The sequence below is a fragment of the Theobroma cacao genome, chromosome 1, assembly GCF_053813885.1.
Source record: "Theobroma cacao isolate CCN51 chromosome 1, ASM5381388v1, whole genome shotgun sequence".
Lineage (NCBI taxonomy): Eukaryota > Viridiplantae > Streptophyta > Magnoliopsida > Malvales > Malvaceae > Theobroma > Theobroma cacao.
The window spans coordinates 2,672,014-2,950,481 of NC_142639.1; the positions used below are offsets into that span (position 1 = coordinate 2,672,014).

Below are 278,468 nucleotides of genomic sequence, written 5' to 3' on the forward strand. Positions count from 1 at the left end.
AACTGAATTAAAAAAAACTTCAAGTCCCACGCACGTTAAGTAATGGGTCGACCTTGCATGATTGCCTTTCACCATAGCTTCTAGGGAAAAAAAAAACAGTCGAGATGTTATGAGAACAATTGTTAATTAATTAATAGCATTTGACATGTTATTGTTAAAATATCAATATTTTATTGAATGAAACTTAATTCCTTACATTGAAATTAATCATTAAATCAATGTAATTAGAATTTTAATAATAGTTTAAAGAGATATTACAATAAACAATTTATAGGTAGTGTCTAGATTGATGATAAGTATGAAAGAGAGGATTTCTGGCTTAAACGCTAAGCTCCTCCAAATCCGAGGGGTACATCCTTATTTGCCATAGATTTTCTTTTATAGCATGTTTGGTTGGGGGAATGGCTAAGCCATTCCCCCTTTATTCCCAAGGAATTTTTATTCATTTGTTTGGTTAAAATATGATCCAAGGAATAGCCATTCCTATGGAATGACTATTCTTCAAAATCCTTCAAAACCAAGGAATAGCTAATACCACCCTCTCCCATGGTATTAGCTATTCCATGGTTGAGGAATAAATTTAAAAATTAATAAAAACAAAAATACCCCTTACAAGTTTGAAAATTTACAACTTTATTAGTATAAAATATTATTTTTCTCTCTCTCCTCTTTCTCTCACTTGATTCCAATTTTTAATAAAATATTAATATTAAATTATAAATAAAATATTAATATTTAAATTATCAATTATTAATAAAATAAATTATAAATTATTCCTATTTAAAAACAAAATAAATTAAAAATAAATAAACATAATATCATTTAAATTAGATAAACAATATTAATAATTAAATCATCAATTATTAATATTTAAATAAATTACCAATTATTAATATTTAAAAAATAAAATAAAAAATTAATCATAATAAAATTTAAATTAAATAAAATATTAATATTTAAATTATCTATTATTAATATTTTAAATAAATAATCAATTATTAATTTTCAAAAATAAAATAAAATAAAATAAAATAATTGATCATCATAATATTTAAATTAAATAAAATATTAATATTTTAAAAAATAAATAAATATTAATATTGAAATGATCAATTATTAATATTTTAAATAAATTATCAATTATTAATTTTTAAAAATAAAATAAAATAAAAATTAATCATAATAATATTTAAATTAAATAAATGTTAATATTTAAATGATTTATTATTAATATTTTAATTAAATTCTAGATTATTAATATTTAAAAAATCTAATAAAAATAAAATGTCACATAAATAATAAAGGGTGTTTTTATCTTTTTATTTTCTATTCTTTTCTTATTCCAAAATTATTGTTACAAACCAAACACTACAATAAGTCATAATAATTATTCTTGTTCTATTCCCTTTGTCATACCAAACTAAGTAATAATTATTTTATTCTATTCTCACCTCATTCTATTCCCACATAATAACTATTCTATTCCATTCCTGTTTATTTCGCCAACCAAACGTACCATTATTCTCTACTTCAAATCTAATAAAAATGATAGGATAGAGTTAAAAATGCTTTTGTTTTTTTGAATTAAATGGATGGAATCAGACAAAATATCTTACCTCATTGTTCTTTTCTGAAAATGGGGAGAAAAAAAGATTAAAACGACAAAACGATAGACTTTATGGAGTTCTGCGCCCTTGATGGCTAAGAGGTCCGTCACCAACGTCACCTTCACCTTTTAGTTTTTAATTATATTTTTATAAAAAATTATTAATTTTTAAAATAAATATTTTTTGTTAGATATATAAGTTTGATTATTAATTTATTATTAATATTTTAATCAGTTTGATAGAGTGATAATATTAAAAAAATAATTTTATTTTTATTAATTTTAAAAATATTAAATTATATAAATTATCATTTTTCATTTTTAATTTTTTTATTAAAAAAAAACCTATCTCCTACTAGTGCTCCGGTTCCGGCTAGATCTCTCTCTCCTCGCGCTCCGCACCCTTTCACCCCCATGCCCCCATAGCCACGTGCCACCCCACCGTCAGTGCTCCCCAAGAGAGCTCCAGATATACGCTCCCTTGGGGAGCACCGAGGGTGGGAGGCGCGTCTCCCTTGGGGAGCGTGGGGGTGGGGGGGGTTGTGAGATTTGCACTCCGACTCCTCTAGGGAGCACGAGGGTGGCTAGTCGAGAGGGCCGTCCGCTAGTCTGAAAAAAGAAAATAGTGAAAAAGAGGTAGAAAGAAATAAGGATAATTTTGATATTTTATACTTGTTTGTTAATTTCGTTGATGCATTTGAAATTGATTGTCTATTTTAAAAATTAATTGATCTGTATAAAATTATAACTAAAAGTTAAAAGGATGAAGATATTTTTTTCTTAATTTTATGAATCATTACAAGAATTAACTTTTATCGCAGCCCATGTGACAGTCATGGTGTGGTATATAAGTAGTCTTCAACTTCTTCTTAATATAGAGAAAAGTAAAATCTCTTATAGCATATTTGGTTGGGGAATGACTTAGCTATCCCTTCTTTATTCTCAATGAATTTTAATTGTTTTGTTTGGTTGAAAAAGGTCTAAAGAATAGCCATTTCCATGAAATGATTATTCTTCAAAATCTTTTAAAATCAAAGAATAACTAATACCACTCTCTCTCATGGTATTAGCTATTCTATAGTTGAAGAATAAATTCAAAAATTAATAAAAATAAAAATACCCCTTACAAGTTTAAAAAATTACAACTTCATTTGTATAAAATATTATTTTTCTCTCTCTCTCCTCTTTCTCTCACTTGATTCTAATTTTTAATAAACTATTAATATTTTAAAAATATTAATATTAAATTAAAAATAAAAATATTAATATTTAAATGATCAATTATTAATAAAATAAATTATAAATTATTCATATTTAAAAACAAAATAAATTAAAAATAAATAAACATAATATCATTTAAATTATATAAACAATATTAGTAATTAAATAATCAATTATTAATATTTTAAATAAATTACCAATTATTAATATTTAAAAAATAAAATAAAATAAAATAAAATAAAAAATTAATCATAATAATATTTAAATTAAATAAAATATTAATATTTAAATTATCTATTATTAATATTTTAAATAAATAATCAATTATTAATTTTCAAAAATAAAATAAAATAAAATAATTGATCATGATAATATTTAAATTAAATAAAATATTAATATTTAAAATATAAATAATTAAATTATAAATAAATATTAATATTGAAATTATCAATTATTAATATTTTAAATAAATTATCAATTATTAATATTTTAAAAATAAAATAAAAATCAATCATAATAATATTTAAATTAAATAAAATATTAATATTTAAATTATTAATTATTCATATTTTAATTAAATTCTAAATTATTAATATTTAAAAAATCTAATAAAAATAAAATATCATATAAATAATAAAAAGTGTTTTTGTCTTTTTATTTTTTATTCCTTTCTTATTCTAAAATTATTGTTACTAACCAAATACTATAATAAGTCATAATATTATTCATGTCCTATTCCCTTTGTCATATCAAACTAAGTAATAACTATTTTATTCTATTTTTACCTCATTCTATTCTCACATAATAATTATTCTATTTCATTCCTGTCTATTCCGTCAACCAAACGTATCCTTATAACCTAAGCAGACTAATTTTATGGGAACTTAAATTACTTCCATTTTTAACTTTTATTCAAGATTCAATGGTCAATAGAATGGGAAATAGTTGCAAGAAAAAGGTGTCCTGAAATCATTATAAAGCCTTTTTAAGCTTTTTCATTCCTCCTGGTTTCTGAACAGGGACCGGCCGGCATTTGCTTTGAGGTTTCATTTTCACTTACCTGAAGCAGACGAAGGACTTTGTAGAGGGATTGTTTATTCTTCAAGCAGGCATTTGAATGGAAGGTTCTGCTTATGGAAATATTGATCAAAGTAAAAAATGCAATGTTCAAAGAGACTTGCAGGTAATCCACCCAAAGTTTCAGGACTGACCCTTTATTCTTTCTTATTCTCCAAGTCTAATCTAATACGCGGTAATGGTGCTAATCGACAAATTTAACAAATACCTTCCCTCAAGGGTCAAATCCACTAAAGTAATCAAAGGCAAGGATCTTTCGGCGAAAATTAATGTGAGAAAACAATGTACCATGATGATGAAGAATGAGAAAGTCTTTGCTTCCTTGCCAAGATGTAATTAAACTAAGGTCAATTATGTATGAATAGTGAAAAAAGGTATAATGTTTTAAAATTTTTTTACATAATCTAAAAATATTTAAATAAATTTTTATTTTTTATTTTATTAAATCAAATCTTTATATTTTTATTTTGATTTAAATATATTTTTATAATTAATAGTTGATAAATTATTATTAAGTAAAATAATATTTATTATTTTTTATGTTACATGATGTTGATGTGGTGTAAATGTAGATGGTGAAAAATGTCCTGTTACTATGTTATCATAATTAAAAAAAATATTCTAAGTGTAGTTTAAGTTTGTTTAAATTTATTTACAAATAAAAAAAGGGTACTTCCAAAAATTCTAAAATTTTGAATTATCATTTAATTGAATTGATGTATATTAATTAGCCCATGCATAATCAATGATGCATGTATTTTCATATTCCAACGTGAATATATTAAAATTGGAAATTTTGTCCCTAAAAGCCTCAATAAATTAGACCCAAAGAGAGACCAAATTAAGTTGAATCATATCCAGGAACGGAGGCTTTAGACACAGATCACATCAAATTGACATCATTTTAATGATCTTGAGACCGAAGGAGAAAAAGAGAAAGGGACCCGTTTCTTCCTTTTGCTTAATTAGTTGGTTGCCGGTCACAACAAGCCTTATACTATGACTTGAACTCTAAGCCCACCCCCACTATGAATAATTCCGACCGAGCATATGCCACTAGGATGCTTTGCCCTATGGAAAAAATATTTAAAAATTGTCAACTTTATCTTAAGTTCGAGCTTATCACATATTAATTATAGATTATAATAACTGAATAAGCAATCTTTTTTATTGCATTTTAATATCAAGTTTCAATGTGGAAGAAGAGGGTCTGGCGGCGGCTTTCCGTCAGGCAAATAGATAGTTTAGTGGCAACTTGGCAATACCAATTCTTTATTGTCATAAAATGATTGGTTTCTTATGTTGCTTGCTGGCAGCGTGATTGCCGGCACTGAAATTTTGTTTAATGGGACGAAACAAACAAATTAAGGTATTTTCAGAGTGGATTAATGAAAACATAAAGACTTGGTTTGGTTGGCCCAAGCCAAGACCCAATATCAGGGGCCATATATGTTTTTCAAAGTAAAAAAGATGATTTTGACAAGGTTTTCAAGGTCCATTGTCAATCATGCCCTTATTGTTGTGTATAAATAAATAATAGTAGTGTATATATAATCTCCCAAGGGAGTCATTTACAAAAAATATAAATGAATCTAAGTATTTACTGATTCAAAAAAAAATATTATACGCATTCAAGATTTGAATTGTCGGGGAGGAGAGAGAGAGATTTCAAATCTCAATTATTGTTAAAACCTTAATGAATGGTAAAAATGTGTTGATTATTCATTATTGACCATAAATAAGTGGGTCTTAGTGATTAGTTATAAGAATCTGAAGCAAAACTGGTAGAATTACTAATTATATCTCACAGTAAAAACCATTGCTAGTCTAAAATCAGGGTACTTAATTCTTTTGTTCACTTTAACTTGAAAAATTTTACGGTTTTATTCATCTCGTAAGTTGAAAGTGGATGAATAATTAAATATTCAGTTGAATTTTAATACAAATTGATAAAAGATTTAAGGTTTATTTTGGAAATTGTAACATCCTCTTCAACTCTAACGAGAGTTCATTGTCCAATGAGACATTACTAATACCCAAAGCTACCTTTTATACAAAATGTCATCATTTACGTTAACATACAATATACTTAATATTACTATTTGCAAATAGTTCGTGATCATTTTTTTGAATGAATATCATAGACAAAAGAGAGTTTCCAAAAAATGTATTGTAGCATTAAATATTTGTGTAGCCTATTAAGGTATCTAGGAAGGTCTGGTAATAAGAGAGAATTTGAACCGGAGCCTGACCTTCTTGTCATGATTTTGGATGGTTTTGGCAACAACATCATTTAAGGCGGGTGCCATTTGCTGCCACAATACATCATGATTTTGGACCATATATGTTAACATCGTATGGTCAGCAATATCTTAATTAATATTATTACATGCAAGACATGGTCAAGTAGACTATGATTGTTTTACTCGTGAAGGGGTCATCGATATCAACATACCCCATTTCTTATCTTTGGTCGGCTAACCCAATAGGGTAGCAAATTAATTTTTATAAAAAAATCCATATATTTGTTTGTTTTAGTGGTATCATGGTTTAGCACATTACTAGATTTATATTTTTTTTCTTTCTTTATTTTCTTCATGCATACATTAATTAATAATAATTCCTGGCAATATTCCACTTCTTCCTAATAAATGACACTCACACTCGTATTAATGATGGCTGAAATTTGTGAAAATTACTAATGATGCTGGAAAAATTCTCTGGCAAATGTTGGCTTGATTTGATGACTTGACAGACAGGGAAAGGTACTAGGAGTTGTTGATAGGTTAAACTTGGGAAGTGGAAGTTATTGGTGAAATTTGGAGCTGATGGTTTCGCCTCTGGTAATGAGAGAAGAAGACAGTTGTCAACCACATCCAAAGTCCTCCACCCTTCAGCAGTCTCTGAATGCAGCTCTCCATACGTCTTTTCAGGACACGAATGACTGTGATTAATAATACACTGGCAGAAGCGCCTCCTGAGAAAATGAACAAACCTGTAAAGGGCCCTGGTGCAATTCCTGGGATGGTAGTAACAGTTTGATCAGATGTCCAATTTGAACAATCTGAAAAGGAAAGCGTATCTTCCCCCAATTGCTGCAATTCCCCTGCCTGCTTTAAGTTAAGAATCGCCTCTGACATATCTGACGCCAATCGAGAAGATCGTTGAAACACCTACATACTAAAACATTGTAAGAAACAGATGCAGATCACCTCGAAGTTAGGATATTAACCAAAGGAGTGTCACTTAGATTACAAATCCAAAACTGCCCAGATCGTAGGCAGGTCCCGACTTGGTAAAGTCCTTGCAAGTATTTCGCGAGGAAGACTTCGGCGCGAGGTGTCAAACAAGAATGCAGCCTTTATATTTCCACCCGACAAAGCTTTCTCATAGTCATCAACTGATTCGATGTTTCTGATATTCTTGCGCTTGAATCCCAAAATTTTCACTAAATACGGGACAGTAAAAGGATTTCTATCGCTACCAATAGCCGTATTTGTCCTCGTGAGCGAATCAACATCTAATCCACATGGCTCAACTTGTGAACTAGTTACCATAGAGCTAGGTCTGGCGGTAAAGGCCATAGTGCCAATCATGGTCAATTGTAACCATGGAACCAGCAGTAAATAAGACAATCTGTTTCTCGGTCCTGCAAATCAAAGATGGTGAAAGTTTTTTTAGGTGTTAAATCAACAATACCTTTCTTTGCAGCGTATATAATTGTAATCGGGTTCTTGCCCTCTCAATTAATGTCCTCTAAACTTCTTTGTTTTCTCCACAATTGCTATCCTTAGCCCAAATTGTATTTTCTTCTTTACTCTTTAAATATCTTTACATTTGATTGTACCATACATCAGATGCCATCTTACTGTGTTCATTGAAGAGGAAAGCAAAAGGGAAGCAGAACACAGCTCCAACTTGTCTTGAAGGTGAATCAGTCGATTCATTGCAGGTTCTAAGTTCAATGAACCAGATAGCAAGACCAGGGAAGACAGCCATAGCCGCCATTGCAAGCCACATCTCTCGAGAAAAGGGGCTCATGAACCACAAAACTCCGTTCAATCCATTGTCTTTTTTCTTTACCACCATCACCATCCTTAATTCAGCATAGGGCTGCGAGAATTCTACAATGTGAGAGCGGTCTCCTGTTATTACTATACCGCCAACAGCTGCATCAAAGGTCTTGGCCATACATACAAAATCTCATCAGTCTTACTCTGTAATTCTTGATGTTATTGGTTATTTAAAAATTTTTCTTGGTAGAAGAATAATGATTAATTGAAACAGAGAAAGGGTTTTAGGGCATAGAATGTAGAGTAATGTTTGTCTTGCCTCTGCCATATTTGGCTTTGACTTCCAGGCCACAAAGGGCCCATCATGGATTAATTCTCTATCAAATCTTCTTTTCAGGACTAAAAATAAGAAAGCTGGAAAGAAAATTGATACTGACCTTACAGGCAACTTCCTCCACAAATTGATCACAAGATCCATAAAATGGAAACAGTTTGTAAGTGAAATGGTACGGTAGAACTGCAACGGTAGCTTTAAAAACATCGATCGAAATCCCTTGCATGTGTGGTTTCTTCTGGTTCTCGTCATGACTTGTGTTCACAAACTGCCTTAAGGTTGATCTTACTAGAACCGGGGCGCTGAAAACTCTAGAACGCTGTAGAAAGTTTGAAAATGATAAGAGTGCTTGTCTGTTGTGAAAATTATCCAAAAATTAATAAAAATAAAAAGTCAGAAAAATCAAGTAAATAAAAAAACACACGAATTTATGTGGTTCGGTCTTTTGTCTATGTTCACAGAGTGAAACTGTTTTTTCTATTATTGAGAAATTAAAATACAATAAATTTACCTCTATGGTTCTTCAAACCAACCCAAGATCCCTTACACACTCTTTCTCAATAACTTTCTAAGAATACTCACCAAAACCACTCTAACTCCACCTAAAACAAAAGACAAAGTTATAAGGTGTTCCCTCTCCAGAGCTCTCAAAGCACTACTTGTAATTCTAAAGCGTAGAGATCAATTTTTATAATATAAAAGTCCAAAGTAGAATGTGATTAGGACTCGATGTGAAATAGGAAGTTTAAAACCATACAATTACTCAATGTTGTATACAAACAAGGCTCCTAATCAAATGAGATTTAGAATTCTAGTCAACCTAAAACTCAACAAATCTCCACATTTGACTTGAATTCAAACTCCTTAAACCTTTTCCACTAGTTGCATTTAATTACAATTTTCTAACTCCACCTACTTTCCAACACCTTGAACAACTCTCTAAGCACAAGATTTTCCAAATCATTAGCCTTTATAATTACCATGACTGTACATACTGAATTAAGTATGGTCTAACACTCGATTCCACAAAACGACCAATGCACCTATGTAGCCATCAAGTCAATGGCACTAATTGATTTCGGAAAAGGACCTTGACGACCATTCCAATTCATTACTGACAAGATTTTTCATCCTTTCACCATCGTCTACACCATGGGAACCTTCCATCACCTCCTCGACAAATGAAATCTCATTTCGGTGGCTACCATCTCCTGTGCATTGTTCACATCCTTTCGAGGCCTCACATTTTAGACGATATAAGCCATTATGCAAATTCCCCCTCATTAGGACCATGTCGCCTTGTGTGACTTTTACCACTCCATCATAAGCAGAATATCCATACCTTTTGGAGTCTAAAAGGTTTAATGATATTAGATTCTTACGCATCTTTGGGACATAGGCCACACCACCCAAAGAGCGCACAACCCCATCAAACATTTTGATACCCTTTGCATTGAAAACATTGAATATTGTTGGATCTAGACTTGCTACCTTTAGATCCCTTATCAGTTGACTTCTTCCTACGAATCTCAGTTACCAATGCCAAGCCATTTGGATCTCTATCTCCTTCTTTACTTTTCTTTCGAACTTTACGAAACATTAACGTTGCTTGTGCTTATTCTAACATTATTGTATCCATCCCACATATCAGAGGTTCTACAAATACCTTGTAGGAGTCTGAAAGCGAAGCTAGGAACAACAGTTCCTTTTCCTCTTCCTCCATCTTCATATCAACCTTCTTTAACTGATCAATGATCCCATCGAATTTATTCATATGCTTAATAAGGTCTCCATTCTCCTTCATCTTTAAGCGATACAACTTTCGCCTAAGCTGCAACTTGTTGGAAAGACTTTTCGCCAAATAAATCTTCTCTAACTTTGCCCACAATCTTGGAGCAGAATCCTCATCAATAACATGGTTAAACACGTTATCTCTAATGCAAAGCCAAATAGTGCTCACACACCTTTGCTCCAACTCTACCCATTCAACATCCTTCATGTCATTTGGTTGTCCTTCCTCATTTCCTAGCAAATGGCGCATTAAACCTTGCTGCACAAGGAGATCTTTCATCCTTCTCTACCACTGCGTAAAACTAGTCTTCCCATCGAACTTCTCAATTGAAAAATTCATAGAACTAGTAACTTTTGACATCCTTGTTGAATCTTGAATTTACTGAACCCAAAGCTCTGATACCAGTTTATTGTGAAAATTGCCCAAGAATCAACAAAGATAAAGCTTAGAGAAATCAAGCAAACAGAAAAACACAAGAATTACGTGGTTCGACCTTTTGCTTGTGGTTCGACCTTTTGCCTACATCCACGGAGTGAAACTGTTCTTTATTTAAAAATTAAAGTACAATAAATTGATCTCTATGATTCTCCTAACTAACCCAAAATCCCTTGCACATTCTTTCTCAATAACTTCCCAATAACACTCATCCAAACCACTCTAGCTCCACTTAGAGCAAAAGATAGAGTTACAAGGTGTTTTCTCTTTAGAGCTCTAAAAGCACTACTTGCAATTCTAAAGCTTAGAGATATACTTTTATAGTATAAAGTACAAAGTAGAATGTGATTAGAACTCAATGTGTGGAATAAAAATTTTAAAACCATATAATTACTCAATGTTGTACACAAATAAGGATCCTAATCAAATGAAATCTAAAATTTTAGTCAACCTAAAACTCAACACTGTCATTTGAAATTGTCTGCTCAAACTTTGCCATTGATGACTTGTTATGTTGAAGGCAACGATGTCTAAACAACAAATTCCAATGTTCTTTGGGGGAGACTCTTTCCACTGGTAGAAGCTGATTTGTTTAGCAACATTCTGGAAGATTTCAAATATATGAGGAGCAATGCAAACCGCTGAACATGCTGGTTCCGGTGTCACTTTAGAGAATTCACGTATACTGCAAAGTATTGTTTTTTTGCTTTTTCTGTTACGCTTACCCCTTTTAGCAGTCAATGTAGATTCATAACTTACTAGCGTGCAAGAAATTGCCAAGGGATTCGGATTCAAATTGGTTGTCAAATAATAGTCTGCATTCAACACTGTGACATTATAAATTTGACGGACTGATAAAAAACAGTCTCGTTAATCCACAATACAGCCAATGTAACGAATATGACTGAACATTGGATTTCAGGAAAAATTTCAATGGGCAAAGAGCCAACTTCAATTTTGATTGATTGGAGTTGGAATGATAAATAAATTTTCTTATACTAATTCTTAATCAAAAGCATAATCTAGATGCATATGAAGATTGAGAATACATTGAGTTTCCAAAGAAGGAAAAGTATTACCATCCATTTCCGCTGGAGTAATATTCCTGTAAAACTCGTAGAAGGATAGGTGCATTGGGGGTGTATGAGTAGTTAAGGCAACAGAAAGCATCGTGTATATTTCTTAGTTGCTTTCTCTTCTCCATCGTCCTTACTTCTTACGTCATTGCAAGATATTGATGGTAATAGTAATAAAAGAGTGATAAAACGCTTAGCAAAATTGCTACCCATTTCCTCCTGCCTAGAGCAGATATTTCTCTTCTTTTGGTTGACTATCTGTTGATGGTTTAAGTGCTGGTTCAATTGGAACTGTCGAAGCCAGTTTTACTAATTTTGGGTCAACATTCAATGCTTGATTTAATATTAGCAAACTATCTCGTTTGAATTCATTCTCATTGGTTGCTGATATACATACCGCCAGCAGTTTCGCCCGAACAGCCTGAACCGCCGGCTATGCACAAATCCTCTTCCCTTGACCCTCGTACTAATTATTCTCTTCTTCACATGGTCCACTTCTTTATTCATCCCCTAGATCGGATATAACAAACTTAATGTTGGCCAATATGCCAACTTTATAATCTTTGAATGCCTTAATTCATAGATTTATTTTACTGCCTTAATTTTGTTATGCTTACCCATTACTTTGTCTTAAGACATAAACCAATGATGAGTTGAAGTAAACTTTCCGCTAGAAGAGGAATAATTCATCTGTACTGTATGTTATTAAGTAAAATTCATGGTTTTATTTTTTTTACCAAAAGAATTATGAGTATATACTTAGTATCTTTGATACAAACTCCACACCACCTTTTATCATTTGTATTAAGGTCAAGTGGCAACTCATGTCACCTTATCTACTCATGTAATTATTCTAATCAAAGTGAATGGAAATGAAATCTAACCCCTGTCCTTTTATGATATGCCAATTTGATGGTTTAGTGGACACTATAATAATGTACCAGGAGCCGCTGATCCTTGTGTTTGGGAGGGGGAGCTTATCCTTGATAATTGAATTTGAAGCTTATTTCTCCTCTGGTTCCGAGAAAACTGAGTTGTGAGCCACACCCAAAGTCCTCTACCCATCAACATTCTCTGAATGCAGCTCTCCAAACGTATTTTCATCTGACGAATGACCGTGATTAACATTGCAATTGCAGATGCCAGGCCTGATAAAATAAACAAACCTGAGAAGGGCCCTGGTCCTATTCCTCGTTTCATGGTGCCATCAATAGTTGAACTTGAACAATCCGAAAAAGATAACATTTCTTCCTGCATTTGCTTGAATTTTCCGCTCTTTATTAATCTAAGCATCCCCTCTGACATCTCTGGAACTAAAGTAGAACCCCGTGGAAACACCTATAACACAAAGCTAAAAATGGTAAAAAGACAGGTCCAAAAGCTTGAACAACAAACAAGGCTAAATAACCAAAACCAATAGTGGAAGTGAAGGGTATCGTTGATATTACAACTATAGAACCACGTAGATTACGGCATGGCCTCCACGTTGTGAAGCCTTTGCAGTATTTTGCAAGGAAAACATCGGCATAAGGCGTCAGAAGGAATGCAGCCTTTATCTTTCCACTTGATAGAGCCTTTGCATAATCATCAATTGAAGACTGAGCAATGTTCTTGATATTATTTGGCTGGAACCCTAAGACCTCTACTATAAACCGGAAGATAATAGAGTCTCCATCACAACCGATAATAGTATTTGTTATCTTGAGATTTTCTATATCCAAATAAGATGGCTCAGTCTCTGAGCTTGTTACCATGGAAGTAAAACTTGCTGTATAGGTTGAAGTGACAACCAGGATCAGGAATAACCATGGGGCCAGCACAAAATAAGTCAAGCTGCTCCTGGCAGATTCTCCTGCAATATGAACAGTTTATGAATAACTGATCAGCATTCCTTCATTCTTTGAATTATTCCCTTTCTTACTTACATTCGAAACATTTCGTTTCATAAATTAATTTTCAATCCCAATTGCAACGACGAACTAGACATAAAAAATTGAATACAAAACAAAGACCAAATCATCCCATTCCAAATTAAAATCAGTCCCATAATAACTCAGAAACAGAGGCAGCAGATTCCCCGAACAAGAGTATACAAAACAGAGTAACTCCGCTATCTTAGCCATCCCCTTTAGAACATCCACTATTGAACCAGAAAGAGCGAGCTCCACTCCTCAAGCAAAACTACAAGTTCCTATTTCTATTTACCCAAAAAAGTTACTTTCCATGATACTATAACAAACTTGGACATCCTTTATTCGTCCACAAGTAATTCAGTCATGTGGCGTCTTTGCCACAACTAGAGCTTATCTTTGTATGTTTCTTTGCCAAGTCGGTGTTTCATGCCAATAGGAGTCTCTAGCATTTACAGCTTGAGACTAATGACATATTGACTGTATGGCTAATAAAATCCACCTTTAAAAAAAAAAAGTCATGTGGCAACAGATAATGTAAGAAGTAGAAAGCAAGGTGTAGAGAGTCGCAAAAGAGAACCAGATGACAGCTAAGGACCCTAGTATTAGCTTTGGGGTTAGATCTAGGTGCTTGTATTCTACAATGTAGTGCTCAACGTTAATTCCATATAAAAAACATGCTCAAGGGCAAGGTGAAATGCGTAAATTTAAAATTAACCAAAAATAGATTATCTTACTATGTCCTCCGTAGAATAGAGTCGCAAAAGAGAACCAGAAGAAAGCTCCAACTTGTCTAGAAGGCAAGTTACCACCAGATTCATTACCAGTTCTATGTTCAACTAAGCAAATAACAAAAGCAGTGAAGACAGTCATTAATGCCAAAGTAAGCCACATCTCATCGGTGAAAGGGCTCATGAATGAAAAAACTTGGTTCAATTCAATATCTTTCCTCATCACTATCACCGGTCCTACTTCAAGATAGGGATATGAGAATTCTACAAGCTGGGACCGTTCCTCTTTAATTACTGTTAAGCCAACAGCTGCATCAAAAGTCTTCAATGTACAAAAAAGAAGTTCAAATTTCAATGAGTCAAATGATGTTCGATAGTATTTTGTCAATTTTCATATATGATCTTTTTTCACTGGATTTGGTCATAGCCTCATAGGGGATAACCACGTTATAAAGCATTTTAAGAAAAACTTTCGAAAATGTTAGCTGGAGATTAATCTATTCATATATTTACTGAGATTGAGAGCTTGCATGAATTATGAACTAGCACAATGCATGTGCAGATAGCTTGTGGAGTTAGTTTTGTGTGTTTCAGTCAGCTGCTGAAATGTCAGTAAGCATGTGAGTGTCATGCAATGCAGCCAATGCATGCATGGACTAGATTTCTGTTCATATATTTTTGTAAGTTTATTTTTCTAATTAATTCCACCTACATTTTCTGGTCATAGTAGAGCTAAAATCTACTTACATGTTTACATCACAGTACAGTTAGCACTAACAATAAGCAGCTGGAGAAGTGCACGGATAAGGAACAACAAACCTCGTGAGCAACTTCCTTCAGCAATTGATCCTCAGAACCGTAAAATGGAACCAGTTTGTAAGTGGTATTGACTGGCATCATTGCAACAGCTGCTTTAAAGATATCAATCCAAAACCCTGTTATTTGCGTTTCTCTGTGGTTCTCGTCATGACTTGTGTTGGCAAACTGCCAGGGAATCGATCTTACTGGTACGGCGATGGTTAACTCAGTATAATACTGAAGTGGCCGGGATGTCGAAAATGATAGAGTAGCAGCCATTTGAATAATCCCACCTGCATTTTGCTTTGGATGGCTATTCATGTTGAAAGTGACGATTTCTAAATCACTAACCCTGTCCGAGTTATCGTCGACAAACGTCCCAGGCTTCAACCACTGGTAATTGCCAATTACACTAGCAATTTGGCGAGTAATTTCATACATATGACGAGAAATGTAACTCGTTGAAGATTCGTTTTCCATTATTGATTTAGCCTTTGCAGGCAGAGCACAAAGTATGGTCGCTTTGGTTCTTCTGGTAACCTCATTTATTGCAGCGGTAATTGCAGCTTCATAATTTGTGACCGTACAAAGAATTGGTAAATTTTGTGAAGTCAGATTCCAGATGGCCACATAAGATTGATAAGACTCTGCAATATTCAACAGCTTCATGTTGTCAGATCTGTTGCTTTAATCATACATGCATTAATTCAACAAAGAAATACTACGTACTTTTAAAGCTTGAACCATTTTGGTAGCAAGTCATTTCTTGTAGAAAAGAATACATGATGAGCCTTCACTATTTTAGAGCAACCTTGCAAGTTGGAATACTAGCAGTAGCATATATATAAGAATAGAAGATGTAATTACAGGAGAAAATATATTGAATTAAACTTAAGCTGCAAATTGTTATCTTGGTTACTAGAGCCTAGAAACAAAACTAAATGATGAAGGAAAGGTAAAATCATAATTGATTAAAAAAATTAGTACTAACTAAAATAGACCACTAATTCTTAACATAATTGGAGTTTGATGACGCTAAGAAATAATCAAATCAAATAATTAGAAACACTGTAATCTTCCTTAGGTCAAACCTCAAGATGGATGACAGAATTTTCGAAATAGAAGTACATATCTATATATACATACCATCCAGATCTATGGGAGTAACTTTCCCATGCGAATGGTTGAATATTAATTGGATTTGGTGTGCATGTCCCCGGGCGTTACAACGCATTATACATTGATCGTCCTCGTTAACTTTCTCTTCTCCATCTCTTATCGCGCTACAATTTGATGACGGTAAAAGTAATAGCAACAGAAAGAAAAAGAGCTTGGCAAAGATGCTACTCATTTCCTCCTGCCTGAAGCTGAAATTTTTTTTTTCGATTGTTGTAATTGAATCTCCTTCCCTTTGAGTGTTGGCCATCTGTCAAGGGAAGGCGAATTTTTAATTTTGGGTCGACGTTGGACTTCCCTCGCGTCTTCTGACGTTCCTGTCATGTAATATAAAATACCTTGCGGAGCTTCCTTGCTCTTTCACTCTCTTTGGAAATTTCATGGTAATGGTTTAGGGGGTATGTTGCGTTGAAGAACCAGCATTGAGATGCAAGCCAGCTTTGAGTTGAAAATTAGCCCTCCCTTCGTAATTCTAGAAAAGAGTTTAAATTATATTAAGATGAAAAACCGTCACGTCAGGGCAACGTCAGCCGAGAGAAGGGCAAAGTTCCTGGTAATCAACGTGGTTAGGACATTTGCAGTCCTTGAATGGGATGGGAGAGTAAGTCAAAAATTGCAGGAGTTATGGGTATCTATTGGCCACGTCCACAATAAATGGAGATTGATACGATTGGCGGGTGGAAGTGGGGCAGAATGAGTTGTCGAGAGTCATACTGGCAAAATACAAATTAAAGAGAGGGCAGTTGGCTGCTGTTCATCGCTTGAAGCAGTACAGGGGTACCCTCTCCCGTGGATGATATCAACGGAGTGCACTGGAAGCTACGTTTGAAAAAGGTAAGGTGAGTCGACTGGCTAGGGGAGGGGGCGTCCTTCTGAAAGAGTAGGACCATGCTGTGCTACCGACGGGGGAGTCTTAGGGCGGGAGACTGTAACAACGGCTCAGACTAGGCTTGAGATTACTGGTGAAGTTGAAGCTGCAGATTTAGGGACAAAGCTTTTGGGTGGTTTGTTATTCTTTTAAGTAGTATGCAATGGCGATGGGGTATGTAGCATCTGGAGGCTCATGAGTGCAGTTCTTACTCAGGCAGCTTGTTTGGGTAACAGGGGTTTCACCTCTGATGCTCTCACCGAGCACTGAGGCAAGGCAGGATGTTCGGGACGGTGATGCTTCAAATTTCTCCACGTTCCTGTGGAGATATCGGCTGATCAAAAGCAACAATAGGTTTCTGTATTCCCATCTGGTGGAGGAAAGGTGGTTATATGTCAGGGGTGCGTTAGTGTGTTTATGTCTTGTTATGGCTGGACGTTCTGTGTAACATCGGGGGCTGGTTCCTGTGTTCAGGAATGGGTACTAGACGTTTAATGGTGTATTTAAAGTGGTGTGGTCAAATTAGGCCTCGTCCCTTCGAGGTTTAGGAGTTTTTAGTTTTTGCTGGAGAGGCCGAGTGACGGTTATGAATTAGAAGTTTTTCTTCTTTTTGTATCCTTTATTGACCAGTTTTCTCCAGTAACTGATTGACTATCTCAACTAAATGGTAAATAGTAAATACATACCGGAGAGGGGTAATATAAGTAAACAAATTCCCGCCGGAGAGGAACGCTGAAATCCTTTTTGTTGCGCAGGCAACAACGAAAAGGCTGAGGCCACCATCATAATGGTTGCTTCAAGAGCCCAGTTACTTGTTGGTATAAGCTGATATGGTTTCCTCCCACATATTCAACTCCTTTCTGATACATAAGCAGTACGTAGCATATGGCAGTAAGATTCATGCTAATAATTATCAGATTACAGATGCTGGAAATTCCCTGACATTTTTTTGCCTGCTAATTTGATGACTTAACCCACATGATAATGTACCAGGAGTTGTATATATATATATTTACTGATTGGAACTTATTCTTGCAAGTCGGAGCTCATTTGTTGTCTGATTATTAGGAGAGAAGAGAATTGTCAACCACACCAAAAGCCCCCTACCCATCAACATTCTCTAAATGCAGCTCTCCCAACGTCTTTTCAATAAACGAATGGCTGTAATTGCCAATGCAGTTGCTGAAGCACCTCCTGATAGAATGAACAAACCTGAAAAGACCCCAGGCCCAATTCCTTGGGGAAAAGTTTCATCAGATGTTGAACTTGAACAATTTGAAATGGATAGCGTATCTTCCTCCATTTGCTGCAATTCCCCTGCCTCCTTCAGATTAAGAATCGCCTCTGACATATCTGCAGCCAATGGAGAACCCCTTGGGAACACCTATAACACAAGATCTTAAAACAAATTAATGGTATACATATTCTTAAACCACCTGGAAGCTTGAACATGGCCAAGAAAGGCTAACTATAAAAGCAGTACTGAAAAATTTAACTGAAAGAGAATAGTTGAGATTACAAATCCAAAACTGCCTAGATTGTAGGCAGGTTCCGACTTTGCAAAGGCGCAGCAGTATCTTGCAAGGAAAACATTGGCGTCAGGCATTAATAAGAATGCATCCTTTACATTTCCACTTGATAAAGCGTTGGCACAGTCATCAACTGAAGCCATCTTTCTTATATTCTTTCGCTTGAATCCCAAACTTTTCACTAAATATGTGACGGTAAAAGAATTTCCATCAGTAGCAATAGCTGCATTTGTCTTTCTGAGTGAATCAGCATTCAAGTGAGATGGCTCGTCAGCTTGTGAACTTGCTACCATAGAACTAAGGCTTGCGGTAAAGGTCGTCGTGACAATCAGGATAAGAATTAGCCATGGAACCAGCACATAAAAAGACAATTTGTTCCTGGGTCCTGCAAATAAAAGATCTTACTCTTTAACTACTGCTGTTAAGAGCCTTTCTCGTAGCATTTTCTATTTTACTCTTCTACTATTTTTTCTCATACATTTGAAATTTTACTGCCTGTATACCTTAGTAGCATTTTAGAGAGAAACCTAGTAAATGGATTAGGCTACAATGCAAATGAATAAATAAATACTTAATACTATAAACATGAAATTCTTTGAAACAGTCTTAGAAGCGGCTCTGTTTTTCAAGAATTTCTGATCTTAAAAACTTTCCACAACATTTAAAGTATGAGCCAAAAAAAATGACATTAAACCTAATATTTATTGTAATTATAATATGCGAGGCTAGAATTTATTAAAAATAATCTCTAGAAAATTAAAGCAAAAAATATGTATGTACATGCCTGAAATTGAAATCAGAGAAAATAAAATTGACAATGAAGCAACGAAAATTTTATATGCTTTCATAAAAAGAGCAAAATAATTAAGGAAAGCAGGTGAGTGCTGCCAGAGTCATCTAAAAACAGGAAAACATAAAAATTGGATGTCAGTTTTCAAGCACTGAATTCATGGTAAATCAGCAAGGTAATAGATTGACTAATTAGTGGTAGACAAATTGTCTGGAAATTTAGACAGTGATTGGTTTAAATTATTGAATATTTAATGATATCATACTATTTTAATATGGTTCCAAATTCCAAGCATAATATATTTGATTAGTTTAGATTTGGGGAAGGGGATTCAAACCTTATTTTCTTTTACACACAGAAATCATGTTTAAGTGTAATATGCTGCATTATTTATTTATGAAGCAGATGTAATAAAGTTTGTACGGTCATCTTACTATATTCATTGAGGAGGAAAGCAAAAGGGAAGCAGACGACAGCTTCAACATGTCTAGAAGGCATTTCGTTGCAGGTTCTATGTTCAATTACTCGGATAACAAAACCAGTGAGGACAGTCATAGCTGCCATTATAAGCCACATCTCTCGAGTTAAGGGGCTCATGAACCAGAACATATCCTTCAATTCATTGTTTTTTTTCTTGACCACCATCACCAATCCTAGTTTGGCATAAGGCTGTGAGAATTCTACAAGATGGGACCTTTCTGCTGTAATTACTATACCGCCAAGAGCTGCATGAAAAGCCTTCATTACACATACAAAATCTCATCAGTCCAACTCGTGATGTTGTTTGTTATTTTATGTAGTTTTTGTTGGTGGCAAAATATAGATTAGTTAGAAGAAAGGACGAAAGAATGAAGAGTTATTGCGTATGTTTGAAAAGTAAAGCATAAAGCACTCAAGCACTATTGCGTATGTTTGAAAACCCTTCTTCCAATTGCTCTTGTTTGGCTGAGGTTTAGTTTTGTCGAACAGAGAAGTTGTTTTAGAAACTGAGTAGAAACAAGCACTAAAGCATAATCCCAAATCCTACAAAAGGGGTTCAAAGTAGATTCTTTCAAAAACCATTTTTTCCCGGACTAACATTAGAAAAGCTGGAAAGTGGATGATACTGACCTTGCGAGCAACTTCCTTTAACAATTGATCACAAGAGCGATAAAATGGAACCAGTTTGTAAGTGAAACGGTTGGGCAGAACCGCAACGGCTGCTTTAAAAACATCGATGGACAATCCTTTCAGCTGTGGTTCCTTGTCGTCGTCGTCTTGACTTACGTTTGCAAACTGCTTGAAAGTTGATCCTACTAATACCGCAACAGTTAAAACTCTTGTATGCTGTAGAGACGTTGAAAATGATAAAGTGGCAGTCATTTGAAATTGCCTACTAATTGTCTTCCTTGGGTGACTTGTTAATTCGAGGGTAACGATGTCTAAACCACTAATTACGTAGGTGGAGGAAGATTTTCCCCACTGGTAGAAGCTGATGAGTTTCACGATTTCCTGAATAGTTTTATATATGCAATGGGTCATGTAAGTCGATTGAGGAACTCTTTCCGGTATTACCGGAGATATTTCACGTAGACCACAAAATATTGTTGCTCTTGTTTTCCTGGTAAACTGACCCCATTTCAGTTTAGCTTCATAACTTGTTAATGTGCAAAAACTGACCAAGGCATCGTGATTTAAACCGTTGATGGTAGTCAAATAATAGTCTGCATTTCAATAATTGACATTGAGAGAACTCATCGAAAAGTTGTCCATATATTTTCAAACATGCAGGCTACAGCCAAGAGAGCAAATGAACTAAACGACTGAAATTCTAAATCAAGTTTATTGGGAAAATATCAGAGAGTCAAACTGCTTAAAAATTCAAAGTTGGGATTAACTTTTGCTATAAACATGTGATAGAATTTTCAGAAGGAAGAAAAATACCATTCAGTTTTGTGGGAGTAATATTCCCATGCCAGTCGAAGAAGGATAATTGGATTTGAGGTCTATCTGGAATTAAGGGTACAGAACCCAGTATCTGTATCTTCTCAATGCCTTTCTCATCCCCATGGTCTTCAGTTCTAACCTCACTGCAATCTAACGATGGTAACAACAATAAAAGAGCGACAAAATGCTTAGCAAATGTTCTACCCATTCCCTCCTGTCCCAGGCCGCAGAATTTTTGTCCATATATATATATATATTTCAACTCACAATACTTACAACTTGTTTTTTTACCATTCTCATGTTATTTTACTGAAATTGAAAAACAAAACTAAAGAAAAGTACGTCGATAACACTAATAGCAAGCAGCAAAGGTAATAACTACACTATGTACCAAAAGATGAATACAGATACATTGGATGAGGATGTTGGTAGAGATGATAGATTCAAGTTCTGATAGTTATTCCCTTTGGCTAAAACAACAAATCCATACCTGCCAGTTCCTCCAGAGTCGAATTCCCGTGCAAAAGTTTGAACTTTAAAACCATCTGACCTGGCCTGGTACTTATGCTGCAAACTACCTGTTCAGCCCTGCCCATCTTCACGGAAGCTTTCTTTTCTCTGTTGGATTGAGCCCTGAAACCTACAGACCCAAAGACATCTTCATCTCTTCCCTCAGTGCAATCTAACGACGATAACAACAGTAAAGGAGTGACCAAGAGCGTAGACAAAATTGTTATCCATTTCTTCATGCCTCCAGGCTCCAGCTAGCGAAAGATTTTCTCTTCTTTATTGAGCTAACGTCTGTTAATGGATTGCGTATTTGGAGGAAAAAAACAAAAAACTTACCCAGAATCGACCTTTTACAGTGAGTCAACGACGAACTTACCACGCGGGATCATTTCTACGAATAATCCAAGTAAATACTAGATAGTGACGGCAAACGAGTATATAATTAATTCTGAGGGAAAAGTCAGTTGGGTTAGGTTAGTTTTACCATAGATTGTAGCAGATCACCATGCCCTGCCGCTACTATTCTGGCTCCTTCTATATGTAATTTCACTATTATTTACTTTTATACATATTTCTATGTTTAAAACGAGTTTAAATTTTGTTAAGACTGAGGGTAAATAACAATATTTACTACATCAACGAGCCAATACAGATTCGTTTTCTTTTTTTGCATTTCTTATATATTAAAACCAAATTGTGTCACACCAGATTACCCTTTCTTTAGGTTTTGTATCAAAGTCCACTACTCCACTAAAAAAATGATAAATTAAGAAAAGAAATAGAGGTTTTTTTTTTTTTGCAAATGTGACCTGCTATAATAAATCAAAAGTTATGAAATTGATTTATTTCTTTAATTTTGGTTTGATTTGTTGATATCAACACAAACTCAATAGTTTCTCAATTTAAATTAAATTAAAGTATTTTTTTATTTGTTATAACTCTTAATAACTCTAAGCATTTATACTCCACTTTATTTTTCCCTCAATTATTGTGTTAAAAGTTTAAATCCGCTTCTCGGAACTCTGAATGAGGCAAGATGCCTGATCATGGAATCCTTTTTCTTATTATCATTAAAGAGTTAAAATAAATAAACTTATTAATGAATTATTTAAGTTTCCAACTTGTTAAATATTTAAAATAATGTACAAGGAGCTGCTGAGTTGTGTTTGGAAGGGGGGCTTATCCTTGGACTTGAATTTCAAAGCTCATTTCTCCTCTGGTTTCGAGGAAACAGAGTTGTGAGCCACACCCAAGGTCCTCTACCCATCAACATTCTCTGAATGAAGTTCTCCCAACGTCTTTCAATCAGACGAATGACCGTGATTAACATTGCAACTGCAGAATATACTTATCAGTATATACTTAGTATCTTTAATACAAAGCTCCACACCATCGTTATCATTTGGATTAAGCTTAAGTGGCAACTCACGACACCTTATTTACTCATGTAATTATGCTAATCAAAGTGAAGAGCAATGAAATCTAATCCCTGCCCTTTATGGTATGCTAATTTGATAGTTTAGTCGATACTATAATAATGTACTAGGAGCTGCTGAGTTGTGTTTGAGAGGGGAACTTATCCTTGATATTGAATTTCAAGCTCATTTCTTCTCAGGGTTTGAGAGAACAGAGTTGTGAGCCACACCCAAAGTCCTCTGCCTATCAACATTCTCTGGATGCAGCTCTCCCAACGTCTTTTCATCAGGGGAATGACCGTGATGAACATTGCAAGTGCAGATGTCCCGCCTGATAAAATAAACAAACCTGAGAAGGGCCCTGGCCCTATTCCTCGTTTTATGGTACCATCAATTGTTGAACCCGAACAATCTGAAGAAGATAGCATTTCTTCCTGCATTTGTTTGAATTTTCCGCTCTCCAGTAATCTCGACATTGCAACTGACATCTCTTCAACAAAAGGAGAACCCTGTGGAAACACCTGTAATACAAGACCAGAAATGGTTAAAAGACATATCCGAAAGCTGGAACAGCAAATAAGGCTAATTAATCAAAACCAATAAAGGAACTGAAGAGCATCGTTGATATTACAACTGTAGAACCGTGTAGATTACGTATTGGGTTCCACACACTGAAGCCTTTGCAGTATTTTGCAAGGAAAACATCGGCATAAGGCGTCAAAAGGAATGCAGCCTTTATCTTTCCACTTGATAGAGCCTTTGCATAATCATCAATTGAAGATTGAGCAATGTTCTTGATATTCTTTCGCTGGAAACCAAAGACCTCCACTATATAACGGAAGATAATAGAATCTCCATCACAACCGATAATTGCATTTGTTATCTTGAGGTTTTCTATATCCAAGCTAGATGACTCGGTTTCTGAGCCTGTTATCATGGAAGTAAAACTCGCTGTATAGGTTGAATTGACAACCAGGATCAGGAATAACCATGGGGCCAGTACAAAATAAGTTAAGCTGTTCCTGGGTGATTCTCCTGCAATATGAACAACTTATGAGTAACTGAACCACATTCCTTCATTCTTGAATTATTCCCTTTATTACTTACATTCGCAACTTTTCGTTTCATTCAATTTTCAATCCCAATTGAAATAAAGAACTAGACATAAGAAGTTGAATACAAAAGAAAGAGCAAATCTTCCTTCCCAATTCCAAATTAAACCAGTCCCATAATAATTCAGAAACAGAGGCAGCAGATTTACAGAACAAGATTATGCAAAAACAGTCACTCTGCTATCTTAGCCATTCCCGTTAGACCATCCATTATTGAACCAGAAAGAGCGAGCTCCATACTCCTCAAGCCACGCTACAAGTTCCTATTTCTATTTATGCAAAAAAGTTACTATAACTTTTATTTTGAATTAAATAAGTTATTATATATATATATATATATATATATATATATATATATATATTTTAGCCAAATGTCATCGTATTTTTATAATGGTTGATTTAGTCTCACTTGTGATTCTATGACACCAAACACTAAGTGGCTTGCTAATATTTCACAATGGATGATACTATAGCATGTTGATGTGATATGATAATATGATTATATAATATTTTTCACCTTCCACATTAGCTTCACACGAGTATAAAATGATAAGTGATATTTTGATTTATAACAATTAAACAACTATTAGTTTTCAAGACTTATTTGACTGAAAATAAAAATATAAGATTTTGATTGAATGCAATATAAGAATAATGACTTATTTGAATTTTCTTGAATAGTGCAGGACTTTTTTAGCATTATTCCTATAATTAATTCATACTAATCCTATATCTACCCTAACAAGAATTTAAAACACAAAAAAAGTACATGATTCCTAAAATGTGATTTGGTAACAAAAATAACAATGACTAGATTATCTGTTGGGTTTCAATACAGTAAGATTTTCCTCTTCCTTGATCTATTAACTCTCTAATAGATGAAAATCTTAATGTTTTTGTATGGATAGGAGAGTGATCTAACCTACTTTTATATAGTAAATATTTAGTCTTACTCATTATTGGATTTAAAATTTTCTATGCATACTTATATTTTTAAGCTCATGTATATATAACATTGGAGATTGGCTAAGTTTATTAAAATAAATTATTTACGAATTATAATATTATCTTTTAATAAAACCAAATTAATGTAATCTAGTTTAGGGTTACGTCTAGGTGCTTGTATTCTACAGTGCAGTTCTCAAAGTTAAGTCCTTATAAAAAAAGATGCTCGAGAAGAAGGTGAAGAAATGCTTAAATTTAAAACTAACCAAAAATAGATTTACTTACTATGTCCTCCATAGAAGAGAGTCGCAAAAGAGAACCAGAAGATAGCTCCAACTTTTCTAGCAGGCAAGTTACCACCAGATTCATTACCAGTTTTATGTTCAACTAACCAAATAACAAAAGCAGTGAAGATAGTCATTAATGCCAAAGTAAGCCACATGTCGTCGGTAAAAGGGCTCATGAATGAAAAAACTTGGTTCAATTCAAAATCTTTCTTCATCACTACCACCGGTCCTACTTCAAAACTGGGATATGAGAATTCTACAACCTGGGACCGGTACTCTGTAATTACTGTTAAGCCAACAGCTGCATCAAAAGTCTTCAATATACATAAAAAAAAAAAAAATTCAAATTTCAATCAGTCAAATGATGTTTAATAATAGTTTGACAATTTTCATATATAATCTTTTTTGCCAATGAATTTTGTCATAGCCGGAAACCCATGTAATAAAGCATTTTAAGAATTTTTTTTTCGAAAATATTAGCTGGAGATTAATCTATATATATTATTATATGTAGTTAAAATCATTTCAAAGTTTTGTGGAAATTTCTTTGTTAAAATTTTATTACATTACTCTTGTATATGCATCTGTTTATGCAGCTAATAAGACTTTGCATAATTGATTTTTTTTTCTTTTTACATTTAAAGAAGTTTGAAGGTTGAGTAAGATATTGAAACCTTAAACCAAAATTTAAAAAAAAAAAGAGTAATAATCACTACTAGATCAGGTTTAATTGTTTAACTCAACATTTTTTTTATCTTGTAATTGTGAAAAAAAAATATGATTTGAATATTTTTCCTTTCTCAAACTTTCTCATATGCACATAGAAAACAGAAAGATTTAAATAATACAAAAATCCTTGAATTATATCAATTTATGCAATTGAACGCATGCACTTTTTTAATTGTATCTTAAATAACACTTATCTTTTAATTTGTAAAAAAAAAAAAAACACTTTTTCTACATTGTATCCACACAAATTCTTAACCCATAATGAAAAATAATTGATTATGACTTAATATTAATTGGCATGATTACGCTATATGTCATATGGATAAAAAAATGCTAATAAGCAGAGGGCCCGACAATTGTTAGCTTCTAAAAATAAACAAAAATAGAAAGACTCAAGTGCATAAATTAATATATATATATATATATATATATATATAGTTTTTAGGGGGTTTTCTTGTTATTTAAGAGAAAACAAGATGACTTAAGACATGTGAAAATGTTAATTAGAACCTCATTCTATTTATCATTTCACATCTATAAATTTTTGTAAGTATATTTTTTTAGTTTCACCTAAATTTTCTGGTCGCAGTGGAGCTAATAAGATATACTTACATGTTTACATCATAGTAGAGTTAGGACTAAAAATAAGTAGCTGGAAAAAGAGAAGGGATAAGGAACAATACCTTGCGAGCAACTTCCTTGAGCAATTGATCATCAGAACCGTAAAATGGGACCAGTTTGTAAGTGGTATTGATTGGCATCATTGTAACAGCTGCTTCGAAGATATCAATCCAAAACCCTGTTATTTGTGTTTCTTTGTGATTCTGGTCATGAACTGTGTTGGCAAACTGCCAGGGAACCGATGTTACTGGTACGGCGACGGTTAACTCTGAAAAATACTGAAGTGGACGGGCTGTCGAAAATGATAAAGTAGCTGCCATTTGAATAATCGCACCTGCATTCTGCGTTGCAGGGCTATTCATGCTGAAAGTGGAGATGTTTAAGTCACTAATCCTGTCACCACAATAAGACAGGGTTTTTTGGAAGAAATATTTTTCATCCAAAAAACGTTGTGAGAAATAGTATACTTTGACAGTCGGATTTCTAGTAGATTTCCGACGAACACCATTTCCCAACTCCTTGTAGACAGTCCTCCCAGACTTAAAACAATCGTAATTGCCGATTAAATTAGCAAGTCCGCGAGTGATGTCATACATATATCGAGACATGTAACTCGTTGAAGATTCGTTTTCCATTGTTGATTTAGCTTTTGCAGGCAGAGCACACAGTATGGTCGCTCTGGTTCTCCTGGTAACCTTATTTATTTCTGCAGAAAGTGCATCTTCATGATTTGTGACCGTACAAAGAATTGGCAAATCAAGTGAACTCTGATTTCTGATGGCCACATAAGATTGATAAGACGCTGCAATATTCAACAGCTTCATGTTGTCAGATCTGTTGCTTTGATCAAACATGCATTAATTCAACAAAGAAATATTGCGTGCTTTGAAAACTTGAACCATTTTGGTATCAAGTCATTTCTTGAAGAAAATAATACATGATGAACCTTCAATATTTAGAGCAAACTTGGAATACTGGCATAGTGGCATTAGATACATACATATATATATATATATATATATATAGACTATGTAATTACAGGAGAAAAGAAATTGAATTAAATTTAAGCTGCAAGTTGTTATCTTTAGTTTCTAGAGTCTAGAAACAAAACTAAAGGATGGAGGGTAAAATCACAAATTCGCAATTGATTAAAAAACTAATAACTAAAATATACCACTAATTCTTAACTTAATTGGAGTTTGATGACTCTAACTCTTCCTTAGGTAAGAGCTTAAGATGAATGACAGAATTTTCGACACAAAATTGTAGAAAAGAAACAAAAGTTCATATACATACCATCCAGATCTATGGGAGTAAATTTCCCTTGCGCATGGTGGAATCTTAATTGGATTTGGTCTGCATCTCTGGAGTTCCAACATGTACACTTCGTAGCTTTCTCTTTTCCATCTGTTATCCCGTTACAATTTGATGACAGTAATAGTAATAGCGGAAGAAAGAAAAAGAGCTTGGCAAAGATGCTACTCATTTCCTTCTGCCTGAAGCTGAAACTTTTTCCTCTTGTTGTAATTGAATCATCCATTCTTTTGAGTTTTGGTCAACTAGTAGCATGCTCTTTCCCATATTAAATCAACCCTTATCAGTCATACTCACCTTACCCAAGTTAATTTATCTAAAATTTTAATAATCAATTATAAAAAAATAGTAACTAAAAACAAAAAGGTGTGATGTGGATCGGGTTTTGATTTAATTGTTATAGGAATATACTATCAGTTAAGTTGTAACCTTTTGAAAATGATTAATTTGATGTTTGTAGAAAAAAAAATTATAATTGTTATATTATTTTTTTCTTAAATTTTATTAAAAATGGAAATTATTCAAAGCGGGGTAAGATAAAACGAATATTGTGATGTATTCAATATTTGTCTATTTGAGCTGTCTGATTGGATAGGCCAAACCAGTTGAATTGTTATTCTTTGCACCTAAGACAACAAACCCGTGCGTGCCAGTTCCTCCAGCGTAGAACCCCCGTGCAAATGATGGAACATTAAAACCATATAATTTGGTCTGGTACTTATGCTGCAAAAAACCTGTCCAGCCTTGCCCATCTGCCCGGAAACTTTCTTTCCTCTGTCGGATTGATCCCTGGAACCGACAGAACCAAAGAATTTAACGACGAGAACGACAGCAAAGGAGCGACCAAGAGCGCAGACAAAATTGTTATCCATTTCTTCATGTCGCCAGGCTCCAGCTAGCTAAAGATTTTCTCTTCTTTATTGAGCTAACGCCTGTTAATGGTTTGCTATTTGGAAGAAAAAAAACAAAAAAGAACTCACCCAGAACCCACCTTTTACAATGAGTCAACGATAAACTTACCACACGGGATCATGCCCTCAAATAATCCAAGTAAATACTGAGGGAAAAGTCAGGTGGAGAAGGGGTTCGTTTTACCATATATTGTAGCAGGTCACCATGCCCAGCCTCTACTATTCTGGCTCGCTCTAAATATATGTAATTTCACTATTATTTACTTTTATGCATATTTCTATGTTTAAATATTCTTCTCCTAACTCTGAATGAGGCAAGGTGCCTGATCATGGAATCCATTTCCTTGTTCTCATTAAAAAGTAAAATAAATCAACTTATTAATAAATTATTTAAGTTTCCAACTTGTTAAATATTTTAAATTTTATCTTAAATTCATTGTCAATATGTGAGTACTTCTTCTAGTAACGAACTGAAATCAATTTAAGTATATATTTTTATTTAAAAAATTAAGCATATATTTTAATAATTATGTCAAAATTACATTTTTTTCAAAAGGTGATTTTATTAACATTAAACAACCATGTTAATCCAAATCTCGTACCGTTTGTTAGAGACTCCTAGTGGCATGATGAAACTGTTTTGTGCAGAAGCAGAATACTTACATTTACAAAAAGAGATATTATCTTAGAGATCAGCTGCAATCTCCTAACCCAAGTGAGCTGAAAGATCCGCAAGAAGCTCTCTACCCTTTTCCTAATGGCCTGTGCTAAACATAGAAAGAGCAAAATCCAAAAAGATCAGGCACCACAAGCCTCTAGCCCAAAGACCCAAGAACAAGAAGAGCAGCCTCAAGACATCGGCGAGAGTAGCCTCTCCTCCAGTCAAGAACATAAAAAGCATTAAAGAAACAGTCAAAACAACCAAGACGAGACCCGAAAGCACACCAATTGGATGATGCAGCTGAGGGACAACAGGCCTAGCAACAAGAGCTATTTAATCACAAGCTCAAAGACATCAGACTCGGCAGCACGTCCTAGAACCCGCAAAAAAGGAACCAAAGAGAAAAGAAACATGCCCATACACAAAACCAGGGGCACCCAAAGAAGAGAGAGTCATGCAGCAGCAATTCTTTTAATATTTTTAATAAACATTATATTTGAGTGTAAGGTTCAAGAAAGAAAATATCAATCCAGTATAAGGAAGAAAAGGACTTCTCAAGTATATAATTAGCATCTCAAAAACAAACCCCACACCAACTTTATCATTTGGATTAAGGTCATGTGGCAACCCACGCCACCTTATTTACTCGTGTAATTATGCTAATCAAAGTGAAGGGAAATGAAATCTAACCCCTGCCCTTTTTGGTATGCTAATTTGATGGGTTAGTCGATACTATAATAATGTACCAGGAGCTGCTGGGTTGTGTTTGGAAGGGGGAACTTATCCTTGGACTTGAATTTGAAGCACATTTCTCCTCTGGTTTCGAGGAAACAGAGTAGTGAGCCACACCCAAAGTTCTCTACCCATCAACATTCTCTGAATGTAGTTCTCCCAACGTCTTTCAATCAGACGAATGACCGTGATTAACATCGCAATTGCAGATGCACCGCCTGATAAAAAAAACAAACCTGAGAAGGGGCCTGGTCCTATTCCTTGTTTCATGGTGCCATCAATTGTTGAACCTGAACAATCCAAAAAAGATAGCATGTATCCCTTCATTTGCTTGAACTTAGACATCTCTGAAACAAAAGGAGAACCCCGTGGAAACACCTGTAATACAACACCAAAAAATGGTAAAAAGACATGTCCGAAAGCTTGAACAACGAAAACAAAGGCTAAATAACTAGAAAGCAGAGTAAAGGAACAGAAGAGCATCGTTCATATTACAATTGTGGAATCGCGTAGATTACGGATTGGTTCCCACGCGCTGAAGCCTTTGCGGTATTTCTCGAGGAAAACATCGGCATGAGGCGTTGAAAAGAATGCAGCCTTTATATTCCCAGTTGATAGAGCCTCTGCGTAATCATCGATTGAAGATTGAGCGATGTTCTTGATGTTCTTTCGTTTGAACCCAAGGGTTTCAACTAAATAACGGAAGATAATAGAATCTCCATCACAACCGATAATAACATTTGTTATCTTGAGGTTTTCCATATCTAAGCAAGGTGGCTTAGTTTCTGAGCTTGTTACCGTGGAAGAAAAACTCGCTGTATAGGTTGAAGTGACAACCAGGACCAGGAATAACCATGGGACCTGCACAAAATTAGTTAATCTGTTCCTTGGTGCATCTCCTGTAATATGAAAATTCAAAAACTGATCAGCACTCCTTCATCCTTGAATTGTCATAGATTGTAGTATACAATAATAAAAAAATTCCATGATCAAGTATTTAAAGTTTAACTCCAGATGCATTAACATGGTTATCTTACTATGCACAAAGAATAGCAGAGCTTCTACCAAATTAGGCCCATCCTCGTTCTGCCCTTCAATTATCCAGGTAACAAATCCTGTAAATACACTCAAAGCTACTAAAGTAAGCCACATCTCTAGTGTGAAGGGGCTTAGGAACCACCAAAATCTGTCCAATTCGTTGGGTTTTGCCTTAACTACCATCGTGAACCGTGATTCCGAACGTCGCTGATAGAATACCCGAGGCTGGTTATGATCTGCTGTAATTTCTATGTCACCAACCGCTCTATGAAACCACTTCTTTATATATCTATGCGATACCTATATCCAAGAAAAAAAAATCCCATTTATATATAGAGATTAAAGACAGAAAATGGACAAGGCTTTCAAGGCTTGAAGATCCTAGAAAAGTTGCCATGTATTGGTTGGGGAATTTAGCCATATACAGTTGTGTCAAAGACCTAACTGCTGAGTTTCATTTTCTTTTCTCATACAGTTTAACATGATCAATGCTTAAATTTTACTTATCTTTTCAAGAAAAAAAACTATGGGGAGCCCAAAAAAGAATGGGAATCTGACCTCAACGACAACCTTCTCAACCAGTTCATCAAAAGAGTTATAAAGCTCTGTGAGTGTTCTGTAGTTCTTGTCATTAATATTTACGCTCAAAAACTGGGTAGTATTTGATATCACCAGTGCCCCGTCGATCATCTTATTTCCGGCGCCACCGGAACTCGAGTCCTGGCTTCTGTAGGTTCCACGAAATGTATTGTTTATAGTGCCTAGAAGTGGCGAGGACGTTGTTGAGAGTGATATAGGGTCATCCATTATAATAAGGGCCCAAAGCTTCCGCATCTTGTTGTTCGAACAGTAAGTTAAAACGAGGGTGACAATATCTATATCATCCATGTGGCCTTTTTTGTCTCCGTAGAAAGCTTTTTACCGGTTGAAGGAACTAATTAGTGCGCTGAAGCAGCTTAAGTTTTATATATGCAGTTAAATTATGTATTTTCTTGAACAGCACTAACCTGAAAGTACTACCGGAGTAGAGTTACCGTACAAATCTTGGAAGGTTAACGCCATTTTAGGTCCAGTTATGCCGTTAAAACCGCGTATGCTCATCTCCCAAGCAATATGCTGTTCTTGTTGGAACTCAACTGAAGAACTGAAACTGCAGTCTGAAACTGCACGAGAAGAATCAGGGAACTCACCACCACCTGCTGTATCTCCTATCCCTGTACTGCAATTTATTGATGGAAACAGAAGTAGTAGTGCAAGACTCACCAAGAGCAAGGCAAAAACCATTTTGCTATCCATTGCTTCGCCTAAATTTCTCTTTTTTGTTCTAACTTTTCTTGGTGCCAAATGTGAAAATCAAAGTGAAGATTACTGCTATAGCGCTATGGTTTTCGTAGTCATTATTTCGGTACCAAGTCAATTTGCATAGGCCTGGTCACTCGGAAATTTCCCTTGAACGGAAAAGTCAAGGGAGACCAGAAAAGCTGGCTGTGGGTGGGTTCATGTTTAATATCACAAATCAAGTGATGAAATTATTCAAAATTCAAAAAAATTGTATTTAAAAATATAAAATTAAAAGATAAATATATCTTTTCAATTTTTATAAAATTCAACCTTTTTTCACATGAAAAAAAAAAAAAAAAACTACATCAACTCATCAAGAAGAAAAATGTCAATTGAGTATATGGAAAGGCCTATTCAAGATGGAAAAATGGACAACAAAAAAAAGGCCTTAGCCCAAGCTAAAAAATGGGCCTTTTAAAACAAGTTAACCTGAAAAGCCCAATTCCTACCAAACAAAACTTTTCCGCAGAAACGAACACCAGAGATCCTGTAATCGTCGTTGGCTCCCTCTTGGCTTTCACCATCGATTTCCCTCTAGGGTTAGGGTTTCGATACCTCCGATTCTCTTCTCAAAGATGTGGCACGAAGCTAGGAGATCGGAGAGGAAAGTCCACGACATGATGGACGCGGCTCGAAAGAGAGCCCAAAGAAGAGCCATCTTCTTGGCCAAAAGGCGCGGTGATCCTCAACAGTCCATTCAAGTCATCGGCTCTCGCTGCCGTATCCACCGCGACGACGCTCTCTATCACGCAAGCGAAGACCAGCAAGGCCTGTAAGTAAATTAATCAATATTTCCATAAATAATTTTATTAACGTTCCAGTACATATGTCAAAGCTTTCCATTTAATCCGTTTTTTTTTTTTTTGCAGGATTCCTTGGAATGGAAAACAAGACGTTTTGATTGATAGGTAATTTAATTTCTCTTTTCTTTCTCTTTTTTGTAACATCGTTTTGGATAAGGTTTTGTTTTTTTTAATTAATTGTTTATTTTATATTTTAGATTTGATGGCCGAGCTCTACTTGATTTTATTCGGGAGCCAGGGACGCGGCATTTTAGGAATCAAGAGAAGTCTGAAGAAGAAAAAGAAGTAGAAGAGTTTGTAAATTTTGAGCGTTATCGGGATTTAATTAAGCATCGGCGTAGAGGATGTCGGTACTTTTTTATTTCTAGGAATTGATAAATTGTGTTTTTAGTTTTCCTTGTTGGTTTTGAATGCCTTTTATTGCTTACATTGCAAATGTAAGATATAAGGATAAAAGTCAGTTATAAGAATAGGGAATTACTTTTCAAATGAGCTTTATTAGCTGAAATTTTGTATTTTTTGACAGTTATGGACGAGGAGGGTTTGCAACATGTGAATCAAGAAATGGAGGCAAAAGTTACAGCACCATTTCAATCGGACAGGTTTAATTTCTTTTTTTGAACCCATTTGATGATATTTGTGGTGCATATAATAATACTAGAGTTAAATTTTTCAGATAATTTTACAAGTGCCTGTCTTATTTACGTTTCTAACAAATTCTGGCACTCTTTCAGAAATGTTTGGTTCATACTGTATAGGTTTTTAGAGTGATCTTAGCATGGAGTTTTATAGATGGTTGGAGCAAATCTTTTGCTTAGTGTTGTGCTATTCAGAAACTAATTTAGAAATATGTTAGCTTTGTAGAAGATCAAAGTTACAAACTTGGCTTGCCTCTTACTTTCCTTTCATATGGATTTTAGAAATCATCTTTGATGGGCTTGTTCTTTGCCTTAGTAGTTGATTTCTTGCAAAGCAGGAGAATTTTTTTTTTTTTGTCAATTTTGATGCATATATCATGAAGATATACTGGGTGACCTGCATGTATAAAGTTTGGTTTAGACTGTTTCTAGAGGTGATTGGTGTGCCTCATTTTGGTTTCTTGCTATCTGTAGTTTTTATCCTTACTTATCTTGTTTCTTGTTTATGTATATTTGGCAGATCACAGCCAGCACAACCAGCTAATAAGGGTTCATATTCGCAAGTTGGGTTCTCTTATGACGGAAATGGGAAAGAGGAAGCTAATTTTTCAGACATTGATGAAGATGAGGAGGAGGAGGATGAGGAGGAGGAGGAAGATGATGAATTCAACAGTGATGATAGTAATGATGAAGGAATGGATATAATAGCAAAAGAATTTGGAGTGAAAAGGTATGGTTGGCTTGTCTATATGGATAAAAAGGCAAAAGAGGAAGAAAAAAGACAGAAGGAAGTGATCAAAGGCGATCCTGCAATCGTAAGTTGGATAAGACATGTTGGTTATGATTGCATTTTGTAATTTAACTTTTGCTGATTGCAAATCCAAAATTCTGAACTTCTAGAGGAAACTGAGTCGCAAAGAAAGGAGAAAAGCTTCTCAAATTGAGAGGGAGAGAGAAAGAGAAACAGCACGGATAACTGGAACAAGAGTACTCCATAATGATCCCTACCGGTACAAAATTTGGAAGATTTCTTCTACGAACTTGTAGAATCGGATATGACATCATGCCTAAAATGTTGATACTTCTTTTGCTTCATGCAGGGAACCTAGGCGAAGTCCAACCTATGAGGCTTATCCGCGTTCTAGGAGGTATACTGTGTCTTAGGTTTCTCTTGAAGCTGTTGTCTGTTGTATATAAAAGGAATTTTAAGTATAGTTTTCCTATTCAGGTCAAGATCAAGATCACGTTCATACTCTCCATCATACTCAAGGCGCCATGCACGTGGAGGTTATTCTGATGATTCTCATAGAAGTAAACCAAAGGCTCCAAAAATAGAGTATATTACAGAGTTTGGGGGCTCTGGCGACGGGGATGGACCAAAGCTTGAAGGATTTTCTCCGCCATCATCGCCTCCATTCCAGGCTGACATGTTGAACCGGTCGGAGCACTCGACCTTTAATTCTTGCAAAGATAGATTGGACAGTCTTTACTCTGCTGCAGCTTATCCCCATTTTGTTGCCTGAGGCAAACTTTTCTGGTTTAAAATAAATCTGCCCTAGGGTCATCAGCATAACTGGAAAGAGGGAGAAGGAAGGAGGCTTCCCTTCTGAAGCTCATATTTACCCTGAAATGGAATTTGTGTGAATACTTGCCAGTTTCATGAAACCATGAAAATGGGCTTATCTAATGCTTCTCCTTTCCTGCAGGCCATCATCTGGTCACATACTTGAGGCACTTCATGTTGATCCTGCATCTGGTGTGTCTCTTGATAAAGAAAAGAGCAGTAAAGTGTCAAAACCAGCAGTAAGGTATCAGTATAATCTCTACTTCTGTGATTACTGTTATCTAGAAAAGATCATTTTAATATTTTGTTTTCAGATGGCCTGAATTTAACATGTTTATTTCCTCTCTGTCAGCACAACGTCAGCGTTAGCAAAGTTGACAAAAGGGAGTACCTCTGGAGGACCCTCAAAACAGGTGCAGGGTGAGAAGAAAGAAACTCCTCAGGAGCGGCTAAAAAGGATCATGAACAGGCAGTTAAACAAGCAAAGTATGACATAGATGATATTTGCTTTATGCAGCTGTTGATTCAATGATATCTTTTCATGCTCTGTTGGAATGTTAGAGGAATGATGTATTCCTTTGTTATTGAGTTGTGTTTTTTTTCTTGATTTTCTTTAGCTTTTCTTTTATTTGTACATTTACTTGGAACACAACAGAGAGGTGGTAGATTGGTACAAGAGGGTTTGTGTTTGTAGTGTCACATGTTCCTTCAATGACTTGTATTTATGGTTTGATAAGCTGATTGCTTCTATAGTTAAGAAAGACACAGCAGCGGAAATGGCTAAGAAACGAGAGCAAGAGCGCCAAAGACTGGAAAAACTTGCAGAAACAAGCCGATTAAGTCGTCAAAGGCATCGCAGCCGCAGTAGGAGCTACAGTCACTCTCCTCCAAGGTATATATCCTGGAATATTTATATGTTTGTGTTTAATCCATATGGCTTATGATGAAAGTTTTCTGCCACAGATTAAGATGTCCTTGCAAACCAACCAAAGATAAATATGAGCTTTTATGAGTCATTGTCTGTTGGTTAATTTATTTGTTGTGAGGGAATTGGGAGGTATTAAGATGCTTTAGTAGCATGATATGCAAAACAGGAATTGCTGCTTGAAGTTTAAACAAAATAAATAACCAGAGACTTTTACCTGGGAGGTGAAGAAGTTTATAAATCTACTGATGTGTATCTCAGCTTATGCTGTTTCTATTATCTTCCTTTGTCCCTTTTATTTTTGGTCCATCTGGTTAAAGACTTGATTGTGTTATTTTCTTCTCTTAGAAGCAGTAAATAACATTTGGTTGGGTTGTTCCTGATATTGTCAGGGAAACTATGTAATTTAGCAATATATGCTCTTTCTATGATAACAAAATATATTGTGGTGCTCTCTTATGAATGTCTTGTACATCTGGTGAATAATTTCTTTACTGCAGAAGATATCGACGGAGTAGAAGTCCAAGTAGGAGTAGGAGTTCTCGAAGATACTATTCTCGTTCACGCTCACGTTCACGATCTAGGTCCCACTCTTACTCTCGCTCCCGTTCTCGTTCTAATTCCTGCTCGCCCAGGTGGTCATTTTGCTCTGTTAATCAGATATTCCTTTGTTGCTTGATGTGTAATGCTTGGAGGCTGATTTAGAGTTTGTATAAAATTGCAGGGTAAGAAGCCGTTCAAGGTACTGAAAGCAATTGCTGCACCTGAGAAGGTTGCAGGCAGGGTATTTCATATTTTATGTATGCAGTGTTGCGATGCCCAGCTTTTGAGAATATGTTGCAAAATGGTGTAGGGTGTTCTAATCAGTAATGATATGTTCTTTATAATCTTCCTGACTTTTACCAAAGTGCATGTAATATAATAAATAAGTTTTCTGATATGATCCATTCCTTTTTTTTTTAATATAGAAATTACTGTTATGAAGCATTTTGCATTTAATTTCTTGAATTGAGTTAAAAAAAAAGAGGGGGGGGGGGGGGGGGGGGGTGGAGAAACGAAAAGAAAATAGTAGTAATATAATAATGAACAGGTTTAAGTCTCAGCCTGCGTTGCGCGTGGCAGATTGTGAAGGACTTCTTCAGTGGTGGTTGGGTTTGTATGCGAATGTCGAGATGCTACATTTCCTTGTTTTTTTCAGTCTCAGTCACTGACAATTCCAGAATGACTGCTCACGGTGATGAAGCTAGCAGAGAATATTGATTCCAGTTGTGGAATAAAATTTTGTTATCTCTAGGAGGTGCGATTTGATTGGTAAAATTTTAATAAACCCGAAGTATAAAATGGTCTTTTTTTTCTTGTTCTGGAATAAAAGAAAATATTATGTATTATTGTTAAATAAATTTGGCCAAACATTTGAATCAAACTCCAGCCCAAAATAAATTTGAAAAGAAAAGATTTTGAGTTGAGTCAGGTTGCTTGTTTTCACCAAGGGTAATGGAATTGAGTCTGTCCCGTTCAGTCGAAACCGAGTTAATCCAATAAATCAATTATTTATAGTCGGTTATTCCATTATAATTATTTTCATCAACACTTCTCAAGAAAAAGATTAATAAAATTACTCATCTCCATATTCTGATTTCAATCTACAAAGATAGTTCAACAACAACTCACATGTAACATCAAGTGACAAATAATGAAATAAATCCAACATACAATATTTTTCTTCTTTTTTTTTTTTTTTGAAAGGCAACATTTCAATGTAATATACAATACAAACTAACTTAAAAAAAAAAACACGATTTGAGGAAAATAAATTAGTGAACATGAAGTCTATCATAAAACTTCTCAAAAAACTATGTTCCAACCACATTCTTTAAAGATAGATCTCCCATAATTTTATGAACACTTCTTTACATGTTAAAGAAAACAATTCTGATTAGTATAAACTTAAGGATAGCACAAACTAAATATTTTCTAAATGTAAATATTTATCTGGTATTAAGGATTTAGGATATATTATTAAAAATATACATTATTCTTCAACTGTCTGTTCTCGAATTGAAAAATTTTAGACATAAAAATTTGATTGACTAAATCAAATTTATATCAAAACCCAAATAGTCGAGTATAAATTAACTGAATTTAATTGATTTGATTGATTATTTCCAAGTTTCGGTAGAAATTTGAGTCAGCCATTTGAGACTAGGACGAAGGAACCATGGAGGGGACTGGATCTAGGTGATGTATGGTCGTTGGTGTACATAGCTACCCCACATGCCGGTTCTGGGTGTCCAAGTGACATTGCCAAGGGTGTCCTGAATAACATTGACGTGGATATTCACCAGTCTCACGCACTGCTCCTTGATGGCGATTGGAGCTCGTCAATAAATAAATCATACTACAATGAAACACATACAATTTAGTGGACGATGAAGGATTGTCATGTATCTGCCTATCCATACTTAAAACATCTCAAAATTTCTCATCTTCCCTTTTCTTACGCCACTTTGAATTGGACAAATCATTACAATTCATTTTGATTGCTACTTGGAAAAATATGGTTCTTTCATTTGTTAACAGTACTAAGAAAACCGAAAGGAGTTAATTAGATGGTGTGACACCTAAAATGATGTAGATGTTGGTGGAGTTTAATTTGGATGCGACTACAACAAGTACTGAAATTAAAGCATTTGCAGAAGCTGTCACAACACCAGTTTAATTTATGCTATGTATCGACAATTTGTACTGAATGGTCTGCTATAGGTGGGGTGGGTTACTCCGGAAGAGTTGCCTGCACTGATAAGCGGTTCAAACCAATTGCATATGAATTTAGTGCATATTTTATGTCAATTTCAAGCGACTAAAATCTTAAGATTGTCGGTAAATTATGAGTTATATTAGATAAACGTAAAATATGTCATATTAATTATGTATTTTTCTAATTCATAATTCAAATCGAACAATCGCAATAAACAAGATTATCATAAAATATTTTCTTTTTTATTCGAAACTTCTAATCTGATATTGATAGCACCAAAGGTGGCTAACATGACATGACATGGGACAACGAAATCATGTTTTGAATGATGAATGGTATAGATAATTTCAGCAGCACAATGGTCCATGGCCGCCTGTGACATAAGAGTGCTAAATTGTGGAAATAATGCAGTCGCGTGATGGAACTTTCTTGGTCATGTTTAAGTTTCATAATATGAATCTAGATTTTTCTAGTTTTGACATTGTCTCTACCCCGCACCAACAAAAAGCAACATACCATTTTATGGCACAGAATAAAAAAAATACCCTTTTTTTTGTTTTTGCAAATTCAAAATAATCTCTGAAGAAAAAGTTCTGAGAAAACGGCAAGGGTTGTGCTTATTTAATTAAGAGATCAAAACCTCTGTAGCAAAAGTGTGGAAGAATCGAAGTTTGCCCTTAGATATCATCTTCCTTTTCTCTGTGTGAGCTGCCCTTTAGCCCTTTTAGCTTTTTCCCGTGGGAAACACGGATTTTCTCTTCTTGCTGTCATGATCTAAAAGCAAAATTCTTCTCTCTTTTTTATTTTTTTTTCATAATTTATTTTGTGGATGAACTAAAGCAAAGCTAGCTATCAGAGACTTACAATTGAATCCTTGCTTTATTCCATCCTTATCACACGCACGCGTCTCTTCACTCATGAAATAGAGGCGCCCATCTCTCAACTTTAGGCCACAAATATTCACACCTTTACTTTGCCCCCTAGCTAGCTATATTGATTCAGATTGATCATAGAAAGAAAGAAAGAAAGATAGGAGCTTGGAAGAAGAAAATTCAAATTCAGAAAAAGGTCATCACTAACTCATCAAACCAAAAAATCTGACCACCACACGAGGGGACACTTACTTTAATCACACTTTAATCCAACATGGATTGATAAAATAACATGTTGGTAGCATTTTCTACCAATTGAATATGGTGATTTGTCACTGTTTTAGGCAAAGAGTATGGATACCTTCATGTAAACTTAGAGGTTTCTTTCTATATTATAAGACCTTGAACCGAAAGCTTTGCTTGAAAATGTACTTGGTAAGAATCATATATTGCTGTATTATCACTAAAATATTGATTTATACAAGGAGCCTTGACAATCAAGTACCTCTCGAGGAGCCTTTTTAGGTAATAAATTAACATTAAATTTTAGCTTTTAATTCAGATTTACTTAAACAATGAAGCAATGGATCCCAATTTTTCTTTGTTTGTTAAATTAACCCACTTGTACTAGGCTTTACCTGCCAAATTATTCCTAGAAAAGCCCCTATCTAGGAAAACCACACTTGATTCGTTTGCTTAATTAATAATTAGAGAGGAAGAAGCACATGGGAAGGTGTATCTTTTCTCTGATTAATTTAAGCCTAATTACCCACAATCTTTTATCCAACTGTTTTTAAAATAAGATGATTAATCAGTAGGTTAGATCCTTTGCCCTACAAAATGATAATATTCTCCAAAGCATGCATATTCTCAACCTTATATAATTGCCCAAATATTATATTATCATCATAATAACCACTCCCCCCCCCCCCCCCTGTGTGAATTCTGTTACTTGTTGATTTTTTTAATCCTATATTATCTTTATGGCTAGATCTTCAGTTAAAATATGGTGATATCAAATCAGATTCTTTTTTCTTTTTTATTATCTCTTCCTCACGTCAAACATGATGTCAAATTCCTATTTGTGCATATGCATTGCCATGCCTGACATCTTTGAATTGAAATGAAATGAGGATGATGGCAATTGGCAATGAGATCAGTTATGGGCTCAAGACAAGATCGTCCCTGTTTGACATATGTTTTGAAACCATATCGTATTGCATTTCTGGTTCTATAGCTGTATGAGAAATGCCTGTATCCTATGCCCATTCCCTATCTCTCTAATTTTGATGGAACTAATCCTGTTTCATTCACTAATTAGGAAAAATTATGTTGATTTGATCATATTTACAAGAAAAATCCGATTCAATAATTGAGACAGAATCAACCTCAAGAATCAAGGGACTCAAGTTTTCAGATGTTTTTGTTGGGGTACATGCATGATGCTTGCGTCTGTTGGCAAGTGGTTTTCCCTAATAGGGACCAAAGAATTTGATTCAATGGAAATTCCACTAAAGCTAAGAGCTACGAAATGGTCGTAGCTACTAGGTAGAATCATCCTTTGCAGTCCAATTTCTACTCCCCTTTCGCATCAATACGGTGATGGTTTTGTTCTTTTGGAATCTTGAAACTCATGATTTGATCCACTGGTTTGGAAAGAAAGAAACGAACTGATGATAAGCTTGTGGATTATTCGAAAATCTTGATCATTCAATCCAAGCACATACGCGTGTATGATTTGTCTCTAGTAATCGGCCAACTGAATTTATTATGAAAACTGGTACATCAAAACTAACTATCGACAGTGTCATCTTTTCTGATTTTCCCTTTTGTGAACGTAATGACCCAAGGGGAGAGAGATGGATGGCTTGACTAATCGGTGTTCAAGGGAACACATATGTAGGGTTGAGGAAGACAAGTAAGCAATGCTGCCCACTACTTTCACTCGGAGAAAATCAGGGTGGGCGATTTTCTTGTTCACCCATGGACCCCTACTTGCCCCCACTTGCTCCAAATATAGGACAATGCCATCTTCCAATTAATTCTATGGACAGTGCCCCCGGACGGTTCCACATTCCCACAACCATTTGTGACTTCACCTAGATTTTTTGTAGCTTATGGTTCGAACTTGGTGGCCATGCCAAATGGTCCATCCTCCTTCCCCCTTCGAAAGCCCTACAAATCTAATCCCACACCTTGGTTCCTGTTTGATGTGATGATCAGTTTGCAACCACTAAAGCTGCTTTGGTCCATGCAAAAGTCCCACAGATCTAAAAGGCAAACTCTTTCTTTATGCTCAAATTTATTGCGAAAAAGATGTATATGTTTGCTCAATAAAGAAAGTGCCAAGACTAACTTAAAAATGTCAATCAAATTGATAAGGAACGTATAGGTAAATTCTTTATATTATTATTAATTTGACTTTTAACTTTAAGACTCAGTTTTTTTATAAAAAAAATCAAAATTCAAGTAGTCCAAATTTATATAATAGGTTAACGGATACTTTTTATAAATATTATATTAACCAATATCAAGTAGCACTAATTAATATTTTTCATATTATAAATAATTCCATAAAAATAAGAAGTTCTCCATACTACATGGGCCATGCACACCTGAGAGTACCCCTAAAGCCTCAACCAAGCCTGAGCCATGAGTAGTTTCGAAGTTACTTCCAAACTAAGATGTTTGCAAGTGGACATTTGCTTAATAAGGTAAATGGGATTTTGGAGCTGTTACCTTAGTCCGATTAATGTGTGATGAGATACGAATATGTTAAAAGCTTGTAAAAGATATGCTGAACCCCCTAGCCATCAGCCGTTGACCAATTACATCGTTACCGACCTATTGATTAAGACTTTAGCCCCAAAAAATATAAATATTTGAGATATATATATATATATATATATTTCTTCTTTAGACCTGATCAAGGTAACGAAAATCAAGGCCACCATCACATGTTGGTGGCTAGCTAGCTATATATCTTCTTAATTTTTTTTTTAACCCAAGTCTTAAGTCAATTGACTAACTGTAATCCCACATAATTAAAGTATTGTAAAATTGATGTTTTGAGGAATATTAGTGTCTTAATCATGTGCTGATATGCTCAGCCTGAGAAAGTGACCGTTAATTTCCAACTGATTTTTTTTTTAATAATAATGGGATCGAAATGCAATACTATCCCTTAATATCTTAGTCTGGTGTACTCAGTACTGTGATTGACTGCTAGATCAGACATTCATGATTTTTGATTCGGACAATTGGGGTCCCGAGAACTGCATTTCTAAAATGAGCTTCAATTACCCTTTATCTCATGATCCGACGGTAATCATTGTCTCAATGAGCAAAGGCGGTCATCATGGATATATCCAACCTTAACCCTTAAGCAATTTAGGAAAAAAAAAATTCAGGCAAAGACTGACTCGTATGACACCGAGACGAGCACCCAATTATCTTTTATTTTTTATAAAAAAAAAAAAACAGAACTCAAAGATAATTAACATGCTTACACGCGTCAAGCGGGAATGATTCTTGGCCCTTAACTGTCAGCTACTGAGCCTGCCAGCAGAGTGCCACCATTGTCAATGTAAATCCATGTAAAAAAAGACGTTGGGATTTAACCGCCGAAATTCCTTTTAACATCCACTTACAATAATGCCTATTTTATATTTGATTCCATTGGAATTATTTTAACATTTAGATTTTTTCCAATATTTTAAGTGTTTGTGCTATTGTTGTAAAGGAGCAGGTTAAGTGCCGCGGTCTACACACTAATCTGTAAAGTTTTGTTCATTTTGATTCATCGGTTTCACGATTTTATTTTACAAAAAATATTTTATAAATTATTAAATACTCAATATCACTTTAATATATATACAATTGATATAAAATTCATTATTTTTTTTTAAAACATAATATCCTTTCCCATTTTAATAAAGACTCACAATTCTTAATAATATATCGTTAATACTTAGAATTAGTGTTGTTACCAGTTTGTCATGTTCCACATCATTGCCTATTTTAACATATTGACCTCATAATTTTATTTCACAAAAAACACTCATAAATTGAAAAATGTAAAAAACCTTAAATATTCAATTTTACTTTAATACACACATAACCAATGTGAAATTTATAATCTCTTTTTAAAACCATGACATCCTCACTTAATTTGAGATTCATAATTTCTAATTGGGACCGTGACATTTGCCTATATACGAAATTAATAGCTCCTAGTAGAGACCATGACACTAAGACTAAGCTTAATATAGTTGGGTAGGATGGTCGTCGTAGTAGTAGTAGTAGTAGTAGTAGTATTAATTTGATGGGAAGGTTGTATGGAAAATTAAACTTGGGGAGAGGTGAAACCCCCACGTGAGTATACCAAACCCTTCGCCTAAAAGTATGTGAGGTATTACTGCTCCCAATTGTGCTTCAGTTCTCAAAACTCGGGTTTTCCTCATTAATTAAAAACCGGTGCACCATTTTTCCAACTTCTCAACTACATTCACTTTGGGGGATATTGATTCCCAGCTCGGGCTGCTCGTGATTTTGTTAAGTTTTTCATTAGAAAATAGATTAAACTTGCATAGGGGCCTTTACTAAAATTGAACATTAATAAAAGTTAATAAATTAATCATGAGTAACCTATGAAGACAGGAAAATGAAATCCAAGTATTCTTAATAAGCTAAGTACCTTTCCAATCATATCATGGAAATGATCATATTTTTATAGACACGTAAATAGGTAAATCAATCTCTTTCCTTCGTACTTTTTACTACTTCCTTGTAATTCCCCTTTTTTATGTATTTTCTTCTAGCCAAAAAACATTTTTCTCCACAGTTTTCTTCCAACAATCTTTCTTTTTTGCCCTTTCCTCATACCTCTTAACAAATCAAAGGTTGAATCGAGTTATGCTTTGTTGGCAATAATATCTCAAATCGTCTTTAAGACTTTGACACTACCCCTTTTACTTTTATTCCATTTAACTTTGTCTCATCTACCAAAATCCTAGAGATGCTAAGCTGAATTCCAAGGAAAAGTCTAGTTAAGGAATCAAATCACAAATTAATTTCCATCAACACCCCCCCCCCCCCCCCCCCCCCCAAAAAAAAAAAGAAAATAGCTTTCTTTTCTTTTCTTTCCCCCAACACTCATCAAGAACTTAATCAAACATCTCACTTGGACTCTAATCAATGTGATAACTATGCCTCCCCCTTATGAAACATCTCCTTGTTAGGCGTGGATTGTAATCCTGTTTTAGGAGCACCAAACAAGGATTAGGAAGCCAGCTTCATTACTCGCCAATCTCATGCTTATGACCAATCATTAGTTTAATTTGTTTGTTTTCTTTTTTAATTTACCAACGAAAATGGGCGGAAAAAATTCATTATTTTCTTTCTTAAATAAATAAATAACCCTAAAAAAAAAGTTTGTTAACGTTAGCATACAACAATGTGGCATTATGATTGTATGCCGCGCTTTATCTAAGCTGTCAAGCTAATTCATGATTGCAAATGGGACCCCAAATTGGCCGTACCAGCGGCAAAAGGTTGCATTTAACAGTAACTTAAACAAAACAAAAGCTTCTTTGTTTCTGTTTTTTCCTTATTTGATGAGACTAAGGAATTTCTATCCATTCTATAAAGGTAAATTGATGATTAAGGATACCAGATGATTGTTGAGTCTTCAATTCTTCTTTATTAGATTTTCTCCCACGCCTAAACATATATTAGTACCGAGTAATAATATTGCATAATGTTTTCATCACATTGCTAGAATTTTACTTCCATAATGCTTGAAATTATTATTGATAATCATATAAGTTCAATATAACAGTGATGAGCATTAACTTAAAGTGAAGTGCAGATTAATATATTATATTTAATAATAATTTTACGAGTTTAATGTGATAATGATCACATTAAATTCCCAAATGTTGAATTCATATTGAAAAATTGTACTATGTTATCAATAGGAAAGGGAAAGAAAATTCACATGAAATAAAATCACCATCTTTGTCTATTCCCCTTTCTTGCAAAAATACCCAATCATAATTTACCATGAAAAGAGCCGTTGCTCAACAGTGAACATCACATTGTATTGTATTTCTAAGCAAAGGACAAAGCACAAGGTCACTTGCTATTATAAAAAATCACCAAGGTTAATTAAGGAAGGTAAAAAGTTGTACTGAAAATATCTTAAAATAAAAACAACCACCATTACCAAAATCTCCAAGATGGGCTCCACCTTGGAAACAGCTATAAATACGCACCGTTTCTTTACTCACAGAAGTCCTCTCCCCCAAAAAATTAAGCTCCCCCCCTTTCCGCTCCCCTTCGTCACTTCTCTCCATTTTCACTGAAAAAAAAAAAAAACACAGAACAGAAGTGAGTGGAAGGAAACATTTTCTTTTCCGACAGTGTTTTTTTATTTTCGACGAGAATTAGAAAAGCCATCGTCGTTAGTTTTTAAAAGTAACAATGGTCGACGTGGACCGGAGAATGGCCGGTCTAAACCCGGCCCACATAGCAGGCCTACGCCGTCTCTCTGCTCGCGCTTCCGCTCCTTCAACTCCGGCTTCCCTTCCAGTTCGCAACGGTCTTCAGTCTTTCTCTTCTTTAGCAGATAAAGTTATAACCCATTTAAGAAATTCGGGTTTCCAAGTCCAACCTGGTTTATGCGACGCCGAGTTCGCCCGAGCGGAAGCCGAGTTTGGCTTCGTTTTCCCACCCGACCTTCGAGCCATATTATCAGCCGGGTTACCCGTAGGTCCGGGTTTTCCCGATTGGCGATCTGCTGGAGCCCGACTCCATCTACGGGCTTCGCTTGATCTTCCTATCGCTGCAATCTCCTTTCAGATCGCGCGTAACACTTTATGGTCTAAATCGTGGGGTCCCAGACCCTCCGACCCGGAAAAAGCATTACGGGTAGCCAGAAATGCGCTTAAAAGAGCTCCCCTTTTGATCCCCATTTTCAATCACTGCTATATTCCCTGTAACCCGTCTTTAGCGGGTAACCCCATTTTCTTCATCGACGAGACCCGGGTTTTCTGTTGCGGGTTTGATATATCCGATTTTTTTGAGATGGAATCTTTGTTCCGGTGCTCCGAATCCGACCCCGAATTGTTGAAAAAGCAGAGATCGGTTAGTGAGAAATCAGCCGGGTCGTCCACTAATTTCTCGAGGCGGAGTCTGGATGCGGGTTTGGTAACCGGGTCGAGAACCCCTAGATGGGTCGAGTTCTGGAGCGACGCGGCTGTTGATCGGCGCCGGAGAAACTCGTCGTCATCATCTTCGAATTCGTCCCCAGAGAGGTATTTCGATATGCCGAGAACCCAAATCCCGAAATGGGTCGACGAATACATCGAGCAAATCGGGTCGGTTCTTAGAGAAGGCGGGTGGGGCGAGCCAGATATATCGGAGATCGTACACGTGTCAGCATCTGGGTTCTTTGAAGGAGAGATGGTTTTGTTGGATAATCAGGCGGTCCTCGATGCGCTTCTTTTAAAAGCGGATCGGTTCTCAGATTTGCTCCGAAAAGCCGGGTGGAGCTCCGAAGAAGTTTCGGATGCGCTAGGGTTTGATTTTCGACCGGAGAAGGAAAAGAAACCTGCCAAGAAATTGTCCGCTGAGCTCGTAGAAAAAATTGGGAAACTTGCTGAATCGGTTAGCCGGTCATGACACAGCTTCAAGATTTTTTTTCTTGTTTTTCTTTTAAACTTTATTTTTAATTTTCCTTTTTTTTTTTTATGTGTTCAGGGGTCTCGGGGTTTGGATTTTCCATCTTTTGGGTTTAAAAAAAAAAGAAAATAGTAAAATATATGGGGTAACGCGTTGTACTATGAAACGAAGCGCAAAAAAAAAAAAGAGCTGAAAAAAAGAAGTTAAAATCACATTGTTGTTCATAATATATAAATAATTAATGAGAAACATAGTTATTTTTCGTTATTTACAGCTCAGATTTTCATAATCTTTTTGTTAATTTTTTGTTCTTCTCGATAACAATGGAATATTTTTGTTAGCGCCTTCTAAATCGGCACCAGTGCACGTGTGCTTATTTAATTCATTTATTTCTAAAAAATAAAAGTTGTTATTAGGTGCCACTATTTGGACATGGCTCTGTAACCAAAATTTTGATCCAATTCGTCACTTAAGTTTAGTTAAAGTGAATAGAGATATTAGATGTGAGTCAATATTTTTCTCGCATAAGAGTATGGTAAGATTTAAATAGAAATATTTGGTTCGAGTAATATAATAATTTTCAGTAAAGTTTTGATAATATCCTGCGGGGGGCGCCGCATCTATAATCAAATTAGTCCTCGAAGTCAGCTCTTCAAACACTGTCGTTTTAGCTGTTGCTTTTCATTTTCCTTTTCCTTGCTGAGGACTCCAAGTGCATTTCTCATATTTTTGGAACTAAAAAAAGGAGTGGAAACCTGCCATTGTTTTTTTGATAAAACAGGAAACGGAGATGTCTGGCAAAGATCTCTTCTTTTGAGAAGCCACCAAGCATTTAAGACAAAGAAATATATTGAATTTTAATATTTTATATTACAATTTTCTTGGAACATGGGAAAAAAATAGTGACGGGGGTTTCTAGTTTCCGGTATCCAGTATCCACGCAGAAACCTGACACCAAAACCTTCTCATCGTTTAGCTTTTAAGAGACAAAACAACGAGGTCTCTGTGTTCCATCTTGCAATAACCCCCACAACAAACAAAACCAAAATAATCTGAAATCTGAACCCTTGATTTGAAATTTCAAGGAAAGTTCAAGGGCAAATGCAACAATTTAATTCCAAAAAAAAAAAAGAATTGGGGAGCCACGTGATGTGGGGCGGTCCAAAAAATGGGGTTTGGGGTCCGTACATGAGATTAGATAGTTAGAAGAAAAGCAAAGGTGGGTTTGGTTTTTTTTTTTTTTTTTCACATATATTGATTTCATTTCACATAATTCTGTTGGCATTTGGAGAGTGAGATGTTGTACATAAAATCATAATTTAATTAAAAAGTAACTTTGGTTAGGTTTGTCAAGCTTTATTTTGTAACATTACAAGGGAGCAAGCCAGGTCGACATGTGAAAGGGAAGAGCCGACGAACGTACGGAAGAAAAGAGGATTTTGTTTCAATTTTTTTATATTAAATTCAGATAAGCCTTGATTTAATGCACCGATTTGAGAAATGCTCTGGATGACCATGAATGCTTTCAGATATTTGGTTTCTGAATCTGGAGGATTTGTTCACGCATCACTTCAGTTTTGAGTTTGGGATGATTCAGTTGTTTGCCTCATTTATGGAAAAAGATAAAACATACTATCTTTATGTCTTTTTTTTATTTGTTTTTTGCTTGGGGTCTAGTTAAGATATGTGTAATTGGTTGGCTGATGGTTTAAGTGAACTGTACGTTGGCTAAATTTATACAGCTGAATGAGTAGACTTTGTGGTCGTTGGGAGCCAACTTTTCCCTTGGCGTTTTACCCTTTTGCTCAACTGGGAATCTCTTGAATGCTGTGAGACAATGATACTTGCACTTGGTACGCTTCCGTCCTCCTACTACTCTTATGGAAAATACACTTAGAAGTTGAATACATGAGAGTGGAAGAGATTTTATAAGTTGATTTGTTCACAACTCCATCGTCAGCAAATGGGATAAAGGCCAAAACCTAATTGTCTCAAATAGGCCATGAAAGCTTCATCAAATCTCTTTCCACTTACCAATTCTAAGGACGTAGGTGACAGAGTCATAATTTTGTCGACAAACCCATTTTTCCTTGTAAAATAAACTAATCAAGAGGTTTAAATTAATTTGCAGGGTGAGAACCATAAAAAAGAAAAAGAAAAAACAAGGGTTTAGGCTTAGGGAGATCTTTGCAGACCAAACAATGAATACCAAATAATTGCACAGTAAAAGCCATTGGTTCTGTTGATCTTTGGATGCCACCTTCACCACATGTGCATTACCATTTGATAGCAATAATTAGACCTGACAAAACACAATTATTAAAACCAAAAAAAAAAACCAGGAAAATCTTTATACCCAAAAAACCACTGAACAAAACCAAAAGTCCAAAACAGTGAAAAACTGAAAAAACATATCATATTCCATCATCCCAAAGTGTTGATAACACACATTTAATGCTCCAACGGTCACTGCAAGGCCACCGTCGGCGACCTGAACCGACCTTTGCTAGGATCACGTGCCATGGCAACCGCCATTCACTGCTTTCACGTGCTGACAAAATCTCCCCACAGTCCTTAAGAAACGACAACGTGTGCACAGAGCATATGCCAATGCAAGAAGGGCCTTTTCAGAGCTGGGACATGTTACGTGGGATTTATTAGGGGTAATGGGCTTTAGCCCCTCCCTTTGTTCATGTGTCTGCAGTTCTCGTGACACCTATTTAAAGTTTAAAGAGCGACCCTTTGCCCAACATTTCACCCATAGATTACTTGCCACATACCCCATATATCAAATTGCAGCCCTTTTTTTTCTTTTTTCAAAAAATGAAAATTTAATCCAAGGTAAATGTTGCTTGAATTTAAATAATTCAAAACATATAGATTCATGCATCTTTTACATCATGTCATTATCAATTTAAACTTAAACTGTCAATTATAATATATGCTATTCGAACTTAAAGATTAATGTTACATATGATTATGATTATATTAGTTTTTCCATATATTTAGAATGTTAAAATTAAACTTCCATTTATTCATGTCTTTTAAATAGTGTCTCCTTTCCTTTTCTCGAAAGCGAGAAGCTTTCGCTTTTCATAAGAATAAGGTAATCATCGCAGCTCTAACCTATGCAAGAAAATAGACCAATTATATTAGTCTAGAGCATCTCTTTAAAGGTGTAAGATCAATGTGTTAGGTCGAATAGGTAAAGGAGTGAAGTAACGCGAGGTGACCACAGAATTAATCAGAGTTTTGTCTTGTGCGGTAGAGAGATAAGAGGGGTGGTGGACTGGTGGCGGTAGTGGTGTCCAATCTTGCCTTCAGAAAGGGGGTGCAGTCTAATTGGGTAAGGTGCGGTTGCTTTTTTCATGCAAAAGGGGACAGTAGAGCTTGGGTGCGGATTTTAATGTGATTAGATATAGAAGAAGATGAGGCATGGAAATGGATGGTGATTCAATTCAAGTTTGAGATTGTCAAAAAAAACTTTGAAAAGTGACCTAACGTTGACATTAAGAGGGGGAAGGGACTTTGGACTGTTCTGAAAAGTGTTCGCTGTTATTTAGTTTGTTTGTTGGGTGCATTATTGCTGCAGGGCAGGTTTAATTTTCCAATTGTCAATGGTTCCATGTGTCTTCACAGTTTTTTCTTTGGGTCTCTTACATGGCTGTTGGAATTTTCTTGTGGGCTGAGACTGACATTCTGAACCAGATTATAACAGGTTCTCTGTGTGTACAAATTATCTAAATGAAACTGTACCACAGTTTAAGAAACTTAATCCATTCATCTCTTTTTTTTTTTGTTCTTTTGCCACTCTCATTTACTCAAGCTGATAGGGCTATGGAGGCTAGAGTGGCAAAAGGAAGAAGATACACTTTATCAGAAATGGGAAGCTAGTTGCTGCAGGTTTCTTGACTGTATATAGATAGATTGCTTTTAATCTCGAGATGATAAGGCAAATATGGGGACAAGTTACATCTTACATGTGCGGTGACTGACTTGTGATGAAAATTGGGACCCCAATCTGTCAGTAAATTATTTCCAAAGCTATCCGCTTCCTCTCTCCTGATTCCTTTAGACAATTATATCCACCCCATTCTTGATCCATTCCAGACGGTGAACCCCTGCCCCCTATTTTACTAGTCTGAAACACAAATATTTGAAACCGGAAGGCAGAAGTCCCTTTGAAAACTCTTTCTTGGACTGTACTCGGGCCCATGCAGCAAGCAGAGAAAATGCTAGAATATGAGTTTTTCTTCAATTTTTTCTGCCATTACTATTTAACTGCAAAACATGAACACCCAAAACTTCACAAGTTGGTCAAACAGTGAAGTGAAGGTTCAAGTAAATATTGTTTTTTCTTTCAGTGTACTTAGTTTTCTCAAAAAACACTGGGAAATAGAGTTTACCATTCAATGTTTATATATATTTTTTCTTAACATAAATGAAATATGTATGTCCGCAGCCCTATTCAACGAAATGGAAGTTGACATTTCGTATCCATGCTCCGCCTGAAGCTGTGCAGAAGTATATGACATTTCTTGTATAATAATCCGAATTCAGCTCTTTCTTTTTTACAAAATGTAGCAGATTTTCATTTACTCCACCAGTGTAAATAAATGCTGTACAGTGCTATAAATTCAAAAAATGACAGCTTCATGACCTTTCATACTGCCTGAAGAATCCCGCCCTCTTCCTTCAAAGCAATCTTAGGAGGTGATCTCATGACCTTTACCCGGAAAGCTGCCTGCACATCGCTTGGAAACTAAGTCGAGGTACAAGTTGGGAAAAAAGTCATAGAACGAAGAATTTACAAAAAAAAGCTGAGTCATTCTAATTACTACAACTTGAATAAATGAGCAGCAAACGTTTCTTAGTCTTTAAATTTTTATCGTTTGCAGAGAGGGCTTTAAGCATGGGACCTATGTTTTGGAGATAAAAGTCTGATAATGACTTCAGTCAGACAGACAAGAAGCAAATGTTGAATAACATTCATGTGGTAGGTTAGTAGACTCGTATTTAGATGTTATTTATTTACCTTCTTATCTGAACCGAACTGAATGACATCTGATGGACGAACACGAGTAGAAACATTTGGTGGTACCCGAGATCTTCTCCCTCCATGGCTGCACATACAGAGTTTAGTCTTAGATAAACTCCAGGAATTTAAGATACATAAAGACGTTTCTTGCTGCTCATGACTTACTCGATATAGGTCCCATGTTCACTCTGCAAATCAATTAGGAAGAACGCACCATCTTTATAGCTGATTTGAGCATGCGTTTTGGATACCTGAGATAATTAGGCAAAGAAAGAAAACAAAAGAAACAGAAACATTCAACATAATTGTTGCAGAAGTGAGCAATCTATGTATGCTCCAGATCAGCAGATTAAAACAGCTGAAAATCACCTGGGGTGAAGGTACCACCACTGAGGCTCCTGGAAAATTCTCACTTTTTTCACTCCTACAATGACCATTAAGCATCGACAGACAGATAAATTAATATAAGAGAAAGTAGAAAAATGGTCAATCGGATTGCTTATGCTCCCATTAGGAAACAAAAAAATACCTTTTAAGAACATAAAGTCATAACCTATAAACCAATTACAAGCAAATACCCACCCAATCATGAAAGGTTTGTTCTCATCCCTACTTAGACAAATAGGTTGTGAGGCAACTACTTCATTTCCAACTGGGAACAAAAACCACCTGAAAAATGGACAAGAAATATAAGAGTCTATGGTATCGAATAAATTGAGCAGAAAATATGATGAATTTCACAAATAAAAACTATCATACGCACTCTCCATTTATAGTCTGCTCCAATGCATCATTGTCTTCAAACCATGTCCGCAATTGGTCACTTGCCTGAAGAAATTAATTAACGGATGTTTCAAATAGTTTCCATAGCTATTAATGCAGAATCAGTAGGAAGAAAGCAGCATACCTTGTCTGAGAGTCTGCAACTTAAGGACCTTCCTTCAAGTTTTGAGCTGCAAACATGTCAATTCATTTTCAGAAAAGGAAGAACAAATCAGAAATTTCATCCTAGGATCCTATGGAAGCCTTTTTAGACAGTTTCCTAATCCACATTGATACTTTTCCCCAATTTCAATCTTTTTGCCATTTCAAAAGTTTTTGACACCCAACACTTTATGTTAGCCCTAAATTCACAGTGCCATTTTCACGAGTCTGTGAAAAAGAGAATCGATACTATCATAGAACTCATCAATATGCAGAAAATTTTAAACAAAGAAAAAAAAAAATAAAACAGAAGATCCAAAGATAGAAGCAGAAGAAAACAAGCATTTCAAGATCCAACCTGTTACCACCTAAGACCCAACTGAGCATTAAGGGCATCGCTAAGTCAATAAAAAATCTGCCACCAACTCTTCCTGGGTGCGGTATCCGAAATTTTGACAAAAACTGCAGAGCAGGTCAGATTCCATGGTGATTATGCATGCAGTTGTTGCACAATTATTGGCTTTATCTCATTATTCACTTCCATTTAATGTAATCAAAATGAATTCTTACCGACAATGGACCTAGCCCTACACCTAAATAAGCCTTGTAAGTTGAAGCCATGATTGCAGCCATTCTTGCCATTCCATGGATAATGGCAACTCGCAGTCTTCTAGCTCTCTCGTAGCTGCAAATGAAATGAGTCCCTAGGAGAATCAGTTTTTGATTGCAGAAAATACATACAGTGGACCAGTGACATAAAAGAATTTGGCTATACAGATGTCATACATAATACACAGAAATCATTATCAGCAGACTGCATAGGAAATTTTCAGTGAAAATCTAGATTGTGATGATTGAATCTGTTAGATTTAATGAATTTAAGGATTAGCAAACTTTCCAGACATTAGAAACAATCATAAGATACTCAGTAATGATGTTCTGCTTCCATGGTTTATAAGGTCTCGTTCCCTACTACAATAACTTAACTAAAGTGGAATCAGGAAATGCTTAATTCAACAATTCAGTCTGACAGAGAAGTACTTTCTCACTATAATTTTTGATTGAATATGCAGTTTGACCTCCTTTTTTTTATTTTTTCCCCTTTCGAACTATTTAGGGAGAAGGAAATGTTATATTACCTCTTTAAAGAAGAAACAACATCAACAGCGGTCCCTGACTCAACACTTTGTTTCCATGCCTTATCAAGGTCCAATGCTAATTGATAACTATCCTGCAAGATGAAGAAAAAAAAGTGCCTTTCGTCATGAAGTTTTCTTAGATAACCTGACATTCTTCTGAATATTGGGAAAACACGATATACACTATTAAAGTACACATGGTTTAATAACATATATAAGTTAATAAGTGGTCTAGAACTTGGAACATCATTTGATCTTGGGCAATGCTTAAATTTGGAGAAAAAAGAACTGCCAACGCAATGGTTCCAAGTCACACCTCAATGGCCATGCATCCCCCTTGACCCATATTTGGCTGCATTGCATGGATAGAATCCCCAAGCAAGGTTACACGCCCCCTTCCCCAAGTCAGTGAGGGTGTTCGGTCATATATGTCACGTCGAAGGATATCATCTTCATCAGTAGCAAGCAACAAATCTATCACATTATCACACCAACCCTCAAATATTTTAAGTAGCCTCTCCTTTTTAGCTGTAAAAAGATCAAAATAAGAAGCAGAAAACGTTAGAATATATTAAACCAAATTAGAAATTAATAGTCAAATCCTATAATAGGTTGGGAACATTCAATATAAGCATTCTTATTAGTTGAAAGTTTTAAAGAAAGATTAATGAGTTTAAAATGTAAACATAAAAAATAACTTCCAGGGCAACTGAAGCTTCTTTCAAAATTTTTGTTAGCTAAGATACTGAATTCTAACAAATGAAAATTAGAAGGTAAAATACCATGGCTATCCACTCCACCAGCTGGTTCCTTGTGAAATGCATACCACTGCATCTTTCCAGCACCAACATCCGAGGAAACGAAGTACTGCTTGTGTCCCAAAAATACACGGTACCTTTACAGGAGAAGTTTCAATGTAAGCAGCAGTATGTAGCCAAGCCCCAGTACGTTCTAATCATCCTAATGCTTGAAAAAACACAAACATGTATAATGTGAAGTCAATCATATTATGCAAAACAAAAATGGAACATACCCGACAGACTCAATATCAGCAGGCACAAAATCTGCAATACCGGTATAGCAAGTGTATCCTGAGTATACAGCTTCCTTTGGCCCAAATAAGTTGTTCCTCACCTGAAAAGGAATTTCACAAACTATGATAGTGTTCGACATTTCGAGGGTTGAACATCTAGTGCCAAAACAATCAGTGTCATTGTTGGTGAAAACTTTAGTGGCATATAGATTTTGGTTTGGTTCAATTAGGGCAGACTAAATGAAAATAATTCATGTAGCTGACCCAAGTATGAGTTAATTATTAGTTCTAATTTTGTTTTGCTGTTGGTACCAGAGACCATACTGTCCATTCCCACTGTAGGTCAGCTCATATTTCCCCATAACTTGATGCTTGTGAGTGTTCTTCTTACAACTGGACATTGTGGAAAACAGATTGTAGCATTTTTTTAGCATCGAAACAGCTAAATGGAAAAACGTTGATAACCAATTTGTCAAGGGCATGTTGGCAAACCAAGCTTTAGAATAGGTTGTTAACAATCCAGGGTCTGAACACACAAAGACTATGTTCTGCAAGTACACATAAATATATGATGGTACCTTCGACCATATTCCATCAGCTCCAACAAGAAGATCACCTTCATAGCGCTTTCCATTTTCCAGTATCACAGTGACCTGAACTTTTAAATTACATAATTACAAAAATCAAATAAAATATTAACACAAAAGAATTAGCAAGAAGATGCAGACATGCAGAAAATAATCCCTGAAACCAGTTAGTTGAACATTAAAAGAAACAAATAAATAGAAGATTTCATGCTTTACTTTAGGAACAATGACTGTTAAGGAGATGACCTTATCTACTAGCAACTCATATTACCTTATGTCCATCATCCTCAAAATCAACAACATTGCTCTCATTAAAAATTATGTCTTCCCCAACTGCATGAACCATGATTTCTTGTAAAGTCATCCTACTAATAACTCTTGTAACTGGAATCCCTCTTTCCGCTGCAGGGGTGAATGTATCAAACTTGACGTACCTGTTTAAACCATGTATCATTTAGGGTGATTGGATTCTTATAACCAACAGTCAGACAAGGCAGCCAAATAACAGTATGTGATCAGAAAACAGGAGTTCAGAAAATATTGCCCATAGCAGGGAGTTCTTCCTCCATTGTCTCAACTAGTAGTAAACGTCAACTTACTAACATCTACCAAGTTTTCTTCTTTTTTGGATTTTACAGTTACTTTAGTTTTACCTCTATTAACAAAAAGATAACACGCAATTCATAATTTGCAATCACTGAATCAAACATAGAGCAATCCTTACAAATCAATTACAGGGAAAAAAAAAAAGTTAATTCAAGAATCTTAAACAACTGACCAAGTACCGGAAACCCCGTCAACCAATCCATTAATTCTATCTCCAGTGATGCAACCGGCCGCCATAACTTTCTCAGCGACTTCCATATCAATAGCCTCTAAAGCAGCCAATGCATTGCTTTGTATCTGAATTGGACCCCTGTATTGCCCCTCACCTCTTATAGCACTCAGATCCTTCTCAAACACCACTACATCAAACCCTTTCTTTTTTGCAGCCAATGCAAAAACCAATCCTCCAATACCACCCCCAGCAACCAATACCCTCAGCTTCTTCTTCTCCAATTGGTTCCCATCAAATTCATTCTTCTCACTTGACTTTGAAGCACTTTGGGTTCCTGCCACTGTGGCTTTGACTTGTAAAACGCTCTTCTTTGGGTTACTTGTTTTGCTTCTAAAATGGTAATTACAATGAATACAAGGCAAGGACTCTGTTGGAATATACTTAGAGATGGAGACAGGAAACTGGGTTCCTGTGAAAAATGTTGCTGAAGGTTTCTGAAGCGAAGTTGCAGCCATTGTTTTGCCAAAAAAAAAAAACCTTCAACTTTCAAGCCTCGTTTCTTGATTTAAACAACCAAAAACAGGAACTTTGGTTTTCCTTATGTCAAAGGAAAAATCCTGGCAACAGTAGCTTTTTGGAATGTAAAAGAAGGCTTCAGGTAGACTCGGAGAGAAAGCAAATTGAACAGATTTCCCGATTTGACTGAGAGAGAGAAAGAGAGGGAAGTAACAGATAGTATAAGCCAATCGCAATTGCCAGTCATCTATGAATGTGAAGTAAAGAATTGTGCTGCACCAACAATGGAGATGCCAAGGCCATGTGGCAGTCTCTCAATGTCCCATGGCACTACCTCGGGAAGAATATCTTTGACACAGATTCCTATTTTCTGTGGTGGTCATGGGTCACATATATATATATATATATATATATATATATATATTTAATATTTTCCACTTCCAACCTCTTATTTTTTGGAGTTGAGTATAGCAGTACTAATTGCATAGAAGGGTCCAAATTGCTTAGCACAATTGACATTAGATTACTGATTAATCAAATGGGTCATTAAAATAAATCATTGTATTTTAGGCCTTTGTTGTGCTCTTATTATTACTATATATAAAAAAGGAAAACTTCATTTTTGATTAAAAAAGGCCCAATAAATGAGAGTGGCTTTGTTTGCTTTGGAAACATAAATAGATGAGGATTGGAACATTGAATTTAGAGGCGGTGCAAAACTGAGTCCAGTTTCAACTCACTTCTCAGTGCCTTTCGGTTCGGTGCTTTTTAGACTTTCATACTTGTTTAGTCTCAGTTACCTTACCACCTCCATGTTCCGACAACAGACAGGGCCCTTTGTTGTCGATGGGACCCACTTTTTGTCAGCGCTTAACAAGTGGCATTTCGTCAGTTAATTGGTTCGGCCGAGTTTGGTACTGCCATTGCAATTTATAACTGTTTAGGCTGAGTTTGGCACTGCCACTGCAATTGATAACTGTTTAGGCCAAGTTTGGCATGGATAACTGTGTTTGGTATAGCGTAAAGAATGCAACCCTCTGACAATGCACCGCATCTTTCTCGGGATTTCACGTCTTTAATTTTAAATAAATGCGTTATAAATAGTACACGACTAATGATTATATTCTTAAAATCTATCAATCTCAAATTTGTACCAACAAGATAAATTCTATCTCTTTACTCCTTTTCTTTAATTATAAATAAAACCAAATTTTTGTACTTTTTAATTTTATTTAATTTAATATCTGATTTTAAGATCAAAATAATTTAATTTTTTTAATTTAATCTTTCTTTTTAACGATATTTAATCTTACCGTTTAAAAAAATAATGTCAACGATAACGTTAGTACTAACATGTTACATTTTGATGACGTAGTATTGAGATAATGACTTAGCATATCATGTGGCACAAACGTGATGACGTGCAAATATCATGTGGTACTAATATGATGATGTGGCACTAACGTGTTAATATGTCAGCATCATATGACGAATTAAAAAAATTTTAAAATAAAAAATTTTATTACGTCATAGAGATTAAATTAAATAAAAATATATAATATAGATATTAAATTAAATAAAATTAAGATATTAAGGGATTAAATTAAAAAATATATTTAAAAATATAAATATTTAAGTAAATTATTGATATACTTATTAGTAAGCTAAATATTTAAATATAAAATATTTATAGTGTTAAAATATATATATATATATATATATATATATATATTCTTACTTGATTATTTAATTATAGAATATGTATATTAAATTATCTTTTTTATAAAAATAAAATTTGAATTTTTTTTCTATAAAAAAATTTCAAAAAAAATTTATACCTATAATCAAATTTAAATAAATAACTTACATTACGTTATAATAAAATAATATAAAATAACTAAATAAATTTCTTTTTCTTCTATTTATAATAGTATAAAAATTTAAAATTTATTTAACTTAGTTTTCAATTTGAGCTGAACTCAAATTAGTAAAATAAGTTAATTTAGTTTTTTTTTTAAAAAAATGAAGAACGGAGATATGGAGTTAGCAATAATTATAAAAATAATTTCTCGTTCTAACTTACTTAATTTTGACATGACAAACCACTTATTAAAGTTATAAAATTTGAGCTCCATCATTTAAATTTTTTATTTATTTTTTATGTTTTTATTTTATTTAATATTTTAAGCTATATTTTTTAAATTGAAATTTTTTAAATTAAAAACTGCATTTATGGTTGATAAATTTAAATATAACTGTAAATATTTGTACCATTTTATTTTATTAATAAATTTTTTATAGACCCAAATTAATAATTTAAATTCAAATTTAACAGAATTTGATTGTAGTATTTGAACTTAAATAAAATCATTTTATAAGAACATTGAGTAAATTTTAATAACAAGTAAATTGAGTAAGAGTTGAATAATTTCAAAAAAATGGGTATTTGTAAATTGTGAAAATTGTAGTCAAATCAACCTATTTTGTTAATTTGAATTCAGTTCAAGTTAAAAATTATGTTAAATAAATTTTAAATTTTTATACTATTATAAATAGAAAAAAAATTTATTTTATCATTTTATATTATTTTATTATAATGTAATGCAAATTATTTATCTAAATTTGACTTTAGGTATGAAATTTTTTCAAAATTTTTTTTATAGAAGGATAATTCAAATTTAATTTTAATAGAAAAGATAAATTAATGTACATATTTAAGAATCAAACAATTCAGTAAAAAAGTATTTATATATATTTTCTAATATTATAAATCTTTTACATTTAAATATTTGACTTATAAATAAATTTATCAATAATCTACTTAAATATTTATATTTTTTAAATATTTTTTTCAATTTAGTCACTCAATATCTTAATTTTGTTGAATTTAATTCCTATACTATATATTTTTTTCAATTTAATCCCTATAACGTGATAAAATTTGTTATTTAAAATTTTTTTTGATATGCCATGTGGCACTCACATGTCATTATATTAGTGCCATGTGGTATTCCTATGTTATCACGTTAATGCCATGTGGTATATTATATTATCATCTCAACGTCATGTCATCATTAACGTCATATTCTTTAACGGTAAAATTAAATGTCGTTAGAAAGAGACTAAATTGAAAAAATTTTCAAAATCAATGGATTAAATTATTTCGATTTTGAATTCATGGACTAAATTAGATAAAATTGAAAAAATAGGGACTGAATAGGTATTTTGAGAAAAAATAAATTAAATGTTCGTGAGTCACATGCTTAAATTTTTATGTTTAGACTAGTATCTGAAAAAATATTCAAACTAGTAGTAACATTTTAAAAATTTGAACTAATTTAGTAGTATTTAAAATTTTATTTATTAAGCATTCAAGTATTTTCCTTAATAACATGTAAATATATTTATCATTAAAAAATGTAGAATTAATTTTTTAAAAACATTTATTAAATAAATTCTTCAAAGTAAGTAAATTATAAGAATATTCATAATGCAACAAAACAAAAAAAATATGCTTGCACAAATTGACACTACAAAAAATCAGACAAATACAATTCGTAAATCACAATAAAGCCATGTTTCTTTTATATAAATAATTACCGATTAACGATATTGTTACGTATTATTACTATATAATAAAAATTTATTCAATATATCTATATGTACGTATAACGTATGTATAAATTTCAAATACGTTTCGTCCAAGTCTGAAAGAGCTTTGGGCTGAGTCTCCATCAGGGAAAGTTTGGGGCAGGCTCATTACTGTTACTGCTTCCACCTTCACTGTTGAATGTCCAAAGCTCTCCAAACTCCAACAATAAAGATGTACCTTTCAAGGTCGAGCTTGGGAAGCATCAAATCCTCTCCACACAAAAATTGAGTGAATTTTAATTTATTTCGTTTCAATTATTTATTTATTTATTTAAGAGTGTGGCTCTTTGAAATTTGAAGCAAAATTAATGAATGGAGAAATTGTGAGATACAAGATATTAAGCATTGAAAATCATTGTCGATAAAACATCAGAAAATGTAGCAATCAAGTGAAATAATCGACTACAAATATTCAAGGACAAAAAATCTAAAAAACTGGGCCCCCAAAATACATCTTATATCATAATAATTGCTTCTAAAAAAATCCAGTACATGCATCATGAATTCTTCAATCAATGTTTCGTTATTTCTTTTATTTTCTTTTTTGCGTGTGTGTCTCTCAGCGAAAGAATCATTATTCTGTTTCTGTCCTATTTTTTTTTTTTCATGGTTTTTGGCTAATGCCATGAACCATTCTGTCACAATAATTTTGGGGTCTTGGTGTTGAGTGTTTTAAGGGCACCGGGAAATATTTTACTTTAAAAATATTATTCTGCTTGTTGTTTTGAACTTGTCATATTTAAAGATACTTAGTATTTATATCACAAGATCATTAAAGATATGCAGCGTCCATATTTATATTCTTTTCAGAATTTCTTTACTTGTTTATGAGATTAAAATATTCTATTTATTTATTTTTGAAATGCTTGCTATGCTCACGTTTATACTATTTTCAGGATTTCTCTATTTATTCAAGAAATTGAAACACTCTATTTATTTATTTTTGAAATGCTTGCTATGCTCACGTTTATACTCTTTTCACGATTTCTCTATTTATTCAGGAAATTGAAACACTCTATTTATTTATTTTCGAAACACTTGTCATGCCCATGTTTATACTCTTTTCAGAATTGTTTATGAGATTGAAACACTCTATTTATTTATTTTTGAAACACTTGATATAACATTTATTTGAATTTTATGAAAATTTTATAAAAAAATGTTAAATAAAAACCAAACCTTTACAAATGGATGGGAAACCAAGTTGACAATATCTTTTACAATTTAACTAGTACAAGATTTTGACTGTTGATCATGGGTAAACGATTCTTTTCCTATGGTGGTTAAAACTATATAACTGTAAAAATTAATTGTAAATATTAAGAAAGAAAGAAAGAAAGAAAGGAAAAAGAAAAAGGATCTCACAACTATATATCCTCAGGATTTTATGGGTTGAAAATTAAAAAAAAAAAAAAAAGGTGCTCATTATTTAGCTACTCTATAATTCATATGGCCAGGGCCTATGCAGAAACAGATAAATTAGCAAGCGGTGGAAATGCAATATGCCATGCGTTGGGAAGCATAAATGTGCAATGCTTTATGGTTATATAATCTATAATTGGATTTGATGTCCACATCCTTACATAGGGTGAGGCCACTGCCCCTACACACAGAAATGGGCATCAACTGCCACAGAATTAACTGAGGGACCACACACGGACATGGCCAACCACATGCTTTTCCTGGTGAAACTTCTCACTCACCTGCTTAACAAGTTTCCCCAAATATATTTACATTTCTATGTACTTTTAACACTCTCATTACCAGCTTTAGGAGTTGTTTTTTCCTTTGTTTTTTCCCTTTCCTTTTATGGTCAAATGAATAATAAAACCAGAAAAGGATGGGGCTCAAAGCTTCCAAACCTTTTGCTGCAAAGGTAAACTATTAAATCTAAACTAATTTTTTTTTTAAAGGTAAATCTAAACTCAATTTTAACTGTTACAATTATGTTTTGACAGTGTTACAATGTACCCTTAAATCTCCATCTTCAAACTCAATATACAAAGATGCTAACCCCCATCCAATGGGGAACCTTCCCGCAGGGAAGCCACCTCGTTCTTATTGCTAAACGTTCTTTGGATATGCACATGGTAGTTTTTTTTCTTTTCCTGTTGTGGTTTTTTGTTGTCTCGTGCATGTGGGATTAGGTATATCCATTTTACTTGAATCCGAGTCTTCCTTTTCTTTCTTCATTTTTATTTTTCTTTTACTGTCGAATCTGAGTTTCCAACTAGCATTAAAAATAGAAGGAATATATGTAGAAAACGATAAAAAATCCTTGTCTTTGATAGAGATTGCTGTTAAAACGTTTAATGCGTAGTTCGTCAACATTCCTGGCCTTTGTATTCAATGATTTGATGCAGCATTTGGCATTTTGCAACCCTATGATGCAACCCTTCATGAGGCTTGTCTAGATGCAAACAAATCTTTGTACCCAAAAAACGGATCGCATCCTGCAAAGCATAAATCTATGTAAAAAAAAAAGGGAAAAGAAAAGAAAATGAAAGCAAGAATTAAAAGACCATCTGTATAATTAGCCACAAAAGAACGGTAAAAAAATCAGCTTTCAAACAAATTCTTTCCTTGTCTCAATCACCCTTTTAGACAAGCTTGCCAGCAAGCCAGAGTCACTATTATTTTGTTGAAGTCTAGCTCTTGTGGTACTGTATATGCAAACAGGCTAAGACTTGCTGTGGTGATTGAGAGTGAATGAAGAAAGGTTCTGTTTCTTTGAGCCATCTGGCTACATTTCCAAGCCCAGGAGCATCAGATTACCGTGATAATGGCGTGGTGGTGGCTCAAAAAGGGTGGAGTTCAGAGAGAGTGCCACATCCAGCTAATAGTACTGGTTGTAGCAGAAGACATATCAGTGCTTCATCTTTGACACCTTTTTACAGTGGTAGAACATTGCCTTCCAAATGGGAAGATGCTGAAAGGTGGATTTGTAGCCCCGTTTTGGGTTACGGTGTTAGCAAGAATGCAAACTATCAGCTTCAGAGGAGGCCAAAGTCTAAAAGTGGACCGATTGTGCCTCCTGGAATTGCTTTCTACTCCAATTACTCGCCTTCAATGCAGCTCCTTGATGGTGGTGGTACTGGGAGCGTGAGGAATTTGATGGCAGGGTCTCCATTTTCTACTGGGGTTTTGATGGCTGATGGGGTCTCTGTTCATTATGGTGGGTGTAGAGGCTCTGTTGCTGGTGGAGACGGTGACGGTGAACAATCTTGTATGGTGCAGAATGATTGTAATGTGGCACGATCCGCTATTATACCTGGATGGTCAGATTTGGTCAGTGAGTCTTCATTGCCCAGCTCTCAAGGTATAGTGTTCTTTCTGTGTTTTGAGAATAATTTTGCTTGCAATTTTAACTTAGGCTGCTATACTTCGTACTTATCTGCTGATCTGATTGTGGAAGTTAAAGAACACAAATTTGGTTGTGTAGTATGCTCCATAGGCATGAAATTTAGTTAATCACTGCCCTTCCTTGTTCATCCAATCCAAAGTAGGATAAGGTAAGCCCCAGAAAACCCATTAACTTATCATGATGAAACTCCTAATTGCAGATCAGATATTCCAACAATCAATCTCAGTTCTGTTAAATCTAATTAACCAGTAAATGATTAATTGTAAATAGTGAAGTTCTTAAAGATGCATCTGGAGTCTAGAAGGAAACTGTAAACTGTCCTTGCATAGATAGGCATACCCCGAGGGCAGAATAATCATAGAGCTAAGACTTTTGCAGCTGCTTGGACCTCTGTGTTGCAGAAGTCCTGCCTGGTAACTAATAATGAAGTGTGTAGAGCAAATATAATGTGATTAAAATTACATAAATTCTGCAAAATGTTAGCTTCGAATTGGAAAAAGGTCTCTGTCTGAGTTTATGACTTGGAACTGCTGTCACTACACAAAAGAATCTTTTTTCTGGCCCAGACACCCGAATGTAGTGATGGATTGAAAGTTAAAAACTATAAGAAGGCTATAGCTTCGACGTAGACTTAAACCAATGAATTAGATGTCAGACAAGATGTACATCATCAGGATTAGGACTTTTTCATGTTAACTCCATTTTTATGGGCTTCAGAATGATGCATGATTTATTTGTGTGCAAATTTTCTGATGTTGGATCAATTTGTTACAGATGAAAAACTTGATGAAATCAAGGATGCAGAAACGATGATCTCTCGCGTAGTTTCACGGAGGGATATGGCTACACAAATGAGCCCTGAGGGCAGTAGCAGCCACTCTTCTCCCAGAGAGAGATCTTCATTTTGCCACTCACCTCCTCCTATCCTTCCTCTGCCTGCTATGGAGAACAGTGATCATCCTTCTAAATTGGACATCAGGGAAGTGCAGATAGACAAACGAGCCACCATGACCAACTGGCCCAAAAGACATGGATCAAGAAGAATCAAGAAAGGCGTGCCAGATTTCGAAGACTTTTACCAGAACAACACGGCAGGTTCTGCTTTATCTCTGGATGTTTCAGAGGCAGCAACAAGCATTTCAAAGTATGTTTTAGTGCACTGTTCGTTAATATCTGTCCTGCATCTTCCATTAAACAAAGGAAAATTCCGAAAATGAACACTGCTAACAGACTCCTTTACACTTTGAGGCAACCTTAACGCGTAATATGAATCTTGAAATTAGATAAATACATGTTCTGCCTTGATTTATAGAGTCAACAATGTAGCTTTCAAAAGTGGGGGCCAAGATCAGGGCTTTTCCCGAAGAGGATTGAGTTCCATAATTTCACCGAGTAGTAACTGTCAATGCTATAAGTTGTCTTTAATGTTCAAGGAAGTTTCAAAGATTCAGTTCCTAGATAATATTGCACCATGATTATAGGGGCTGGCCCTGGAGCTTTATTATATTAAACAGAAACTTGAGGTATGCATCGAGTGAGACACAGTTGTCAGGAATATAAAGGAGCTTTTCTAAAAGAAGTTTTAACTTCATGTTCAGGTTGCATAGGGAGGAAGCAAAGATCAACGCGTGGGAGAATTTGCAGAGGGCAAAAGCTGAGGCAGCCATACGTAAACTAGAGGTTCACATGCACACAGGAGTTGTGTCATTGTTTCTTTATCCAATAGCTTAAGCTTTCTTAAAATCTTTTTTGCCTTTTCTCTTTACCTTTTCGTTCTATGTGATATCATAACGTTTTAATGTTAGCTTAAGAGATGCTTTTCCAAGTAGGCAAACATCTAGAGTCAAGGGGCACTGATGCGGTACTGTATTTTACTCTCAGATGAAATTGGAAAAGAAGAGATCAGCATCAATGGATAAGATCTTGAGCAAGCTGAGAATGGCTCAGATGAAAGCCCAAGAAATGAGAAGTTCAATGCCAGCCAAGGAGAATGAACAGATTCCAAAGACTTCTCAGAAGGTATCATTCTTCAACATCCGCATGAGTTCCTTCCGCAGTTGCTTCACCTGTCATGCTTACTAGTTTCTCGCAATGTATATCTCCATGTCCATGGGTTCAAATCTTTTCCACCAGGTACATTTATCAACGTTGGATTTATTGATCCCAAATTTTGTATATCCCTGCTGGTTTCTCGACTTCCCTATTTTTTCATGTAAAATACCTTAGAATTCTTAGGCCGTCTTTCCAATCTGAGTTAGAGCAGCCGAATTGGGTCATTCACAGGTCCAAGAAAATGCGGATTTCAAGCTCTTGTTCTTAGCGGATGGGATTTTTTATACACAAAAATACTTATCTGGAATTATCGTCCGTGATAGCTTCAAAAGTCCACTACCAAGGCATTAGGTTGCTCCGGTCCTGTCTACTGGTGTTGGTGAACCATCCGTTGGATTGGAGTATTAAATACAGAAACACAAACTCTATATTTAACAGGCACCTACCAACTATTCGTTAAATATTTCCACTTTTGCCTAACAATTGAACCTCCACATACCATTTGCTTAATCAAATTAAGCAAAGAAATATGTTGACACTAATCATTTGCATCAAGACTAGAAGTAAATGCATTAATTAGAGATTTCCAACTGGAATAATTTCTGCACAATCTGAAAAGTATGGCTCCATATAACATGATTTATAAATAGAAGATAGTCACAATGACATTAGGCAATCATCTAGATCATTTAACAAGTTCAACATTTGCCTTCCAGAACGATCTCCACAGCAATACCATGGCCACTTCTTAGTATGGCCTATACCTCCACTCTGCTCTCGATGGCCTTGCACTCCCAATTGCATAACCCCACTGCTACACGAAATGAATAATTCATAAATAAGCATAACGAACGCTGCTTATGAATATAAACTAATTTTCCCCTTCTTAAGAATCAGATTAATCTCAAAATTAGTTCATCTTTCTTTGAAAGTGCACCCAAGTCCTGAAGTAATTGTCTAATTGTTAAAGTTGTTATTTCCAAAGAAAAAAGAGAAAATAAACATAAACACTCACATCATCAAAATGCAGGCCTCCATACATCCTACCAAAAGGGCGCATTGGACCACCAAAACCTCTATACGGTCCAGCAGGATTCATCATGAAACTAGGGCCAGCATCATCAACAGGTGTTGCAGAATCTATTGCCACCTGGATAGCGAGTTCATTGGTAAAATTTTATGAGTTTGAATCAACATAAGCTGTGGCATTTTGATCACATTTTATGCGATACGCAGAGAATAGAAGCTTGAAATAATAATTTAAATAAAGGGACATAACAAACTGCAGGTGAAAGCAGGCTTGCCTATACATGTACACTTCAGAAAAATGGCAAACTATATAGGGCTAACTAAATTGATTTAATCATTTGAACTTGTAGTCATTGCAAGATGATCTTAAAATCTTTTTTCCTTATGTGGAACTGCTCTCTTTCTCTCTCTAGTTTGCAGAGATTTTTTAGAAGTAAATGCCTTGCAAAAGATTTCTAATAACAGGTCATAACATTTTTGAGGTTACAAATATATTCCGTACATACTCCCTCGTGACCTTTGTGCTTAATGGCGATTCCACAATGATTCACAGCAGCAACGATGATAATTGATGTTTTCCAAATCAATTTATGGCAGTAAATCATAATTTAGAGTCCTCAAAATTGCAGAGGATTACCTAAGAACTAGAGTTAATTTCCATAACCAGAAAAATGGCAATAATGGCTGCACATAATAAACATATCATCCAAGAACTTGGCCTGTTTAACATGCTATCAAACACTCATAAATCTAAAGACAACGTAACTCTATCACAATCAGGCCTCAATCAAGTATGAGGAAATGAAAAACAACTTGTTTCCATGTACCTGTTGTCCACAAATCTCATGAGACCTACGAGATACTCGGTCTGCAACTCCATCTTCAGCAAAAGTGACAAAACCAAAACCTCTGTGGCCAGATCTCTTGGGGTCCTACATTAAATGAGCATCCAAACCTTCATAAGCTGGCTTCAATTCATCTCTCATTTGTACACGATATTTCATCACCTTACCTTAGGAACATAAACATCTAGTATACGCCCAAATCTACCAAAATACTGGCGAAGATCTTCAGCATTAGCCTCCTGAGGGAGCCTGCCAACAAATATCTTTTTGCCCATTCCTCGAGTAGATTCTCCTCCTAATTCAACATTAAGGGAAAAAAACGACAACCTGAATAAATATAATTCCATAAACCAATGTCTCTGCTAGGAAGGAACTTACTTCCATACACAGGGCCAGGATGGTCATACAAGGTAGGAGCACCAAGTGCAGCATATCTAGTTGCAGCAGAAATGTATGCATTGTATGCACCATATCCACCTTGTGACATTCTGCCTATTGGTTTAAAGTCATCTTCCTGTCAACATAATATCAAATAAGTGACATTAAAGCCACGTCTATTGAGCATATACGTGACATTGCCAGGGAAAAAGAATATGAGAAACCAAATTGTGCTTTGTCCTATATGAAAAGATCAAACTTGAACTTGAGAGAGGTAAAACAGGTAAATTACTAAAGCAAAAGACACTGGCAGTGATGTAACTTGCCTTCGGTGTTGCTCGATCAACTACTACCGTAGAACCTCCCAGTTCATGAGTATCAGTCATCAGATTCTCCACAGAATCTGTAATACTAAACGAGTATCAACCTTCTTTTCACTGGTATAAATAACATGAGTGGAGAAAGGAGACCACCATATAACTAAATTCTAAACAACATATGGTTCTTAATTGCACAACTTGGCATTTCAATTGGAAAAAGGGTAAGAAGATAACTTGTAGCACTGTTATCTCGTATACAACCAATTACAATAACCAAAAGGTCAAATTGGAGCATGCAAACCATTTGATGCAGAAAATTAACTGAAAGCTACAAAGTCAGGAGCAGGATAAACTGACCTGCACTAGCAAAAGTGATAAAACCAATTCCACGGTGAGCTTTGGACGCTTGATCCTGTGGCACGCATGCTTCATAAGCATCCAAAAAAATTCTAGCAAAAACACTACTACATGCAGCCATAAGGACACAGACATACAAACACATAGACAGAGAAAGAGTACCTTCGGCATGTATAAATCTGTTATCTCACCATACTCCTCGAAATGGCTGTAAAGATGAATAGATTGAATGTTATACTAATTCCTCGTATAGCTGATCACATTATTTGTTCTTCACCCTTTGAACATGATTAGTCAGCTCATACCAACAAAGGCATGTTTTGAGTTGAGTTGACATATCATGTTCAAAAAATAAAGAGAAAATATTTAAAAAAGGAGCACTACCATGATTCATATATTGCACTTAATTACCTCCGAAACGTTGATTCGTCCACTGATGGTGGAATCCTGGCTACAAATATCCTGGTTACTTTCTTTGCAGGTGCTCTCATCTCCTCCTATGAAGTATGATAAAAATGAAGCTATTGATAATGACTAGAAAAGGACTAGTAAATCAACAAAAATTTTCAAAGCAAAAAAGGGGCATAAGTTTATATAATTAAACCTTTGGAGTAGCTATTTTAACTTCCAGCATTCTCTCACCAAGAAAATGCTCAATTGATAGCACATTCTGTAGAAAATGAAACACAAAGCATAATTTGTTACCACGTGATGGCAGTTTACCCCCCATCCCAACACCCCCCAATTAAAAATACGTAAGGGACAGAAAATTACTGGTTACCTTAGCATCATCAGCGGATGCAAATGTTACATATCCAAAACCACGAGATCGGCCCGTTGAGCGCTCCTAGATAATGGAAGAAGCACATTGATAATTAATGGACAACATAAAGAGAGAGAAGAAGAAAAAGAAAAGGAAAAGGAATTTATCCACAAAATTAAGCAGTTCTCCTAGGTAACACGTGATAAACAAACTTGTAAAGAAGAAAACAGAATATAACTTCATGCCCTTTGGCTATTTTCACATAGAGTGAAGCTTCTACTAATTCTTGTCTGTACCTTCCTGACACATCAGCCTCCACAAAATACCAGCCCATGCAAGTTAAGCGAAGGAAATTACAATTTTTTACATATATAAATCAATCGCAAGTTAAAAAATACAGAAAAATCCAGAAAAAAAAATTAACTCAAAGAAGAAATAAATGAAAAAAAGGGGAACCTTCATGACAATACAATCCTCCAAATCACCAAATTTACTCATATATTTCCTCAAACCTTCAGTATCCACCTCCCACGGTATTCCCAAAACCTACAATAAAAAAGATCATCAAATTCAACAAAATCACAAAAAACCCAACAATAAAAATCCAATCTTTTACCAAAATAACAAGATTTAAGGACAGCAAACTGACCACAAGCTTTCGGTCCATGGTGAAAATCGGAGAATTTAAGCCAAGAAATGAATATCGTCGAAAACCCTAACACACTCAATAAAAGCTCACACAAAATTCCTCTCTTAATAAATCTCTCACACTCCGTCTCTTCCTCTTTCTCTTCCTCTTCCTGCACACAATAAGCACACGCTCTTTCTCACACAGAATCATCACCAAATACGAAATCAAATTCACCATTTTTTAAATTCTTTTTTAATTTTAAAAACAGCCAATTAATTGTAGCATTAATCAAGACTTATAAGAAGTTTTCGCTTTTATGTTAATTTTTGGCGCTCACTGACCTGACCAATCCAAAACCCTAAAATTTGCAGAAGAAGATCTCTCTCCCTCTCTCTCGCTCGCTCGTTCCCTCCCTCCCCGCTCGCTCGCTCGTTCGTGCCGCTTTGAGTCGTTATCGTAGTTCGGAGAGTGGCCCCATTCGCTTCCTTTTGTAGCTGAGTTGGGCTAAATTTGGGTGGTTTGCGGACAACTATGGGCCAGCAACAGCGTGCCACCTCTACATTGGGAAAAGTCCGCTAAGCTAAATCAAAAATGGGCCCAGCCTTATATATAGTTAGATTATTCATGGGCTTTTATGTTGCCCAGCCCGTATTACACGTTTGAAGCCTTCTCTCTTTTTTTACTTATATGTATAATAATTAAAAAAAAAAAAAAACACTGGCTCTAATTTACATGAATTTTTTTATTGACGAAATTTATCCCCAAAAACCATTTTTTCCTTTTATATATGAACTAGGATGATACTCGTAACTATACTACGAAAAATATCATAGAAAATATAGATTATATTGTATTGGATTTCAATTTGATACTTTCAAAAGATAAATTGTTTGTAGAGAAAAAGATAAATTGATATTAATTGTAAATAGTTATTTGCTTTGATTTCAATCATTGAAAAATTGGTAAAGGATAAATTTATTTTAGTACTATATATAGTAGTAATAATTTCTTAAGTAAAAGAGACAATAAAATAATCGAAAGGAAACACCATAAGCAAATCAAATTGCCAAAAAAAAATGTTTATATTTTGGTCAAACAAAATAATTACACTATTAGACGACTATGAGATATGTCTTTTTCTCATTTGTTTGGTTTCTATTATTGTGCTGCTTCAGCTAGACCTGTTATATATATGAAAAGATAAAATTTGTTTAGCGTCTAATTTTAATAAGCTTTTAACTTGAATTAGTAAAAGATTAGTAAAGTAATATAATTAACATACATGATTTTGATTTTTCGCTTGTGGTTCTTCTAGCATTAAGTCCTCAGTTGTTAAGACATAAGTATTATTTTTAATCGTTCTTTTTTCTGTCACAACAGTAGCAGAATTTGAATCGAGGTAGATATCATGTTTGGAGTTATCGTACCTTTGATAGTGACTCCCCTTGGCTAATGGTTAATCAAGGTTCCAAATTCAATTTGTTATTATGGATTCCTACTTTGAGATACATTAGGCCCTTTCAGTAGTCCCCTTTTTTACTAATTACTCATAGTAAATAACAACACAAAAACAAGGAATGTAATCATTCTCCCCAAGTTTACTTTACTTTCAAATGGGTCATCTAAAGCCAACTGTCTGCCATTTATTGGTAGCTTTTTTCCCTTCAATTGGGGAAACAAAATTTTTTTTGGGTGGGCATGAAAAAGTAAAATTCAATCTTTCATCAAGGTTTTCATATTTATTTGCATCTAAAAAAATATATCTGAAAGAAAAATAAGCATTTTCCTTACAAAAAAAAAAAAGTAAAAGCAATCTTTTCCCTTATATACTGTCACAATAAAGAGAGTTCAACTCAACAGGGGAAGAAACGAAAACTAGCCAGTAGGCAGAAGAGAGGTTAATGACAGTTGAGAGGCTGATCATTGAAAGCAAAGATGTCAAAAACAACAAAATGAGAAAAATATTATCAAATTTGTAGTAGTATCTGTCTTTTATATATATAATGAATGGCAAAAGTTTTATAAATTCAGTGTATTTGTTTATTCAATGATGATTGTGTGCTATGTATATTGAGAAATGAGCAGACTTTTTTTATTTTTTTTATTTTGTTCAATGAATTGGATGGATACTTATTGAAATTTAAACATTCATGTTTAAATAATATTATTTAAATTCTAATAAATATCCAATAAAAGTAAAAAATTATTTTTTAAAGTATTTTTTACTGAAATAAATAAAGGCAAACCAAAGAATTAAAAAAAATTTGTTCAATGAATTAGATGCATATTTATTGTATTTTAAACATTCATATATAAAAGAGATGGCTAAATACTATATATACAAGTTCATACAAAACAAGAGGATATAAATAGTAAATAATATTAAATTGCAATTAATAAGATATGAATATATCCTCTAAGTATTAAAAATTAGAAATTATTATTTTCAAGTAATTTTAAATTAAATAAATAAAAGCAAACCAAAGAATTCTGAAAATTTAATGATGACATTTACTAAATGCTATTTCTTAAGTATATAATGACAAGAAGAGAATATTGTATTGTTAAGTGCTTATCCAAGGCTAAATGCTATTTCTTAAGTATGTGTTAATAAAAATACAAAGCAGCGAGCAATAAGGGAACAAATGGGCAAAGGAAATCTAAAAACAAATGAACAAATTAAATCATAAGCCTATAAAGTTGTAGTATTTTAAGTTAATAACAGCATTCAAACTACCCTTGAATAAAAATTCTTGATACCTTTGATAAAAAAAAAAAAAAGCAACATTTGACATATTCTTCTCCAACAACTATTCCACTTGGTTTTTTAACTTTCGAAAAAAGTTATAATAAGACCATCAAATTGGTAGATAACAACTCAATAACCCTTGCAAAGGAATAATCTTAGAACATTTAAACAGATTTAGTAACATTAAAAATGAGAGACATTAATACCATGGCCTGATACTAAGCTTTCATCCACGTTCATTGCATAAAACGTTAACATACTTCTTGTGTGCCTGAAGTTGTGCCTTACTTCATCTTGGTTTAAATATACCAAAACAATCAAACCGCACAATAGAATAACTACACCTACTGCCTCCAAGGTGAAATGAAAAAAGCTGGTATAACCAACACAATGATTAAATGCATAAGAATTTTTAATTGCATACTATAACAGATCTTATTTAAGAATTCATTGCAAATAAATAGTTTAAATCTTGTATATTAGAGGGAATGTACAGATAGTTCATATCAAATAATCTAACATTGTGATTATATAAAGAGAAAATAATAAAAATTTATACCTTTTCAGCCTCAAACTCTTTCCTCAAGCCTTTCATTGCATGTTTAAGTTCTTCCACTTTTTGCTCAAACACACAATGGCACATTAAATGTCAGATTCAGAATCGATTTGTATGTGCTTGTCTACATAAACAAGCACAAAAAGACATGCTTATGTTTCTTGCATTTGTTGTTGTTTGTTACGCTTTACAAAATTGAGTTTCTAGTTGGCAAACTTTATTATTATAGGTCCTTTCAGAATTTAGATGAAATACTGGTATCATGTGTTTAAATTTCAAAATAAGATGGCAATGCAGATGTTACCACATGGATGTAATAATTGTGGCATCCATTTGGAATGGGTTAATTAATATGGTTCTTAATCAAGATTTCAAAGGGTTCTAAAATTAGATTCATTTTGCACAAAAAGCTAGATCATTTCATTTGTTCTCAATAATCAAACCAATTATCCAAAGAAACCCAAATCAGGAAAATACTTTCCCTTCCCTTGAAAAAAAAAAATCAACAAATTCAACTAATAAGTACACAGAAAATAAAAATGAATATTTTCATTTTAAATTAAACATCTCCCAACACCAGATTTCAAGGAGCATTCAGAAAGAGAGTACTTGAGAGAAAATTGATGCTGCTTCTATGAAAACCGCCTACCAAATGAGAAGAAGGAAATGGGGACGGAGGAGATGTTACTCAAAAAACCATTAAACTAATTGAGTGGGAAGAGAGAAAGAGGAAGTACCGACAGAGGAGAGAGAGTCCGACGCGACAGGGGAAGAGATAGAAGCTGACCGACAGGCAAAAGAGAAGAACCAACTCAGAGAAATAAGGAAAAGTCAAAAGCTTTAGAGAAATAAGGAAGAGTCAAACAGGAATGCAAAAAGCTTTATATCAATACAAAGTCATTTCCATGGGCCAAAGGTAAAGAAAAAAAGAAAAGATTCTAATTATATGACACTTGTCATTCAATTAGATACTCAATTAAAGGCTCAATTGAAGTAAATTAAATTGAAACATCCTACTTTTATATATATTATAGATAAAATATTATAATTTTAATTTAGATTTTTTTTTTGAAATCTATCCATATTGGAATCACTTTCTTTATTATTAGAAGCTCGATTTTTATGCAATACTTTTTTCATTAATATTTTTTAATATGTATCCTTGTCTAATATTACCCTACGATATTTATTATAGTTGTATTTTAAAACGAATTTGGTAACAAATAATTCAGATTAATTTAATGAATAAGAATGGGATAGTTACTTATGACGCAGAAACTACAATTTTTTTTTTTTTTCTGGAAAGTATGGACAATATGGTGCAACGGCTACAACATAAGGTGGATTGATCCGAACGAGGCCCTTTCCTTTCTTCTAGATTGGAACAGGGTTGACATTGTTATGGTTTCTTAAGATGAACTTAGGCTAGAAGCACTGTTAAGTATATGAAAAATAGAAGTTAACAGAGAGCAAGAGAAGGTAGACTATGATAACAGGGTTGATCTAATTCATTAATGATAAACCAAAGGCCTATATACAAAACATGCATGAAGAACACTTGTACAACAGCAAAACAAGTGTTCAGCCTAATTACATTGACCTGAACACGTAAGGAACAGGGGTAACACATAAGAATTTTTCATGACCAGTACAATGAAGCAAACTGATATAACATACAAAAGCAAGCTTAATTAAGATGCTGTCCACGTGCTAACTACATACAAGTCTTAACTTCATAACAGACATCAATGCAGACAGCGGAGTGTTCCAATACGTGGAGAATGACCTTCTTTGTGGTCTTTATAGTAGCAATACAATGAGATGATCTTCAAACTTTTGATATCATAAAACTTAGGTGGCATAAAGCCAAATGTCCCAAAGTTATGAACTCGATCACGAACGTCTTACGACACCTTGCCATGGCGATGGCTCCTCAAAAAATAAAACAACTGAGAATGTCCACTAGATCGAATGCTTAATTATTAGCTATTAAAGAAGTGTTTATTGTCTTTGTCGTCTCCAAATGAGTTCATTCTCATTGCTTATTGGTTGAGACGTGAGAGTGATTTGGCAAATGTCGTTGGTTGGGTGCTTACTAAAAAAAAGGGTACAGAGGTCACAAGACCTGCGGCTGGTGTTTGAGTAAAGACGTGATGGAGGAACAGAGCGGGTCTGTTCTGAGATAATTTTTGTAGCTGAAATGTAAAGGGAAAGGTAAATAGGTCTGATAGCTGATTGTATACTGATGGTACAGTGATGAATACTTTTACGAATTTGATGCTGCCTTAGATTTGGAGTGCTGTGTGACGGCTGGTAACGTCAGGCCATGTCTGCAGCTTCAAGTCTCTTGTTCTATCCAGGCAGGGGAATATTTTGTTTTTTAGTAGAAATTTTTTACAGCCGCTGTGGGACTAAGGTTTTTACAGGGAGATCCAATGCAGTGTTCTTAGTACTACCTAAGGTGAGGTAGTATTTTGTAAATTGCCCTTTCATTTATGGAGTCCTATTCTGCTTTTCAAAACAAAACATGACTTGCGCCTGTTTTATCAAACCCAAAAATAGTTACCAGTCATTGAGTTTGAGGCCAGCGGGAAAGTATATCAACACTCAAATTCATCACAACTTTTGAAGTTTATAAAACAATAGACAATTTATACACAATGAAATCTTGGTTTCGTAAAGAAATAAAAGTCTGTACGTGGTTATACCAGAAAGTCATGCTACGGCTGCCATGAATTAGTTTATTACAAATCACCAAGGGCTATAAACAAAGAATTTAATGCATGATGAATTTGGTTTGGAGTGGCTTCAATTTGTCTTCTTGGAGTCACTGTTAGGATATTCGACTTGTTCGAATGTTGTGATAGATCCCAATCGAGTTGCGTTAACGTAATCTTGGGGATTATGATCTGCCATGCCTGGACAAAGAAGTGCAGGAAACCTGACCATCAGAATCAGCGGTAAGCCCTCCATGTATTCCTGTCCCTTCAACAATGGTAGATAAAGGCTCCTTAAAAGCTCCGACAATGCATTAAAGAACCTGCGTATCACTCCGAACATCGAAATGTAATTCTTGTGTGGTTCTTCATCAAGTATCTGCAACCCAAAAAGACAAATATAAAAATCCAAAAAAAAAAAAATCTCTGTTCTGCTCTATGCTTGAAAGAAAGATTCACCTGCCCTTTGTAGCTGCTATTGAAGTAAATGCATGCCCCAAAGTGAGTGTACAGGGAAAAAAAAAGATCCTCCGTCGTCAAAGGTAATCGAGGTATGATATCATTGCAGTAAACAAACCTCAGATATTTGATACCATATTTTTTAAACCGGTCTTCCATAAACGTTTTGAACTGAAAATCTCCAACTCTGGGCTGCCCAAAGGTATAAACCCCTTCCAATCTATTTAACAAAGCTTGTTCTTCATTCCTTGGTTTTTCATGCAATGCCAGAATAGCTGGAAATAGAATTGCAAGTGCCCCACCCAGGCTGTGGCCAGTCACTATAAATTTGGCTTCCTTATTTGCCTTCAACCTTCTTCTCAACTCCTCTCTTATGCTGTAATAAGCCAAGTTCTTGCCTTTTTCTTCAGCTGGGAGCTCAGGGGGCCAACCTTGTTCCTTTATTAAGCCTAGAGCTTTCATAAACCCACCATGGACCTTTCCCATTTCCTTGTTCTCAAAGCAGGAGATATCCGCGTCGGTTCTCCAATCATATGCATTAAAAGGTTCAGTACCTCTAAAGGCTACAACTATCTTATTGGCCCTTTGATCATGAAACATGAAGCCCTGCGTGCTGTGTTTGTTTTGAAAATCTGCCAAAATTAAGTATACTTAATTTCGTTAATATGATGCTTAATCCTTTTGTTTGGGCTTGTGTGTGTGTGTGTGTTGAAATTAATATGAATGAAATACAAATTGCTTCTCCTACCGTTCAAGAAGTCGTAGTCCATATCAATGAATTCCATCTGCACCAAGCCGTAGACTCTTCAAAGTTCGAACTATTATTTATAAATATGCTTTTATATAACAATTTAAAGAGGATATTTCAATGATTAGAACTTAAAAATCTTTTACGTGAAGATTTTATATTCAAACATTTAGTTTAGATGAAGTTTATCAGTAAAGAGAGACTAGAATTTTACTTTTTACACTTCCCCTTCTGCACAATCCAATGAATATGAAGCCAATTTAAGGAGGGATGGAAATTTGGAATTTAGGACCCAAAAATTTAGAAGGAATTTAATTTACCTTCCAATGTTGTTCAACTGTTTTTTTGATAAAGCCTTTGTTCTCATAAGCTAATTTAGACGCCATTGCAGCCAATGCTGAATTGTATCTGGCATCTCCAGGATTTATATTCTCGTCCAATTTAACTCGGCTGTCCAGATGTCCAATGAATGACACAAAAGCACCTGATGTGCGGTCAGGTACATTCACCTTACCTATACAAGAAATGCGAATACAAATCAATCTGTTAGTAATTATTGCATGAATTCATTAAACATTGTACGTAGCATGCAAGAGGAAAGAATAATGAGACGTTGACTTACATCGCAAAACGTTTAGCAAGAGCATGAAAATGTTTCTATTGAATGACACGAGGTTCAACGACATCTCAATCATCCGTCCAAGCCATGTCAGGGGTTCCGCAATATGGTGCAGAGCCCTTTGAGCTATGAGAGAGGTGATTGCAAGGCCATTTTCAAGGACTCGTTCTTCTATACTCGGTGGCACATAGATATATGCCTTTTTCTGCATCTTTTTGCTCCATAATAATCGAAAAACGTCCCATCCTCTGACCTCTTCTGGCGTTAGCACCAAGTAATTGCTTGCTCGGTATCTTTCCATGTCTTGATCCATGGCTTAGAAAGAAAAAAGATAAATATAAAATAGAAGATAGAAAAGGCTATTATTTGGCTGTGAATTCAATGTTGTCATAACTCATAACTCAGCTGCTTATATGTTGCAGACATATTTTGGAATATATGCTTAGCTTTGTAACCCATCCAAAAGAACAGTGGAAATGTATGTGCTACTTTTGTATTGGAAGGTCACAAAGGGATGGAGAAAATATTAATTAAATAACGATTTATAGACAGATTAATATTAATTTCTAAATGATATTTTAGAAGGCTTAATCATTAATTAAACTAAGCATAAGTATGAAAAGTTTCTTATCTCTAATGAGGTTGGATTTAGGTTCTTGAGCATTTGCTAAATGTAGATTTGCAGCTGCTCAATTAATCTATAAAGTTAAAAAATTTGTACATGAAAAGGGAATCAAGTAGGGGAGATTTCAAGGTACACGCCATGTAAATATGAGGTTCTGATTGCTTAGCCATGCAGTAAATGGAGATTCTAGTGAAGTCTTTTCTTCGGTCAAGAATTAAAATGAATGTATCCCAAGAGTGGCTATGGGGGAAAAGCACTAGTTCTATCAAACGAGGAACACATTTCACCTCGTGATTACCTACAATTTCATCTCTTACAACACATAGTTGCAGAATATCTGACATAGATAGATTTTTTAAAAAAATAATTTTATTATCCTCATCACCGACATGTCATTATAAGTCTCAAACTAAAACAGCAAGTATATATATATGGGCTGAGATTGACTTATACATTTGAAATTGAAATTCATATCCATCCTACTTGAATTATATATCTATATATAATAAATAAAATGTTAAAATATATAAATAAAAAATAACTATTTAAATCGGGTTGAATTTAATTATTAACAGAGAAAATGAACTCAATTTTCTTAATTAGCCTCATTTCCAAAAACTAATATATTAAATCTTTGAGTAAAACTTTGTGCAACAAACTATGCTTTATATCTCACAATATCATTTTTCTCATTTTATTTTTGCACAAAAACCCATTTTATTCTTACTGATTTTATACCATTTGGTGTATGGATTATAAGTCTAAAAAATTTCAAATTTTGCAAGTGAATTAAATTCTGCCTTAATTGCGTCTTTCTACATTAGTCAATCATTTCTATATTTATATTTTTCGATAGACATCGGTTCAAGATTTTTATTTTTTTAATATTGAACGTTACATTATATGCAAAAATATCGTCAACATTTATTTAATTATAGATCCATATTTTCTCATAATTACATAATTTATAAATATATGGGCTAAGATTGACTTATATATTTGAAATTGAAATTCATGTCCATCCTACTTGAACTATATATCTATATAATAAATAAAATGTTACAAATATAATAAAAAATAATTATTTGAAACGGATTGAATTTAATTATTAGAAGAGAAAATGAACTCAATCTTCATAATTAGCCTTTTATTCAAAAACTAATATACCAAGTCTTTGGATAAAATTTAATGCGATAAGTCGTGTTTTATATCTCACAATCTTATTTTTCTCATTTCGTTTTCGTATAAATAGCTATTTAGATCTTACTGGTTTTACACCATTTGGTGTATAAACTACAAGTCTAAAAATTTCATGTTTTTCAGGTGAATTCAATTTCATTTTGATTGCGTCTTTCCACATTAATCAATTATTTTTCTCATTTCGTTTTCGCATAAATAGCCATTTAGATCCTATTGGTTTTACACCATTTGGTGTATAGACTACAAGTCCAAAAATTTCACGTTTTGTTAATGAATTCAATTTCGTTTTGATTGCGTCTTTCCACATTAGCCAATCATTTCTATGCTCCATTTTTCAATAGATGTAGATTCAAGATCCTCATTTTTTAATAATATTGAGTGCTACATTATATGCAAAAATATCATTGACATTTATTTCATTTTAGTTCCATCTTTTTTCGTCATAACATAATTTATATTTATATATATATATATATCTGAGCTGAGATTGACTTATATATTTGAAATTGAAATTCATACCCATCCTACCTATATTATATCTCTATATATAATAAAAAAATGTTAACAATATATAATAACAAATAATTATTTGAATCAAGTTGAATTTGATTATTATTAGAAGAGGAAATGAACCCAATTTTCTTAATTAGCCTCTTATCTAAACACTAATATACTACATCTTTAGGGTAAAAGCGATAAGCCATACTTTATATCTTACAATATCATTTTTCTCATTTCGTTTTTGCATAAATATCTATTTAAATACGTTTGGTAATTGATTTGCTATATTTTACAAATGAATTATCTTTTGCATTTCAAGTTCACATTAATTTATGTGAGGATCAAAACTAAATAATGACAATGCATTTTAAGAAATTTCTTTTTTCAAAGCTTATTTTCTCCCCCTAATATTGGAAAATCTGTTTTATCAAAATGAGAATCAACAAACCTTATTGTGAATAAATATACTGTTAATGGTTCTAGATATTTAATTATAGATGGAGATTTGTATCCAACATATATTCCAAACCTATCGTTGAAGGCCCATCTTTATGTATTGTGGTGGAGCAATTAGGATATATACAACACATCCAAAAATTTTTAGATGAAAAATATTTAGTTCCTAAACATAAACCAATTGTATAGGAGAGAATTTATGATAACTCGTTATCATGATACATACAAGTGCAGCTACATGCAAAGTGGCATGCCCTAAGCAAAAATGGAGAGTTTAATTTTCATAAACAATGGCCATGCAATCAATTGGAAGTGTCTAATAAACAATTCTGCTAAACCATTTTGTGTATGAACATAAGTAACAGGCTGTTCAACAGTTATTCTACCTAATATACAATATTCATTAAAGGCATTGAGATATAAATTCACCAACATTATCAAGACGAATAGTCTTGATTGCATAATCAAGAAAATGTGCGAATGATTTATGATAGTAATCTTGCAAATGCCAAATTACAAATTAATAATAAGTACAAATGTAACTATCTAATCGATGTATTGATTAAAATCATAAAATTTCTAAATGGTCCACATGGTGGGTATATGGGTCCACATATATCATCTTGAATGTGTTTCAAAATGTAAGGGATTTATTCCCAACTTTAGCTAGTGATAGCTTTATAATTATTTTGCCTTAAGAGCAAACAACTTATGAGAATTCATTAGATTAAAAATCTTCTGATTTTTCAATGGACGAACACATAAATTTTCAATAATTTGTTGTATCATTATTGATCCGGAATAACCCAACCGATTGTGCCAAACATTAAAATCATTAATAAACTTATAGTTTACTATACCATGAATTTCAATCATTCTAATATTTGTATAGTACAATGAAGATGAATATCGATACTTTTTTTAATAAAATATATATATATAATAAAAAACTTGTAAGTTAACATCAGATAACATTAAATATATAATTTATTATTTTTTAAGAAGATATATAATTTACTATTAAAACATATAATAAAAACATATCATTTAAATATAATGAGAATATATAAAAACATTTTCATGAAAAATTATACTAAAATATACCAACAAATTACTTAAGAAATTTTATTCTTATATATTTAAATCATCAATCACATGATCAATTCCTTATTTAAGGTGGACAAGAAAAACAACAATATCTAGATGTGTTATATCAACTTGGTTGTGATAAAATTATTTGAACAAAATTTGTTTCGATATTTTTTTTACTTTTAACTTTCAATAATACTTGATAAAGTTTAACAAGATGTTTTGACGTACGAAAGGTATGCGACCAATATCCTTTCATATGACATCGATGACATGCATTTTCTATATTCTTTTTATTTTGTTTACTTTCTGTTTTTTTCTTATATCTCTTTACTACTCATCTATTTCTAGTAGGTAAAAATATCCTTTCACTTCCGGTGGGTAAAGGTGTTTATCCAGTACTGGTGGGTAAAGTTCTCCAACTACTTCAAGTGGGTAAAGTACTTTTGATGGGTTAAGGTATCTATCCAATTCTAATAGATAAAGTTCTCTATCCACTTCTAGTGGATAAAGTTATCTATCCATTTCTTGTGGATAAAGTTCTTCATCCACTTCTGGTGAGTAAAGTTCTTCATCTACTTATGGTAGATAAAGTTATCAATGATAAACATTTTCTATATTCATTTTATTCTGTTTACTTTTATCTTTTTCTTATATCTCTTCCCTATCAATCAATTTTTAATAGGTAAAGATATTCTTATTATTATAATAGTGATTAATGTAACCACACAATTGTAATAATTACAACGATTTTTTCACATCTATGATCATAAATTATTAAATGATGTTGCATTCACTATGAGGTTTATTATTTTTCATTAGTAACTCAACCAAAAGACATAAAATTCAAAACAAAATATATTTTTAGATTACCCAAAGTATAGCATTTTTCACTTATTACAAAATAAATATCATACAAAGTCAGATAAAATATAAAGTCAATTTTATATGTTCAATTCAAAAATGTCTTATGCAAAATCTCATAGTATTCGTAGACACCTATACCTATGGTACCCAAATAAAAAATAATAATAATAAATAAATCACTTAAAAAAAAAAAAAGAGAAAAGAGGAAGCCCCATGCTTGGCCTCTATAGTCAAGCATACACAGAGCATTCAATACTCCTCGGGCAACCAGATTTTGGGGTCTCCTCCGATTGATTTTCTTTAACTTGAAAGCCCTCATCTTTGAAATCATGCTTAGAAGAGTATGATTTCACTTTCTGATTGTCCAAAAATTTGGATAATCAGGTTCTTTAAGAACCCTAAAAATTTCAGATTTCAAGAGGAGCCGATTTAAAAAACTAAAGGGGCTAGTTGAATTTGAAAAAAAAAAAAAACCATAGAAGCTAGCTTTCAAAAAAAATGAGAAACCCTAAAATTTTCTATTTCGAAAACCCTAAAAAACATAAAAAAAAAATCTTATTTTTTACCAGTCAAATACCCTAACCACAACTGAAGCTAAACACAAAAGAAATTCCAAAAAAACATTGAAAAAAAGGGAGGTGGGTTTCGATAGAAAAGGAAAAAGAAGGTTTTGGCGTGGTTCCACCAGTGGTAAGGGTGAGCAGCGACGAAGAGGAGGTTGAGAGAGAAAGGGAAAGCTAAAAATCTTAGAGAGAAGGCAAAGGAGGCTCTGCTAAAGAGAGAAAGTGAAAGAGGAAAATGGGGAGAAAGGAAGAAAAAAGAGTTTAAATACCTAGGGTTTGAAGGTTTAGAAACGGTGTTATTTTGAGAAAAGAAAGGGAGCGTCATTGTGGGCACCAAACAGTGCGTTTTGGGAGGTAGGTTGTTGGAGTAGGCTTTTTGGGCTTTCTCTCTTGGTCCGATTTGCTTTGGGCTAATCAGGCTCAAACGTTGGGTAAGTTTCAAATATTTAATTGATTGGGCTTGTGTTTTGGATATTTATGTTGGTTAGGTTTGTTTTAGGAAATTTTAATGTAGTTTTTTATCTATGTTTAAATAATATGCATGTGAAAAATATATATAAAATGATAAAAATGAAACATGTTTGTGGCAGCATGAGTATTAAAGGAACAGGAGGTGAAATTATTGAAATAGGAAGATCTATGTAAAAAAATAAAATATATAAATAGGAAAATAGATATTCATATAAAGTAAAAAATATTGATGAATGGAAAGTATAAAAATAAATGTAAGATTACACAAGAAAGGAAAAAGTGGAATATCTAAAAAGTATTTTCAAGGTAAACAAAGAATAATATGACAAATGTAGAAATAGATAAATATGTAGTTGTAAGAAAAATGTATTTAGGTAGATAAAATATATATGTAAATTAAATAAATATTCAGTTATAAAATAAATATTCAATTAAAAATAATAATAATAATAGTCAATTAAAATATAAAGAATAAGTATAAAAACTATAATACTAAAATAAAGAAAAGGAAATAATATTTAGTTAATGGGTAAGAAAGTAAGACATATATGTAGTCAAAATATACATATTATTATTAATGGTGAGAATATCAAATCATATCGGTGATGGGATGTCTATTCAAAACGCGAGAAATTACAATTTCCAATGAATTTTCTTAAGTAAAGGATTTCGACTAAAATCTCCTTAGTACTATCGAAATCCTCAATATCGAATCTCGATGTTTTTAATCTTTAAATAAATGAAAATATATTAATCTAATTATTAATTAAACAATATATAAAACAAAAGAAGTAAAGAAATAATGAAGGTAATGAGTAAATAATAAAAAATAATAAAACTCTCAATGATGGTAAATTCACAATAGTCAATACAACTAAAACATAAAGGACAAATATAAAATAGATTTATGAAAAAAATAGCTAGTAAAAAAGAAAATAGGTTATGTTAATAAAAAACAGGAAAGAAATTGATTTATAAGAAATATATACATGAATAATAATTATGAAATGAGGTATTTAGCTTAAAAAGATAGAGTATTTAGATAAAAAGGAAAATTTATACAACAAAAATAAATAAATACATGAATGTAACAATATATATATAATAAAATGAAATAAAAAATATATTTAGATAAAAATAATTAATACAAAATATTTATCCATGATATATATGCATACAAAGAAAATTAATAAAAAGAAATTTCAAAGAAATAACGAAAAAGTTGTAGGAAGGTTAATAAACAAATATTGAAATTTATGAGTACATCACATCTCATTATTGCATTGTTAATGTCATAGCATGTAGACGTATTATGTGTACGAGTCAAAGCCCCGATGACAGGACTTTCTAAAAGAACTTGCGAAGGCGAGTTCCTTTAAAAAATTTTCTAAGTGAAATGATACCTTTGAGTCCGACCAGTACAATAGGAGGTCTCGAAGAATGTATTTAATAAAGGCTTATGCTTGTAATAGATTTGTATTCACAAAAAAAATATTATTTCAAACGTGGATGATTACCTCAATGATGAGATTTACTCGTTAAACTTGCAAAGATGAGTTTCTCGAGTATTTTTCTAGGTGAGAGAATATCCTTGGATCTCACTAGCATGATGGGTGAATTCGAAAAATATCCTCAATAAAAGGTTTTTGTTTGGCATTACTTGGATTTTATGCCATGCATTTCATAATTGCATCATGTGCACGCCACACCTGTAAAATTGAATAAAATGTTTTAACTTGCTAGCAAAGTAAAGAATAAAATAAATAAACAATAATTAGGAAAATATAAGAATAAAATCAACGATTTAGGTTATAACAGATAACATATGATTAAATGGTACTGATCGTGAAATGAGCATCACAGGGGTGTTAATCCTTCTCCGTGTATAATTGTACTCCCGAGCTCAACTTTAAAATGCACAAGCCAAATTTCGTTCTTTAGATGAACCTAAAATCAATTTAGGATCTTGTTGATTAGAACTAATTTAGTAGGTGACCAATCACACCTAAATAAAAAAGATTGGTGACGACTCTTTAAATTTTCTCATTTAGCGGTCGGATTTTCGGACTCGCACGTTACGACAGTATCAAAGATAGATTTACCTATGTTGAGCAAAATCATCGTCAAATTTCAATAAATAAATCATATATTGAGCAAATCATATTTCAATACCAAAATAAAGAGATAATATATAATTATATATATTTACGTGTTTAGTCCGATTTAATAATTTAAGGGAAAGTAATATGATACATACTACATGATAGCAAATTTACATTTCGATTTAATAAATCAAGAGATAAAATTTATTACATATTACATATTACAAGATAGTAAATTCACATTAAAATTAATTTTCAGGAATGAAAACATTGAAGAGATATTAAGTTACTTGCTTGATTTGTTAAAAAAAAAAAAACAACCATTGAAATCCTTTTGAAGACTGAAACTTTGACTTTAAGATGATGATGAAATCTAAATAATACCAAAACTTGAGAGATTATATTAGTAGCTCATTATTTTACTCAGCAAAAAAAAAAAAAATCCAAACAAAATGCAATTTCAGATTATCCAAAGTATAGTATTTTTCACTTGTTACAAAATAAATATCATACAAAATCAATTTCACATGTTTAATTTAAAAATGTTTTATACAAAATCTCATAGTTTCAATGTTAATATCAAAGCTTAAAAGATTAGAGAATTGTACTGGTAGCATGTTATGAAATATAAACTAAAAGAATAACTATGAGAGAAAAATATTAATAAAGTAAGAAGATGTATATATTTATAAATGAAGTGATTGGTATATTTATAAGTTAATAACTTCTTAAATCTTAATTTTAATTTAATTTAATTTATATCCAAATCTAAATATATGTAATCAAATTTAAAAGTTCAAATCAAATTACACTTTTTGTGTTTGGCCTATTAGACTATTTGAGTTGAACTGAACTCACAAATCATAACATAATAGATATTCATACATATATTTATAACAATTATTATTTATAATTTTTACTACTATTATCATTATTTACCCTTTTTATAAATATTTTAAAAAGAAAAAGTTACCCCACGCAAAGCGGGGCACCATTCTAATGAATTATAAATTTCACACATATAAATGATAATTAAAGATCAATTAAGAAAATAATAGAGGATAGTGGAGCGCCTCGAACTTATCACAAACTTTAGTTAAAAAAATCCTGTCAAAACAGCCCATATTTCAAGTAACTTATACTTGCTAGAATAATGCTTAGGATTTAATTAATTAGGACCAACGTCGATCTTGAAACGTGTTATGGCCTGAGAACCACCAGCTTTTCCCCTTAATCACTCTTAGAATCTCCACTGCTAATACTCCAAGCAATAGCTTCGTCACATGATTATCCGTACGCGGTCCGTCTACATATATACATTTCTTCTCAAACTCCCCAACGTTTATCCCCTTAACCTGGTTATTTTTATTTCTTTATTTTGCTTTTTTTCAATTACTATTATCAATTATATCTTAATTAGTAGCTCCATGTGATCACTCTTGCCTTAAACGACAACCGACATTTTTAAGCAGATATTTGACGACCTAATAAAACATTTTTATATCTATATATGTGCACATTATTATTTACTGATTGAGATAGTCAAGTTTAATGTATCTTTTCTTTTTATTATTTATTTCACCTGTCAAAATTCAAATCCGTCATTTCCTACTGTTTAAGGAAACAAAAGTATTGGACCTAATTAAGCTATATATATTTAATTAATTATTCTAATATGTCATTTGGAAATATTATCTCTTATAGATTAATTTGGGGTAGTATGTATATTTTCATGGAAAAATAGCCATTGCTTTTTTTTTTTTCCCTTTTTCCCTTGTTTAAGTTACGAAGTAAGGCATATACCTTCACAAATCGTGTCTACAATATCTACTCTGAGTCAATATTAAATCAATACTCTTATGAATTAATTATAATTAACATCAAGCCACCCTTGACCATATGGCTTCTGATCAGTCTCACAAGTTTTCCGGCAACTATTTGGTGTTGAGGCCCAACCAAGTGAGCGTTTTCGATCTCTTTCGTCTCCTCTGGAGCCATGAGTTGGAGAAGAAAGCATTTGTGGAGTGCCCACCAGAGAAATTTCGGGAAAATATCCGTCGCAAATGGCTTATATTCATGTCTCTCTCAGCCCAAAAGCTGCTACTCCATGCTGCAAAGCCCCTGAGATGGTTCGGAGAAAAGCTTGAAATGTGGGTGAACCTCGTCTCCTTCAACCGCAACATTTTTGTGCTCTTGCTCAACTTTTTGCGAGGTCATAACTTACCCCCTTTCAATGATCTACTGCTAATGTTATAAATGCTTAATTACAAAAATAACTTGGAGAATGTGGAATGATATTTTCTATTACAGGTAAAGTGATAATGCCTGAACGAGATTCGGAAGTTTTCCTATCATTCCTAGGAAGTCTAGACAGGCGAGTTGCATTAGACAAGAACATAAAACCTGTAGATAGCAGATACTATGGGGCACTGGCTGCTATGGCTGCTAAAATATCCTATGAGAACAGGGCTTTTGTTGAAAGAATAATTAGAGATCACTGGAAGGTAATTTTACTCTTAAAAAATTTGAATCTATCCTTGTTTGGCCTCACAGTCACAGTCCTTGAAGAGGCAGAGTAACTCATAAAATAATAACAAAAGACAAGTTGATAGACCTAACAGTTAAAGACTGTATTTTTTAGTATTTGTAAATATGTTATGTAGATAATTGCTTTTTTCCTTTTTTTTTTCCCTACATTTCATGCAATATACACATACATATAAGAGTTTACAAATTGGTGCAGATGGAATTACTTGGGTATTACAGCTTCTGGAATGGTAAGAAACCAATCCAAATCTTGTTCAATCTACAAATTAAATGTTTCATGGTGGGGTAGCTCATTTACAGGATTCTTATTCTCTTTGGTGCTCATGCTAGGTTGAGCCCATTATTTTTTGTATAGGGGCTTTCTTCTCTTTTGATAGGAGCTGCCAATAGCTTTTTGAACTGCCGCGTGTCTTGTAAATGTATGGACATCTTCCCTCCAAAGCTAGATTTACTACCCCAATATGAGTCTTCTACCACCATGGTTCAAGACTTATTAAGGCATACTAGCTGCTGGACTAATAATACCAACCACTTTTCACAAAAAAAAAGTTTTGGAAGCTAGTCTTCATAGTTCATACTGACAACAAAAGTCCACATATTTTGGCAGATTATCAAAAGAAAAGCAACACGCAAGCCTTTATGGTTCATGACAGAAGAACTGACATGATAGTTGTAGCCTTCAGAGGTACTGAACCCTTTACTGCAGATGATTGGAGTACTGACGTAGATCTTTCCTGGTATGAACTTGACGAAATGGGGAAGATCCATGGCGGATTTATGAAAGCTTTAGGCTTGGTAATGGAAAAAGGTTGGCCTCCAGAAGTTGAACAAGACAATAGCCGGCCACTAGCTTACTACACCATAAGGGAGAAGCTGAGAGAACAACTGAAGCTAAACAAGAAAACAAGATTTATGTTGGCTGGTCACAGCCTAGGAGGGGCACTATCAATTCTGTTTCCTGCTGTTCTGGCATTGCATAAAGAAACATGGTTGTTAGATAGATTAGAAGGGGTGTACACATTTGGGCAACCAAGGGTAGGTGACAAGAAGTTCAAGGAGTTCATGGAAATTCAGTTGCAGAATCATGATTTCAGGTATTTGAGGTATGTTTATTGCAATGATATGATTCCTAGAACCCCTACAGATGACAAAACGTTTTTGTACAAGCACTTTGGGACCTGCCTTTACTTCAATAGTTGCTATAAGGGGAAGGTGAGAACCTCCTATTCCTATACCTCAAGATTTTCACCTTCAAACACATATACAGACAATGAATGATTCTAATTTTGTGGTGCAGGTACGACGAGAACAACCCCACAAGAATTACATATCGCTGTTTTTATGGATACCCAGGTTTCTAAATGCGGTATGGGAACTAGTGAGGGGATTCATTCTACCATTGATGAAGGGACAGGAATATAAAGAAGGTTGGTTGCTCATACTGCTTCGGTTTTGGGGACTTGTTTTTCCGGGTTTAGCAGCTCATAATCCCCAAGATTATGTAAATGCAACTCGATTGAGTTCTCATCGAATGTATCAACAACTTCGAGATCACCATCCTATGAATGGCTCATACCTGGCATGAGACACAATACAAACGTGCAGCAAAAAACAACAATCAGCCCACATATAAAACTAACAGGAAAATCATCAGAGGAAAGCTAAAACAAAAGTAAGAGCCAAGCTTTTTCGAGTCTTATTAAGGATATTTTAATATCCACCTTAGCTAATGCATCAACAAAAAAAAATGGCTTCTCCCTTCTCTACAAGCATCAGCGCAGCTGAATTTTCTTTTATTCTTAACAGAATGGAAATCATGTTGAAGTGATTCTTGTATTGGCCTTCACACCAGATTTGTCCACCAAGATAGCGTGCTCTGATATCGCTTTATTATCTTGAGGCCATTGTTTGGAGATGTTTGTTGTGCTATAAAGAATCATTATATCCAATTTAATTACGTCTTCATTATAAATAAAAATACTATTAATTTTTCATTTAAAAAGAAATCTTTCATTTTATAATATGTAGTAATGAAACTCCTCTGAAATCACAGTTGTAATTGAGGTTAGTGATCCATCAACAACAATTATATTTATTCCATTTTGTTATTTATTGGACTCAGATCCTAGTGACAGGAAAGTATGGTTCTATTCCATCAGGAAATTATCTATACCTCCGAAGGTGTAACCTTTCTTTTGGCTTGTGATTCTTGATTCAATTCTCACCAAAAGCTTTGTTGCCACTAGAGGAGTTAATGTTAATAGTAATCAATTACAATGCTTTTGGTGTGGACTTGTTGAGGAAAGTTGTTCACATGTCTTAACTTCTTGTGACTTTACTTGGAAAGTGTGGAGTCTTATTGTCAAATGGTGGGATTTGTCTTAGGGTATTCTAAATTCTATTCCTTCCTTTATCCAATCATGATATGATTGCCCTTTCTCTAGCTAATTCATAAGCGCCGGATGATAATATGTGGTGCTGCGTTTTGGTTCATATATAGTATCATTTAAAGTATTGATTTTTTTAAAAAAAAAATTTCTCGATGTTTGAATTTTATTAAAAAATTTTTATATTATAAAGTATTGATTGTGTTTTTCTAATTTTTAAATTACAAATTAATTCATCAAAATGTTATATTTGATTTTTTATTATTTATTATTTAGAAATGATTTTAATTTTTTTGTTATTTTATTTTTTAATTATCTTTTTATTTTTTAGGCTTAGAGAAAACAAATCTAGGCCGAAACTAATGGGCTTGAAGTTCAGCAGCCCATTCCTGCCCTTTCTTCTTTTCTTTTTCTTACCCATTTATACCCAAAACACCCCATTTCAACCAAGTATAAAACGTATCTTCGCATTCTCTTATTTGTCTCTCTCTACCAGACACCTTTCCCTTCTTTCTCTCTTGACTAACTCATTGGACAGTCATCTCTCTCCTTCTCGCTTTAACCCCCAATCTCTTCTTTTCCCTAAAACCCATAAAATCTCTCAAAATTGATGGACCCTCATTTTCTCCATTTTTGGGTTTTTTCTCATTTGCTTTTTGTTTTTTTTTTTTTCAATTATTTTTGTGTTTGTATTTTCTTTTATGTTTTTTCCGGTTGATTTTTGTTATTGATGATTTGATATTTCTATTTGGATTATATAATGCTAGTTGATTTTTGTGTTGATGATGGTTGTTGTTTTGATTTCTAGAGAGTTTTTTTTTTTATTTTGTTATGTAGCTTTTTAGATTTTTGTGTTAATAGTTAGAGGAATTGAAACCCATGTTCAAACAAACTCAATATATTATCATAATTTTGGAAATTATGAGCATGTTTAAAGCCATCAAAAGATATGTAAGCACTCCCAATTCAACTTAATTACAGAATTAAACACAAATTCCAAATAAATGTTTTAATATATATTTATCAAGAAAAATAGAGATGCAGAGTTAAAATGGGCTTCCTTTTTAAAAAAATCAAAACCGTTATTGGTTTTTTTTTTTTGAAAAGCCAAAACCAATATTGTTAATTTGTATATATATATTTTTTGGTTGAACTGAATATTAACTTTTGTATGTTTTAATTTAAAACTTTTTAACTTGAAATATATGCATCTTTGGAATGATGAGAAATTAAGGAGACAAAGGGAGAAATTTTCCATTAATATATACAACCCAAGTCAAGACTTGTATTACTATATTTCTTCACGTACGTATAGAAATAAATGATTAAATAAATAAACATTGATTCTGCATACTTTATGCACAAAATTTAAAATTCATAGTCATTAATTATGTCATAAAATCTTCACGTCATCAAGATGGAGAAACGATGAATAGTTGGTGATAGAATGTGACTCTTCTAACGCTGTTAAATGGATAAGTCAACCGCACAATGCACCTTGAAGAATGCGAAAATGGCTGATCCAAATAGAGAGGATGAAAGAAAAACTTGTGGGATGGGATGTCAAGCATGTGAGGAGAGAGGCGAACCAAAGAGCGGATTCACTTGCCAAGGAGGGAGTTCAACTGCAAGAGGACATATTGAGAGTCTATCGGAATGACACCGGAGATCCAGGTACTTGTATGTTCACTACTCATCCAGAGAGCCTTGGTTACGTGCACAGATTCTATGATAAACAAGATCTTTTATTTTCTTGTGTGTTCAGCACAAGAAAACCTTGACTTGTGAGTTCAGCACAGATTCTTTTTTTTTGCTGATTCTTTGTACGAATTTTGGTTCTGTACGTGGTTCTGGTTTTTGTGTTTGACAAGATCACCTCTGTCTGTTTGATTGAGGTTTGCTAACCTCTTTTTGTTTGATGAGGGATGTATATGTTGTTTTTCTGGGCAAGGTAGGGGTTGGTCTTGTTGCTGCAGAATTTATTTTTTGTGATTGTGCAGCTTTTCCTGGAGGTTTTCTGCTCTTTTTGGATGTAGCTTTATTACTTTATGAATGAATTCTGCTTTTCAAAAAAAAAAATTGTCATAAAATCACTGAACTCTGACATTTGCTTTACTAATATATATGCATGTGCATGTGTGCCTACAAATTATGGAATTATTTCTTCCGGTGGGTGAAAAACATTGGCGGATCCAAGACGGGTAGAGTTAACATAATCTTGAGTTGAATGAGCTGAAACTCCAGGGATCACCAATCCTATTATTCTAAACACTCTTAGGAACCATCCTTCCTGATAATCCGGTCCCTTTGAGTAACAAATAGTGAAGCTTCTTATCAACTCAAACACTGCGTTTATCATCATGGGCACGGCCGATAACGGCGAAAAATAGTTCTTGTTTGGTAATTCTGGAACAACCTGCAACATTAAGAACCCCTCAAAGAATTAATAATTAATAATTATGTGTACGAATGATCAATTATATACATATATATAGACACTTCACTAATTAATTAAAAATGTTTTTTCAGTATTGAATTAAGAATTCTTGTCTTGGCCAAAGGAAAGCGACTAGGTAGAGTGCTACTAAAAGGATAGATAGGAACAATATGCCTGGTGATTGTGATAGGTTAGGTCTATGATCAGTCAGTATTAATTATTGAATAGAGAGGTTGTTGAGATAGGTTAATTGCTAAGTTGTTAAACTTGTTTGAGAATTTCAAATTATATAAAGTGGGTTGGCTTTTTACACTAATTCTGCTTGTGCTAGGCATGAACTAAATAAATAAACAGTTGCTTTAACCCAACAAATAGATAAAGATAGATGCTAATTACCTTTCCATGATAGTGCCTGTTGTAGTACAGGCAGGTGCCAAAGTGCTTGAACAAAAGATCCTTGTCATCGTAAGGCAGCCTTGGCACCATGTCATTGCCATAGACAACCCTGAAATATCGTATTTTATGCTCCTCCAACTTAATTTCCATGAATTTCCCAAAATTTTCATCTCCTGCTCTTGGTTGGCCGTATGTGTAAACCCCTTCCAATCTCTGCAGCAGCAATTTCTCGTCATGCAAAATCAAAATTGCTGGAAACAGAATTGCCAACGCCCCACCCAAGCTGTGGCCTGTCAATATGTATTTTGTTTTCTCACTTTCGCTCAAGAGTGCTTTCAATTTGTCTCTAATGTCATAGTAAGCTAATGCTTCTTTCCGGATTTCGTTTTCTTTGCATTCTGTTGGCCACCCCACGTTCTTTTGCAAGCCTAGGGCTTTCATAAAACCGCCATGGATTTTTCCCATGTTGGGGAGCTCATACCAAGAGAGATCAAAGTCTGAGCACCAGGCATCTGCATCAAATGGTTCCGTGCCCCTAAAGGCAACAACGATAGTGTCGTGGTCATCATTTTTATCACGAAGAAAGAACATCTGGGTTGTGGCTTTTTCTTGGTAATCTGCCAAACATAAGAAAATCACAAAACAAGTCATTGAATTTTTGTATAAACAAACAAATAATAGTTCTGTAGCATGATTGAACTTGTTTCATTGTGGTTAATGACGATTATAATTTAATAAACCAAACTATACAAACAAATCATGTCTTCAAGAAAATTCGTTCGTACCATTCCAGTAGTCGTAAAATCCCAAGTACTCCATCTGCGAAAAGAAATAATTATGTTCAGTAATAGTCCAGAGATCATGTCCAACCAAATTACATTTTTGTCAAATATCTTTACACAATTTGTTTATACCTTCCAATGATCCTTGACAATAGTTTCAATGTAGGCTCTGTTCTCATATGATGCTTTGGATGCCATCATAGACAGTGCCGAATAATACCTGCATCCATCTCCAGGTTTGATGTCCCCGTCTAGCTTCATTCTCTTATCCAAATTTCCAATGAAGGATATGAATGTTGCTGAATTCTTATCCGGTATCACAGCCTTCCCTGTACGCAAAAACAAATTTTACTTTGCTAGTATAAGTTATTGGTTTCTTAAGTACTAGAGTACATCTATCATAGGGTGCACTACGCCATGGCCTAATTGCCTGACATCTCCATGTCAAGCAAAGCTGGTTGCATGTGCATTCGTACCTTACACACGTGGCACTACCTACCGGGAGGCAGACACATTTTGACATGGTAGATAAAAATAGAAAACAGCTGCATATATAGATTAATAATGGTATTGGAGCAAATACATATCAATTCTTTGACTCACAGCAACAATTTTTCATTTTCAGCTCTCTATAAACAATTATATCGTGAAATACATGTGGGTATATTAATTAGTACATAGAGAGTTGAAATCATAGTATTCTCTTGTATCATCCACAACCTAACCACAAATATTTTGAGTTTTTATTATAATTGATTTAACTTAAATATTTTTTAAGCTTGAAAGAGTTATACATTTCCCATTTAGAAGATATTATTTAGTAATTGTTATATACCAAAAATACTGTTAAGATATTGTACAGTGCAAATGTGAAAAGTATAAGAGAATGCAGCTACTTAAAATTAAGAACACAATTTTTTTTAAAAAAAAAGATATCCTTGAAGGTCAATTTAATTTGGTATAATAATATTATCTTCTCTCCTTTACCTGGTTTCTTTCTTTCCGTTTTTTAAATTCAGGATTAGACAACCAACGTAATACTAAAAGGATATAAACTATATAACTAAAGATCTAGTCATTATTATATCAATAAATTAAAAAAAGAAAGAACAATGTTTATGTAGGATGAAGCAACTGTCTGCTTCTTTATGTTTTTTTATGGAGTCTCTGGCCTTATCAGTAATCAAATAAGCATGGACCAGCGGAGATCCTTATCATTTCTAGTGCGCAGGCTTTTGAGCTGTTAAAGGAGTTTTTCGTCCCAAAAGAAGGAGCTGCTAAGTAATAGTGGTAAATACGTGAACCAGGTGGCTAGAGGACCACCGACATGGACCCATCATCATAGAATTAAATATTTATGCTTTCACTTTCACAAATAAAAAATATCCTTGTTTAATTACTTTCAAACTCGAAAGCCATAAAATATACTACTTTTTATTAATTACACAGTGCAAAACATCCTTAACTCCAACAAAGAACTGTTCAATTGAAATTGATTAGGCAACTACATATATACTCGCTTGACTACAAAGATATTGTTTGCTTGTTGGACTCTAGGAATTGCGTGACTGTGAATGTAGGATGTGTTTTTTCCAAAGGGGTAATTGTGGTTTTCAGGCATTGATTTGATGGAGTCGAGCCCACTACTCTCGCAGCCAACAGAGAGTTACCAGTTGTCGCATTAAAGGGGTAACAACCAAGCCTCCCCCACACCCTTTTTAATTTGTTTTCTTACCCAGGAAGTCAACAGACGAATCATTCACTATCACCCATTGACGAGAGATAATTTTCACTTTTATCTCTCCAAATAAAGAGGAGAAAAAAGACCAAGAGTATACTGTATATTTTCTAGTTTGGAGGAATCATAAAATTTTTAAATTAAAAACAGGTATGTTGTTCTTCCTGGAAAGCATGGGTCTTAAGATTCTTAACGATTCTCTTTGTCTCTCGATTAATTAGTTTGGGTACTCCTAGAGTTTTGAAGAGTGGTTCCTAACCACCAAAGTTTTTTAATTACAATTGCCAGTGGGAGTAACATGTACTGATGGTATTGACTAATTAAAGACAGACTGCAGTGATCTATGTAGTAAAATAAAAACACAGTAAAAACGAATCATACAGTAGTATTTTGTTGCCTTTTATCTTGTTCTCTCTACAATTTTATTCAGTCAGAACTCACAAATTCACTCTGGCACTAGAAGGTGATCAGGGCCTTTTGCTAATGACAATGGACTGGGTCATTTTTTTTTATTTTTTCTTTTGAACGAAGGATATATGTCGAGAAGATCCTAAAAGAAATTGAGGAACACTGATTCTTGCCTTAACATGCCATTTTGCTCGTAAATATATCAATACATGATGCAACTAGCGTACCACGAATATGAAGTTAAAGGAGAAAAGCAAGGGAGAAATTAGTTCAAGCCTACATACATACCTCGTACGAGATTAAAAATGAGGACAAAAAAGTTCCGGTTACATGACAGAAGGTTGAGCCACATCTCGATTAGTGATCCCATCCATGACATTGGCTTGGAAGTAAACATGAGGAACTTCTGCGCCACAATCGAGATGAATATCAGCCATCTGTACCGGAAACTTTCTTCTGTTCCTGCAGAACTATCTACGAATTTTCTGTCCTCCAAACTACTGGAAAACAAGATGCGAAACAGATCAACGAATTTCACTTCTTCAGGTTTCAATATCATGTAATTGCAAGAGAAACCCTTGTCGCACTCCCTTGTTTCTGCTTGCGCTTCCATTATGCTGCAGCAGCGGAGGAAGAAGAAGAAGAAAATTCTGGGAGTTACTTACATTTCTGGCTATGGGAGACTTTAAACCCCTTTATATAGACAGAAAACAAGAAAGAAAATAACTACTCATAATCTATTCAAAATAAATAAAAAAAGACCATACCAGTAGTAGACCTAGTGGTTATACAAAGCACAGAGTTGGTTGCTTGAACATGTAATGAGTGGTTACTGATAATCAATCGTGATGCCACTTAAATTGATATCAAGCGGTCTAATTGGCAGTGTGTGGCTAAATTGAGACTCGGAAGCCTATCTGCTTCCCGGAGTGGGGTCTTGAGCCTGATTTGCCAGCTATCGCATCAATCACAAAACGACAGGAGCACATTTCTTTTCACTGTTTTTTCACATTGCTTAATTTATTTTCTTATCTCTGAATAAAAATATTTTTAGACTTTTTACAAATCTTTCTTCCCTGTTTTCCTATTGACCAGAAGCCTCCATTTTTGTCAGTCGTCTTACTCTTTCTCAACCACTCTTAAACTGGGACCTTTCTCTTTCATCGTGCAAAACATGTGTAATTGGACAGAGCTCACATGGCTCTTTTTTGCCTTGTTGTTCATCTGCAACATCTGCTGTCATATTTCCTTATCTTCATAATCACTGTTCTACAGTACTTCTTTCGGAGTACATCTTTTGTTGTTTCTTTCGTAGAAAAAGTCTTCTATTTAAATTATTTGCAAGCTTGGCTAAAGCAAGTAGACTATCTAGACATGTGCATTAATTACTTTAGCATATACACAAATTTTAAGCACTTAAAATGGAGTAATGCATTAACTAGTTATTGTATTTTACTATGATGATTTTTCGGTGTTCTAAAACTTTTTCTGAATCTATTTATGATTAATATTATGGGTAATTGATCGCAACTCAATTTGAAAATTATGATAAAATTATATGTAATTTTTTCTCACACTTATTGGTTTTTCATTCTTTTAAGTAAGAAATGTTTGCCAAGGTCAAGTTCCTTTAATTGTAGCCGTCGTTGCTCAAAATAATCTAGCCACGGCTAATTTAAAGCGACAGTTAAACTGCATTTAGTCACGTAACAGGAAGAATACACGTATTAGTAAGTCATTAGTTGATTAGTTGATTAATTAATTACATTGCAAGGTAAGTCTTTTGGTATGAAAACTTGTTTCAGAAGAAAAAGTATTTTTTTCTTAACAAAACGAGCTCTATGAGGTCATTTAGGTGTGAGTGTTTCAGCCAACCTTAGCATTTTATTAACATCCATACTTCTATTCTATTTTATACCCCAATATTCCAAGCCCTAACTAAACCTCTAGATGGCTACTTGATCCGTGTTTATACTATAATGTACATTGACTAATAATATACTATATCATTCAACTCATACGCATGTTTTTCTTCAAAGGAGAAACATAAAAAAAATCTCAAGTAATTTGCATACATGTTGAATAAATAAAAGCTTTCCTTTGTCTCATGGGTATCATTAGAATTGAAATATTAAAATTTGGGTCTTTTACTATTAATATTCAAACTTTTGCTACTTTTTTTGTCAGTAGACTGTATTCTTTAAATATCATAGAGGAATGTCTTGTATTTAGATCTTTGAAACATTATCTTTAATAATTTTATAAACTTCTGCATAAACATTATCTTTGTATAGTAGTTCTTATTATAGAATTTTATTTTTAAAACTTTTTTTTTTGAAAAGTGGATTTTATTGAATCAAAAGCTAGAATGTCATAGGAAGTCTAGCACCCAACACTGGTGGAAGACTCCTCTTGGCATAGGAAACTAGCTTGGGGAAAGAGTTTATCCCGAAGTATAGTTAACAAAAGTAGCTGCGACAGAGCCAATTAAAACAAGAGAGCCCTACAGAATATCTATGGGCACAAAAAAAAAAGTTCTAATTACATGAACAACCTGAAAAATGGCATCTGATCATCCAGAAAACTCTTAAAGTTAACCAGCTCAAAGAGAAGCACATGAGAAAATCCGACCTTGACCTTTATGCAGCAAGTAGTGGCAAACCAAAGCTCTACCTCTCCCGACCCTTATCCAGAAGCAGAGAGGGAACACCCTGAATCACCAAGATGGGAAGTTCGCACCGCGACCAGAAATGATAAACCACCTATCTCTTCATTAATAATTCTTTTTCATTTATTATTTTTTATATATGTAGAACAACCTTTAAAATTATGCATCACGAGCGGGCCATGGGAATGGTCGATTCTTATCCATAAATATGAAAATCCTCCAATTTTCATCACTTTTTTGTCGTTTCTTAAAGGAACTTTTCTTTTAAATGGAAAATAAGGGCTGAAGGAAATAATGAAAAGCCAAGGGGCCAAGACCAAAAGTATTAGGCAAGGTTCTGATATTTTTGGCTGATTCCCTCGCCCCCTGAATTCTGCAGGGTTGCCAGAAAACTGAAAATAATAGTTAGTGTGTGTGAGATGGGAAACGTGGTTAGTTGTCTTTATTCTTACGGGGGTTGCCTCAGCTGATAATAGGAGATAACTCACTTGTTTTTATACATGCCAATGGCACTGATTATTAGAGCCTTTTCTCTATTACGGAAATAATTTTACATTAAAGAAATATTTTGAAAATTTGAACTACATCTTCTTCATTTCTCGTATAAAATTGTTCTCTTTCACAGTAGAAATTTTTTTTTTTTTTTAAAAAAAAAGGACTAGAAAGAGACAACATAGGGAGGCATGCATGTGCAGTCACTAAGGTAAAATGTACTATTTACTTATTTCTTAGTAAGAGAATTTTTTTTGGTATATATTTAGAAAATGTGGAATCTAGTACCTAAATAAGTGAAGAAATCCCGTAGAGTGTTGATGGGAAAATATTGATTCTCGTTGCTCCATCTTCTATTAATTATTGTGTAAATAAAATACAGTCCAGGGTGTGTACAAAAAAAAAAAAATAGACCAGTTATGAGCCGGGAAAGGAAATTTATGAAAAAATAAAATATATTTAGTTCAGTGAGATGAGTGAACTTTGCTTTTTCTCTCTGCCCTATACAAACTTTCTATTTTCATAAGAAACAAATGGGTGCATAAGTGCATATTTACTTCTTAATTGTTTTTTCAAAACATATTAATATGTTGATTAAAGAAAAAATTACATAACTATCGAGTCAATTTAAAACATAAATTCATATCCACGTTATAACCTTCACAACTCAAAACAGCATGAATCCATTTAATGAAAATTCTGAAAACAACTCTTACTTTCTTTATTGTAGTAAGTATATTTTTGAAATTTTAATTTTTCAGTTTGTATATTTGATTTTGGTAATTAAACTTCTTAAGTAAACAGTGATTTTATAAAAAAAAAAAAAAAGGAGTGAGTTTAATTATATTTTCATGACTTTTCACAAAAAAAATTATATTTTCATGACTATATGTTTTACACATTAAAATAATTAAGTTAACAATCAAGAAATAATCCGACCGAATCAGCATGGTACCGCACGAGGAACACGATGTTCATTGATTAATAGTCGGTGCTATACATAATTATAAAAACCTATCCTCCATCACATGGGTGTCCCACTCTGGAGGGCGTAACAACCGGATTGAGAGGGCAAAAACAATAATCAATGAAAATATCCAGGGAAATAGATAAGGAATGTAATTAATCACAAAATTGGGGCCCGTTTTAGCATCATTTTGTCTATGGATTTATTATAAGCTTAGTTTGCTTTCAACATTTCTTATTGTGGTGGGATCGTATGATGGGACGGTAGTTGGGTCCAAGATTTGACAGGTTGGTAATGATGGAAATGAAAGCTTCCTATTCAATATTTACGGTTCAAAATTGTTCAACAGGTTCTGATTTTTTATTTAATAAAATAAAATTTTGAATCATATCTTTAAATAAAAAATATACATTAATCATTAAATCAACTCGTAATTTTACCCGATACAAAAATGTTTTGGAGCCAACTGCCTTGAAGCTTTTTTTTTTTTCAAGAGCTGTTATCATTTCATTGGCTAAGCAAGAATACACTCAAAAAGGAAGACACTATACCTGCATCCACCATGAAAACATGTTTGCAAACAACCAAAATACAATCTGCAGTAGCTAGATCGACCTGGGAACCCCAAAAGACAAAATTTACAACCTCCCGACAAGCACAAGAGAGGATCTAGCCATACAAAACAAAAAAAAAAAAGACCCCTGTACAGCATGCACATTCATTCACAGCATTAGACAATAAACCCAAAAAAAGTTTGAACTCCTCTGTATATTGTTCACTTTAACTGCCTTGAAGGTTAAACCTCAAACAACTTGAACAATTCTTTTTTATTATCACAAATACAAAAATCACAAATAAATTGAAAATGCCCAACATGATAAATCATCCTAGTTACGAAGGTGATAGTTTTGCAGCCTTTGCTATTGTGGGCATGCGTGCACCTTCCTATTAGTTTTCTTGAAATCTCCCAAAACCCAAATTCTAATTCTAGTAGGCCTAATCAACATAGTTTATTAATCCGCACAATCATAGATCAGGCCTTCCTTTCTTTTTTTTTGTTGTTGAAAAGTGGTATTTTATTCTTCCATCACCAGCTTATGCCATGACAAGTCTTAGGCCATAAGACTTTGGAATCATAGATCAGACCTTATTAATTATTACAGTAACAAGGCCACATCATCAGTACTGGTTTGTCTGCGTTGGGGAAGAAAAGCTTCTGGAGATCCAAGGCGGGTGGAGTTCACATAATCCTGGGGACAATGAGCTGGTATACCAGGGACAACCAATCCAATTACTCTGAAAACTATTAGCAGCCACCCTTCTTGGTAATCCGATCCCTCCTTTACTATAGTGAAACTTCTTATCAGCTCTTGTACAGCGTTTATCATCATTAGGAATACGCTCCAAATCGAGAAGTAGTTCTTGTTTGGTTCTTCCTCAACAACCTGCATTTAAAATCCCAAAGAATGTGCATAGGCTATCAACCAATTTCCTTATCAACACATTTATTAAATAAAGTTGTTAGAAGAGAATTTAGAATTGAGTAATTGTCAGTGACGAGAATTGATTTCTGGAAGAGGGACCCTTTATATTTCAAGGATGACGGTGATAAATCATAAAATTAGGTCTGTAATCAACCTGCGGTATTAATTTCGTAATTGCTGAATTATTGACTATAGATGGGTGGCTGAGATTTTGAAGTTGACTGGCTGAGATTTTGAAGTTGACTATATATCTATACGATATATAATGACTATAAATATTATACGAGGTATATATCGTATAGATATATCAACTTTAATTTCATAATTTCGTAATTCCGACGATATATACCTCGTATAATATTCATTGCCAGACCAAAGAAAGCCATCATTACTTGACAAAAGGTTGATCAAGGTCTCGATCAATGACCCTATCCATGCTAATGGCTTCGATACCAATTGCAGAAGATACTGTGCCAGTATGGAGACGAATATAAGCAATCTGTACCAAAAATTCTTCTGTGTCTCATGAAAGCTATCGATAAATTTTCTGTTCTTTAAATCACTAGAAAACAAGAGGCGCAAGTTATCAATGAAAGTGGCCTGCTTAGGGTTCAATAGCAAATAATTGCTACAGAAATTCTTGTTGGACGTCTTGGCTTCCATATCTACACAGCAAAAGAACTTCTCAGGTTTGTGATTGTTTTTTGTGATGTCCTCTACGCATCTTTGATACCAAATTTATGGACTGAAAAGAGTACTAGAGATAGAAACAGAGTGGGTTAGGTGAGCTAGTCATCACTTTCATATGTACAATATTTAATTATAAAAGGTTCATAATTTCTATCATATGTTCTTCCTTTGTCCAATGACCTACTAACGTTAATTTGACCTTTACTCCTTTAAGGGAGTTGATGTCGAAAAGGCCTCATCAATCATTCCGACTCGGCTGCTCGATCCCTTATTTACATATTTTTTGACCACAAATCCTCAGCACTATTCATCCTAACAACCATCTTCCTGGAATTTCTTCTTTGGAGTACAAAAGCATAAGGGAGGTCATTAAAACGTGTAATTATATAAATATATTTAAAGCATTGAAGTTCAACTTAATTTTTTTTATGAGAAAAATTTAGCAAGAAGAGGACAAAAAAAAGTGCCTTGCCGTTAACACTGTTAAACAAGTTTACACTATTGGTTGTGTCCACACACTTGTGTACATAAAGTAATAATTTTTTTAAAAAAAAATAAGACATGCATGAAAACATTGAAAAATATTATTTTTTAAAAATTGCGTGTTTGACAGATTTTTTTTTTTTAATCTTTGATGTATTTAACATATTGATTATGTGAAAATTTCAGCTCCAAGGTGCTGATTTTGGAACCTAATTATTGGGGCCGTGACCTTCCAATTATTTTCTACATCAATCATCATAAACACTGACATTTATCAATATTATCTGCGATTAAGAAAGGATCCCGTGTTATTTTTTAAAATTTTTTTAAAAAACAAGTTAGATTATATTGATTAAGGAATTCATGATGATAAAGTTTTTTTTAAAAGGTGGATGATGATGATAAAGTTGGCTACTAGAGTAATAAAGAGACATTTTTTGAAATCTAAAAAAAAAACTTATTTTTTTAAATTGATTTTAAAGCCAACCAATATTTAGAGCTACTGAGATATAATAAAATTTCATTTTTTAAAAAAAAATCTAAGTATAAAATATCTAATTATCTAACTTCCATCATCAAAAAATTAAAATAAATCTCTTAAAACTTAAAATTTTTAATATATATATATATATATATATATATATATATATATATATATATATATATATATATATATATATCATAACCCCTACCCCTCTAAAGCTTAAAAATTAAATAAGTCTTAATATCCTATACGAATACAAGCCTTAAGCTTTAATCTAATTACCTAATTAAGTGCAAAGTGTCTAATTAATAATCATCTAACAATTACCTAACTTAAGTCAATGTGTAATTGTTAGGTAATATCCATAAACACTTATTTAACGTATTTACTCAAGAAAAAAAATACAGTTAACACTAATTTGTTCCTAAGTTGTGGTATTTTTTTTTTTTGAAAGGCATCAGAATTTCATTTCATAAAAACACTAAGTTGTGGTGTTATATGGATTATGAAATTACATTAGTAACTTCTTTCAAGTTTTTTATGTTTTCATATTAATTTTTAATAATTGTTTTTTAACTTTTTGACATTAAAAATTATACTAGTTTATCAATTTTATATTTTTTAATGAAAACATAAAAAATAAACTTTAATACCAAATTGTTTTCTTAAGTTGTATGTAGTTAAATGTGAATATCTAATTTGAAATAAAGAGAGTATTATTATTTTTATTAATTATTAGTAAATGTTTTAATATTTTCCCAAAATAAGATTATATTAATAATAAAAAAGATATAATATCAATAATTTTTTAAACTAAATTATTAAATAAATTTTAAAAATAAAAGTTTAAAAAATAGATAAAATTGGTTAAAACCGAATTAATCAACTAAAATCTTTTAAATAGTTAAGTCAGTTAAGAAAAAAATTCAATTGATTCGATTAAATTTCTACATAAAATCAATTAACTAGATTAATAAAAAATTTTAACTGATTTAGCGAATTTAATCCATTTCTCACTTCTATTGGTAGCATAGTTTTCATATTTTGGGCCCTTGTTATATGAATAGAAGTAATAAGCAACAGGGTTAAAAGATTGATTTGCAAATTTCATAAGACCAGGGGCAGTGAGCTGGAATGCACACACCAGGCGTGAGAAATTCGATTATATGCTGACAACTTTTAGCAACAACCCTTCGTTCTAACCGATTCCATCGCCATCAGCAACAGTAAAACATCTTATCAGCTCTCACAAGTTTGTTTGTGAAATTAATTTCAGAGAAGGAGACCATTTACATTGCATTTATTTAAAGAACGGATTTGAATCTTTGATTATTTTGCAAAGAATAATAGTCATTGAGTCAAGTCTAGATTGTTTATATTATATAGATTTATTAATTTGATTGTGATTAGTTAGCCTGGAGTTAAATGACAAAAAATTTACCTAATGATTATAGCAATATTTATCTGTAATCCTAAAATATGGTTATTAATTAATAATTTATTTTCTTAATATTTTTAAAATTTGCTTCATAATTAATTATATAAAATTTGTAATCGTATTCAAATATTTAATCTATTAATTGATATGTGTATATATAGTTTTTATTTAAAAAATTAAATTTCAATTCCCTTCTTTCAAATTAAAAAAAAATTATATAAACTCAACCCATATAGTATATGAATGGGAGAATAAAATATTACAAAATTTCTCAAGGAGTATATGAATATATATATATATATATATCAGGACCATGTGGGTTTCAAATAAAATATTTTAAAAAATCAGGCCTTATTAATTATTGGAGGAACAAGGTCACATCATCACTGGTTTTTTCTGCGCTGGGGAAGAAAAGCATCTGGAGATCCAAGGCGGGTGGAGTTAACATAATCCTGGGGTAAATGAGCTGGTACACCAGGGACCACCAGTCCAATTATTCTAAAAAAAATTGTCAGCCACCCTTCTCTGTAATCCGGTCCCTCCTTCTTGACTATAGTGAAACTTCTTATCAGCTCTTGCACAGCATTTAGCGTCATGGGAAACACGCTCCAAATCGAGAAGTAGTTCTTGTTTGGTTCTTCCTCAACAACCTGCATTAAAATTCCCAAATAATTTTCAAAGAGAATGCAGGATTTTGTAATTGTCAGCGGCGAAATTGATTTCAGGAGGAGGGACCCTTTATTTGTCAAGGACCAACCCTTGGTATTAATTACGTAATAGATGGGTTGCTGAGATAGATTTGTTGCTGATCTGAGCTGTTATAATCTCGCAAGTGGCTGACATAGAATTATTAACTTGAAAATAAAAAAATTAAAGAGATGGGTCACTGCTTAATTACCTCTCCTTCATAGCGCCTGTTGTAGTAGACGCAGCTACCAAAGTGCTTGAACAAAAGATTTTTGTTATCGAAAGGAACCCTTGGCACTATATCGTTACAGTAAACGAATCTGAAATATTGAATTCCATGCCGCTTCAAATTCTTTTCCATGAAATTCCCAAACATCTCATCTCCTACTCTTGGTTGCCCGAAAGTATACACTCCTTCCAATCTCTCCAGCAGCAATTTCTCATCATGGAAAAACAAAACTGCTGGAAACAGAATTGCTAGCGCCCCACCCAAACTGTGACCTGTCACTATAAATTTTGCTCCATCATTTTTGTTCAAAAGGTCTCTCAACGTTTCCCTGAGGTGATAGTAGGCTAATGCTTGTTTGCTGTTTGTCTCTGGCACGACTTTCTTAGGCCAACCTAAATTTTTCTGCAACCCTAAGGCTTTCATGAAACCGCTATGAATCTTTCCAACGTCCGGGATCTCGTACCAAGAGATATCAAAGTCCGAACACCAATCATCTGCATTAAACGGTTCAGTTCCTCTAAATGTAACAACGATAGTGTCATGATCACCACTTCGATCTCGAAACAAGAAGGCTTGTGTTGTAGCTTTTTCCATGTAATCTGCCGGAGTAAAAATGAACTAATTTAAATCAATTTGTAAGTCATTAATATTTGCATATATAAATACAAGAAAATGTTCATTTATTTTTTTCTTTTGTAATTTGATAAATGGAAAATAATAATAATATGTTATCCTAAAAAGCAAGAAGTTGGGTACCATTCCAATAATCAAAAAATCCCAAGTGCTCCATCTGCAGACAAAGATAGCTAAATTAATATATAACTTCAATAATATTCAAGTGATCAAATTCCCAGCCAAATATCATGAAATGTTATATATATATATATTAAAAAAAGTAAAATGTTTCAAAAAAAAAAAAGTAACAACTTTGTTGTTGTACCTCCCAATGATCCTCTACAATAGTTTCGGTGTAACCTCTATTATTATAGGCTGCTTTAGATGCCATCATCGCAAGTGCTGGATAGTACTTGCTGTCTCCATGTTTGATTTTAATGTCTAGCTCCATTCTCAAGTCCCCATTTCCAATAAAAGAAGTAAATGTTGCCGAGTTTCTGTCTGGAATCACAACCTTCCCTGTTGAATGTACAACATTCTCATTTAGTCTATGCAAATTTAGTCTGCCCCCAACCACAGAATTTCTTTTAATCATGCTAAATTAATTTCTAACTATTTGATTGGATTTTTTTCCTTTTTTTGTATTAATTATCTTGGGACAAATCAAGCAATCAACCTTGCTACAAGTGTTTTAAGACCAAAAATTAACATTTAATTAAATGGTTACACTTTCAAAAAAGTAAAAATTAAAAAATCAGTTAAAAAAATTTATCTGAATTCTATTTGAGTTGGACTAGTCACCAGTTTCAATTTTTTTAACATTTCCTACCAGACGTGCATTTGTACTTTGCTCTTGTCAATCGGGAGACAGACCAAGTCATACTGTCTTAAAGAAAAAGAAATAAAAAAAATTACTCCACTAGACATTGACAAGGTCATATTGTACCATAAGAAATTAAAAAAAAAATAGAATTACTCCAGGGACAGGAAAGGAATTAAAGGGAAGCTTGTTAGGTGCATTAATTTGATAAGCCAAACATTGCAATCGCCTTCTAGTTAGTCTAGTATACTTTGTTTTACTCTTGACTTCAAAAACTGATGATCAATCAACTTTAAGCTCAACAACTTTCTGTTTACGAAATGAAAGATAATAGACTAAATCTATACAATACGTGTAAACATACCTCGTATGATATTCATTATCAGACCAAAGAAGCCATCATTACTTGACAGAAGGTTGATCAAAGTCTCGATAGATGACCCTATCCATGCCAATGGCTTCGATACCAGTTGCAGAAGATATTGTACCAGTATGGAGACGAATATAAGCAACCTGTACCAGATATTCTCCTGTGTCTCATGAGAGCTATCAATAAATTTTCTGTTCTTTAAATCACTAGAAAACAAGAGGCGGAAGATATCAATGAAAGTAGCTTGCTTAGGGTTCAATAGCAAATAATTGCTACAGAAACCCTTGTTGCACGCCTTGGCTTCCATATCTACACGGCAAAAGAACTTCTCTGGTTTGTGATTGCTTTTGTGATGGCCTCTACCCAGCCTTGATACCATATTTATAGACTGAAAAAAGCAATAGAGATAGAAACACAAAGGGGTAGGATGAGCTAGTCATCACTTACCTTTTTCCAATATTTAATTATAAAGGGTTCATAATTTCTCTCACATGTTTTTCATTGGTCTAATGATATAATGTTAATTTGACCTTTACCCCTTTAAGGGAATTGATGTCAGAAAAGGCCTCATTAATCATTCCGACTCGGCTGCTCGATCCACTATTTACATATTTTTTTGACCACAAAGCCTTAGAATAATTCATCACCTTCTTCCAGGAATTTCATCTGTGGAGTACAAAAGCATGTAGGAGGTCATTAAAACGTGTAAAACAGTGAATCCGTGGTCATGGTTGATTCTTGTACAAAGTCGGAAAGTACCAAGAAGTTCCTATTTCTATTCTCAAATTCATTTTCAACATTTCAGTTTCTATTACTTGCTTTGAACATGATTTTATGTTGAGTTCAATCCCAAAGTTAATAAATTACTACTAACTCAAAAATCATTTATATACGACAAAAAGGAAGGAAATGTGTCATACCGTCAATATTGTTAAACAAGTTCACTCCATTCACTGTGTGAAAACACTTCATTGTAATAATTTGTTTTTTTAAAAAAATGACATGCATGAAAATATTGAAATTATTTTATTCTATAATTTTTTATATATTTAACAAATTGATTAACTTTTCATTTGTACTCAGCCTAGCATAGTTTTCAACATTTCCAGACCTTATTATATAGGAATAGGAGTAACAAGCCAAGAGGGTTAAATTATTGCGGTTCAAATTACATAATCCTGGGGAGACAGTGAGCTGGGATACTTCCACCAGGGACGAGCAATAGGAAAATCCGGACAACTTTTTGCAACCACCCTTGTTTTTAATCTAATCCATCGCGATCAGCTACAGTGAAACTTCTTATCAGTTCTCAAAATGCGTTTAGGTCATGGGGTCAATGGCCGGTGGGAGGTGAGATGAAATTCTTGTTCTTTGGTTTTCTTGCTCAACAGCTTGCATAAAGAATCCAAGGAGGAAGTGAGTGTGCCTGAGTCGTCCACAATAGAATACATAACATATTAAAGATTAATGTTGATTAGAAGAATTAAGTCATTCCGCATAAAGAATGCACACGTTTGTTTCTGAAATTAATTTCAGAGAAGGGGACCATTTATATTGCATAGGTTTTTTTTGGTTGGTACATATGAGATTAGAGATATATAAGAGAATGAGATTTGATTAGTTGATCTTTTTCTCTGTTAAGAGAATAATAACAGTTAGATCAAGTCTGAGTTATTTATATTGTATAGATTTATTAATTTGACTGTGATTAGCAAGATGTAAGTTAAATGACAACAAAATTCTCAAATGATTATAGTAATCTTTATCTATTATCCCAAAGTATGGTATTAATTAATAATTCATTTTTCTTAATGTTTTATTTTAGAATTCACTTCACATTCAATTATATAATTATATAATCTCATATTATATATGAATGAGAGAATAAAAAATTTATATAATCTCAATCAATATGAATAATCAATCTCAATCAACATGAATACATATCAAGTTCACGTGAGTTATAAATAAAATTTAAATGGATCCCATCACAATTCACAAGTCATGATTAGAATCAGATAATCACAAAATTACACTATAATATAAGAATTAAAAAAATCAATTGCAGTTGATATGAACCTTTTCTTATGTCTACGAAAGAAATTAATGATAGCTCACCCTTTCCTTTCATAATGCTTGTTGTAGTAGACATAGGTACCAAAGTGCTTGAACAAATATATAATTATTACCATCATTACAAAGAAGCCCTGGTACTATATCATTACTGTAAACAATCTGAAATATCGAATCCCATGCTGTTCAAATTCTTTGCTCTGATTTTTGCTCGAAAGGGCGACTTTTCGCTCAAATGATAGTAGGCTAATGGGCGCTTTCCGTTTTCAATCTGGCGTGAATTCGTTTGGCAAATGTAGGCATCATGCCAAGCTTAAGGCTTTCATGAAACCAGCATGAATGTTGGCAATATTGTTGAGGTTGGGCTGCTCCTTTTAGGGCTTGCTTATGTGTTGATTAATTTGGGGTTTCTTAAGTTTGAAGTTCAAGGACTGGTTTCTTGTCCGAGAACTTGAAAGCCCAATCTTTGGCTCTACATCACGGCTACATAGAACAAAGAAAAGCATCTAGGGGCCTTCCAGGGCCTATAGGCCCAAGTTCTTCCTTTTTCCAAGCTATGTGCATCAGCAATATATAAAAAGATATAGGTGAGTCCCCTAGCGCGTTGGAACACACTTCTCACCTTTGCATAAGCAACTATACTATCAACTATCAAAAGGAAAAAAAAGGACAAAAAAAATCTTATTTTACAATATGATGCATAAATGTATTGATGTTTTCATTTTCGAACGAGGAAAACAAATATTTTTTAAACGTCTCAAAATAAAGATGAATTGTAATCTTTTAATGGTCGTATGGAATTGTACTTTAATTAATGACTTAATTTAAGTATCATTTGACGTTGAAGGCTCTAGAGCTACAAATGTCTTCCACAAACACAATCATACATGTACGCATTGTCTAGCCATGGACCAAAAGGCCATAGGAGTGGAAAAAGCTACTGATTTCTCAGAATTGAAACAGTTGTAATAGCCAAATAAAAATTCAAGGCTTTTTCTTACATTTTCAATATTCTTGCAGTTGCAGAGATTTGGGAGGTAGGGGGAATTTGGGACAGCTTTTACACAATTGTTAAAGATTTGGGAAATTTCTTCTTTTTTACTTGGAGAGATCTCTTGCTTCCAGATGAAAAGGCAAAGAATTTTATCTTCTTAAAAAAGAAAACTATAAAAAACTCTGGGAAGCAAACAATGAAGACTAAACATAGACAAAGTTATCCAAAGTTGTGTCTGAGATCCCTACAACATCTTCATGCATTTCACCTTGCACAAGCGACGTAGGAATGGAAGAATTTCGGTCCAAAAACATTAGATCTAAGACCTCCCCAACCTTCCCCTTTAAAGCGTGCAGTCCTACCCCTAAAATCAAATCCAACCCAACCAACCAACCAACTATTTTATTGTCTCTATTTATATATTATATTATATATATATATATATATATATATATGTATATACAGAGAGAGAGAGTACTATTGAATACAGAAACTTACATTTGAAAGCTTGGAGGTTCTATCATGACAATTCCTTCATTTATAGCCCCACCTCCCAAAATTTCATCTTGCACCTCTATGCCATTATTTAATTTTCTCTTCTTACGAAGTTCATAAATATAACTTATCACATGATCCACAACTATTAATTTAAAGGTAGTTCTTGTTATAGAATCCCTTCTTCAAATTCCAATGATATTTTGGGAATTAACACTACAAAATAACAAATCATTTCTGACAAATTTTTAATTGAAAATTCAAAAGAAAAAAGTATTTTCAATGAATTTGAGATGAAATAATTTATTAGTAATTCTGTCAGATAAAATCAAGTCTGTAATAGTATTTCGTTGGAATTAAAAAAATGTAGCTTTTTCATTGTAAAATTAATCAATGAATAGGAAAAAGCTAGAAATGTAAGTCCAAATTTGAAGGAAAGACTATACTTAGAAATTACCAATAAATCAGTTGGTTGTACCTATACAAATAATTAAACCAGGTAAGACCACTTCTAGAAAATGAAATTCCATGAATATATACCTTTTATCCTGTCACAAAGAACATGAGAACTTATCTTAAAAGGAAAAAAAAGGTAGATGGATAAAATGGATTGCATGAAATGATAGGACAAAAGATAGAATGTGTCAGAGAAGGGGATGCAATGAACATTGCCGGGGGAGGGATATAGGAAAATGTCCTAAATACTTACCCTACTCGAATAATCAAAGCCTTTGTGGGGATGTTGGGGCCTTAGTGGGATGTCTCACATGGGTCTACTTGATGAGAGATGAGATTTGACCCTTTTATTTCTTTTTCCTTTTTAAAGTACTTTTTTTAGTCATTCTTCTAATACCCACTACGGAATTCATTAAGCTAGATGGGGAGGGGGGCTGTGGCTCTGTTAGTGAGGCATGACCCTTGAGACATGAACACTAGCACAAGTCGACCCTGCCTTGGGAGGCAACCTACCTCCCACGTTCCCCTCATTTAATACTAGAGCAAACAGAAGAGGAAATGGGGTTGTTCTGCTTTTCCTTTTCTTTTTCTTTATTTGTAGTTGGTTATACTTATCGTCTTCTTCGTTTCTTTCTTAAACAAATCAATAGAAATTTCAAAAATTGCACTCGTATATATATCCAATATCTAAGAGAGAAAATTATGCAATTATAAGTACCCTAGGATACGCTTGGAAAGTAGAGAAGATTATGAAAGCCTTTAAATGAAAATTGGAGATCGCACTTCAGTCTTTTTCTATTTAGGTGGAGGAATTATTCCTAGCAAGTGCCTCCACACGCACTACGAACTAGTCTTTTAGAAAACAAACTTATTTGGCCGACCTCCTTCTATTTAAAGCCCCACCTGCGCTCCTTCATGAAATTAAAAGGTGTGCCTTGTTAGATTTCTCCAATGGATACAAGTGAGTGAAGCAACTCAGAAACAGGTTGTGTAGAGTTGGATGGTATGGAAAAGAGTTACTCTATCCGACTGAAAGGTCAAGGGGAACAAACCTCATTTATTGGAGAGCATTAAATTGTCGAAGTTCAAATATCTTATAACACCTTAGCAAAAAAAAAAAAAAAAAATCTTTCAGCAAACAAGAGGTGAAATTAATTAAGGTCAATAGCAGTAATCAACCATTCGCTAAATATGAAATAGAATGTCTTAGAAAGGACCGTACTAAAAATGACTTCATTAAATGTTAATCATAATGCAAATTAAGTATGTCCTGACAGATCAGTCATACATTAAGATTTTTATAAAAAAATATATGATAGATTCTAAACAACAAACATATTTATTAAATCAAATTGAATTTCAGCGAATCCAATGGAAACGCAAAGTGCAATTTGAAGAAAATCAATGCTGACAATGGACCACCAAGTATCAATCTTTTATAACGTTCATGTTTTTCACATGTGGTTAAATATCACGTCAGAATATAATGGTTTAGACTTTAGATATAAGCTGTGAGAGCTAGCTGGGTAACGGACAACAACAAACGCGTAAAATGAAAGGAAATTCCATGCATGGAGGGCCGAAAAAATAGAAAATTTAACTGACCAAAAAACTCTCATCTTTCCCACCTGCGAGCATATTGTATGTATGACGGATGGTCAAATTCTCTCTAAGCACCAACATAATTACTTAATGTGGTACTACCCTCTGTGTGAGGGTTAAGTTCCAATGCATGGGAAAATTGTCCAAGGATATGACAAACTTTCTCCCCAAATTTCTTTCGATCGACGACCTCCCAATTAATCCCTAATGATTCTTCGAGTTATTGCACGTTTTGGTGATAAAAGTTTGTTTTCGGTTGAATGGGAAACTTATATGGGTGGCAAGAATATATAGAGATGTAGAGAAACTTTAGAAGTTTAATCAGATTATGGAAGCATACAATGAAATTCTCTGTCGCATTAAGAACAAGTTAAAAATTCACCCTTTACAAGTAAACCAAAAACATCACCGCTACCCATTACAGAAATCAACTAAATTCTAAATTCCATCTCTTATCTAAGCATCGGCATATTGCCCATAACTTGATGATGAGATGGCTGGCAAGTTTTCACCAAAGACGAGTAGCCCACATCAGCAATTGTTGCACTTGAAAACCCAACACCTATTGGCCTGTTAACAGCAGCCTGTTCCAAAGATTGCACCTGTCTCTTCAAGAATTTGACATAGTGAATGGCCTCGTCCAACATTGAAGCTGTGTCCATCTTAGTGCCTCCGGGAACAAGTCTTTGCAGTATCCTTATCCGCTCACTTATCCGCTCTCTTCTATGCCTGGCGGCCACACTCTGGGGATCCTTAGAGATCTTCACGTTCCTTCTTTTTGGAGGCTTGATGGATTCTGGGTCTATATGAATAGGCTGCATTGCTGCTATACGGAAAATCATCTCCCTCATTGCAGCCATGGAGTTTTTCTTATCTACTGAAGAAGGGTATGAATTTGTATCGTTGAAAGGAGTTGGATATTTGTACTTGCTGCTATTGGCCATATTGTTGGCCTGAAGAGGTGGAGTCATTGGTTCTTGAACTGGATGGTTGCCAATGAATGATAAAGTGGGAGGCGGGGTCATCAATGTATTGAGTGAAGAAACGTTGGGGTTTGGGTAAATTGGTGGTGTGGGCAGGATGCTGGAGATTGAAGTCCCATTAGAGAAGTGGATTTCAGGAAATATGGAAGGGCTCAGGAAAGGCTCACAAAATTCAGGAAGCTTTTCCATTTGCATCATCATTGTCATCATATCCATGTGATCTTCTGTTGAGGATTTCATCATGTCAACATCCATTGAATCTCAGACACACTAGAGTCTTCCCCTTTAAAAGTACCGCTGCGTACGTGCGTGCCGAGAGAGAGAGAGAGAGATGGGGAAGTCGGAAATGATAGTTCTGAAAGACTGAATGGGCAGAGGGATGGGGGGAGCTGAAAGATAGCTTTTATAGGGTTAGGGCTTTAATCAGAGATATGTGCAGAGAGATAAGGAGAGATGAAAAGTGTATTAAAAAGTATACTAATATCCAGCAAGGAAGCGGAAGGGCTTTATATAGCAACTTGTGACCAATTTTTAAAATTCATGCAAAGCTGATAGGAAAGTCCCCTCCCCCAAAACTCATTTATGATTGAATAGGTGATCTCTGATAGTGACCGCCCATTATGTGGGGCTAACTCTAATCACTGATCCTATCAACCATCCGATCTAGTGACCAGGAACACCAACTGAAAGTTCAAAGCCAACACGTGTGAAACAACCGATTGGTCACGCGTCTAGGCCCACAAATTGGATGGCTTGGATTAAAGGAATTGTTCAAATAAGGTGCATAAACCACTTTGTTCTTATGGATTGCGCCTTTGAGTACTGAAAGTGCTTGCTTTGCATGCTTTCCCTTAAAAAAAATTTTTTCCCTACTTTGTTGAAAGAAAGACCATGGAACCCCACAGTCACATGACATGTGTCAGAAGGGCAACCGCTTAGCGGGCTCCGGTGCCGGAGAAAGATTCCGGTGTCTTGGGAGACACTTTGACGAAAGTGAGACAGCAAGCTGTGAAAGTGGGTTAAGGAGTCAATATTCAATTGGAACTTTACTCCCTGACTTTAGTGTATTATTCTAGCTTGGGCAATATACTAAGGTGGTGGTGACGTACATTTGCAGTGGATACAGTTTGGTCTCTCTCCTCTCTCTCTAATCACTGATCGCCTTTGGCACGCTATTCAAGCTGGATTAGAAAGTGACGGTGATGCAGACCCCACTGCAAGTACACAGATGCTCCTTTTGGGTGAAATTTTTCTTTGTTGCTTGCTAACTGGTTGTAAAAAACTGACACTTTCATTCCTGAGCTACGTTTTCTCAGTTTTCATCAACTAGCATCTATAAAAAAATTGTCGACAGAAAGGACAATAAATTTGATTGACTTGGTAAAGGAATTTAAGTTTGCGTGAGAGATGACAAGAACATTAACTAACAAGATTGTTTCTAACATGATACTTAACTATGCTGTCAAAATTTTCAGGGGAAATTTATTAGAAAGAAACATCAGTATTGGAACAAGAATAGCTAGACTGAGATATCATTGATGTTTTCATGGTGGGTGGCGCTTATCTCCACTGTTTAGCTAGGGTGCATCTCTATAAATTTCAAACTTCCTCTTAAATGGAACTAAAACACATCCATGGCCATTGTTGAAAAGAAGTTCAATTGAACAAAATGAATAAATTACAGCTAATTGTGCATAAAACAGGTTTTACTCACACTTTCACATCATACTGTAAATGAATACAGAAAACCTCACTAATTAACAACACAAATTAATGAAAATGTTTCATCAATATCTTCTTTGATCTACTGCTTTGGGATTTAAACCATAGGTCAGAGTAATTCAAATCATATCAAAATGTGCTGTTTTCGTTTGTGTTTCTGATTAACAGTAACGTTATCCACCTACATACAAATTACTGTACCATACTGTGTAGTTTTCTTGTAAGTTAAGGACGTGAAACTCACAGTGTATTTTGGAAATGATACTGTGTAAGGACCATGACAAGTACATTTGAAGTGCACATGGGGGTCTGAGACTCAGTTTTTCCAGTAAGCTCAAAAACAAATATTTAATTCTGCATCAGTATCAGATAACTTCCCCCTATCTTCTGCCCCCCAGGCCAGGGACGCAAATTAGAGTCAAGGAAAATATTTAAAAAAAAAAATAGGAACAGTCCTAAAAATGATTTGTAGTAGAAAACAGTACATATTTTGATTACGTCTTGTAATATTTAAGAAAGCTTACAGAGCAGATAATTGCATTGCTCAGAAAGTGGTCCCATTGCTCATGAATCTTCAATTTTCTTTGCACTACATAATATTCTTCACCTAAGATGGATCTCTTTCATACAAGTTTCCGAAATGAACAAAACAAAAAGCCGCAATAGATATTCAACTTTTTCAGATTTGTCTAGCTTCGATCATCCAATTTATCATTAACAGTACTGGCGTGTGGAGAGAACCCTTTTCAGTGCATTCGAAAATAAAAGAGAACCCTTTTTTTCATGCATTCATAGAAATGAAGGCAACACAAAGAGATCTTCGAACTTTGAAACTTGACAGAGAAAATAAGGTGGCCTATCTTCATGTTGGACTGTGCTTCAATGATGGAGCAGGGGTCCGTGTCCACAAACTTCTAGTCTCCTACAAGCACGCAAAAGAAAAACAGTGATTCATTCATAAATGCGGGTCCGTTCAACTCTGCCAAAGTGCCAATTCAGGCCCTGCCGATGCACCTTATTGAAAACTCTAGGTCAAGATCTGATATATAGCAGCTCTAAAGTCCAAACAACTCCTCCCTAGTCCAATTTGGTAGGATAACCTTTTGGGTCCCGTCGGTTTATATATTCAATTGAAATTGGAGTTAACTGGCAAGTTCTTGATGGTTTTCTTTATCTGCTAGCTATTTTTGGCATAGTGGACAGGAATCTAAACGATGATAAAGACAATATAGAAAATGGACCACAAAAACAGATGAGATAGTCATGGTGGAGTCTATCGCGGAACCCGTTGTCATTATTCGGTGCTGATGTTACATAAATGAACACGACATTTTTCTTTGATGAAGACGCCGTCCAATTCTATAACAGAATCCAAGGGCTTGATGAGCCAAGCTTATCTAAGATGGGAGGAAGACTGACATATAGGCGTGAATGATCATTAACCACTTGGATTAAGCCGTGACACGGCCTATTAGAATTTAAGGCAGAGTCCCATCAAGAAGTTTGGATTTCCTTGTAATTAATACTAGTATATAAATTTAAAGGGTTTTTAGATGGTGTAATTACACCGGAGATGAAATCATACTCAACTCAATAGATAGCAAAACGAAAATCGGTACCTCAAATCTAATATAATTTGAATTTTGACGAATTTAAAACTCAAAATAATATGGTTTGAATTTTTTTTTAAAAAAAGAAAGATTAATTCCTTGTCTTTTCAAAATTTTTATTTTAAAAGATACGACACATTGATTGTTTCACAATTTAAATTATTCCGTCAAAATAATTAAAAATTAATTTATATTTGAATTGGCAATACTATGCTCTGATAAAATTTATAGACAATGAGAATCTATCAAGAGATTACTCCGTTCATACAATAAATTATTGACAGGAAAATATATTGAAAAACATCTTTAGAAACTTTGAAATCCCCACCCAAACAATACAATATAATTTGAACAAAATTGACTTGAAATCCCCACCCAAACTCAACGCGACGCAGCCAATTATAATCATTATCATTTTTGTTTGATTAATTGACACAACCACTTACCGCTTCAACTTAATAGATTATTACTTAGCAAAACAAAGAGAAAAATAATAATTATTTGTTGCACATAGCGTGGAAGACACCCAACGAAAGAAATAGACAAGAAGATCAAAGGAAGGAACGAGGTCTACTTTAGGATGGTACCAATAATTTCCGTCTTAACTAGTCAAATGAAAGAACCTTTCAACGGCACCCATGGCCTAATGGATAAGGCGCCTGACTTCTAATCAGGCGATTGTGGGTTCGAGTCCCACTGGGTGTGTACTTTCTATTTTTTCTACCGTTAAGTAAATAGAACGGACCAGAAGCCCATTATTCCTAATAGGCCCAGATCTCTATTGAAGACTTTTTATTAGGCCCAAAAGTCTATGAAACCCCGTGAGTCATGATCCCAAGAATCCAAATTACCCCACTCGATCTAGTAAGATTGTGGTTTGGCCCATTCAAATTAATTGCCAAACTTTTCTTTCTTTCAAGTTACTCATTTTTTTTGCTGACCAAGCCATCCATAATTAAATTACCTTCATTATGTTAATGTAAAAAATGCACAATAAATTCAGATGAAAATTTAAAGATAAAGAAATACACTACTAAATCTAAATGAATTCAGATAAATTATTATTGTCTTGCTACAAAACAAAAAAAAAAAACTGCCCTTAAGCTGTTCCCAAAAAGGGACAAATCGCTCTAAATTGCGTCATCAGTACTTTAATTATTAAAGCTCGAAAGGGTATCAAGCGGCCCAATCTAATCCCACCACGTCGGGCCAGCGGCCAGCCGCGTCCTTCGCCATCATACCATCAGTGATCAGTCGCATGTGCATTATGGCTCCTATCATTTGCCACTCTGGCACATGCCCCATTTTACTGTACTCATCACAATTCAACGAATTTGATTGGGCCACGTATGATGGAACCCACGAAAACCCTTACAGATCATAAAATCAAGCGGCTCAAAACCAATCTGAAACTATGAACTCTAACACACCGAAGACGACATACCTTTTGATGAGTCCTAGAACCGAGGCACGCGTTAAATGGAGCATTGATGAAGCACAGCTGTAACCCAATCACCTCTCTGCTCCACGTGACCCTATTGTCCCCTTAACCAAACCCAAACTACTTGCATTACAGTACTTTAACTCGTTAACTCTTCTTCTACAAGCTCCCAGCTTTGCAAACTCGGTTACTAGCGATGGCTTCTTCACTTCTCAGCAAACTTGTGTTTCTCCTTTTCATCACCTACATTGTCTTGTCGAACTCGAAAGTTGAAGCCCAAGTTGAAGAGACAAGGTTGAAGCTTATGAGAGATGCTTTGGAGTGGCCACTCTCAATGTCGCTTTACAGCGAGTTAAATGACAATGAGGAAGCTGATGAGGAGATAGATGATGAAGAGGAAACTGGGTATAGTCGTAGATCTTTGTTTTGGAAGAGAATGAGATATTACATTTCGTATGGGGCGCTTTCTGCTAACAGAATCCCATGTCCACCGCGGTCAGGGAGGTCTTATTATACACTCAACTGCTTCAAGGCTCATGGCCCTGTCCATCCTTACACCAGGGGTTGTTCCAGGATCACTCGGTGCAGGCGATGAAGGTTATTAACTTAGGCTTTGAGCTGGGTGAAATTTGGTTTTGTAAGGATTAAAGTTTATATGTGATACTGTGGAAGATTTTAGTGTTATATAGCTAATATAGCGTGAGTTTTGGGACTTGAGAGGGTTTTTTTTTCTATTTCTTTTCTGGTTGTGTTGGTGTGATTTTGATGCTGTAGGAGTATTTTGTGTTGGCGCATTTTTATGTGGATTAGCACTGTGATTATATGTGTAATGAGGTTTAAACTGCTTTATCTTTATGGTAATTGTTTCAAGTAGTATATACTAACTTTTTGACTTCGTTGTATTTTTAATCCATTTGCTCGATTATCATATGATAGAGCTGTTCCTGTTCTCATATGTGGTCTCCTAAACTTACATAACATGTAATTGCTTGAAGACTTGAACCTGCTAGATCTTTTTCAGTGTCAGCTCATGCAAGCCTGGGATTGCATTTGTTGTTTTTTAGTTTACCTTTGCTAATAGATTCTGAGATCAATGTGGAAGATTTGGGTAATGTGCAATCTACCATTTGAGCGTTTTAATGTATAAAGAGTTCGGTTCGGTTATGATTATGGTAGGTAAACAATGTAACTAACATAAGAACTTCGACTGATTTGTCATAATTAATGAGTACTTTCTTGACTAGACTGATTTGTCATAATTTAATTATATGTCAAATTATGAAAACATTACATTATTACTATGTAATTGGGTAAAGAGTAATGTTAAGTAGGCTTCCGCTTTGGTGAGTTAACGGGCAAATGGTTTGGATAACATTGTGAACATTTAAATTCTGATTATTAGTTTTAAAATCTCGGATTGGTTCTCTTGTTTGTGTTTGCTTTCCATTATTGTGAGTTGTTTGATTGCCTCGTCTGGATGAGGAGTGGATTCCAGGGAGAATTGTCTTTTTCATTACTCTATTCCATTCCAATAAGCAAAATTAACCTGGTGTTTATGTCTGTCCTTCGGTGATTAGCTTTTGGTAGCCTAGCCTCAAGATTATTACACTAAGTACTAGCACATTTCGTGTCGAGCTGTGAGTCACAAAGGAAAAGAAAAGAAAAAGGTTAAACACTTTTCAAATCTTCAATAATATCATATGCTGTCCCAGCTACTTTCCAGCAACTTACTTTACCCTCATTAATGAGACAAATTTAATGGTGGATGGATCATGAGTGGGTTGGGGTAGTTGTTCAAATTTTGATACAGGATGGAAGGAAGAATCAACAATGAGGTTCTCCCTCTCTCTTTTGCTTAACCAAAAGAAAGAATGAAGTTGAAGGTGTTTATTTGCAGTAAGCTGTTTCTCCTCGGGTGATGTCAGATATTGAGTTTCTTAGTGTGAGACTGACTGTTAAGGCTCAGTGTACTACTTTTAGAAGCCTGATCAGTTCTAGTACTCAACTCACTCCACAGGTGATGTCTATGCCCATCATCACTGATCATTTTCTTGGTTATTTGGCATCAACCTCATGTAAACTGTAATGGATTCAATTCCAGTCATGACTGGTTAAATCTGTCATCTTTCTATCAACAAAAAAGAGATGGAGCTTCAACTGCAAGTCACAAGAAGGAGCCGAGGCCCTCTTACTGAGTGGGATACAAATGGGCAGGTTTTGGCTGTTTAGATTTTAGGCAGGCCAAAATTGGGCCTGATCCATATGATATCCTAAACAGGAATTAAGTATTTCAACCCTAACCAACCACAAAGTCAACCAGAAAAGTCGAGAAATGCGTATGAATATTTCCTAGATTTGCTTGCTTACCAGTGTTTTAGACGTTGCCATGGATTGTAGAGCTAAGACCTCTAGCTAAGTTTTCTGTAATAAAATAAAAGCTCCATTTTACTCAATTTCAAGCCAAAACTCAAAACAAACCTATAGGTTAATCAAGTCAAACTCAAAGAAATCACTATTCTAATTGGCTTGTTTCTTTTTATTCGTTCCAGAACTGGAGGTTGAGACCAATGATGAAATCGAAGCAGGTAACAAGCAAGAAAAATGTGTTGTGGCTGCTACACGCCTTTTTGTTTACCAACTTTGTTCTAGAAATCAACTCAGTGGAAAGTTGTAAACCGGTTTTAGAAGACTAAGCTTCATTAATTAGTTAGGTAGTGTTCCTCAAAAAAAAAAAAAATCCCTTTGTGAACTTTGGTTTGTATTTTCCTCTTCACCTCAGTTCACTGTTTGATCTGTAAACAGTTTATCAGTTCTGAAACTTTTTGGTTCAAAAGCATCAAAATGTGTGGTCATTCAATTGATTCGTCCTTTGGACACATGGTCGTCTCAAATTAGATTCACTGGGGATTGCTATAAATGAAAACTGCGGCACAATCTATGCAGCAATCACAGGAGTTGGATCAGTCATGGCTACATAGAATCTGAGCAGTAGGAACCATGTATCCTAAGTAAGATATGAAATCTCTGTCAAAATCCCAGTCGTAAAAACCCCCAAACTGTCTGACATAATTAGACTAATGTGTCAATTCTTTGAAGATATGAAGAAATCTTTGTTAGCCCAAGTTTACTTTGGATGCCAAAGTTGGGGAAATACCCTTAATCTGTATTGCACTTTTGAAGGTCTCTATCAGGCTAGATTTGCGCTTAGTGGAAGAACAGTGCAAGCCTTGTTGCAAACTCCATTCAAATCTAAGATACAATCAAGAGATTCGAGAGAGTCCAAGTTTTTAAGCTGAGTTCAGTTCCTGATTCATGGCTGGTATGATTAGAGAGTAGAGTAGTTAGCGGCGTCGGTGTCTGCTGATATCAAAAACCAATTGGTCAAGTAACTTAATCAAGTTGGAGAGTTGCAGTCCAGGTGGGTGTGTCTTTCAATCAAAATTGGTAACAGTCCTGCCTTGAATCTTTCATTATTTGGACAATTAGCTGATCCAACAAATATCGTCTTCAATCAAAAGAGCAGCCCTTAGTGGGTGGATTGCTATCAACTTGACAACTTTCTTTCTCTACCTAACAAAATATAACTAAAATTGGTGTCCTTTGTGATTTGTCCTTATGAAGTAATTGCTGAGGCAAAGCTTACATGAGACCTACTAGGATTGTATAATATTCCTGCAGGCACTGAAATTATCGCTTGCCTTTAACATTTGACTTTCACTAGTTAATTTAATTTAATTGAAAACCATTTTTTCAATTAATTATTTTTTTGTCTATCAAGTACAATTTTGAACAAAGAAAGATAAAAGGAACCCGACTGTTTTATAAAAAAAACACATACATATATTATTAAATTAAATATTCAAATATCATTTTAAATTGAAAATTAATAACTTAACACCAAACTCTCTCTCTTTCTCTCTCTCTCTCTCTCTATATATATATATATATATATATTTATAGGAAAAGTAAAGGAGTAGCGGTGGTGAAACAAATCCGAACTCGAAAATTCATTTGAAAAAACTCAAATTTAAAATTAATAAAATTTGAAATAATTAAAATCTAAAATAATTTGAATTTAATACAATTTGAACTAAAATAATGTAAATCTTAAATGATTCAAACCGGATATGGATTTAAATGATTGAACTTATATAAAAAAATGCATGTAATTGTTTAATATATTAACTGTTTAGGAGTAAAAAAAGAAAAGGTGAGGTTGAATCTCTGGAAATAACAGCATGGATAAAAAGCTGGGTCTTCGATTATCCTAAAATAGCAGCTTTGGTGAAGTGAGATTCAAAGCATTGGACTTTCAACGCCGACTCACTTTGGTGGACGCTTTGAAGAATGGTTTGCAAGTAAACGTAAACCTGGATGTTGACATATTCAATGAACCAAATTTTCCTTTATCTAAAATTTTGTTCCAAGTTCAGCAGCGGAGCCAATTTTTGAGCTTGACCCAAGCCTAATCTACACAGTTGTTTTTATCTTTTTAAACGTGGGGAATTGTGAACCTGCCCCGTTCTTTCGCTCATGTGAACAGTCTTGCTCAGCACTTAGCCCACTTGAAGTCTAAGCCAGCTGAAAGAGTTAGCAATAAGTAAAGCCAACTTGATCTCTAACATTTTAAAAGGGGAAAAAAAAAAAAAAAAAAAACTTGGAGGAGAATCCCCCATGATTGATGGATCCAATTCACTTATGTAGGTCCAAAAGCTTGATACGAACAAGATTAAGATCAATCTGGGTCCCATTTTCACAATCTCCCCAAAAGATTAACTCCTTCTAGCAAAAAAATAAAATTAAAATGAAAAACCCATTAATTATTATGCAGCCGAAAGCAAACAAAATTTGGCGATTGCAGTGGCGCAAAAACAATCGGAGGCGGATCCCGATCGAAAGGGTCAAAATCAAACAAGGGCTGCTTGGCTGTGGCTGCCCCCCTGGTCCCGGGTTAGAGTGGCCAAGATTCCATGAACCTTTGAGAGTTGCACTAGCATGAGCTCAGAGGGGTGAGCTAGGGGTCCCCACAGACCGAGGCTGCATTTTTAACGGATATTGACTAGTAGAACCCGCAAAACCGCACTTGGTGCATTGCATGGTGCAATTTGGTATTTGTTTGTTTGCTGGTCGGCTCGGCTATCCTCCGCTTTTACGGACCATCGAGGTTCATATTTTGTTTGCCAAATAAATTGATAGCTGATTAGACGCGGTCGCACCGTCTGTTTCAACGACGGTTCGTTGTATCTTTGGCTCACGTGGGTCGTGGCCTAGTCCAAGAGCCGACAAAATCCCACTATTCCAGTATTTTTCTTTCTGTTTCTCCCAGGAAAATTGATGTTTTGACGGCGAGCCAGAATTTTTTTTTTTCGGTTTTGGATTTAATTAATAAACTTATGTTATCTTATTAATTTTTGCGCCGTAGAAAAAACATTTTCGATGACTTCCATGTTGCCAAAAGTAAGCTAAGGGTGCTACCAAAAGAAGTAGCTAGCCACGGCTCGTTCAATCTTTTCCATAAAATTAAACAAAAAATTGTACTGGGTATAAACAAGCTCAAAGTCCCAACTTTAATTAAAAGAAAATTTTTTCCTTTAAAACGTTTATCCATTCAATACATTTTAAATTAAATTACATACTAACAAAAAAATTTGTTAATTGCTATTCGTGGATGGATTTAACTCATCTTTCATGAGCATTAATTGGTTTAATTAATTGAATTTCATAAATAAACAGTAGGATTAAAACAAATTATGTAATTAAAATTTTTTCCCAATAAATTAAAGAAATTGACAACTATCACGAGAAAAACATATAAGCCATCTTCACTAATTAATGTTGGCGCCTTTTTGGTGGTTAACAAATCAAAGAAAAGGAGTTGTATAATATATATTATTATAATATGGAAATCACTTTCATGTAACTTGGACGCTTCCTTTCAAAATTAGCAACTCAGAAAACGTGAGCTCTAGCGGAAAGAAGGATATGCTTTAGTTTGAGCGTTGTCCAACCTATACCTAATGAGTAAATCACACCCATCTACCCCTCCAACACTTTCATACAAAGAAATTGCTCTCCACCCACACCAAAAAAAGGGAAAAAAAAATGCTAAACGTCTGATAGAGGCCAAGAGCTTTCCCATCTTTTTCATGCAACCTTGATCCGTTGCATATTTTATACATGTTGACGTGATATGCCCTTTTTCAGTTTTCTAACTTAAAAATCACAACATTAAGCAAAGCTTGACCCCACACGTCCTTCTATCCCCTTCATTCACTTGGGAATGATGCTGAGAGACTTTCCGGTACACAAATTGTCTGCCTTCCTTTCAAGTTTCATCAGCTATAATTTAAAAAAAAAAAAAAATTGAAAAGCCTTAAAAAAGAAAAGGATTGGTAGAGGGGGAGGCTAGGAGCACGTGAAGGCTTTGGTTCTTGGAATTTAACTACAAAAAACGTCCATTGTGCTATAACTGTCTAAAGCAATGCACAGTATATAACAAGCAGAGAGGAAAGAAAAAAAGGGCATGGATTGCGAAGTAAGCAAAGCAAAGAAAAGAGGAGGGCTAGAAAATGATTGGGTCCTTCCTCCTTAGGGAAATTAGAAAGAAATTAAGCGGTGCCCAACAGACAAGTGATATATAATTTCAGGGGTAGAACGTGCCAACATGTGATGGCTAAGTTTTGCAGAGCGAAAACGTGACCTCCCCTTTTCTCTTTCTTTGTGCAGAGAGAGAACTGGATTCGAAGTGAATGCTACTGATTCCATGATGAGCTCACTTTCCAGTTAAACAAGTTGGCCAAATTGATCTGAATTTTCAAAGCTTAGGTAATGTTAACGTGCAGCTGGATTGAGGATGATCTGAAACCCACACCGCCTCCTCATGACAGTTATGGGATATTAATTGTCTCATTGGACCCTCCCTGTTTCATCTATTTTATTAGTATTTTTAAACTAACTTTTAAGGCTAGTAATTGTTAAAATATATTTTGCATTGGCAACTTATCAACCTATGCATGCCTAGTCATAATTCTTTTTTTATGTTTGAAAAGTAATTAATTCAGAATGTTCTTATAAAAAAAAACTCAAATCAAGAAGTTTTTTTAATTTATTTAAATATGTACTATATAACAATCATAATTTAAAAATGACTTTTAAAAGAGAATATGCTTAATTCAAGACAATCAAATCCAAATATGCTACAATCTTAATTAAGAATTCGAATGACAACAAGTCTTAGCTAGGTTCAAGTCTGTTCATCTTATGTTGAAAATGATTGTCTCATTATTTATTTTATTTTTTAAATGGGTGTAATAGTTTGTTATGATTGTAATTTTTATTTGTATATATTTACAAATTTATCAAAAATTGAGTGAAAACGTTTACGTTCATTATGTAATTTATTATAGAAAAAAATATTGAATTAAGTAATGCAAGTTACTTGGTTTTGTATAATTAGGTTAATTTTAAAATAGTTTATTAGGGCAATTGCCCATACTTGTTGTGAGCTGGGTCAGGTGGTGACAGCCGGCAACACTAGGGAAACCAAGCCAACGTGTTTAATATCAAGATCCCAAAAAGGAAATATGGTGCTACCAAATTACGTGTATTTTGCTTTAAAGAATTGAAATCTACTTGATAAGGCAGGGCTTTCAAACATGATGGACATTGTTCACAGCACATGAGACACGCGTTCGGAGATTTTGTGTCTACAGATAGCTGCTTCCACATTCAATTGTATTTAGCCTATCACTGCCAAATAAAATAAAAAAAAATTAAAGAAAGATAATCAATCATATAAAAAAGTGAATCATAAATTGCCAACTCTATATTGTTAGGCAACCCCCATAAAAATTAGTTACATTTCTTTTCCTTCAGGTGACAACTGGAATTGTGTGCTTTACTGTTTGAACATTGTAAGAGAAAAGAGAGGGACACGTAGACAACCACCCATGCCAAAGGAAGATTAGGATCTGATCACTGACTATGCTTTGTTTCCATGTAACAAAAAAGAAAGTTGATTTTCAATGTCAAGTTATCACAATTTAATTAAATGATTATCTTATACATTGTGGGACGTGATATTTAAAAATTTCACGAGCAATTCATATTTTTTTTCGATATAAATTCTATAAATAACTTAGTTAAATGACAAGAAAGTTGATAGAGAAATGGGGTAAATAGTCTTAATTATTAACAACTCTGTCTTTGTCCATTACTTTGATCTTGAAAACAGAAAATCTAACTTGATCATAAATTTGTAATTTATTGCTAATTCTTTGACAAATGCTCTTTAACAACTCCTAACATTTATCAACAATATTAATTACACTAATTTAGTCAATTTGCTTTCCTTTTTTTTATATATAAAAAAAACAAACAAACTGATTTAATTAAAGTTTATATGGGTGGGTTAATTAAACTTACACGTATGTCTACTACAAGTATAATTAATTATAACCAAATTAATCAGCTACTAAAATAGTATTAAAGAGGGGGAATGCCTCATGAGCCATGCTTAATTAAGTATTTAGAAAAATTGTAAATTTGTAATGGAATAGTAGTATGGTATAAAAATCCAAATCCGCGTGGTGTTAACTCTCGAGTAAAAATCTCAACGGATCCGCCATATCAACCACGTTTCAAAACTGGGGTACGTTGTTTTCGTATCCAAATTTGGAAAATCATAAAAAAACAAATAAATATCCTTGCTTATCACGTGCATTAATTACAGGAAATTTCATCTCATACCACGAGAATTGGCCGCCTACCAATAAAATAAACAAAAAATTAAAAAAAAAAATTCTTCCTCCTATATATAAAAGGTTTCCGCCACTTGAAAGCCCTGCGGCCTCTGTTTTTTGTTCGCTTTGTTTTTCTCTCACAAAGAAAGAAGCTAAAGAGCCCTCTGCTTCTCCCAAAACCGGCCCTCAACTGAGAAAACAACCTTGATTTCTTGAGTGAAAGTTGGAGTCTTCAATGGACTGGGTTCGAGGAGATACCATTGGGTGCGGAAGTTTTGGTACTGTCAATTTGGTATTACCTAAAAAGGGTTTTTCAAAGAGCCCTTCTGTAATGGCTGTCAAGTCTTGTGAAACCATCAAGTCTGTTTCTCTCAAGAGCGAGAAGGAAGTGCTTGATCAACTTGGTTTTTGCCCGCAAATCATCCGTTGTTTTGGCGATGGTTATACACTCGAGAACGGTGAGAGCTTGTATAATCTGTTCTTGGAGTATGCTGATAAGGGAAGCTTGGCTGATCAGGTTAAGAAAAGTGGTGGAAACTTGATAGAATCCGATGTTAGAAGATATGCAAGATCGATACTTAAAGGGTTACTCTTTGTTCATGCCAAGGGGTTTGCTCACTGTGATATTAAAGTTCAAAATGTTCTTTTGTTCGGTAATGGGAATGTCAAGATAACTGATTTTGGATTGGCAAAGAGAATCGGGGAAGAAGAGGGAGATGAACCGAGGAGGATAGAAATCAGGGGAACTCCTCTTAATATCGCGCCAGAGTCGGTTAATGATAATGAGTATGATTCACCTGTGGATATCTGGGCACTTGGGTGTGTCATTGTTGAGATGTTTACAGGGAAACCTGCCTGGAATTTGAAACCAGGAACAAACTTGGCGGCTTTGTTGATTAAAATTGGTGTTAGTGATGAATTGCCTGAAATTCCTGCAGAGTTATCTGAGGATGGAAAAGATTTTCTTGAAAAGTGCTTTGTCAAGGATCCAAATAACAGATGGACCGCTGAGATGCTCCTGGATCATCCTTTTGTGGCTGCTGATGATGAGACTGTTGCACTGGAAGAAGAATCGCCATCTCCAAATTGTTCTTGTGAAGAATTTTCAATGTCACCAAGATGTCCTTTTGATTTTCCAGACTGGGTTTCAACCCAATATACAGCTTCTTCTCAATCAACTTTCCAAGAGAATTCAAGCCTCGTTTCATCGTTTTCGAGTTACTTGTCATCACCTTTGGATCGGATTCATCAATTGGCTTGTCATCAGGCACCCAATTGGTCAGTTTCCGGGAGCTGGATCACCTTGAGGTAGAAGAAGAGAAAGTGGTTTAATTGCCTTCATCAAATCTGACGGCTCTGATCCAATTGGTTTTCGTTTTTTGGTGGCAATTGGTGATGATTTTTGTTTGTAAATGATTAGGAAAGCGTAGGCAGACTGACTTTTTTCTGATGAAAAGTTCTGATTGGCTACTCAGATGGCCACAGAGTGTACAGCGATTCTTTATTTGAATTTTCCTTAAAATAAAAAGAAAAATTCCAATTCCTTTCCCAACAAATATTGAACTTTACTTACGCAGAAAATTAACCCTGAGTTGTTAAGAATTTGTTGGGCTGCTTCAGTTCAAGTTCCAATTCCAATCAAATTTTACCTAATCATCATTTTTTTACGGCGGTCGGTAATTGTTCATCTAACATTGAGATATTCAGTCTAACAATCCGTGTGTTGTATTCTCAAATTCCAACTTTTGACTTGACCCCTCGAGCATATGTGAACATAGACTCCTAAATTTCAAAGAGTAACACATTCATGTGTTCGAACTTCCAAGGACTAATGGGAGAAGGTGAGGAAGAGATGAATCTGCTACTTCTCTTTGATGAAATCATGGTTGACATATTGCAGTCTGAACTGAATTCACGTGTGAAACTCGTGCTTGTTTTCTTGTGGAGCTTATTATTTTGTCCAAACTTCAAATACCAGGCAGGGCAGCCACATAGCCAACCAGCAGGGCAGCTCAAGTCATACAAATAAACTAGTCGAACTTCTAGCTTTGGTGATTGACTGAGATTAATTTAGATTTTTCAATCATGTAACGTAATGTTGATGTCAATATAAAGTTAACCGAATATATATTTTTACTTCTTTTTATTTTGTTTTACCGTTTCGTTCTTTTATTTAGAATTACACAGTTAATGAACTTTATATACTTACACATTATAAATATTATAATTTTATAATAAAAAATAAAAGAGCAATTCAGTGAAGTATCATTGTCTTTCAATAAAATAACTTAATAATAGTGAAACGAGTGATAAAGAATTTCCTTGCGTTAAGCAATAATGATTTCTCAACGCCCAGAAGAAGCAAAGAATGTAGGCAGACTGCAGCCTGCCGACACCTCTATCTAGATTGCCCCAACCCAAGCATTTTGTAAAACAACCCGTCGGTGCAGCATAAGTCGTTGGGTGGGACTTTGGGTTGTGGTCTAATGCATGACAAAAGCTAAACTAACTTGCTTTAACCATTTTGTACTCATATCCACACCAAACTCTTTTTCTTTCATTTCAAAAGCAAATAAGTAGTAGCAATAATAAGGAATTTAGCAAGTCAATACCAAAACTAAATGTTAATATTAAAATATATGAACCCATGTCAATATGTGGACAGGAGAATGCAAAGTATTAAACTTAACAGCTCATCAGTATTTTGGATCCAATTCCATCCACAAGATTGGCATGCCATACATAAAGAAGAAACGTTTTCCATGAGATTCATATGCTATATATAACATCCAAATGTCATTGCTTCATAACTACGCCCTCTATATGTATATATATATTTTTCTTCCAAAGTTATGATAAAGAATTTATGAAGATCTCCTCACCTAATCATCATGATTCTGGTTCATGTTGCTTTTGATTGTCGCCGGTTTGAGTTTTTTGCAAACCTTCCTTTCATTTCATTTCCTTTTCTTTTTTTTTTTTTGTTTGTTTTTCTTATGATTTTCATCTTGGGTTTTCCTTCTTGAACAAGTGATGCGCATTAGTTTGTAGTGGACTTCGGATCATTGCAAGATGAGACTTTATACTAACTTTGTAGGAGGAAAAGTATAACTGATTAAGAGTGCTGGTTTAATTTAGATGGCATTAACATAACATGGACCTCTCCCCTCTGGAATTTGGAATGGATGGTATCTATCTTTGTCACTATGATGACTTTGAACTTTGAGGCAAAGGCTGGCGGCTAATGAAGGCATGGCAAGTGGTTAGTTGGCTACATGGCTAGAAGAGTTTAGGCCCTCAAAAGAGCTGCCCCCACATCCATAAACTGGCATATTCTTTCCGTTTGAACTTAAGGATGCTTTGGTTTCATTACCCACAGAAGAAATCGGAAAATGAAGGTACATGTTTGTAATTGACTCTTTGAGAAATTCAGGAAAAAAGAAAGTGTGGTGAAAATGTTTTATCATCATGTAGACATGCCATGAGGAAAAGGAAACTGCAATTGCCTTGAATGCAGACTTTGTTTTTATTCAGGCAAGTTCCTGGAAGCTCCTTGTCGAAGCTGTTCTTTCTTTCTTTTTAACCTTTCTCCAGAGAGTTAGTCCGCCACTTCTCCTCTTGTGTATCCAGCTAAAAAGAATGATGGGATTGATTCCAGGCATAGATCAGCAAAGAACATAAACTTGGGTTTCAAAGGTATATGTATGAACAATGGAGCAATTCATGTAGACCACTTGCTGCCTGAAGGGGGTGGGAAATGTCCAAGTTAGGATTCGAAGGCTCTCTCTCTCCTTTGGTCCAGGCCCCAGTTTTTAATACTTTATGTCAAGTTATGTGAATCAAATGGTCAGAATTATATATGCTTGTTGTTTAGTTCTATAATTGAACTTGAGCTTGATTTATATGTATTTAACAAATTAATGTAGTTTGAACAAGAAAAAGGTGATTTATTTATTTAAGCTTTTGGATTTATAAAGTCCAAGAACAGTTTGTTATAAATGTGTAAAACTTAATTGTTCAAAATTAAGTATAATATATACACGTTTCATTCCTAAAGTTGATATAATTTCATTATTAAGCTTAAAAGTTAGAATACATTTTCATATATTTTTCATTAATATATGAAAAATTCTATAAAGATTAAGGTTGAGTTTGCAATTATAATGCATAGTTCAATTTATCTTGGAAAAGTTCGCCGAAACCCGCTTAATTATATGTATATAATTTAATGTTATCATAATAAAAATACTTTTAATTTTAATATTTGTAATATTTGAACTTATATATTTTGTATTATAAATAGTAAAACACATTATTTGACAAGTCTAATGACAACCCAAAGCATCCCTGTCCAAACCCGGCCCAAAGGTAAATCCGGCTTCCCACTACTGCTAAAGATTTTATTAAAATTTATAAAATTCTAAACGAAATAAAAAGAGTACATTTTAATGAACAAAACCTTGATTTTAAAATTGTAAAAATATAAATTAACTCAGACACTTAAGAGCATATTGAAAGTCAATATCAAAATTACAGTGCGTAAGACAATTTTTAGGATCAACGGCTTATTTTTCATTGATCCGTAAATTTTGTTTCTTCATTTTTATATTTTTTTCCTTTTCAAACATGAAAAAATGTTGAAAATTTTTTTTTTGTGAAAATATTCTTATACTTTTCAGACCGACAATTAAATATAATAGATATAATCTAAGTTCAAAATTGATACATCTTCAAGCAAAAATTTGACTTGAATTCCAAATCATATTTTCCATCTTAATGCCCATTGAGGCAAAAAAAAAAAAAGGTAAAGCATTCAACAAAATGTTCCAAATATTTGGAGCAAAGCATAAAAATTTATATCCAAAACTCGTTTAACTTATAAGTGTAAACATATCTTAGAAAGGCCAAAAACTATATAATATTGAAACCACCGACCACTAGATTCCCAATGCCCTTTGATTGATTGTTACAGCCAGAGAATCCTGAGCCCGGTCTCCACGATCCAAGCTACTCGCGTAAACTTGCCTGGCCAGTCTCGTTCATCTCGCTGTACCATATTTTCTCTCAAAATAATTTCAGGCCATCAAACAAACGATAAAATTATTTGCTGTAAATGCATTTGTTTTTTAGTGAAATAGCCACATTCATCTTCTTGGGGTCCATGGTGACCGAACACTCAATTCTCTTGTAGAACTTGGGCTTGACCAACTTGCCCAAAACATAAGCCCTAGAACGAACCATGAAGTTGAGTGTCAATGGCACTGGCTGAGTCGGTGCGCCATTCAGACTACCCAGGCTAGCCCCGCCTCCATACAATGGAATATGACTCCCTTTCATCATGACAGTTAGTGCTCTTTGGCTCTTTCTTGATTGATAAAACTTGCGTATCTGCAAACAAAAAAAAAAAAAAACCCGTATAATAATTTGCTTGGGAAGAATAAATAAATGAACCCCCGATGAAAGAAGACAAAATGCACAAAACATTTTATATTGGAGATGGGGTCATGGTTGGTTTACCGATCCAGTGGCCACAGTGAGCTGAGAGTAAGAGAGATCTAAGGGTGTTGATGTTACATGAACCCCGAAAAATGTTGCTGTGTTACGGTATGTGAGCTTCACTGTGCAGTTCATTGATACCATTTCCGTAGCCAGTCCTGAGAAATCCGCACCAGCTTGAACCACAAATTCATTGAACGAAATGCTCTGCAACAAAATTAGTCCATACCCTTTTCACGATTTTGCAATCTAAGCTTACATTTATAAAACAAGGGGAAAAAAAAAGCAAGCCAATGCATGTCAAATCTAGAAATGGTCCAGTGAAAGATAAAGAAAGAAATGGAAAAAATAAAGAATCTAACCTTCATGGTGATTTTAGGTTTTTGAGGTCTACTAGCGCCCCATAGGATCAAGGAAAAGGTAGTGAAAAGCACAAAGAAGCCAACGACAAATGCAAGGAAATAACAACGACGAGGGAGGCCGTGAGGGACGCCATCACCATCAAGCAAACCTTCTTCTTCAATGGCATCGAACTCTTTCCATGGCTTGCGACCCTTGCGAGATCCCTCGTGTTTTCGATGTGGTTTGAGGGATCCAGACAGGCGGGTGGAAGAAGACTCACGCGAGGAATGAGGGCCTAATGAAGAGTTGGAGTGAGAGTGAGGAGGTGAGCCCATGGGGCTGATCACCGGCGTGGAGTGGAATGAGTTTGTAGTCTTTTCACCATCATGGGAGTCCCTTGATGGACTCTGAACGTAGTAGACTTGGCGACGAGGGGACCTTGCTGGTGAAGATTGACTCAGGCTGCTCACCTCTGAGTCTGTCTTGGTGAGATGAGCCGACATTTCCTCCTATTTTTTGCTGTTGTTTTAGCTGAAGACAGGAAATTAGTGAAGAAGAAGAAGAAAGAGCAAGAGAGTAGCGGGGTTTGATGGATTTGTTTACTTCAATTAATGTTTACTAAATGTGTAGGATCTCTCGAACGTACGTTTTGGTGTCTGCACGTTGCAATTGTGTTTTGTTTAATGTTATCGAAGTCATTGTATGAGCAAGTAATTAATGGGAGAAGGTGGGACTTGACAGAGAAAGCAATGGCAGTTGTCCAGTTAAATGTTTTTGTATTCATATATTTTTGTCAACTTTAACTATTTTTACACATAATAGTTTCACTGCAGATCTCCAGCCTGAGTTCTTATATGATCTCAGCAAAAGCCACTGTTAAGATGAGTGTATCTGCACTGTGAGTGAATCAAGATCAAAGTTACCATTAAACCGAAGTAACAGCATTGAATATTGTGTTGAAAGCACCAAGGCAAGATCAACCTGGAAGGATATGGCGTGGGCCTCAAAATCTCATTGCATCTTATATCCTAATTACTAAAGAAAGGGGATGAACTATGAAGCAAGAACTAAAGCTTCCCCTATAGCTCTTTGTGGGGGATTGTTTAATAAATTGTTCTCATGGGCCAATGCCCTGGCTCACAAATTCATTTTAGAAATTTTACAGGGTTTGATCAGGGTCAAATTCATTAATGCCGGCAATATTATTTTATGTCTGTACAAGTTTCCTTCTCTAGTTAACCATACGTATGTCCACTGGTTGGTCAGTTGGTCACTTGAGGGGCTCTTGTCATGTGCCTAATGCAGCAAATTAGGTTGACTTGAGGGCGCTAATCAATGCACCGTCGACGAATTATCTTCAATTTGTCAAAAAAGTCTTACCTGATTTTCGCCTGGCCAGTTTACTTTGTGTTCTGTGGTGGTTGGACCATGGTGCATGGACTCGGCGGGTCTTATGCCTAAGGGAAGCTGCAACAACCGACCATGCAAGATGACAATCTATCTCATATGGACACCAAAGCTTAGTTTCACCAGCTACAAAATCTAAGTGTGAAAAGCATACAAAATCTTTATAGATTGAACAAAAATTAGAGGATGATTCTGATGGCCACAACTGGATCTCTGACCACATGCTTACCTTGTCAGGGAAGTGTGAAGTACTAAATCTTTCATCACTTTTGGCTCCCTTTAATATGAGTTTGTTGCTTCCGTTTTGGTACCTAGTTTTTCTTTTTTTTTTTAAGAAAAAAAAAACAGCAACATCTTTTGGCTCAATCTTCACCTTGTAACCAATAATTGGATCCAGCTGTGCATTAGCATAATTTGCTTTTCCATGTCCTGTATTCATCACTGTTCTTTGGAAGTTCTCGCCACTTTTAGGCCCAAAGATGCTCCTCTAGCATTAAAGAAGGCAATGAAAGATGCGAAATTGAAGTCCAAAGATGGGTTTAAACAACCATAAGAAGGTAATCTTGTGATCATTCAAATTTGCTTCATAGTCTAATAAATTTTAATTATTCCCACAAATAGAATTCTTGCACAGGCTGCTGCAGTTGTGTTTCAAGTGATCTAGGATCCAGTACCTTCTCGGGATTGATATGACCAGCTGCTAAGCAGAGGACTCACTGGTTTGCTATGAATTTGGGCAAGAGAGGAGTTTTCCTTTCTACCATGTAGGCTAGGAGTAGTTGCTGAAGTACATTCCTTCTAGGGATATTGTAAAGAAAAAAACTGTAAAAGGAAGAAGCAGGATAAAAGAGAAGGAGAGATAAAACAACAAAGAAGGGAAGAAGGTAGGAAAAGGAGCTTAATTGACATCATATTGCATTGTTATTCAATGATACGTGGTACATAATTATAGGCCAAACAGAGCACCAACTTTGTCTTCTTAAGTAGACTTAGTATAAGTAGAATTGTTAAATTTTGGTGTTTTAAAGAAAAAATAATATTATCTGAAGAACGAGACCAGTAGAGATAGACAGAAAAAATGGAGTCAGGTAGAAAGATGAAAAAACACACTGCTACAGACCTTTTTTCATATTCAACCTCTATAAGAGGTCAACCCAATTACAACGAGAGAGAGGGCATTAACATAAAACTGCCAAGAAACATGGACCAACAATAGAAGAGTGACATGGAGCCACTCTCCACTACTTGGCTGGTGTATCAGGTAACTGTCAACCTATGCATAACATAGAACATGGTTTCTTTTTCAGAGTCACTAACTAGTAACTACCAATAAAATTCAAAATACAAAGCATAAAATAAAACTAATTAGACACCTCTTTCAACATATAATCTTCTTCCTTACTTTAAAACACATTGGCGCGAACAGCCATTTCATGTGCAGACAGAACTCAATTTCTTACAAGATTATGGCTACGGGGTGACGCCTGTGGCCACAATTGGACTTCTCACCACGTATTTACCATCATCATCCACCCAACTCAAATAACCAAAAATAACTTCAATCTTCAACGATTTTGGAACCTCCAAGCTGAGCTTATAGCTTTGCTTCTCATATCTCTGCTTGAATATCAACTTCTCAGGCTTCACCATCACCTTTATACCATCCATGCCTGCCAGCTTTGCCGTATAAGCCATCCCTCCCTTGCCTACATTTGTTACAGTCCTTTGAAATTCTTTCACAACTTTTTGATTTGAAGTTGAATGCTCATCAGTAAATAAAGCTATAAAAGATGGGTAGTTAAGATCCAAGGACTGACTCATGCAGTTGTGACTTGAGTTTGTAAAGATTCGAATTTGTTTTGATGTGTAGTTCATTGCACAGAGAAGCTTTATGTAGTCTTGAGGTGCTGCATCATACACAAGCCCGGGATCAAAAACCTTTGTGGGATTGATGTGGCCGGCTCCAATGTCTAGAGGAGTAGCGGGAAGGTCATAACTTGAAGGATCTTTGATGGGGCTTAAAGTGTTGTCTAATAAATTGGCAGTGGTTATAATGGCAGAACGAATGGCTGCAGGGCTCCAATCAGGGTGTGCTCTCTTTATAAGTGCTGCCACGCCTGCCACATGTGGAGTAGCCATGGACGTGCCTGAATCAAGATTGAAATTGCTAAACAATGGATGTGATCGGACAGAAGTAACTTCCCTAATCGGAGACCATGACGCCAACACTGCGGCGCCAGGAGCCAAAATGTCTGGCTTTAGAACACTGGGGCATCTTAAATATGGCCCTCTGGAGCTATAAACATCTACCCTTGGTGCTGGCTTTGTACCAATAGTTGTTTTCTGAAATTGAAGCCTTCCCCTAGGATTAATGTTCTGCTTTATGTAGTCTATCAAAGTTTGGCCATCGTGAAGGCCAACAAATGCTGCTGGAAATGAGCTTCTGGTGTAAAGCTCAGATAAAGAAGAATAATTGGAAATGAAAACGGCTGCAGAAACCCTTGCAGACCCAGCATTTTCAACTTGATTGCTTATACTTAGATGGTCCTTGCAAACAATGATGTTCTTTCTTAATTTCTTTAGTTCCTCGACACTTTCACATTTATCCGGGAAAACCAGGGGTTTTTGGTTTAGAGAATAATTACCTGGATACAAGGTTTGAAAGGTGATTTGAACTCCATTTCCCAAAGTCAAAATTCCATAAAATTTACGATCTATAGAGCCAGCGCCCACAGTTAACAACCATGGTGCTCCATTGCTTATAGTCCAAAACAAAGGCCCATCATTTCCAGCTGATGCTAGTACAAGTACACCCTTCTCCATGGCTGCAAAACTGGCTACTGCTATTGGATCATCTTCCAAAAAGTGTTCTTCCACATTAAAACCCAAGGATAAGGACAAAATATCCACTCCATCATCAATCGCCTGGTCCATTGCAGCAAGTACATCAGATGCATAGATGCCATATCTCCAAATTACTTTGTACATCGCTATATGAGCCCGCGGCGCCATGCCACTGGCTGTGCCTGAGGCATAGCCAAAATAGGAAGCACCTTTTACATAGTTGCCTGCAGCAGTTGATGAAGTATGTGTGCCATGTCCATCATTATCTCTGGGGGAGTTCATTGTAATTTTTAGCTTCGGATGGTTAGCAAGCAAACCCTTATTGTAAAATCGAGCCCCAATGAGTTTCTTGTTACACAATGAAGAATTGAATTGGGTTCCAGATTCACATTTTCCTTTCCATCTGGGGGGAACATTAGTCATTCCCTCATCGCTATAGCTCTCACTCTCTGGCCAAATGCCAGAGTCCAGTATGCCAATTATGACATCTTCACCCATGTTTGGAGCTGTCCATGCACCCAACGTTGAGCTTAGACCAAGAAATTGAGGAGTATGAGTTGTATGAGCCTTAAGAGGAACATCCCGTGTAGATGAAATGTACCCAAAAGAATTCTTGAGGGCTTCAAGCTCAGATAAAGTGAGAATGGCGCTGAAGCCATTGATCGAATTAGAGTAAGTATATAGAAGTTTTGAAGTAGCTGCGCTGCCACTTTCTGTGTCAGAAGTATCTGATATTGAAGAAAGCATGGACAAGTACCAGCTGTGGTAACTGGAAAAGGCTTTAGGCATGGCTGATGAGTCCATGTATATGATATAACTATCAGGCTTTGCTAGAATGAAGGAAAGGAAGGAGACAGCGAGCACAAGTGTGGAGATAACCTTAAGAATACTCATGGTCAAAGTTAAACTCTGCCTCTGAACTTGATCTTTGGCCTTCGCTTTAAACAACAACGATGTTCTTCTCTTTCTCACCTCCAATAATTGAAAAACGAACAACGTAACATGCTTTATTATTTGGTTCCGCATTTACCATTTGGTTTTACATCAAATGGCGAGTGGTAACAGCGGTACTGCATTAAACTTTTCATGTTCTCACCAAATTTCCCCTCTTTGTTTGTGTTTTTTTTTCCTATCTTTTTCCTTTGATGAAGCATCGCGTGGTACTTGGAGTCGACAGGCCACATGAAATATTGTTTTAGCTTGTCAGAGTATAGCCGCCCTCGTGATTAATATGGCCAGCAACAGAGCTTCATCCCCCCACTTTGTAAGTTAAATCCCCGGTAAAGAATTTCAGCATCAAGGCTTTAAGTGTTTTTTTTGTTTTATACAAAGACATTGCCTAAATCCCCCATAAGTGAAAAAATATGGTTTAATTTGGTTCTTTTCTAATACATTCATGAAGAGCTTAACTAAGTTTTTCACTTAAACTTCGTTTTCCTCTGTCATACTATACATATATTGGTAAATTTTAGCTCTTCAGGTATTGAAAAGGTTGATAAAGATTCTAGTAACTAATTGAATGGGAAAAAAAAACTTTAACAAATGGGTCCAAAAATTAATAATTGGTGGAATTAGATATGAACAAATGGGTCAAAAAAGTAATGATGCTAAGTACCTGCCTTGTTGGTAATGGTGTGAAATGAAAAAAGTGATAGAAAAGAAATTTTCTGTTCAAAAATAGTCTACGCATAAACCTCTTATCATCTTAATAAAAGAAAAGTAGTGAAACCACTCAAGCAAAAATCAAAAGGAAAAGGAAAAGGTATTTCACTACTTCTTGCCCTTTTATATTATAAAATTAACTTCTTTTAGCACAAACTTAACGTTGAGACCAGTAAAATGCCAGTGTGCAGCGTCAACTTGCCTTTTCATCGCCTACATTGATCACTGTTTGTTAGGATTTTGAGATGAAATTGAAGAAACTTTTGTCATCATTTTGTTGTGAATGACAATACGTGAAGGACATGGCTCAAGGAGCAGTCATGCTATTGATAGTACTAGACTGTCTTTCTTTCTTTTTTATTGACTTATCAAGCCGACCTAGCTTTGTGAGCTGTGATTGGCTAAAAATAAGTGTTGTTACATCTTTTGTTCTATATATGTAAGAACCAAGTTTGTAATATATATATGAAAAATGATAATGAAAACGGTGGTGTTCACCTCTGTTTCGTTCCTCTCTCTTGTCTAACAACTCTCTTTGTATAACTCTCAAATTTTATAAAACCCTACACTGTTCTTCAGAAATTTCTTGCAAGTTTTCTGGAGCCAGGCGAAAATAAAAGAGGAGATATCCAAGGCCAAAGATTGGTTCTAGAGGACTCTATGGTATCTGCTATTAATTTTGGAAAGAAAGGATTTTTCATTCCAGCATGTAGGCTAGTTGGTGACAGCAATGTACTTTAGTTTTAAATTGTATAAAAGGAAGAAGCAGAAGAAAAGTAAAGGAAAAAAAAAAGAACATGGTAGGGAAAGAAGGTAGGAAAGGAGCTTATGTTTACATCATATTGCAATGGACTGCAGACACAGTATTCAAACATGGAAGAAGTGATTGCTTCTAGTTAACAATGGCCTTCAAATTTGCCAATGCCTTGTGGACAGTCTTTTTGACAACTTCCTGGAGCACAACATCCATGATGGTAGCACCCTTTTTTGTTTTATCTCTAAGCCTGTCTAATGTATAGTCTCGGTCTTAGATTATATTGTGGGTTCCCCACATTTCGGTGATGGGCATTATTTGGTTTTGTTGATGTATATTTCTTATATTCTGGTTTAGTACCAAACTTCTATCAGGGTTCTGTTACTTTAATAGAGGGTCATTTGGCCTATCCTTTACTGTATTCCAGTGATTAATCAAAGAAAAACCACTTTGGCTGAGAAAAAAAAAATATGGCATTATTAGACAATCATAGGGTACATAATAGGCCAATCAAAGCTTTTAACTGTGCATTATCATGGCGTGATGCTTGTGGCCACAATTGGACTTCTTACCATGTATTTACCATCATCATCCACCCAACTTAAAGAACCAAAAATAACTTCAGTCTTCAATGATTTTGGGCCCTCCAAACTGAGCTTGTAGCTTTGCTTCTCATAGCTCTGCTTGAATATCAACTTCTGAGGCTCCACCATCACCTTTATACCATCCATGCCTGTCACCATTGCCGTATAAGCCATCCCTCCCTTGCCTACATTTGTTACAGTCCTTCGAAATTCTTTCACAACTTTCACAACTTTTTGATTTGAAGTTGACTGCTCATCTGTAAAGAAAGCTATGAAAGATGGGTAATTAAGATCCAAGGACCGACTCAAGCAGTTGTGACTTGAGTTTGCAAAGACTCGAATTTGTTTTGATGTGTAGTTCATTGCACAGAGAAGCTTAATGTAGTCTTCAGGTGCTGCATCATACACAAGCCCAGGATCAAGAGCCTTGGTGGGATTGATGTGTCCGGCTCCAATGTCTAGAGGACTAGCAGGGAAGTTATAATTTGAAACATCTTTAATGGGGCTTAAAGTGTTGTCTAATAATTTGGCAGTGGTGATAATGGCAGAACGAATGGCTGCAGGACTCCAATCAGGGTGTGCTGTCTTTATAAGTGCTGCCACGCCTGCCACATGTGGAGTAGCCATGGAGGTTCCCGATAAGAGATTGAAATTGCTAAACAATGGATGTGATCGGACAAAAGTAACTTCACTTATTGGAGACCATGATGCTAACACTAGAGAGCCAGGAGCCAAAATGTCTGGCTTTAGAACATTGGGGCAGCTTAAAAATGGCCCTCTGGAACTATAAGCATCTACCCTTGGTGCTGGCTTTGTACCAATAGTTGTTTTTTGAAATCGAAACCTTCCCCTAGGATTAGTATTCTGCTTTATGTAGTCTATTACAGTTTGGCCATCATGAAGGCCAATAAATGCTGCTGGAAACGAGCTTCTAGTGTAAAGTTCAGATAAAGAAGAATAATTGGATATGAAAACAGCAGCAGAAACCCTTGCAGACTCAGCATTTTCAAGCTGATTGCTTATACTTAGATGGTCCTTGCAGACAATGATCTTGTTTCTTAATTGCTTTAGTTCGTCCACGCTTAGGCATTCATCAATATAAACCAGGGGCATTTGGATTAGAGAATAATTACCTGGATACAAGGATTTAAAGATGATCTGCACTCCATTTCCCAAAGTCAAAATTCCATCAAATTCACGATCTATAGAACCAGCAGCAACAGTTAACATCCACGGTGCTCCATTGATTGAAGTCCAATACAAAGGCCCATCATTCCCAGCTGATGCTGTTACAAATATACCCTTCTTTACGGCTGCAAAAGTGGCTACTGCTATTGGATCACCTTCCAAAATATTGTCATCCACACTTAAGCCCAAGGATAAGGACAATATATCCACTCCGTCTTTAATTGCCTGGTCTATTGCAGCAAGTACATCTGATGTATAGGTTCCATCTCTCCAAACTACTTTGTACATGGCTATGTGAGCCCGTGGAGCCATGCCTCTGGCTGTGCCTGAGGCATAGCCAAAGTAGGAAGCGCCTTCTGCATAGTTGCCAGCAGCAATTGATGAAGTATGTGTTCCGTGTCCATTTATATCCCTGGGGGAGTTCATTGGAATGGTTAATTTCGGATTGTTAGCAAGCAAACCCTTATTGTAAAATCGAGCCCCAATGAGTTTCTTGTTACAGAAGGAGGAATTAAATTCGGTGCCAGACTCACATTTTCCTTTCCATCTTGGGGGAACTTTATTCATTCCCTCATCACTAAAGCTCTCACTCTCTGGCCAAATTCCAGTGTCCACTATACCAATTATGACATCTTCACCATTATTTGGAGCTGTCCATGCACCTGACACTGAGCTTAGACCAAGAAATTGAGAAGTATGAGTTGTATGGACCGTGAGAGGAAGATCTCGAGTAAATGAAATGTACCCAAAAGAATTCTTGAGGGCTTCAAGCTCAGATGAAGTGAGACTGGCGCTGAATCCATTGATAGAATCAGTATAAGTGTATAAATGTTTAGAAATAGTGGTGGAGGCAGCGGCGGCTTCAGAGGGGTCTAATATTGAAGAAAGCATTGACAAATACCAGCTGTGGTGACTGGAGAAAGCTTTTGGCATGGCTGATGAGTCCATGTGGATGATATAAGTGCCAGATTTTGCTAGACTGAGCGAAAGGGAGGAGACAATGAACAAAATTGTGGACATAACATTAAGAATACCCATGGTTGAACTCTGCCCTTCTCTGAACATGAGGTTGGTAAAAATCAGTATGATATTCCTTCTCCTTCTCGGCTCTGATGCTAAAATAAGCAACCACAGGACAACAAAAAAGAAGTGCAACAGCTAAAGTTTTCGTTCTTCACAGTTGTTCCTTTATCAACACGGTGAGGACTTTTCACGTTCTCAAAACCAAATTACCCCTCTTTTTTTTCTTTCCACTTTTCCATTGCTAAAAGCCGTATGGTAGTGGGAGACAGACCATGACATGAAGAGTGCCCTTTTAGTTTTAGCTCATAGAGAATGCCCCTCATTATTTGCATGGCCAGCAAGAGAGCTAGTACTATTCATCCCTCACTTTGTCCCTTAATTTTTATTTTTTTTTTGAAAACTTTGTCCCTCAAAATAAACCCCATATAAAGAACTTTAGCATCTTGGCTTTATTGCAGCAAGATTTTTAAGTTTTATATTTCGATTTTTATAATAATTGATTCTGTTAGCACCTAGCTGCTATTGATACTCAATTTTCAGTGTCCCAGTCTAACAAACTTCTACAGCAGTTATCCTGTGAAATTGCAGACACTTTCAATACAAGTCATGATGATAACTTTTAACTCTGTTTTCTCTTTGCTAGAGGCCTGGAAAGCATGTATCTCCATCATGGATATCTGAATTTCAATTACAGAAAAGCATGCTCTCCTCTTATTGTGAATGCTATTCCTATGAAGCTTGTCACCTTGTTTTACTTTAAAACAGAACAAGTTTCAGATATGTCCAGATCCACTAGCTAACTAAATTTCCAGATTTGCATAAAAGCCTTGCAAGACAAGGATGACAGCTCAAAGAAAAAGAACAAGTTTCACTTACAAGACCCCATTCATATAATGTCCTTTAGAACAAAGCCGAGATGAAAAATACAAGTAAACAACATGGCTCCTTGACAGACTAACTACAGCAATTAAATGGAAACTTATCTGATGACAAAATAATAAATAGGAGGATGAAAGCACTGCAAATTACAACACTCCCTCTTTGATGCTAACTTGTGGGAACCAAATGAAGCTGAGCTTGAAACTCTTCAAACTTTGCCCCTGATAATGCTTTTGTAAATATGTCTCTTTGTGTCCATCTTTACCAGAGTAATTCCACCATTGATAACTTTCTCCAAATGAAATGGAAATGGACCACAACATGTGTTTGTTCTAACATGGAAAACAGGATTGGAAAGCTAATAACTTATGATGGCTTACTTTTGCTAATGAGAACTGGTTCCATTTTGCTCAAAATTTTTAACTAAAAGGAAAGAGTAAACACAAAGGCCAAAACATAAATTTTAATTGGTTCTTTCTAATTGATTGAAGAGCTTAATTGTATGGCAATATGTATTTTACTTACTCTTTCTTCTTCTGTCACATATACTGATTTTTGACACCAAAAAGCTAAGTCTGAAAGAGGAATTCAATGGAAACAATAAGAAAAAGAGGGCACCAACTAATTAAATACTGATTTGTCTTAAGCCAGTAATTTTCTTTCTGGTGAAACAGTCAATTCTAACACTTTAAAATATCAAAGTTGAAGGATTCCAATTTCCACGTATAGTATTTATGAAATATTTTTTTCCCATAATAGTTCTAACTACTACCCTTAAAATGAAAAGTGAGACAGCAGGCCATCTTAATTAGAATAACCTAGTCATCAAAGGCTGCAAAAAACATAACAAAGGAAAATTGAAAGTAAACACAATTCTTGTAATGGGAACACAAATTAATTATATATATGTATCTGGTAAAGTCTCCATATGGAGAGTGTAAGAATTTTCTTGGAGGACTTATCTTTTCGGAAATTTCTATGCTTTCTAGAAAGCTAGAAATAGAATCCCAACATTATCTATTATTTCATCCCAGTCGTATTAAACAAACATTTTAGTCCTTGTACTTCATTAATTTAAAAACGGGAAATTAATAATTCATAATTTTGTTGTGATATACAAAGGGAAAAAAAGGAAAAAACAATGGAAAAACCTTCCAACCGCTCTAGGACAAGACATCACACGCGTTTCCGTCTCATACCATAGCCTTCACCCTACGTCCCCTTCTTCTATACCAGTTTCCCCATAGCCAATAACCCCAAAGTTCAATCCAAAAACTCCTTTTCTTTCAACACCCAAAACTTTTCATCGCTTTCCTTCTCACTTTTCTTTGTGTCTCTTTCAAAAGCCAGAAATGGAGGTATGTAACAGCCTTCTGCAATGCCCTTTTATGTTTCGTTGTCTAATCGCTGCATAAAACCTTTTAACTGACAATCTTCTTTTCATTGTTTTTACTCTTATTTTTTCAGAGACTGAATCTTTCAACTAGTCTTTCCTTATTTCTCCTTCAACTTCTCCTTATCACAGTTTATCTCTTCTCCATGTCTTCCAGTCTCAAGGTAAAATACTTTGATTAATTATCTTTCTAACTCACAACCCATTTCTTTTCTTTACATAAACCCTGCATTTAACCCTTTTCTTTAACCTTTAAACAGATCGGAGAAACATGTTCTTCTTCTTCTTCTTCTAACAGTGCATGTGACTCCGGATTATCATGTCAAACTTGCTCCGTCAACGGCAATACCCGACCCAGATGCACACGGATTCAACCACTCAGCCCTACATCGAAGGTTGGAGCAGTGTCAGTTTATTGGTTCTAACTTTTTATTTAATGTCGTGTAATACCTTTTTCTTTTTTTTAATGTTTATTTTACTGATATATAAATTTTTTGTTCTGTTTTTATGTCTGGTTTTGGTAAATGGTTAGGTAAAAGGTTTGCCATTTAACAAATATTCTTGGCTGACAACTCATAACTCTTTTGCCCTCAAAGGGGCGATACCGGCAATTGGACCGGCTATTATTGCTCCCGCTAACCAGGAAGACTCCATCACCAATCAACTTAAAGTAAGGCTTACTAAATTTCAATTTTTTTTACTATTTTTTTTCTTGTTTTAGAATTTCAGTTTTTATGAAGGTAAAAATGTGTGCTTTCGCATTTGTTAGTTACTTGTAATTGAGGCATGTTGTTGTTCAGTGATTTCTCAAGTGACCAAAATATCCTCAACTATCATCCATTATTACGCGGTGAAGCTATTCATTTAGCTATTATGAAGTGTATTCATAAGGCTATCTTAGTCTTTCAATGTAGATAGTAACAGCTAACAGGTTTGGCGCCCAAAAACAAAAAGGGGGGAGGAAATAGTAGGCTAGATGCAGGAAGGAAAGTGCAAGAGCAGCTGTGCTATGATTATAAACTAAGCATATTTTGATGTTGAGTTGTTAGATGTCTTTTGAGTAACATGTAAGCTTTCCAGCTAATCCCTCCCTCCATCATTTCACATTTAACATGCACTATGATTGGTAAGGACCCCACTGCATAGGATTTCCAAGATCATATCCACATATGAAGATTAGAGAGTTGTCCCAGCGGATTTCGCTCTATATTTTTAATTTATTAAAAAATATACATGTGGATCTATTTAGTTTGGTTGGACTGAATTAACTTTTTGTTTATTAATGTAAAGACTTGATTTGTTCATTAACTTAGATATTTCCTTTTTTTAATTGTCCATGTTGTTAATTAAAGATTGGATTAAGTTTGGATTGAATTGTCTTTCCAATGAAATGCATTTTATTGTAGAATGGGGTTCGTGGACTTATGCTGGATATGTATGACTTCAATGGTGACATATGGTTATGTCACTCCTTTGGTGGCCAATGCTACAATGTCACAGCATTTGTAAGTTCAATAGGTGCTTAAATTCTCTTGAATTGTATTTCTCTAGAAAAATTATTGTTTAAATGCTTAGCTAACCGTCCATGAATCTTCCATTACCTTTCAGCAACCTGCCATTAATGTGCTCAAAGAGATACAAGCGTTTCTAGAAGCAAATCCATCAGAGATTATCACCATATTTATTGAGGATTATGTGGCATCCCCACAAGGCTTAACAAAGGTCTTCAATGCAGCTGGTTTGAAAAAATACTGGTTTCCAGTTGCAAAGATGCCCAAGAATGGTGAAGATTGGCCGACAGTAGATGATATGGTCAAGCAGAATGAGCGACTGGTAGTCTTCACCTCCAAATCAGCTAAGGAGGCTTCTGAGGGGATTGCTTATGAGTGGAGATATGTGGTAGAAAACGAGTGTGAGTTCCAGTTCTGTTTTCAGCTCTTTTTAAATGTGCACTCAGAGAGAAGTAGAAGCAAATTTAGTTTGTCTTTTGATGTAAAAGGCCGGTTTTGATCTGATATTGCAGATGGGAATGATGGGATGAAAGCTGGTTCCTGTCCAAACCGTGCTGAATCATCTCCTATGAATACAAAAACAAGATCACTGGTTCTTGAGAACTACTTTCCTACTAACCCGAACCAGACGACAGCTTGCTCGGAAAATTCGGCTCCCCTAGTTAGTATGTTGAACACCTGTCATAAAGCAGCTGGAAATAGATGGCCAAACTTCATTGCTGTTGATTTTTACCAGGTTCTTGAACTGACCTGAATCTTATAGTACATTTTAATATTAATCTAATAACTTCTGCCTGTCCTTGAAACCGATTATCGATTTTTGTTGCAGAGGAGCGATGGTGGAGGAGCCCCAGAAGCTGTAGATATAGCAAATGGTCATCTCACTTGTGGTTGTGACAATTTAGCCTATTGCAAGGTGTGTTAACATTTAATATGCAATTTAACTTTTGAAATAAATGACTACTTCATAGCTGGATGATTAATTTGAGGGGAAATTTAAGATTCAGTTGAAGATTTCTATTAACTGCCGAAGCTGGTGGTTTAGTAGCCGTTACAATTAGAATTAGACTATGAACCAGCCCTTTTTTGCTTTCGAAGAAGAATCTGAAGATTTTATTACACTGCTTTTGGTACAAATATGGAAGGATAGACAATTTTTTTAATCCAATGGTTAGTTTATGCCCTGCATTGTTGGTTAGCTATTGGAGGAGACAGTTTTCCTTTCCTCTCTTGTCAGCTTTCCATATCCCTCTTTGCTTCGGTGATAAAAGAATGAACATTTCTATTACTTTAGGGGGAAAATAACAAGGACTGGCGGAGAGCTGTAAATCTTGCAGTTTAACCAATGATTGTTATATTTGGCAGGTCAATGCTACCTTTGGCAGCTGTGACGTCCCTAAATTATCACCTCCCCCACCTGCTGCTGCTACTCAAACGACCACAGAGAATCCTTCACTATCTAACTCCAGCTTTGCTAATATGGATGTTAGACCAGTCCAACTGCAGTGGATGCTGGCCACAGTTTTGACCATAAGTCTCTTGTTTCGGTTATGATAACCCCCAGTTTGCCTGTTTAAATTTCCTTTTTCATTTTTAAGATTTGAGTCATACGGTAGTGTTCTTACAGAGGAGTTGTTCATCAGTTTCTTGTTTAGGTTCTTGTGGTTAATTTGCAAGAGCATTTCTTCAGGCAGCTGTGCTGTTTCAGTTTTCATTTGTTAGATAGTGCATTCATATACTGCTCTAATTTAATTTGACTCTCTCTCTCTCTCTCTCTCTATATATATATATATATATATTGGTTGCCCTATCTGTTTAAATAGAAAGCTTGTTAGCTTGATGTAAAAGTATGGATTTGACCGTTTAAGATTATACTTCCACCACTAGTATTTTGCAACCAAAAGATAACAGGGACTAACTGGAAGAGGAAATGTTGTACATAAGAAAATGTCACAAGTTTCTATGATGATTTATTCTTACCAATTTCAGGGGTAACATGGGGGCTGTTCATACGGCTGAACTTTTATGAAGATCAGGTGCATGTGCCCCAATTGAGAGGAATTCCAGGCTTGTAAGCATGTGTACTGTCTAAAAAGTATCATCTTTCGTTCCTTGTCATTTTCCAACAGTAAAGTTTCTGATGCATCTTAGAAGCACAGATAAAGCAATATGAAGTCTTGTCCCACCATTATAGGGCGCAAAATTGTCAAAAAAAAAAAAAAAACTCACCAGAAAAGGAAGAGTGGGGAAGCTGCATGTTGGCAGTATAGATTATGCGTATTTACATAAGGGACAGCTACTAAGGGAGGTCTCGGAAAAAAACAAAAAACAAAACCGACAGCAATGTAAAGAACTGAAACAGAACAACAATAGTGGCCAGGGGACGGGCGGATTGCCAGGGTTATCCACCAAATTCTTTGAAATGGAATGTTTGCATTGGCCTTGAAAGCGGAGTGATAGAAAGCCTCCCTATGACCTGCTGGCAAGGACCAGCCAACCATCAATGAAGGAGAGATCCCAGCTCAGGCTATAGACTACAGTTCTCTCAGGTCAGAACATAACCTCTCTGCTCATGAAGATTGAACTAAAAAGATGTGTTGATAAAGGGACCTTAATTATTGATAAATGACAAAACCATCCAACTACACCCACTCAATTTCGACAGTCTGGTGTCATTAATGGACTCAAATAACTCTGGTGCTCAGGGATTACTCATCAAATGTGCTACTGCAGCAATGATTTGACAGATGGTTGCTGATAACAATCATCCAGAATTGAATATGTATTGTTGAAAATGAATTTGTTGAGCAACAATAATGATTCTGGATCACATGACAAAACTTAAAGTTCAATGCCTCTCCTAGAAAACAAATTGATGAAATAACTTGATTTGGACCTTCTTTTTAAAGGCATATCATATCTGCAATTTAGAATAGACACCTTCGACGAGGCAACAAACTAAAGGAGAAATATCCAAAAAAAAGGAAGAAAAAAATGGATCATGTAAATTGGCATTTCTAAACGTAGAACAAGCAACTTAGAATGTGCAATTCACCTCAAACAATTTCAGCACATTTCAGCATATTCAGTGCTTTTCTTCTTCACATTCCTGATATCACCAACTTATCATCATGCATCGTTAGGAGGTATTGCACCTTCATAGCCACCTGACTCTATCACCCTTTTCTCTATCAACTCTTTCTTTGGACTGTCACGACATGCCTGTCCTGCATCCTTTCCAGCTCTACAATCCTGAAATAAGTTACTTAGACCAATGGGTCAATAGTGGTTCCTTTAGCTTCAAAATTCAAACTGAATTAGGTGACCATTTTCCTCTACTTATACTGATAATTTTCAACGTTGTGAAAAATGTTGGGGGAGGAGGAAAAGGCATGAAATTCTTGAAGATAAACCAGATACATTAACTGCATGAAGAGGGAGATGGTAAAATATGTGCACTATAATATCTATAGCACCGAAAATGGAGTAATAGTATGAAGTTCAGTTCTGAACCTGAATTCATGTACATTCTGCACCTGCATTTTCACTTAAAATTCTTTAATGCAAAGAATAATATCCTGATATTTTAAAATTTTTTAAGGTACAATTAAATTCAGTAAATTTGATATGACTGGATACCTTATATGCAGAAAGTGCTATATTGAACTTGAACAGATTTAATATGCAGATCTGTATACTTACATCTTTGAACGGGGATTCTTCAGCTTCAAGCATATGTACAACATGGCCCATCTTAGGTCGCTTTTGTGCATTTGGGTCTACACAACGTAAAGCTATAAGTAGAGCTCGCTTCAATGCTCTTGAAGCAGGCTTCTCAGGTAGCTTGGGATCCAATACTCCCTCTGGATTCCTGTTAGCAACCATCTTCTTAAGCCACTCTATTAAGTTGACCTGGAAATTCTTGACTTTTAATCAAAAAGCAACATGGGAGAGCAAGAAGGAAACCTTCATAGAAATTTTGTTGAGAAAAAGAGAATCTTTGGCATATATAACCCAAAAAATTAGCAAAATCATATTAGATTAGCTATGTGATGCAAACCTCTTCTGGAGGCCGGCCATAATCAACTGGATTCCTTCCAGATATAATTTCCATAATAAGAATCCCAAAACTATACACATCACTTCTTTCATTCAACATGCCTGTGCTAGCATATTCAGGAGCTACATAGCTACAAAAACAGAAACTAAATGTTAGTGGTGCCCAAATACACAAAATCACACCTGCCGGCGAACAGGAGGTACTTAACAAACCCAAATGTTCCCATGACTCGGGTTGTAATGTAGCTGCTGTCAGAGCCCAAGAGCTTGGCAAGGCCAAAATCTGAAACCTTGGGGTTCCACTGCTTGTCAAGTAGGATGTTGCTTGATTTAATATCACGGTGAACAACTTTAGGTTCAAGTCCCTCATGAAGGTAAGTTAACCTAACAAACAATCCAGTTATGACTAATTAAACAATGCAGGAAAAAACCAACAAAAATTAAAGCCAAAATGTAAGCTTCATTTGATCTGAATCAAACCCTTTGGCTGTTCCCAGGATTATATTCATTCGAATTTCCCAAGTAAGAGGACTGCAAGGCCCAACATCCCCATGAAGCCACTGCTCTAAATTTCCATTATTTACATAATCGTATACCAGCATCCTAACAATAAGGCAACATGTAATTGTTAACAATTTTCTTACATGTGCCGTAGAAAGTGCCATTAAGTTTTACAAATGAACGCCAAAGACTATTAGTTTCCAGATAACAGACAGGAGCAGTTAAGCAAAAACAGAGTACCTGTGAGCTCCTTCAGCACAGTAACCGAGCAACCTTACTAAATTCTTATGCCTAACTCGTCCAATTGCCTCTACTTCAACTTTAAACTCCTTCTCAGCTTGTCCTCTGTGGATAATCAGATGTTTCAATTCACTAAATTAGTTCAGAAATTAAGAATGAGACTTAATTTAACCTATATATGACAGCTGAACTCCAATAAATTAATCAAAATTGACATGAAAGGTAGAAAAATTTTTATAGCAAGTAAAAAAGCACCTGTTATTGAGCAAGTTCTTAACAGCAACCTGAGTATTATCCTCCAAAACACCATGGTAAACAATCCCATACCCACCCTCACCTATTATTTTTTCATGAGCGAATCCATTTGTTGAAACCTCAAGCTCCCTCAAAGTATACCAATGCCCCCATCCCAAATGTGAAACTTCAGGCCCAACTCCTGCCACGTAATCGCCACGTGCCTCACCACTTGTATGTGGAGACAACCCCGGATAGGAAATCCTATGATCTTTCCCAATTTCTATGTGGATTCCATGGTAACCAGTCGGACTCTCCTCTTCCAGAGGCAGAAGCAAGGCCTGCCTTTCGATGCCTGTACTTGGGTCAGGGTCAGGATAAGGGTCAGCTTGGATTTGAGTCCTGTGAGGCTTTGGAGGGTCGATTTTGATCTCCTGGATCTCTTTGGAAACAGCTGGGATTTTTGGTTTTGAAGAAGGTTTGTGTTTAGTTCGTTTTGAAGCAAGCCAGAGAGAAATGAGGAAAAGAAGGAGAACAAAAGCTGCTCCTACACAAACTCCAACAACTACCCATAATCGTAAACCAAAAATTGAGGTTGTGTTTGATAGTTGGTCTGCCATTAACCCAGTTTTCCGATCAGACATCTCAGTCTGATCCTAGGATTCAGTTAAACAAAGAAACAAGGCAACGGTAAAAGCCGAAGCACGTACAGCTTTTAAGGGATCAAATTGAATAGTTAAAAGTCACTGATAGGCGTTGTAGCCAAGTGCCTAGAGAGAGACTAAAGTGAGTGATAATGATGAAAAGAATAGCAGCTGGCATGATGGGACCTTTTACGTTGTCGATTCGAGAAAACGATGCTCTTTAGTTTTTCCTGATGGTAAACTTTGAAGTATTACTACCGGTAATCCAAATACCCAGAGATATTTGCATGCCAAGTCTCCGTACTTCTTGCCACATGAACAGGTAAACCGAACAAGGCATTAATTTTTGCACATTTATTTGCTTTTTACAGTGTCTCTTTAGCCTTTACTGATATCCCACCAATATTCTCATGATGTAATAGCATTGCTAATGATGGTTGCTTAAAACAAAGTTAGAAATGAATTTTCAAATATTGAAATGATTAATTTAATAAAATGGTCTTCTGCATCGGTGAGATGACTTCCAATGCCTCTTAATTTATGATCTCTAAAAAATATTGCTTTTGGTTTTCATTTGCTCCTGGGTGTCATCTGGTTTCCATTAAAGTGGGTCAATTTAGTCACAGGTATGAACGAAGGGCGAGGAGTTGATTTAGTTGACTGCCCGTGTTAGAAGTGACTCCAAAGTTGCACGTGCCGTGCATTGCATCTGTCAACGCTCATCCCCTGTGATAGAACGAGCTGCTATCTTCCATGGTTTATGTTTAGCATGGGAGCTAACATTTCCAACACCGTTCTTCAATAATTTTGTAAATAGATATTCATTTAAATTACTAACAATAAAATATCTAGCTACGTGCTTGCTTCGAAAAGGTTAAAAGATTTATTATTTAAAATCGAAAGCATGCGGTAGTCTACCATAATTTGGCTCAGATATTATTGCAACAACAAGAGATGCCGCGTATTATTAATGGAAAGGCTTTGATTTCTACTGTTCCATGCCAGATACTGTGTTCAAGTCCAGGCAATGGCTCTTTTCTGTCTCACAAAGAGAGAGGGAGGGAGGGGGGGTTGGGTTTTTATCACAGTACAAGTTACCTGGTAGTACTCTTTCTCTCTTTACAATATTACCGGTACTCTGAAAAAAACGATCTCACCGGAACTAACTCCGATCACCCTAAACGACTATGAATTGACCAACGATGCTACACAAAGCTGGCTTATAGGTATGTTTCGTGTGGGACAACTACAGAAACATATAACTCAGCTTTAATTCTCGTAATCTATAAGAATTTATCTCTGTTTTCAGAATCTTAAAAAACCAAAACATCTTTCATATGCAGACAACAGCGGCAGTGCCAGGTTGCTGTCCAGCAATAATATTTAATACCGACTGAAATGACGGTGGTGTTGGTGGTTAGAATTTGGACACACTAGCGTTGTCATGAAAATTACCTCAGTTGTCGCCCATCCCATCAGTAATTAAACTTAATAGGAATCTGCCTGCTTCTTTCTCCTGCTGTAAGGTGGAGATGGTGGTGGTGGTGGTGGTGGTTGTTGTTGTTGTTGTTGGTGGATTTGGAGCCATAATCTTGGATCTTTACCTTATCCGTACCACTGATAGAATCCTACCAATGCAGCTTGATATCTTGTCTGTACAATGTTCGATCAGATTTTCTCACCCAATCATTTAATTTAATCAAGTTCCTCTCTTGTTCCTGACTTTCTGATTCTTTTTTTTGGGTGCAAAAGAAAAAAAAAAAAAGAAAATTTAGCAGATGATTGTATTTTTGCCTTATTTGATTATGTTAGGTTTTGCCGTCTGATGTGTCACGGGTATACCTTGTTTTGCTTAATTAAAATAAAAAAAAATCAATACTTAGTTATTTTAATGTTGAATTTTTTTTTTTCAATTTATCATACATTATTTTACTTGAAAAATAAAAACGAAAAATACCCTTTCATAGAATCTTTCTTTTGCTTTTATGCTATGTCTTTTTTCAATTTTTTTTCTTTTCTGTTTTGAGATATTCTTTGCTTTATTTAATGTTAATAAACATTAAATGTAAAAATAGATGGTTACTTTGGTGGGCCTTCTTTTTCGGTTTTTTGATTCATTTGGTGGGGACATTCTTCTTTTAAGGAAGAAAATGAGGGAAACCAAGGCTTGAACTCTATCGGCCCAAGCGTTAGATTTTGTTCAAGCCCAATCCACAATTGGAAACACAAAGACAAAAAAAATTGGCGCCAAATGCCGAAAATATGCCCGCCATTTACATAAATCCCTAACAAAATTTGACGTTTCACATTTCAACCCCAATCATCGTGAACATAGCCATCGAAATTGAGCCAACAGAACCTACAAGAAGAATTGGGATTCTATGGGTGACGATCAGCCAATAGATCAACCAACAGCCAACGGCAGTCGTCGCCGAGGCCGAGGCGCAGAGGCAGAGAAGCGCGCGGAAGCCCTAGAACGCCTGAAAGCCTTCCGTCAGGGAGAGCGTCGCTCTGCCGCCTCCGAACCTGCTTCCTACGTGAAGCTCGATGAGCCGATCATCGAGTATGTGGACAACGACCAGTACAAAGAGGTCCTGAACAAGCGCCGGAAAGAGGCCGCGGATTTCATCGAGGCCGACGAGGCAAACGGAGATTTCGGCTACCTCGACGATGGTGGCGAAGACGAATGGAGTCAGCCGGCTCATTATCTTTCGTCCGGTGATGACGAATCTGATGGCGAAAGATATTCGAGGGGAAAAAAGGTGAAAAAAAAGGAAAAAAGGGACAACAACAACAATAGTAACAGAGCAAGCAAAAGTAGCGCCGCATTATCGGCGGCGGCGGCAATGATGGGGAAACAGAGGGTTTCTTCGATGTTTACTTCATCGGCTTTTAATAAGAAGGGTAAAGAAACTGATAAGGTGAAATGCGAAAGCATCGTTGATGATGTGATCAAGCAGTTTGCCCCTGATGAATCTGATAGGGAACGCCGTAGGCGAGGGCAAATCAGTCATTTGGCTTCAGTTCGGCCCTCCAAAGTGGTTTCCACGGTAGTTCATCCCGTTAGGAGTGAAGATGAGTTAGTTAGGATAAATAAAGGTTTGGAGGAATTTGTCGAGGAGGATAAGTATCCTGAGAACAATGAAGGAGCAATTCTGGAATTTAATGACACCAAGGTTAAGGAAGTGGAGGCCGAGGTTGAGATGAAGGTGGAGGTGGTGGGGGAGAGGAAGGAGGAGAAGGAGGATAAGGAGGGAAGCGTGCATAAGTTGAATGCGAAAATTTCGGAGGAGAAGAAGGATGAGGCTTTGAGTGCAATGGCGGGGTGGAAGGCGGTGAAGAGTGAAGGGAATGGCAATCTGGGTGGTTCTGTGGAAGGGAACACTGGCTTTAGTGGTGAAGGACAGTCGGAGTTTGAGCTGGACATGGATAGTTCATTGCCTTTTTACATAATTGATGCTCACGAGGAGTTTTATGGGGCTAATATGGGTACTCTTTATCTGTTTGGGAAGGTAATTGGTATTCTTAATGATTTAATTGTAGCTCCTTTGAAGTAACTTTCATGGTGCTATGATTGGTTTTTGCTTTAAATTTGGATGTGAATGCTGTTTTCTATATTTGTATCATGATCTAAGAAATGCTATTGCTGGTCTGAAATGGCTAACTTAATTTAGGTCAAAGTTGGGAATGAATACCAAAGTTGCTGTGTCGTTGTAAAGAACATGCAGAGATGTGTTTATGCAATCCCAAATAATTCTGTATTTCACAATGATGAGATGGTGAAACTTGAGAAAGATGGGGAAGAGTCCAAGATTTCTTCTTCTGGTTTCCGAACAAAGCTTCATGTAAGTTGTTTTTAATCTTCATTTTTTCTTTTGGTGTTTTTACCTTTGTGGATTGTACTTGATGCTTCTCTCCAATTTTGTTCATCAAGGATGTGGCATCAGGATTGAAGAATGAAGTTGCAAAGCACTTGTTAAATCTTAATGTTTCAAGTTTTACCATGGCCCCGGTTAAGGTTTGCCAATTTAATCAATCTGACTCTTCTGATTTGATTATGTCCTGCTTACTCTTGTCCATTATTTCTCTTTTCTCCTCACGTTATTCTGATTCATCTTGTTGCTTTGGTTGTTAAATTGATGATCAAATTTCAGAGGCGATATGCTTTCGAGAGATCTGACATACCTGTTGGGGAGAATTATGTGCTCAAGATTAACTATCCATTCAAGGTTAATCACTAGAGCTGTGAATTGAAAATCATGGTTTCACTCTAGAGTTTATTTTTACATTTTTTTGTCATGCAAATTATGTATTGTTTAATTTAATAGAGTTTAGAGTCTAAAATGTCATTCTTTTTAAGTTGTCCATAAACCATGATTCCAATGTCACTAATAGATAAAGTAGTTACTTTTTCTATTGTTGATTGTTACCTTATGTTAAAAATTGTTTTTCGTCCTCATTTTTCCAGGATCCACCACTTCCAGCAGATCTGAAAGGAGAAACGTTCTGTGCTTTGCATGGGACTTGCAGCAGGTTTAAGTAGTTTGAACATTTCTTTTAAAAGGAAAAAAATGATACACTGCTGCAGAATGTATAATAATTTTGAATCGCTTTTGCCTGCGACTGTTGTTAAAATCTTTAATTCATGTGTGTTTGTATATCTATACAAAGATTTAGATTTAAAGGTACTGCATAACTCAACCACACCCATCCAGTTATCAGTTGATAGCAGGGTTACATACATAAGATCATACATAGATGCATGCAAATATGTCACTTTTTCAGTTAAAGGTTATTTGCCAATTTTATTGTCACATGTGTTTGGTAAATTATGCCAGGCTGCTTGGTGCACTTTAGCTCTTTTAAAGTTCAGGATGCTGTGCTTCTCAATCAGAAATTGTTGAAATCTTTAAAATGATCATTAGCTGGTTTGTTGTACTATGCCGTGTAAAATGCATGAACCTGGATTTCTAGAGATTCATATATAAGCCCCTTAGAAAATAAATGCTTCTATTTGGTAGAGGTTTCATTTGAGGAGGATTTGCATTCTTAACTTTCTAATGCGGTATTATGAGTTATCAGCCTTTTGAAAATTTTCCCAATTGTTGCAGCGTTATTCTAGCTTTTAGTTTTGCAAAGCCCTTTCTCACTTGCCATATGGGGAAAATGTTGAGTCAAGTTGATTACTTGGTATGAACTAGATTGATTGGCTGGCAATAATCTTATTCTTTTGTCTATGACAGGCAATGAAATTTAATAGCATCAAATTTGACTTGATTTTCTTGCAGAAGACATTCTTGATGAGTTTCTGTTAAATCTAAATATTTTTTCGAGGATTAGACAATGTAATAACATTTGGTTTTTTTACTAGAAAAATGAAAGGATTACTGACTGGTATCATCACTTGCAGTGCATTGGAGCTTTTCCTTGTTAAAAGGAAGGTGAAGGGGCCTTCTTGGCTGTCAGTTTCAAATTTTTCTACATGTTCGGCTTCTCAGAGGGTGAGGTTCTTGAACCTACGAATCTTGTGTGATTTGAGCTGATTCTATCAATTCTTTATAGTTTTTTCCAGTTCTTATGTTGACAGTTTGGTTAAACTCTGATAGATCAGCTGGTGCAAGTATGAGGTTATTATTGACTCGCCCAAAGATATTAGGATTTCATCTTCATCAAAGAGCACGACAGAAATTCCCCCTATTGTTGTTTCAGCTATAAATTTGAAGACTATCATCAACGGGAGGCTGAATATAAATGAAGTAGTCTCAGCATCCATTATCTGCTGTCGCAGAGCTAAGGTTAGTTGAAGAGGCTTTTTCTGGCTATATGCTATTTCATAGTGAATTTAGGCATGTTTTGTCAAGAATCTTTTTTAAATAGTCTTTGTTCATGTAATTTAGCCCATTTTCTTCCCAAGTCCAGTAAGCTGCTTGCAATTTTATTTCTGAAATAGATATAACAACAAACATTGCTTCCTACATATTATGGAGGTATATGGAACTTAGAAGAATTACTGCATTTTTAAGCTTAGCTGAGTCTTTTAGATGCTTTAATAATTGATTCACAGTCATAATTCAACATACTTTCAGGCTGGTCGGTTGTTTAGGCACCTATATATATGCAGCTTGATATTTATAGGCTTTAATTCCACATTCCTTTTAAGAAATCATCTTGTTTGCTTTAATAATTGATTCACAGTGTTTAGATGATAGCTTGCATAATTCAACCTACTTTCAGGCTGGTCAGTTGTTTAGGCACTATATATACGCTGCTTGATATTTATAGGCTTTAATTCCACATTCCTTTTAAGAAACCTTCTCGATTCCAAGTTGCAATAGTATGCTATCGTTGTTATACTCAAAGTTCTGTAATATTAGCTCAAGCATGGTATATGTTGGTTTAGATTTAGCTCACACAAGTTGCTGTTTTGACCTAGAATAATATATTATGTGCTGTTTGGGCTTGCAGATAGACACTCCTATGTTGGCTTCAGAATGGAAGAAGCCTGGTCTCCTCAGCCACTTTACTGTTGTCCGCAAACTTGATGGAGGCATTTTTCCAATGGGGTTTACCAAAGAGGTGACAGATAAAAACTCGAAAGCTGGATCAAATGTTTTAGTCTCTGAAAGCAGGTAAGTTATATGGTGTCTACCATCAAACTTTTTGATGTTGCCTCTAACATGATTTTAACCTTGAATATTTATATTTTAGTGGCTGTTGTTGAAGTATCTTTCCACACTATGTTGCAGTGAAAGAGCTTTATTAAATCGGCTGATGATTGAGTTATACAAGTTGGACAGTGATGTTCTTGTCGGACATAATATATCTGGGTTTGACCTGGATGTTCTCCTGCACAGAGCCCAGGTGGGGGATCTCCTCAAAGTGCTTTACTCTAAGAGTATTTGTAGGCTACTCTTGATTTACATCCTCAGCTGCTGACAAAAGATTATTGGCAGGCTGGTAGCAGGCGACAATCTGCTGCCCCTTTTGTGTATCAAAGCAAGAAGTTGGCATTCAATTCATAGCTTAATGCATTTGCTGATTTGCATAACTAATGCAATCTAGTTGGTGATATTGGATCACTATTAATCAATATGTCAATATACACATTAAAGTTTCTCTTATATACAATTCATTTTAAGCCGCCATTAAATTTCATTTTCTTGATGTTATAGTTAGCCTTCCTGCATTATCAAATGTTTAGATGGCAATAAGGGTATTTAGTTCTTTGATTTATATCCTCATCTTCTTCAAGTGTAAGCTGCCTCTGTGCCTAACAGATGTCCATATAATGAGTTGCCTCTAACCTGATTGTGCTAATAAATTGCTTTTATGCAGGCTTGCAAAGTACCAAGCAGTATGTGGTCCAAAATTGGCCGTCTGAAGCGTTCTATGATGCCCAAGTTAACAAAAGGAAGCACCATCTTCGGGTCTGGAGCAAGCCCAGGGATCATGTCATGCATTGCTGGTCGTCTTTTATGTGATACATATTTGTGTTCCCGTGACTTGTTAAAAGAGGTATTTCAATTGGTGCATTATGCCCTCAATGCAGTGTGTGAACTGTGCTTGTGGCAACCTTTGCTTATTAAACATGCAATTTTGGTTCTCAGGTTAGCTATTCTTTGACACAACTGTCAAAGACTCAGCTAAACAAAGACCGCAAGGAGATTGCTCCACACGATATTCCCAGAATGTTCCAAACATCTGAATTGCTCATGGAACTTGTAGGTTCTGAATACCATGTCTGGTACTATGATTTGGAGATTTTTTTTTTATAATGTTTGATTACATTTTGATTAGATGACATTCATGCGTACAAAGAACATTGCTAAACATGCAATAAGAAACGCAGCTGCATGATGATTGATCAATGTTTTCTCGCCATGATTTAATGCATTGCAAATGAAATAATAACTTGCATCTTCCTGGCTAAGAGCTTTTACTGGTTTCAATGATTATTTGTGCATTGTAACAAATTATGGTGGACCATATTATTGGAACTTAAGCATTATAATTCTTACAACTGAGAAATATTCACTGGTACAGGATGTAATGCTTTTAATTATATTTGTGATGTGTTCAGATTGAATATGGTGAGACTGATGCATGGTTATCTATGGAACTCATGTTTCATCTGAGTGTTCTTCCCCTTACTCGCCAGCTGACCAATATCAGTGGTAATCTTTGGGGAAAGACTCTCCAGGTGAGTTCTGCTTGGTTCTCCACATTCATTTGTCTCAATACCTGTTCATGGACTTGACATATGAGTGCATGTTCCTTTTCAGGGTGCTAGGGCACAAAGAGTAGAGTATCTTTTATTGCATGCATTTCATGCAAAAAAGTACATTGTCCCAGACAAGTCTTCATCTTACACAAAGGAAACAAAAGTTTCAAAAAAGAGAATAAATGACGGGGTTGGGGAGGGAAATGTAGATGAGGTGGATAACAATGATGTGAATTTTGATGAAACTCACAATGACCGCGGAAAAGGGAAAAAAGGTCCTGCGTATGCTGGTGGATTAGTTTTGGAGCCAAAAAGAGGTCTATATGACAAGTATGTGTTGCTCCTGGATTTCAACAGTCTCTACCCTTCCATTATTCAGGTTAATAATGTTTTCACAAGTCCCTTGATATCTCTTTCTATTAATATTCTGATTTGAATTTTACTCTCATTTTTGCTGTTTTTCAAGGTAATGGTGATATGTGCTTGCATATAGTCTTTTAATGAGTGCTAGCATCTAATCTGATTTTACAGGAATACAATATATGCTTCACAACAGTTGAAAGGTTTCCAGATGGATCAGTTCCTCGTTTGCCATCTAGTAAAACAACTGGAGTTCTACCTGAGGTAAAGATATCATGAATCCTTTTTTGCTAATTACATTTGAAAAATAGAATTCAGAAAATTGTTTTTGAAACTTAAATTCATACTCTGCATCTTTATTTGTCTTCTATTTGTCTGTAAAACTCTGCTTTAAATAAACACTCCTATAGTCTCAAGGTGTAATCCCCTTTAGAAATGCTCTAAGTTTAATTGCCTTTACATGATAGTCTTAACCTTTTGTTCTTGACTGCATTTTGTGTTTTGTGATAGTTTGTAATAAAAGGACACAGCAGAGAAATCAACATGTAATGCATATCTATCATCCATTTTTACTAATGGACAAAATTTTGAGAGAAGCCAAAATGGAAGGAGGTTTTTTTTTTTTTGGGTATCTTGAAAAGACAATACAGAACCTGCGAGGGAAGGAGTTTGGAGAAGTAATAATTTATTGTTTTGAAAATTTGCAAGTAGAAAAGGCTTTTATAAATCATGAGTGCGAGATTATTAGATTAGTTGGAACTAGTTACTGTTTTAGTGATGAATTAAATCAGGAAAAAGAAATTGTGAAATGGTGTCTTAAACTTATTAAAATCTGTGTATGATCACTGTTTGAAGTTCCATTGGCTCCTTTACATATGAAACTTTTCTCTAAAGGATGTGTGTGGTGCACTGTTTATTTACTTCCAATTCTTCATACATAAATTTAGGTAGATAATTTGTTTTACATACCCTTTTGTAGTTGCTGAAAAATTTGGTTCAGAGAAGGAGAATGGTAAAGTCATGGATGAAAAATGCATCTGGTATTAAGGTCCAGCAACTTGATATTCAGCAGCAGGCACTCAAGCTCACTGCAAATAGGTTTGTGTGTATATGAGTTAGTATTCCTATTGCTTTTGGGTTCATTTGTTTGAATAATGAAATAGTGGTGACCATCTCATTCTTAAACTTCACGATCCTTTAGTTGGATTCAAAGTCTTTATTATTTTATTGCCAAAAGCCTATTTTGCTGTAGTTGGAACTTTCAGTTTTGCTTCTTGTGATGTTTTACTGACAATTCTTGTTTGTAGTTTGATAGTACCACTCTTGTATATGACCTGATAATATTTGCCCTGCAGTATGTATGGATGCCTTGGGTTTTCTAATTCGAGATTTTACGCAAAGCCTCTTGCAGAGCTTATTACACAACAAGTAAGAGAGATGCATGTAGCATATGCAGAAATGTGAAGATCCATGTTTTAAAATTAGAATGATGCTGGCTTTTATATTGTTTATTTCCTTGTGATATGAGCCAAGTTACATTGCTGTTGTGCAGGGAAGGGAGATTCTTCAAAGCACTGTTGATCTTGTTCAGAATAATTTAAACTTGGAGGTATTCTCTTATGTGCCGATATTTAGGAGCTTTTGAATAGAATGGACTGATATCATATCCAATGTATTAAGCTCCTAAAGATGAGTAATTTTGCATGTGGCAGGTAATTTATGGAGACACCGATTCAATAATGGTTTACAGCGGACTAGATGATATTGCAAAAGCAAAAACAATTGCAGGAAAAGTCATCCAAGAGGTCAGTTTCTCATAATGTGCTTTACTTTCATTGGAGAATATTGTCTATGAATCTTGTAGTTCAAATACTTTTGTGTGGCTACCTCTTGCATACTAAAATAGATTAAATTCATAAGAGCTCCAGTTTTAATGTGCTGCAGTTGTAACATGATGCAAATAAGGTGTCTAGGGCTCGAAGTTTGATTATCAAAATTTGCTACAAGGGCTCATTTGTAACCAAAAACTATAATAGATAGGAGCAAAGTCCAACTGATTCCCTATTATTACTCTCTTGGAAAACATCCTATTGTCCTTTTCTTTCCTTTATAATTTGATGGTGGCCTCATTCAAAATTTCGCATTGCTCCTTTTGAAAGGTTTAGATTTACGTTGAGGTCTTTAGTGAGAATTGACATACACTACACAGCTGGTTTAATCTGCCAGCATGGGCACCGCTAGAGTAATCATTGTTGTTCTTTTCTCTTTTGTTTTCAACTTTTGTTTTGTGTTACTCTGCAAGATGTAACTTCTCCTCCTCTTGTGTCTAGGTAAATAAAAGGTATAAGTGTCTAGAAATTGATCTTGACGGTCTGTACAAGAGAATGCTGCTTCTGAAGAAGAAAAAGTATGCAGCTGTAAAGGTGCAGTTCAAGGATGGGACACCATATGAGGTAATTTTGAATACATTTCTCTAACTAATGTGGCTCTCAAAAAGATTGGAGATATAACCTTTTTGGTTCAGGTTATTGAACGCAAAGGTCTTGATATGGTTCGTCGTGACTGGAGCTTACTGTCTAAGGAATTGGGAGATTTCTGCCTTGGTCAAATCTTGTCTGGAGGGTATGTAATATTTTACTGTTTCTATATTTTAACTTGTCATCTTTATTTTATATCAAGCTGGAAGTCCAGGCACTAATCAGAACTGGGTTACTGAGCTATGCCGTCACTTTGGCTTGTATGTTCACAGGTCTTGTGAGGATGTTGTTGAGTCAATACATAACTCTCTCATGAAGGTAATTACCATCATCTATGCTGTTCTTTTGGTTGGATTTGGAAATGGGTAGAAAGTCTTAGCCCCTAGGGATCTTTCACCAGTACAAAGGTTTCAAGGGGCTACTGCTTTTGCTTTAGTGCATCTGAACTTTGGAAGGTGAAAGAAATTGCACACTTATTCTGCAATTATATGATTGACTTGCTCTGCTTGTAATGGAGAAGTTGCTGACTATCAACATTGTATGTTTAACAGTCACAGGAAGAAATGAGGAATGGACAAGTAGCACTTGAGAAATACATCATCACAAAAACATTGACTAAACCACCTGAAGCCTATCCTGATGCCAAAAATCAACCGCACGTTCAGGTGATTTCAATTGCCAGTAGTTGGTCTTGCATGCTTTATAGCTTTATCTTATGTGATTTGACCTACTATTTATGTATCCCATTCCACTGATATTGCTTGAACTGATTTCTAGGTGGCTCTGAGATTGAAGCAAAGTGGTTATTCTACTGGTTGCTCAGCTGGTGATACAATTCCATACATAATTTGCTGTGAACAGGTATCTTTATCACTGAACTTTTTTTTTATAAAATCACATCTGAACTTTGAGCACAGGATACCTTCACACTTTGATGTTATATTCATCTCAATCTGAGTTTTGTTTTTTCCATTTTCTTCTGTCATTTTTGGGATAGGGGACTAGTTTGAGTAATTCGGCAGGGATTGCTCATCGTGCCAGGCATCCTGATGAGTTGATAAAAGATGAGGGGAAATGGATGATCGACATTGATTACTACTTGTCACAGCAGATCCATCCAGTGGTATCCCGTTTATGTGCTTCAATTCAAGGAACAAGCCCAGAGCGGTTGGCTGATTGTTTAGGACTTGACCCATCCAAGGTAATACCTTCAGGCCAGTCTGGATTTGAATGTAAATCTATGTTCTTTCTTGCATACGCTTACTCTACCAATAATGTTCTTATTTATTGTTTTCTTCCAGTTTCAAAGTAAATCAAGTGAAGCAGTCAGCAATGACCCAGTTAGTTCGTTCTTGTTTGCTGTAGATGATAATGAGAGGTAACTATTTTATTGTGTCCAAGTACTAGGCTATATGAACATAATCGATGCATTTCTCCCATGAAAAGAAAGGGTGTTAAGGCATGTGGTGGATTGTGTTGCAGATATCAGGGTTGTGAGCCATTGACCTTGTCATGTCCAAGCTGTTCAGGTACTTTTGACTGCCCTGCTGTATTTAGTTCCGTTTGTATGTTAACTGGTGAGAAGCCAACAAAGCTGCAACAAGAGGAATCTACCTGCAATTTTTGGCTCAAGCTGCGCTGCCCTAAATGTCCTGCCGAAGGTGATCTCGGTAGAATATCTCCTGGAATGATAGCAAACCAGGTATTTATAAAGTTTTTCTTCCCCCTTTTGATAACCATGTAGTGCTAAAATGGCCTATGATTCTCTAATCAAAGTATATTTGCCATCTCCTTTAAAGGCCTTTGCCTGTCTGTTTGTGCATGTAAACCGTTGTTTGAAAATTCAATATTACTTGCAAATATTGATAGTAGAGGTAATCTACTTAAATTCGGTATATATGCTAAGATGTGTGCTTTGCCCTGTCTGTTAGGTCAAAAGGCAAGTGGATGGGTTTATTTCAAGGTACTACAAGGGCTTAATGATGGTAATCTGTCTCTTGCAAAATACTTGGTATACAACTTAAAAAGCTTGGGTTTATTAGCAATTATTAAATCTGATAACGTTTTCACTTTTGCTTTCAGTGTGACGATGAAACTTGCAAGCACACAACTCGAAGTCTGAACCTGCAGTTGGTTGGTGATTCTGAGAAAGGAACAGTTTGTCCAAACTATCCCCGCTGCAACGGGCGTCTTGTGAGAAAGGTTTCATGACGATCTCTCCGAACCTAATGCATTTTTATTCTTCTTCTAGCATATTTGTTATTTACCTGAGTAATTTTTCCTCTTATATAGTACACTGAAGCAGATCTATACAAGCAACTTTCATATTTCTGTCATCTCTTGGATACCACAAGCTGCATAGAAAAGGTTTTTATATTTTGCTGTTTTATTTATTGTTATAAATTGGCCAACAGTGAAAAGCTGTTGTTGTCGTGATCGGTATTGAACTGATTGATCTTGGTGTTGTTGCAGATGGAGACCAGTGCGAGGATACCGCTAGAGAAAGAGTTAGCCAAAGTTCGGCCACTGGTTGATTTGGCTGCATCTACAGTTCAAAGAATTCGAGACCGATGTGCCTTTGGTTGGGTGCGGATGATTGACCTCATTATCGCAGTTTGAATCACGTCTAGGTTCTTTTTTTATTATTCTAATTCTGCCCGTACATATTTATGAACATAGGGATCATCGGCTGACGAAATGTAAGTGGCAAAACTAAGTCCTATTTTTTATTTTTGTAAATTTCACTTATTTGGGTGCTGATCAAGAGCTGGTCATGGGTCAAGTTGGGCCTGCAGGTGGATTTTGGGTCCAACTTAAGGTCGGCCTAAGCCATCTAAACTCGGCCCACAGAATACCTCAGCTTCAATGACCAAATCCAAAAGATAATCAAATTTAAACGAGACCTTGGAGGGAGAAAGATCAATTATTCATTTTATTAAGCATAGAGAAAAATAATGGATTATTAGGGTTAAAGGTAGACAACAATCTGATGCATTAAAGACTGAAGAAGCTCCTCCAACTCCATTGGAATCATTACTTGTTTCTTGCAATTTGTACACTTTCCCATGTCAATTATCTCCGGTTCTCACTGCAGCTCCCCGACAGGCGCCTCGTTGAGCCACAGGAAGTGGATGAAATCATACAGTTTTGCACTTACACTCACCTGTTTGGTGTTAAGAAAATACTTTTATACCAGCAACAAGGTTGACCCCCCACAAAAAATAAAAGGAATATCTGGAAGAAGGTTAGCCTGCAATACCTTGTATGGTGTCGGGTTTAATCTCCTGATGTGATCAGGCCTCATTTGCTCAAGCTGTTTGATGCAATGGTCCCTAATGTCCTTGAGAGCTGGTAACTCTTCTCTAACTTTATCTTCAAGAGGGGATAAAAAGTTTATTTCAGGAAATGTGAATAAACATATTGCTGACAGGCCTCTCTTATGTTCAACAGTAAATTACTCAAATTCAATCCTAAATATGGAGCCTAAGACTGGAAGTGATTCAATATTTAACGTGGCAAGGCAACAGAGATATACTGTTTCAAATGGATTCTTCATGTTCAGCAGAGGTTTGAGACTACTGAATTAATTGGTTCAGCTCCTTGATAGGAGTTGAATTATACTCTTCCATGGTGATTAATTAAAAAATGGATTATTCTTAGTTCCTACCTGACTTCCCATGCCAGTAACACTTCAGAAGCATTTCCACACGCTGTGGTACCACATATGCTCTTTTGGATTCATTAAAAGGGTGACGGCATAGAATACGTTCTCCCACCTGCAAATTTGAAAATAGAGAAAATGAGGTCATTAGGCCTAATCATCCATGGATTTAAGTCTATATTGTTGTGGTGCATGCCGCTACTAATGGGAGGTGACATAACAGAGAAATGTCAAAGAAGATTAGGTCGGAATCAAAATGATTGAACCAGTAGCTTTAATGATCAATTTTTTATACCCCACAAGTACACTATGAAGTCAACAACTTAAGCATGTATTTAAGTAAAAAGAACAAAAACTCACAGTATCTTTCTATGTTGAATTCTCAGGTTTCTAAAGTTAAAACTAAATCCAAAACTGGCAGCAAAAATCTCTCTGTTCATATGCTCTTAACTACACATCTTACGATACTACAAATGAAAAAGGATGAGAATGTTGGTAACGAATCACTGAAAAGCTTTGCAGCCTACACAAGAAGAGTTATGTGAACTATAAGTTAATACCTTTGGACATGGTTCATTTTCCCCTGTCATTATGTCCACCAGGGAATATCCTTCCTTGCCATATAATCTGTAACATCGTTTCTTGCATGGTATAGAGACCTAGCATTCAAAAATATAAATAAATAAAAGAAGATGAGAGAAGAGATAAGGAAATGCATTATGACAAGAAAGCAAGCTGCTGAAACTTCTTGGCAGCCAGGTCAAACCTTAGACACATCCTCCGACAGCTTGATGCGTGGCTGATTATTGATCTCAACAAGCTTGAAAACACAACCTAAAGCTGCTTGAGCATAGCAAGTGACCAGATAGGTTCCTATCCCAAAACAATCCACCTCGTGACCCTACAGAGAAAAAGGTTTGATCCCTCATGAGTTGATGTGTACAAGAGTAAATCATGCACCATATTGGGGGCACTGTCATCCTGATACAGGCCCTTAAGGAGTCAAGTAAATTATTCAAAAAAACTTTAGTTTAGCTGGACTACCTGCTTGTTTAGTGCGTCCAAAGTTTCCTCATTCAAATCATTACTAGCAGTAATGCTCATCTTTCCAAAACCAGGAACCCCAAATTCTTTCTCAATTGTATGAAAGATCTTGCGGGCTTCGCTAGATAAGTATGCTAGATCACCAGAGTCCAGTCTAATGCCAACTGCTTTGTACCTGCATAAACACGAAGTCAAAACGTAAATTCAATTTCTCTCTACCCATCAGACAAAGAATACAACTGATACAATCATTCAGCTTGACAATGTAAATTCGTGTTTGAAAGGCATCAGAACAATTGACAAAAAATTAATAAACTGAACATAGGCACAGATAAAATAACCAATGGGAGAAAACAGGAATTATTATAACCCAATTTTCTGCAAGGGAGGAATTGTTCTTATAGGAAAAGAAACTTCTATATGTATAAGCCTTTGAGACATACCCCAAGTCACGAAGTGCCAAAGCAACTGCACAAAAGTTGGGGACTCCACTCCGCATTACCTGGTAAAATGGATGTAGAAACAGAAATTTTAGTGCTGATATATGTTAAGACAAACTAGACTACATCAAATTTGACTTAAAGCTAAAATTCATGGAAGGTGCACTTACATCATATGTATCTACAAGAGCAAGAAAGTTGTTCGGGAACGCCAAGGCATATGACATGAAAGCTGCTAATTCACTCTGATTGGTCTCACCAAAAATGCCACTCAGTGGTTTTGACCACTACAAAAGTATGCACCAATGAGATAACTTAAGGCAGGTGAAGCAACAAGCAATCAACTAGCAGCAATATTACAGAGAAGAGAACAGGAAACAAAAAACATTGATCTCTCTCTCAACCAAATTCGTTATATATTATACTCTAAAGAGTTTCAAAGGAATAAACATTTAGTCTGCCATTCCTCCCACCGATTTCTAGAGTATGGACATAAAGGCAAAAATTGAAGCACCTTTCAAATCTATCTATATATATGGATGCACTTTGGAATTTGAGAACTAAATGAACTAAATGCTGCAATAAATGCTTTGCACTTTCTATCATGAACCTTTGTTTTTTTAATGGGTTTTGAGGTTGTGGGCTTTTGGATCTGATATATTGCAATTGTGAGCCACTGGGATTCTTGTGAGAAAAAAAATGTATGCTTCTAATAGAAAATTTTGATGAACTTGCTCATGAAGCATAGTTGGGTTTTGGTTAACATTTGACAAAAATAAAAGGGTAGCCTAGTCATCTCTAGCTAGACATGGAAAATACATAAAAATATTTTAAGAAGAAGTTAAAGGACCATTCACAACACCTGTATTTTGCTTAACCATGACTGAACAAGACTGACAAAGTCCTCACAAGTACTTGAACCATCAGAGCTACACAGGGATCTGTCTAGGATCTCATCAGGGCTCTGCAAATTAGAAATTGAACAACCTCATTTTCAAAGAAGCACATTAAACTACAATCAAGACATCATAATATGCGATGCATGAAATGATAACCCATAAGACAATGGTCAAGAGATTTGGGGACAGAAAACCGATAGAAAATAGTAAGCAATTTATCAGTGTCAAATCCAACCCAGTCTCCAAACAGTTCATTTTATGTTGCATGGACCATATTCACAAAAGAGACCAGAAACCACCAACAAAAAAAAGTGTCAATCAAATACCAATTTAGATATAAACACCAAGCACATTATTGGAAACTAATAACTACTAGTCATTAAAAGCTATATACAGATAAAAACTTTAACTGCCACTCAAATCTTGCAGTCACTTCATCCATTTCATACATATATACATAGGTATGACCTCACATTTATTAATATGCCATTAATGTCATCAACAGAAACAAATTTATAGACTATCATACTGGTATAAACTATAGTACATGCCAGTAGTGAGCATACATGCAGAAACTATGCATTAAAATCTTAAGTTAATTGCTATAGATCTTAAAATTTCCCGCAAAATACTGACCATAAATGAGCTAACAAAAGCATGGGAATGTGTCCCACGAAGAGGTATCCCGAATAACCTCCCTGCTGCAACATTGCTGAAAATACAAGGCATAAAAACAGAAACAAACCAAACAAAACATTAGCTTAGATCAAGAATCTACATCAGTGAAGATTTTAAAAAGGAACATAACCTCTGAATAGCTACAAGATCATGCACAAATACAGAACAAATATTAACTTTACTTCATTCCATCACTTGAGAAACTTGATATACGAAACCACAAAACCAGCGTACTAAAGGCTACAAATATTTCAGCAAATCACCTTGTAGCATCAAAACCTCCCATATAGCAATACTTTGAAGCCCCTATAGCGCCATCAGGTCCCTGCAATTAACATGAATGGAAATCTTTCACAGAGAGAAACTCAAATATTAACACTTCAAATAAGAAAACAAAAAAAAAATTCATTAACCTGAGCCCGTCGAAGCCCAAACTCAAGCAACATTTTAGAGTTTCCAGCAACAAGTCTATGTCTAGCAGCATTTGTAGCCACTAAGGATGCAAAATTTACAAGATTCAGAACTGGAGTCTCCAGCAATTGAACCACCTAAAACGAAAAATTTAGATACCAGGAAAAATTAAGATGTAAAACAAAGGAGCCGAAAACTGGTTCTAAACTGATGTGGCAAAAGCATTAGTTAGATGGTACTCACAGCGACTGGCCCTTCAACTCTAAGCAGGGGTACCTTTGGGAAAACAACTGTTCCCTCTGAAATAGCATACACTTCGACATCAGAACAGTCAATTTCTCTTAGATAACTGAAAAAACCCTCCTGTCATTAGCAGAAACAACGAATAAGTTAACCATCCAATATACAGGCACGGTTCACAAAAGAAACAAACTACAACCAGACTATTATCACTTGAATCATCCCCAAAGTAGTTTGCTTTACCTCACATGAACCAGGCAAGCTTTTACGGATGAAGGAGATCTCTTCCTCAGTTAACTTGAAATTAGCAATGAGCTTTATGCATTCTTCCAAACCAGCAAACACAGTAAATTCACCACCAAATGGATTCTTCCGAAAATATAGATCGAACCTGAAAGCATGTTATAAAACGACAGGTTCAGCCGAAACTTAAAACATTCGACTTTCACAATGGAAAAACATCCCATTTTTCATTTTTCATTTCTGAAAAATAACATGTAACTAAATGAAATCAGTTGAATAACTAACTTTCCGAATTTCGGAAACCTGATGTTTTCCAGTAACTAAAATAAACTTAAACTTCAAATAATAAATAAATTAAATAAAAAATTCTACTGAAAACTAGAAAATGTAACTAACTAACCAACTAACTAACTAGCAACAAAGCTCTATTTTTCAATCCGATTCTTCGGTAACCAATCAGAGCATTAGATTAGAAAGCGAGGAAAAAGAAAAGAAAATTATTCACAATGAAATGAAATTAAAAAAGAATAATTTGAGAGTTACACGGCTCGGTCGTTGTGTTTGCCGGCTTTCCAATAAGCGTAAGCCATGGTGAACTGATAAAGATCGGTTAGAAGAGGAGTGACCATCGGGTTCGTCGGTCCGTCCATGACCCGACCCGCGTTCTCACTCGCCCCGTTCGCTTCCGTCTCCATTATCACTCTTCCCTGGCCTCTTCACTCTTTAGAAAATGCAATCCGTTAATGACTCCTCACTTCGAAACCCGCGTGCTTTATATATAGATGAGGAAACTGGAAAACAAGCGTGTAGCTCACGAACATTAAAAGGAAAAAAATAAAAAGAAAAAGGAAAGTTGGAGAGATCGTTAGAAGAAATTGAAAGCGTTATTGCTTTTTGAGAGAGAAAAAAAAAATTAAATGATTTGAGTTTAATCTAAAACTAGAAAATAGCAAAACGTAGAGTAGATTTTGGGGTTCGGTAGCTTAGTCAGCCTTTGAAGGGCGGGACGTGTATAAGCCGGAAAGTGTTCCCGGTCTAGGTTTGTTAATTAGCCTCGGCTTTTTTCGTGGACCATATATTTTTCCACCAATTTTTTTATGTTATTTTTTCATTTTTTCTATTTTCTAGTTATGGATGGTATTTCATTTTATCATTTTCATTTTTTTTTTAAATTTTGATAATAAATAATTTTTTTTATCCAAATTAATAAATCATTAATAGAATTCAAACTCATTCATTATAATAAAAGTTTTAAATTGGAATCTTAAAACTAAAATGATAAATTTATTTTGAAAAACTTTTGTTTGTGTTTATAGTCGTGGTCATAGTCGTAGTCACGTGCATTCCTCCCTCCCGTCAAACACTCTTTATCTAATGTCAAGCAATCCCATCAACCACGGCTTTGTAAACCATTTTAGAGTAAAATGGTGCAACATGTGAACCATGCCTTTGATTCCTAATTCCCATATGATATTAGGCTTGGGTTTGAACCAAATTCACTCAATTACATTCCAATCTTAGCAACTTTTTCATTTGGTAAGTCAAGGTAGTGGATTCTATCTTTAGATTTTACCTTTTGGGTTTTCTTAAGCAAGGCTTTTTTACCAAAAAGAGACATGACATTTCATTCTTTTTTTTTTTTTTCCATCCTAAAAAGGATTTGACGTTTGTGATTGTCTTATGGTTGTAAACAAATATGCTTGCTAGCAAATATAGACAAAATATTATTATAATTATTATAAGTCTAGATTTAAAATTTCAAAACTAAAGGACTAAAATATTACATTGGGAAACAATAGGAATATGCCCCAAAAAAAATTGGATACGCCGACCGAATATGGTACAAGGCTTTCGCATTTGGACACAACACGTAATGACACGAACTATGATATTTTTCTCTTCTTTTCTTGTCCAAAATCTAATTTCTTCCTAAATCAATTAATATTCTGATAAGAGAGTCATTATCTTCATTGTTTTAGTAATATAAATTGACTATGTGTATTTTCAAACAAAGAAGCTTAAAAAAAAATTAGATTTTCCCTTTTAGTAATGCAAAAAATACTTTGGAATATACTTACATGTTAGTTCTAATTAACTAATTCCAGTTTATTGGTGATATTATTTGTTAGTACTATATATTATATATGATTTAAATCAATGTCGCTTTGCACTTGTTCAGGTTACAAAAATTTCCTCCGCTAATGTAGAAAAAGCACGTCCAAGCAGAGCTGGCACCAAGTTAGAGGAAGCGTCCAATTCGGCGGCTGGTGACCGTGGGAGACCTGGCCTGTCATTTCATTATCTTAATATATACTGATTTACGGCACTGATTTGCTTTTATAGTTTTGTCATTATTAATGTTGCCATAATCTTTGTTATTGCTGTTATCATCATGATTAGAATTATTATTTCTAGCATAAATGGGAGCTCGTCCACGACTTCATTCCTATCAGGATCCGATGTTAGCAAAGATATAATGTATTTGATTCATCATCTTTAGATAGAATGATAAATTTAAACATTATCTTAATTTTTGAGTTCGACCATGAGCTGTCTTGTAGACAAAAATGCAAATAAAGATATTGGATTTCACCGAATTCCACATTGAAATTTGCTATGGGTTCTTGTGAAGAAATGACAAACATTGAAGGTAGAAATTGTTCAGAACTAAGCCATATTATGATAGATGATTAAAGCATGCCATGTGCCAATATTTAGTTCAAGAACTATGAATTACAATCAGTTTATGAGGTTTTTCAGGTAAATTACATACGAGTAAACAAGAAAATTATGATGGAAAATTATCGGAAAAGTAAGTGGCAGATGCTACATTTACCAAAGAAAAGGGAAAAGAAAGAGTCTACTTCAGTGATCCCGAACAGCTGAGACTATTGCTGTGTTTCTGCTCAACTGCTGCTGGATGTTTTTAAGAGGCAGGTCATTCTGCTCAACTGCTGCTAAAATGTTTTATAAGAGGCAGGTCCAAGACACCACCTTCACTATGGAGGCTTTGTGAGAAATACAAAGGAGCCACAAAACCTGACGGTAGTCATTGCTACACTAAATCCAAAAGGATATTAGAGCAGCATCAGTTTAGCGACTTATTCAGAAATTCGGTTTTTCTATCTTAATGTCATCACTGGAGTCACTTCTTCCCGCTTGCCTGTTAAAGTTTTACATTAAATGACACGGAAATTACATTGTGGAATGATTTTCATGTGTGTGGAAACAGGGAGGGAGGAAAGGAGGGGAGGATTAATTCTTAATCAGGAAAGCCGATTTACCTGGTCAGGTGCGGAGCAAGTACAAGGTCATGTTCCAGAACACTGTTTGGTTGGTCTCTTCCCTTCATGCTTGCATCAAGAGAACTGCTTTCCTTTAGATCAGATTCTCGTGTATCAAAGGGAAGTGAAACTGTACTTGTAGCCCCTGAACCAAATTCTGTTGACAGATGAACGTGTGTCAGAATTTCTCTACCATCATTCTCGACAGAGGGATTGGCATGGAAAATGGTATATGAAGCAGAAGCCTCAAGGCTTTTGCCATTTGATCAAGTAAGTATACTATTTTAACCATTTCAGACTACCTGATGTATTGGACTTCAATTGATGATGTGGCAGAATGTCTTCCCTGCAAATATCCTTCACAATCCCTTATATGTAAGATGACTGGTAAGGATTATTCCCCAAACTCTTTATGCATTGTTGCTCATATGACTTACCTGAGTTGGTGTGAGGAGCTGGAAAGGCCCAAACGGGGCCTGGATTGATTCCAAACTGAATGAAGTTTCTGAAGTAATTATGTTTGACATGTTGGGTACCAATGCATGGTTTGAGGAACTGCATTGGTTGGGTAGATCAAAAACAATCTGTGCTGAGGGTTCTTGATTTGCTGGCGCTGTGCCTGAGGCATTCATTGGTAGAGATCCATTGTCCTCCCCAAAGTCAATTCTTGTTTGGGGAAGTTGGATTGGTTGCAAAACTCCAGGCAAGCACATGGGATGCAAGCTTAATCCATTTCTCATTGTTAGCATCTGACGTTTGAAACACGAGGTAAACAAATCAGAAGCAAACTTTTTCTCTCATTGTTTCACTCGTATTTCTGTTTGTTATTAGCAATTCCGCATAGATGATAACAGGATAGATCAAGGCTACAAAACAAAGATCCTGCAGTATATATAACTGAGGTCCACAGAGCCTTTATGATTGAAATTTGACTAAACTAAAGCTATTTATATGTAATATAAAGCTTAAATGCAGTCATATTCCTATGACGTGCTAACCTTATCTTACAACTGAAGAAAAAAGTAGATATTGAAAACCTCAAAAGACAATTCCCTTCCACCTTTTCTCTGATATAATTTGGGCCATGGATTTCTCATTGCTTCTTGTAATATTGTTTGAAACTAGCTTCAATTTCCTATTCCTGAGTCATTTTTAAAGTCAAATTTTACATTTGGCAGCACCTCTAAAACAAGTTTTCAGTGGAATTCTAGCAGCACAATGGGACACTCTGTAATCCTATCATCTTCCCTCAATGTTGTTAGTGGATTAGTTAGGCAATTCTTTATGAATGTCAAAGAGCATAATAGACACCCAATTAAGTTTCTTAAAGTTCAGTGTTTTGTTGCTTGTGGATGCCAAATTTCTCTAGACGCACCAGTCTACAATCAAGTTAAGAGTTTTTAACTTAATCATCAACAAGCTAGACTTATTCTTCTGAACATGTTTCACACCAAACCAAAATATGGCAATTTTCAGCTGACTCTAAGACTCACTCAGGTAAGAATCGTGTAATTCTGACGGATTAGAAGGGTTCCTTAATTGGCCCAGCCAGATGCAGTAGCATACAGGCCGAAAAAACCTATCGAGCAAAATAAAATAAAATAAATAAAGGACAAGTAATAAACTAATACTCCATGCAAAATTCTATCTACATCTCCAAAATCCTCATCACTAGAGAGAGCGGATTCACCAAGCATTAACACACCTGAACTTGAAGCTGAAGCTGCTTCAAGTACTCAATTGCTTCATCCAGCATCGAAGCCTTATCTGTCTGCTATGATGGAAAATTCAATCACACAATACCTTAACCAAATTAGTAATGCCACAAAATAGAAGTGATCAAACAAAAATGGGAGATGAATCTAAAAATGAATTACCTTGTTAGAATTTGGAATCAGGTTTTGCAATGCTTTCATTTTCTCATTAATCCTACTCCTCCTCCTCTGCATAAATCAAAATCCACAAAGAAACAACCAAACAAATCAAATCAATGCTGCCCCACTGTTATAGATTTAAAACAAAACCACAATAAAAAAAAAATACAAACCTTTTCAGACAAATTATGAACCTCTGCAGCTCTACTTCTCTTTGAGGAACTACGAGGTGGAGCTGGCTTTGATGGTGCCTCATCTACCAATGCTTCAAGTCCCTCCTGCTTATGACAACTTTCAAACTATCAAAAAAAAGAAAAACAATTTGCTCAATTTGAATTGTTAAAAAAAGAGGACAAATCCAATTATTATAAAAAATTATATTTTGCTACAAAGAAAAGCATAGAATTTTCTAAGAAAATGAAAATTTCACATTCAAAAAGAGAATCTTGATCATTATTTGTTTCTTCATGTAATCAAATTTTTTCAACGGCATGTAACTCTTTTTGTGAAGATCTTAACCATTGTCTCAGCAACCATACTGATTAAAACAAAGAACAAAAAACCCAAGACCGAATACTTACCTCACTTTCACAGTCATACTCTTCAGCGTCATTAATCTCACCAGCAACTCCAACCAAACCCGACCCTCCACTCCCTCTCCCACAAGAATCAACGGTCAAGATCATCCCTTGCTTCGCTTCACCACCAGCTGGTGCCGGTGACCGTGACAACCGTCGTGGATTCTCAGTTGGACCCTCCAAATAGGCCATCCCAGAGGACGGAGAAGAAGAATGAACTAGAATTTGATGAAGAAGATTGGATATATCATCTGATGCAGAAGATAAACACTTCCCATTATTACTATTGTTATCATTAGTAGTAGTGTAATTATTGTTATAATGAAACATGTTAACGTTATTGTTATCTCCCATTTTTAGCTTCTCTTTTTCAGTTTAAAATGTTTTTTCTTTTCATGTTTTTCGGTTACCGTCTCTTCTGTTTTGGCATTCGGTTTCTTGTACAAAAACAACAGGGAAGCTATTTATTGTGGGCGGGGGAGTTTTACTGAGAAAATAAGGGGAAAAATAAAAAGAAAGAAAAAGGCGATGGTGAAATGTGGTAAAGTGACTGCCGGTGGGGATACTGAGTTTTTTACGGCAAATGATTGGGCTGTCAAACTACAATAGTGACATGTCAAGGTGAGACTAGAGAAATTTTTTACTACAGTGTCAGATGAACTCCCACTCACGGGGCGCACGTGCGGAGCATTAAATCATGGCTTGGTCCTTTAATTACTCAATTGATCAATAATTAATCACACTTCATAATCCGTACAAGCCAATTCTTTTCCCTTTCTTTTTCTTTTTACAACTCTTTTGCGTTTTTTTGTGTGTGTTCCGTACATAATTTAGATCTCCTGTCCTAAATCTGTCCCAACAACAACTTCTCTTTGTTTAATTAAAGGTAGTTTATTAGGATAAGCAAAAAGGTTTTAGCTAAATTAGTCTCTAAGCGTCAATTGATGATACCAAGTACTTGTTGCAATTTGAAAGAAGAAATGAAAGGGAAAGAGGAAACATGTTCTTGGCTGGTAAAGCCAAAACAAGCCTGAGCCAACTCTCCAAATGAGGTCATCTTTGTAAGCCAGTGATTGCCAGCTGTGATGACTGCATCAACATTTTGATTCAAAATCAGACAAGTCTCAAATGATGGAAAGTACAGCCCCATTTTTTTTCCTTTCTCCTCTCTTGTCCTGTAGTCACCTTTTCCTTGTCTTCTCTTATCATAACGTTGGACAATGACTTGCAACCTCTCTTGTAAATGTTTATAAATCTTAATTACACCCAAAAACATTTAAATTTAAAATACTTTTTTTTATATGTCTTGGATTAATGGACATGATAAAGTGATAAAACGACTGCTGAAAGGAGCTGGATTGCTTTATTGCTTGGCTGGTTCAGATTCTCTTGCAATTGATACCTTGGAATTTGTTAGAGAGTTTGAGTAGTCATAGATTTGCAGGCTTTCAGGACGTAATCGGTTAATCCCAATGTACTTGCATGGTTCTTTTGCTCAGTTCTCAGTTTCAAGCTGCTAGGTTTTTAGTCACACCACTCACTTCTCACAGACACTGACACAAGCTAAAGAGAGAAAAAGAAAACACAAACTAAACCAGCATTGCTGCTAGTTCAAAATCTCTCATTTATTACTATTATCTTGATGTGTAGTTGATTAGTTGTTGCATGAATTTCACCAGTTTGACAAAGAGGGTTTCCAATGGTTTTCTCCGTTCCCAATGCCTGGAAAACTGATTTCTGGCGCAAGTTGGCAAGTTGGTTGCTATTTGGTTAGGCTTAGGCAATTTCGTTCCTTCCAGGATAGAGCTAGACTCCTGTCTACCTAGCCCTCCTGGATCTGACTCCTATGATCATCTGCTGTCATCCTTAGAGGCCTAGGTATTGTTCTCTTGTAATTTTCACTTTTCACTCCTCTCGCACCATGTCTCCAGAGATGTGCTTTATCTGCTAATTTGAGGCTAATTAATCTCATAATCTAATCATATTTGACATACTTGACAAATAATATTCGTTGTGCAGAGTTTATTTGCATCTCAGTTAATGAAAGTGGAAGTAATGATACCATTTATACATGGTAATGGTGGGTGCTAATATTCATGTAACCAAGTACTTTCTTGGGTGCAGGAGTGAAAAAATAGAAAGGTTGCTTGAAAGTTTGAAACAACATAACGTGCAGCGGAGATGGGTTGTGGGGCAGAATAATGATAATAATAATAAAGAAAAAGTTAAAAGTGTTTAAAGTTTAAACTAAAAAAAAAAAAAAAACCCAGACCTGTTCGCAGTTAGCCATGTAAGTGTGTAACTGAAGGTTGGAGACTCTTCAACCCCCCCGGGTCTCTGTCTTTTGTTCTTAATGTTGTATTAATATAGTCTTACAATTCAAAGTTTGATCAGAGGATCAGAGCACTCCCAATCTGTCCCTTTCACTGTCTCGTCCGACCAAACGTCACCTTAACCAGGACCACTAATTATTTTTTTCCCCAAATATTTTTCAATATCTTCCACCAGCCTTTTTTACTTGTCTTCTAACGTGTCGTACTCCCATTCGTCAAATAGATCGCGTATCTAACCCCTCCTGAGTCTACTACCCTACATGCGGGACCACCAGAGTATCTCCGTCTCCATCATCGACGTCTACATTGAAGGATCAAAAAACATCCAGACACGGCAAGTCAATACTGGACGATCATTATATCTATATTGAAGTGGGGTCCATGGAGGGTTGGATGTGGACGTGTCAAGTGGATTGGGTGACTATGCATAGGGATGTGAATTGATCCAACGGTGGAGGATTTTTGGAAGGGTCAGTTTTCGAAAGGGAAGACGATTTGATTGGTGAACAGTGAACTTAAGGGAAATCGTATGTTCCCAAGGTTGTTGGATGCACGTGTCATATCCTGGTTTCTGTATCATAAATAATCTGTTTTTTGATGGTGATGGATGGTAAGATGACGGCTCCTGATTCAGGAAGGTGTGCTCTTGAGTACTTTATATGAATTGCCGCTTTGCTTGCTTCTTTGGGCTAATGGCCCAATTCGAATGTTGCGGACCACAGACCACATTCTTTCCAAGTAGAATGATGGTTCAGGGTCCAGACCTTTGTTTCTGTTCATCTATCCAATATACCATCGATGGTCGGGGAAATGAGAGGACTAAAAGGTTGTGATTCAGTTGAAAACCAAATAGCTGCCCTGCAACAAAAGTCGACTGCCACCAGGAATCAATAATCTTTTAGTATTTTATTTTTCCTAGTACCAAAGTCCAAATTTTGGTACTATTTGATCTGCATGCTGCCTCAGTGTCCACTGAAAACTTCCAGCGTTGGCTAGCATTGTCCTCCTAGGTGCTGCACCAACATTTTGAAAACCCAAGGAAGAGCCTAATCTGGGTGTGGATGGGGCCTATACTTGTACATAATTTTGCAAATTGTAATAGCTTAATGATAACTTGTTTGTCTTAGTTAAAGACCAGCAGTGTCATATGTGAAATATGTCAGACAATTCTGGGCTTAGGCCTCTATGTAAGGGCCGATGGGCTGGAAGAGCCGAGCTGACCTGCCCAGCCTCATATAAAATGAAATGTCGCCATAACAATTTCGTATGTGAGTATACCAGCCAAATCTTCAAATAACTTGCAAAAAGAGCAATACCAAATTTTTTCCCCAAAAGATCGAACATAACATAGATGGATAATTCAGAAGGTGCAAAGTCAGTCTTAACTAACTCAAAACCATCAGCTTTTCACTACATTAATCCAAGAAGCTTGGTGATTCTACAGAGGTTTCGTTTCCCTCATCTCTACAAAAGAGCCGTTTTTTTCCGAGTTCATTCAATTGTAAAAGCAAATTTTGAAAACTAAAATTTATTTCACAGCTCCCTGGACTTGGAGGATGTGCTCTCATGCCAGCCCAGCCTGAAAAAGCATCCACCTTGTGGAGAAAGGAAAGAAGAGTATGAGAAACTGAGGTGTCTCGTTCTCATAGACTTGGCTGTTGCTAACATGAAAACCTGTGAAATGAAGGGAAGGAAAAGTAAATAAACAATCTTTCTAAAGATACTGAGGCAATGATCCATAGGCAGCTCCATAAAATCAGCGTATGATCTTTTGTCAGATCAAAAGGAGGCGTCAGAATGGTGATCCTGCTCTCAAATAGCCAAAGCTGTCTTTTTGCATATGGGGCATGAATTCTTCTGCACAAGCCATTGCTTAATGCAATTGAAGTGAAAGTCATGACCGCAATCTAGCTTACCAAGCTCTTCTCCATTAACATAGTCCTCCTATAACAGGTTCCAAGCAAAGTAAAGTGGAAATTAGTTTTAGTTATCAGCGTCTATATATAATCCATCCGAAGAATGCATAAGAGTAAATCTAATAAAATTTCACCTTTACACCTATTCCCGGAAGAAAAAGAGATGAGGGGATCCTACCTGACAGATACAACATGGTTCAGCTTCTACTGTAGGTCCAGTTGTGATGGACAGATATTTTCTCCTCCTCAGGTTGGCCATAATAGCTTCATCGCTCAGCCCAGTGCAAACGCTCCCCATTTGCTCTTCCAGTTCCAGTAGTTCCTAAAGCCAAGAATTTTTATTCAGGATGAAATCATAGAAAAATAAAGGAGGAGACATCTTGAAAGAAAGATTAATAGGTTACCTCATAGGACATATTGTCAACATCAAGGCGCATAGCATCATGAACATCTGGCGCCCCAGGCACACCATACAAAACTGAACGATCGATTACCATGACATCCTGGCATACCACCATTGGTGCAGAACTGAAGTTAAGCCTTGATATGGCAGCTTTAAATATAAATAAAAATGAAAGCTTCGATCTTACCTCAAGTCGTAAGCCGCCAGCCCTACGAACAAGTCCCAAGGCATTGCGAACCTGTTATGGCAAAAATAGGGGGAGTTAAAGCTTCTGAATTTAGTGATTGTTAGCAGCCAATGAAATAATCTAAATACAAATACAAATGAGAATACTAAACAATAATGAGTATTTAGGTCTCAAATACATTTCGAAAACCATCTATTAGCATCTTCTCACGTTCCTTTTGCAATAAAAGAAAATAATATAATCACTCTTTTCGGACTGAGAAATTATAGTAAATTTATTAGCTCCACGTAACCTGCATGCTATAACAAATTTTAAACTTTAGAGATAAAAGAATTATAGTGGCATATCATATCAAGTAATGGAGAAAGAAAGGGTAGAATTACGAAAGGGCTCGGCCACTCAAAAAAGAAACTAGTGGCTTCAAATCAACTATTAGATCTCGAACTGAGCGTCTCAACTTCTAAAAGACTTCTGAGATTATACTAAGTTCACAACTTATAAAATTCTAAGCGGTGCTATTACATCCAAAAAGAATTAGCTTGATTAACGAAATCACCTAACTTCTAGCACAACCTCTTGATTAGCAAATAGCAACCAAAAAAACCTTATATCCCTTCTTCTCGTGAACCACACAACACAGGCCGTCTACTACCAATCAATCTGCCACTCAATTTCTCCAAAACGCATTCCCACGAGCTCAAAGAAGCCAGACCTTCCTTCCATTCACATCCTGCGACTTATAGGACATTCTCAACTACCTCCAACCCAACCAATCTGAATATAACGTCCTCTTTCTCTTCTTGAAAAGTCAATACCAATTTTCTGCTAATTTCCCAAATTTCATCTGCTTCCTTGATTAGCACTAAATTTCTTCTTTTGAAATCAGCATCTAACACTGAGCCACCCTCCTTGTCCTTTGATATCCTACCATCCGTATCCATGTCTCTACCCATACTTGCTCTACCCCTCCTTCTGCCACTCGAACCTGTCCTTGGAGTCACCACTCTCAAATTCCTCACTGCTTCCTTGTTTCCCCTTATTCTACCCTTTTCCCCTGAACTTTTGCTCTTTCTACTTTCTGGGAAAATTTTCTTAATTTTAATCCTCCCTTGCTTCCTTCCCACTTCTCCTCAATTCTTCTGCCTAGTTTTTCATCCTTTTCTTCCTCAAAGTCCATCTGAATAATCCTTCCGCTCTCCTGCTTTCCTTCATACTCTCCATACAAACCATTCTCCTTCTCTAATTTTTCCATCTGGCTTCCTATTTCACCATCCTTGATCCCGTCTTTTTTCTCTGATTGTGGAAATACATTCTCAATGACAGGACTTTCCCTAACATCAACAACTCTAAACTCTCATTTTTCAGAAACGACTTATTATTTTGCATTCCCAAAGATTTAATGTACTGGACAACGCATTAGCATAATTTTCATAGAAATATATAAACGGGGGATATATATAGTCGAAGAATACAGTCTATTGATCATACCTCGGATACCAGTCTACTTCTCCTTTGAGCAGCAGTTTGAGATGGTGCTGTAGGTGACACTTCAGAATGACGACCAGCCTGTCTCTCAGTTCTCGATCCCAACCTCAGAGGAACCTGGGCAGGCCTGGCATTACCACCTCTCACTAAAAGGTCCATATCTCGCACAGCAGGAGAAGCCCCAGAATGTATTGGGCAGTAATTCCCCTGCCTCCAGGCCTCAGAGCGATTGGCAATCTCTTGCAATCTTTGTGCATATTCAACCATATTTGGTTGAGGGGACCTTATGGAAGAAGTTGGTAGAATCTCCGTGGCTGAACAGGATTGGTTTCTCGAAGAGGAGGCAATGTTTCCAAGAAAGTTTGCATTCCCACTGGCCAAGTTCAGGTTTCCTGGCATGTTTGGCAAAGGAATCATCATATTTCTACTGTTGTTTGTTAAGTTCTCTTCCTGACCGAAAGCTTCTCTTAAAGGTGAGATCGATGACGAAGCACCCCATGACATGGTTGGCCCATTCCACTGGGAAGGTTGCGGAAATAGCCACGAATTAGAGACTTGTGCAATGGGCTGCATGGCTGGAGTTACCGAAACTGGCGTTGGTGCTAAGCTTGTATTTTGAAAGCGGTCAAATGGAGAAAATACTGCTGATTGACCAGTTGTTTGTACTTGTACATTAGAATCGATTGAGTTCCAGGGCCACAAGTTTGCTGGTGTAGGATTTTGTTGGCCTGCAGTTCTTCTCAAACGGATATTTCTTTGAAAGTTGTCTACTTGTGCAGCCTCATTTGCAATTTGATGGACGTTAGAAGGTGTTGGCAGAGCAGCTACAAGTCCTGCTGAATGACTGCTATTCAAGTGATTATTAAAGGAACTAGCTGCAGTTAAGCTGCTAAAGGCATTATTTTGGGCAGTAACCGTAACAGCTGGCTGCTCAAAATTACCAGCTTGCTGTGTGGAGCTTGAATTATCACCAGAAGAATATTCAGGCGCCCTTCTTTTGCATAAAAGCCTTCTCCGGCCATCCGCCGGAAGACCCTCTCTGCTGATATTTTCTTCTAAAACATATCCCGCGATTCCAGAATAAATCATGACCGGGCTTGAAGAACTACCGGAAGGTGGGATGCGATCACCAGCTGCTGCTCCTGCTGTGAAAATGTTTAAGGATAAGTGTGGCCCATTATCCTGATCCTGACTTGCTTCAATTCTATTGCCTTCATCTTCATGTGCAGCATTCAAGTCTAAGTTGGGCTGGACAGGACCAGAATTGGCTTGCCCTGGCAAAAATGATGGGCCAATTGGGCCACGCTCAGTACTGACAACATTACCCGTGCTCAACCTAACGTTCTCTAGGTAAGGGTTAAACCTTTGACCACCAGTCTGATCACCAAGAGGCGAAAGCCAAAAATCATCACCTAAGAATTGACGGAAACTGACATGGTTTGGAGTATCAAGACTAGAACTGGATTGACCATTCCATCTCATAGAAGTATGTCCATCGTGAACTGAAGCATTAGGAACTACATTATGCTCATCAGATCCAAGACCACCATTGAGGTAAAAGTTTCCTGAAAAGGAATTGGAGCTGCTGCCTTGACCATGCATTATGGCCAACAAGTATATATTACCTTCAGCGGTAAGTTATCACGAGAAGAAAGCCCCCCCAGGGACCTGAAAACAAATGACCCAGAATTGATTTAGAAGCAGTGTAGCCTGATTTTATCGTTGTCCTATTGCAAGGTGACGATGTAATATATGCAGGTTTAAGATAACAGTAAAAGAAAGGAATTTATAAAAATACAAATGCAAAGGTAGTTTTCGTTGCAGATGTGACTGATATATACACTGCACAGTAACACATGAAGATTACTAGTTTTATCGATGTTCAATTTCCTAACTATTACAAACTTTCCGGATCTTCTATGTGCATTAATTTCTTTCTTTCCTTGCTCTTCCTCTTGAAACATTTCAATTTAACCTACTTCAACCCAAACTAACCAGCTTCCCACTTATGCCTAGATACTATCATCAGAAAGACTTGATGCTCCATAACTAGAATTCATTACCAAAATTTTACTTAATATTTCACATTATGCAGAAATAATTAACAGGATTGCATGTTTTTTCTGCTTAAAGATGAAAAGTAGATAAAAAGAAGAGCTACATGATATGTCGTCAGGTATAGAAAGAATAAGAAGATTCATAATTAGGTAAAAACATGCTATAGCCTAAAAGGCAATGACATACTGCAGTTCCAGTGCAAATGATCTTACTAATATTTACATGCATGCAACCACGTCTGAAGTAGTCGATTCGACCAGTAGTTCATAATCCTTCAGGTTCAAATCGTAAGGCTTTTTAAATTACTCTTATTGCTGTTATAACTAAACCCTGTCAACCTAGGATATACTATGGTAGGGCTTTCTGGTTTATGAACAGTTCTACCCTACTTGACCAATAAAAGTGTCAGGATAAACAAGGAAGAAGTACTTAACCCCTAGAGTAAAAAGGAATAATACAGTCTGGAAAAAATGGTTGGCAAGAATGAAAAACCAACCTGGTTTTCCAGTCATCATAAAAATATGATTAAACAACTAACTGTTCAATCTACACACTAGAGTGCTGAATGTACTCACAAACATGATTGTCCACTTTCAAACAGAAATTGGAATACATATAACAGTAGAAAGCGATAGAAATTAGATGTATTATTGAAATAATGATCCTATCAATGTTGCTGAGGCCAACTCACTACATTCTAAACAATCTAGCCTCAAATTATGATCAAGTCATATGCAAGCAGGCTATACAATTATAGGGGTGCTACGTACATTGTTAGTGTAAAAAATGTTACATGTCCCTAGCTTTACTTGTGCTGAGAGTATTACAGCCTTCAATTCACAAACTTAACTGAGGAAAATTTCATTAAGCAAAAACTTTAAATATAAAAGAGATAGTTGGTACCATGAGAAAATCACACCATGATAATATAAACATAACTTATGTGATCATTCACAAAAGTTCATATCTCAATATTCAAAAACTTAATATCAAATTGGGAGTCAATAAAATATCAATAAAGTGAGATTTTGTGCATGAGTGTGCTTGTTGAATAGTGTAACATAAATTATTAATCCCAAGCTACAAAAAGAAAAAGAAAGAGTTTTTCTTGATTTTATTAACGGACTTCAGATAAATATGATTATAATCAAATTATACCACATAAAATCAAGTATTAGAATGAAGCAAAATCAAAGGGATATGTATTACCCCCAAGCTTCGTCGTAAAGATCTAGCCCCTTGAACCACAAACAACTAAATGTTTGATATAACACTTCATAGATATGTATGGACACAGATCAACAAAACTAAGGTAAAGGCAAGAAAAGGGAGGAAAAAGAGAGTGAAGATAAACTTCCAACTCGGGCTTGGTTACAAAGATCTAGTAATCATAAACAATAAGAAATCTTCATAGTCATCACTCATTACAAGAATTTAAGAGAAGAAGGAAGAGAAATGAAATATAACGAATGACCGACATCCCTCCATGAACATTCCTAAAGATCTTACCTTAAGCTGTAAACAATTAAGAAAATTTTTACAAAAAGACTTCATAGGATTGTGAGGGGGCAAAGCTCAAGGATGCAAACAAGATCAACATACATTCTTCATTGTCAAACATAAAGCTTAGCTGATAAACATCCATTAATGGCATATCAACCCCCATTTTGTTTTCTTTCGTTTTGAGGAATCAGCACTGATTGAAAGAATGGTTTTTCTTGTGACATCTCAAAGAACTGCATTTGACTAAAATCAATTTGCACTGGTAAGTAACACCACCAAAAATCAAAGACCTGTAGACTGAATCCAAATTAAACAAGCAACAAATTAAGGATGGAAAAAGGGCAGATTTGAAAAAAAAAAATAATTTGACAAACGAAATCTGAATTTTTGGACAGTACGTAAAACCAAGCCCTCAACGAGTCTCAACTCTTGAACAAAACAAAATCAAAAAACAAAATTCCTAGGACATCATGAAACCAAATCCCAATTCAGAACAAACACAAAAGAAGCATATAAAAAAGTTTAAAACCCTCTGACTTGACACAAAAGAAGAGCAAAGAAAAGGGTCTATACCAAAGTGATGAAGACAGGCGGTAGTGAAGCCTGTAGCAAACAGACACAATTCTGTAACCACCCACAGATTCTTTTTATGTGGTTTTTTTTTTTTTTTTTGTCTTTCTTCTTCTTTTATTTTCACTCAAACTTACCTATGACTTTTTGTGCAATGTGACAAATGCAAAACAAATGCTTTATATCGTCTCATACAAGAGTGAAGAGTTTTAAATTGAGGAGGTATTGCATGTTTTTGGAGATGTTTAAGCGAATTTTCCAATGAAAGATCATAATTATAAAGGAAAGAAGAGACAACTATGGCAGTAAGCAGGTGTCTTTGTTGGCCGCTGACCAATTGGATACTCTGCATCTGACAGTCTTTCAACGGCTAAGCCTCGTGTCAACCCTTTCTCTGTATATCTACTGTTTTTCTTTTTTCTTTTTTTCCCTTCTTTAATCTTTATTTATGTGCGATCTCTCTCAATATTGCAATATTTTGCAAATGCAATAACTCTCTCCTTCTATATCTGTGGATTTTTATGGTAACATAACTTGGCTCTTTCACCATAAGCCGCCGTTTCCTTTTTGGATGGTTTTTTCCTTCTTAATCCTCATTCTTCCTCTCTTTCTCGTTTTCTGTTTCACTCCTTTCTTGTGCCGTTGTGCCTATTTGCTGCCTTCAAAACTTGCCTTAATGGACGACCTTTTTATATAGTAGCTTCTTTTTTTTCTCATTTTATTAGTAATTTATTTTGATCCTTTTTACCAAAAAAATAACTTTGTAGGGAAAAACATAATTGCCTAATAAGGGGAATGTGCAGAAGCATGTTGTTCACCTTTTCATAATGTGTCTAATCACACCCTTTCTCTCTAGATTTCTAAAAGCTAATGATTAAGAATTTGTTAAGAAAGATCTTTTTATTTATCAATAAGCATATATCTGTAAATATACATATTGGTTTATCAAAAAAAAAACGTAAACACGTATGCTTCTTACTGTTAAGTTTATCAAAATCTGTATGATCATTAATTATTCTATTATTTCAAGTACTTTTATGCTTAATTAATTATAAGCTATTTTGTTTCAATATTTTTCGGTGTTCATAAAGGGGACATTATTTAATTTTTTATATTATTTCATAATTATTTTTAATTTATATAGATGTATGTGTGTATGTGTGTGATCAATAAAGAACTCATTTATCATTTATTATTGTTGAACAAAAGTTGATTTTGAATTGAAGAACAAATCTTCCATTGTTTGGGTATTTAGTCTTCCAACAATGGCATTTCAGCCAAATGCATGTATGGTTGGATTAAAAGTTTAAATTTCGATATTTAATCCAACAATCAAGTCCTAAATTGAATTTTATCTTTTGAGGGAAAAAAATCTCTTGACCTTAAATACTAGTAGCACAATTTTGCTATCAAGCTTACATTTCATTAGTTTTGGAAATTAAAATTGAAAAATGGATAGAGCAACCCCTAACCAAAGGGAAAATGGAAATAACCAATGAGAAAAAGGCCAGCCGTTTGTATGCTCATACATTTTTTTTTTTGAAAAGTATTTTGTATACTAGTACATAATTGTAAAATGCTTGAGATCATTTTGTTCCTTTTAGTTTGGCCTGAAGAAGTATATTACACATTAATTAAACCTTATTAGTACTGTTAGTCTCCCTTAATTCCTTTGAATTTATCCTTTCAACCTATGCAATGGTGGGATATATATATAGGAGCGAATGTAATTAAAAGGACTATGGGGTCATGGACTCCTCAAAAATTTTAAAGTTATTTATTTATATATATATATACATATATAATATTTTTAAAATAATTAATATAAATAATTTTTTATTTAATATATATTTTTTCTGTTTTTTTCTATTATTATTATTATTATTCATTTTTATTCAATTTGTTTATATGTTCATAATTTTTATAGATTTTTTTTTTAAAATTTTTACAAACCATTAATCATGTTTTTCTTTCTTTTTTTTGTTATGTAAGTTCTATCTTTTATTTGTTACGTTTTTTTCTGTTATGTAAATTTTATTTTTTATGATTTTATTCTTTAAAAATTAAAAAATTATAATGTAATTCTCAAATATAAATTATAGTCTTACACTGTTGACTATTGCTTAAAATTTCTTTAATGTATAATTTTTTTATTAATCATTATTGATAAATTAATTCATTTTATTTTGACTCTATTGGTTTCTACAGCAATTATAGAGAAAATCTTTTCAACAAGAAAAATTATGAAAATAAGACTTTTGGAACAAAATAGATAATGAGATTCTTACAAATAATTTAATTATTTATATTGAAAAAGAAATTATTAGCTTTTTCAACATAGAGTTAATAATTGATTATTTAGAATTAAGGAAATAAAGTCAAACACAACTTTTTCTAAAAGATTATTATAAGTGTTTCTTTTCTTATTCCCTTTGATTTGCTTGTTATATAAAATTATTATTAATTATGAATCTTTTGATTTTTTTGTTAAATTCAAAATATTAATTTAAAAAAAAATTTAACTCTTTTTTTCTTTATTTTTGACTCCTAACAAAATTTGACTAATATATATATATTAGTCAAATATATATATATATATATTAATTTTAAATATACATATATATTGACTAATATATATATATATACAGCTTTTCAATTTTTAACTCCACTCATATATATATATATATATATTGGGGTATAAGAATTCACCGTCACACTTCTAAGAGAAGACAGTGAGAAAGCAGCACACGGCTTCTAAGAGAAGACAGTGGAAAAACAAACAAAAGACAAAGAGAAAATTATTATACATAATGAAACTGTAGAAAACGGCTGTGATTAATAATATTATTGTTACAAGACAAAGAAGAATCAACTGATAAAAGCTTATAGGAAAATTGTTAAACTAATGAACATGGACAAATAGTTTTAGTTCAATTTACATGTAGGGCATGCCCTATTCGAACCTCCGAATTCTGATCTGATTCTGCCTTCTCCATGGTTCCTCGAGGAACCATAGGAACCATCCATCCTTTTGTATTATGACACTAGAAAGCGTTGAATTGCTTGGTGTGGGGTTTTCGGGACCGACAAATTTATGTAGCTTGGTGTGCTTAGACTTGGGGGTCAGACATTTGGCACTCGAAGGAAACTATCTGGGAAGCAACCTAACCAACTAACAAATTGGTAGCAAGGGATAAGGCAAAAGGCTTGGATTAAGTTAATGGGCAGGGTAGGTATGACCTAAGCTTCTGTTTATTACTTGATTATTCTATTGCAGAAACTAATTAAATATGAAGATCAATGTAGAAGATGATTTAACCTAAGCTTCTGTTTATTAGTTGATTATTCTATTGCAGAAACTAATTGATATATGAAGATCAATGTAGAAGATGATTTTACCTGTGCTCTCTGTTTCTCTTGTTGCTAATCGGAATTATACTGCAAGCAAAGTTTTCATGTAAAAATGTTATTACGATAAAAGACTTGTGATTAAAAACTAAACAAATTGTAGTATAAATTATTTATTATTGTTTAATTAACAAAGACAGATTCCTGAGAGAAATCCGGGTTTGGGTGGGAGGCATTTCATAAAAATAGTCAAGAAGGTTGGGGGTTGCTTAGTGGGTCCCAGGAGCATAGTGGCTCCAACTTCCCCCGATGGGTCTTTTCAGGCTCCATGGTTCACCAACTCCCTACCGTGTAGTCTTGTTGGGCTGTCCAAGTTTTCTTCTATAAATAAAGCTTCTCATTGAGCTCCAAAGCAGCAGCAAATCTGCAGCAATAACACAAAGAAAACTAGAGAGATTATCAATATAATGGCTCCCACTCAGGAAGGACAGCAAAACCAAGCTGGTAGGCACCAGGAAGTTGGCCACAAGAGTCTCTTGCAGAGTGATAATCTTTACCAAGTAATTATCTCTATTTTCACAAATGTGAAGAATGTATTTGTGTTTTCCTAGCGTTTTAATTTGTGTTTCTTTCTATTTCTGGCAGTATATACTTGAAACCAGCGTTTATCCGAGAGAGCCTGAACCCATGAAGGAGCTCCGGGAGCTGACAGCAAAACATCCATGGTGAGATTTTTAGGCCTGAAATCTTGTTCACTTTATCTCTGTGGCTTGGATATTTATGATGAAATGAAATTTAGTCAAATTGAAAACTTTTTCCCCTGATAAAACAGGAATATCATGACTACATCAGCTGATGAAGGACAATTCTTAAACATGTTGCTCAAGCTTATCAATGCCAAGAACACCATGGAAATTGGTGTTTATACTGGCTATTCTCTGCTTGCTACTGCCCTTGCTCTGCCAGATGATGGCAAGGTAACTAAAACATAGTTATGCGTCAAATGAGACAATAACAAATTCAATGCATCTCAGCCAACTAACTATTAGTCCTTAAAAGAGATTTTATTTGCCTTGGCTTCTCTTTTCTTGTGGTTTTCTAGGATATAATAATAAACAAAGAGGAAATAATTCCTGCTTAATTCAATTTTTCAGATATTGGCTATGGACATCAACCGCGAAAATTATGAACTGGGTCTACCAGTCATCCAAAAAGCTGGGGTTGCACACAAGATTGACTTCAAAGAAGGCCCTTCTCTTCCTGTCCTTGATCAAATGATTGAAGCTGTAAGTGCAAAATCCTCCAAGAATGCATCCTCAAACATAACTAAATTTGATTAGTTAACACAAACGTTAACATTTTTAATGTATAAATTGCAGGGAAAATATCATGGAACATTTGATTTCATCTTTGTTGATGCTGACAAGGATAACTACCTTAACTACCACAAAAGGCTCATTGAGCTAGTGAAGGTTGGGGGAGTCATTGGCTATGACAACACCCTATGGAACGGGTCTGTGGTGGCACCTCCTGATGCACCGTTAAGGAAGTATGTGTTGTATTATAGGGATTTCGTCTTGGAGCTCAACAGAGCCCTGGCTGCTGATCCAAGGATTGAGATCTGCCAACTTCCTGTTGGCGATGGGATTACTCTGTGTCGCCGCATTAGCTGATCAATCTAAGCGGGCTTAAGCAATTGCTAGCACGACGAGGGTGCGGCTAACTAAGTTTACTTGTCTTCAGTTAATATCCTGTTGTATATTGCTGCTATTTTGATGTTTTATGGATTCTCTGTAATAATTTTCACCGACCAAAATGTTAAATGTTACAAAACATAAGAAGACTATTTTGCAAAGCAGTTTGCACAAGGATCGTTTTCTCATCTGTGCATGACCGGAGGAATCATTTTCCCAAGAAACTGGACAAAAGGGCAGAAGTCCCTTGGCATTCAATGACTGAATTTTCATACATTTCATTTTTATTAAGATCCCCAAATTATGACATAAACTACAGAAAATCACCAACCCGGTAGTTGTCATGGAGCCATCAAGCAATATATCTAATCATCAAGATATTGCTTGGCATAAGAAGGGATCGTGTCATGAAATGTTTAACCAATATCACTTTCAATATAAAACCTAACTTTGATGGGTACAGTTTCCTACACCAGATGCAATCACTATAGTTAAGTAATAGGCAATGACAAATTTTTCTTGATATAGGAAAATAGACTGAACCAATTAGCCTGCAAGGAACTCTAACTATTTCCGAAGTCAACCAAGAACTAACTGCCAGGGGCAGCAGGAGAAGCATACTTTCACAACAAGATATCAGCAATCCCCTAAACATTGTCATCTGTGGAGATTTTGTTAACCAAGAGATGCTGTGAAGCAAAGGCGGTAAATCTTTTACAATTGAGGCTAAAATATTCCTTCCACCTCCCCCACACCAACTGTTCTTTCTGGCCTCCAATTCTAGTTGGCTATTGTCTTTAGGACTTTATCTTTGGGAGAGGATCTGTTTTAATTCAGCCTGCATTGCTTAACATTTGGCAGAATGTTTCTGCCTTATCAATCTCTTAAATGCTTTAAACTCATTCAACAACTGATGACATGAACTTCTGTTTGGACAATGAAATTAGAATATTTTCTTGAACACGCCAGTTCATGACAAAAAGGACAAATCGGTCGCCAAAGCTGGATAAATGGATAATGCTATTGAACTTACAAAAAAATTTAGTTCAAGTTGCAGTAATGTATATGCCCCTTTGCCTAAGCCAAAGATTTCCAATTCTCATCTGTTCCTTGAGGAACATCAATTTATGAAATATAAAATTAAATATGGAAATTTCTTGGGAAGGGTTTTTGAAACTGTCATGTCACATCATATAGTAGATAATGTCACTCACCACGGGTCAGCCATTTTTTCCAACTTAAAATACTGAAATGATGGCAAGTACATTAGGATATGACTCAAACACAGATCTTACTATTTTGAATATTAGAGTTAAATTAGAAAAAAAAACTTTTTTTTTTGAAAGGCAATTAGAAAAACAACTTGAACTTTAAATCCCCATTTTAGGAGGTAAGGCATTAAGATATGGTTTCAAGACCACGGCCTTTGAGTTAAATTACTCCCTTCTGTTTGACCTGATCAGTTACTTCCTTAATGTATGACACCAATGTAAAGCGCAAAAGGAATTGTACTTATTAAGATACCAATAATTGCGATGACTTATCCAAAGGTTTGATGGGTGCACATTGCACAGTCAACGGGGTGGAATGCTTGGCAGCATTGGCATAGCCCTCGAGAGTTGTCAAAGAGTTTTTTACAGAGCAGCAGCAAGACTTTAGAGAGATGATCTTTACCAAAGCTGGTAGAGACCAGGAAACCAGCCACGAAAGTCTCTTATAGAGCGATAATATTTTACCACATACTTGACCTTTTTCAGTGAAAAAATAGAAGAATGTGAACTTGTAATTTTTTTTCTTCTTACATTAAATCTTTGTGTATTTCTTTGTTTTACATTTTTCTTGACTGATTTCTATTTCTGAAAGTACATGCTTGAAACTAGAGAATACAAGAGAGCCTGATATTTATGAGCGAGCTTCGCCTGCTGATAAATATCCATCGTTAGAAATTTGTTTACTCTCTTTCTTTGGCTTAGACATGGTGGAATTAAATTTGTTTTGTGCTGATAAAACAGGAATGTTACACCTACAAACGGCTAATGAAGGGGGGAACGTGCTAGTCAGGCTTATGAATGCCAAGAACACCATGGAAATGGGTGTTTGCACTGGCTATTCCCCTCTTGGTCATTGCTAAAACCCTTGTTCTCCCAGTTGACTAGGAGTCAAGCAAAACCATATGGCTGGCAAACATTTAAGGAATTGCAGCTTCGGAGCTCTGTTGACAAGTTCATTTTGCATTAAAAAGCCCAACATGGTAAACCGAAACTAGACAAAATCAACCTTACGGTTTCCCTGGAGTCATCGATAGAGATTGCATGACGGAAATGATTTCTGACGGGAATTTTTCACCAGAAGGCCTCCAATATAAAATCGACTGCATATGCAAGAATTACCCTTAAGCAAGTAAACTATGCATTTAATAAACCTACAAGCAACTCTAATTAATCACTGCCAAAGTCAGCCAAGCCCTTCCGGCCTCTTCTCAACACCCAGGATCAATGAACCCCTAAATATATATATTAAGCCTTGTAATCATACATGTGATAGAAAATGTTAAATCTCCAGTTGACTTCCCTCGTTATTTCTTTTCTCCTTTTTTTCTTCAATCTCTTATCAAATCAAATGTAGATTAGAGACTAGAATTCAGCTTTAAAAGCCACATTGTCCGTATCTGATGAAATACAGTGAAAATAGAAAGAACTCTCTAAATATATTTTTAATCTGATACCTCATATATATTTTTTTAAAGACAGATACATTAGCATCAGCGTTAGTGTGCCATCCATATTCTCAAATCTTTTGGTTTAAGACTATTGTTGGCATCAACCATACCTGAGCTTCAGTAGAATTAGAACATTTACACTTCAATTTGTTCAAAAGACTTCGGCAGAGGCATATCCTGTCCTGGTTTGTCCAAGACTCTTCAAAAAGAAAGAAACTAGCCTAACCTCTTAAAGATAACCATAACGTGATCAAGAATACACACAAGGCAGAATTCAGGATTTACAAATCACAAAATTACACATCCAGCAATCTCTCAAAACGAAACTCTCTCCCCAACTTTTAAAAGACCACCAATAACAAACACAGCTCCACCACTTAATTGCTCATACTTAAAACTGTCATTTGGAAACGAACACCATGAATTCAATTTCATAATTTATGATTAATTCAGTTTCAAATCTACCCCTTCTCTAGATTACATGTACAAGCTAGGATATTTGCTTGTATTAACCCTTAATTTCTTTTGCTCCCAAAGTAAAACCTCTAATGCAGATATAGAAATATAGTAGTAGCAGCCTGAACAAAGGAAACTAATGCTTTGATAAGAGAACGAGTGAACTATGTACTAGCAGAAATTTTTGCTCTTGGGTTGGGCTGAGTCTTGACAAGCGATCGTGCAAACAATGTAAGAGAGAATGGAATGTGGGCTTTTATGGGCTGGGCTGATGACTGATTGTCATTTCCCATTGGACGTGCCATTTGACTTTGAAAAGTTGTGTGCAATAAAATCGACTACTCAACATAATCTTACTTTGAGCCTCTATTTCTAAATCTACTTTGTTGAAATAATAATTTCGATATAGAACATGATTTTTTTTTGTATAAAAAAATAATAATAATTCCACTTGAGAAATTTCTCTTAAATTTTATGTTTATTTGAGAATTGAAAGAAAAAAATAAAATGATATTGTCCCATATAAATTTATTATAATAACCTGTCATCAATTTGGTAACCGTGATGATAATAATTTGATAAGATTTGCTTTTATTTGATTTCATGTTCACTTTATTTAGAAAGAAAACGACAACATTTACAGAGGAAATTAAAGGATGATCAGTGATCCAAAACGGAAACAAGGCAGCAATGAGATGGCATATTTCCATATTTGCCATTCCAGATATTAAAACCTAAAAATAAAGAAGAAACTACAAAAGCCTAAATAAAATCCTTTAAAAAAAAAGAAAAAAAAAACCGACCAGACAGACTAGAATAGAGGAGAAAACCGGATGAGGGCGGCCCACGCCACGTGGAGATTACAATGACATTCAACACACGAAAAGTACACATAACGTTCGATGACAACCAAGGAATGAACTAGGAACCGAGAGATTAGGCTAAGCCACGCTAAGGGCAAAGAAAGATTGTTTTGTCTTAAATCTTTATAAAGTAAAAGAAGTTGAATCCAAAGCCTGAGATTCTGAAATTGAATTTAATAAAATATTACTACCCATTACTTTGATTCATGAAATAATGACAAAACAGTGACCACATCCTCCTTTGCTTGTATAAAAGTACCGTAACTTTCAACGACCTTTGCTGAGGTTCCCTCTTACGTGCCTACGAAACTCCGAACCTCTCAAGAAACTCTCTGTTTTTCTTTCCTCTCTCTGTGTCTTGGGAAAGACTATGGAGGAAGAGGCAGAGATTGATCGGTTACCGATAGACCTGTTGGCTCATATATTGGTGATGATCACTTCTTTCACGGATTTAGCCCAGTAAGTTTTTCTCTTTTTTCTTTGTTAATTGGGTTTTTCTGCTTCTTTCTTTTTTCTGTTTAATATGTGTTCATCAGCTTGAAATTTAGTAGTATTTGTTATGTGGATGGATGGATATGTATGTAGGGCAAGTGGGGTTTGTAGGAAATGGAAACAAGGGGTGAAACAGGCCCTGGCTAGAAGAAAGACGCTGAGTTTTGCTGGTTGTAAGATGGATGATGACTCCACTGCTCGTCTCGTGCGTCATGCCTATAGCCTCAAAGAACTCGACATGTAATCATTTCTACTCTCTCTCTGTCTCTTTCTTGTTGTTGCTTGTTGCTGATTGTTTCTTGTTTGAAATTTAGCATGAACCAAGTTTTATATTGGGGAAAATTTTGAACGTGAAAGAGTCTTCTTCCGTTTCTGAGTTAGCTTAAAATATGGAAGAGAAATGTGTTTTTTGAAAGTATTGAACTATGGCTATGTTGCTATGTTGTCCACGAACCTGAAAATTCATCGTTTGGACTAGCAAAAACTTGCTGTGAAATCATTGGCATTTTTTCTCTTTGAAGGTTCCCAATTAGCATATAGCAAATTCCTTTGCACTGGTGCTTGATTGGTTCGAATGGAGAATTAGTACCTTTATAAACTTAAGCTAATAAAGAAAGGTATATATTCAATCATCTGTCATTCATACCTAACAATTAGACAGGAAAGAAAGAGGAGCCCCTTTCAAGTTTCAACGGCTGAAATCATTTCATCTAGTTTTGGTACCGCCAATCGATATTATTAAAGAGGCATACGGTAAACAGTGAATTCCTGTTTCTGACACATATAGCGAATGCCACAGTTGCTCATCAAATTGTTGATAGCTAATCCTTCCATGTGCAGCCGAATGAGAAAATATTTCTATCAGAATCTCAATCTTGTTATTGCTAGACATGATTTTCATTTTCTTGTACTAACTCTAATTGTAATTACAGTTCAAGGAGCCGCTGGGGTTGCCAAATTACTGACAATGGACTGTACAAAATATCTCTGGCAAAGTGTGTCAGCAATTTAACATCTATTTCCCTTTGGGGTATGACAGGGATCACTGACAAAGGTGTTGTTCAATTGGTATGTGGTGGCTTTTGCTCATTCTGTAATCAATGCCCTTTAACTTTTATGCATTTTCCTTTTCTCCATGGAGACCTGATTTTTTTTTCCTTTTTCTCTTCCTCAATTGATAATCTGAAACAGATAACAAGTGCCAATTCCTTGCAACACCTGAACGTTGGTGGTACATTTATCACTGATGAATCCTTGTCTGCCATTGCAGATAGCTGTCCACGTTTGAACGTCAGTTATATCTCGACTTTCTTTTTTACAGAAACTTTATTCTTCAAAATCTTTGAGATACTGAAAATTTCTGTCACCGTCTAATCTCAGAGCATTGTCCTATGGAGTTGCCGTCATGTCACAGAAAATGGGCTGATTGTTCTTGTAAGTAAATGCCGCAAACTAGAGTCCATCAATGTATGGGGGACAAGAGTTCCTCTAGACTGCTTCATTGGTTTGCTGACAATCAGTCCAGCTCTTAAGATAAAACCATAAGGTTTGCCATTAAACGTCGGAGGCGTGGTTGCCATGTTACCTGTTGTATAAAGGTGCTCGTTCTTGTGATTGCTTTTCCAAATGCTGGGTGTACATATCATTCTTCTGGGTATTTCAATTATTATTATATGAATTTGTTGATTCAAATAAAGTGATGTCGCCTTCAAAGTCTTATCAATATGAAAGTCTTCGGGTGAATTATTTTGTGCAAATTTAAAGTAGTTGTTTCAGAGATGAGAAAGATAAAAAAAGACCTCATCCTATTCAAAAACTTCCTTGGGTTGTAGGATTCTAATTCTTTTCCAAACCTACAGCATTATTTAATCAAGTATTATGCCAAAGTATTCTATGATATGGTAAAAGTCTGACGGATGGCAAGGCCAGGTCACATTTGGCAGCTGAGAAAATCGGTTTTCTTCACATAAATCATTATTTCCAAGGAAAATATCTGCTTTCGAATTCAACAAAAAGGAGCCTAGATATTTGACTGTCTAACAGGAAAATGTAGTCCATTAGAATCTACAATTGAATTTCTGATTTTGCTGTCATTCATTCCTAGATCACTCTACTTCCATACCATGTTTAACCTCTGAAACTAGAATCCCTCAAATTCCTTACTAATAGCATGAACCTTTTATAATTTCCATACATGAAAAGCATGAGATCAGAATGAGCTGTGTCAAGCAAGCTAAAAATGTTGTAAGTATAATGTTAGCATACAAGTACTAGGCGTTGGTGATAATTGAAGCACTTCTACACAGGTTTTGACACCTACTTTCAGACTCCTACTTAAACTATGCCCCCAAAATCGAATACAACCTGAACTCATGAGATACATGGAAAGGAAATAATTTGAAGGTATAACTCAACAAGATAAATTAAGAATTAAATCAACTAAATGTTAACCGGAGTAAATCACTCATTACAATATTGAACACGTAGCATAGCTGAATTGCAAGAACAAAGGGATTGTGTGAAAGGGGTCAACAGAAAGAAAACTTTGAGATGGCCATAGTCTTATTTTAGAGCACAAATTGTAACCAGCTAATGTAAGAATGCAAGACAGAATGGAGATATGGAGGTTCTAACCCCGTTTCTGTTATTCAAGTTCAAACTCACTCATGAAATCGTGGAGGCCTTGTGGATCCTAGATGTATGCCAACAGTAAGCTCGAGTAATCAGAAGAATATGATAAACCAGATGGTATAATACGTGAGTTTTGGTCAGTTGTAGAAAACTGAAAAAGCAGAAAGAATTGCTGGGATCAGTTGTGCCACATTAATCAAGCTCAACAGCAGAACAGTCTGGAGTTGCGAGCAATCCTAATAGTGGGAGGTAGTTGACGTTGTTGCTGTAATTTTACACTCTCTCTGTTATTGATTCTTTCGTGAAAAGAAAAACTAGTAATGATAAAAGTGATTTAAAACAGAAAAAATATGTGAACTATGGATCTCTAAATCAAGCAGTAGTGTTATTGGTAAAGCAAACTTTGTCAGTACAATAATGTTCACATCTAGCAGATCGCAATTATCAGACAAATAATATAGTGCAACTTAATTCTGCACCTAAGAAGACAATTTCATATAGTGAAGCAAATTGCATACCTGAACTACTACTTGGGGCATTCCAGGTCTCTCTTGGCCACTATCTAACTCGGATTCCGTACAGCCAATTTGATTTTCCGTCAACAGAAGAATCTCAAGAGATCTCTGATTGTAATCAAATTCTATGACTCTAACAAGCATTCCTTGACCTTCCACCCAATAAGGCAGAGATGTAGTATACTAAGCCTCGACTCCAAAATTTACATACTGACATATCATAAGCTCTCCTAAAAGTGTAGATGCTATCCTGAAAAATATCTATTCTAGTCACAATAACAACATTATCCATGGAAAAGAAAACAAGCCAACAACCAGGCGGTTAGGAAAATAGACTGTTGAAGCAGATTTTGAGAACTGAACAGATCCAGAAAAGCTTCCTGCAGTATTGGTAATTGGACTTGTAGTAGGTATAGAAATGTTCTTGCAAGATCCAAAGGGTGCTCCAGCCTGCATAAGATCAAAACAGAGATTTCAACCAATAATTATGTCATCACAAGAACCATACCCATCTAGATGGAAATGCATGTCTGAATTGCTAGGGAAACAACATTCAAAAAATTTGTCAAAGGTCGGAAGGATACTGCAAAATCAAGTTCAGTAGTGTTGTTTTGCAGGCATGAAGACTATGTTAGTTTCTTTGAATGATATTTTTATCAAAAAATATGAATCCTGACCAAATTATCCACAATTCCTTCTCACATCCTGCCATGACTAGATTCTCTCATGTAAAAAAGAGCAGAACGAACGAGGCATGTTTCTGTACTTTGGAAAATAGCTTTGAAAAGTGGGCTAATCTAAAATGCAAAATAACCCAAAATCAAGATCATAAATGCACACAATTTGGATTAAGCACCTCTAACATTCAGCTGAAAAATAAACCCCAACAACAACAGCAATAGATTTAGAAAAGTTACACAGATAGATGTCTCAAACTTTGATCACGAATGGTGAAAATTTGGAGTAAAAAGAGCCAGCCATATATACTATTAGTAAGTGTCAATGGAACAAGGACTTGTTGCAAAATATGTCCTCAAATGACTTCACTGAAAATTGGAAGTCAAGTTGCCAATGCTTTCCAGACAAGTAACTTGGACAAACCTGGCAGGCTGCAATAGTACTACATCCACATAATCTCTGGCCATTCATGCTATCCAAATCATAGAAAACACCACCTCCATCACTCCTCTGCATAATTTATCCCCTGTTAGTGCCTTGCATATATTAGAACAAACTTATAGATATAAGTTAACTGAATACCATGTAAAAGTTGACTGCCAAAAAATTTGGCATCATAATCCCTGCTGCTTTATAGCAGGTGCCAATCATGTCAGCAAGTAGTGCTGAATGTTCTTTGCAAGCTTCATCTTCAACCGGGAAAGTTGGAAAGTAGTTCATTAGGAAAAGAGAGGCACTTTTTGAATTAAGTGGCCGTGATTCTTTTCTGTTTGGGCATGAGCCTGGCTTTACCCCTGGATCTCCAGCTGAAGTCCAGAACATCATGAAGCAGTTAACAGAGAGCAAGTACACAATATGAACACAGAAAAAACTGTTACATGCATATATTTGTCACCTTCATTTTCCAATATGTACTTCCACTGATATGCAATTCCTTCCTCTGCTTCCTTCGAAGCAACTGAAGTGAAAACCAAAAGGCGATGATTTGCTTGCACCATTTCATTCACAGTAGGCCAATCTTCACCCTTTTTCGGCATCTTGGCCACAGGAAACCAATATTTGTCCAAACCAGCATTTGTGAAAAGCGTAGTCAGTCCTTTTGGTGTATGCACATAGTCCTCAATTATAATGGTCACAATCTCTGTAGGATTTTGAGTCAAGAATGCTTCTACTTCCCTCAAGGTGTTAATTGCAGGTTGCTGAACAAGGTCCAATGAGCACATTGCAATTTATCCCATAAAACTTGAAAACAAAATTACAAAAAAAAAAAAGCAACATAAATGCTAACTTTAAAAGATGGGAAGATTTATTACAAAGGCAGTGAAGTTGAAACATTGCCCCCGGAATGAATGGCAGAGCCAAATATCTCCATCAAAATCGTACATGTCCAACATCAGCCCCCTCACTCCATTCTAAACAATATCCAACAAGCAAAGCAATAAGTTAAAAAAGAAATTTACTGCTTATTTGTTTCTTTAAGAAGTAAGAAAAGAATCACGCAAAAATACTCTCATACTTTAGGTGGCTACAAAGAAACCAAGCAAATAGAAACATTAAATGTTCGAATTTTACATTTTCCCTGCTAGTTAGTACTAAACAGATTAAAAGAACCCAAAACGGAGTTTTTACACTATAAACTAATTACACTAGAGATAATTTAGCAGATAATGTAACAATTCCTTCTCTTATAGTTTCCTTTAGATTTTCAATAACTAACAAGGTCATTTAAAGGTGATGCAAAAGAATAGAAGAACACACCATCAACTGATTAGTAACAGTGTCTTCTTGATTGTAAAATGTCAGTCTTTGAACACCTGGCAAAGATGGTGCATCCACTATGCTGAAGGAATTGTGAGTCACCAACCATGAATACTTGTTGAAAGGCAATCCACCAATCTGCCAGCCAAAAACACTAATTTCCATCACTAAATTGCTTAAAATCACAAAATCAAAGGGCAAAAAAAGAAGAATAGAAAAGAACGGAATTTCTTAAACCCATCACCAAAATACACAAAGAAATGGAAACAAAGGAACTTTCTTTACCAATAAAAAGGAAACAGATTCACTATTTAACTGAAAATAACAACACTAAATCATTAAATGCAAAAAGAAGCTTACAACAGAAGTGGGTATGGTAGCTTGGCCTCTGGTACAAAAAGGTTGAGTCTTGCCCAAAGCAGGGCAGTTTCCACAATAAAGGCCTGGACCACAATCTGTAGCCTGTGAACATGAATCCAAAACCTGCAAAATTCTCTAACAATTCAGTTCAACTTGTACGGATCATAAAGAAAGAGAAAGAGAATGTGAAAGAAGAAGAAAGGAACCTGGCAGTTTCCATTGGAACAAGAAGTGGAAATGCTGATGAAGAAAGAGAAGAGTAACAGAAACAAGTACCCAATTGCAGTGGCTCTGCATAAGCCAAGGTGGTCCGCGAAACACGCTAACATTATTTGTATTTCGCTTCTGCTTATGCAGAGCTCGAGAAAGGAAAAAGAAAAAACCAGAAGAGAGAGGGAGAAAGAGAGGATTAAGGAAGAGTCGACAGGTACTAAATAAAGCTAAAGATAACATTTTACTGTGGACGTGACGGTGACAAATGACAAAGTTTTTGGAGACTTAACGCGGGCTTGACGACCTTTAATTTCTCTTTATTTTAAGGTGACATGCACTTTCTTGTCCAGGTTTTAACTTTACTCCGACGATGTCGTTTGGGCACAAGCTCCGGATTAGTTGATTTGGACTGTCCAATTGTCGTTATCAAAAAGCTTACCCTGTTTCCACAAAAGAGAAAAGGGGTTTACCTTGCAAATTGACTACTAAATTTTTTTTCCCTTTAAAATTGGGCATTGCCCCACCTGGAAGGTTATACTAGCAGTGCCTCTCACGTGGTGGGGTAGGTTGCCTCTGTTGAGGACATGCAATCAGCATTGTTTGACATGAGGTGCTTGGTCGGAGTGGGATTTGTACATCTTTCGAGGAAAGTAGAAACTTGCACCCTAAAACGGCAGGGTGGGCTCAAGATTTTAGCTGATTGGTTTCGACTCTGCCTACCGTCATTGGCAGCTGGAAATTGGAATCCCTCACTTGTTTATTTGCTTAAGTGTTTTTGGTCAAAACAGTGTGCCACTGGTTTCAGGTAGCAAGTAACAAATTTTAAATGCTTACGTGAAAGGTAGCTTGCTTTAGTTGGTAGGTAATGGTTACTCATTCAAAGTGGTTTTTCAAGCTGAAAGGTAAAGAATATACCACAAATGAGGGACACTTACGTGTATGATCAATCCAGAATAAATCACACTTAGATTTGACAAATGACTTTAAGTAATAAGCATCACACAATCTGGATTATCCAGAAAAACCTGCACTTCGAAAAGTACAGCCCAAAAGAGTCAGTCCTCCCCAGAAACGAAAAACAAGTTTATTACACACGGGCCATAGATACTGGATGATACCAGCAACTACACCTAAATTGGAGCACGATTTCTTCAGGCAACAGTTGCCTCCCATAACAAAAAGGAGGCCAGCATGATTGATTTTAGTATTTGCCGTTTACAAGAAAAAGTTTGATGTCATGTCAGGTGAGATATTAATCCATCGAAGATGGTGATTTTCTTTTTCCAGCTTTAATGAACACAGTCTAGTCTGGCAATAAAGATGAATTAAAGGCAAAAATCAAATAAGTTATCAGTGGAGATGACAATGGCCCCTCCAACAAAATGATAGAACATTCACCTTTCCTATCATCTATCAATGAGAATGATCCTTCTACCTGTGAAAGAATGGCAAAAAATTTGAATTTAGGATGTAAATAAATGGTCAGGTTAAGCAAGCTTCTTAGCACGTCCACTTGGAGCACCATCCTCTTTTTTGGACCCAGATGCCTCAGGCTTTCTAGCCCAAGCAGGAGCCCTGTCAGGCTCATAACGATAGTCATAGAAAAGTTCCTCTCCTGCATTAATTCGTTCTTTGGCAAATATACCCACCCGATGATCCCCTGCAACCATAATGACCTGCAAGACAATGGTTGAGCTTGAGCATGAACTAAATAATGGCAAAGACACCTAAAAGGTGCTCCAGAGGTTCTACACAACAATAACAAAAGAAAATGTGAAAAGCACAAGACAACAAGGTCTTTCCTGCCATGCAAAGGCAGTCTATTGTGTACCTTTGCATAGCAATTGGGATCAGGAGAATGGTTGGCAAACTTCAATTTGTCACCCTTTCGGTAAGCATCAAGAACAAACTGAAAATAACAGAATTAAGGAATTAACATTTGCTAAAAATATAGAAAGAGAGAATGGACTACATCTTACAAAAAAGGATGATGAAAGGGCTTGCCTGATCATTCAGATTGAAGAGAAATGAAGAATTTTCACGGTCATATATCTTTCCACGCTTATCTGCTTCCCGATGTGAAATCAGCTCCCCAGTGTACTCACCGAGGTATTCATGCTTGCCAACACTATTCTGAAGGATGACCAAAATTAAACAGTAAGTGAATAATAGATCTTAACTCTAAATCGAGTTTGCAAGTGCTATATTACCTTCAAGAAAGCTCCCCATCCAGAAACATCAGATCTTCCAAGCAAGACCTGTACATACAACATACACAAATGAAACCTTATTTGCTCCCATAATTTTCTGATGTCAGTTACAATGACTGCTGCACACAAAATAAGTATAAAAAATGCACACTTTTTTTTTTCTTTTCTAAAAGTTAAATAAATGAATCTTATCATTTATTTATTCACCCAATAGCACTCTCCTTGTCCTCCAACCTCCCCCACCACCCCCACCTCCTATAAAAATTAAAAGGAATCAGAATGAAGGATTGTTCTAGTACTAATACCCCAAAGCATATGACCCTTGGCCTTGGATAATATGCTGTCTATAAGACACCATTTTCTACACAAAGAAAAAATATGATTTATAATCCTATTGTCACTTTCAGGTGGTGCTTTGAGGTCCAAACACAATCACTATTAATCTTTTGAGGTAAATAAGCACACTAGATCTTATATATTAAGGGACTATTTTTTAGCACTCATCTCCCATTTCTGGAAGCTATAAAGGAGAGTGAAATATCAATGCTTCAAAAGAGTTGTTGAAGAAAAGATTAGAACATCTGCCCTTTGATTTAGCTGTTAAAAAACATTTCATGCAGGCACCTAGAGTGAACAAATAATTAAGTAATTTAATACTTATAAGACAGGACACTTATTTCAAAACAAGGGGCACTGATCAGATTCATTGTTTCTTAATTATTAAATAACTATATACAGAAGCATATTCACAAACACACATATAAGCACTTATCTAATTGGAAGGGAGCAAATAATAAGATGAAACAGAAAACACCATTACCCTTTGTTGTTGTTTGAGAAGAAGCTTCATATTTCTGCATTCATAATTGTCACCTCTTTGCGGAGGAACCCCAAGACTGCCAGTGCCATCACCACAACTGCCAATTTAAAGGGATCAGATGATAGAAGCAGTTGAAAAAAAGAAACAACAATATACAAGTAATAACTTTAGATTTTAAAATATATATATATAATAAAGAGGAGTTCATTGACCATTACAAGTGTTGATCTAATTCAGACATTCCTGAAATTTAAAATCCAGATGCACTTCCAACTGCAAAATATAAAGAACCTTGTGCTTTCATAGGTCAAAGTAGACAAGCCACTACTAGCTGAAACTACATTTCAACTCAAGATGCCAACAGTTTACTCATGTAATAGTAGGTGCATTATGAGAATTTTATTATGATAACAAAATTTAATTATAGAGAAGTTTAAGAATTAGTAATGGTGATATGGAATCATGTAAGATCTCCAAACTCGATTGGAAACCAGATTAAGCCATATCACGGCAAAGTTAACATAATCCTTTCCCAGGACAGAAGACCCATAACATACGAAATTAACAGCAAGGGTGCCTAATAAAATTAGTATCTCCTTTCAATGTTTTTTTTGAAATACTTTTAGGTACAGGCATGCATCAATTTTTTTCCCATTGAACGCTATTAAGTAACAGAACAAGAAAAAAGGAAAGTCAAAGTCAGAGCTCACCTGACCCAACAATTTCTACAAACATCTGGATCACATTCCCTGTCTGCAGCAAAGCATGGACACTGACGACTTCGACATTGACTTTTAGCACAATGACAACCTCTAAATCGATTCTTGCAACTCTTTGGACATCTATATTGAACAAGAAATATCAGCAGAGAGAATCCATGCATCAACATCAAGATATCATCGATGCATATGTGATAATGATAAATCTATACAAAGATATAAGAAATCCAAAACAGCCAAAATTGAAAAGGACTGAGGAATGTATTGATGAAATTTTTTAACACAATTCAGCTTGAAAACTAACAGCTCACCCGCAGTATTTTTCGCAGCAGGTCCCATTTAAAAGACAGGAACATTGCTTTCCACAAGCTGTTTGACAACTACATGGATTATACTGCCGGCATGGCTGATCTTTTCTCTCAGTAATCCGTTTCCTGATTGAGTGATACGCAGCTGATTTCCAGGTATATTTCAAGCGACGGACTCTACCCCTTCTACGTAAGAATCTTGATCTCCGTCTTACTTCATTATTTCCCTAGAGTTATTTATAAAATAAAAATATATAAAATATATTAAAAAAAAGTAAAAAGAAGAGAATGGAAAAAAAGAGAGAAAAATGGTAGAACTATATGGTTTAGCAAAAAGGTCCCCATGTCCTAATCTGCAAAGGTAGGTCAAATAAAATTACTAACCATGTTTCCATTAAGGTCAAACTTGGAATAACCTTCAAGAAGAGATATAACACCATCAGCTGCATGGCAAGCCAGTTTATTGTCAGAGCAGGTCATGTATTGGAAAACCTCCCAACATGTCTTCAAACCATTTAACAGATTTCTGGCAATCAAACAGCTGGCATGACAAAGAATAAACTGTAAGTAGATGGAGAATCAATTTACTAAAAGGAAACCCAAAAGCTATTACTGCAAACAAAATGCAAAAGATTTAGTGTTACTTGCAAAATGAGACTGATTCACAAACTTGATAAAGTAACTTTTGGACTACGAGCCCTGATGATTATCAGAATTTTGAGAACAAGGAGGAAAGAAAATTAACGTCATAATTACTACTTTTAACAAACACTTGTAGCAAGACCTCAAAAAAAAATGAGCAAGTTGGAAATATCAACCATTGAATTTGATTATAGTGGATTCTTTAGATGTACAATTAACAATAAGCAGGCAACAGCTTTTGGAGAATAAATTATCTCAAACCCAATGTGGATTCTATCTAGTGAATCTCAAAACCAATTCAATATATCAGAGAAAGCAAGAATTCATTAAAAAGCAATGCAAAGTCCACAAACTAACCTGTTCCTGCCAAAAATCTCCACACCTTTCTCAAAAAGACCTTTTTCAATAGCTTTCCAAGATTTATGATCACTTGCTTCTTGTTTACATATGTTTTCATCCACAAACTCTTCTTTTCTCAGGCCATCATTGCTACTAGTCCGAGGCAAATCATTAATAGTCTCGCTAGAAGGAACTTCAGGAACTTCGCCTTGCAGTCCTTCCTGTAATGGCCACTCTTTCCTCCTAGACCTTCCTGTGTTTGGAGATTTGACATTCTTCTGTGAAGAAGACATAGTCTCTTCGTTTTCTTTTCGTGCATTAGACCTGAGTTTTATATCAGCAGGCATAACACCTCCACTCACAACAGAATCAGAATCAGAAGCTGCCATCTTCTTCTGCCTCTTACGCATGCAAACTAATACACGTTCAGCAACTCGCTTGCTATTCCTTTTGCGAATTCCAGATTTTCCAGCAATTTTATTCTTGGAAGGTGATAACTGGGGAATAGATGAGGAGTCTTCAGGCCTGGGTCCAATCTCTGAGTCACTGCTTTCTGAAAGATTTTTAGCATTGGACGAGGCACTTTCACTTTGGCAGGACTTTACCTTCCTCCTAGCAGATGGACCAGAAGGTTTCTTACGGAATGATGTTTGTGCCCCAACACCATCAGATGAAGAGTTGGACTTTTCTTCAGTATTGATTGGAGAGCTGACTGTGCCATTTCTTTCTGACTTCAGTACCTGGCATTAAACAATTCAATCCTGTAATTAATATTATGTAATTCAACTTTTAAAGGGACAAGAGATCAGCCAAACATATACCAAACGATAGCAATGCGGGCCACATGGTGCATTTTCTTCATCTGGATGGCTCCATGGAGTTTGTTTATCAGCCTGAGGATATTATGAAGTAAGAAGTAAGAATTTAACAGCCTAGCAGCACACTCAAACAATTTTAAACAATTAGAATTGCATGATCAACTCACAGGAAAGATAAGGTCCTGAGAACATCCATGTAATCTGCAATCAAAGACCTGCCAAATACAGAAAAAAATATAAGGATACAATTAAAGAAGGCAACAAAAAGCACCACAGAACATAATGAAGAGCAAGACAAGTGCTTACAAGGCATCGTCTACAAAATAAATTGTCGAAAGAATCGAGACCTGCTTCAAGATCTTTTTCAAGAAAGGAATTCCAATTTTGTGCTTCAATATCTGCATTCTTAGAGGCCCCAGCATCCTTCTCCTCCTTCATAAGAGTTTCATATCTTGCCTGTATAAGATGTTTGATGGTGTTTCATATCTCTGTCAAGCCAGCACAAAGAAAATGGGAAACGGCTGGACCAAAGTGTACACTATGACCAGTTTTATCAGAAAATGAATGGGAGAGAAAAACAATGCCATTGAAAGCAGAATTTTAGTTGCCAAAAGTGAAAGAAAAAAGACCAGTATAAAACAAATCAAAGGCTAACACAGCAATTACCACCAAAAGTGCATACCTTGACTTCAGGAGGACTTCTAGAAAAACATTGTGCTAGTGATTCCAATACTGGATCAGACAAACCAACTTCCTTGATAGTCATGCTGGCAATTTTATAACAGGATGGTATGTGAATTATTAGCTACAATTGGATCGAATTCCAGAAAACAATTTAGGAAAGCTTGTAAGATACATTATAGCCTTATAGGCTCATGAAGTCAATATGACAATATTACAACAGGAAGATACACGAATTACAAATGCAATATCGATTAAATTTTAGTACACTATGTTTTAGAACACCCTGCAAAGATGGTTTATATGTTCATTAAGTAAATAACAATAAACTGTGTAACCATGTAAGGATATTCGAATTTAGCACAATCACTACCTAAGGAAGATGAAAATTGAAAGAACTGAATTGTCAGTAGTGTGATTAACTACACTTATTTTCCTTTAAAAAAAGTTAACCAAGTTAACTGACATAGCAAACATCCAAAAGGTGTAAGAAACATATAAAACAACAGAAAATTCACAAATCTAAGCAAAATAGATAGTAGAAAGTCTTCTTCACCCTATTTTCCTTTCAAAATAATTGATGTCTTACCCAGCTTTTTTACAATACTTGTAATGTATCCCATACCTATCAACCTTTTTGCAACTATTAATTCCAAACTAAGTAGATTATGTATATTTTGTCCTTAAAAATTTTAAATACATCTTTTATACATTGACAAAATTCTAACTGCTGCAGAAAATAGCAATATATAAAGAAACTATACATATTTCCAGACTATTTCCAGGATTTTCCACTACAACAGGAAGTAAAAGCAACAAAAATATACTTCAAGATAGAAAAAGAAAAACAAAAAGAACTTGAACACGATTACAATCACAATAGATATATGATTATACCAACCGAAGAATAAAGTCTTCAGATTCCACAAAATCTCTCTTTTCCTCTTCTTCCTCAATTACTTCCTCCTCACTGTCACTGCAGATAAGTGCTTCACCACCATTTTGATCATAATAGATTCTCCTTCGACCCACCACTGATTGATCCTCCGTCATTCTTTGATTTCTACAGCCGAAGAAATGAAAATTAACTAATAACTCAAGCAAGAAAGATTAAAATTGTTGAAAAGATAGGAAAGACATTGCAAGTCTGGTGATTAGAAGTTCAAATTAAATGAACAAAAAAGTTTATTTCAGTTATCTTTTGATAAAAATTTGAAGAAAAATGCCAAAAATCAGCTATCCAATAAAAGCATTGTTCGTTCCCAACAGCAAATTCTTTGATTTTTCAAATCAATTTTCTGAAATTGGATAAACAAAAGAGGCATTACAGAAACATATGACTAAAACTTTTTCCTGAAACAGCACTCTATATTTAAATAAAGAAAAAGAATAAGAATACAAAATAAAAATAAAAGAAAAATTAGACAAAACTTCTAGTTAACCTCACAAACCTGTCTAGAAATATCCATGTAGTATACGGCGGTAGCTTTTTCACTTCTGTAAGCTTAATAGGACGAACAGCATTCTTTACTGGAATACTAGATCCCATAAGAACTGCTGTAGAAGCTTCTTGATAGCTATGACTATCCTTATCCCCATTACTCACGTCAATACCATTTTGCATACCAAGTGCATCTTTCTGTCTCTTAGTCAATAGATCCGAAGCACTATCAGAGTCACTAATCCAACTGCTTCTTCGTTCATTTGACAATTTATAAAGATGGCTCGTTATACCACCCACTTTTTGCCTGTTTTCTTCCAATCTTTTCTGGAAATAAAAATGAACTCAAACTGATTGGTACATATAAGTATCTAATCCAAAGAATAATCACATAACCAAGGCATTTACCTTTACAGAAACAGACCGGTCGACTGTAACTTGCTTCTTTAATAAAGCTATTACAGATAAAACCTCCTTAACAGTCAGGTTATTTTCTTCACTTTGTGTCATCTGTGTAAAAAACAAAGAACAATCCAATTTAAGCTTACCAGTCAAGGATAATTAACATAATTCGATACAGAAATAAACACTAAATTTCTTTTTCAACAAAGATATTTAAAATTAACAGAACAAAAGGAAAAGAAAAGCAATCTGACCTCGAAAAAATTCTAAAAACCCTTAAAACATAATCCGTTTTAGTCGCATTTTCCGCTTATAAACTTGTAAACTATAAACTACAAATTAATGACATAATAATCCATAAAATGCAAAATATATAATAAAAATTACTTAATCAAATTAAATTCAATTACAATCAGATAAATTTAACAAAATGCAGCTATTTCCCGCTATAAAATAAGTCCATATTCAGGACAAAATGAAAAAATAAAAGTCAAACAAAAATAATTCAAGGAAAATCAGAACGAAAATAAAAGAAATTGTTTTATGCATTTCAGAGAGAGAAAAGGAAATCGAAAGAGCGAGAGTTACCGAGGAGTCCTTAGGAGCTTCCGATCTGTTCGCCGACGCAGATGGCGAAGATTTCTCCGCCATTGCCGGAGAGAGAGCCGGTTCGAGTCCGAATCAGTAAATTGAAGGATCCGGGTCAGGATCCGATTCATAAGAATGCAATGCCGGATGAGCAAACCGATAAAATTAAGGTTGATTGAGCGGAGAGGATTTGGCGGGTCAACCTTGAAACCCTAATTGTAACATCTCTCTCTCTCTCTCTCTCTCTCTCTCTCTCTCTCTCAATTCTTTTTTTGGGGTGGAGTTTTTGGTTTTTATTATTTTCTTTTTCTTGTGAGTTTTTTAATTAGGGGGAGGCGTATCGCTCTTTTAATTTTCAATAAAATAATAATAATAATAAATTGGGGTTGGAAAAGTAAAATAAATTTTTGGGGGGAAAGAAACGTGGCAACCTGGTTTGAATTGTGTACTGTAGAAACTGACCAAAACTACAATTCCTTGTTTGGACAAACAGCTAGAATTCCCTTATTTTGCTTTTCTTTCCCTCTTTTGCCCTTTTTTTTCCTTTCTTTTTTTTTCTTTTTTTCCCTTTTTGTTTCTTTGCACATAAATGTTGATAAGAGTCTATGAAATTTTTCAGCAAAAGTTTTATGTTGGGACAAGAATGACAATTATGTGATAAATAATTTATATTAACAATAAAAATTGAATTTTCACTTAATTATTAAAAAATATTTTCACTACATTTTATTCAAACAATTACATTTATTTTCTAAAGCAAAAAACATGTCCTTTAATTAACAATCATTTGAGGCACTCCTAAATTGACTTTGATTAAGTGAACAAGCTAAATTTAATACGTGGAAGATAAGGTAATAGGTGGATCTAGGTTTACTTAAAGGATTATTAATTTATAAATATAAATAGTAAGTGTTTTGTAAAGTTATCACATGTCTCTTTAATAATTATATTAAATTTTAAAAATATATATTAATTTTTTAATTATTATTTGATAAATGCATATCAATCTTTTACGCTCATTTATAAATTTTAAAAACTCTATTGTTAATAATAAGATGATTTTCATTGTTTAGATTTGTAACATAAAAGAAGAATTTGAGTAAATAAAGTTTTTTTGTTGGGTACAATTGGAAAAATTGTACTACATCCAAAATTTAATGTAGTTTCAGTATATATGAAAAACAATTGTGCAATTAAAGCAGTGGTAGGTGATAAATGTATGTCACCTAAAGTGGAGAAAGAACATATTTAGAAGTAAACGTTTTAAAACCTTGGTATTTAACGCCTCCAATTGATTAGAATAAATAACGGGACAAAGTCATCTTGTGCCTACAAGCAACCAATCTTTGTAAGGTTGTCCATGACTCAAATTTGTTCCCTTTGAGCCAATAGAAAAGCATAGCTTTAGTTACTATAATAATAATAACAATAATAATAATAGGCATGGTTGAAATCATTTTTGTTTAATATATCATGTGAGAAACAATGTAACAAACACTAATTAATAAAGGCAGGGGAGAAAACAACTGCGGCCAACTAATGTTTGATTATTGAAGGTTTGAAGTTGAAAAAAATCTATCACGAGCAGCCAGCCGACGGAAGAATTGTGTTTTGAATACTATTGTGGTTTTAGGCCTGATTGGTCATCATTGCGTGTATTGCCAATTCCAAGCCTTTTTTAACAAATATTGAGCTTGTAGGCCTAGTCAGAAAGTGGACTAAGTCCATGACCTATTGGGCTGATGTATAGCTTTTGTTAGAAGTTCTCTCGTGCTAGGCCTGTGTTGATCCAAATCTCTCAATCTCACTCACACGCATGCCCCGGGTCTGGATTCCAGAAAATTAAGGACCATTGTTTTTTTAATATATAATGATTTTAGAAGTCACGTGTTGCATATTAAACTCTGAAAATAAAATTTAAATAAATTAATAAATCACATATTTATATTTTTAACCTAAAAAGTATATTTAATAAGTAGTAAAAGATCCATATTTATATATCTAAGATTCACACCATTTATTACTGATATAGAATTCGTGATATTCTAACCCACTAAATTATGTAACGTCTATCTGTTACACTGACTCTTTAACCTTAGAGGAAATTGATTTTTATATTAATCCGAGTCTACCTCGACCCTTATATTTCTTATAGGAGGTTCCACATCAGTAAAGATCCTAGTTTGCTTTGATACAAAATGTCATAGATCGAAACTTAATAACTTAAATAAGTTTATAAATCATGGACTTATATTCTCAACCCAAAAAATATATTTAATAGATGGTGAAAGACTCACATTTATATATCTAAAATTCACCATGTGAGATTTGTGATATCATGACAGAGCAAAATATATTATTGAAAAGTAAAGCTTTTGGCACTTTTTCCAATAGAATTTAAAAGACTTGTAAATCAAACATTTAATTGTATTGTAAATAAAAAACATTAATAGTTATACAAATAAATATGAATATAGACAAATTCAGGATTTTGAATGAAGGGCGGTTAAAGGGTAATTATAAAAGTAATAATGCTATATATATAATTATAATTTTATACTTATAATAATAAAAGAAATTAAAAATTAAGAAGTGACGGCCACCACCACATGCCACCCCTATGACTTCGCCCTCAACGGTATTATTAATTAAACGATATCTTAAGTATGAATACGAATTTAATAAACGTTTAACATAACATGATAAGTCTAAAACATTTATTAAATGGTTCAAGTTAAATTTTATATAATACAACATGATTTATAATTTGTTTGAACTATTAACATGATTAAAATTTTAAATACAATAAAATACAATTATATTAAAATACATACAATTACAAAAAAAATATAGCTTCATTATTCAAATTTAAAATTAATACTAATAAAAATAATTATAACAAAATAATAATATCTATCAAGCATAATAAAATCTACAATCATAAAAAATCATAATAAAATTCACCACTATCATCATCAACCACAATAAAATAAAATATTTATATGGGAGTTTAATCGAGTTATAAGTGTATTGAATAAACACGTTTACACAATTAATTAAATAGATAGGGTTTAGGGATACATGATAACATGAATAACTACATATGAATTAAATGGGTTAAACGAGGTGGATGCATTTAAGGCACAAAACAGAAACACGGTTACTTTGAACTCAAATATATTTAACTTTGTGTCGTGTTCGCATCGTATTATTATGTCATTTATAAAATTATTAAATGTATCGATTTCAATTATTTATAAATTTTTTGACGTTGAGAGAGAAAAAGTGTGCGCCTTGATTGGAGTACCAAAACTAATTATCAATTTCATTTTAAAACATGAAACATGATTATTTCGAACCCAAAAATGTTTAATTCTATGTTGTATTAATATTTTATTATCGTGTTATGTACAAATTTATCAAATATATTACTATTTATTTTAGAGATTTTAAATGACATAATGACTTATTTAAAAAAAAAACATTTCTTTGACCTTAAAGGATAAAAAAAAAAAAGTGTGCCTCGATTGGAACACTAGTACCTGCTATCAATTTCATTTTTGTTCCCTTATGCATCTAATCTTCTTAGCTTTTTGAATGCAACAAAAATTCAATAAAAAAGTAATCAATAAAATGATATGGAAAATCAGTTATTTCTTTTCTTCACCAACTCTAAACCTGGCGACGTATAGCACTAAGAGCCAATTTTTGTTGAGTCTTAATCAGCTCATATTACGGGCAACAATCGATCAGCAGATAGGACAAGGTTCTTTCTTGCCCCGGAAGAAATCTCATGCTTGATGTAACTGCCTTGTTGAAGTACACCACATGCATGCCTACGATATCTAGGCCTTCTAGCAATGGATAACGAAGCAGCTAGATGATTGCATTCTACCATCCTCCAAAGAGTTCGTGTTTCATTTCTGTTCTACTAGTCAGGCAAGGAAAGAGAAGAAAAAATTAATGAACTTATAAAAATAACCTTTTAAGTTTGATTTGTAAGGAGGAATTCTTTTAACTTATGTTTCTAGAATTTTAAAAGAAAATAAAATTATGTTTAGTTCACATTTTAATTAATTGTTATTAAACATTTAAACATTTGATTTAATGATATATACTTTCATTCAAAAAATAAGTTCAAACTCTGTTATCGAAAATTTAAAAAAATTACAATTAATATTAGTTTTAATAAATTCAAATTTTTTGAGTCTGGTGACGTTACTTAGGCACATAATATAGTATTTAGTATGAATATTCATTAACGTCTATGAATCAATTAACAAATTTGTAGCATATATTTGGATTTAGGATTTGCCACATTTTAATTAAATTATAAATAAATTAAATAACATATATTTGGCTAAATGGATAAATGACAAGATAATCCTCTTATACTGACATGCATGTTTGTTTTTTTCTCGATGTCTATTCAATATCAATAAGAAAAGGAGTTTTTCGCAGAACTAAAAACGCAAGTAAGATATGTATTTTGCAATTGCAAAACTCCAAACTGTACAAATAAGTTGTGGTGGTCGAAATTTCATAAGTCCCTTTTGATATTTTATTATTTTAGAGCATGTTTGGCTTGATTTTTTTTTAATTTAAAAGTTATTATGAAGTTTTTTATAAAAAATAATAATTTTTAAAATTAAATTAAAGTTGTTTGATAAATTTTTTTTATAAGTTATAGTTTTTGTTAAAAATATCATACAAAGTATTTTTTTTAGAGAGTAATATTATAATTATTTTTAGTAAATGAGGATATTTTTGAAATAAAAATAAAAACTTTCTTATATTTTTAAAAGAAGAGAAGAAAAAACTCATCCTTTGAGTTTTTTTTAAGCTTTTTTTAAAAAATTTTGTTCTTAAAAAAAGAGTTGGTTTTTTTGTAAGAGTTTATCAAAAAATCATGTTTGACCTGACTTTTACTTTTAAGAGATAGATAAGCTGAAAAAAAATTAGGTCAAACATGCACTTATTTGTTTATAAAAGACAAAGTAGTTTTCCAAACAGAGGTTTATTATATTAATATCGTAGATGCAATATATACTATTCATTAAGTAATATAGGTTTAATAAATAAAAAATATATAAACATTTAATAATTTCCATGAACATGTATATATAGGTCGAAAATGCAAAAAAAAAAGAGAGGTTAATTTAAGAGAATTATATATACTATATTATAGGTTTTGATACAAAAAGAAAAACCAATTACTCCTGAAAAATATCAATTCCATTGATATTAAAAGGAGGCTTGTGTTTAGCGAATCCTTAGCTTGATGTACTGATGGTAGTCACAATTTATCTGAAAAGATAGAGCTTTCGATGAGCAAGTTCTCCCCTCCTTAATTTTGTGTGTATGTATATATAATAATGCCAAACATGTCACAAAAAATTACGCTTTCTTTTCTCCACGTTGCAGGACGATCATAAAGTGATCGCATGCCCCAGCGGCCCCAAGAGCCGTGTGGGTGTCGTCAGCCTCAAATGTGCAGATATATGCTTGCTTGCTGGCCAATACTTTCAAGAATCCCTCGCCGTTGGTATATTCCAGAAGCAGAACAAATTTGCCGGAACATCGAATGATTTTATAGGATTTCGCAGATAAATAAAGAATTAAGACAACACTCTTGTCTTGCTTTGCTTTAATTTAGACATGCACCCTTTCGGCATGCCTCTAAACAATCAACAAATTACAAAACATGTTTTTAGTCCATTATTGGTTACACAATATTTAAAAGAATCTAACAATAAGAAGGAAGATTTCATTCTTCTATTTCTTCTCTCTCTCAAGGAGCTTCATCAATTAATTAATGGTTTTATTGAAAACATACATAGTACATTGAACAACAATTTTTATTTATTCATACGTTTGTTTTAAGAAATCAAACGACAGTCAACAGAAAAGTTATACCATTCCATCGTTACTACAACAAACATCGAACAGTTACGCGTGACAGGGTTTTGATCCAAGATTAACTAGATAGATATAGTGACAGCCTCCATGAACTCTTCATCATTTGCCATGGCCTCCAATGTATCAGGACAAAGGCATGCTTCAATGTCAATACTGCCTTCTTCCACTCCACGAAACACTGTTATCTTCCCATCGTGCTTGTTTCCACACCCGCTTCTTACTGCAACTGGCCTTCCCCATCCAAAATCATTACCATAAATGTTGAACCAAGGGGAACTACTCGTGACCAAGGCATTACTTGCCATACTGCCCATGCTCATCAGCTTAGGGCTGGCTGTCCAATCCTCTAGGAACTTCTTCAACTTCTCTACGGTCTGTGTCGCAACCAACCTGTTCATTTCCCATGAAACATTACCAAGTCCTTGTTCTAGCAGCTCTTTCACTTTCATAGTGATACTCCCAGCCTGCACTGCGTTCCCAAAATATTGCTCGGGGAGCTCGTTCAATCTTGGTCTTGCACCAACAAGCATTCGGTAGTTGATCTCTTCGTTAGGGTCCAAAGTTTTGTTGCGAATAACGGATTGCCAAATATGTGACAAGAGAGCTTGAAGAGAGGAGATTTTGTCGGTACCAGCCTCCGCATTTGCTTTTGCTTTGAGCTTCGCAATATTTTCCTTTGTAAAATGACAGACTCTTTCCCTCAAAGGTGGTCGAGTGAATAATTCTTCATGGACTTGCTTGACATAAGCTTGAGGAATATGAATAGGGAGATCAGTACCGTCAAGAAACCAACGTTGAAGAACGGGAGGCTTTGATAAGTGAACGGAACCTCGAGAAATTTCAGCCCAAAAGTTGAAAAAATGCCAAAATGAAGTACCGTCAACCACCATATGATTGATTGTGCAACCAATAAAAATGCCATCCACTAACTCCGTCACCTGCACTGCCAGTAATGGTTGGAAAGTACCTTCATAGTTTTTGACTCCATTTAGTGGGAAAAAGGAGTGCACGATATGGGGAACATAGCCGCCGGGTTCAAGAATATCAGAAATAGTTACTCCATCAGCTGCAGCATGGACAAACAGGGCTCCGGCGTTGTTACAATCGATGAAAAACGAAATAGTGTCATCGTCATGTTCGGTGGAGGCTAAGCGACCTGAAAGAGGCGGAAAGTAGTCTAGTGTGTGGGAAAGAGAGGTGTTCAAGTGGTGAATGATCAGGGTGTAATTTCCTGTTTGTCTCTCTTGTGGCTGTTTAGGCTTAGGGAAAATAAGTCCTTTCTGGATGGAGCCAACAAGAAGGAGCTGAAGATCCCATGGAGTTAACTCAACCCTTTCAGTCTTTCCCTTGTGATTTGCTGCCTGGACTATAGTACTCGAGATGTAGCGAATGCCTCCCATGTTGGCTTTGAAGCGATTTGTCAATCCAAATACTTGCTGAAGCTCAGGTGAATTTATGTTCTACTACGTACGTTCAAAAAACAAAGTCTCTAGTGGACATATAAAGCCTGTGAATTTAACCATCTCAAGAACGTAATAGTAATCTTGAACGCGGAAAACAAGTGGCTTTAAGTATGATGCACTAAAATTTATGAAAATGATCGTACATGATGCTAATTAGTATTTCCAAAATTTGTCAACATCTGCTTGATAACCTGCCAATCTTGAAAGATTTTTCTGCACGAAAAGCTAAGTTGTTTTCATAACTCTAACTCCTACTGCCACAGCTATCTTTTTTCCTTCCATCGATGCGAAGCTTTTCTCTCTCAAGTTGTTGGCATGTCAAAATGAGACGTGCCTAGGCTTAATTCATAATGGACGACAGAGCTGAAAAGTTTCCAGGCCAGCAGAATCCAGAGTCCCGAGCTTAACCCGTAATGGATAAAACAGAACTGAAAGCTCCCAGGCCAGCAGAATCCAAAGTCACGAGATGGCCCAGGCTTTGTACCCCAGAGAATGGCCCGCTCAATTGTGTTCGGGTAAACTTCACCTCCCGAGGAGATAAGGAAAATAATGGAGCATTATTTTTGTTTGATAGCAATTGATATAATATGTGCAAAAACAATTATTTTCTAAGGTTGAAAGCCTTTACATAATATTGCATTAAACATAATGATAAACATAAAGGAAGGCAATTATATTAAATTGATTGGCTTATGGCAGTAATCATCCACATTAATCAAAGTGTTTTACGTACAAACTTTTGTAATCCACCAAATGTATATATTTCTAAGTTGGTGGCTTACATAAAATTCAAAATTTTGTTTCAAAAGTGCAGCTAAATTAAGTGGTGGAATATATCTATATGAGTGTGGAATTCAAAAATGGTGTTGTTTCTCCCGTTAACAACAAAATAAGATGAAAAATTAAAGTGAAAATAAAAATTACAAATATAATAAAATAATTAACGATGATATTCTAAAAATAAATAAGTCGAGAAAATAAAAAATAACAAAAAATGAAGATCGAGAAAATGACAGAGAAAGCAGTGAAGAGAAAAATTTATGAAAAAAGGGACGGACAATTTTAGAGATTCTAGAAAATAACATGAGTCTATTGTTAAGACATAACATGCTGTTGCCAATGCTAAACCATAATAAATTTAAATTCTAGATTTTATAAAATATAAAATATTGAATTTACAAAACATCTCATGAAAGAGTCAAGTGACAAGATAGACAACAAAAACTCATCATGAAAAAAGACTATGAGCTAAATGCAATTATATATCATGAATAGTCAAAGAATAAGCTCTTATAGTAGAACGTTTAAAATGCAAATAAACAGAATATTAAATAGACAATGGAAAGAAAGAGCAAACTTTGCAATAAGATCAAAATGATTATATATATATATATATAGATGCTTCAAATACACAAATGTATGGAGGAAGAGAGAGCTAAGAGAAATTACTGTTGGCAGGGCGGGTAACCAAAGTGTCAAAGCTGTGAAAAAAAAATAATTATGAATTAAATATTTGATTAAATTATTATCTACTCATCTTTATGCACAAAAACTCATTATTTATTTATATTAATTTTTTCCATGCATTCCACAAACAATCCCTAAATAGAAAATTAAAAATTTCAAACTCAATTGATGGTGTCAGAAAACTCAACACTTCGAACAAATTGAGCCAACAAAACACCAAAGACTCTCCCTTTCTCCCACTCTACTGCAAATCTGCTAACCACATTCCCTCACCAAAAAGGGCTTACAAAATTCATGATTACTACAAACATGGACATACCAAAAAAAAAAAAAGCACGAGCTATCAACAAAAATCTCAACCACCCAAAAAATAAGATAATTAAACAAAAAAAAAAGCAAAAATAAAAAGCCATAAGCTACGAAGAAAGAAAAGCAACCAAAAAAAAGGCATAAGCTACATAGGTTTTAATGTTAATTACGCATTATTTGTAATAAAAAAAATTAGCAGAACAGAATAATAAAAAAAGAAGGAGATTACCTTGACAGAATTGCGGTTAAGTTGAATAGCTCTCCGACAATCCTCTTCTACTTTCAACCAATTACTGCGTGAAACAAACAACCAAAACGATACAAAGAAATAAGGACATGTTCAAAAACTTTTTTTTATATATAAAAAAAGAATTACTTAAAAAAGGATGAGTGAGTGTACGCTTGTGATAGAAGGAGAAAAATTATGATCCAATTACTTGCCGTTATATAGACTTGATGATGTAATAAAATAATTAATTTATTGATTATATTATTTCAAATATAGATAATTGCATCAATTCATCTGTATATCTTATATTTATCGTTTAAAATAATTTAAAAATAATATTTAAATAAGATAAATTAAAATACTTTAAAAATAATATTTATTTTTTATCAATCAAAATTTAATTATTAGTCATCTAATTTGTTTTTAAATAAATCAACATAATTTAAAAATAATATTTATATTTTTAATCAATTAAAATTTAATGATTGATTATTTAATTTATTTCTAATAATTATGTTAATTTAGAAATAAACATCAAATTTGATTATGTAGTTTATCTCTAAATCTCCCACCTAAGTTTCTCACTTAATATTATAAATAAGGCCCCTTCTACCCATTTACATTTATTCGGAGGCTTGAAGATTCAAAGCATTTTAAAAATTAGAAAGAGTAAAAGATTTATGAAGTAAAGATATCAATAGTTTAATTCCTGATCAAGATTAAGTCGTGAAGACGGTATAACAAATATAATCCATGAGTTCGTATCATGAATACAAAGTAAAAAAATTAATTAGAGAATTTATAGAGATTATCACTTAAATCAAACAAAACTAATAAAACCATTAATTGAAAAACAAAATGCGGGTTTTGTTTGAAATAATTGTTGTCCTCAATTGCTTGCTCCACTTATCAACATGAAAAGAAGAGGCAATAAACCTGAAATAATTGTTCACATCTTTCCTCAATTGCTCAACTTATCAACATGAAAAGAAGAAGCAATAAACCTGGAAAAATGAGATGAGAACTTTCTTGAAGCAAAGGTATCAAAAAGACCAAAATAACATGACAAACAAAACCAAAAAGAACAAAAAAACACCAAGACAAACAAATAAAAAAAAATAGCAGAAGGAAAATGTAAAAATCGGAGAAAGCAAAAGAGAGAGAACCAAAGAGTAAACAAAACGAAAAAGAAGGCACCAGAACAAACAAAGCAAAAAGAAAATTAAAAAATAAAAGATCAAAAGATCAAAAGATGGAGAAAGTAAAAGAAGAGAAAGGGCGAAGAAAGCGGGAAAAATCTAGAAGAAAGATGGAGAAAGTAAAAACAGAGAGAGCAAAGAAACCTAGAAGGAAAAGGAAAAAATCTAAAAGAATGGTAAAAGGAAAAGATCAAAAAGCCATGACTTTTCTATAACATCAAACACAAGAGTTATAAATGAGAAAAATATAAATGTTTGTAACTATTATTCGTTTATTTTTCAAAAGTAACCCCCGACTTGAGACAAAGAAAAAAGAAAGAAAGAATAACGCAGAAAAACCTCATACTGTCATCAATAGTTAATCTCTTATTAGTATATCGTTTTATCTATTTTTGGAATTTTAAAATTAATTTATACAAAGCCAAAAAATATATATAAAATATGAATAACGTTATATCTCTTGGGCTAGTCTAAGCCCTTATGTTTATGGTCCAGCCACCTCGTACAAAAAGTGGGATCAGGCCGATTTTCTACCCACCTATTGGGCCTGATGTATTTCTCAAGGTTTAAGAGAAAATTTTCTGATAAGCGCGATCAAGCGGTCTATGTGAGTGTCCGCCAGCTCAATGCCAGGTTCCAAAATTCTCACTCTGTCGCCCACTAATACTGGAGACAAGTAAATATTGGGTTCCTTCACAAGCAGAAATTATTTGTCTAAAATATGTTGCATAATAAATAGGCTTTGAAATAAGAAAGTAAGAAAGAAAGAAAAGCATCCATTAACATTAATATTGATTCCATTCTACTATCATGGTTTAGGCAATTATTGGAGTTTGGACTGACATTCAATGGTAACAGTATCCATGAATTCTTGATCATTTGCCATGGCATCCAAGGTCTCAGGCAAAATGCATGCTTCAATATCAAGACTTCCTTCTTCTGCTCCAGGGAACAACGTAAGCTTCCCATCAAACTTATTTGCGGGCCCGCTTCTTACTGCAATTGGCTTTCCCCATCCAAAATCATTACCATACATGTTGAACCGAGGAGAACTACTTGTGAGCAGAACGTTACTACTCACCATGGCCATTGTTGCGAGCTTAGGGCTTGCTATCCATGACTCCAGGCCCTTTTTGAACTCTACTTCAGTTTGTGTAGCGATTATCCTGTTCATTTGCCACGCGATATCACCTACTCCTTGTTCTTGCAGCTCCTTTGCTTTCATTTTCACACCTTCACTCGTCACTGCATTTCCGAAATACTGTTCAGGCAGATCGCGCAATCTTGGCCTGGCACCAATTAGCATGTAGAAAATCATCTCTTCATTGGGGTCTAAATTTTTGTTGCGGATAACAGATCGCCAAATATGAGATAAGAGTGCTTGAAGAGAAGAGATGTTGTTTGTCCCAACTTCAGCGTTGGCTCTTGCTTTGAGTTTTGCAATGCTTTGCTTTGTGAAATGGAAAACCCTTTCTTTCAAATTAGGAGGTAGAATAAACTCTTCATGGAATTGCTCGACATAAGATCGAGGGATCCGAATAGGATAATTGATACTATTAAAAAACGAACGTTGGAAAACAGGGAGTTTAGATAAGGGAATCGAACCTCTTGAAATTTCTGACCATGAATTAAAGAAATGCCAAAACGATGAACCATCGACCACAGAATGATTGATGGTACAACCAACAAAAACACCATCCACAAGCTCTGTCACCTGCACTCCAAGTAATGGATTAGAAAAGCCCTCATAGTTCTTAACCCCATTAAGTGGAAAAAAGGAATGAACAAGTGAAGGAACATAAACAGGTTTAACAATATCAGAAATCGTTACTCCATCGGCTTCAGCATGGATAAACAAGGCTCCAGAATTATTACAATCAATACAAAAGGAAATAGTGTCATCGTCATGTTCAGTGGTGGCTAGGCGACCTGCCAGGGGTGGAAAATAGTCTAGAGTGTGGGCAAGAGAAGCTTTTAAGTGGTGTATCAAGGTGTTTTCAATTTCCTTCTCTGGGGAAGGTTTTGGCCTGGGAAAAAGAAGTCCCTTCTGGATAGGGCCTAGTGGAAGAAGACGAAGATCCCATGGAGTTAACTCAACCCTCTGAGTCCCTGCCTTGTGGGTTTCTGCTTGGACCATAGTACTCGAGATGCATCGGATACCTGCCATGGCTTCTGCAAGTGAAACGTTTCTGTAAACGCTCTAAGTTATAGGAGTTCTATGCACATTTGTTAATGGTAACCTAAAAGCAACCTTGGATATGTACGAGATTAACCAATAACCATTTGTTTTGCACTAGTAGTTTAACACGAAGAACATGTGGTTGAGGTCGAATTCGTGGCAAAACTAGTACCATGCACTTCAGATAAACAAAAAGCAGCATCTATTGTCAACGCCAGGCTGGAAATTGATTGTGATATCCATCCATTTTAAAATTTATTGCGTAAGAAAACCCAATTAGTCGCTGTCGCTGCCGGCTAGTAGCTACCTCTTTATCGCTCCTCTTTTTCTCCTTTGATGATATCTTTTTTCTTTTTCTTTCTTAACAAATGAAAGGCTGATACCATCTTTTTAGGCTTTATGTTAATTGGAAGGGAAAAGAAGAGTTACTTATACCTCTTCAAGTTTTTTTTTTCCCGCCATGCTCTTTAAATTCAGAAATTTGAAGAGAATATTTTTCTTTAAAAGTGTTTTATTGTATAGATAGAACTATTTTGGGTCATCATTCTTCTTTTCATTTTCACTTATCGTAACCACAAACAAAATTGATAATGATGCATCTCTCTTTACTTTTTTACTCTCTATATAGCAATATCTGAATTGAAATTTTCATTTTCCTCTCTTCCTCTCTCCATTTTTTCCACACAATATAGTTAGCTCATCAAACTCCCTTCGTCCTCAAAGTGAATTGAAGAGTGAATCATTCTATTCTACATCTATGTGAGGTAAACTTTTGCACTAGTAATAAGTAGTAGTAATAACATAGTGATCGGTGGGAATTTGACAAAGTTTTTTGACGTTTGTGATGAAGACTTACCCTTGTTATAAATGCCCGTGTACCAATTTTTAATTATCATAGTACACTTGTTTCATTATTATTGTTCATCTTTAACTTCACAAAAACTTAAGGAAAATAAAAGTTAATTTTAGGTAGTGTGTGATTGATGAATAATTGACTGGTGGTTGAAATTTTGGGTTATAAAAACCGTATACTATATGCTTAAATATGTAGAGTACCGGTAAAAAGGAATTGAAGAAAGCAAGAAAATTAAATCGACATGCATGACATATTTTATTTTCATTTTCGAATCATCACAATTGTAAAGCATTGCCTATTAGCTTTTACATGAATTATTCTTCAAAGAACATGTGTTCCTCAACATTGAATATTAACAATAACATCAATTCAATTGGGACTATCACGGTGAAAGCATTTTCAGCTTCAGAGTTTGGGGGGACATTAAACGGTGACGGTATGCATGAATTCTTGATCATTTGCCATAGCCTCCACTGTCTCTGGACAACGGCACGCTTCAATATCAATACTTCCTTCTTCTGCTCCAGGGAACAATGTAATTTTCCCATCAAACTTATTTCCCGGCCCGCTTCGTACTGCAATCAACTTTCCCCATCCAAAATCATTACCATACATGTTGAACCGAGGAGAACTACTTGTGACCAGGGTGTAGTTTGTCATTCCGCCAATGGTTATCAACTTAGGGCTTGCTGGCGAAGACTATTGGAACTTTTTGAATCTTTCTTCAGTCATCGTAGCATTTATCTTGTTCATTTGCCACGCCACGTTACCATTTCCTTGTTCTAGCAGCTCTTTTGCTTTCATTGTTACAATCCTACTTAGCATTGCATTTCCAAAATATGTTTCAGGCAGCTCCTGTGTTGAGTTTTAAGTTGACTATAATTTTATATCTTATTTGATTAAGATTTTTATTTGTGTACAACATTGAAATAGTTGTATGGTTTAAATCTTTTATTTCACATCGAGTTCTAATCACATTCTATTTTAGACTTTTATATTATAAAAGTGGATATCTAGGTTTTAGAATTACAAGTAGTGCTTTGAGAGCTTTAAAAATATGACACCTTGTAACTTTGTCTTTTGCTCTAGGTGGAGTTAGAGTGGTTTGGTTGAATGTTCTTGGGAGGTTATTGAGAAAGAGTATGCAAGGGATCTTGGGTTGATTTGAGGAACTATAGAGGTCAATTTATTGTACTTTAATTTCTCAATAATAGAAGAACAGTTTCACTCTGTGGATGTAGACAAGAGGCCAAATCACATAAATTCTTGTGTTTTTCTGTTTGCTTGATTTTTCTGGGTTTTATCTTTATTGTTTCTTGAGCAATTTTCATAACAAACTAGTATCAGAGTTTCGAGTTCGGTAAATTCAAAATTCATCAAGGATGTCAAAAGTTTCTAGTTCTACGAATTTTTCAATTGAAAAGTTTGATGGGAAGAATAGTTTCACACAGTGGCAGAGAAGGATGAAAGATCTCCTTGTGCTGTAAAGTTTAATACGCCCCTTGATAGGAAAGGAGGAAGGGTAACCAGATGACATGAAGGATGTTGAATGGGTTGAGTTAAAGCAAAGTTGTGTGAGCACTATTTAGCTTTGCATTGGAGATAATGTGTTTAACTATGTTATTGATAAAGATTCTACTCCAAGCTTGTCTGCAAATTTGTAGAAGATTTACTTGACAAAAAGTTTTTCTAACAAGTTGTAGCTTAGGCAAAAGTTGTATCGCTTAAAGATGGAAGGGAATAGAGACCTCATGAAGCATATGAATGAATTCGATACGATCATTGATCAGTTGAAGAAGGTTGATGTGAAGGTGGAGGAAGAAGAAAAGACACTGTTGTTCTTGGTTTTGCTCCCAGACTCCTTGTGATACCCAAAATAAATCAGTAGTAAAGGTCATAGGTCTTGGAGTAGTGAAAATCAAAATATTTGATGGGGTTGTACGCTTTTTGGGTGGTGTAGCTTATGTCCTAGATATGTGTAAAAATATAAAATCTAATATCATTGATCTTGTTAGACTCCAAAGGGTATAAATATTCTACTTGTGATTGAGTAGTAAAAGTCACACGAGGCGACATGATCCTGATGAGGGAAAATTTGTATAATGACTTATATCGTCTAGAATGTGAGACCTCAAAGGGATGGGAGCAGTGCACAGGAGAAGATAGCTACCAAAGTGAGATTTCATTTGTCGAGAAAGTGATGAAAGGTTCCCATGGTGTAGAAGATGGTGAAAGGACAAAAAATCTTGTTAGTAGTGAATTAGAAAGGTTGTCGAGGTTATTTTCTAAAGCCAATTGTGCCATTGACTTGACAGCTACACAGGTGCATTGGCCGTTTTATGGAATTGAGTGTTGGACCATGCTTGATTTGGTATGTGTAGTCGTGGTAATTTGGAAAGTCTTATACTTAGAGAATTGTTCAAGGTGTTGGAAAGTAGGTGGAGTTAGAAAATTGCAATTAGGTGCGACTGACGGAAGAGGTTTAAGGAGTTTGAATTCAAGTCAAAGGTGGAGATTTGTTGAGTTTTAGGTTAACTAGAATTCTAGATCTTATTTGATTAGAATTCTTGTTTGTATACAACATTGAGTAGTAGTAAGATGATTTTAAACTTTTTATTCCACATCGAATCCTAATCATATTTTATTTTGGACTTTATATTATAAAAGTGTATCTCTAAGCTTTAGAATTGTAAGTAATGCTTTGAGAGCTCTAGACAATGGACATTTTGTAACTTTGTCTTTTACTCTAGGTGGTGATGGAGTGATTTGAGTGAGTGCTCTTCGAAGGTTATTGAGAAAAAGTGTTCAAGAGATCTTAGTTTGATTTGGAGAACCATAGAAGTCAATTTATTATACTTTAATTTCTCAATAATAAAAAAATAATTTCACTCCGTAGATGTAAGTAAGAGACTGAATCACGTAAATTCTTGTATTTTTCTATTTGCTATTTTTTGGGTAATTTTCATAACATCATGTAATCTTGGTCTAGCGCCAACTACAATCGCGTAATTTGTCTCTTCATCAGGATTAAAAATTTTGTTGCCGATAACAGATCGCCAAATATGAGACAACAGAGCTTGAAGAGAGGAGATGTTGTTGCTAGCGCCAATCTCAGCATTAGCTTTGGCTTTGAGTTTTGCAATGCTTTCCTTTGCGAAATGAGAAACCCTTTTTTGTAGAGGTGGTACAATGAACTCTTCATAGGTTTGTTTGGATAAGATTGAGGAATACGAATGGGAAGATCAGTACCATCAAGAAACCAACGTTGAAAAATAGGGGGCTTGGATAAGTGAATTGAACCCCTAGAAATTTCTAACCACGAATTAAAGAAATGCCAGAATGATGTAGCATCAGCCACGAATGATTGATGGTGCAACCAATACATATACCATCTGCAAGATCTGTTATCTGTATTCCAAGTAAAGGGTTAGTAATACCGTCATAGTTCTTGAGGCCATTCAGTGGGAAAAACGAGTGAATAATAGGAGGAACATAAACAGGCTTGATGATGTCGGAAATGGTTACTCCATCAGCGGCAGCGTGGATAAACAAAGCTCCGGCATTGTTGCAGTCAATAGAAAAGGAAATGGTGTTATCTTCCATGTTCAGTTGTTGCCAGGCGACCTGCCAGGGGTGGAAAGTAGTCCAGAGTGTGCGAGAGGGAGGTCTTTAAGTGGTGGATTAGGGTGTCTACAGTTTCCTTCTCTTGCGGAGGTTTAGGCTTGGGAAAAAGAAGTTCCCTTTGGATTTGCCCAATTGGAAGGGGCTGAAGATCCCATGGAGTTAACTCAATCCTCTCACCTGATGCCCTGTGATATGCTGCCTGGACTATACTGCTGGAGATGAATCGCACGTCTGCCATGTTTTCTCCAAGAAAAAATCTTCACTCAACTCGGTAGAAGTTCAAAAGCTGGTTGTGACAGCTATCAAAAGCTGTTTCCTTTTTCTTTTTTTGAAAAGCAGCTAACAAAAGCTGATGCCATGTGAATTGAAGCCCCCCTTCCTTCCTAGCTTTGAAAATACAAACCTGCCAAGTACAATCAATCGTAGCTGTTAGCAGGTCCCTCCCACTCACAGCCATGCCTACTTGTTCTAAAATGTAATCAATCATTCAAATTCTTTTATGTTCAGCAAGATCGCTGATGTAAATACTGATTTCAGCTTTGTCTTGCTAGTTTATCTTTAAGTGTTGGAAGAACTAAGAACATTAAACTGTAATTAGTTAATTATTTCTTGTTCTTGTTTCCTCGGTGTTGTACAGACGAACTATATATCTCTGAGTGCTCTGCCAATCCTGTTAAAGTAAATCAACATCCAGGAAAACATTTTTACATCTTTGTAACGAATAAATCGATTATATTTTAGAGTTTAACACTACTTCAAGAATAAATTTGAAGCCATATCAAACTAAAACTATTTCAACTCAAGCAGACTTGATAATGAAAACAAAACAATCAAACCAACCAAGCATATGGAATAAACACAGCAATAAACCAAGAGCAAAGCATGTTGTTTAAAGGTTCAAAACAAAAAGTAGAAGAGTTTCCTGTGCTTGCAGGAGTAAAATGGTTATGGCACCGACTTCTCATCTCTCTATTTCTTTTTCCTGTCCTATCATGTTTCTGATCTTGTTTCCCCTCTTTTCGGTAGGGCTGTATCATTTAAAGCACTGTCTCATCTATATTTTGTTGCTATGGGCCCTACAGCCTAACTACATTATTGAACTTACATATAAAGCATGTCTGGGCTATCCAACAAAGTAAATAACAAATGAGGGGAAAAAAATTTGAAATTGCGTTTACAACCCAAAATACATCATTACCATCCCCTTTAAGAATCCAGGAACTCCATACCTTACAATTTGTCTCAGAAAGAAGACCCAAGGATCGCATTCTTAATTACAGGATTAGTTTGTGACCTCAATTCCAAATTTGATTCTGCCAATACAAATTTCTGGTTATTGGATATTAATGTGTTAACCAAGTTGAGGAATTAAGATTCTTTGACTAGATTTTCACTGGATTATACCTCCAGTTACTGATATTGTCATTTTTACATGCTTTAGTAGACCATATCATCTTGGCCCTATCACATGCATGGAATGTAAATCAAATTTTACCAAAAATGCTGAATAGGGTGAATATTTCATGCAAATTGATTTCTATTAGGATAATTTGATATTGGAATACTGGATTCTCAAAATCCAGTTTGGTTTGTCGAACACAGCACCGTGCAGGTTTATGGTTTTCAACTTGTAACAAGAATATGTGATTTTTCATTCAATTACAAAAGCAAGCTAGCCCTTATGGTATCAATGAATTGAAGAAATTACCAACGATTTAATTAGTCTAGCAGCATTAAAAACAACAGTAGGAGACCGAGATCATATGGTCAATGCAGCCATGAACTCTTCATCATTTTCCAAGGCCTGAAATGTCTCAGGCGAGAGGCAAACTCTAATCTGAATACTTCCTTCTTCCACTCCACAAGACGCTGCCAACACCCCACCACACTTGCTCCCTGCCCCAGTTCGCTCTGCAATCGGTCTTCCCCAACCAAAATCATTGCCATAAATATCGAACCTTGGTGAACTAGCTGTTAACAAAGCATTGTTCATCATTTGACTTGTTTGGTATAGCCTAGGACTATTTACCCAAGACTCCAAAAAGTTCATAAACTTTTCCTCTGTGTGATTAGCAACAGTTTTATTCATTTGCCATGCGGCGTTTCCAAGTCCCTTCTCGAGTAGCTCCCCTGCTTTCAAACTTACTATAGCACTTTGAACTGCGTTTCCGAAATATTCTTCTGGCAGCTGCTGCAATTTTTGTCTAAGACCAATTACTAAAAAAATGATGCTCTCTTGATTGGGGTCAAGATGCCTATGGCGCATAATGGATTGCCAAAAATGAGAGAAGACTGCTTGAAGAGAGGAAATCTTGTTGGTGTTCATCTCAGCATTAGCTTTTGTTTTGATTTTCACAATATCCTGCTTTGCAAGATGAAAAACTCTTACTTGCAAAGGTGGTGGAACGAACTCATCTTGAATATGCAGATATAACGTTTGAGGAATGCGAATGGGGTAATCTATACCATCAAGAAACTGACGTTGAAATATGGGAGGTTTAGATAAATGATCAGAACCACGAGAAACTTCTGACCAAGAATTAAAGAAATGCCAAAACGAAGTGCCATCGACAACAGAATGGTTCATGCTGCAAGCAATGAAGATACCATCCACAAGCTCAGTCACTTGCACTGCAAGCAATGGCTTCGAAGTACCCTCGACATTCTTAACCCCATCCATTTGGAAAAAGGAGTCGAAAATTGTAGGAACATAGACGGGTTCAATGAGATCAGAAATGGTTACTTTCTCAGCTACAGCATGGACAAATAAGGCTCCAGCATTGTTGCAGTCAATGAAAAAAGAAGTGGTTTTGTCATCGTGCTCGATGCTGGCAAGGCGGCCTGCAAGTGGGGCAAAGAAGTCTAGTGTACGTGAAAGGGAGGCTTTCAAGTGTTGGATCAAGCCATTTTCTGGTTCCTCCTCTTGCGGTTTGGGCTTATGGAAGAGCAATCCCCATTGCAAGTAGCCTACTAAAAGGTGTTGAAGATCCCATGGAGTTTGCTCAATCCTGTCAATTTCTTTCTTCTGGCTTCCTCCCTGGATGATACTCGAGGAAATGAAGCGGATGCTTGCCATAATATTTCCTGTAACCTCACAATTTTTCTGCATATCGGAGTTCCGCGAATTGCATATATAGATTATTTAATCATACAGTTAATTAAGGTTTCAGTTTCTTATTTATTTTTGTATGAAGGTTTCAGTTTCTTAATTAGGCCTAAATTTTTCTGGGGGAGAAACGTATCCTGTTTAAGAGTATAGTATTAATTCCATAAAAGGATCAGGTATCAAAGCACCATCATTTACTTCTCTACTATGAACCTGATGATTTCCTCATTTAATTTCTTGAAAGCATGAAATAAAAAGGGAGTTTTAAACTCTGTTTGGAACAATGAAAATGCTTTTGGAACAATATTTCCGGTCATTACTCATTTCAAGAGTTTATATAGAGTAAAACATTTATAGATGAAGAAAAAAAATTCCTTTCAATAAATTATTTTTCGATCACTGAATGAAACTTTATGTCATATTATATTTCACATGCAAAAATTAATCTAAATTAAGAAATAAATAACCTGAACGAGAAAATGGTAAGTGAAAGGAAAATTCATACTATATAGACTTATAAAATAATTTGGCTACAGTTATTTGTTTTTTTATACAATGTGCAAACCAACGATGGGCCCAACTGGACAGGAACTATTTGGGCCCAGGGTGTGATTATGTAACTCGAAGCCTTTGAAATATGGGCCTTCATTGGATCTTTGTTTCCCTTTGAAAAACCCTGTAAAATAGTAATCTGTCATCGTAGGTCATGGCGTTTTCATCACCACGCGCCAGTTCTCTGCTTCTTGGCCATGGAAGATGCTCCAGATTCCTCTGCTCTTCTTCTTCATTTCCAGGTGGGTATCTAACAATTAAACTTCTGTCTGTTTTTTCCTTCTCCTTTTACCATTTTCTGGTTGGCTTTTTACGTTTTAAGTCAGTAAGTAAAGAACGTTATACTGTGGTATAAATTGCAAGACCACATTAGTTTCATCAAAGAAGTGGCTGCAACTCAACCTCCTCAGCATCTGTCTCAGCTATTAAGAATACTCAATGCAAGAGGTAAAAAGTTCCCTCTTTTTTTCTTTTTCTTTTAAATGATATTGGATTTGGGTTCTTGTAGTGAGGTACGTATAAAGGAATCAAATTTGGTGCTAATAGAATTCAGCTTATCACCCAAGAAAGAAAAGTTTTTATTCAGGTTAATCCAAATTCATGTGTGCATTTGTTGCACTATCAGTAAAAGTGGGTTAGTTGAATTCTCTGCTTATTTTATAAAAGTGACTCTTTCAGTATTGAAGATTTTGAGCTTCATTGTTTGTGATGTAATCCTGGCTTTGATCCTATTCCGCAGAAAACTAATACATTGATTGAAAACTCTTAGGACTAATAGTCTCTATATCTAATACGTTGTAACAGGTGAATCCATTCTTTCTCCTGGAGCAAAGCAAGGGCTAATCCCACTTGCAATTCCGCTAGCAAAAAGTAGCTCAGGTATTAATGTGTTATCTATGTTTGGAATTGGTTATTTATAAGAAATGATTAAGTTGAAGCTGTTGCATGATTTGGTTGATGATAGGTGCTGTAACTGCATTGCTCAGATGGCCAACAGCTCCTGTTAGGTGAGAAACGTCAAATGTCTGACCTTTTATAAGTGGTTAATTCTCTTTAGCCTGATTGAGATTCCCCTCTTCCGTCAGGATGGAGATGCCAGTGGTGGAGGTTCATAAACATGGAGTTTGGCTGTTGGCCAAGAATGTAAGTTGTGTGCATGAACAGCATGACATGTTCATGTAACCTTGTCCCATGGCTAGGGTTCAGAGCTGGAATTCCATTGTATTGATATCTGGAATCTTAAATTCTTCACCATGCTGACATACCTTCTTTACATCATAATCTCTCTCTCTCTCTCTTTTAAACAGGTGGGCCAGTTTATACACAGAATCCTGGTTGAAGAAGATGCCAATAGCTGCAAAAAAGGAAGTGATGAGTTATTTCATGCTGCATTTGATGCTGGAAAGAAACTTTATAAAAAGGGAGACTTTTCTAAATCTCAGATTACAGATGTAGACGTCTATCTTTTAAGAAAGGTATTGAAACTATGTATATTTATATCTATTGTACTTTAATCAAATTTCAGCCATATAATTTAAATTGTAATGATAAATGACTGTTGCAGGTTGGTTTATTTCCTGATGTCCTAGAGCGCAAAGTGATGCAGCATATTGAGAAAGGGGACCATGTAAGACTACCTGACTGCTTACCTAATTTAAGCAGTATCCTGCATGCAAATTAACATTTCCGCTTATTTTTACCTACTTGGAAAGGTTTCAGCTTTGGTGACTGGAGAATTCTACACAAGGAAGGAGCATTTTCCTGGATTTGCACGTCCCTTTGTTTTCAATGCAGAAGTTTTACTGAAGTTAGTAAAAACACCAGTTACTGTCTCTTAAGATTATTCTGTTATGTTCAACTGACATGTTCTACTAAGGAGCCTTATTGGCATTTTTCAGGGTTGGGCGTAATCCAGAAGCTAAAGATGCTGCAAGGGGGGCTTTAAAATCCCCATGGTGGACTCTGGGTTGCAAGTACCATGTATGGGAGCTACAGACAATCCCCTTCCTGATCTTTGATGTTTTTTATTTCCTTTTTTCTCAGAAAACTTTTCTTGTCAAATTAAACAGTGGCTTTCTCTCCAGGAAGTTGCTTGTATAGCAGAATGGGAGGATGAGCAAATTGAATATATTACAGAAAAATTGTCAGAAGAGGGAAGGCAAGAAGATCTAAGCAAGGGAAAGCCACCTGTCCAGGTTTTAAGTTATAACCTTTGATGTTTATTAATCTGACTTTATAGACATTAGAGGTGTAAATTACCAATCTGTTTTTCTTTCTTCTCACTAATCTTCTTCAATGAAATCCACAGATCGCATTGGATAAAGCTGCATTTTTGTTGGATTTAGCTTCTGTGGAAGGGACTTGGGATGACTCTCTGGAGCGGATTGCTGAATGTTACAAGGAGGCTGGACTCCATGATATTGCAAGATTTGTGCTATACAGAGACTGATTGTTAGTCTGCCATGTTTACATCTTCAATTTTGACATTATTTAATAATAATTTAAGGCAGTTTTGCAATTGTTGCTCGTGAAAATGCAAAATTTTACTATTAGGTAGTTCAATTGGTGACGGATTGGCCTCATGACTAGTGTGAGCATGTTTGGCAAGGGTTGCTTTAAATCACTCATGGAGAGGAAGAGATATGATTTGCCTTTTTTCACCTTTTCATTTTTGGTTCAATTTGTGGATTAGCCTATGGGATTGCCTCTAAAACTGATAAAGTTTCTCTTCCATCTATTGCATCCGATCTGAGTTCCTCCAAGTTGCATTTATGTTAATATGTTTGGTGCTAATCTCCCTCTTGCTCATAGGGTCGAATGCTATTCAAGGCACATGGTAAACATGGCTAAGATAGCTAAAGGGAAAAAACTCTTCTGCGGTGAATAATGGTCATCACGAATTTTCTTTTAATTCACCAAATTCCGGGACACAATTGTACATTGCTCTGTAATTATTGATAGAGGCGTGCTCAACTCAAATGTTACGTACGATTTCAGTAAATAGCAAGCCAATGTCTGTCTTCTGTTAGTCAACAAACAAAATGGAACATACCAGACGCAGACGGTTAACAACGTCCAGAATATTAAGCATTCCTCTTTACGCCTGATAAATTCTTGGCTTTCTCCAGGTTTCTGCCATATATACACCAAGACTACATACAATATATTCTCTCTCAAGCGACCATCGAGAGCCAGACTTTTATTCATTCCCACTCGAACGTGAAAGCAAAAACCAAAAAGCAACCACCGTGACAACAGCCTGAAATCTCCACCCTGTCACCACTTTCTTCTTACATGTCAGTCTGTCTATGGGGCAAATGGAAAGGGCGTTTTCTTGCTTTTACCTTTTGTTTTTCTCCACAACAGCTTTTTCCATAAACTCCCACTTTGTTTTTTGCTGGGAACGATTGGTAAAGATTTAACTGCAGCATTGTCCTCCTGGTGTTTATTTCCATTCAAAACGACGCTATTTTCTGGAGGCTCTGTCATCCTGTTATTTTCTTTGGCCTTGAAAGACTCAAGAGTGTTTGCTTCAGCATTATCTTCAGCTATCATCTGATCGAGCAGAGAGGATCTGTGGCTGATCAACTTCTTTGGTGGAGTTGGAATGGTAGTGGAGGTTGTAGTAGTGGCATCAGTTGGAGTGGAAATGACCTTGTCAAAAAGAGCTGCTTCCTTTGGAGCTGCCAATGCCTTCAACTGCTTTCCCAAGTTTAGAATAGTCTCTTGGCACTCAGCCAACTTTTCTGAAGCAGCTGTAATCTCCCAGTTCTGCCAGATTGATCAAGCAACAATAATTTACATGTTACATACAAAGCAAGGATTAATCCAATTGTCAATGAAGCATCAAAGCTACCAGATTAATTTATGTAAATGAAATTAAAGTAATTTTTTTTATGCACATATAACAGTGTCATATGAACTTACAGTTCGAAGCTTATTTCCCTCCTGACTGAGTTCAGAGTTTGGTATTTCCTTTTCTGTCACACTGAAGTTAACAAGCATAAGATGCATAACTATCTCAACACTGCAAAGAAAATTAACCTCGATATTAGGTTCAGAGAGCAAAGTTATAAAAATTGATAGTACCTGTCAAGACATGTGGCCTCCAACTCTTCATGGCTGTTATTTTTATTCTGTGATTTCAGATCTTGAGAAGGAAACTTTTGACAAGCCTCATTTACTTCAACATTGGTCAAGGAAAGCTGTTTATCAAGGTTTTCATTTATCAAATTCTGTTTTTCAACTTGACCTTCAACCATTTCTTCTGTTTTTCTCAGAGCACCTAACTCTGCCTGCAAGTTTGCAATGGTTTTTTCAGATTCCTCAAGTTGATTAATCAGAGAGTCACTCCTATTGGTGGTTGACTGGAGCTTATCTTCCAGAAGTTTCTTTGCAGCTTCTACGTTAATCAACTCATCTCTTAGTTTTCTATTTTCTTCTCTCACATTAGGCTCTTCCTTTTGAAAGAAGTTATTATTGCCATACAGAGCAGCAAGGTGTAATTTATCTGCCTCCACAGATTGACCAACTATTCCAGCTTCTGCTTCACTTTCACTCCGTGATTCATCCCAGTCAAAATGCTTCTTAATCGCATCTCTCATGCTTGAAACATCTTGGAGGGAAAAGCAATGGTTCATAATCCAGTCCAGAGAAGAAGTTAATTCTTGGGTAAAGTTGTTGACGTCTGTCTTTCCGTTCAACAGGTCATAACAAGCATGCAGAAATTGCTGTAAAACAGCCCAAAGTTCAGAAGTTTTCCACTGCAAAACACGAACCACGTAGCCTGAAGGTGTTTCTGATTGCTTGTATGAGAAACAATTCCTTTCCTTCTTGGACAAGATCTCTGGGATATTGTAATCTGGTGATGGTAAGCTGATCCCCTCAATGAGCTCAATTATCCTGCAAATTGATTTACTCAAATCAGGTTGTAACAGTCGGTTGTTCTTCTCTGCTGAGCAGATGTTAACATCAGTATCCCCAAGAGAAGAATCCATCTTTGAAGAACCATTTGAAGGTTTCCATGACATGTAGCCACTAATAGAAGAGGGATCAGAGGATTTGGGATGGTCTAAACCCTCCCTTTCATAAAAAATTTCACCAGTATTTTGATAGTTCATGCAGGCTAGAGCCTTTCTAATATCCTCAAGTATTTCATCTGAGTTTCTTTCAGTTTCACGGTTTTGCTCTGAGATCACTTTCAGTATATCCTGAAGCCAACCAGGAACTTTGCTAAGCAATGGATTTTTGGACTTCATTTCATTGTTCAACATGGTATGGTCAGACTGACTGTCGGGTACAGGGACTATCTCCTTACAAACCTCCAAGGAATTTCCACTTGACCCAGTTTGCAAGGGTCCAAGGGTCCCATTAACTTCATCTGAAAAAACATGAGAACTTCCAGACAGTTTATCAACAGAAACCAAAGCTAATTTTTCCATTTCAACAAAGTCATCCATCAAATTTATGTCTGAAGATCCAACAGTTTTGCGTGATGGCGACTTCCTTGATTGTCCATATCTGAAATACTCCAATTCTGAAAGCAAAGCCGAAGCCCAGGATTCTCCACAGCTGGCCTTATCATCGCTGCCAACATCAGACACTGATGCCAGAGAGATATCATGCGACATAACAATGTTCCTGGTTGATTCATTGTTTGCCCGACTTTTAGATGATTCGTCAAGCTGTGACTCAACCTCTGATAATTTGGAAGCTGTGCGTGCATACATGACTCTGGAGAATTGAAGTTCACTTGTTTTCTTGTTAAGGGCTTCCTTAAGAGCCTTATTTTCTTCTTCCACGGCACAAAACTGCTCAGTTAGGATATTATTCCTTTTGCTCGGGCTGTCTGAATTACTGTCAACTGCAGAGTCAAGCCCTTGGCCAGTAGGACTAGCATTTAACTTTCTCCACCTCATTTCAACAGAGTCCCTTCCCAGCATTTCAACTTCGTTTTTCATCTTAGCCAAGGCAGCAGGACCTGGCAATCGTTTCCGGACTAAGAGACGCAGCCTTTGACATTCTGATTCTAGCTTAGCAATTTTCTTCACACTTTCTAAATGTTGCTTGTGTGATGCTTCAGCTGTTCGACGATTGAATTCTCTCTCTTCATTCCTGATCTCAAGCTCCTTCTCAAGCACTCGAACCTCATATTTCAGAGAAGCATTATCTTTCTCTGTGGATTCTAATCTTATCATTAGTGCATTAAAATCTGTCTCCATCTGAGCCCTTTGCTTGTTTAAATCATCAATCACTTTTTCTTTTGCCAAGAGAACCTTACTAAGATTGGTATTCTCAACACCTAATTTGGTAAGCCTTTTGACAGTCTCTCCCAACTGCTCCTCTAAAATCTTCTGTGATTTCTCAAATTCTTGCGATGCCTTCATCACAGCATCATGAATCCTTTGCTCCTGCTCTTCTCGAACAAAGTGCAATTGCTGCATGCATTCCTTGAGGGCCGCATCTAAATGAGTTAATCTTTCTTCATTAACAACTCTCTGCTGCAATGCTTCATCTAGTGCTTGCTTTAGAGACACCGCTTCTGCTTCTGCCTTCTCCCTGCCTGTATAAAATTTATTGATTATAGAGCAGTTAAATAATCAACAGAACAACAAAACTTAACAAATAGCACAGCATTTAACAAGGAAAAACATTATATTACCTGCAAGAGCTTCCTGTGCCATCTTTTTATGTTTCTTCACAAGTTCATCTTTGGAATTACAGTCAGAAAGTGCAGAAGAAAGCTTGATATTTAAAACTTTCAGCTCATTCTCCAATTCTCCTTCAAGATTCTGTATCTGGGAGAAAGGGTAAAAACCAAAGCATCAGTAAGACTTCGGTGTACTTTAACAATTCCAGAGCAAAAGGGTTCCCAAAAATTGATCGGCAACCCAGAACAGGCATCCTGATATAGTTCAAGATTTCAACAAATGATGTCGACTCTAACTTTTTCTCACTAAACATGGCGACTAAGTCTAACTTGATGAAAAACCCAATTATGCATGAGTCAACATTCATTTGACCTTTGATAAAATAAGAACTTTGGCAAAAATGTTCTAATTTCAAACTCTTGTGCTCGAACATCTCGTATGGATGTAGAGGAACTTCCTCAGATGCATATATAATGGAGATACGTGGTTGTGTGGGAATAATTTGACAAGTTTTATTTATTTTTCTCCCCATTAACATTTAGAACAAAAGGAAAGCAGGGAAGGCTTAATATCGTTGAACTTAAAACTGTTAATGTGTCCATTAATTTAGACCGAGGCATCAACATCATCAATTTTGGAGAAAGTTTAATGGGAATATTCAAACATCCTTAATTTTACCTCGTCTTCATTATCTTTCTGCGACAGGTTTAGTTTGTCAGTTGCAAGAATGATCTTCTCCGTAGATTTCTTCCTCCAAAGCCATGCCTTGTGGTCCATTATTTCACCAGTTCCAGGTTCAATAATCCAAAGCTTTCAGTTTAAAACACCTGTATTCAAATGACATTACAGTACAAAAAGTTAAAATTTCTTTCCCTGACATCAACCATTGGAGAAAAATATCTGTCTTCCATTAAAAGGAACACTGAACCAGGCTAAAGAAGAAGTATTTGTTAAATAAAACATAAATTCAACACGTAAATGTTAAAACACTCATTGCATGCATAACGTTCATGTTAGATGCTTCGAAAAATGCGAATTTCTAAAGTAGAAAACAGGAAAGCAATATATGTGATTCTAAGCAAACGTGAAAATGTTGGAAAATAAAAGCCGAAGAAATGAATTTCACTACCGCACTAGAACCAAAAGCCGCAGTAAATCTATTCAAATGAAAAGTTTAACGTCCTTTACCTTTGATGATGAATGGAGTAGTAGCTTCCAACCGTGCATGGATCATCAACAACAAAAACTCTCAAGTGTTTTTTCCTAGAAAAAACAGAGAGCTGAAGCAGAGGGAAAGTGTGGAAAATGTGGGTTGTTGGGAATTCCACCGACAGTGAAGAGTGGAACAAAGAAGAAGAAGTAGAAGATGATGATGATGAGATCAACTAAGTAACATAAAGGAGAGGGAGTGTGTTTGGTAAACAGGAAAAGTAAAATGTGGGAAAAGTGAAGTGAAGAGAGAGGCTTGAAACTGTAGAGAGAAACTGAAGATAAAGAATTGGCGTTTCGCGCAGGGGAGAGACCCTGTTTTGTTGGTTCTTTGCTTTCATCAGACGGAGCGGAAGAGCGCAGGTCTTTGTCTACTTTTCTTCACGATTCATTCCTTAGCTGTAAAAAAGAAGAGTGACAAGTAAAAACGTGCTAATTATTACTCCATTAAATAAAAAATGAAGGAAAAATCATTCTTTTTTTCTTCTTTTTGTTTTTGTTTGTAATTGAGTTAGGAAAAAGGTTAATGTGATTGACTTTAGGTTTGATTTTTTTTTTCTTTTCAATGGTCTCAACAAAAGAGCACTGTACTAGTGCTGAACGATACAAGCAATGAAATATGTGAAAAGATTAAAGTGAAGTAAATAGTGAAAAGGGCATGGGTATAATAATTGTAGGAAAAAAAACAGAATAGGTGGAATAATTTCATATGATTGTCAAAGTTTTCAATTACTACTATTTTATTAAGCTTTTTTACTTAATATTTTAAAATTTTTAAATTCTCTAAAAAATTTTAAATAAATTGTTTTGTTTATTATATTTAATTAAATTTTTATATTTTTATTTTGAATCAAATAAACTTTTATAACTAAACGTTATTTATTATTTTATACTCATATAATATGTAAAGTAAAAATAATAAAAAATATTATATGATCATATTATCATGTCATTTCATCATATCATACACTATCGAATATATCAATATATTACATCAACATTTCTTGTCATAAAATAACAAATGGAATATTGACTAATGAGAATTAATCAATTATTAAATATAAAAATTTGATTGAATGTAATAAAAAATAAATATTTATTAAAATATTTTTACATAATTTAATAATTTTTAAATATTATTTTTTTATGAACTATTGTAAAAACATTTCTTATAAAATGACATTTTCAAACGTCACAATCAAAACTTAAATTACTTGATGGTTGCTCTCACAATGTGGTTGGAAATCAAGCTTAAAGATAAGATTTTTCTTAGATACCCAATTATAAATAAGAATTTTTAATGACTTATTTCATGTAAACATTTAAATGTGTCTTCTTTCAAGTGTAAGTGCAACTACCCCCAATCCCCTCTGTTTGGCTTTCTCATTCTCCACTATGTTTGTAAATGAAACTTGAGCTTGGGGTAGGTAAGATGCTCTTAATCACACCTTTCATTTATTAAACAATGTTAAACAACCCCCCAATCCCCTTCATCAAACACACACACAAAAAAAAAAAAGTAATAATTAGTAAAGGACTCTTGGGGTTTATGACATGTCATTTTAACTTAAACCCAAGATGCTTAAACTATAATTAGAGTATCATTGCATCTTTCAACCCTCTTTATCCTTTTGCTTTTTTCCTCTCCATTCAAGCATTATCACTAAGGCTTTAACATATATTCTTGCTTAAACCAGATGCATATTTTATTAAGTACTCCTGGAATCTTTCTTTGAGTTTCTTTATCGTGCACTAAAGAATGATAGTGATATATTTTTGGTGGTTTAATTAGTTGACTAGTGGGCCCTTCCTTCCCCCCACCAATAACTGTTAGGAATATCATTGATTAATTTTTCTCTAAACAAAGAGCATTCTTGCATTGCACTCTTGGTTTGTCTGTTTCTAGGACCGTAATCCCACCTAGGATCTGTTTCACTGTTTGTTTAGAATGTGGTTTCGGTGCATACAATGTACAAGCACTGACAAACTGTTACACGTGAAATTGTACAAACAATGTTGTTGTATAAAGTACAAACAAATAAAATGATTCATTCCTTAGTGGATAATATCATGGCTAGTCTACCTGTCAATTTTATCTAATGGCTACTATTTAAAAAAAAATACAATTAAGAAGGTCATTAAGAGGGAAAATAAGAACTTGGAATACTAACATTTCATCAAAAAATGTAACAATCAACTTTGTTTTTGAGAAAAGTTTGATGTCTTATAATATAATGTAATTGTTAAAAATATAAAATTGTAATGTATTGAAAGAGAAATGTTAATTAATATATTGAAAAAATAATATTATAGTGTTTGGTTTATAAATAATTTATTATATTTTTATATGTTTTAAAATATAAATTTTTATATGATATCATCCTGTTAATAAATCTAGTCATTCATCCTCTTTAATGTATTTTTTGAGGCACTCTAATATATAAGCTTTTTTTTTTAAGTCTAAGTTGACCCATTTCAGAGGCACTCTAATATATAAGCTTTTTTTTTGAAGTCTAAGTTGACCCATTTCAGAGGCACTCTAATATCTTGACTACATATGTACTCTCTAATTCATAATTTGAAACCTAACTTTCTATGAAAAAATATCAAATTAATTTTCACATGAATTGATTGAACTTTAGGAACCAATGGCGTAATTTACTGTTTTTCGTCTATAAAAAAAAGAGTTGAACGGTGAACAATGTGACAAAAATACAGTAATTCAGAAGACTACAAAACAAGAGCTTTGGATGCAAACTCTACAGGCTGTTTTGTATTTTTGGGCTTTTGCGTTGGATTCGATATGTCTGCAGAGTTCTGCATGGCGTGTCCCTACGTTTGAATGCTGCATTTAACGGGCTACCAACCCTCCTTTTTTCTCTTCAAGAAAAAGATAACCAAACAATGAAAAATAGAACTCAAAAGTCTCAAACATTGAAGGCCCACTTTTGCTAAAAACAGGACCAGACGAAGGACACTCTAATCGTTGCTCCTTAAAGCCTGGGGTAGCACTGGTGGTTCCCTCTCCTTTTTATGTATTTATTTATTTATTTATGGTTATGTTCCTATTTTCACTTTCAGTTCGTTTACTTTGGCTTCAACTTCAAGTTGCTAAACGGGCGTTGGAATTATCTTTTTAACAAGAATATGACGACTGCTTCAGTGGATCTCTGTTGGGAGATTTACAACACGTGTATTGATAAACGTGTCTGGAGTTTTTTTTTTTTTTCCCATTTTTAAGAATTATTAAAGAAAAAGAAATTAAGAAAAGAAGACAGAAAGCAAGCTTCGTCCAGGTCCAATAGTCATGACCATGGGCTTCGTGATCGTGGAATAAGACACTGATTGATCGTCGCTTAACCCAATAAAGGCCCAATAATGCCGAAACCATGAATCATCCTATTTTATGCCACTGGAGTAAAGACTTGTTTTTTTACTACAATTTACCTTTGCCTAAACTTCAGCAATTATGATCTCTTTTTCATTTTTAACCAAGCCTTTAACTTAGCATACGTGGATCTAAAGTGGTTTTCTTAATTTTAACCCCAAGAAATATATTTATATATAAACAATGTTTATTTTTTACTTTTTGAAAATCATCTTAATATCATGTTCCATTAATTATGTTTTTTTTTTTAAAGTATTCTATCTAACGATGGAATTTTAATACTTATTATTACAAGTAGATTTATAGAGTTGCAAAAATCCATTAGACGGTAATGAATGAAATCAATAAATTAACATAATTACTTAATGAACACGTGTCAATTATATGATCTTATTTTCAAATTTAAAAGCTTTCTCATTGAGATATATGATAATTATTGTGAGATTTTTTTGTTATGAGCAAAAAGAATTTTTTTTTTTTTTTACCTTTATATTTAGGGAAAGTAACTTCAATTTTTTCTCTTTTACATCCTATCTTTCTATTTTCTCCCACTATTCTCTCTATATAGAGACTTTTGATCATATAACAATGTAATCCAACCTAAATTTCGACCCCCCTTAGTGTCTTGACTGAGCTTCAACATTGACCTGTCAGTCCAAGATGTTAGCATCAACAACAATAATGGTATCTCTTTTTGAATAAAATATTTCCAAAAATAAACATGCACTCTTAACTTTTTTACGGTTTAGTATTGGATTATTATTATTTGGTCAAATAAATAATGAGTTGGGTATTTTAGTCGAAACGAGGATAATGGGTCTATTTATCTTCGGTTAAAAGACCTGTCCAGTCCCTATACTTTTCAACTTTGTTTAATTTAATATCTGTATCCAAAATTGAAATAATTTAATCATTTGATTTTGAAAATTGAGTCAATTTAGTCATTCCTCCTAACGGACATTTAATTTTTCCTTTAAAAGATAATGTCATCGTTGACGTCAGCGATAACATTAATGTTGATGTGTCACTTTTGATGACGTGATATCGAGATGATAACGTGGCATGCCACGTGACACTAAATAATGACGTGGCAATACTATGTGGCACTACAAGATGACGTGGCATTGACATGCTGACATGTCAATGCCACGTGGCAGATCAAAACAAATTTTCAAAATAAAAAAATCTACCATGTCATAGAAACTAAAGTAAACAAAAATATATAATATATAGATTAAATTAAACAAAATTGAAATGTTAAGGGATTATATTGAAAAAAATATTTGAAAAATACAAATCTTTAAGTAGATTATTGATATGCTTATTAATAAGTCAAATATTTAAGTGTAACAAATTTAAGGTGTTAAAAAATATATATAAATATTTTCTTACTTGATTATTTAATTCTAAAATATGTAAATTAATTTATCTTTTCTACAAAATTAAGTTTGAATTCTCATTCTATAAAAAAATTGAAAAAATTTCATATCATAAGTCAAATTTAAATAAATAACTTGTGTTATGTTAAAATAAAATAATATAAAATGATTAAATATGTTGATTTGGTTATAATTTTCACAATTTATAAATACACATACTTTTAAAATTATTTAACTCTTACCCAATTTACCTTTTATTTAAATTTGCTCAAATTAGCAAAATATATTGATTTAATTACAACTTTCACAATTTACAAATACACATTATTTTGAAATTATTCAACACTTACCCAATTTACCTTTCATTTAAACTTACTCAAAAGTTTTTATAAAACAATTTTATTTAAATTCAAATACCACAATCAAATTTTGCTAAATTTAAATTTAAATTATTAATTTGTATCTACAAAAAATTATTAATAAAATAAGATTGAACAAATATTTATAGTTATATTTAACTTTATCAACCATAAATACATTTTCTAATATAGGAAATTTCAACTTAAAAAATATAACTTAAAATATTAAACAAAATTAAAAATAAATAAATAATTGAAATGGTGGAACTCAAATTATATGATTATAATAAGAGGTTTGTCATGTCCAAATTAAGCAAGTCATAACAAGGAATTATTTTTATAATCATCGCTAACTTCATATCTCCGTTCTTCATATTTTTAAAAGAAAAAACTAAATCAATATATTTTACTTATTTAACTTTAGCTCAAGTTAAAAACTAAATTAAATAAATTTCAAATTTTTTATACTATTATAAATAGAAGAAAAAAATTTTATTTAGTCATTTTATATTATTTTATTTTAACGTAATACAAGTTATTTATCTAAATTTAACTTCAAGTATGAAATTTTTTCAATTTTTTTTATAGAATGAGAGCTCAAACTTAATTTTTATAAAAAAGATAAATTAATTTACATATTCTATAATCAAATAATCAAATAAATATATATATATATTTTAACACCATAAATATTTTACACTTAAATATTTAGCTTATTAATAAGCATATCAATAATCTACTTGAAGATTTATATTTTTTAAATATTTTTTTCAATTTAATCTCTCGATATATCAATTTTATTCAATTTAGTCATTGTATTATATATTTTTGTTCACTTTAGTTCATATGACATGGTAAATTTTTAATTTTTTTTTTATCTGCCACGTGACACTGATATGTTAGCATGTCAGTGTCACGCCAGTACTATTACGTCATTTTATAGTGCTAAGTGGCATTGCCACATCATCACTTGGTGCCATGCAGTAATGCTACGTCATCATCTCAACACCACGTCATCAAAAAGTGACACATCAATGCTGATGTCATCGTTTGTGTCAGCAATGCGTCATCTTTTAATGAAAAAATTGAATGTTATTCGAGAGAGGGACTAAATTGACGCAATTCTCAAAATTAAAAGATTAAATTACTTCAATTTTAAATACAGAGACTAAATTGAATAAAATTAAAAAGTATAAAACCTTTATAGGTCTTTTAACCATTTATCTTCACAAGGCAATTTCTTTCTTTAACAACGGTGGCGTCTTTGACATCATCAGCATCAGCTCATTTGCGCTCACTCTTCCATCACAAGCAGAACCAGGATTCCTAATAGAGCTGTCAATATGGGCTAACCCAGCCCAACTTAGCTCAAGCCCTTGTGGGCTAAGAAAAATAGGTTTAGTCGAGCTAACCCATTTTTTATATGGGCCATCACAACCTCAACCTAGCCCATCCCTTACTAGCTCATGGGTTGGGTTGTGCCAACCCAATTTTTTTTGTAAATTTTTTTTTTATAATATTACTTAATAAATTTTTTATTAAAAAAATATTTTATGATTTAATTCATAAATTAATTTTATTAATTTGATAAATAAAGATTAAACACATTGAAATAAATAAATTAAGTAATATTATTGATAACTAAATTATTAATTTTATATAATTAAATATATAAAATTATTAATTTTTTTGACCCATAAGGAATTCACTGATTTAGTGAGTTGATCCATTTAAGCTCAGTTTTAATATAAGTTTAAATTTTTCGATCTAATCTATTTCATATTTAATAAAAAATGAATTTTGCATGCTTTTTGAGGACTACGTAATTTCTATTTTTTTTACTACATGCATGGCAAAAGCTCATTAGCGCAAACAACCACATGAAAAGAAGTTGGTAATTTCTGTTAATGATATATTAGGTTCGTGAAATGAAATAGAGAAATAATTGAAAATTTATTATGTAAAAATATAATAAAATAAAATAGATATAATGTAATTTGTTTATAGAATGGAATTTTAATTATGATATTGTTTCAATATTTGGTTGATAAATATAATTTTAGTATAAATATTAATAATTTATTATTAAAATATTAATATGATTTTTTTCTCTCATTTCATTTTTTCTTTTTCTCTTTTAATTTATTTTTAATAAAATATTATTTGATTATCAATAATTTAATAATTGATTATTAAAATATTATTAAGTTATTATTAAAATAGTATTAACTTATTATTAAAATATTAATATGAAATTTTATGTTAATTTCTATTTATATCTATTCTCATTTTCCTTTTTTTCTCTTTCAATTTCATTTTCAAAAAATATATTTAATTATTAATTTATTATTAAAATATGAATAATTATTTTTTCCTTTTTTATTCTTCATTTTCTTTTTAAAAATATTAAAAATATATTTAATTTATTAATTTATTATTAAAATATTAATATAACTTTTCTTTTAAATTATTTTTTCTCTATTTTGGTTTTTAATTTTTTTCCCCTTTAATTTTTTTATTAAAAGATTATTATTTATTATTAAAATATTAATGTGACACCCGAGCATTTTGCTAATTAGTAATGTATGATCTCTACTTAAAGAGTAAAATTCGAAACCCCTCTCTCAATTATAAAAAAAATATTAATATGATCTTTAATTTCGTAAGATTAGTAATTTTAAATAATAAACAGGGTTTTTTTTATAATAGTAACTAAAAATATGCACGTGGCTCGTGTCAGAGTTGCAGTACAAACGCCTCGGGAGACGAATCGGTTTCCATCTAACCGCTTTGTTCACAAAAAAACCTAGAGGGTGGGGCCAGGTCATCGTATGACTTGGTCACTGGCTAGGGCACCGTGACTCGATGAGTCCCGTCACTAGGCGATTTGGGCCATAGCCCATCACCAGGGTGATGGTGACTTTTGGCCATGGTGATGTAACACTCTCGGTGACCTGACACCATGGTGAGTCGGAGATATGTGGCCATGGCCAATGGCAGCATGGTGATCACTATGCGATTTGACTAACTACAGGTCTCGCTTAGAAGTTCTGTTTTTTATTCACAAAAGGTTGCTATAAATTTATGAGAGTTCCTGAGACACCATATCAGGTGCGTTTGCATTTTGAGAGCTGAATTAGCTTGATTCAAACGGGGATGGCTTTGCACTTCACCAAAAAACTTAGCAAGACCGACGTCGTTGAGAAGAGATTGTCATTGCCTACTAAGTATATGAAGCATCTGCCAGGCTTACGAAGAGGTCACGCTGTAAACTTACCCGTCATGGATGTGCACGGGACCGAGTGGCACTTTCGTTACAGCATTCGAAGGAAAGGTCATCCAAAACCGGTCCTTTCCACGGGTTGGGGTAATTTTGTAAAAAGCAAATGTCTCAGACCCGGAGACAGGATCATATTTAAGATGGAGGCGAATGTTGCCGCTGCTCCAGGACCACTCTACATAATTGGAGTGAAAAGAAGAATGAGACTTCTCGGTAAAGAGGTTTGGACTGCTGTGTTTTTAAAGAGAAAATGAAGCTTGATGGATTTTTTTTTCCCCACTTTCTTATTGAACCGTGTGTGTTCTCCTCTTTCATAATAATCTTGTCATCTCCTTTCAGTTGTTGTTGTTGCAAGCCTCTTCTTTTCTTCTTTTCCTTATGTAAGTCGTTTCATGGTTGTAACATGTATGCATATATATTGGCTATGACTGTTGGGGGCTGTTGATTGCCTACCTCACGTAGTCTCTTGATACCTTTGCACCAGAAGAACTTTTCATGCATGTAATACTTTCAGTTGCTTCAAAAATTTTACTGAAGTTCGGTGGATATTTTTCTACTTGTGTTTTATTCTTTATTTTTAATTTATATTCTATTTTACAAAAAAAGCAAATAATAATAATAATAATAATATCAACTAAAGGCCTAAAGTTTCCACATACGTATATTTAGTAGTAGTAAGGACCTCAGACATTTTATCTCGTTTTTCTTATTTATTTAATTCATTCAACAGACAGAATAATATCAAGCGATTTTTTTTCATTTTTCATTATTTACCCCACAAAGAGAATCTCAATTATGGTAAAGAAAGAGTGTACGGGGACCATATGTCGGTACATGATACCAACAAGGCAAAACTTGGATAAAGAACACGGGCCCTTAAACCACTAAGGCCCAATTTATAAGGATTAATGGGTCCAAGGGCACTCCGTAAGGCTCAATAAGGACTGAAGGTCCACGGGCCTAATAGCTTAGCTACGGGTTAACTCGACAAGTCCGAGTCGCCGCGATTTTCGTTCCCGAGTTGGGAGTCGTTGGAAGTTTCGACTATCAGTCTATCACCGGGCGTCAGTATCGACCTCCCTCCCTCTTTTGTCAGAACCAAACGTCCTAGTAGTTTTCAAGAGAAGAACAATCTCGTGAACAGATGGTAAAAACTAGACAGCAAAAATCCAAACCCAAGAAACAACATCCCCAAGTAAGTTTCAGTAAATTTTTTTCTTTATGATCTTTGATCTTTTTCCTTTTTTGGTTTTGCTCAATTCTTTTTTGGCTTTCCTGTAAGTCAATCTTTTGAACTGTCCTTGGCAGTTTAGTTGTATTGCCTTAACTGGCTTTGCTTTTATGATCACTTGCCATTCAAAAAAAAAAATTATCATACTCATGGGAATGCACTCTTAAAATGTAAGACCTGATAAAGACAAGGACGTAGAAATGGCAGAGAACTTCATCAAATGAGCTCCCATAAAGTCAAAGAAGAACAAAGTTTTTCTTTGACTGTTGGAATTTCTGCGTTGCAGCAGATGCACGCTAGGCTCAAAGCAGTAGGAAAAAGCGGTAGTGTAAGAAATGGACAGGCCGTAAAAGAAAGTAATAGGAACAGCAACAAAATAAAAGATTCAGCGAATGGCAGTGAGCCACGGTATCAGGCCTGCTCAATAATTTCTAACGCATAAAACAAAATATTTAAATGAGATAATTTTTTATTAAAATTAAAAAAATTATTAAAAAATCATAATTTCTCCATCTTAATTTTTATTACAATAATAATTCTTGTTAATACTTCTTTTCAATGTTTTTCATCTTTTTTTTATTTGTTCTTTAACACTTTTATCAATTATTTTATTTTTCAATAATCTCATTTTTAAATAAATCTAAGAACTTATATTAGTAATATGCTCATTACTCATTTCATGACTCTTACGCTTAGCACTAAGGTTTCTCTAATATCTGATGCCAACATTAGCTAGTTTACTTGTACTATAAGCCAAATTAAACAATTTGCAACAAAAACAAAATACTCTAAATCTTTTGAATAAACTAACTGTCAAACCCTGCTTTGTAAAATAATTATAATGTCATTCACATGCTCGATAGAATATTTATATATCTAGGAAGTTCGAGAAATCGTTAAAAGACGATATTGCCCATAATGGTACCATTGAGTCGATTAAGCCTCAAACTAGTTCAAATAAGAATTTTAAAGTAAAATTAAGAGTTTCACAGTTTAGGGATTACTCAAAATGGTAATTCGGAGTTCGAGGATCAATTCGGAGTCAAATCGAAATTTTCACTATCTAGGGGTAAAATCGTAATTTTTTCATTTGTGGACAAAATTTGAGATTTTGAGAGAATTTAGATCACATTTGACAAATTAGAGAATGGTATGAGCATAAGGGATGAAAAATATGTCTATGGGCAATTTTTTAGTTTTTGTGGTAAAAAATGTAATTTTTCACTTTATGGGAGTAAAAGTGTAATTTTTAAAAATTTACTCCACCAAAACTTTGAAAAAGTCTAAAAATTTAATGGAAGACATGGATAAGTGAAGAAGATTGAGTGGTAGAAAAAGAAAGTCAAAAAGATGGCTAGAAAAAAATAAAATAATAAAATATTCAAAAGGTAAATAAAATAATAATATTTTATTAAGCCTATTAAAAGGCTTGAAAATTTCGAAATTCTTCATTGGGAGGGTCAGCCAAAACCAGCAGGAGAGAGAGAGAGAGAGAGAGAGAGAGAGAGAAATAAGAACAAACCCTAGAGTGAGAAAATTCAAAGAAAAAGTGTGATTTTTCAAGGAATCAAGTGTTTAAATGTATGATTTTTCAAGCTTAGCTTAAGATTTATCATTTCCATACATTTTTCCTTATTTTTCATGGTTAAATTATGTGTTTTGATTATGGATTCAAATCTGATCATATGGGTTTAGAGAGAGAAAGTTGTTAGATTAATTTGATTTTGAACTATGTTAGTGTTTAGTGTTAGTTTAACATGTTTATGAGTAAAACAACAAGAAAAATATTCATTTTCTCCATGAATTTCTCTAGGCCGAATCTAGCCAATGGTGTGTGAGGATGAGGTTGACTTTATTTTAAGAGAATTAGATGGAAAAATGATGAATTATGAGGTTGGAAATTAAATGAGAATTTTTGGTGCAAAAAAAATGAAAATTTTACCCACTAGGGATAAAAGCGTAATTTGTGGTCCGAACTGATAAATTGGACCACATTCACAGTCATTGAGGTATTGTGGATATAATTGGATAATTGAAATTAAAATGGATGGAATTGGAGTTGAATTGGAGATTTTAGAAATTTACACCCTGTATAGGCGAGTTAGGTCGGACATTGTGATTAAGCGATTGTCTAAACATTTCACACCCTATATAGTGCATACGCATGGATAAGAGCCTGAAATAATATATTTTGATTTGACACAAATTATTGAATTTTTTGTGTCATGTATTGTGGATAGATGGTGAGCTATCTGATACGGGTAAAAGACTACACCCGAGGATCGAGAATAGGAGTATATCTACTCCTAGTACAGTAAGTAAACTTACTATTGTCTTAATTATCTATAGTAGATTTATTTAATTGTGTGATTTTATAGAAAAATGATTTAATTGAAAAATTATTGTGTTTTATGGGAAAATGAGATTTTATAAAATAATTTTATAAATTTTTTTAAAATTTAATAATGATTTCAAAAATAGAGTAATTGGAGACCTATACTATGATTGTGTTATTTATCTATGATTTTATATTAAATGGCTTATGATAAATTTGGGTATGACTGGTTACTTTTATGGTTTAAAGAATATGTGAACTGCTTTGATTTGCCTTGAATGTGTTAAGTGAGCCATGTCATACTATTGTGATTTTATTAGTTGGTGGATTATAAAGTGGGCATTGTAGCGACGGGGGTTCTGTGAGCCAACGTAATTAGAGGGGCACGGTTCCCAATTATTGAGCTTACCTCGATTGGAAAGGCGCGTAAGATAACTCTCGAGGTAGGATTTGAGTACACTTCACGCTAGCCACCATGTGAAACTGGGACTCAGCCAACGTCGAGGAACGACTGTGTTGTCATAGGTGAAATGTGTTTGTGTGTGTGTGACAATAAACAGCCTTGGCTGTCTCAGTAAGATGCCTTCGCGGGGTATCCTTGAGAATGGATTTTTGGCAAGGGCCAGACCAAGTTTTTGAAAAGTACATAAGTCATGTTGAGTAATTGGATGAAATCCAATTATTTATATAGGTTGGGATGAATTATTTTAATTGTCTCTTATTACTCGGCTTTAAATTATTTTGATGATGTCTGTCTAATCACTGGGATTTTATAATCTCACCCCTTCTTTTTATACATTTTTTAGGCTCAGAATAGGCAGTAGACTGTCAATTGCATCGAGAAGTAAATTTCAGAATTGCATTCTAGAAAGCAAGGTTATAGACTTAAACCTTCTTAGTTATTTAGGGGCCCAAGTGTCATTGTAATTTAAATTGCATACTCCAATTTTCTATAATACAGTATGTATAAATTTATTTTGTTTTTATGTGGAGAAAATTAATTTTTGATGTTTCAACAATATATATATTGTTTTACATTAAAATAGATTATTTTAATTAATATTTTTATTTTATTTTATTATTCAAAAAAAAAAGAGAAAGGAATGGAATAACTAGTACAAAAGCCTTGCGAGGTCTCGAAAGGCATTTGAGGAAAGAATGTCTGTCGAGGCTTCGCGGCGGTTGTCACAGGCTCTATAAAAGTTCCGGATCGTGACAATTTGTGTGGTATCAGAGCATGGTTTAAAGATCAAAGATTTTGGTTTTAAAGTTTTTAGTTTTAAAGTTGTTTTAAAAAATCCACACTGACACTGCGTATCCCCGAGTTAAGTTAAGTCAAATAGAATGCATGAGTCTGCATATAGAGACCTGTTTGTTTGCAGGGTGTATAAGAGATTAAGTGATTTTTGTTTGATTTCATATAGATTTTGAAGTGTGTTGGATTACACTTAACATGTCTAGGGGAGACAGTGATTCTGATATTTCACAAAGTGTTAGTGAGGGACCAACAGATTTTGCTGCTGAAAGTCGATGGTGTCCTGAACTTAATAATCCAAAAGGAGTATAAAAATATTTTAGTATGACAAAGGTAGATTAGTAATATAAGTATTGAGGATGAATAATTATCTTAGTGGCAAGATCAATTATTTTAAATAAGTATTGAATGTTGAAATAGGAAGCCATTAATGGTTCCAGCAATTATTATATTTAATAACGATTAAACCTTGCAGTACTATGAATTGATCACCAGTTAATGGGGTTAAGTCAAGGATTATAAATTTGAGTATGGAGGGAATTAGAAGGTGATACCGTAAAATTTTAAGATGAGGAATATAATCGGTTACGACTATGAGAATGGTGGGATACTATCAATAATGAATCATTAGGTGTGTGATGAAGTTGTAATCTATTGAACCATATGGGAAGATTGTTCTAAGATGAGACTTAGGACATGAGGATTTTTGGAGATGCTTATAGAGGGAGATATAAATTGTAAAGTATGTTTTTCCCCACAAGTTTTAATTTATTTGAGAAATTATCACGGTAAAAATATGTGAATATTGGTAATGAAATATGCCCTAAGGGATGACAGTGGCATATCACATAGATAATATGGATATGTTGGGGTCAGTATCCCAATCATGTATCTGTGATAGAAAATTTACTTTGCTAATTGTGGTATATATTCAAAAAGGAGCCAAGCCGTTGAGAATGACTAAGGTAGTAACTCCAAAAGTAAAAGATTTGTTTTAATTAAGTAGATTTCAACGGCTACATTGAAATAAATTACCTTGTGGAGTATTAAGATCAATAATGTATTGATCAAAGTCAAATCTTAAGAAATAAAGAGGATGAGAGATTAATGAGAAGGGACATTAATGTTAAGTAACGAATTTGTGAATAAAGAATTATAACGGTGGCATAGAAAATGAGTACTATAAAGGATTACTATGAGGATTTATAATTTTTGTATTAACTCAGTTGAATGAAAAGTGATTAAATGAATCAACTCTTGTGGTAAACAGCGGAATAGTGGAGTTGACGTAGAGTCTTGTTTATAGTCAGTGACTGGAGCACCGATTATAGACAGGAGGTTGCGTAGACTCTTTATCTTGGAAAACCACTTAGTATAATCCTAAATGACATAAAGACTCATGATTGAGAGGATTATTGCTGATCAAATTCTAAAGGGTAATAATAGATATAAGTGAAGTATTCAAGTTGAGTTGGAAATAAATACGAGGAGAAACTCAAGATTCCCTATAAAGGAGATAACAGGAGAAGTTGAGCGTCGAATAAAAGATAATACCCCACATTTTCTTTGAGTTGATAAGTGAAATTTTGAGGACAAAATTTTATTTTAAGGGGGGTAGTGTTGTCAAACCCTGCTTTGTAAAATAATTATAATGTCATTCACATCCTCGATAGAATATTTGTATATTTAAGAAGTTCGAGAAATCGTTAAAAGACGATATTGCCCCTAATGGTACCATTGAGTCGATTAAGCCTCGAACTAGTTCAAATAGGAATTTTAAGGTGAAATTAAGAGTTTCACAGTTCAGGGATGACTCAAAATGGTAATTCGGAGTTTGAGGATCAATTCGGAGTCAAATCGAAATTTTTACTATTTAGGGGCAAAATCGTAATTTTTCCACATGCGGACAAAATTTAAGATTTTCAGAGAATTTAGATCACATTTGACAAATTGGAGAATGGTATGAGTATAAAGGATGAAAAATATGTCTATGGGCAATTTTTCAGTTTTTGGGGCAAAAAATGTAATTTTTCACTTTACGAGGGTAAAAGTGTAATTTTTAAAAATTTACTCCACCAAAACTTTGGAAAAGTCTAGAAATTTCATGAAAGACATAGATAAGTGAAGAGGATTGAGTGGTAGAAAAAGAAAGTCAAAAAGATGGCTAGAAAAAAATAAAAGAATAAAATATTCAAAATATAAATAAAATAATAATATTTTATTAAGCCTGTTAAAAGGCTTGAAAATTTCAGAATTTTTCATTGGGAGGGTCATCCAAAACCATCAGGAGAGAGAGAGAAATAAGAACAAACCCTAGAGTGAGAAAATTCAAAGCAAAAGTGTGATTTTTCAAGGAATCAAATGTTTAAAGGTATGATTTTTTAAGCTTAGCTTAAGATTTATCATTTCCATGCATTTCTCCTTATTTTCCATGGTTAAATTATGTGTTTTGATGATGGATTCAAATCTGATCATATGGGTTTAGAGAGAGAAAGTTGTTAGATTAATTTAATTTTGAACTATGTTAGTGTTTAGTGTTAGTTTAACATGTTTATGAGTAAAACAACAAGAAAAATATTCATTTTCTCCTTGAATTTCTCTAGGCCGAATCTAGCCAATGGTGTGTGAGGATGAGGTTGACTTTATTTTAAGAGAATTAGATGGAAAAATGATGAATTATGAGGTTGGAAATTAAATGAGAATTTTTTGTACAAAAAAATTGAAATTTTTACCCACTAGGGGTAAAAGCATAATTTGTGGTTCGAACTAATAAATTGGACCACATTCACAGTCATTAAGGTATTGTGGATATAATTGGATAATTGAAATTGAAATGGATGGAATTGGAGTTAAATTGGAGATTTTAAAAATTTACACCGTGTATAAGAGAGTTAGGTCGGACACTGTGATTAAGTGATTGTCCAAATATTTCACACCCTATCTAGTGCATACGCATAGATAAGAGCCTGAAATAATAAGTATTGATTTGATACAAATTATTGAATTTTTTGTGTCATGTATTGTGGATAGGTGGTGAGCTATCTGATACGGGTAAAAGATTACACCAGAGGATCGAGAATAGGAGTATATCTACTCTTAGTACAATGAGCAAACTTACTATCGTCTTAATTATCTAGAGTAGATTTATTTAATTGTGTGATTTTATAGAAAAATTGTTTAATTGGAAAATTATTGTGTTTTATGAGAAAATGGGATTTTATAAAATAATTTTATAAAATTTTTGAAAAATTAATAATGATTTCAAAAATAGAGTAATTGGAGACATATACTATAATTGTGTTGTTTATCCATGATTTTACATTAAATGGCTTATGATAAATGTGGGTATGACTGGTTATTTTTATGGTTTAAAAAATATGTGAACTGCTTTGATTTGCCTTAAATGTGTTAAGTGAGTCATGTCATACTATTGTAATTTTATTGGTTAGTGGATTATAAAGTGGGCACTGCAGTGACGGGGGTTTCGTGGGTCAGCCTAATTAAGAGGGCACGGTTCTTAATTATTGAGCTTACCTCGATTGGAGAGGTGCGTAGGATAACTCCCGAGGTAGGGTTTAAGTACACTTCACGCTGGCCACCACGTAAAACTGGGACTCAGCCAACGTCGAAGAACGGCTGTGTTGTCAGAGTTGAAATGTGTTTGTGTGTGTGTGTGTGATAATAAACAGCCTTGGTGGTCTCGGTAAGATGCCTTCGCGGGATATCCCTGGGAATGGATTTTTGACAAGGGCCAAGTTTTTTAAAAGTACATAGGTCATGTTGAGTAATTGGATGAAATCCAATTATTTATATGGGTTAGGATGAATTATTTTAATTGTCTCATATTACTCGGCTTTAGATTATTTTGATGATGTTTGTCTACTCACTGAGATTTTATAATCTCACATCTTCTTCCTATACATTTTTCAGGCTCAGAATAGGCAGTAGACTGTCAATTACATCGAGAAGTAAATTTCGAAGTTGCATCCTACAAAGCAAGGTTATAGACTTAAACCTTCTCAGTATTTTGGGGACCCACGTGTCATTGTAATTTAAATTGCATACTCCAGTTTTCTATAATACAGTATGTATAAATTTATTTTGTTTTTATGTGTAGAAAATTAATTTTTGATGTTTCAACAATATATATATATTGTTTTACATTAAAATATATTATTTTAATTAATATTTTTATTTTATTTTATTATTCAAAAAAAAAAAGAGAGAGGAATGGAAAAATTGGTACAAAAGCCTTGCGAGGTCTCGAAAGGTATTTAGGGGAAGAATATCTGTCGAGGCTTCGCGGCGGTTGTCACGGGCTCGATGGGAGTTCCGGGTTGTGACACTAACCATTTTTTTACATGCGTCTTCTCATTTGTCAACTTTTAAATATAGTATGTAGCAGAAAAATATCTTGAAAGTTTACTTTTAGGAAAATCTAAATCATTAACTTTAATTGGATCTTTTTCTACTAATAAATTTCTTAAAATTTTATCAATATTTGTCCATTGACTTGGATCATAAATATTTTTAAGAATGCAATCATTTAAATTAATAAGCTGATCTTCTTCATCAAGACTTCTATGATCATTTTGAATCTCTATTTCATCACCATTTAACTCTCTAAGATTATTAACTTGTTCATTTAAGGAACATTCATCAATAATTTTTAATTTATTATTTTTATTACTTAAAAAAATTTATCAAGTGCTCATTTTTTAAATTGTATTAAACTTTCAATTCTTTTTTTTTAAGCTTTAAACAACTAGATTCATATTTTTGATTTGACATATTCAAATATTTATTATGAGGTACAAAAATATTTAGTTATTAAAAGTATCTTATTTTTTTAAATGGCTAATATAAAATCAATAATAAAAATTTCTAATTCAAATAAATCAACTATCACATAAAATAAAGATAATATAATAGTATAATATAAATTCTAAATTAAAGTAAAAAAGTATGTATAAATTAAAACAATAGTATCTAATTATTGAATTGTTATTATAAACTGTAAATGAGGCTCACGATTTTATGAAGATAATAATATAATAGACTTATTGCGTATTATTTAGAAAAAAATTGAAGTTAAAGGAAGAAAGAGTAAACAAGAAAAAAAAATTTAAAAATAGATATTGGCTACTGTACATCAAAAAAAATTAATTAGTTTTAAATGTAAGAAAAAAAAGTTATTGAAAATCATTAAATACATCGATTGAAAATAGGAGAAATAAGTGAGAAAAAAATAACTATTGAAGATGATTAAATACATATGACAGTTAATTGAAAAAATAATTAATTTTATTAATTAATTTTATTAATTTTTTAATTTTTTATATAATTAATTATATTATAATTATTATAAAATTACAATATCTTTCCAAATTTGAGACTTTTCCAAATTAGAGACCTAAAGCTCGTACTTGGGTGGCTTCACCCAAGGATCGACCCTGCCTTGTATCAAGAAACGAACATAAAGAAGATGTTGGGTTTGCAAAATGAAATAAAAAGGAAATTGAATAATTATTATGTAAAAATATAATAAGATAGAAATAGTATAAACTAGATATTATGTAGTTTGTTTATAAAATGGAATTTTAATTTTAATATTATTTAATATTTGGTTGGTATATATAATTTTGAAATAATAAAAAATAAGTGATCAAATGAAAAAACCTTTTTATTATTAAATATTAATAATTTATCATTTAAATATTAAGATTTATTATAAAAATATTAATATGATTTTAATTTTTTTATTTTAATTTTTTCAGTTTTTTCTTTTATTTTTATTAAAATAATATTGCAACATTAACAATTTACTATTAAATTATTAGTATATATATATATATATATATTTTCTCTATTTTCATTTTTCCTTTTTTTCTTTTAATTTATTTTTAATAAAATATTATTTGAATATCAGTAATTTAATAATTGTTTGTTAAAATATAATTAAGTCATTATTAAAATATTAATAACTTAGTATTAAAATATTAATATGATATCTTAAGTTAATTTCTGTTTTTTGATCTATTTTCATTTTCCTTTTTCTCTTTTTCAATTTCGTTTTTCAGAAATATATTTAATTATTAATTTATTATTAAAATATGAATAATTTATTTTTTCCTTTTTTATTTTTCATTTTCTTTTTAGAAATATTAAAAATATATTTTATTTAATAATTTATCATTAAAATATTAATATAACTTTTATTTTAAATTCTTTTTTCTCTGTTTTCGTTTTTCATTTTTTTTCTCCTTTAAGTTATTTATTATTAAAATATTATTATTTATTATTAAAATATTAATATGATATTTAATTTCGTAAGATTAGTAATTTTAAATAATAAACAGGGTTATTTTTGTAATAGTAACAAAAAAGATACACATGGCGCGTGTGAGAGTTGCAGTACAAACGCCTCGTGGGGAAGACGATTTGGGTTTCCCACTAGATCTCGCTGTTCATGAACAAATCTAGAGGGTGGGGCCAGGTCAGCATGGGACTGGGTATCTGGGTACCATAATGACTAGGCGACGGTGACTCGGTGAGGCCGGTCAATAGGCGACGAACTACAGAACTCGGTTACGGTTTCTTTAGTTTTTTGCTTTTGGTTCCCAAAACGTTGCGATAAATATATTAGAGTTTCAGAGAAATCCAATCAGCTTCGTTTGCATTTTGAGAGCTGAAGTAGCTTGATTCAAACGGAGATGGCTTTAGACTTCACCAAAAAACTTAGCAAGACCGACGTAGAGAAGAGATTGTCCTTGCCTACTAAGTGCATGAAGCATCTGCCAGCCTTTTGAGGAGGTCACACAGTAAACTTATCCGTCATGGATGTGCACGGGACCTAGTGGCACTTTGGTTACACCATTCGAAGGAAAGATCATCCAAAACCGGCCCTTTCCAAGGGTTGGGGTAATTTTGTAAAATGCAAATGTCTCAGACCCGGAGACAAGATCATATTTAAGATGGAGGCTGCTGCTCCGGGAGCACTCTACACAATTGGAGTGAAAAGAAGAATCAGACTTCTCGGTACAGAGGTTTGGACTGCTGTGCTTTAAAGAGAAAATGAAGCTTGATGGATTTTTTTCCCTACTTTCTTATTGAACTGTTTGCGTGCTCCTCTTTCATAACAATCTTGTTATCTCCTTTCAGTTGTTGTTGTTCCAAGCCTCTTGTTCTTTTTTGTTTCCTTATGTAAGTTATGGTGGCTGTAATAGTCTTGTACGTCCTGATATTGTAACGTTTCATGGTTGTATGATGCAATTTGCTAATCCAAAAAAAGTCTAGCTTCGTTTTCTTTAACTTCTCAGACTCAGATTCATTGGCATCAAACTTTTATGTTCCTCAGTCCTCACTAATTTTCTCCTTTTCTCCTTTATGTTTTTTCATCAATTCTACTTTTTTTCTTGCAGTCCTTATCACTTGTGGTTTGCGAGGGTGTTTTTACTAGCACTAAGCCGCATGCCATTCGAAATCTCTAACTGTTTGCTAGAAGCTTCTTTTGACATAAATCTCCAGATTGTGCAAAGGAAGAAAACTATACCATTGCATTAATTAGGAAGCTGCTTCAAAATGAAAACAGTTTCCTTGCCTATCTGAGCTCAACAATGTTCAAAAGAAAGCTCTCTACCCTTAACCTAAAGACCAGCGCTGTTCAGAAAACATACGCAAAAGAACAATCAAGTCGTCTCTAACCCAGCCAAACCAAGATGACAATAAAAAGGCAACAAAAAGCAGCCCTTGTAGAAACAGAAACCGATCAGAAGCAAGAGACTAAACGACCAATTAAAGCCTCTGAAACATCAGCCGGAGACTCCTAATCGCAGGACCACCTCATGGCAAGGAACAGGGCATTAGTCGACCATGAAAACCCCAGGAAGAGACACAAGCGCTCCTTAACATGGCAACCATGACGGCACAACGCAAAGGACCACTGAGACCGAAGACGCAGGAGAAGAACCAGGAAATGGAAGAATCACGCTGCAAGCCAGAGAATCAGCTGCCAACAAAACCCAAACCAAGCACCAACCAAAAAGGCAAACCAACGTGCAAGGAACATCACCCCTGCCCAACCCACCAGGCAAGCACCGAAGAAAAACGCAAGGACGTCACCCCACCATCAGAAGCCAAAAACCACCATTCCCAAGCAGAACTCCCTCCCAGTCACACCAAGCCTCAACATCATCTTGTGTGTGTGTGTGTGCGTGAGTTCTTTTTTTTATTTCTATTTCATTTTTTCTTCTCATTTCTTTTTCTTCTTTTTTCCTTCTATTTTTTCTTTTAAAAGAACAACAACAGTTGCAAGGATGGAAAAAAAAAAAAAGAAAAGAAAAGAACCGATTTTACCTCAAAGCTGCTGGGCATGAACCACAGAATCAAACGTGATCAGCTTGCAACCCGCAACCCTACCCCAATCCTCTTCCTAGTCCGATATCATCAAGCATTCGTCACTCCTCAATACTCCTGCCTTAGCAAGTTCATCCGCCAACTCATTAATCTCACTAGGAATCTTACAAACTCTCCACCTTCCAGCCGCCCTCTTCCAACTCAAGATCTAAGATCTCCTTCCTCAACTTCCAGGGCGCTCTTTCGGGGTCTAAGACGCACTGGACCGCGTTACTAGAGTCACTTTCTGAACATCAATGTTGCTAATTTTATTTTATTTTTTGGGTTTTTTTCCACTTTTTTACCCAACTGTGTGTTCTCCTCTTTCATAATAATCTTGTTATCTCCTTTAAGTTGTTGTTGTTCCAAGCCTCTTGTTCTTCTTGTTTCCTTATGTAAGTTATGGTGGCTGTAATAGTCTCGTACGTCGTGATATTGTATATACACAAACGTTTCATGGTTGTATCATGCAATTTGCTAATGCAAAAAAAAAAATCGAGCTTCATTTTCTTTAACTGCTCAAACTCAGGTTCAATGGCTTCAAACTTCTATGTTCCTCAGTCCTTACTAATCTTCTCCTTTTCTCCTTTATGTTTTTTCATTCAATTCTCCTTTTTCTCTTGCAGTCCTTATTGTTGTTTGCGGGTCTCCTATTTTTCTTCATTTTGTCAAATGTTATAGCAAGTGATCGAGGCGGAACCTGGTCATACCTAATAACGTTGATATCTTGATGCCCTTTATTTTTTTCTTTTACGTCGTACTGTTACTAGTATTAATCTTTTCTGAACATCAATGTTGCTAAAATTTTTGGTGATGTATTAATACTTTCAGTTGCTTCAAAAATTTTATTAAAGTGCGGTGGATATTTTTGTTTTAGTCTTTTATTTTTTTAATTTATATTCAATTTTTACGAAAAAAATAAGAATATCAACTAAAGGCCTAAAGTTTCCATGTGCTTATTCTTTGTAGCAGTAAGGACCTCAAATTCAAAAAGAGAATCTCAATTGTTGTTGAGAAATGGTACACGGGAACTTACGTCGCACATGTTACAAACAAGGCAAAACTTGGATAAAGTACACAGGACCTTAAACCACCAAGGCCCAATGTAAAAGGATTAATGGGGCCATGTGCTCTCTTAAAGGCCCAATAAGGCTGAAGGTCCACGGGGTCTAAAGGCTTCGCCACGGGTTAACTGGACACGTCCCAGTCGCCGCAAATTTCGTTCTGAGTTGGGAGTCTTTGGAAGTTTCGACTATCAGTCTGTCACCGGCATCATTGTCTCCCTCGCTCCCTCTTTTGTCTGAACCAAACGTCGTAGTAGTTCACAAGAGAAGAACAATCTCGTGAACCGATGGTAAAAACTAGACAACAAAAATCCAAACCCAAGAAACAGCATCCCCAAGTAAGTTTCAGTAAATTCTTTTCTTTATGATCTTTGATCTTTTTCCTTTGTTGGTTTTTCTCAATTCAGTTTATAGTCTAGATTTGGATGTATGTAATTAACTTAAGCATGACAAAGTCATCAAGAATAAAGAAAAAGAAATTGCAGTAGATATCAATGTCCAATAATAAAAAAGGGAAGGATAAAACAATGTTTACGTTGAATAAACATGCGAATTTTCTTTTTATAGAAATCGTTCTTTGAATAGGTTTGCAGATGCAATTAGAGAATGCCGCTGGTAGAATGACAGTTCAATTTAATGCTTTTAGTAGTAGGTTGTTTCTTCATCCTGAAATTAGTAATGCAAAAATCCCGTTTGGTGGACCAGGTAAAAAAGCAGGGAAAGCAGACAGATATTTCTCGGTTTCGTGCCCAGCTTGATGCATTGGGCCTACAAATCATCCAAGTGACTGCAGATGGTAATTGTTTCTTCAGGTTCGTGTCTTTTAGATTCTAAATTTTTCTCCCCTTATTCTTTTGGAAAATACTTTTACTATGTACTCTGTTAGCATTTATATCATTTGCATTTATAATTTGACTTCTGTTTTTCCATCATCATTAAATTTATTTGATTGTTAGAGGTACGCATTTTCTTTGATATTGTTTAGGTTGTTTACTCTTGTTAGTTAGCAGGGCTCTTGCTGATCAGTTAGAAGGTGATGAGGAGCAACATGGAAAATATCGCAGCATGGTGGTACAATATATAGTGGTAAATGGTGATGATAAAGGGAAAAGTCTTGGTTTTTGTTTTTGTTATAGATTGGGTATAAATGTTTAGCAAGAATCTACTAATCTCTTTGCAGAGTTATTTTATTTCGTCTTTTGATAGCAAAATCTCGTTTAATCATTAGATAAGATATTTATTCTAGCATGCAAACGGACTGGTCTAGTGAGCACATGCAACTCCCCCATGCATGGAACAACCTAAATGTAGAAAAAGATGATGATCGCATTTTGCCTAATTGGCCGAGCGTGGCATGATCTGCTATATTTTAACTGATTTTCCTTTGTCATAGTATATTGCAGTAAGTTAGAAGGACTGCTAATTTCTCTTTACTTAGATGATGTTTCACAACTTGTTGCTTCCTTGGATGGTTGGACTACAATTTATTCCTCCCTTGTTTTCCCTTGCTCCCCCTCCGTGCCTCTCCTATCTTTTCTTCTTATTGAGGATTCAATTTGTTGAAGAATCTCATTTTGTACCTGATATTAACAGAAGAACCGTGAAATGTTTGAACCCTTTATCGAGGATGATGTCCCATTTGATGAATACTGTCAGTCCATGGAAAAGGACGGCACATGGGCTGGACATATGGAACTACAGGCAGCTTCTCTTGTCATTGGCAGAAATATATGCATACATCGAGTAAGATCTTATCTTTTCCTCTCTTCTAAGGTTAGCCTTGAGTATTGTGGAACTCATCTCTCATGCTGTACATGGTATATAGAACATGTCGCCTCGCTGGTACATAAAGAATTTTGACGGACGTGGAGCTCTCATGGTCCATTTGTGAGTATTGTAGAATTCCTTTCTTGTTTGCACTGTTCAATTAGCTTTTACATTCCCTGATAATAGAAAAAGGCAAGAATTACCCTTTGTTATTGCATATTTTCTTGCATAAAAAGTTCTACATATTTCTGTAACTGAAAACAATGCATGAATAGAAATTTTGTACCCACTTGATGGTAGTGAGGACTATTCCTTGTTGCAAATTTTTTTAATTGTTGCAATGTATTTATATAGTAGCATTCAAGAAACTGTAACCATAAATTGCAGATTTTTAGTGAGAAGTAGTAGTGACAGATTTGGCTGGGGTAGTTTTCTCAATATTCTTTGTTTCTTTTTCCTCTCACTTCTTCTTTCTATTTTTTAGAGGGTTAAAAATGGAAAATTTTCTTCTAACCACAGAAATCAGAGAACAGGCTATATTTGAACCTTGTATGTTTTGACATTTTTATTCAACCATTTTTTTCGGTTTGGGAGGTTGGTTCCTTCCAGGTATCTATTGACTCAGACAATTATTGACTTGGGAAATTATGAAACAGGTTGATTTGCAAAAATCGAAACAAAATAAACAACCAACTACACCTCTGTTGAATCATTCAAATAATATATCAGAAATAAAGAATAGAAATGCATTATTAGGATCAGCCAATAAAATTCATCGAGCTTTGACCTCCTTTAAAGTAGTTGTTTGAGCTTCCTGACCTTGTATACAAGCTAATACAAGTGACTGCAAGCTGATGCTCAGCGCTTCAAGAAAACATTGTTTCCTGTGATTCTTTTATTCACATCGTTGTTATTGTTTTACTATATTGGTTCATAGTAGACAGTTTCAGTTCTGCTGTCTGATTTGCAAATGTGTTGCAGATCATATCATGACGAGGAACACTACAACAGTGTAAGATTAAAAGAAGACCCCTGTAACGGGCCAGCAATGCCAATTATTATTACGGTTTGTGTTTGTAGTTTTCACTGTCGTGATTCTTGTATTTATTCTGCTCATAAGTTTGGATGTCGAAAGTGGTAATGATAGCCTAATAACTTTTAGTTTCTCAAAAGGCTGATGCTGATATCTCAGCGTCAACTAATCAAGCAAAAGCTGCAGTTAGCAAGCCGAAGGGGGCAGCTGGTAAGGACAGTATCAATACAGGATCAATCAAATTGGTATTGGCTGGAAGTGGTTGTGAAAGTGCTGAAAAAGTTGAACAGGTGATGAAAAAGTTGAATTTGTTTTTTCTGTGTGTCTTTTTATCTCCTGTATGATTGTGGTTTCCTAAGTTATGGCCTCAAAGCCTGCTATTTTCTATACTAAGGAGTCACGACAGGCATGGAATAGTTTTTCCTCCTTACCCTTACTTTACCTCACTTGTAATTCTTCAGGTTTTGCTACAAGTAGATGGTGATGTTGATGCTGCTATAGAGTTTCTGGTAGCAGAACAAGGAACCAAAGACTACGCAGCTGAAAATGATTCACTTACTTGTCATGTAGATGGTTCTTATGGTAATGGCCGGTCAGTACATTTGCACATTCTAGATTTTTTTGTTAGGTTTCGCCTACATTGATGTTTATCTGTTCTTCTTGATAATGAAAATCCCATCATTTTGTAACATTTTATATAGGTTTTTTGGGTTAGTAAGATGGTTGTTGAGGAGAATAGAAAGATCATTACAGGATGAAATATGAAAAGCCTATCAAATAATATAGATGGGTGCTAATTCTTTTGTAATATGCAGTGGCAGCAATGATCTCCGTTGCCTCCATTATTGGATTTATCTATCTGTCTAGTGTGAAGATTTTCATGGCAGATCTGAGTAGGAAAGATTATTTTTCTTTTTACTTAAAATGAAACTGCACTAAAACTAGTTGAAGATTTTTGTTGCATTCCTCCTTTTCGTGTAAATTTTTGTAATTAGTTTCCTTAATTACTCTAAATAGGAAGATAAGATATGTTTTGATTATCTAATGTTAAATTTGATTTATTTTACTTAATGTCTGCTTGACATTTTGTGAGGTTTCCATTTGCTTTTTGTTTCTATGATGTTTAAAGAGACTATGCTTTGACATATATGGTACTTATCTGTTTTCAAATACGGTATCCAGGAAATGATGAAGATGTAAACAGTGAAAAACTCAAGCAAGAAGCTTTAAAGAAGACCTTTGAACAGGATCCATCTAGTGATAGCATTAAAACTCTTGATGATAGCAGTTCTCGAAAAGATGACAAGGTTTCATGCTATGTAAAAATAAGAAATCTTTTCTTTTTTTTTATTAAAAAAAAAACATGGTTTGAAAGTAAGATATTCACTCTCTTTTCCTCTTTAACCTCCCAAACTGCAGAAGATTCCAAGAAACAAGATCTGCCCTTGTGGGTCAAAGAAAAAATACAAGGCTTGTTGTGGATCAGTCTCGGGGAGGTCATCGACTAAGTTTATAGCGTATATTACCTAAACTCTTCTTTGTCTTTGGTCTATTGCTATTTAAGCTAAATGCAGTTTGTATAGTTCTACTACTGAAGTTCAACTAAACACCTGTAAGCAAATGGACATTGTTTTGTAGCGCATAAGAATATGCCTATTGTTAATCCTGATATGAATCAGAGCTTGAGTCTCTCTCTCTCATTTTTCGTGGTTCAGATGTTTCTTGAGTGTCAAGTTTCTTAGTAGTTAACTTCTCACAAAGATGTTAACAACTCCTAAGAAGAAAGAGCTCATTATTTTCCAATGTTACAATTTTGCTGTGTAGTAACCAAACAATGGATGCCAGAAAGGGTAGAAAGGTACAGAAACAAGGCAAGAAGGGAGCATCTGCTAAATCTGCAGCATCCTCTGGATCTGATGGAGGGCCACCTGACATGGGTGCACTTTGCATATGACCTTAATATCATGTGATTGCCTGTGCCACTCTTGTTATCCTCGATTATTTTCTATTTTTTTCGAATTGATGCATAAGTGGGTATATTTTTTCATTCTAATCTTCCAATGAAAGTTGATTTTCATTTTAGATGAGGAAGAAACTGCTGGTGTCAAGAAATAGCACTTATTGCAGAGAAATTTAAGCCATTTTATATTAGTTATCTGCTGATTATTTTGATCTATCTATGTAGGTCTCCTAGGTGCGATATTTTGGATCTTGTCCCCATGTGGCGCCAATCTGTTTCCCACTTTCAGGCAAGGGCTTATGCTGTGAGCCTCTGAAAAATGAATTTGAGTGCTCATGGCCTCGGTTGATGCTCATGCATTTAATTGTTACGATTCCTCATCACATCCAAATATTAGCAGGACAAACAGGTTCTGCTTTTCAACTCCAGTTTATTTTGAGATTCGCTGTAAATGGGTCTCCATTCTTTGACAAAAAGTGGGATTATACAACAGAGAATGATGAAGATGAAAAGAGAAGAAATAGGAATGGTACAGATTTTTGTTTAACATTTATTGAGCTTTGACAATTCTGAGAGTCAGTGACAGATTCACGATGGTGACGAGCAACATTTGCTTCTTTTAGAAGCATAGAAGGTATAATTGTAAGGGTATGATTATAGTAAACGGATGTATAACTGTCTTGTTCACGCATATGGAATATGTACATTCAATGATGTGAGTGTTTTATTCCTCCTGCAAGTCATTTTTGAATGAATCTTTTTTTAACTAACTTGGCGAGAGAAATCTAAAGGAAATGAAAGGGAGAGAATGACATGTTCATTGGATTGGAACTATTAGGCTCATGCGTCTAAAGATGGCAATTGATGATAATTTAGAGTTATGGCTGCTTCGACTTTGAAGCATTTATCACCTAATTTGAGTTAAACTTCTCTTTGCAAAGTAGTGATCTGGATTCATGGACTACGTTTTCAGCTTTATATAAAAATCTCAAGGAAGGAATCTTTGACAAGTCGCCATTAACGTCAAGTCCTTAAAGAAGAAACATACGTTTCTGAATTGGTTTTCTCATGCTCCATTTTGTGAAGTCTCAAGCAAAAATGTTTCTGAACCCAAAGGATGAGTTCTTTCGGGCTGAAAGCCCATCACAAATCTGTTGATCGAATTTGCATGAAGTGGGATAAATTTATGGGTCTTTTACGGCTTGAATGAAACAGGTTCATGGAGCTTGAACACCGACTGACTGACGGGTTAAAAGTCGATGCAAAACTTGGCTTACAAAAAAAACAAAATCCATAATTAGAAAGTGGGTGAAGGCTCGCAAACTTTGCTTTGATCACTAAGATTCCTCTTTGAAGGAAAAGGGTTCACTGCAAATTCCACAACGAGCAACAACGCTAAGTCGTTATCAGGATTAACCATGTAAAACGTTTTGAACCAACCTATGTGGTTATCTTAGAAAAACGTTGCTCGAGTTTCTACTTCTTGGGCTGCTTTTTGCCCATTGCCGCGATTATTACTCACCCTTTCTAGTGAAAACTGAAAAACCACCCATCGGGAAGTAAAGCAAAGTCTTCTTTGCCTAATTAGGTAACTCGTAGCCATCTTCCTTTGTCCCAAAGGGGAAAGTTATTATTTTTTTCCCGCGTGGGATTGGACAATTTTGACAAAAGCACCATGATAATTAGCACCCCAAGGGCAGTCACATCCCATCAAGCATTAAAATCCAGCTTAGCTGCTTGTTTTAAATACAATATATATATATATATATATAAAATAGCATGATTGTGCTTTATGAAGATGTTCATGAAATTTTCTTTTCTTTCTCTTTCCTTTTAAGTAATCATTGAAAATGCCTCTCATTGTAGAAAGAAAAAATTGGCATTGATTCGTTTGAGGAAAAAACTAGTTAGCAGTTGTCATTGAATTCTCTAGATGTTCAAAAGAAGGATAAACGGCACCATCTAAACTGGAATTCTCATAACGCATGCTTTGAACCCATATTCATTAATACAAAACCAACTGCCTTCCATTACTGGAATTCACACCAAAACTAGAAGAATGGATTCAATTTCTTTCTTCCAACAATATTAAAAATGTCAAATCGTAATTGATTCTTTCCTCATCAATTAAATTCATTTACGCGGATAATATATTTAGTTATTCACATAAAAATAAAGTCAAATTTTGCTCGATTGAATAATTTGGTTCTTTTCACATGTTTTACAAAAATATTTAACCAACTTCTTTATTGACCTGATCATGTGTGTTTCCACACTAATTGCTACGTGAAAATCATGTTGTATATACGAAGGTGTCAATTAATTCATTTTAGGATCAAATTACGTTACATATTTCAACAATTGAATAAAAAAAAGGATAATGTAATTTATTGTCACATTTTTTGCTTCAGCCCTTTATGAAAACAAATATAGCATGGAGCCTTCAAATCAAATATAGAAGAAATTTCAAAACAACCTTTCTTCTATGTGTTTTTTTTTTTTTCAATATATTCTTCTCACCAATCATACAACTTTCACGTGACTTATATTTTCCTCATCTATTTTCAATGCTAAAGAACCAAAAATTCAAGCCAAAATGGAATTTCTACCAAAATTCAAGCAAAAAGAACCCCCCCCCCCCCCCCCCTACAAGTAAAAGAAGAAGAAAATTATTAGGAGAATACTAAATAAATACATATATTTACAAATATGTACTCGTTTTTCCTCAAGGCAACAAACCCCTTATCTTAAGGAAAAGCGAGTAGATATTTGTAGGTATGTGTATTTATTTAGTATTCTCTGAATAATTTTCTTGCTTTAGAAAAACTTTATTATATTATGAAAAGCAATTCTATAACATATGATGTTGTTGTCTACGGAAATACTAAATTGAAAAAGAAAACATGGGCCTAACTCGAAGTTGATTTTTCTTCTATATAATCTCTGCCGTTTTATTTGTTTTTAGACATTTGATTCAATCTTTTTTCTTTGGAGGTACGTATGAGAATTGAGCAAAACGGAAATTCAAATATTTCTCTATTATTTTATTATTTTTTTCAGATTATTTAGCGATGTCTTATAGTTTATGTACTTAATTTTCATTTGGACTAATTAAATTAGCTACCAAGTTAAAATATGCACTTACATCTTGAACAATACATTGTATTGCGGGTACCAATGTTAGGTGGCATCATTTGCAAGGGAAACCCCACTTTCCCCCAATTAATACCACCTAAGGGGAAACGAATGGCTAAGGATGGTTGGTATGTCGTGGCCACTTTCAAGCCTCTCAGCACACAAAACACAAAACACAAAACTTCTCATCAACTTATATATGAATCTCAACAATCTTTCCAAACAAGGAAAGAGTCCTAATAAGCAATCTTTAATAATTGAAATTATATATATATATAAGGGAAAACACAGTTCCTGATCAATCGCATTATTTTTTTTCTCCCTCTTTTTTCTCCCCTGTTGTCCTCAAACACCCTGCTCCTTGACAGGTTCAGTGACAATAATGCCACGTGCATACAAGCCTGTAACATTCAATAAGTTAGAACTCAGAAAACCCCACCATTGATATTACTCTGAAAGCAGCAGATTCATAAGATTTCATTTCATATTTTTGTTTTATTCATATTCAATGCCCCAATATTCGTTGTGGAAATTTTCTAAAATATCAACAGATTGCATGCCGTGTCGGCAAATTTCACATGGTTAATGTTATAAGTCTTACGTTGTTTGATTTTTCTTCTTCTTTCTTTTTTCCTTTCGTTGCTTCCTTTTCACCGAAAAGGTGAAAATAACAGCCATTTTTCACGTTTATTGGTGGACCAAAGCTACGAGGTTCCATATTCGGCAGCTGACAAAAACTAGACATGAATTCATGAGAGAGAGAGAGTGGTTAATTTCTTTGCTTATCTGCAATTTTTCATAAGCTGATGGACTCGTATTAAGCAAAGTAAACCAGTCATACACGTAGACAGCCATTGATAGATAAGAGAAATGATCGTATAACAATGGAATATGGTCAAAAACCTCATCTTCTAAGTTCTTTGATGGAATATCAATGCCTTTCGTTAAAAAAAATTGGAATATGGTCAAAACTATTAGGTAGTCTAATGTCAAAATTTGAGGCTCGAATTTTCAACTCTTTATCAAGACCTTGTCTTCTTTTTTAGGGAGATAATTAAGTAGAGATTAGGAAAACTAAGCAGTCTTAAGGTAATAGGTTGGAGCTTTACATATACCTAAATCCATACCTTTATTTATTCTCTAATTGCTGTTATATGTACAAACTAATCTTCATGCACATAATTGAAATCTTAATCTTTTAACACACTCGGGTTCAGTATTGGTTAAAATAGTAGTCATTGATGGATAAAGATTAAGTAAAACGATGTAATCACAACAGCAAAGTGTGTGCAAGAAATCATTAGCCGTGTACGGACAAAGAACTATTATGACGTTATTCTCTACAATAGAGAAGAAGTCTTAACGTTGATTGAGGCCTCATTCGTTGTCATGCCTATTCGTACAAAGAAAGAATTCATGTTGATAGCCAAAATTTGTTGAGAAAAAGGGGGACCACGAGGGGCCTGCCCTTCTATTTCTAGGTGTTTTACTAATCGAAAGGACTTTTATTTCCTTCGCAAGTGGTCCAACTGCTTAACGTAAGTCCAAGGAAAAGAATGAACCCTTTTCTTTTTTTGCATTTAAATGTTTGAGCTGGAAGAGAGCTGTAGTTGCAATTTGTGGACCGATCGAGCACCCCTATTGCAATTACATGGATGAGATTAGGATTTTGAGATGCTTGAGTTATTGACCCAAAAGTTGTTAGGTCGTGAAAGGAACAGGACATTAATGTAGTTATGCAATATCCCTGTGGTCTCAGAAGAGGACATAAATATGAAAACCTAGACCAGGCTGAGACACACAGTAAATGAAGCAGTAACTTTTTTTTATTTTTCGTAGGAGTTATGCTTCTTTGTATTGTTGGTTGAACAGATGTGAAAGAGATGACTGTTTTGCAACATGCATGTGGCAAAGAAAATAGAGCCCCATGCCATTATTATTTCCTTGTACCCCCACCCCAAAAATGGGGTTAGCAAGCATGCTTTCGAGCACCGTTATCTTCTTGTTTTATTATTTATATACCGATTGCCCAATGGAAAAAAATATCTTTCCCAAAAAGAAAATATCCTTTGAATGCATTATCTCCATGGATAGCACCAAATTAATTGAATATCTTTGTTTGTTTTGTTGCTAATGGAAGATTTTTGTTTCATCGGAAGTAACCTTCTCATTGCTCTTGACACCTGGATTTGAAGTTTTTATTTGATATAAGCATCAGAATTATTATTTGTTTTGAAAATATCCAATGATGTTTATAACTTCACTTTACCATAGTAATTATGGTCTATATTTGAGAAAAAAATAATGCCTTTTCGAGGTTGAAGACAGCAGATCGGAAGAGATAAGCCAAATACGGGTTCTAATTGCAACAAGCATCAAGGCAAAAGCTGGGGGGAGAAAGATAATGCTTTGCCAACGCTATTTCATTGTCCATGACAGCCACACCTTATCTCAAGCCTGGCTTTGGCTTTAACTAGAATCCTAACCAAGGAAACAAACCAATAAGAGCCAACCACCAGTCCAGCAAAGCAACCCACTAGAGAAAGTGAAATTGCCTTGAAAATCATTTTTATTATTATTAATTATTATATTCTTGAGAAAAGAAGAAAACCAAAAAGCTAAGACAAAGTGGCAAAAATAGGCGTGTGTATATAACCAACCGAAAATAGAGTTCCAAAAATAGAAAGTGTCTGAAAGAAGAGGAAAGAGGGAAGGGGGGGGGGGGGGGGGGGGCGAGAAGTATGAGTGGAAGTGTTAAAGAGAGAGAGGGATGGCAAAATGGGTAAAGCAAAGTCCCATAAAGGGGAGCCCAAAGGAGTAGTTTGTCTGAGTGAATGATGAAAGCGATCCAACACTTAACGGCACCAAAAACATTTTTTCCTCTGCGAAAAAACAAAATGTGGGTTTTTTTATTTTATGCAAAGAGGGGGGACCAATGCCTGCACAGTCAAGTCCCAGTCGCAGTCGCAGTCACAGTCAGATTCATCAGCCAGCCATTACTGAAATAATGATAATAATATAATAATAATAATCAACAAGTTGAGAAAATAAAAAACAAAGACAGGGGGGCTGTGTGATTGATTTTATGCAGCGAGGAGAGAGGAGGAGAGACGGAGAGTATTTAATATTATTGATGACTTTTTGGTAAGAAAGACAGGAGAAGAAATTGCAGCCGTTGAAGAAATCCCATAAATGGAAAGCCACAACTTCAAAGGCCAAAAAAGTAAACCCCACAGCGAAAACCCCATTTTTACTTTACTCTTTTTCATGCCTCTGTATGTATGCCTTTGCTTTCGTTTTCCTGGACTTCGCCCCCACACTTCTCCAATCAGCAACTTGGTCCTCCCTTTTTTAGCTTCACATGGTTATGAAAGAGAGTTTCCTCTTCTACTTTTCCTTCGTTTTTTAGTATTAAAAACTTAAAGAGAAAAAACACCATGAAATTCGTAATGGTGAAAAAAAAGAGAGATGAATCTGTCCGTCTGAGGATTTGCCAGTGTTTCGTAGATCCGATGCAAAGAGAAGGATCTAATAAGAGAGAGAGAGAGGGTCTTTAAGCTACTACAGGACAGACTCACTTTGTTCCATTTGGCATTTGTTTGAGCTTTTCTCCACACCGTACCAATGCGCGTGGGAGTGGAACTACTCTTTATACCCTACATTAAACCATTGCTTACACCTTACAACTGATCACATCATATTCATTTTCATGAAATTTAGGGCGGTACTAGTACTAATACTAATTCCACTACTATAATCTGTATTCATCTAACTTGACCACATTCATGCCCCATAAAATGGTGGCTATCCTATCACCCCATGTCAGTAGAGTTGCACATGCTTACTTGGGTGGGTACCCCAAAAGGAATGTAGTAACTCAAAAATAAAAATAAAAAGAGATGGTAAGTAGCAAGGATTTAAAGAGTTTGGGAGGATGATTCTTTGCTTGAGAGCTTGTCAATGAACCGATTGACATTTTTGCAGCAGCACCTCACAGTTCATCACATGCAAAATATGATTGGGATTCTGACATAAAGCCTCAAAGTGATGCTTCATTTTTCAGCTATCAGTTCCATATAAAAATTGCCAAGGGATTTTGTTAATATGTACACACCCTGCCAGCTTTTAATACTACCTAACAAAGTTTTATATGTATAGATCAAATGATAACAAAGTGCTCTTATGCTATTTGAATTTTCTTTGTGAGAATATTAAATTTGATTCTCTCTCAACCTTGACAAAAGAGAAAAAAATCATTGGATTTCGATCCCAGATGTGTTTTTTATCCCCAAAGCGAGTTTGATTTTGAATGGAATGTGCCTGAGTGAATCCCCCCTTGTTGGCAGAGAGATTTTTTTTTTCTTTTTTATACTAAATAATTCTGAATATTAAAACCTGCAGGATGATGATGGCAGAAGAAGGTGGCCTTGACCTTTCTCCTTATAGAAAAATTTCCCCTTTATAAAAACCCTCTGCCCCCATATGCTACAGATAAAAAAATTGAAGAATGACGCCCCAGATGACGAAATGAGAAATCCTATTTTATTCAATTGGGTACCTTACCCATATCTTAATGCAAAAGGACATTAATCATGCACAATTGGACTGATCAAATAACTTACTTTTTTTCACATCCAAATAAAATAAAAGTTGATGGGAGTTTCCACCCATATTTAAAGGCGAGACACGCATCCTTTTTCCTCGTACACTCCTCGCAGGTTTTTTAGACTTTAAAAATCCAATGGAGATGTGAGAAACCTCCCCTCCGCCAATCAAAATCTTTCTTCTGTTTCTACTTCTTTTTATCTCCCTGTATGGGGTAAAACCCAAGATATTGGACCCGTACCCGCCTCTACCCTTTTAAAGTCATTTTCCTCGTAAACTGACACGGTTAAACCCAAAGTGAACACTTACCCATATACCCTTTTGGTCTCTTCTCCCTATTCCTATCCTTACAATGTCCTCTAAAGCGATGGGGGTTAAGATGATAAGTCCCTCTCGTCATTATAGCCATGTCTGACTGCTTTTGGGTCGAGAGAACTGATTCAAAGGACACAAATGATGGTGACTATTCATCACCAACCCAGTGACATTTCCCAATTTTGTGTACGTGATTTTCTTCCTTTGTTTTCCGTTTTGATTCACAATTTTCTAGCTACATTTTCCTTCTTTTACTTTCATCAATCATCAATCATGGATAAAAAATTTATGCAGCGCTTACTCCAATAGGGAACTAAAGAATCAGAACCCCCGAGTTTTCATTCAGGTCAAAGGCATCGAGAAATTATGCTACACTAG

The 278,468-nt window shown here is 34.7% G+C and overlaps 32 protein-coding genes, 3 non-coding genes and 5 pseudogenes across 58 annotated transcripts; 14 read left to right on the forward strand and 26 right to left on the reverse strand.

Annotated features, from left to right (window-relative positions):
• Window positions 1–6,690: 6,690 nt before the first annotated feature.
• Window positions 6,691–7,488, reverse strand: LOC108661072 (glutamate receptor 3.7-like). The gene is made up of 2 exons (XM_088809348.1): window positions 7,171–7,488; window positions 6,691–7,077 (listed from the first exon to the last, which is right to left on the reverse strand). Exons 1-2 carry the CDS (start codon window positions 7,486–7,488, stop codon window positions 6,691–6,693), a joined length of 705 nt encoding a protein of 234 aa, XP_088665474.1.
• A 4,768-nt stretch (window positions 7,489–12,256) lies between these two features.
• Window positions 12,257–16,699, reverse strand: LOC18611125 (glutamate receptor 3.5-like). 2 transcript variants are annotated; one of them, XM_088806690.1, is made up of 5 exons: window positions 16,140–16,699; window positions 15,015–15,640; window positions 14,202–14,517; window positions 13,006–13,406; window positions 12,257–12,892 (listed from the first exon to the last, which is right to left on the reverse strand). In XM_088806690.1, the coding sequence occupies exons 1-5, from the start codon at window positions 16,417–16,419 to the stop codon at window positions 12,482–12,484; spliced, it is 2,034 nt and encodes a 677-aa protein (XP_088662816.1). In that variant the 5' UTR covers window positions 16,420–16,699; the 3' UTR covers window positions 12,257–12,481. The 2 variants fall into 2 exon arrangements, with proteins under 2 accessions (XP_088662816.1, XP_007047253.3); XM_007047191.3 differs by having other exon boundaries at window positions 13,003–13,406; window positions 16,140–16,677.
• Window positions 16,700–17,621: 922 nt separating this feature from the next.
• LOC18611126 (glutamate receptor 3.2-like) lies at window positions 17,622–22,103 on the reverse strand. 4 transcript variants are annotated; one of them, XM_018113952.2, is made up of 6 exons: window positions 21,773–22,100; window positions 21,280–21,432; window positions 20,467–21,059; window positions 19,791–20,094; window positions 18,557–18,951; window positions 17,622–18,421 (listed from the first exon to the last, which is right to left on the reverse strand). In XM_018113952.2, exons 1-6 carry the CDS (start codon window positions 22,029–22,031, stop codon window positions 18,158–18,160), a joined length of 1,968 nt encoding a protein of 655 aa, XP_017969441.2. In that variant the 5' UTR covers window positions 22,032–22,100; the 3' UTR covers window positions 17,622–18,157. The 4 variants fall into 4 exon arrangements, with proteins under 4 accessions (XP_017969441.2, XP_088662823.1, XP_088662822.1 ...); XM_088806697.1 differs by having other exon boundaries at window positions 20,467–20,648; window positions 21,773–22,099; XM_088806696.1 differs by having other exon boundaries at window positions 20,467–20,651; window positions 21,773–22,099.
• Window positions 22,104–22,870: 767 nt separating this feature from the next.
• Window positions 22,871–28,447, reverse strand: LOC18611127 (glutamate receptor 3.2-like; annotated as a pseudogene). Its single transcript, XR_016025306.1, has 5 exons — window positions 28,198–28,447; window positions 26,964–27,703; window positions 25,550–25,865; window positions 23,839–24,242; window positions 22,871–23,728 (listed from the first exon to the last, which is right to left on the reverse strand). The product of XR_016025306.1 is annotated as a glutamate receptor 3.2-like (transcript).
• A 1,795-nt stretch (window positions 28,448–30,242) lies between these two features.
• LOC18611128 (glutamate receptor 2.9-like) lies at window positions 30,243–33,019 on the reverse strand. The gene is made up of 5 exons (XM_007047194.3): window positions 32,565–33,019; window positions 32,116–32,471; window positions 31,557–31,857; window positions 31,015–31,418; window positions 30,243–30,897 (listed from the first exon to the last, which is right to left on the reverse strand). The coding sequence occupies exons 1-5, from the start codon at window positions 32,851–32,853 to the stop codon at window positions 30,568–30,570; spliced, it is 1,680 nt and encodes a 559-aa protein (XP_007047256.3). The 5' UTR covers window positions 32,854–33,019; the 3' UTR covers window positions 30,243–30,567.
• A 341-nt stretch (window positions 33,020–33,360) lies between these two features.
• On the forward strand, window positions 33,361–37,768 carry LOC18611129 (CLK4-associating serine/arginine-rich protein). Of its 4 annotated transcripts, none has more exons than XM_088802975.1 (13): window positions 33,361–33,670; window positions 33,768–33,806; window positions 33,899–34,047; window positions 34,228–34,303; window positions 34,860–35,154; window positions 35,240–35,349; window positions 35,440–35,487; window positions 35,568–35,777; window positions 36,046–36,147; window positions 36,256–36,389; window positions 36,657–36,795; window positions 37,332–37,412; window positions 37,553–37,768. In XM_088802975.1, exons 1-13 carry the CDS (start codon window positions 33,474–33,476, stop codon window positions 37,575–37,577), a joined length of 1,605 nt encoding a protein of 534 aa, XP_088659101.1. In that variant the 5' UTR covers window positions 33,361–33,473; the 3' UTR covers window positions 37,578–37,768. The 4 variants fall into 4 exon arrangements, with proteins under 4 accessions (XP_088659101.1, XP_017969483.1, XP_017969482.1 ...); XM_018113994.2 differs by having other exon boundaries at window positions 33,362–33,670; window positions 37,329–37,412; XM_018113993.2 differs by having other exon boundaries at window positions 33,362–33,670; window positions 37,332–37,463.
• An 8,976-nt stretch (window positions 37,769–46,744) lies between these two features.
• LOC18611130 (uncharacterized) lies at window positions 46,745–48,311 on the forward strand. Its single transcript, XM_007047197.3, has one exon. It carries the CDS (start codon window positions 46,942–46,944, stop codon window positions 48,139–48,141), a length of 1,200 nt encoding a protein of 399 aa, XP_007047259.3. The 5' UTR covers window positions 46,745–46,941; the 3' UTR covers window positions 48,142–48,311.
• Window positions 48,312–52,656: 4,345 nt separating this feature from the next.
• Window positions 52,657–58,525, reverse strand: ABA1 (zeaxanthin epoxidase (ZEP) (ABA1)). Its single transcript, XM_007047199.3, has 16 exons — window positions 57,641–58,525; window positions 57,134–57,296; window positions 56,854–56,928; window positions 56,276–56,376; window positions 56,025–56,137; window positions 55,559–55,770; window positions 55,243–55,334; window positions 54,674–54,788; window positions 54,462–54,565; window positions 54,087–54,132; window positions 53,943–54,007; window positions 53,762–53,848; window positions 53,549–53,603; window positions 53,345–53,430; window positions 53,177–53,264; window positions 52,657–52,885 (listed from the first exon to the last, which is right to left on the reverse strand). The coding sequence occupies exons 1-16, from the start codon at window positions 58,153–58,155 to the stop codon at window positions 52,805–52,807; spliced, it is 1,998 nt and encodes a 665-aa protein (XP_007047261.3). The 5' UTR covers window positions 58,156–58,525; the 3' UTR covers window positions 52,657–52,804.
• A 1,671-nt stretch (window positions 58,526–60,196) lies between these two features.
• On the forward strand, window positions 60,197–60,289 carry LOC148764431 (small nucleolar RNA snoR8a). The gene has a single exon (XR_016024359.1). It is a non-coding gene; the product is annotated as a small nucleolar RNA snoR8a (small nucleolar RNA).
• Window positions 60,290–64,395: 4,106 nt separating this feature from the next.
• LOC18611132 (Remorin family protein) lies at window positions 64,396–67,765 on the forward strand. Of its 4 annotated transcripts, none has more exons than XM_088807610.1 (5): window positions 64,396–65,126; window positions 65,946–66,315; window positions 66,770–66,851; window positions 67,053–67,190; window positions 67,455–67,765. In XM_088807610.1, the coding sequence occupies exons 1-5, from the start codon at window positions 64,517–64,519 to the stop codon at window positions 67,572–67,574; spliced, it is 1,320 nt and encodes a 439-aa protein (XP_088663736.1). In that variant the 5' UTR covers window positions 64,396–64,516; the 3' UTR covers window positions 67,575–67,765. The 4 variants fall into 4 exon arrangements, 3 of the variants coding, with proteins under 3 accessions (XP_088663736.1, XP_088663739.1, XP_017983682.2); XM_088807613.1 differs by having other exon boundaries at window positions 67,305–67,527; XR_001929581.2 differs by having other exon boundaries at window positions 64,400–65,126; window positions 67,053–67,304.
• Window positions 67,766–67,768: 3 nt separating this feature from the next.
• Window positions 67,769–72,016, reverse strand: LOC18611133 (RNA-binding (RRM/RBD/RNP motifs) family protein). Of its 3 annotated transcripts, none has more exons than XM_018128205.2 (14): window positions 71,888–72,016; window positions 71,565–71,715; window positions 71,372–71,461; window positions 70,934–70,999; window positions 70,757–70,822; window positions 70,564–70,649; window positions 70,315–70,360; window positions 70,153–70,207; window positions 69,802–69,878; window positions 69,476–69,611; window positions 69,265–69,392; window positions 69,080–69,184; window positions 68,239–68,373; window positions 67,769–68,034 (listed from the first exon to the last, which is right to left on the reverse strand). In XM_018128205.2, exons 2-14 carry the CDS (start codon window positions 71,580–71,582, stop codon window positions 67,972–67,974), a joined length of 1,071 nt encoding a protein of 356 aa, XP_017983694.1. In that variant the 5' UTR covers window positions 71,583–71,715; window positions 71,888–72,016; the 3' UTR covers window positions 67,769–67,971. The 3 variants fall into 3 exon arrangements, with proteins under 3 accessions (XP_017983694.1, XP_007047268.1, XP_017983696.1); XM_007047206.3 differs by having other exon boundaries at window positions 67,769–68,037; XM_018128207.2 differs by lacking the exons at window positions 71,372–71,461; window positions 71,565–71,715; window positions 71,888–72,016 and adding an exon at window positions 71,212–71,284 and having other exon boundaries at window positions 67,769–68,037.
• A 5,447-nt stretch (window positions 72,017–77,463) lies between these two features.
• On the reverse strand, window positions 77,464–79,759 carry LOC18611134 (triacylglycerol lipase OBL1-like). The gene is made up of 5 exons (XM_007047208.3): window positions 79,398–79,759; window positions 79,096–79,289; window positions 78,776–78,812; window positions 78,028–78,659; window positions 77,464–77,947 (listed from the first exon to the last, which is right to left on the reverse strand). Exons 1-5 carry the CDS (start codon window positions 79,705–79,707, stop codon window positions 77,660–77,662), a joined length of 1,461 nt encoding a protein of 486 aa, XP_007047270.3. The 5' UTR covers window positions 79,708–79,759; the 3' UTR covers window positions 77,464–77,659.
• A 9,305-nt stretch (window positions 79,760–89,064) lies between these two features.
• On the forward strand, window positions 89,065–91,487 carry LOC18611136 (triacylglycerol lipase OBL1-like). The gene is made up of 5 exons (XM_018116769.2): window positions 89,065–89,480; window positions 89,579–89,772; window positions 90,012–90,045; window positions 90,423–91,027; window positions 91,113–91,487. The coding sequence occupies exons 1-5, from the start codon at window positions 89,168–89,170 to the stop codon at window positions 91,398–91,400; spliced, it is 1,434 nt and encodes a 477-aa protein (XP_017972258.1). The 5' UTR covers window positions 89,065–89,167; the 3' UTR covers window positions 91,401–91,487.
• A 2,778-nt stretch (window positions 91,488–94,265) lies between these two features.
• LOC18611137 (triacylglycerol lipase OBL1-like) lies at window positions 94,266–98,841 on the reverse strand. Its single transcript, XM_007047211.3, has 6 exons — window positions 98,731–98,841; window positions 98,252–98,580; window positions 95,950–96,146; window positions 95,821–95,854; window positions 95,036–95,652; window positions 94,266–94,618 (listed from the first exon to the last, which is right to left on the reverse strand). Exons 2-6 carry the CDS (start codon window positions 98,574–98,576, stop codon window positions 94,352–94,354), a joined length of 1,440 nt encoding a protein of 479 aa, XP_007047273.2. The 5' UTR covers window positions 98,577–98,580; window positions 98,731–98,841; the 3' UTR covers window positions 94,266–94,351.
• Window positions 98,842–106,861: 8,020 nt separating this feature from the next.
• On the reverse strand, window positions 106,862–109,755 carry LOC18611140 (triacylglycerol lipase OBL1-like). The gene is made up of 5 exons (XM_007047215.3): window positions 109,385–109,755; window positions 108,526–108,719; window positions 108,342–108,375; window positions 107,568–108,184; window positions 106,862–107,319 (listed from the first exon to the last, which is right to left on the reverse strand). Exons 1-5 carry the CDS (start codon window positions 109,695–109,697, stop codon window positions 107,053–107,055), a joined length of 1,425 nt encoding a protein of 474 aa, XP_007047277.3. The 5' UTR covers window positions 109,698–109,755; the 3' UTR covers window positions 106,862–107,052.
• Window positions 109,756–115,343: 5,588 nt separating this feature from the next.
• HEC1 (basic helix-loop-helix (bHLH) DNA-binding superfamily protein) lies at window positions 115,344–116,419 on the reverse strand. Its single transcript, XM_007047216.3, has one exon. It carries the CDS (start codon window positions 116,246–116,248, stop codon window positions 115,463–115,465), a length of 786 nt encoding a protein of 261 aa, XP_007047278.3. The 5' UTR covers window positions 116,249–116,419; the 3' UTR covers window positions 115,344–115,462.
• Window positions 116,420–119,957: 3,538 nt separating this feature from the next.
• Window positions 119,958–120,030, forward strand: TRNAR-UCU (transfer RNA arginine (anticodon UCU)). The gene has a single exon. It is a non-coding gene; the product is annotated as a tRNA-Arg (tRNA).
• Window positions 120,031–120,887: 857 nt separating this feature from the next.
• On the forward strand, window positions 120,888–121,650 carry RALFL34 (ralf-like 34). Its single transcript, XM_018114456.2, has one exon. The coding sequence runs from the start codon at window positions 120,963–120,965 to the stop codon at window positions 121,359–121,361; it is 399 nt and encodes a 132-aa protein (XP_017969945.2). The 5' UTR covers window positions 120,888–120,962; the 3' UTR covers window positions 121,362–121,650.
• Window positions 121,651–129,602: 7,952 nt separating this feature from the next.
• LOC18611144 (mitogen-activated protein kinase kinase kinase 20) lies at window positions 129,603–131,063 on the forward strand. Its single transcript, XM_007047219.3, has one exon. The coding sequence runs from the start codon at window positions 129,743–129,745 to the stop codon at window positions 130,817–130,819; it is 1,077 nt and encodes a 358-aa protein (XP_007047281.3). The 5' UTR covers window positions 129,603–129,742; the 3' UTR covers window positions 130,820–131,063.
• Window positions 131,064–134,226: 3,163 nt separating this feature from the next.
• On the reverse strand, window positions 134,227–136,074 carry LOC18611147 (uncharacterized). The gene is made up of 3 exons (XM_018124540.2): window positions 135,366–136,074; window positions 135,025–135,210; window positions 134,227–134,895 (listed from the first exon to the last, which is right to left on the reverse strand). Exons 1-3 carry the CDS (start codon window positions 135,846–135,848, stop codon window positions 134,608–134,610), a joined length of 957 nt encoding a protein of 318 aa, XP_017980029.1. The 5' UTR covers window positions 135,849–136,074; the 3' UTR covers window positions 134,227–134,607.
• A 1,775-nt stretch (window positions 136,075–137,849) lies between these two features.
• Window positions 137,850–140,558, reverse strand: LOC18611148 (subtilisin-like protease SBT1.9 pseudogene; annotated as a pseudogene). The gene has a single exon (XR_016024139.1). The product of XR_016024139.1 is annotated as a subtilisin-like protease SBT1.9 pseudogene (transcript).
• A 1,909-nt stretch (window positions 140,559–142,467) lies between these two features.
• On the reverse strand, window positions 142,468–145,025 carry LOC18611149 (subtilisin-like protease SBT1.9). Its single transcript, XM_018124523.2, has one exon. The coding sequence runs from the start codon at window positions 144,847–144,849 to the stop codon at window positions 142,546–142,548; it is 2,304 nt and encodes a 767-aa protein (XP_017980012.2). The 5' UTR covers window positions 144,850–145,025; the 3' UTR covers window positions 142,468–142,545.
• A 1,814-nt stretch (window positions 145,026–146,839) lies between these two features.
• Window positions 146,840–150,353, forward strand: LOC18611150 (PI-PLC X domain-containing protein At5g67130-like). Its single transcript, XM_007047225.3, has 9 exons — window positions 146,840–147,044; window positions 147,154–147,243; window positions 147,340–147,474; window positions 147,612–147,749; window positions 148,486–148,584; window positions 148,688–148,991; window positions 149,103–149,326; window positions 149,420–149,506; window positions 149,956–150,353. Exons 1-9 carry the CDS (start codon window positions 147,039–147,041, stop codon window positions 150,142–150,144), a joined length of 1,272 nt encoding a protein of 423 aa, XP_007047287.1. The 5' UTR covers window positions 146,840–147,038; the 3' UTR covers window positions 150,145–150,353.
• Window positions 150,354–151,462: 1,109 nt separating this feature from the next.
• On the reverse strand, window positions 151,463–154,406 carry LOC18611152 (putative serine/threonine-protein kinase At1g01540). 3 transcript variants are annotated; one of them, XM_088802863.1, is made up of 7 exons: window positions 153,646–154,400; window positions 153,391–153,495; window positions 153,130–153,252; window positions 152,854–153,033; window positions 152,651–152,780; window positions 152,293–152,502; window positions 151,463–151,842 (listed from the first exon to the last, which is right to left on the reverse strand). In XM_088802863.1, the coding sequence occupies exons 1-7, from the start codon at window positions 154,266–154,268 to the stop codon at window positions 151,720–151,722; spliced, it is 1,494 nt and encodes a 497-aa protein (XP_088658989.1). In that variant the 5' UTR covers window positions 154,269–154,400; the 3' UTR covers window positions 151,463–151,719. The 3 variants fall into 3 exon arrangements, with proteins under 3 accessions (XP_088658989.1, XP_007047291.3, XP_088658990.1); XM_007047229.3 differs by having other exon boundaries at window positions 152,863–153,033; window positions 153,646–154,399; XM_088802864.1 differs by lacking the exon at window positions 151,463–151,842 and having other exon boundaries at window positions 152,294–152,461; window positions 153,646–154,406.
• Window positions 154,407–156,553: 2,147 nt separating this feature from the next.
• ICU2 (DNA-directed DNA polymerase) lies at window positions 156,554–168,243 on the forward strand. Of its 2 annotated transcripts, XM_007047236.3 has the most exons (30): window positions 156,556–157,780; window positions 157,943–158,113; window positions 158,203–158,286; window positions 158,423–158,497; window positions 158,737–158,801; window positions 159,679–159,769; window positions 159,875–160,063; window positions 160,734–160,897; window positions 161,015–161,129; window positions 161,604–161,783; window positions 161,876–161,989; window positions 162,349–162,468; window positions 162,551–162,868; window positions 163,021–163,113; window positions 163,829–163,947; window positions 164,205–164,277; window positions 164,402–164,458; window positions 164,562–164,654; window positions 165,180–165,302; window positions 165,374–165,471; window positions 165,599–165,644; window positions 165,878–165,991; window positions 166,104–166,187; window positions 166,324–166,527; window positions 166,628–166,704; window positions 166,809–167,028; window positions 167,258–167,311; window positions 167,409–167,528; window positions 167,619–167,693; window positions 167,799–168,243. In XM_007047236.3, the coding sequence occupies exons 1-30, from the start codon at window positions 156,650–156,652 to the stop codon at window positions 167,943–167,945; spliced, it is 4,614 nt and encodes a 1,537-aa protein (XP_007047298.3). In that variant the 5' UTR covers window positions 156,556–156,649; the 3' UTR covers window positions 167,946–168,243. The 2 variants fall into 2 exon arrangements, 1 of the variants encoding a protein (XP_007047298.3); XR_001928534.2 differs by lacking the exon at window positions 167,799–168,243 and having other exon boundaries at window positions 156,554–157,780; window positions 167,258–167,289.
• NAPRT2 (nicotinate phosphoribosyltransferase 2) lies at window positions 168,231–173,959 on the reverse strand. Its single transcript, XM_007047241.3, has 15 exons — window positions 173,486–173,959; window positions 172,943–173,090; window positions 172,703–172,822; window positions 172,462–172,596; window positions 172,312–172,373; window positions 172,007–172,082; window positions 171,334–171,435; window positions 170,642–170,758; window positions 170,475–170,533; window positions 170,032–170,206; window positions 169,754–169,888; window positions 169,548–169,646; window positions 168,994–169,102; window positions 168,586–168,698; window positions 168,231–168,489 (listed from the first exon to the last, which is right to left on the reverse strand). Exons 1-15 carry the CDS (start codon window positions 173,635–173,637, stop codon window positions 168,412–168,414), a joined length of 1,680 nt encoding a protein of 559 aa, XP_007047303.1. The 5' UTR covers window positions 173,638–173,959; the 3' UTR covers window positions 168,231–168,411.
• Window positions 173,960–175,599: 1,640 nt separating this feature from the next.
• ALC (basic helix-loop-helix (bHLH) DNA-binding superfamily protein) lies at window positions 175,600–179,152 on the reverse strand. Of its 4 annotated transcripts, none has more exons than XM_007047244.3 (8): window positions 178,682–179,152; window positions 178,274–178,378; window positions 178,104–178,169; window positions 177,932–177,997; window positions 176,664–176,975; window positions 176,529–176,583; window positions 176,227–176,383; window positions 175,600–176,105 (listed from the first exon to the last, which is right to left on the reverse strand). In XM_007047244.3, exons 1-8 carry the CDS (start codon window positions 179,030–179,032, stop codon window positions 176,048–176,050), a joined length of 1,170 nt encoding a protein of 389 aa, XP_007047306.3. In that variant the 5' UTR covers window positions 179,033–179,152; the 3' UTR covers window positions 175,600–176,047. The 4 variants fall into 4 exon arrangements, with proteins under 4 accessions (XP_007047306.3, XP_088659975.1, XP_017982070.2 ...); XM_088803849.1 differs by having other exon boundaries at window positions 177,932–178,000; XM_018126581.2 differs by having other exon boundaries at window positions 178,274–178,399.
• A 3,153-nt stretch (window positions 179,153–182,305) lies between these two features.
• On the reverse strand, window positions 182,306–186,604 carry LOC18611156 (uncharacterized). Its single transcript, XM_018116801.2, has 5 exons — window positions 185,006–186,604; window positions 183,518–183,568; window positions 183,332–183,430; window positions 183,106–183,249; window positions 182,306–182,955 (listed from the first exon to the last, which is right to left on the reverse strand). The coding sequence occupies exons 1-5, from the start codon at window positions 186,602–186,604 to the stop codon at window positions 182,824–182,826; spliced, it is 2,025 nt and encodes a 674-aa protein (XP_017972290.2). The 3' UTR covers window positions 182,306–182,823.
• A 6,277-nt stretch (window positions 186,605–192,881) lies between these two features.
• LOC18611157 (caffeoyl-CoA O-methyltransferase-like) lies at window positions 192,882–194,349 on the forward strand. Its single transcript, XM_007047246.3, has 5 exons — window positions 192,882–193,041; window positions 193,127–193,206; window positions 193,314–193,458; window positions 193,636–193,767; window positions 193,861–194,349. Exons 1-5 carry the CDS (start codon window positions 192,949–192,951, stop codon window positions 194,152–194,154), a joined length of 744 nt encoding a protein of 247 aa, XP_007047308.1. The 5' UTR covers window positions 192,882–192,948; the 3' UTR covers window positions 194,155–194,349.
• Window positions 194,350–198,366: 4,017 nt separating this feature from the next.
• On the forward strand, window positions 198,367–200,462 carry LOC18611158 (F-box/RNI-like superfamily protein). Its single transcript, XM_007047247.3, has 5 exons — window positions 198,367–198,672; window positions 198,799–198,945; window positions 199,638–199,773; window positions 199,897–199,995; window positions 200,086–200,462. The coding sequence occupies exons 1-5, from the start codon at window positions 198,584–198,586 to the stop codon at window positions 200,248–200,250; spliced, it is 636 nt and encodes a 211-aa protein (XP_007047309.1). The 5' UTR covers window positions 198,367–198,583; the 3' UTR covers window positions 200,251–200,462.
• A 1,242-nt stretch (window positions 200,463–201,704) lies between these two features.
• Window positions 201,705–205,059, reverse strand: LOC18611160 (PLC-like phosphodiesterases superfamily protein). Of its 2 annotated transcripts, none has more exons than XM_007047252.3 (8): window positions 204,854–205,059; window positions 204,648–204,770; window positions 204,288–204,425; window positions 203,843–203,941; window positions 203,425–203,728; window positions 203,112–203,335; window positions 202,953–203,039; window positions 201,705–202,301 (listed from the first exon to the last, which is right to left on the reverse strand). In XM_007047252.3, exons 1-8 carry the CDS (start codon window positions 204,974–204,976, stop codon window positions 202,122–202,124), a joined length of 1,278 nt encoding a protein of 425 aa, XP_007047314.2. In that variant the 5' UTR covers window positions 204,977–205,059; the 3' UTR covers window positions 201,705–202,121. The 2 variants fall into 2 exon arrangements, with proteins under 2 accessions (XP_007047314.2, XP_017983297.1); XM_018127808.2 differs by having other exon boundaries at window positions 204,288–204,441; window positions 204,854–205,020.
• A 1,029-nt stretch (window positions 205,060–206,088) lies between these two features.
• On the reverse strand, window positions 206,089–214,135 carry CLF (SET domain-containing protein). The gene is made up of 17 exons (XM_007047257.3): window positions 213,829–214,135; window positions 213,247–213,348; window positions 212,849–213,165; window positions 212,299–212,460; window positions 211,399–211,483; window positions 211,023–211,172; window positions 210,884–210,931; window positions 210,720–210,791; window positions 209,917–210,638; window positions 209,302–209,458; window positions 208,921–209,144; window positions 208,601–208,732; window positions 207,891–207,987; window positions 207,071–207,118; window positions 206,865–206,993; window positions 206,692–206,769; window positions 206,089–206,536 (listed from the first exon to the last, which is right to left on the reverse strand). Exons 1-17 carry the CDS (start codon window positions 213,889–213,891, stop codon window positions 206,348–206,350), a joined length of 2,775 nt encoding a protein of 924 aa, XP_007047319.3. The 5' UTR covers window positions 213,892–214,135; the 3' UTR covers window positions 206,089–206,347.
• A 5,591-nt stretch (window positions 214,136–219,726) lies between these two features.
• LOC18611162 (putative acetyltransferase At3g50280 pseudogene) lies at window positions 219,727–221,621 on the reverse strand (annotated as a pseudogene).
• A 3,549-nt stretch (window positions 221,622–225,170) lies between these two features.
• LOC18611163 (putative acetyltransferase At3g50280 pseudogene) lies at window positions 225,171–226,701 on the reverse strand (annotated as a pseudogene).
• Window positions 226,702–227,872: 1,171 nt separating this feature from the next.
• LOC18611164 (putative acetyltransferase At3g50280) lies at window positions 227,873–231,925 on the reverse strand (annotated as a pseudogene).
• A 907-nt stretch (window positions 231,926–232,832) lies between these two features.
• Window positions 232,833–234,149, reverse strand: LOC18611166 (putative acetyltransferase At3g50280). The gene has a single exon (XM_007047265.3). It carries the CDS (start codon window positions 234,147–234,149, stop codon window positions 232,833–232,835), a length of 1,317 nt encoding a protein of 438 aa, XP_007047327.3.
• Window positions 234,150–234,863: 714 nt separating this feature from the next.
• On the forward strand, window positions 234,864–237,493 carry LOC18611167 (cyclin delta-3). The gene is made up of 11 exons (XM_007047266.3): window positions 234,864–234,973; window positions 235,095–235,178; window positions 235,536–235,610; window positions 235,696–235,738; window positions 235,817–235,874; window positions 236,039–236,206; window positions 236,296–236,358; window positions 236,444–236,538; window positions 236,630–236,711; window positions 236,816–236,926; window positions 237,040–237,493. The coding sequence occupies exons 1-11, from the start codon at window positions 234,886–234,888 to the stop codon at window positions 237,178–237,180; spliced, it is 1,008 nt and encodes a 335-aa protein (XP_007047328.3). The 5' UTR covers window positions 234,864–234,885; the 3' UTR covers window positions 237,181–237,493.
• Window positions 237,494–237,603: 110 nt separating this feature from the next.
• LOC18611168 (filament-like protein (DUF869)) lies at window positions 237,604–242,893 on the reverse strand. Its single transcript, XM_007047270.3, has 6 exons — window positions 242,570–242,893; window positions 242,060–242,208; window positions 241,393–241,528; window positions 238,821–241,293; window positions 238,659–238,719; window positions 237,604–238,502 (listed from the first exon to the last, which is right to left on the reverse strand). The coding sequence occupies exons 2-6, from the start codon at window positions 242,156–242,158 to the stop codon at window positions 238,038–238,040; spliced, it is 3,234 nt and encodes a 1,077-aa protein (XP_007047332.3). The 5' UTR covers window positions 242,159–242,208; window positions 242,570–242,893; the 3' UTR covers window positions 237,604–238,037.
• A 5,086-nt stretch (window positions 242,894–247,979) lies between these two features.
• On the reverse strand, window positions 247,980–248,072 carry LOC148764432 (small nucleolar RNA snoR8a). Its single transcript, XR_016024355.1, has one exon. It is a non-coding gene; the product is annotated as a small nucleolar RNA snoR8a (small nucleolar RNA).
• A 17,351-nt stretch (window positions 248,073–265,423) lies between these two features.
• LOC18611170 (SEC-C motif-containing protein / OTU-like cysteine protease family protein) lies at window positions 265,424–270,790 on the forward strand. Of its 3 annotated transcripts, none has more exons than XM_088803616.1 (12): window positions 265,424–265,613; window positions 265,981–266,087; window positions 266,279–266,361; window positions 266,869–267,018; window positions 267,101–267,162; window positions 268,024–268,108; window positions 268,216–268,365; window positions 268,537–268,657; window positions 269,258–269,394; window positions 269,495–269,592; window positions 269,900–270,041; window positions 270,261–270,790. In XM_088803616.1, the coding sequence occupies exons 2-11, from the start codon at window positions 266,069–266,071 to the stop codon at window positions 270,027–270,029; spliced, it is 1,035 nt and encodes a 344-aa protein (XP_088659742.1). In that variant the 5' UTR covers window positions 265,424–265,613; window positions 265,981–266,068; the 3' UTR covers window positions 270,030–270,041; window positions 270,261–270,790. The 3 variants fall into 3 exon arrangements, with proteins under 3 accessions (XP_088659742.1, XP_017976155.2, XP_017976184.2); XM_018120666.2 differs by having other exon boundaries at window positions 266,286–266,361; XM_018120695.2 differs by having other exon boundaries at window positions 266,286–266,361; window positions 269,258–269,382.
• The last annotated feature ends 7,678 nt before the right edge of the window (window positions 270,791–278,468 follow it).

Bases quoted from the DNA above. Each gene is read 5' to 3' on its own strand.
- LOC108661072 (XM_088809348.1), bottom strand. From the start codon at position 7,488: ATGGCCTTTACCGCCAGACCTAGCTCTATGGTAACTAGTTCACAAGTT. The intron at 7,078-7,170 runs GTTTTGGATTTG...TTTAGTATGTAG, and splicing joins ACCTGCCTACGATCTGGGCA to GTGTTTCAACGATCTTCTCG.
- LOC18611125 (XM_007047191.3), bottom strand. From the start codon at position 16,419: ATGGCCAACACTCAAAGGGAAGGAGATTCAATTACAACAATCGAAAAA. The intron at 15,641-16,139 runs GTATGTATATAT...TGAATATTGCAG, and splicing joins TACTCCCATAGATCTGGATG to AGTCTTATCAATCTTATGTG. The intron at 13,407-14,201 runs GTAAGATAATCT...TTCATATTGCAG, and splicing joins TCTATTCTACGGAGGACATA to GAGAATCTGCCAGGAGCAGC.
- LOC18611126 (XM_018113952.2), bottom strand. From the start codon at position 22,031: ATGAAGAAATGGATAACAATTTTGTCTACGCTCTTGGTCACTCCTTTA. The intron at 21,060-21,279 runs GTATTTTTCTTC...ATTGAAATGCAG, and splicing joins TACTCCCACAAAACTGAATG to ACTATTATTTGACTACCATC. The intron at 18,952-19,790 runs GTAAGATGACCG...TTTTATTTGCAG, and splicing joins TTTCCTCCTCAATGAATATA to GACCCAGGAACAAATTGTCT.
- LOC18611128 (XM_007047194.3), bottom strand. From the start codon at position 32,853: ATGGATAGCAAAATGGTTTTTGCCTTGCTCTTGGTGAGTCTTGCACTA. The intron at 31,858-32,115 runs GTCAGATTCCCA...TCTTGGATATAG, and splicing joins TTGAGAAGGTTGTCGTTGAG to GTATCGCATAGATATATAAA. The intron at 31,419-31,556 runs GTAAGATAACCA...TTCATATTACAG, and splicing joins TCTGCTATTCTTTGTGCATA to GAGATGCACCAAGGAACAGA.
- LOC18611129 (XM_007047195.3), top strand. From the start codon at position 33,474: ATGTGGCACGAAGCTAGGAGATCGGAGAGGAAAGTCCACGACATGATG. The intron at 35,488-35,567 runs GTATACTGTGTC...TTTCCTATTCAG, and splicing joins GCTTATCCGCGTTCTAGGAG to GTCAAGATCAAGATCACGTT. The intron at 36,796-37,328 runs GTATATATCCTG...TCTTTACTGCAG, and splicing joins TACAGTCACTCTCCTCCAAG to AAGATATCGACGGAGTAGAA.
- LOC18611130 (XM_007047197.3), top strand. From the start codon at position 46,942: ATGGTCGACGTGGACCGGAGAATGGCCGGTCTAAACCCGGCCCACATA.
- ABA1 (XM_007047199.3), bottom strand. From the start codon at position 58,155: ATGGCTGCAACTTCGCTTCAGAAACCTTCAGCAACATTTTTCACAGGA. The intron at 56,377-56,853 runs GTACCATCATAT...ATTCCTTTTCAG, and splicing joins CTGATGGAATATGGTCGAAG to GTGAGGAACAACTTATTTGG. The intron at 53,265-53,344 runs GTAAGTCATGAG...CTGTATGTGCAG, and splicing joins GAACATGGGACCTATATCGA to CCATGGAGGGAGAAGATCTC.
- LOC18611132 (XM_088807610.1), top strand. From the start codon at position 64,517: ATGAAGAAAGGTTCTGTTTCTTTGAGCCATCTGGCTACATTTCCAAGC. The intron at 66,316-66,769 runs GTATGTTTTAGT...CTTCATGTTCAG, and splicing joins GCAGCAACAAGCATTTCAAA to GTTGCATAGGGAGGAAGCAA. The intron at 67,191-67,454 runs GTATCATTCTTC...GGTCATTCACAG, and splicing joins TTCCAAAGACTTCTCAGAAG to GTCCAAGAAAATGCGGATTT.
- LOC18611133 (XM_007047206.3), bottom strand. The intron at 70,823-70,933 runs GTAACCAGTAAT...CATTTTCTACAG, and splicing joins CATCCGCTGATGATGCTAAG to AATGTGCTATCAATTGAGCA. The intron at 69,393-69,475 runs GTAAGTTCCTTC...ATGTTGAATTAG, and splicing joins TCCTGGCCCTGTGTATGGAA to GAGGAGAATCTACTCGAGGA.
- LOC18611134 (XM_007047208.3), bottom strand. From the start codon at position 79,707: ATGGATCAAGACATGGAAAGATACCGAGCAAGCAATTACTTGGTGCTA. The intron at 78,813-79,095 runs GTAAATTAAATT...GGCTTGGTGCAG, and splicing joins CAGTTGAACAACATTGGAAG to ATGGAATTCATTGATATGGA. The intron at 78,660-78,775 runs GTAGGAGAAGCA...TAATTTTGGCAG, and splicing joins GGACTACGACTTCTTGAACG to ATTTTCAAAACAAACACAGC.
- LOC18611136 (XM_018116769.2), top strand. From the start codon at position 89,168: ATGGCTTCTGATCAGTCTCACAAGTTTTCCGGCAACTATTTGGTGTTG. The intron at 89,481-89,578 runs GTCATAACTTAC...TTTCTATTACAG, and splicing joins CTTGCTCAACTTTTTGCGAG to GTAAAGTGATAATGCCTGAA. The intron at 89,773-90,011 runs GTAATTTTACTC...AAATTGGTGCAG, and splicing joins TAATTAGAGATCACTGGAAG to ATGGAATTACTTGGGTATTA.
- LOC18611137 (XM_007047211.3), bottom strand. From the start codon at position 98,576: ATGGAAGCGCAAGCAGAAACAAGGGAGTGCGACAAGGGTTTCTCTTGC. The intron at 96,147-98,251 runs GTATGTATGTAG...TTTTGCGTACAG, and splicing joins CATTTTTAATCTCGTACGAG to GGAAGGCTGTGATACCGGAT. The intron at 94,619-95,035 runs GTAATTAGCATC...TTAATGTTGCAG, and splicing joins ACAGGCACTATCATGGAAAG to GTTGTTCCAGAATTACCAAA.
- LOC18611140 (XM_007047215.3), bottom strand. From the start codon at position 109,697: ATGGAAGCCAAGGCGTGCAACAAGGGTTTCTGTAGCAATTATTTGCTA. The intron at 108,720-109,384 runs GTATGTTTACAC...TACATTCAACAG, and splicing joins GATAATGAATATCATACGAG to GGAAGGTTGTGATTCCAGAC. The intron at 108,376-108,525 runs GTACAACAACAA...CTTTGTCTGCAG, and splicing joins TTGTAGAGGATCATTGGGAG to ATGGAGCACTTGGGATTTTT.
- HEC1 (XM_007047216.3), bottom strand. From the start codon at position 116,248: ATGGATGTTGACATGATGAAATCCTCAACAGAAGATCACATGGATATG.
- RALFL34 (XM_018114456.2), top strand. From the start codon at position 120,963: ATGGCTTCTTCACTTCTCAGCAAACTTGTGTTTCTCCTTTTCATCACC.
- LOC18611144 (XM_007047219.3), top strand. From the start codon at position 129,743: ATGGACTGGGTTCGAGGAGATACCATTGGGTGCGGAAGTTTTGGTACT.
- LOC18611147 (XM_018124540.2), bottom strand. From the start codon at position 135,848: ATGTCGGCTCATCTCACCAAGACAGACTCAGAGGTGAGCAGCCTGAGT. The intron at 135,211-135,365 runs GTTAGATTCTTT...ATTTTGTTGCAG, and splicing joins AACCTAAAATCACCATGAAG to AGCATTTCGTTCAATGAATT. The intron at 134,896-135,024 runs GTAAACCAACCA...TTTTGTTTGCAG, and splicing joins TCACTGTGGCCACTGGATCG to ATACGCAAGTTTTATCAATC.
- LOC18611149 (XM_018124523.2), bottom strand. From the start codon at position 144,849: ATGTTCAGAGAAGGGCAGAGTTCAACCATGGGTATTCTTAATGTTATG.
- LOC18611150 (XM_007047225.3), top strand. The intron at 148,992-149,102 runs GTGAGTTCCAGT...CTGATATTGCAG, and splicing joins ATATGTGGTAGAAAACGAGT to ATGGGAATGATGGGATGAAA. The intron at 149,327-149,419 runs GTTCTTGAACTG...TTTTTGTTGCAG, and splicing joins TTGCTGTTGATTTTTACCAG to AGGAGCGATGGTGGAGGAGC.
- LOC18611152 (XM_088802863.1), bottom strand. From the start codon at position 154,268: ATGTCTGATCGGAAAACTGGGTTAATGGCAGACCAACTATCAAACACA. The intron at 153,496-153,645 runs GTGCTTTTTTAC...GATTATCCACAG, and splicing joins AAGAACTTGCTCAATAACAG to AGGACAAGCTGAGAAGGAGT. The intron at 153,253-153,390 runs GTACTCTGTTTT...CCTTATTGTTAG, and splicing joins TGTGCTGAAGGAGCTCACAG to GATGCTGGTATACGATTATG.
- ICU2 (XM_007047236.3), top strand. From the start codon at position 156,650: ATGGGTGACGATCAGCCAATAGATCAACCAACAGCCAACGGCAGTCGT. The intron at 161,990-162,348 runs GTAGGTTCTGAA...TGATGTGTTCAG, and splicing joins CTGAATTGCTCATGGAACTT to ATTGAATATGGTGAGACTGA. The intron at 165,472-165,598 runs GTATGTAATATT...GTATGTTCACAG, and splicing joins GGTCAAATCTTGTCTGGAGG to GTCTTGTGAGGATGTTGTTG.
- NAPRT2 (XM_007047241.3), bottom strand. From the start codon at position 173,637: ATGGAGACGGAAGCGAACGGGGCGAGTGAGAACGCGGGTCGGGTCATG. The intron at 170,759-171,333 runs GTGTTGTGAATG...ATACTTTTGTAG, and splicing joins CATGGTTAAGCAAAATACAG to TGGTCAAAACCACTGAGTGG. The intron at 170,534-170,641 runs GTAAGTGCACCT...CCATTTTACCAG, and splicing joins CTCTTGTAGATACATATGAT to GTAATGCGGAGTGGAGTCCC.
- ALC (XM_088803847.1), bottom strand. From the start codon at position 179,032: ATGGGAGATAACAATAACGTTAACATGTTTCATTATAACAATAATTAC. The intron at 176,976-177,931 runs GTGTGTTAATGC...TTCAAACGTCAG, and splicing joins AGCTTCAGCTTCAAGTTCAG to ATGCTAACAATGAGAAATGG. The intron at 176,584-176,663 runs GTAAGTCATATG...GGGATTGTGAAG, and splicing joins AGCTCCTCACACCAACTCAG to GATATTTGCAGGGAAGACAT.
- LOC18611156 (XM_018116801.2), bottom strand. From the start codon at position 186,604: ATGCATGGTCAAGGCAGCAGCTCCAATTCCTTTTCAGGAAACTTTTAC. The intron at 183,250-183,331 runs GTAACCTATTAA...TCTTGGCTTTAG, and splicing joins TTGACAATATGTCCTATGAG to GAACTACTGGAACTGGAAGA. The intron at 182,956-183,105 runs GTAGGATCCCCT...AACCTGTTATAG, and splicing joins AACCATGTTGTATCTGTCAG to GAGGACTATGTTAATGGAGA.
- LOC18611157 (XM_007047246.3), top strand. From the start codon at position 192,949: ATGGCTCCCACTCAGGAAGGACAGCAAAACCAAGCTGGTAGGCACCAG. The intron at 193,042-193,126 runs GTAATTATCTCT...TATTTCTGGCAG, and splicing joins AGAGTGATAATCTTTACCAA to TATATACTTGAAACCAGCGT. The intron at 193,768-193,860 runs GTAAGTGCAAAA...TATAAATTGCAG, and splicing joins TTGATCAAATGATTGAAGCT to GGAAAATATCATGGAACATT.
- LOC18611158 (XM_007047247.3), top strand. From the start codon at position 198,584: ATGGAGGAAGAGGCAGAGATTGATCGGTTACCGATAGACCTGTTGGCT. The intron at 198,946-199,637 runs GTAATCATTTCT...TTGTAATTACAG, and splicing joins AGCCTCAAAGAACTCGACAT to TTCAAGGAGCCGCTGGGGTT. The intron at 199,996-200,085 runs GTCAGTTATATC...GTCTAATCTCAG, and splicing joins ATAGCTGTCCACGTTTGAAC to AGCATTGTCCTATGGAGTTG.
- LOC18611160 (XM_007047252.3), bottom strand. From the start codon at position 204,976: ATGTTAGCGTGTTTCGCGGACCACCTTGGCTTATGCAGAGCCACTGCA. The intron at 203,336-203,424 runs GTGACAAATATA...TCTGGACTTCAG, and splicing joins GTACATATTGGAAAATGAAG to CTGGAGATCCAGGGGTAAAG. The intron at 202,302-202,952 runs GTTTGTCCAAGT...GATCTTATGCAG, and splicing joins GTACTATTGCAGCCTGCCAG to GCTGGAGCACCCTTTGGATC.
- CLF (XM_007047257.3), bottom strand. From the start codon at position 213,891: ATGGCGGAGAAATCTTCGCCATCTGCGTCGGCGAACAGATCGGAAGCT. The intron at 207,119-207,890 runs GTAATGGTGTTT...TTGTATGTACAG, and splicing joins TTCTCAAACAACAACAAAGG to GTCTTGCTTGGAAGATCTGA. The intron at 206,994-207,070 runs GTAATATAGCAC...GTCATCCTTCAG, and splicing joins GATGGGGAGCTTTCTTGAAG to AATAGTGTTGGCAAGCATGA.
- LOC18611166 (XM_007047265.3), bottom strand. From the start codon at position 234,149: ATGGCAAGCATCCGCTTCATTTCCTCGAGTATCATCCAGGGAGGAAGC.
- LOC18611167 (XM_007047266.3), top strand. From the start codon at position 234,886: ATGGCGTTTTCATCACCACGCGCCAGTTCTCTGCTTCTTGGCCATGGA. The intron at 234,974-235,094 runs GTGGGTATCTAA...ATAAATTGCAAG, and splicing joins CTCTTCTTCTTCATTTCCAG to ACCACATTAGTTTCATCAAA. The intron at 236,539-236,629 runs GTTAGTAAAAAC...GGCATTTTTCAG, and splicing joins AATGCAGAAGTTTTACTGAA to GGTTGGGCGTAATCCAGAAG.
- LOC18611168 (XM_007047270.3), bottom strand. From the start codon at position 242,158: ATGGACCACAAGGCATGGCTTTGGAGGAAGAAATCTACGGAGAAGATC. The intron at 241,529-242,059 runs GTAAAATTAAGG...CCTTTCTCCCAG, and splicing joins AGAAAGATAATGAAGACGAG to ATACAGAATCTTGAAGGAGA. The intron at 241,294-241,392 runs GTAATATAATGT...AATTTTATACAG, and splicing joins GGCACAGGAAGCTCTTGCAG to GCAGGGAGAAGGCAGAAGCA.
- LOC18611170 (XM_018120666.2), top strand. From the start codon at position 265,563: ATGGTAAAAACTAGACAACAAAAATCCAAACCCAAGAAACAGCATCCC. The intron at 267,019-267,100 runs GTAAGATCTTAT...CATGGTATATAG, and splicing joins GAAATATATGCATACATCGA to AACATGTCGCCTCGCTGGTA. The intron at 268,366-268,536 runs GTGATGAAAAAG...GTAATTCTTCAG, and splicing joins GTGCTGAAAAAGTTGAACAG to GTTTTGCTACAAGTAGATGG.